The sequence below is a fragment of the Alternaria metachromatica genome (genome assembly GCF_023757995.1).
Source record: "Alternaria metachromatica strain BMP 0045 chromosome Unknown scaffold_8, whole genome shotgun sequence".
Taxonomy (NCBI): domain Eukaryota; kingdom Fungi; phylum Ascomycota; class Dothideomycetes; order Pleosporales; family Pleosporaceae; genus Alternaria; species Alternaria metachromatica.
Window position 1 is genome coordinate 881,437 of NW_026055499.1, and position 235,681 is coordinate 1,117,117.

The 235,681-nt window shown below is 52.5% G+C and overlaps 76 protein-coding genes and 1 non-coding gene across 77 annotated transcripts; 35 read left to right on the plus strand and 42 right to left on the minus strand.

Moving 5' to 3' along the window:
• Positions 1-7,846: 7,846 nt before the first annotated feature.
• J4E83_004735 (uncharacterized protein) lies at positions 7,847-9,556 on the minus strand (the record flags this gene model as incomplete). Its single annotated transcript, XM_049331661.1, has 1 exon — positions 7,847-9,556. One exon carries the CDS (start codon positions 9,554-9,556, stop codon positions 7,847-7,849), a length of 1,710 nt encoding a protein of 569 aa, XP_049189435.1.
• A 360-nt stretch (positions 9,557-9,916) lies between these two features.
• On the plus strand, positions 9,917-10,170 carry J4E83_004736 (uncharacterized protein; the record flags this gene model as incomplete). The annotated part of the gene is made up of 2 exons (XM_049331662.1): positions 9,917-9,951; positions 9,981-10,170. 2 exons carry the CDS (start codon positions 9,917-9,919, stop codon positions 10,168-10,170), a joined length of 225 nt encoding a protein of 74 aa, XP_049189436.1.
• A 3,366-nt stretch (positions 10,171-13,536) lies between these two features.
• J4E83_004737 (uncharacterized protein) lies at positions 13,537-17,814 on the minus strand (the record flags this gene model as incomplete). The annotated part of the gene is made up of 2 exons (XM_049331663.1): positions 13,537-17,317; positions 17,810-17,814. The coding sequence occupies 2 exons, from the start codon at positions 17,812-17,814 to the stop codon at positions 13,537-13,539; spliced, it is 3,786 nt and encodes a 1,261-aa protein (XP_049189437.1).
• A 20-nt stretch (positions 17,815-17,834) lies between these two features.
• J4E83_004738 (uncharacterized protein) lies at positions 17,835-19,070 on the minus strand (the record flags this gene model as incomplete). Its single annotated transcript, XM_049331664.1, has 2 exons — positions 17,835-18,177; positions 18,823-19,070. The coding sequence occupies 2 exons, from the start codon at positions 19,068-19,070 to the stop codon at positions 17,835-17,837; spliced, it is 591 nt and encodes a 196-aa protein (XP_049189438.1).
• Positions 19,071-19,564: 494 nt separating this feature from the next.
• J4E83_004739 (uncharacterized protein) lies at positions 19,565-20,902 on the minus strand (the record flags this gene model as incomplete). The annotated part of the gene is made up of 2 exons (XM_049331665.1): positions 19,565-19,672; positions 19,760-20,902. 2 exons carry the CDS (start codon positions 20,900-20,902, stop codon positions 19,565-19,567), a joined length of 1,251 nt encoding a protein of 416 aa, XP_049189439.1.
• Positions 20,903-21,469: 567 nt separating this feature from the next.
• J4E83_004740 (uncharacterized protein) lies at positions 21,470-23,160 on the minus strand (the record flags this gene model as incomplete). Its single annotated transcript, XM_049331666.1, has 4 exons — positions 21,470-22,087; positions 22,132-22,617; positions 22,663-22,933; positions 22,982-23,160. 4 exons carry the CDS (start codon positions 23,158-23,160, stop codon positions 21,470-21,472), a joined length of 1,554 nt encoding a protein of 517 aa, XP_049189440.1.
• A 219-nt stretch (positions 23,161-23,379) lies between these two features.
• On the plus strand, positions 23,380-24,432 carry CDC21 (thymidylate synthase; the record flags this gene model as incomplete). The annotated part of the gene is made up of 1 exon (XM_049331667.1): positions 23,380-24,432. One exon carries the CDS (start codon positions 23,380-23,382, stop codon positions 24,430-24,432), a length of 1,053 nt encoding a protein of 350 aa, XP_049189441.1.
• Positions 24,433-24,654: 222 nt separating this feature from the next.
• Positions 24,655-25,928, minus strand: J4E83_004742 (uncharacterized protein; the record flags this gene model as incomplete). The annotated part of the gene is made up of 2 exons (XM_049331668.1): positions 24,655-25,875; positions 25,926-25,928. 2 exons carry the CDS (start codon positions 25,926-25,928, stop codon positions 24,655-24,657), a joined length of 1,224 nt encoding a protein of 407 aa, XP_049189442.1.
• Positions 25,929-27,053: 1,125 nt separating this feature from the next.
• J4E83_004743 (uncharacterized protein) lies at positions 27,054-28,412 on the minus strand (the record flags this gene model as incomplete). Its single annotated transcript, XM_049331669.1, has 1 exon — positions 27,054-28,412. The coding sequence occupies one exon, from the start codon at positions 28,410-28,412 to the stop codon at positions 27,054-27,056; it is 1,359 nt and encodes a 452-aa protein (XP_049189443.1).
• Positions 28,413-29,396: 984 nt separating this feature from the next.
• Positions 29,397-30,820, minus strand: J4E83_004744 (uncharacterized protein; the record flags this gene model as incomplete). The annotated part of the gene is made up of 2 exons (XM_049331670.1): positions 29,397-30,352; positions 30,439-30,820. The coding sequence occupies 2 exons, from the start codon at positions 30,818-30,820 to the stop codon at positions 29,397-29,399; spliced, it is 1,338 nt and encodes a 445-aa protein (XP_049189444.1).
• Positions 30,821-32,114: 1,294 nt separating this feature from the next.
• On the minus strand, positions 32,115-34,258 carry NOG1 (Nucleolar GTP-binding protein 1; the record flags this gene model as incomplete). The annotated part of the gene is made up of 3 exons (XM_049331671.1): positions 32,115-32,156; positions 32,212-34,057; positions 34,176-34,258. 3 exons carry the CDS (start codon positions 34,256-34,258, stop codon positions 32,115-32,117), a joined length of 1,971 nt encoding a protein of 656 aa, XP_049189445.1.
• Positions 34,259-34,550: 292 nt separating this feature from the next.
• J4E83_004746 (uncharacterized protein) lies at positions 34,551-36,535 on the plus strand (the record flags this gene model as incomplete). The annotated part of the gene is made up of 2 exons (XM_049331672.1): positions 34,551-34,553; positions 34,913-36,535. 2 exons carry the CDS (start codon positions 34,551-34,553, stop codon positions 36,533-36,535), a joined length of 1,626 nt encoding a protein of 541 aa, XP_049189446.1.
• Positions 36,536-36,610: 75 nt separating this feature from the next.
• Positions 36,611-37,378, minus strand: J4E83_004747 (uncharacterized protein; the record flags this gene model as incomplete). The annotated part of the gene is made up of 1 exon (XM_049331673.1): positions 36,611-37,378. One exon carries the CDS (start codon positions 37,376-37,378, stop codon positions 36,611-36,613), a length of 768 nt encoding a protein of 255 aa, XP_049189447.1.
• Positions 37,379-38,001: 623 nt separating this feature from the next.
• J4E83_004748 (uncharacterized protein) lies at positions 38,002-39,631 on the plus strand (the record flags this gene model as incomplete). The annotated part of the gene is made up of 5 exons (XM_049331674.1): positions 38,002-38,073; positions 38,125-38,260; positions 38,311-38,494; positions 38,546-39,360; positions 39,414-39,631. The coding sequence occupies 5 exons, from the start codon at positions 38,002-38,004 to the stop codon at positions 39,629-39,631; spliced, it is 1,425 nt and encodes a 474-aa protein (XP_049189448.1).
• A 420-nt stretch (positions 39,632-40,051) lies between these two features.
• Positions 40,052-41,917, minus strand: J4E83_004749 (uncharacterized protein; the record flags this gene model as incomplete). Its single annotated transcript, XM_049331675.1, has 1 exon — positions 40,052-41,917. The coding sequence occupies one exon, from the start codon at positions 41,915-41,917 to the stop codon at positions 40,052-40,054; it is 1,866 nt and encodes a 621-aa protein (XP_049189449.1).
• A 2,947-nt stretch (positions 41,918-44,864) lies between these two features.
• On the minus strand, positions 44,865-44,968 carry J4E83_004750. The gene has a single exon. It is a non-coding gene; the product is annotated as a tRNA-Glu (tRNA).
• Positions 44,969-46,077: 1,109 nt separating this feature from the next.
• J4E83_004751 (uncharacterized protein) lies at positions 46,078-49,698 on the minus strand (the record flags this gene model as incomplete). Its single annotated transcript, XM_049331676.1, has 1 exon — positions 46,078-49,698. One exon carries the CDS (start codon positions 49,696-49,698, stop codon positions 46,078-46,080), a length of 3,621 nt encoding a protein of 1,206 aa, XP_049189450.1.
• A 696-nt stretch (positions 49,699-50,394) lies between these two features.
• Positions 50,395-53,623, minus strand: J4E83_004752 (uncharacterized protein; the record flags this gene model as incomplete). The annotated part of the gene is made up of 2 exons (XM_049331677.1): positions 50,395-53,270; positions 53,317-53,623. The coding sequence occupies 2 exons, from the start codon at positions 53,621-53,623 to the stop codon at positions 50,395-50,397; spliced, it is 3,183 nt and encodes a 1,060-aa protein (XP_049189451.1).
• A 2,061-nt stretch (positions 53,624-55,684) lies between these two features.
• On the minus strand, positions 55,685-57,243 carry J4E83_004753 (uncharacterized protein; the record flags this gene model as incomplete). Its single annotated transcript, XM_049331678.1, has 2 exons — positions 55,685-56,998; positions 57,052-57,243. The coding sequence occupies 2 exons, from the start codon at positions 57,241-57,243 to the stop codon at positions 55,685-55,687; spliced, it is 1,506 nt and encodes a 501-aa protein (XP_049189452.1).
• A 397-nt stretch (positions 57,244-57,640) lies between these two features.
• On the plus strand, positions 57,641-58,900 carry J4E83_004754 (uncharacterized protein; the record flags this gene model as incomplete). The annotated part of the gene is made up of 2 exons (XM_049331679.1): positions 57,641-57,890; positions 57,942-58,900. The coding sequence occupies 2 exons, from the start codon at positions 57,641-57,643 to the stop codon at positions 58,898-58,900; spliced, it is 1,209 nt and encodes a 402-aa protein (XP_049189453.1).
• A 2,197-nt stretch (positions 58,901-61,097) lies between these two features.
• On the minus strand, positions 61,098-63,079 carry J4E83_004755 (uncharacterized protein; the record flags this gene model as incomplete). The annotated part of the gene is made up of 6 exons (XM_049331680.1): positions 61,098-61,462; positions 61,528-61,858; positions 61,926-62,433; positions 62,492-62,554; positions 62,605-62,827; positions 62,875-63,079. The coding sequence occupies 6 exons, from the start codon at positions 63,077-63,079 to the stop codon at positions 61,098-61,100; spliced, it is 1,695 nt and encodes a 564-aa protein (XP_049189454.1).
• A 1,184-nt stretch (positions 63,080-64,263) lies between these two features.
• J4E83_004756 (uncharacterized protein) lies at positions 64,264-65,042 on the plus strand (the record flags this gene model as incomplete). Its single annotated transcript, XM_049331681.1, has 3 exons — positions 64,264-64,342; positions 64,529-64,879; positions 64,948-65,042. The coding sequence occupies 3 exons, from the start codon at positions 64,264-64,266 to the stop codon at positions 65,040-65,042; spliced, it is 525 nt and encodes a 174-aa protein (XP_049189455.1).
• Positions 65,043-66,234: 1,192 nt separating this feature from the next.
• On the minus strand, positions 66,235-67,115 carry J4E83_004757 (uncharacterized protein; the record flags this gene model as incomplete). The annotated part of the gene is made up of 2 exons (XM_049331682.1): positions 66,235-67,041; positions 67,089-67,115. The coding sequence occupies 2 exons, from the start codon at positions 67,113-67,115 to the stop codon at positions 66,235-66,237; spliced, it is 834 nt and encodes a 277-aa protein (XP_049189456.1).
• Positions 67,116-70,189: 3,074 nt separating this feature from the next.
• On the plus strand, positions 70,190-70,775 carry J4E83_004758 (uncharacterized protein; the record flags this gene model as incomplete). Its single annotated transcript, XM_049331683.1, has 3 exons — positions 70,190-70,200; positions 70,255-70,338; positions 70,640-70,775. The coding sequence occupies 3 exons, from the start codon at positions 70,190-70,192 to the stop codon at positions 70,773-70,775; spliced, it is 231 nt and encodes a 76-aa protein (XP_049189457.1).
• Positions 70,776-72,662: 1,887 nt separating this feature from the next.
• J4E83_004759 (uncharacterized protein) lies at positions 72,663-76,904 on the minus strand (the record flags this gene model as incomplete). Its single annotated transcript, XM_049331684.1, has 4 exons — positions 72,663-73,322; positions 73,373-74,121; positions 74,172-76,607; positions 76,664-76,904. The coding sequence occupies 4 exons, from the start codon at positions 76,902-76,904 to the stop codon at positions 72,663-72,665; spliced, it is 4,086 nt and encodes a 1,361-aa protein (XP_049189458.1).
• Positions 76,905-77,368: 464 nt separating this feature from the next.
• On the plus strand, positions 77,369-77,917 carry AIM41 (Altered inheritance of mitochondria protein 41 mitochondrial; the record flags this gene model as incomplete). Its single annotated transcript, XM_049331685.1, has 1 exon — positions 77,369-77,917. The coding sequence occupies one exon, from the start codon at positions 77,369-77,371 to the stop codon at positions 77,915-77,917; it is 549 nt and encodes a 182-aa protein (XP_049189459.1).
• A 1,003-nt stretch (positions 77,918-78,920) lies between these two features.
• Positions 78,921-80,571, plus strand: J4E83_004761 (uncharacterized protein; the record flags this gene model as incomplete). The annotated part of the gene is made up of 3 exons (XM_049331686.1): positions 78,921-79,853; positions 79,899-79,980; positions 80,027-80,571. The coding sequence occupies 3 exons, from the start codon at positions 78,921-78,923 to the stop codon at positions 80,569-80,571; spliced, it is 1,560 nt and encodes a 519-aa protein (XP_049189460.1).
• A 711-nt stretch (positions 80,572-81,282) lies between these two features.
• Positions 81,283-83,239, minus strand: J4E83_004762 (uncharacterized protein; the record flags this gene model as incomplete). The annotated part of the gene is made up of 7 exons (XM_049331687.1): positions 81,283-81,789; positions 81,847-82,182; positions 82,228-82,634; positions 82,684-82,856; positions 82,908-82,931; positions 82,979-83,049; positions 83,096-83,239. The coding sequence occupies 7 exons, from the start codon at positions 83,237-83,239 to the stop codon at positions 81,283-81,285; spliced, it is 1,662 nt and encodes a 553-aa protein (XP_049189461.1).
• Positions 83,240-85,462: 2,223 nt separating this feature from the next.
• Positions 85,463-86,834, minus strand: J4E83_004763 (uncharacterized protein; the record flags this gene model as incomplete). Its single annotated transcript, XM_049331688.1, has 6 exons — positions 85,463-85,491; positions 85,542-85,744; positions 85,795-85,940; positions 85,988-86,218; positions 86,274-86,378; positions 86,829-86,834. The coding sequence occupies 6 exons, from the start codon at positions 86,832-86,834 to the stop codon at positions 85,463-85,465; spliced, it is 720 nt and encodes a 239-aa protein (XP_049189462.1).
• A 1,928-nt stretch (positions 86,835-88,762) lies between these two features.
• Positions 88,763-89,728, minus strand: J4E83_004764 (uncharacterized protein; the record flags this gene model as incomplete). The annotated part of the gene is made up of 3 exons (XM_049331689.1): positions 88,763-89,158; positions 89,205-89,440; positions 89,488-89,728. 3 exons carry the CDS (start codon positions 89,726-89,728, stop codon positions 88,763-88,765), a joined length of 873 nt encoding a protein of 290 aa, XP_049189463.1.
• A 574-nt stretch (positions 89,729-90,302) lies between these two features.
• Positions 90,303-91,159, plus strand: J4E83_004765 (uncharacterized protein; the record flags this gene model as incomplete). Its single annotated transcript, XM_049331690.1, has 2 exons — positions 90,303-90,717; positions 90,825-91,159. 2 exons carry the CDS (start codon positions 90,303-90,305, stop codon positions 91,157-91,159), a joined length of 750 nt encoding a protein of 249 aa, XP_049189464.1.
• A 1,334-nt stretch (positions 91,160-92,493) lies between these two features.
• Positions 92,494-93,202, minus strand: J4E83_004766 (uncharacterized protein; the record flags this gene model as incomplete). Its single annotated transcript, XM_049331691.1, has 2 exons — positions 92,494-92,625; positions 92,684-93,202. 2 exons carry the CDS (start codon positions 93,200-93,202, stop codon positions 92,494-92,496), a joined length of 651 nt encoding a protein of 216 aa, XP_049189465.1.
• A 1,337-nt stretch (positions 93,203-94,539) lies between these two features.
• On the plus strand, positions 94,540-95,761 carry J4E83_004767 (uncharacterized protein; the record flags this gene model as incomplete). Its single annotated transcript, XM_049331692.1, has 2 exons — positions 94,540-95,062; positions 95,112-95,761. The coding sequence occupies 2 exons, from the start codon at positions 94,540-94,542 to the stop codon at positions 95,759-95,761; spliced, it is 1,173 nt and encodes a 390-aa protein (XP_049189466.1).
• A 3,509-nt stretch (positions 95,762-99,270) lies between these two features.
• On the minus strand, positions 99,271-100,383 carry J4E83_004768 (uncharacterized protein; the record flags this gene model as incomplete). Its single annotated transcript, XM_049331693.1, has 2 exons — positions 99,271-100,232; positions 100,380-100,383. The coding sequence occupies 2 exons, from the start codon at positions 100,381-100,383 to the stop codon at positions 99,271-99,273; spliced, it is 966 nt and encodes a 321-aa protein (XP_049189467.1).
• Positions 100,384-104,860: 4,477 nt separating this feature from the next.
• J4E83_004769 (uncharacterized protein) lies at positions 104,861-106,222 on the minus strand (the record flags this gene model as incomplete). Its single annotated transcript, XM_049331694.1, has 1 exon — positions 104,861-106,222. One exon carries the CDS (start codon positions 106,220-106,222, stop codon positions 104,861-104,863), a length of 1,362 nt encoding a protein of 453 aa, XP_049189468.1.
• Positions 106,223-107,242: 1,020 nt separating this feature from the next.
• J4E83_004770 (uncharacterized protein) lies at positions 107,243-109,615 on the plus strand (the record flags this gene model as incomplete). Its single annotated transcript, XM_049331695.1, has 1 exon — positions 107,243-109,615. One exon carries the CDS (start codon positions 107,243-107,245, stop codon positions 109,613-109,615), a length of 2,373 nt encoding a protein of 790 aa, XP_049189469.1.
• Positions 109,616-109,852: 237 nt separating this feature from the next.
• J4E83_004771 (uncharacterized protein) lies at positions 109,853-110,377 on the minus strand (the record flags this gene model as incomplete). Its single annotated transcript, XM_049331696.1, has 1 exon — positions 109,853-110,377. One exon carries the CDS (start codon positions 110,375-110,377, stop codon positions 109,853-109,855), a length of 525 nt encoding a protein of 174 aa, XP_049189470.1.
• A 640-nt stretch (positions 110,378-111,017) lies between these two features.
• On the plus strand, positions 111,018-111,574 carry J4E83_004772 (uncharacterized protein; the record flags this gene model as incomplete). The annotated part of the gene is made up of 2 exons (XM_049331697.1): positions 111,018-111,297; positions 111,393-111,574. 2 exons carry the CDS (start codon positions 111,018-111,020, stop codon positions 111,572-111,574), a joined length of 462 nt encoding a protein of 153 aa, XP_049189471.1.
• Positions 111,575-113,250: 1,676 nt separating this feature from the next.
• On the plus strand, positions 113,251-116,174 carry EXG1 (exo-1,3-beta-glucanase; the record flags this gene model as incomplete). Its single annotated transcript, XM_049331698.1, has 5 exons — positions 113,251-113,289; positions 113,695-113,707; positions 113,758-113,943; positions 113,994-115,117; positions 115,173-116,174. 5 exons carry the CDS (start codon positions 113,251-113,253, stop codon positions 116,172-116,174), a joined length of 2,364 nt encoding a protein of 787 aa, XP_049189472.1.
• Positions 116,175-116,630: 456 nt separating this feature from the next.
• On the minus strand, positions 116,631-117,583 carry J4E83_004774 (uncharacterized protein; the record flags this gene model as incomplete). Its single annotated transcript, XM_049331699.1, has 2 exons — positions 116,631-117,382; positions 117,466-117,583. 2 exons carry the CDS (start codon positions 117,581-117,583, stop codon positions 116,631-116,633), a joined length of 870 nt encoding a protein of 289 aa, XP_049189473.1.
• Positions 117,584-118,595: 1,012 nt separating this feature from the next.
• Positions 118,596-119,535, minus strand: J4E83_004775 (uncharacterized protein; the record flags this gene model as incomplete). The annotated part of the gene is made up of 2 exons (XM_049331700.1): positions 118,596-118,629; positions 118,712-119,535. The coding sequence occupies 2 exons, from the start codon at positions 119,533-119,535 to the stop codon at positions 118,596-118,598; spliced, it is 858 nt and encodes a 285-aa protein (XP_049189474.1).
• Positions 119,536-121,051: 1,516 nt separating this feature from the next.
• On the plus strand, positions 121,052-121,626 carry J4E83_004776 (uncharacterized protein; the record flags this gene model as incomplete). Its single annotated transcript, XM_049331701.1, has 3 exons — positions 121,052-121,084; positions 121,139-121,252; positions 121,312-121,626. The coding sequence occupies 3 exons, from the start codon at positions 121,052-121,054 to the stop codon at positions 121,624-121,626; spliced, it is 462 nt and encodes a 153-aa protein (XP_049189475.1).
• A 1,309-nt stretch (positions 121,627-122,935) lies between these two features.
• Positions 122,936-126,160, plus strand: J4E83_004777 (uncharacterized protein; the record flags this gene model as incomplete). Its single annotated transcript, XM_049331702.1, has 1 exon — positions 122,936-126,160. The coding sequence occupies one exon, from the start codon at positions 122,936-122,938 to the stop codon at positions 126,158-126,160; it is 3,225 nt and encodes a 1,074-aa protein (XP_049189476.1).
• Positions 126,161-126,874: 714 nt separating this feature from the next.
• Positions 126,875-127,877, plus strand: HPT1 (hypoxanthine-guanine phosphoribosyltransferase; the record flags this gene model as incomplete). Its single annotated transcript, XM_049331703.1, has 4 exons — positions 126,875-126,907; positions 127,158-127,264; positions 127,341-127,769; positions 127,826-127,877. 4 exons carry the CDS (start codon positions 126,875-126,877, stop codon positions 127,875-127,877), a joined length of 621 nt encoding a protein of 206 aa, XP_049189477.1.
• Positions 127,878-128,348: 471 nt separating this feature from the next.
• J4E83_004779 (uncharacterized protein) lies at positions 128,349-130,122 on the minus strand (the record flags this gene model as incomplete). Its single annotated transcript, XM_049331704.1, has 2 exons — positions 128,349-129,210; positions 129,323-130,122. 2 exons carry the CDS (start codon positions 130,120-130,122, stop codon positions 128,349-128,351), a joined length of 1,662 nt encoding a protein of 553 aa, XP_049189478.1.
• Positions 130,123-131,808: 1,686 nt separating this feature from the next.
• J4E83_004780 (uncharacterized protein) lies at positions 131,809-133,115 on the plus strand (the record flags this gene model as incomplete). The annotated part of the gene is made up of 7 exons (XM_049331705.1): positions 131,809-131,990; positions 132,041-132,139; positions 132,194-132,261; positions 132,320-132,666; positions 132,717-132,786; positions 132,839-132,942; positions 133,014-133,115. 7 exons carry the CDS (start codon positions 131,809-131,811, stop codon positions 133,113-133,115), a joined length of 972 nt encoding a protein of 323 aa, XP_049189479.1.
• A 1,395-nt stretch (positions 133,116-134,510) lies between these two features.
• J4E83_004781 (uncharacterized protein) lies at positions 134,511-135,400 on the plus strand (the record flags this gene model as incomplete). The annotated part of the gene is made up of 3 exons (XM_049331706.1): positions 134,511-134,634; positions 134,690-135,275; positions 135,328-135,400. 3 exons carry the CDS (start codon positions 134,511-134,513, stop codon positions 135,398-135,400), a joined length of 783 nt encoding a protein of 260 aa, XP_049189480.1.
• A 193-nt stretch (positions 135,401-135,593) lies between these two features.
• J4E83_004782 (uncharacterized protein) lies at positions 135,594-136,685 on the minus strand (the record flags this gene model as incomplete). Its single annotated transcript, XM_049331707.1, has 1 exon — positions 135,594-136,685. One exon carries the CDS (start codon positions 136,683-136,685, stop codon positions 135,594-135,596), a length of 1,092 nt encoding a protein of 363 aa, XP_049189481.1.
• A 766-nt stretch (positions 136,686-137,451) lies between these two features.
• Positions 137,452-139,032, plus strand: J4E83_004783 (uncharacterized protein; the record flags this gene model as incomplete). The annotated part of the gene is made up of 2 exons (XM_049331708.1): positions 137,452-137,511; positions 137,566-139,032. 2 exons carry the CDS (start codon positions 137,452-137,454, stop codon positions 139,030-139,032), a joined length of 1,527 nt encoding a protein of 508 aa, XP_049189482.1.
• Positions 139,033-139,210: 178 nt separating this feature from the next.
• Positions 139,211-140,278, minus strand: J4E83_004784 (uncharacterized protein; the record flags this gene model as incomplete). Its single annotated transcript, XM_049331709.1, has 1 exon — positions 139,211-140,278. One exon carries the CDS (start codon positions 140,276-140,278, stop codon positions 139,211-139,213), a length of 1,068 nt encoding a protein of 355 aa, XP_049189483.1.
• Positions 140,279-141,367: 1,089 nt separating this feature from the next.
• J4E83_004785 (uncharacterized protein) lies at positions 141,368-142,378 on the minus strand (the record flags this gene model as incomplete). The annotated part of the gene is made up of 1 exon (XM_049331710.1): positions 141,368-142,378. The coding sequence occupies one exon, from the start codon at positions 142,376-142,378 to the stop codon at positions 141,368-141,370; it is 1,011 nt and encodes a 336-aa protein (XP_049189484.1).
• Positions 142,379-143,350: 972 nt separating this feature from the next.
• RPL17 (60S ribosomal protein L17) lies at positions 143,351-144,146 on the minus strand (the record flags this gene model as incomplete). Its single annotated transcript, XM_049331711.1, has 4 exons — positions 143,351-143,506; positions 143,554-143,741; positions 143,865-144,078; positions 144,144-144,146. The coding sequence occupies 4 exons, from the start codon at positions 144,144-144,146 to the stop codon at positions 143,351-143,353; spliced, it is 561 nt and encodes a 186-aa protein (XP_049189485.1).
• Positions 144,147-144,562: 416 nt separating this feature from the next.
• NOP1 (Small subunit processome complex component) lies at positions 144,563-145,864 on the plus strand (the record flags this gene model as incomplete). Its single annotated transcript, XM_049331712.1, has 4 exons — positions 144,563-144,579; positions 144,821-145,048; positions 145,102-145,511; positions 145,560-145,864. 4 exons carry the CDS (start codon positions 144,563-144,565, stop codon positions 145,862-145,864), a joined length of 960 nt encoding a protein of 319 aa, XP_049189486.1.
• A 316-nt stretch (positions 145,865-146,180) lies between these two features.
• On the minus strand, positions 146,181-146,714 carry J4E83_004788 (uncharacterized protein; the record flags this gene model as incomplete). The annotated part of the gene is made up of 3 exons (XM_049331713.1): positions 146,181-146,234; positions 146,283-146,489; positions 146,538-146,714. The coding sequence occupies 3 exons, from the start codon at positions 146,712-146,714 to the stop codon at positions 146,181-146,183; spliced, it is 438 nt and encodes a 145-aa protein (XP_049189487.1).
• Positions 146,715-147,595: 881 nt separating this feature from the next.
• Positions 147,596-148,468, plus strand: J4E83_004789 (uncharacterized protein; the record flags this gene model as incomplete). The annotated part of the gene is made up of 1 exon (XM_049331714.1): positions 147,596-148,468. The coding sequence occupies one exon, from the start codon at positions 147,596-147,598 to the stop codon at positions 148,466-148,468; it is 873 nt and encodes a 290-aa protein (XP_049189488.1).
• Positions 148,469-149,208: 740 nt separating this feature from the next.
• J4E83_004790 (uncharacterized protein) lies at positions 149,209-152,238 on the plus strand (the record flags this gene model as incomplete). Its single annotated transcript, XM_049331715.1, has 1 exon — positions 149,209-152,238. The coding sequence occupies one exon, from the start codon at positions 149,209-149,211 to the stop codon at positions 152,236-152,238; it is 3,030 nt and encodes a 1,009-aa protein (XP_049189489.1).
• An 8,291-nt stretch (positions 152,239-160,529) lies between these two features.
• Positions 160,530-161,378, plus strand: J4E83_004791 (uncharacterized protein; the record flags this gene model as incomplete). Its single annotated transcript, XM_049331716.1, has 1 exon — positions 160,530-161,378. The coding sequence occupies one exon, from the start codon at positions 160,530-160,532 to the stop codon at positions 161,376-161,378; it is 849 nt and encodes a 282-aa protein (XP_049189490.1).
• Positions 161,379-164,490: 3,112 nt separating this feature from the next.
• J4E83_004792 (uncharacterized protein) lies at positions 164,491-165,588 on the plus strand (the record flags this gene model as incomplete). Its single annotated transcript, XM_049331717.1, has 1 exon — positions 164,491-165,588. One exon carries the CDS (start codon positions 164,491-164,493, stop codon positions 165,586-165,588), a length of 1,098 nt encoding a protein of 365 aa, XP_049189491.1.
• A 177-nt stretch (positions 165,589-165,765) lies between these two features.
• Positions 165,766-166,436, minus strand: J4E83_004793 (uncharacterized protein; the record flags this gene model as incomplete). Its single annotated transcript, XM_049331718.1, has 3 exons — positions 165,766-166,022; positions 166,082-166,223; positions 166,350-166,436. 3 exons carry the CDS (start codon positions 166,434-166,436, stop codon positions 165,766-165,768), a joined length of 486 nt encoding a protein of 161 aa, XP_049189492.1.
• A 2,223-nt stretch (positions 166,437-168,659) lies between these two features.
• Positions 168,660-172,340, minus strand: J4E83_004794 (uncharacterized protein; the record flags this gene model as incomplete). The annotated part of the gene is made up of 1 exon (XM_049331719.1): positions 168,660-172,340. One exon carries the CDS (start codon positions 172,338-172,340, stop codon positions 168,660-168,662), a length of 3,681 nt encoding a protein of 1,226 aa, XP_049189493.1.
• Positions 172,341-178,585: 6,245 nt separating this feature from the next.
• J4E83_004795 (uncharacterized protein) lies at positions 178,586-184,266 on the minus strand (the record flags this gene model as incomplete). Its single annotated transcript, XM_049331720.1, has 3 exons — positions 178,586-178,696; positions 178,748-183,696; positions 183,747-184,266. 3 exons carry the CDS (start codon positions 184,264-184,266, stop codon positions 178,586-178,588), a joined length of 5,580 nt encoding a protein of 1,859 aa, XP_049189494.1.
• Positions 184,267-185,514: 1,248 nt separating this feature from the next.
• On the plus strand, positions 185,515-191,824 carry J4E83_004796 (uncharacterized protein; the record flags this gene model as incomplete). The annotated part of the gene is made up of 2 exons (XM_049331721.1): positions 185,515-190,690; positions 190,740-191,824. The coding sequence occupies 2 exons, from the start codon at positions 185,515-185,517 to the stop codon at positions 191,822-191,824; spliced, it is 6,261 nt and encodes a 2,086-aa protein (XP_049189495.1).
• Positions 191,825-192,652: 828 nt separating this feature from the next.
• On the minus strand, positions 192,653-194,290 carry J4E83_004797 (uncharacterized protein; the record flags this gene model as incomplete). Its single annotated transcript, XM_049331722.1, has 2 exons — positions 192,653-194,098; positions 194,285-194,290. 2 exons carry the CDS (start codon positions 194,288-194,290, stop codon positions 192,653-192,655), a joined length of 1,452 nt encoding a protein of 483 aa, XP_049189496.1.
• A 329-nt stretch (positions 194,291-194,619) lies between these two features.
• Positions 194,620-196,186, minus strand: J4E83_004798 (uncharacterized protein; the record flags this gene model as incomplete). The annotated part of the gene is made up of 2 exons (XM_049331723.1): positions 194,620-195,038; positions 195,088-196,186. 2 exons carry the CDS (start codon positions 196,184-196,186, stop codon positions 194,620-194,622), a joined length of 1,518 nt encoding a protein of 505 aa, XP_049189497.1.
• A 2,916-nt stretch (positions 196,187-199,102) lies between these two features.
• On the minus strand, positions 199,103-200,751 carry J4E83_004799 (uncharacterized protein; the record flags this gene model as incomplete). Its single annotated transcript, XM_049331724.1, has 2 exons — positions 199,103-200,713; positions 200,743-200,751. 2 exons carry the CDS (start codon positions 200,749-200,751, stop codon positions 199,103-199,105), a joined length of 1,620 nt encoding a protein of 539 aa, XP_049189498.1.
• Positions 200,752-202,175: 1,424 nt separating this feature from the next.
• J4E83_004800 (uncharacterized protein) lies at positions 202,176-203,835 on the plus strand (the record flags this gene model as incomplete). The annotated part of the gene is made up of 3 exons (XM_049331725.1): positions 202,176-202,692; positions 202,739-203,677; positions 203,726-203,835. The coding sequence occupies 3 exons, from the start codon at positions 202,176-202,178 to the stop codon at positions 203,833-203,835; spliced, it is 1,566 nt and encodes a 521-aa protein (XP_049189499.1).
• An 87-nt stretch (positions 203,836-203,922) lies between these two features.
• J4E83_004801 (uncharacterized protein) lies at positions 203,923-206,956 on the minus strand (the record flags this gene model as incomplete). Its single annotated transcript, XM_049331726.1, is given in 2 exon segments — positions 203,923-206,714; positions 206,734-206,956. The coding sequence occupies 2 exon segments, from the start codon at positions 206,954-206,956 to the stop codon at positions 203,923-203,925; spliced, it is 3,015 nt and encodes a 1,004-aa protein (XP_049189500.1).
• An 852-nt stretch (positions 206,957-207,808) lies between these two features.
• J4E83_004802 (uncharacterized protein) lies at positions 207,809-209,628 on the plus strand (the record flags this gene model as incomplete). Its single annotated transcript, XM_049331727.1, has 3 exons — positions 207,809-207,914; positions 207,989-208,924; positions 208,979-209,628. 3 exons carry the CDS (start codon positions 207,809-207,811, stop codon positions 209,626-209,628), a joined length of 1,692 nt encoding a protein of 563 aa, XP_049189501.1.
• Positions 209,629-210,067: 439 nt separating this feature from the next.
• J4E83_004803 (uncharacterized protein) lies at positions 210,068-211,420 on the plus strand (the record flags this gene model as incomplete). Its single annotated transcript, XM_049331728.1, has 1 exon — positions 210,068-211,420. The coding sequence occupies one exon, from the start codon at positions 210,068-210,070 to the stop codon at positions 211,418-211,420; it is 1,353 nt and encodes a 450-aa protein (XP_049189502.1).
• Positions 211,421-211,977: 557 nt separating this feature from the next.
• J4E83_004804 (uncharacterized protein) lies at positions 211,978-213,078 on the plus strand (the record flags this gene model as incomplete). The annotated part of the gene is made up of 1 exon (XM_049331729.1): positions 211,978-213,078. The coding sequence occupies one exon, from the start codon at positions 211,978-211,980 to the stop codon at positions 213,076-213,078; it is 1,101 nt and encodes a 366-aa protein (XP_049189503.1).
• Positions 213,079-213,906: 828 nt separating this feature from the next.
• Positions 213,907-214,841, plus strand: J4E83_004805 (uncharacterized protein; the record flags this gene model as incomplete). Its single annotated transcript, XM_049331730.1, has 2 exons — positions 213,907-214,068; positions 214,125-214,841. The coding sequence occupies 2 exons, from the start codon at positions 213,907-213,909 to the stop codon at positions 214,839-214,841; spliced, it is 879 nt and encodes a 292-aa protein (XP_049189504.1).
• Positions 214,842-215,211: 370 nt separating this feature from the next.
• Positions 215,212-215,936, minus strand: J4E83_004806 (uncharacterized protein; the record flags this gene model as incomplete). Its single annotated transcript, XM_049331731.1, has 2 exons — positions 215,212-215,834; positions 215,888-215,936. 2 exons carry the CDS (start codon positions 215,934-215,936, stop codon positions 215,212-215,214), a joined length of 672 nt encoding a protein of 223 aa, XP_049189505.1.
• A 1,119-nt stretch (positions 215,937-217,055) lies between these two features.
• Positions 217,056-218,659, minus strand: J4E83_004807 (uncharacterized protein; the record flags this gene model as incomplete). The annotated part of the gene is made up of 2 exons (XM_049331732.1): positions 217,056-218,453; positions 218,651-218,659. 2 exons carry the CDS (start codon positions 218,657-218,659, stop codon positions 217,056-217,058), a joined length of 1,407 nt encoding a protein of 468 aa, XP_049189506.1.
• Positions 218,660-221,492: 2,833 nt separating this feature from the next.
• Positions 221,493-223,798, plus strand: J4E83_004808 (uncharacterized protein; the record flags this gene model as incomplete). Its single annotated transcript, XM_049331733.1, has 2 exons — positions 221,493-221,655; positions 221,712-223,798. 2 exons carry the CDS (start codon positions 221,493-221,495, stop codon positions 223,796-223,798), a joined length of 2,250 nt encoding a protein of 749 aa, XP_049189507.1.
• A 483-nt stretch (positions 223,799-224,281) lies between these two features.
• J4E83_004809 (uncharacterized protein) lies at positions 224,282-224,925 on the plus strand (the record flags this gene model as incomplete). Its single annotated transcript, XM_049331734.1, has 2 exons — positions 224,282-224,290; positions 224,326-224,925. 2 exons carry the CDS (start codon positions 224,282-224,284, stop codon positions 224,923-224,925), a joined length of 609 nt encoding a protein of 202 aa, XP_049189508.1.
• Positions 224,926-225,934: 1,009 nt separating this feature from the next.
• Positions 225,935-227,312, plus strand: J4E83_004810 (uncharacterized protein; the record flags this gene model as incomplete). Its single annotated transcript, XM_049331735.1, has 2 exons — positions 225,935-225,943; positions 226,194-227,312. The coding sequence occupies 2 exons, from the start codon at positions 225,935-225,937 to the stop codon at positions 227,310-227,312; spliced, it is 1,128 nt and encodes a 375-aa protein (XP_049189509.1).
• Positions 227,313-228,170: 858 nt separating this feature from the next.
• On the plus strand, positions 228,171-228,581 carry J4E83_004811 (uncharacterized protein; the record flags this gene model as incomplete). Its single annotated transcript, XM_049331736.1, has 1 exon — positions 228,171-228,581. The coding sequence occupies one exon, from the start codon at positions 228,171-228,173 to the stop codon at positions 228,579-228,581; it is 411 nt and encodes a 136-aa protein (XP_049189510.1).
• Between the last annotated feature and the right edge of the window lie 7,100 nt (positions 228,582-235,681).

Sequence of the window (235,681 nt, forward strand, 5' to 3'; positions counted from 1 at the left end):
CTGTGGGCTGGTGTGCATAGACTGAGGGGGCGGGAAATATGAAGCGGTAGGCGTATGACCATGTGGAGGGTGGTTTGGCGAAGAAAGCGGCTGTTGGTGAAGAGGTGATGGCAGAGGTTGTTGATGAGGCTGTTGATAAGACTGATCGTGTGTGTAGCCATGGGTCACTCCAGGGTAAGCTTGTGGGGGTTCCAAAGGCCCTGAAGTTTGGTTCGCGTCCATGTGAGAGAAGTCGAAGCTACCGTGCGGGCGTGGCTGTATTGGACCAAGCATGCCCTCTTGCATGCCGGTAGTTGGCTCGGGCCCTCGATATGATTGATTGCGTGTGCCAGGAAGCATAGAGGTGTGATATTGGATGGTGCTGACAACGCCTGGGTGATTCGGCCAGTCGCCAATCGGTGGTTTGAAGATGACTCGTTGATTGTAGCCCTCGCACTGGCGTTTGGACTTGATGCAGTTGTTGCAAGTAGGTCTCTCTTCACCACACTTTATGCGGCGTTTTCGGCAGGTGAGACATCCGGTTTTGGTCCTCTTTCTCATCTTGGAGTTGGTAGCAGACCCTGAGAGGCCTGTTGGTGACACATCGCCCGGGCCTCCCGAGATTGGGGCGGGCGCCATACTGTCCATGGATTCGAGTAAAGAGATAGAGGTAACAACAAGCGAGTCTGTAGCACTTAGTACGAAGCTACAAGGCCATATAAGGGACGTAAGACTGGGATGACATACCTGAGTAATCTTCGATCCTGAGGAATGGGGGCACAAGATCGGCGGGCTGATGTTGGTCCGCTTGGAAGCGGGTACGGAGCCAAGATCGATTAACCTCGCAGCAGTGCCGATCTGAATGGTTGAATCCTGCGGGGCGCCAGTGACGAGGCAGTCAAGCTTCACGGGCGACTGGGTTAAAGATGAAAGTGATGGTGTCGTCTTGTAGGAATCCAGGGCTCAAAGGCAAGAACAAATCTACTCAGGGAGAGTCGATCATTCAACCCACGGGAGCCATGTGGAGCCAGGGCTTCAATGTTAGTTATAACGAAGTGGGGAGCACGCACCAGGTGTCAGAGGCCGCTGGGAAGGCCAAAAGGGGAGCGAGCGGCAAGCCCGCCGCTGTTCGTGGGTACGGAAGGCTGTACGTAAAATGATAGCGCGTCCACAGTACCTACATCAGGCATGGAATGGCCATAGGAGCAAAGGTGTTCTAGACTAGAATGGGAACTATACTTTTCTGGGGAGCGACAAGGTACATGGGGGTTGGATCAGGGTGGGCAACTGGAGTCGGATGCAGAAACAGCGGGTGCGGACACGGACTTGGAGTGTTCAGAGCAGGGCAAGAAGTCAAGTTCGATTCGGCAGCTGTCGTGCGAGGTCTCGTCGGAGTGCGTGCCAATGGACCGGGGGTATTGAAGGGCTTGCGCTAGGAGAGTGGGAGAAGAAAATTGGCGGCTGATCAACGGATCTGATGCCGGGTAGGCTAATGAGGGGGGTATGATGTTTTGCGTTGGACGTGGGTTCCCAGCCAATCTGCCCGATATAGACACACGACTGGCGAAGCGATGGGGGTGCTTTGGTTGCGAGCGTTGAGAGATGGACGGCGGGACGTCGGCCTGAGGAGCTAGCCTGCAATCACTTGGTGCGCTGCCGAGTTCGGAAGCGGCCACGATGCTTTGCCGAGGATCCTCACCCTTCTCGCTCCCACCCACTGCACGTCGGCAAAGCAACCTCTTTGACACTTTGCTCCACCCTGAAGCGTGCTTTGCCTGCTAGCCGCTTGGGCAGCTGTCATCAGCCTCAGTCGCGTGGAGGTTGCGTTCGTGTGCGGAGCCTGAGTGGAACGTGGGACTCGGGCGACAGCTGGCCATGCTTCTGTTCCCACGACACAAACCTTATTCCGCGCAAAAGACATTCCGTGTGCGACGCGTCTTCACGTACATATCATCCCAATCCATCACAGTGACTGGCCCAGCTGGAGCGGACGTGTACTCGCCCAGTTCAACAGCTGTGGACATTGCCAATGGCCTAGCTAGCCGCTATTGCTGCCAGGCCTCCAGGAATCGCGCAGTTGCCACGGTGGTCTGCTCTGATTGCCTCTGATACATGGCTCTATCACTACCAGAAGCGGCATGGTGCTGATCGACTGATGGCGTCGTCTCACGCGCGCCGGCCAACGAGCTTAAGCATCCGCCAATTAACCTATACCATCAACCACCCTACCGGACCTTCTGTCTGGTTTCGCGCGTTTGATTCACCGAGCACCCCGGACATATTTCGACGTCACTGGCACAACTGCTGCTAGAGTGGCCGGCATGCAAAGCATCTTCGCGCTGGTGGCGGCCCAGGGCAAGCTGAGCGGAATACTAAGCTCCGCAATCAAGAGCCATTGCCGCGGGGGCCCGCGCTTCTATTATGATTTTCGTCCAGGAATCGCGAACCCGACAGCTGGGCATCGTCAGCCTCTGATTGTGATGGCTTCCCGCCCACGAGTCGACTGCCTCGTCGACTGCCTCATTCAGGGCTCAACGGGGTCAAGGGAGCGAGGTACCTGTGTGCTCGGCGCTATGCCTCCTCATGCCATGTGCTGATGAGCGTGCGGAATGACGATCATGTGGACTTTTGTGGGGCTCGGAATACCTCTATTTCCAGTAATGGCCGCTGAACTTCGCATTCGACATCGCGGGTACGGATGCGAAAGAGCAGCCTCACCCAGCACGCTAATGCAGCATCTTCACACCACGATTGCATTAGTGCTGCGCGCATGCACGACTCAGGGTTGGCAGAGACATAATTCTGCCTTGTTTTGTTTTTCAAAGTCAGTGTCAGACGTTCACCGGGAGAACTGTCTACTGGTCCGCTCGGCGCAGTCGCGGTCTCTTGTGCTTTTTAGTCCTGGTATATCAAACGGGTCACCGGTTCGACGGCTGCGGGTACTCTTCCCGGTTATTAAAGGATCAGATGAAAAGGAAGACGTGCAAGTACAGTGACCTTGGGCGTCATTGTCAAGACCCTACAAACAGGGGTTGAGCCCAGGTTACCAAGGCTCTGGACCCGAGATGCTGCACCTCACATTTTGGCTGCAAAAGCAACCACTTTCCGAGTCATCGGTATGTCCCGATCATGGCTGTTTACGGAAGTGACCGAACTATAAAGCCAATTTTAGACAAGGCTCTCCAAGATAACGGGATGCGGTTGAGTTGCGGTTGAGCTTGCGGCGTGGTTAACCGGATCCGGACAGCCATTCGTGGATTACTACACCGGTGACGATCCGACGGAAGCACAGTTTGCAATTGCAATCGAGATGCAGGGGTCGAAAGAGTTCTCTGCTGTGGCTGCCACGAGAAACGGAACAGCATTGGGCGTGTAGTGGTAGGTGAACGGCGACTACTGAAGGCGCCTTGCTTCAATGGGCTCACCTTAGCGACCTGGACCCTAGATCCAAAGCTTGATTTTCGACATGGGCTGATGCCATATCTACGCCCCTCACCCGCTTGCCATTTTCGACAAGGGGATTGACAGCACTCCCCACATTTGCTAGTCACTTCTGTAAGTTATTGCGAAGTGCACGTGATCGAATAGAGGCGCTGACGTCGTGTTAGGGGAAGTATACACGACTCGCATTGAGAACATGCACGAAGTGATGCGGACATGCTCATCCGCACACCCACGTCTAAAGCGGTTCCTTCGATGTTCGGTTAGACATCTGCCATGCCGGGTGTTACTCACGGCTATTGACTGCGGCTGATGAGTGCAGCAAGGCTTTGTTTGCGGCCTGCAATCTGAGCATCTCTTCGAAGCGACGCAGTCGCATCAGTTATCTCTTGGAGTGCTGCTGATGCTTCAGTACTCTGCCATCTCAGAGGTGTGCCCTTACATATGACGACAAGATCAACTCAACAAGCCAGTAGTCTGCAACCATGCACAATCTGACCCCGCAGCCTATGTCCACTAGAGAGACGGTAGTTCCTGGGTAGTTCCTGCGCGAAGGTAGTGCGCGAACTTAGTACGCGGTCGTCGGTTGTTTGTCCGCTACCTTCTCAAGAGGAAGAATCAGCAATGACATGGCAGTAAAGTAGCAACGGCTGATATATCAAGCTTGCTAAAGCACAGTATGCTCTCGCTCACCGCTGTCCTCAAGCGCAGCCACAGGATACCGTGAACCATCTCAGGGTTGTAGCTTGCGCAGGTACACCTCCGCCGTAACGGAAGCGTTTACACGACACTGCTAGTGCAGCGACACCTGCAGCCATACAGCATCCCATATTACACGAGCGGATTTCCCTCACGGCTAAAGCGAAGTTTCCCGACGCCACTGTCCACGCCACCAGCCGACAGCGTTGCCTCTTGCGAAACGTCCTTCACTGCTACTACTACTACTGCGTCTATTCTAGCCCGTTCTAACCTTAATATTTAAGTATGCAGGCTATCCTTTTTCTTCTACAAAGTAGAACTATAGTTTAGTTAATAGTACCTTAGGTGTGTGTTCTTGCGAACTATAGAGCTCTTTTAGCTACATTATAGTTACGTAGGTAGTAGCTAGCACAAAAGTAATGCGCTAGACTAATCTTCTCTCTATTACATTACTTTAATTATAACTTTTACTAATTACACTATCTTGCTAATTAACAACAACGTTGCTAATAGCGCTACAATAGACTAGCTATTAACTTTAGCAGAGCTAAGAAAGATTAAGTAGCTAACGCTTACCTGTAATTAACCTAAACTTAGCTTAACCTAGAGAGATAGAGTTATACTTATATACATCTATACTAACGTGTAGAGTAGCTCCTAGAAAGGTATACACTAACCTAGAAGCTACCTACTAAGCTAATAGTATAGCTCTCTATAACTTATATTACCTTGCTATTCTCTAAGCACGCTTAGAGAGACTTAGAAGAGTTAAAGACACTCCTAACAAGGTTCTAAGCAACTATAAGAAGTAATACGCTAACTCTAGCAGTATGTTAGCTATATACTAGGGACTTTGTAATTTAGCGAAGGAGAAGGACAGCAGCGAGGACATAACTGTAGGTGCTTTCGCATGACTGGGTTCCAGCCCTTAGCCGAAACGGGGTCCTTCACTGCACATGGCTCCCTTCCAAAACACCCGATTTGTCGTCATCGACCTAGCAACTAGCATGTTCCTACCCCAGGTTCTGGTGCTCGGGATCCTGCCGAAGGAACGGGGCGTATCCGAAGGAAGCTTCGGTGACATTGATCGGCTACCCATGTCAACGATCCTGGTAGGTTGCATGCATGCCATTGCAACGACACGCGGTCTCATACAAGGAACGTCTTTCGCAAGTACAGTACTGATACAATTACCACTGCAAGTTCTGGTTTTCCATTGCATTTTGGCGCGATGGCAACAGCCACTCAAGGTGCTTCTGTCAACCTTCTCGAATGCTGACTATATAATAGCGCTACAACACCAATTCCTTCACATACGACCATAGTTTCAGGATAATAGCGCTTCCCGTTCGCTCAGCGGTACTCAAGCCTGTAAACGGCGAACTAGTAGTCAGGTGGGTGACCACTGGCGAATCCTCGCTGTTGTATGTTTTTTGCATTTTTTTTTTGCATACCAGCAAAATTTACTAAGCTGCTTCTCTTTTTCCAACCTCGTCACCAGAAATTCACTCCGCGGACGGCTACTATCCGCGTGTCCAGCGTACCCGAATTTGGTCATCGCATCGAGACGTCCAGCAAAACAACCTGCATACCACTAGCTATTGCTTCTGCTGCGAACTCCTTACGAACTTCGCCACCGAGGCGCAGACTATTACTTGCTACTGTAACTAGAGTTGTTATGCATAGAAAATGTTTTTGCTTGTCTACATTCCTTTTGGTAAACAGGTCCGGCAGACAAACCCACACCAATCCAAACCAACGGAGCTGAAAATTCGAGCAGGGCGGAATGAAAGTGACGTCTGAGCTAGAAGGAATCTACGAAGACGGCGAATGGTTAGCACGCATAGCTGACGTTACGTGGTTTAGTCAAACAACCACTTCGTTACTGTTGTTTTCTATCGGCCCGTCGCATTACCTTTTCGTACCTGCATTTCCCCACTTCCTCAGCGACAGACTACGACATGCACCTCCTTCTAATCTTGACTAGTCGCATCGATGAGTACCGAAGTACGCTGCCGTCAACGTACGTATGCTACACTTGCTTTTACTCGGGTCGAGAGCCTGCCGGAGTCGCGTCGAGCGTACCCGACCATCTCCCAAGCTCTCTACACGGCCTGGCGTCGATCGTTAGGACCCTGGTTCGCCCGAAAGATCGTTAACATCTTATTGGGTGACTCGTATGCGCATAGAGACGTACTGTTTGACGATATAGTGTGGTGATGCTGGTGCTTTACGACTCTTTTTCGGCGCTTGGGGGACATGCTAAGTACAACACCAATCTGAACGAACTCATCTCTTTACTATTCTCGAACATACCGCGCGAGCAGCATGTTTATTCAGCACAAGAGATGACATCTGGATCGCGCATGACGATCTCGGCGATCCGCGCTTCGTAAGCCTACAGTAGCATCCCTCTAAATTACCCCTCAGCAGTTCAACCAAATTCTCGAAGTCGGGTGCAGTACCAGAGTCACCAGATGGAACGAACTGGGCTGATCGGTGGGAGCTAATCTTATCCTGTGAGGAGCGAGCAGATCTCGAGTGACGAACATCCGTACGCGAGATACTCGGATATTGTTTCGAACCGGAGGTCGTATTTCCCAGTTTCGTCGCATGAGTAGGAGATAAGAAACCGGATTGCTGAAATTCCTTCAAAAAGGAAGGGAGATGAATCGCTTTATGGTAGAATAGTATCTAGGTTACAGTAGATAAGCAAGAGAAGTAACACGTGATCTTGAGTCTTTGGGGGAAATTGAATTACATACCTCACTACGACAACAAGCTATAGCGAAGAGGATAGACTGCATAGAGCGCACTGCTGATAACCACATATCAAAGACACCACTTCACCTTTTCCCAACATTCAACGACTCACCATCACTCCCCGTTCGTCACTGCCACGCCTCTCTCTACATGTCCTCATCCTAGACTCATAGCAAACGCCCCTACCAACCTTCCTCTATATTCAAACACTTCCCACTCTCCACTTCCCACTATCTCCAACCTTCAAGCATCTAAGATTTTCCATATACAACATCATGGGCTGCATACCATCAACACCCAAACCCACCACTGCGCTCAAACCCATCCCTGCCCCCACGACTAACCCATTCTCCATACCCGACCCTAATGCCATTAACCCCAACACCACTAACCACCCACGACCATTCCGAAGAAGTCCAATCTACGATCCACCCGAGTACACGGATGCCAGTAAGCTGAGGTATAACCGCGAAAGTAGCGGGGTGTATAGAGGCGCATCGGGGAGTGTGTATAAGAGCAATAGAGTGTCTGATGCGACGGATATAGGGGGAGATGGAGGTGGTGACGGAGGTGGAGGTAGTAATGGGCATGACAATGAGCATAGTCATGATCATAACCAGAGCCATAGTCATGGACACGGTGGTGATAGTGGAGGGCATGATGGTGGATACAGTGGTGGAGGTAGTGGTGCAGGAAGCTAAGTGCTGTGAGCGATGAAATTTGATGAACGATGGAGATGGTAGGGAGCGAAGAAATGGTGTAATGGTTCTCGTTTTGTCATTGTAGCAAATATGATTTTGGGTATCTTTGCGCCGTTGCTGGTGAGCCAGCCTTGTACCTCTCCACTGTGCTTGCGACATGTTGTAGGCACTTATGAGCCTCGCTCGTCGTCATGTTGTCCTTCTCTTTAATGTGAGATGATCTTTCCTCTGCCTTCATACACGGCCGTGTCATGACGACCCCCTCACCGCATCATACGAAACGGATGCCCCTCAGTGCTAAACACCCAGCTATCCAAACTCGCGACCTCGACATCCGAAAACGTAAGCCAAAGATACTTCAACGTTTCCGCAGCCCAGAAGCTCTCTTGCATATCAACCCATTTGTCCTCGCCCTTTGACTTTGTATCATACACATCAGCCAGTTGTGCGTATCCAAATGGCGCTTTGCAATGCTTTTCCATAGCGGAGAAAGCTTCCCATGCCCACTCGCGATACCGTTTGTCGCCTGTTATGCGCCATGCGTAGAACAGGCTCTCCACATACTCAGGCCGGCCTTTGTATGCTGGTTCTAGCGCCCAGATACCGCTAGCCATCGCTTCTCGCTCTTGACGGGCGGTCTCGGGGACGAAGAGCGGGTCATCGTATCCGAATTTAGGTATCCATGCCCATGTCTCTGGACCGATCTTGGTGGGTGTGGAGGTATACGAGTGATGGCAGCCTTCTAGGAGCGCGAGCGCGAAGGTACGGAGGTAGGGTTCGTTGTAGAGTCTGGATGCGAGGAGAATGGTACCGGGCGCGAAGCAGGCGAGATGGCCTTGCTGATTTTCATATTCTTTGTTGTATCGTCCGATGTAGAGGTGTTGCATGTAGTGATCGGGTGCCGGCGCGGAGCGGGAACTGAGATGCTTGCGCAATGAGTATGCCGCATCTGTGAAGCGATGTTTGTATGTGCCGAGATGGGGATCTGTTGGCGGTGCTAAGAGCGTCATCTTGACGAGGTACTCGTAGTATGAATCGTGTCCACCATCCCAGTGCCTCTGACGGCCCACTGGCTCTCCTGTCATGATGTCGACAGGCGCGTCAACCATGCCTGGCCACGGTGTCTTCCACTTCGACCATACAAGTGGCGCCCACGCGTTCGTCGAGTTCTGCGTGTATGTCAAGTTGCCAGTCAGTCTGGTCAAGACGCGATTCTCGAGGATGGAAGAGCCAGTTCGCGCAGGGCCTATAGCGGGGTGTTGGTCGTAGCCGTGTTTGGTTGGGTCGTCGCTGAAGACGAAGGAAGGATCTGGCTCGCCCTGCTCTGTTTCAAAGTCGACACGAGGCCATGGCATGCCTGTGGGGGTGTCGTATGCTGGAGCAAGCTTCCCCGCTAGGGTGACAGCATGCTCGAGTACAAGATCGCGTGCCTCTTCGCTCAGTACGTCTTCCGGAATGAGCCCGGTGTCATACATATCCACAATAGACAAAAGCCCGCCCAGGTATCGTATGGTTGTCTCGAAAGGGTCGACGAGGTCCTTCGCTTCGGTGAAGTCGATCGCGAGTATATGCTCGAGAGAATGCGCCAGCTCGTCCCATAGCCCCATGAGCGCCAGCGTGCTCGCTGAGTCCACGATGAAAGCTCCCCACCCATTTCTGGATGACGAGTTGCCTCCCGATACAGGCAGGATATCATCGCAGCCCCAGGCGTTCTCCCTGTACTTCCAAAAGGTATATTTCATGGCATCCCGCACGCTCTTCGCTCGTGCCTCGTCCGCCTTGCCTGTTCCGTTCCAATCCGCATGTTGTATTTGTGCGCCAAACTTTGGTATATCCCTGTCTCGAACAGTCGGGTTCTGGAACTCTTTGATGAGGAGGTACAGGGTGATGACGATGATGGCCGCGAGGAGCTTGAACGACGACTCGGGGTTCCGCTCGAATTTGGACTTGCCCCAGCGGCGGAAGCCGGGCATAGTTAAAGAGTGGTGGATGCCTTATGATGCTGGCGGAGGCGCTCAAGAGGCGGGTGGTAATAGCGCGCACATCTGCCCAGGTGGTCTCAGGGTGCGTAGTGGGTGCGGAGGTGCGGCGATCGATGTTCAAGGTTCCAAGCTATGAGACCATACTTGGCTCGAACGGGATGACTATTGCGTGGTGAATGAAAGAACGGTGCTTAATGCTAATGAGTGAATGTACGAGACGAGTTTACACATGTGAGCGCTGACGTCGTGTCATGCTCGAGTCTGAGAGCTGCTCAGGCTTGGCGCTGAGCCCTCAGCGTCGTCATCGCGAACTTTGCGACACCAACGCGTGTGCACATCCTCAACCTCGACATGGCTGTCTGGCAGTACGTGCGCACCCTGAATACGTATGTTCCTACCACTAACATTGAGATAGATGGTTCAAGAACATACCGCCCAAGACGCGCATGATCATTGGGGTGGGCGTCATGGCGTACGCGGGCGCTGGTCTCTACATATCCGACAAGGCTGAGGAGAAATTCGGTCTCACCCCAACCGACCAAGATAGAGAGCAACTGCGAGATGTGATACCCAAGGTTTCAACTATTGAGAAGCGAACGCCATGATTCATCAAATCCTGCCCTCCACAAGATCTATTGATTCCCAGGAGGACACTGCAGACATGGTGAGTATAAAGCAAGAAGCCCTTGAATGCGAGGAACCAGCGAGACGTGGTTTTGATAATTCCTAGGGATATCCACAGCCTCATTCCCATCATGTCGCTTCGGTGTGTCACTCGGATAGAGAGGCTAAGACGAGCAGTCGGCGGCAACGGAACTTGTCACTCATGTAGTCGTCGCTTCCTGACTACTCATACTACGATCGCTTTTTGCGAGGCAGTGCTAAGAGAGAATGAATTCGCCTATCCGAACCCAACTAGGTGTCATCAGTTCGCCCTCCAATGCTTAACGACCACACTTTGTCACTAAACATTTCCACAGCAGCCACCGAGGCTATGTGTGGCTGCCGCGAGTTCCAACACGGTATAGCGTCAGGCAACAGGGTCCATCGCTATACCACATCTGCCTGCATACATGGCGCAGTACATGAATACGACACAACCTTGACGCTTACCTAATGACGATCATTTACCCGACGGTGCAAACCTGAATCTGTTTGTTGCATTATCCATGGCGTTGCATTCGTCGACGTTGATATACAACACCAACCACAGCTGAACCAATGGATCCTGCATCGTCGCCTGCGCACCACACGAGAGGGAGAAAACGCCACCGCGCCGATTCGCCGTGTGACTACTGCGGACTAGTATCGGTACCATGTGTTCCAGCCCTAAATGACGCTGAAGCTCGATGTAGCAATTGCATCCTTTTGGGAAGAGAGTGCGACCGGGATGGCACTTGGAAGAAGGTAGCCAAGACCAGAAAGCAAACCTCAGAGATTTGTAGCGGGTGCCGCGAGAGGGGGCGGACATGTGCCTTCGTGGGAACGTCAACGTCCTGTATCGCTTGTACAGTATCTCAACAAGGTTGCTATATTCCAAGCAATCCCACTAATGCTGCGTATGCCCGGTCTATGGAGGAAGCTCACCAGACAACCCAGAAAGCATTGGAAAGACAAATGATGCGAGGTCTTTACATGTCATCAAGTGATGATTCAGACGAGGAAGAGGAAATGGAAATACGAGCGATGCGAGGCCGTTCCACATCACCAAACCATTATTCAGATAACAAGAGAACACGGTCACAGTCGCCAGGGGACAATTTCTACCATAGCGGCTCACCGGTTCGTACTGGCTCACCTATTCGAGCAGGATCACCCGCTATTCACGGTACACCAACACCGACCTTCGTGGAGTTGGCCTTGAAACCTGTTCATGAACAGGTTTACGGCTTCACATACTTCAACACATTAGCACAATATCGATATACTCCTCTGCTGGATAACGAGATCCGGCTTCTTCGTATCTCACCTGGATCTTCGGAGAGTAGGCTGTTATGCTCTCTAAAGGTTTTCTCACTGGACAAGCTCGTGACTAAGCTCCACGAATTCCAAGCCCTCTCGTATGCGTGGGGTGACGACACTCCTACGCACGAGGTCTTCTTGAATGATCTTCCCAGATCAGGCAATGCCGATTCGTCTGATACCGCGCGGATGCACTACGGGAAATACCTCATCCGCGAAAATCTTAATCAAGCACTCCGACGCATCCGTCTTACGAATGACTATATATGGCTTTGGGTTGATTGTCTGTGTATCGAACAAGGAAACGAGGAAGAGAAAAGTCGGCAGATTCCAAAAATGCCTTCAATTTACTCAAGCGCCTGGAATGTTATTGCCTGGCTTGGAGACGACTATCGTGGCGCCAACATCGGGGACGCTGTCCGTCTGGTACCGGATGTACTTGACCTCAATAATCTTGACTGCCACGTCCAAGGGGGATTGATGTTTAGGGATAAGTTCTTCGCGCGCTGGGTAGCTTTCGGTCGCATTCTGCGGCGCCCTTGGTTCAGGCGTCGGTGGGTGATTCAGGAAGTTGCCTGTGCAAGAAGACTATCGGTGCGCATTGCGGATAAAATTCTGAGCTGGTTAGACTTTGCAGATGCCGTAGACCTATTCTCGGACCATTTGGATCAGATGCGGATACGCTTTCGCCATTCGGAATACTACGAAAAAGTAATGACCATCTACGGGAATACTGATAGTTCAGCGGCAGTGGCGCTTATGAGATTCTCGCGCAACGTATTTCAGAAGTCTCCAGATTCATCAATTGCTTCGAGACTAATGAGCCTAGAGTCTCTGGTGCTGACAGCTTCGCCTTTCGCAGTGTCGAATGCTCGAGATACTATCTACGCTCTACTATATCTTGCCAACGACATGCAACAAGTCATTGACACCTCGTCGGGATCTCAGTTGCGACGGATTTTTGCTCCAGATTACTTGAAGCATCCCATCGACATCTTCAAGGATTTTGTCCGTTATAGCATCGCAAAGTCCAAGTCTCTTGATGTGCTCTACCGACAATGGGCTAGTTGGTCGCAACTGACTACTCAACATGACTACCATGAAAGGGTCCTTCCCAGTTGGATCGGCGTCGCGAATGTTGACGAGGTACTCCCAGATCATCAGCGCGACGCGCCTTTGGACGGCTTCCTCGGACCTGTTGGCTCTCAGACGTATCATGCATCTCAAGGGATCGACTTCCAGAAACAGGCAATACCATCCATGATTGACGATATCATACAGCCCAATGGCATCCTGCTGGGTACAGTTGAAATGATTTCGTCCTCGGCTGTCCACAAAGGCTTCCTCGAGGATGACTGGCTGAAAATGCTTGGATGGCGTGGAAGTCTAGACAAAGGCATTGATGATCGGCTCTGGAGAACCCTTGTTGCGAATCGCAATCCAGATGCAAAAACAGCACCCACCTGGTACCGACGCGCATGTGCCTTAGCACTCACACGACTCGACGGCAACAATAACCTAGCTTCGGAAACTCTATCAGCCTCTACCCGGCGGCCGAGCACCTTAATCAACTACCTCAGACGCGTACAAGAAGCTACTGCCAATCGGAAAATCTTTCGTTGTGCAAATTCCGATCTTGGTGCATTGGAGGGCATTGTGGGATTAGGACCTGGGGACATGTCTCAAGAAGACGAAAATCTGCTTTGCATTTTGTACGGATCTTCGGTACCAGCCATACTTCGCGTGATCCCTGGGCCTAATTTGCAAGATGATCATACTCTTCACGTCAAGCTCGTCGGACCCTGTTATGCACATGGGCACATGGAAGGAGAGATATTCGCAGGTATGAGCGAGACGGAAATCAAGAAAAGAACGATAAAGTTCAGCATTCATTGAACTTTGATTGGCTGTATCGATACATGAGCTATTTTACAAATCTCCTCGTACGCAGTAACACGATGAATAGTCGATCCGCTCTACTCCTCATCTGGCTCTCTCACTCACATCTCCTACTTCCATTCCTCCGGCCACTTATCCTTGTCATTACTATAATCCGGCAACTCGACGCTCTTGTTCTCTCCTCCAGTCTCAATCACTCTTGTCTGTGGAAACAATTGCTCTTCGCAAAAGTTCTTCAGACCCTCCTTGTTCTTTATAGCGTACTTTTTGCGCTGGTCAAACGTTCCCAAACTCCTCCATAGCCTGATCTCTTTCACACTCGCGTCCGTCAAGGGGTTCTCGGCAGCCCAGGTCTGAAACGTTTTCCTGTATATACGCTCGAGGTAGCAGCGTGCGATATGCGCCTTCATCGATAGCAGTTTTTCTCCGATATCGTCAAGCAGTGGTTTTTTCACGTTAGATGGAAGTTCCTTAACCCAAAGGAGGAGATCAGACTCTTTCATAACGCGGAAATCCGGGGCTTCGCCTTTGCGCCTCTTCTTTGCCCGTGCATCTGCTTCTGCCTCGGCACGTTTCCGTTTGGTACTCGTGGTCGTATTCTCCGGTTCGTCCTCAACATCAGACTCAGACTCAAACTCTTCCTCCTCAGATTCAGAGAGTCCAACCAGATTTCCAGGGTCGGTATTCTCAGGCTGGGCAACCACGGGCTCAAAGCTCGAATTTACCGAGTTTCGCGCCACTGCTTCGTACACGTAGCTCTTAGGATAAAAACCGGCACTTCCCTTGAAAGAAATATCACCAAGCTCCTTGACGCTCTCGTTCAGCTTCGCAATCACCTCGTCGACCTCTACTTCTTCACGCCCCTGAAAAACTGGGTGTTTCAGCCAAACCTTCATGTCCACGGAAGACAAGTCTTGGAAGCTACTGAAAAGCTTTTGTAGAACAGATTTCCGGCTCCAAGCGTCCATTGGGCGTGTAATATCGGCGATTTTGGACGGAAGCAGATCGACGAACTCTTCAACTTGATTACTTGCCATATGCGTGAAGTTGGCAATTTCTTGGGCAAGCATGTTATTGATCACGAGAATGTTCGGGAGCTCCGGTTGAGGTGGAGCTGGCTGGCTTGAGGCCTTTGGACGGTTCGTAGTTTTCGAGGGGTTTGACGGTTTCGACGTCTTTGAAGGCTTCGAAGTCTTTGCAGGTTTTTGAGATCCTGAAGGCCCTTTAGGTTTTGGTGAACCTTTTCGTCTTGGAGCTGTTCCTTTGGCGGTCGATACAGGCTTGCTAGAGGTCTTCTCGTACTTCTTCTTCATTCGTTCCAATATCTGTTTTGGAGAGGGTCGGATGACCAGTCCGCCATCTTTCGCGTAGACGTCACGTTTGGGAATTTTATCCTCAGAACCTAGCGTAAAGACATTGAGATCACGGATCCAGATACCAGCACGGTCTTTCTCATTTTTGAACGTCCCACCGTGTTTCACGAAGAGGATGGCCCTGTACGTGTAGTCGTTTGATAGTTCGCCAATTCGTGGGTCTTCTCGAATCTCTTTTGTCGCGTGCTTCATGAGCGTGGCGTGGTCGATCGTGGCCCACTGGATTGTTTTCGGATCTGGTTGTGCAACATTAGATGCATCATTAGGGTCGGATGAAGGCTGGCCGGCGTTTGGATCATCACCTGCATCCACTTCCTCGCCGCTTCTCTTCCTCTTCTGTCCATGTGCCTCTCGATGCTCACGAGGCGACCAGTGAAGTGGACTCTCTGCCAGATACGGCAGCTTCTCCATCGCATCACCCTGGTAGTAGTACCAAGTTAACCACCATCTCGCGACCCCCAGGTCTTGCTTCCCAGCTTCTAACATATGAGGATCGCTTGCGCGCCACTCATCGACATCGCTGTCCGTCATATCTGCGAACTCGCCAATGAACATGCGATACAGAAGTCCACGGGCGACATCATAGCGAGTGACACCCACCGCATCTTGTACGACCTTCATCGCAGTAGGATGCAAGTTCTTGACCCAGATATCCACGTCTGCGTTGGACAAAGAAGCGAACAATGGCAGAGCCAGATTCAAGTAAGTCTGGTCTAGACGTTCTGCGATAGTTCCCGATGTCCAGATTTGAGAACGTTCTTGGAACGTGAAAGCATGAGAATGAAGGTAGTCTCTGAGAACCGCCGCGTTTTCGCTCTTGAAGCTACCTTTAAATACGCTGTGAAGCACCGCTCTGGATGTTTGAAGGGCAAGGCTTCTTGAATCGTCGACCTTGAGGAGGTCGTCTTTATATATTGTGTACCACGGTTCCGAACTCTCCATCTTCAGTTGGTCGAATGCGGGTAGGTTGTCCTTGCTGAAGCCTTGAGGGAACTTGTATTCTGGATTCTTGGTGAGAACACCATGCTTCCTTCGCTGGAAGTTGCGCGCAAGGTCGTCCTGGTTGTCTTTGAACGCCTTTACAACTTCATCCAGACGATGTCTGGAGTATGGCTCGCCTTCTTGTAAGTACATCTGGTACTGGGCACGCGAAACTCCTTCGTGCTCGTCTGGCCAGCCATCGTCGTCGCCGTCACTATTGTCATCGTCACTGCCTGGCCTCCTTCTTGAGCTTCTGTTGCCACCTGGTCCAGGCGGGGCCCTCCGATTCGGGTTCAAGGATGCGACCGCATCGCATAGTTGACCAGTACTAGGAAGGCCTAGGATCTTCACAACGCGCACACTCATTTTGTACGGCAATACGTTCTCACCCAAGTTCTTTTCAGCCTCTTTTCGAATAATCTCCTGCATGTCTCTGCGTGTTTGGAGCGAGTTGAACGCCATTTTTTGTGGGTGACGTCTCCTATACCTCGAACTGAACGCGCTATAAAGTCCGCCCGCGTCAGTGAGGAATCTCGGGTTATCCAAGATGTACTTAAGCATGGCGTAGACCCATGGCCCGCATGCTGAGCCTTCGTCACCTCGGTAGCTGTTGTTCTTGGTATCGTGAGGGACGTGTTTCAGTGTGGCTGCCGTGAATGCTCCTCGCTCTAGATCCATAACTTTGTCGTATCCGCAGAGAATCTTCCCGGCGACCCACGCAGGATGTGGTTTATGCATGTTGTGTATGTACCAATGCTTGTTGCGTTTCTGTTTTACGTTTAGGTGGCCGTCTAGCCATCTGGCATCATTTCTCTCCTTGTCGATTACCATGAAACCCCAATGAGTGCCACCGGAAGGAGTCATCTCAGGCTCACTTTCTTGTTGCACTTCCGTGTTGCCATTTGGGTGTCCTTCTTTGTCGGTAACCAGCACCTCAGCTTCTTTGGAAACCTCTTGCCCCCTAGCGACCTGCTCTTCCTCTCCTGTCTCCCCTTGCTCTTTAGCTTTCGCGGCTTTAGCTCTCCATCTCATGATCCTTTTCGCTGTGCCCTCATCGGCCATACCATCTGTCACAGGCACAACAATCCATCGATATTGCTCTTGCTGCATAGCTTCGTAAGTTGGTTTCGATAGAACATTTTGTTTGAATCGATCTTTGTCGTCAATACATAAGCCAACACGAGCAAGCATGGCGCCAGCATTTGTTGGTAGAAAGAGGATATCGGTTCGTTTCTTTTGTACAAGAGTTAACAGGGCCATAGCCAACTCTAACTGGTGACCCTGCAGCCAACTATGATGAGGGTCCGTTCTCGCGGTTGCCACGATGTTGATAAAGTCCTCTATGGTGACATCAAAAGGATTCCCCAGATGGCTGTACTCGAGATATTTCCTGTTTAGCCAGTTTCTGATGACAACTTCGTTGGTTTCTGGCACGGGTGCGACTGGTGCAGCAGGTGCCGCAGGAGCTGGAGTACCATCGCCGTTGTCGTTATTGGCCGGCGGGCCTTGTTCGCCGTCGTCAGACATGATTGTCGCACTATGGTTATTTGCTAGTAAATGGCGCCTTCGATTTCACAACGGCTTTGAACATTCGCGAGCATAAGTTGCGCTCGACGAAGATATGTAATGTTCCCCTCAAGTCATCGAACAAAGCCGAAGACACCTGGAAAGAAGATGCGATGCCGAGAACAAAGACGGCGAAATGAACGATAGCGCTCTTTATCGAGTATCAGGCGATACCATCATTGTTCAGTTCTCTTTCATGTCCGTTTTCTCACAGCCACGACGCTGCTTTTGTGCGCAGAGATGTATTCTGCTCGAGAAACAGATTACGCATTACTTGGCCTGGGTGTTAGCGAGATCATGCAACGCGAAAGAGCATAGCAGGGGTAAACACTGTGAATCGTCAATTAAATAGCTAGCTAGATGTTCAATCTGCCATGGAAGTGTCAGCTACAAGACCGAGTCCATGACGGGTATAGACAGATACTGGGAAAGTGGTAAATGCCGATCCATGCTGCCGGTACACCTCATAGTAGCTTTGTCACCCCCGCCTACCTCCATTGTCTTGCCGGCTCTGGCGGCACAACATTCGCCGGATCCGTGAATGGGTTTGCTCGGGCCTCTAGATCCTCCTCCTCCGTCCGTGACCTCGCAGCCTTGGGCTGCTGACTGCTGGGGTTGGGAGTACCATCGATGAAAGTGAGACCGAAGTTGTTCATCGGAACGGGCGTAGCCTGAGCACTGATGCCAGAAGAAGGGAAGTCGCGAAGGTTTTGTTGGGCGGGGGTAAGGGCAGAAGAGCCACTGAGATCGTCTAGTCGCATCGACTGTTGCGCGTCGGTCTTGCGGTTGATGTATGCGGCAGCGAGCGCGAAGCCGAAGTAGATAGCCATGCTGATACTAATTAGCTTATTTCCCCAACATCACCATCCATGTGTTATCATAAAACTTACCAAACCGCTCCCAACATGCCCAAAACCTCACAACCACGTTCAATTCCCTTTGCCCATCGACTCCACCTGTCCAACGTATACATCGTCTTATCGTATTGCCAACACGAATCCCTAGTGAGAGCCACAGTGTGCTCCAAACTATAATCGATCTTGCTACTGGGGAAAGTGTTCATCCAAACAGTGCCCAAAGCGACGAGCACGAAGTAGACGGCGAGGCAGGTGGACCAAAGCATGCCAGCGCGGTTGGAGATGCGTGCAGAGCGGTAGTGGCTTCGAAGGAGAAGGAGGAGATCGACGACTAGGAGAAGCGGGTTGAAGATCAGGATTGCTATGATCGTGCTGCGAGCAAGTTGGTTAGCACATCTTCGTAGATGGGATAGTACAATAGAAAGACAAAACTTACAAGACCCCTCCCCTCTCTTTCCCACTCAGATACTCGGGCCCTATCAGCCCCGGGTCCGTACTATTAATCCCAACATCCATCCCATGCCAGAACCTTTCGCGATCCACATTCGCATACAGCACCGGCAACGTCTTCACGACCTCAGTCAACACAATTCCATACGTATCCCCGTATATCCCATACTTGGTGAAGTCAAAGTTGCTACCGGCATCCACATTCAAGCATTCGACTTCGCTTTGGGGAGAGGTGAGTAGACGGTGGGCCATGGCGACGCACAAGCCGAGCTGCGCGACGGCGAAGAGGATGGAGAGGAAGAGGAGGATGTCGGTTGCGAGGCCGGTGCGGGAGGGCCAGCGGGTGGAGCGGGAGTGGGTGAAGAGGGTGAGGCAGGAGCGGGCTTCCTTGAGGGGGTTTGTGCGGGGGCGCGCCATGATGGCGTTGTTGGTGGTGAGAGGTTTGTATTCTGGTGTCGTTCTTTTGTTAGTGGTGGGTGACTGGAATAGTTATCTGGAAGTCGAAAGGACGAGAAGGAAAGGTGAGCAGGACAGGATTTATCCATCCCTCAATCTCTCAGGGTTTGTGGTGTCGTCTTCTGGTAGCGGTACAGTGAGTACCGTGGGTGCGACGCCGGAAGCGAGGGGGAGCCATGATACCATCTTCAAATGTCCTGGGGCAAAATGAGCTGATGGCGTCTTCAGGAAGGAACGACGACGATTGCGCTGCCGATAAACCACGTGAGGCGAACGAGGAAAGAGCGACCGGACGGAAAGGTATCAACTTAAATTGGCAGCTACATAGAAACATTGATCGGGCTCGGGGCTTCGCAGGGGGTGTACATGCTTGCGTAAAGCAAAAGGACAAAAAGGGCTCATGACAGGGTAACAAGGAGATTAAGATCGTAATCAAAAGAGGTATTGCAAGTTGTTTACATGCGGCTGCGATAGGGCCTAGGGACAGCCGGCTGGAAGAGCCTATCCGGCAGCCTGTTTCCATACTGATCGAAGCGGTAGTCCTCCTTTTGTTCAATCCACATCTGCCCAGCAAGTTAGCCTTGTGCTAACAGCTAGAGCTTGCTACCGTAGGGGCGGGGCGGGTAGCCAGCAGTGTTGTAACCACTCACCTCGCGGTCGGCGTAGTTCCTGTCCAACGGCACTGGTTGTGGATTTAGTATTTCTTCGTCGCCAAAGCCCGCGTCTCCTTGGAACCTACGCGAATAGTGCGCTGCACCAATGGGTTGCGGAGCGCCGTATTCGGCGTACGCAGGGGCTCGAGGGCCGTACTGACCTGGGCGTTGGGCGCGCGCGTTGCTCTGCATCCAGGAGTCGCGCTCGGGGAGACGGTCCTCGTACGATTCAGGGCGGCGGCCGAGGGGCTCGGGGAAGCGCGGGTTGTAGGTGCCTTGAGTCTCGATGGGGTACTGAGAGCGGTAGTGGTCTTCCTGCTGGTAGCGCTCGTCGTAGTGGGTCTCGTAGCGGCCGTCACGACCTTGTTGCTCGAAGTGGATGTCGTGACGGGGAGCAGGGCCGCGGTCGTCGAAGTGCTGGGGTCCGCGCTGGTGTTCGTCGATGTACACGTCGCGACGCTCTTCGTAGTGAGCTGGGGGCTGACGGTCGCGCTCAACCCAGACATCGCGGTGCTCCTCTACGTGTCGCGGCGGCGCGCCATCACGCTCGACCCAGACATCCCTCTCGATGTGCGTCGTGTGGGCGGCCTGGGGTTGGGGCTGGGGCTGGGGAGGCTCCTGATGGATGTCGATGTCGATGTGCGTCTCCTTGGTGGTCGCCTTGGGCTTCTTGGGCTCCTCGACTGGCTCCAGAGCAGTCAGGTAGCCGATGACCTCGCTGAGACTGGAATGCGCGATGGCGAGCTCCTTCTCCCGGTTCTCGAGCTTCTCCTTCTCGCTGAGCAGCCAGTAGACGCGGTGCCGCATGCCGATGCGGCGGCCGTCCTCGACATCGCCGGCGACGCGTTCCGTGTGCGGCGTGATGTTCTCAAGGGCGCCGCGCACGTCGCGCATGCATCCGTAGACCCACTTTGACTTTTCCGGGTTGGCCTCGAGGATGTCGTGGATCTCGCGGATGGACAGCAGGCGTCGCACTTCGTCGAGGTCGGATCGGACGCGGCCAATGATGCGCACGTAGACGGCGTTGGATGGGCCAACGTCGCGGACGCGCTTGGCCTTGGTGAGGAACTCGGCGAGCTTGTAGGCACCCCCAAGGGCACCGGCGGCAGCACCGAGCGTGAGGATCTCTCCTTTAACCATGACGGGCGGTGAGGTGGCAGCTGCTGGGAGCTACCGGCTTGGTGAGGGTGATGTTCAATTGAGTGAAAGGGTGCCTGCGTCTCTGCCTGTACCTGGCGCGAGCATCCCGCGCAGGTTCAACCGGCGTGGAAAGTGGGGATAGGCGCTTTGGTGAGGTGTGAAGAGAGCAGAGTTGTTGTCGCTCAGCTACTCAGGGCAGCATTGACAGGGGCCGTAGCTGTTTAGTGTTATTCGGGGGCTGGGTGCTAGCCACATGGAGGCGCTCTAGCCTGCAGCTCGTCACTCCTCGCGACCAACCCGAGGTCTGAACTCCCCCAGAGCTCCACCCCACGAACATGTGGCTTCCATCGCTTGCAACCGACGAGCTGATCGTGTTCATCGCGGAGATCCAGAGCGGTGAGGACACACGCTGGCCTCGCCCAAAAACTGCCATTTGTCTGCGGTAAACAACATCTCCACGTCTTGTTTACTCCGTCCTGATACGCGCCTGGATCATCCCAGCTCGCCATGTCAGCTCCACTCGACAACGCACCGACCTGCCTGAAACTTGACACCCAAAACCTTGCTTTATTTACCGTACTTCGCAATGAACGCGCGAACTTTGGGGTCGCTCAAACTCAATTCACTGCCCTCTGCATCCAGCAGCTCGCGGTCCTTGTTCTCCAGCTCCAGCTCCATCGCCTTCAACTGCTCGTCCAGTTCCGGGTCTGTCAAGCTAGCCTGGTGGAATGGTGCGTGCTTATATAGCGCACTCAAGATCGCCCTCAGGTCGGTATCTGCTTTGCTTGTTCGTTCGGCAATTACATCATGAGCCGACGTCGCGGTGGACTCGTAGTGGCTCTGCAGCTTCTTGCTTCGCTCAAGCTGGGCTTGTTGCAGAGTGTCTTGCAGGCTTTCAATGTTGTCGTGACTGAATGATATGCCCGCATACCGAAGGGCGTCTTGCAGTGTGACCGGGAGGTCGAGCGATGATGTAGGCTTGAGCTTCACCATGGGTGTAAATGCCGACGTGTCAGACCTCATACGCTTCAATACCGGCGTTCCAACCGGTGGGTGTGTCTCCGGTATACGCTTCGCTGCTGCTGCTTGAACATGCGCGAGTGCTTGTTGGAACTCATCAGTGTCCTTTGTGCCAGTGGTGACTATGCTGAGACGTTTGCCCATGTACTCAAGGGTTGACAGCACCTAAACTGTTAGTAATAATCCAGTGACACTTGAGACATACTTACGTAGTTGAGCCAAGCCATTCGTGCCTGTGTTCTGTCCCTATCCTTGCGCTCCTTCATCTCAGTCATCGGCTTGCGTATCTCGTGCTCGACAACCATTTCAGCGACAGATGCGATCTCGGAGTGAAGCTCTTCCAGCTCGGCCTGGAGGGCGACCTTCCTCTCTTTGAGGCTGTCCTCTGCTTCCTGCGCAAGGCCGTTCTGGGAGTCACCAGATGCATTGGTAAGGAACACAGTGTCGACGCGAGCTTTGATCTCGGCCGCGCGGAAAGAGATAATGGCCTTGCACCACTGCTCCATCGACTTCTCGTCCTCACTGACTTCAGGCTCGGTGACAATCTGCGATACCAGCTTGGGTAGTCGGCTCAGAATCTGATCGTCTGATGCCAAGCGCTCTGACAGGTAACCTTTGAGTGTTGACCTTTCAGAATCAATCTCTCGTTGGACGTCGGTCATCTGCTCCGTGACTGATGCAACGACATCGTCGACCTACTCAAGTTAGCTAAGAACCATCTGTGGCGATTTGAAACTTACAGAGACGTCTAGTCGAGTCTTTTCCTGGCCCTCCTTCCTTCTTCGCTCGTTCCTTGCATGTTCAACATCCAAGTTAGGCTTATCGAGAGCTTTGAGCTTCATCAACGCATCTTTCTGAGTCTCCAAAACCCTGCATTGCTCTTCGATCGCAGTAGTAGAGCTCTTCAGCGATTCAATCGCTGCAGCAATTTCGTGGTCCAAGATAGGTCGGATGGGTTCACCGTCGCTTTCGTACTGGTGTAAGAGACCCTTCTTTTTCAAAGCCTGGTACCTGGAACTCCAATTAGCAAATACCGAATTAAAGAGATTCTGCACTTACAGCTCTAGCTCTTCCTTGCTCAGTAAGGTGTCTTCGTGGAGGTACTCGTCGACCCACGCCGCAGCTTCGTGCTTTGTATCCGCATCCTCGAAACCCAGAAGAATGTTGTCAAGATCTACCTTGAGGCCTCGCTCTTCCACCACGTTGAGCAGATGGTGAGCTGCTTGTTCTTCCTCCATACTACCGACGTCTCATCCGTGTTCTTGCGGTGTGGGTGTTTTGTGGCAGATGCAAAAGCAGTTAGGTCAGCGACATTCGATACGGCGCGCCACACGAGCCACTCGCGCAGTCGCGGTTCACGGCACCCTTCGTGCCTTCCCAACGCGCTCGCGACTTGAACTTTGACTCCAGACTACCCTCCTCTAAACCATACTCCAACTCCCCACCAGACCACAAAAATGCCTCCCACCGCCCTCGAACCCGTGATCACCCCCGAACCTTCCAAAGATACCGCCAAAGAAGCCTCCATCCAACCCACCCCACTACCCACCACCGCCATGCCATCCAGCAACCCCACCCACGAAGAACACCAATACCTCTCCCTGATCCGCGACATAGTCCAAAATGGCGAGCACCGCCCCGACCGAACCGGCACTGGCACCCTCGCCGTCCCCTTCCCACCCCAAATGAAATTCGCCCTCTCGCGCCCATCCAGCGACCCAACGCAACCACCAACCCCCATCCTCCCCCTCCTCACCACAAAACGCGTCTTCCTCCGCGCCGTAATAGGCGAGCTCCTCTGGTTCGTCGCGGGCAGCACACACAGCAAATCCCTCTCAGAAGCGGGCATCAAGATCTGGGACGGCAACGGCAGCCGTACCTACCTCGACAGCGTCGGCCTCTCCCACTACGAAGAAGGCGAACTAGGCCCCGTCTACGGTTTCCAATGGCGGCATTTCGGCGCTGAGTACAAGGGACATGCGGATGACTACACGGGCCAGGGCGTCGACCAACTCGCTGAGATCATCGATAAGCTCAAGAATAAACCGTATGATAGACGGATTATACTGAGTGCGTGGAATCCGGCGGATATTAAGAAGATGGCGCTGCCGCCTTGTCATATGTTTGCGCAGTTTTATGTTAGTTTTCCGGGACACAAACAGGGGGAGGAGAGACCGAGAGGCGTGTTGCATAGTCTGCTGTATCAGCGGTCTTGCGATATGGGTCTTGGGGTGCCGTTTAATATCGCGAGTTATGCGTTGCTGACGCACATGTTGGCGCATGTGTGTGATCTCACGCCGGGTACTTTTACGCATACAATGGGAGATGCGCATGTATATCTGGATCATGTGGAGGCGCTGAAGGTGCAATTGGAGAGGGAGCCGCGCGACTTTCCGGAACTGAAGATAAACAGGGAGATTGGGGGCAGTATAGATGGGTGGAAGGCGGAGGAGTTTGAGGTGCTAGGGTACAAGCCGCATGCGAGTATTGCGATGAAGATGAGTGTTTAGGATATACGATGTATGATGAATGTAAGAGTACGTCTCCACCACTTGCTTTTGCATCCATACTATAGTTTGCGCGGCTGTTCCACACATGACAGCATGTAGACACGCTATGAACGTTGCAAACCCAGCGTAAATAAGTTATACGCACGAAAAAAGGAGCATGATAAACAACCTAACCCTCTCACCTCCAAACCCCCCATCTACTCCCACCACCAACATCTCCCCTCACGAAGGCATCTCCTGCGGCTCACTCCTTGGCCCATGATTATGCGCATACTTTGTACTAGCCGGCAACTCATTCCTTACAGTATCCGAATCCGGAGCATCCACATACTGCGCATCCACATACTGTGGCGGCACAGCACCATACATGCTCTCTCTATTATACGGGCTCTTCTCTCCGTTAGCAAGCTTCGTCGTCTTTCTTTTGCGCCACCAGAAGGCCGCAAAGCCGATTAGTGCGAGAGCCACAAGGCCACCGATTACCGGTCCTGCTATCCATGCTTTGCTGGAGGAGGAAGAGTCGTTACTGTCTTTACTGACTCCAGATGAGGAGGGCGACGAAGAAGGAATTTCCGCGTCGAGGAGGATGGCGTACGTAGCGCCTGGCTGCTCGCTAATCACACTCGTGGTGTTTTGGAGGTAGCAGTTGTTGAATCCGCCCTTCAATGTCGAGTCGAAGAGAATGGCTTTACACCCCACGTTCTCCTCCGCACAGGCATCCATACAAGCCGTGATATTCTGCGTATGCAAACTCGTAATGTTAGTCCCCGGATTCAACCTCCCACAGTGCACTTCAAAGCCCTTGGCATCGGCCGTGCCCGCCGCCGCAGTATACGACTCCCGCTCTGGACATTTCGTATCAATCTGGTCGATCTGCGTCATGACTGCCGAGTGAAAGAGGATGATTCCCGCGCCTACATCCAGGCTATCTGTGTATCCAGAGTCGTCGCCTGTCTTGAGAATGCAGTTGGCGAAACCGATTACCATAGTCGGGTTCCAGGTTACGGCTGTGCAGAGCGGTTGCTGATCCACACATATCTGCATGCATTCGTCGAGGGATTCGGCGTGGTAGAACCATTGATAGTTGCCCTCGAGATGTGGATACCCGTCAAAGTCAGCTACGTTTGCCTTGATCATCTGCCCGCAGTGCGTGGTGTATTGCATGCCGTGGACGCCGGGAAGGGTGTTGGTGGAAAGATCCTCGTGCGGACATGTTTCGTCGAAGCCGTTCATTTCGCTCCTCTCGATGAGGGCGGTGTACCGGTGGGGGTTTGGTTCGAGGAGATCGACGGTCGCGCTGCTGTTCTTCATGTAGCAGATGTTGTCGGGGTCTACCCAGAGGACGCCGAAACATCCTCCGCCCGGGCCCCAGAATCGTGAGCAGTGTTCTATGCATTCTGCGAAGCTGTCTAGTTGAATGGCTTCGGTTGGCGCGTCTGATGTCTATTAATGATGATCCTTTCTTGGAGGATATCGCGTGATCTGCTACTGACCATTATTGCGTATGTTTTGATCACAGTATGTTGTGTAGTTGGCGCCGTTCAGTGTCGTAAATGGGCTACCGCATCTCGCAGCACTATATTGCCGTGCTTCGAGGGAGCGATTAGATACATGTTCTGTTAGACCTGCTCTTGTATCAGTAAGCGTCGTCTTTACTACCACATCATCTCCACACTTGCAAACATACTTGTAGGTGAAGCAAACGTCGTAGTCGCTAGCATCAGAGCTAATGAACTCCACATCCTCACGTCCAGCATATTAGTATATCCCATAGTCGAAGACCCGTGCCTGTACAACCGTAGGAAACGCGACAACGTGAGATCCGGGGATCGTGAGTATGCGATACAAGGTTAATACAAGGTTAAACCACGCTGTACCGATCAGGCACGTTGCCAATAGTAAGCCATGGGGCGAGGTACAGCGGTTATAGAAATTGCAACTAAGGCCTCCAATACATGGCATCATGATGGGGGCCAGAAAGTCTTCCTGTAAGACAATGCACCTCATGTTAGAGGTGGGATTCCGTTGAATCCTACGACATGGCTTGAGGGCGCAGCGTCCGCGGGCATCTTGAATCATCGGGTGGTTGGGATTCGCCAGGATCATGAGTGGTGTCGACGAGAATGACGGCGTTGTGCTTGGTCAACGCATTGTTAGGCGGGTGACGATGACCCTTGAGATGCAGGGCGTTTGCAGGGATTGGGGAGTATGATCCACTTTGGCATATGAACGCACCAATGGCGGATGGCCTCGTTGCCGAGCTAGAGAAGGCGCACTGCGCCTTGCAGAGAACAGCAACTGCGCACAAATGTTGATGTACGAAGTCGTCATGTCTCACACGCAGTGCTTATCTGGGGGGGTTCTAGGCATTGTTGTATGTTTTCTCCCAATGTGTTGAACCCTTTAGGAACCTTGGAATACGCTCTTTGTGTACTAGCAGAGGAATGTTGCTTTTATAGGACAAGCCTTTTGGTGTCACATGTGCACAGCTTCAAATCCTCGGTTTTTGTACAACAAATGCTTGTAGTAAAAGATCCTTTGTAAAAGTATTAGAGCTTCTACTCGCCAATAAAGCGATCCATCGAGAATACGGCAAAAGACTTTGCGGAACGACTGTTGAATCAACTTCCACTGTAGTAGGACACCACAGTTCTAAACGTATTCGTAATCGTCTCTTCAGTGTAAGTATGACAGCCTTGCGGCACCTTCACACCGTCAAAGCGATCCTTAATCCAAGCAAGATAGTCAGGAACTGTAACCATCGAGGCGCCCAAGTGATCGACCTCTGGGTATAAAAGTAGCGAAACACGGGACTCTGGGAAAGCGCTGCAAGTCCGATTGAAGTCACTCCTGGTGTTGGCCGCGTACACCAAAGAGTCGGCGATGCCCTGAACAACAAGCATAGGTCCAGCGAGAGCGTGAGGGCCAGCGCCATTGTAACGCTTTTGCCAGTCGACAACATCTGGATGCTCGTACCAAGTAACCTTCTTGAACATCTGTGCGCTGGTGAAGTTGCCGTATAATGCGTTTGCAACAAGAATACAGCCTTGATCTAAGAGTGGAAGGAGATCGAGAGCGGCATCTGTAAGGTAATATTCGAGATGGAAGGTGTGAGGAAAGAGCAGTGCGAGCGATTGCAGAAGTAAGATGGCGTTGGCACCACCGAACGGCCCACCATTGGCTCGTCGGATAGACTCAGGGAAGAGGTCAAGAGGACGGAGCGCGGGAGCAGCGGCGACAGAGCCCAAGAACTTTCCTGCCTTCAGCAGCTCTTCTTGGTCGGGCATCGCAAGCCGCTCGTTGGTTCTCCAAGCTGTCATGCCACCTTCACTGTGGCCGACAACTACATATTCCTTAGAGAGTAAGTCGCCGAGGACCTCGCGGGCAGCAACTAACCCATATACGGCATCAGCTGCGTGCAAGAAGCCCGCCTCGTACATGAATCCTTGAGCGATATCCGAGCCTTGCCCCGAATAGTCGGGCGCAATGACAGCATACCCAGCAAGAGCAAGAGCATACGGGCCTCTCCATTCATAGTGTAAGTCTTTGTTGTTGGAGGGTGCACAGTTGCGAATTCTACCAGCTGTGCCGTGTGTCCAGACTATTGTATTCAGTGGCTCGTCCTGGTTCGGCTTGCTGTACGGCAACAGCACGAATCCAGTAGCCGGAATAGGGTTTCGTTCAATATCTTCGGTCATGTACATGAAGCGCGCAAGAGACATGCCGGTTGGTGCTGTGAATTTCGTGTTGCTGTCGTTGCGTGAGACTGGTTGCCATCGCAGTAGGGCACCTGGCTTCGCTCCAGTGGTGTTAGCCGGGGTGGTGTAACATTCGTCTAGCGTTACGTTCTTCGACACCCATCCTGAGGACTCGCGGAGGAGGGCTTCTTTAAATCCTGTCTGGCAAGCCGAGTCGCATGACTCTTGTGCGCGGCTGGCTCCAAGGAGGAAAGCTATGAGATGAGTATAAGATAGTCTCATGTTGAAGAATGGAAAAGTGGAAGGAATGACTTTGCTGATGCCCAGGTGGCATTAGAGGCTACATCAGGGCCCTATATAATATTTCGATTGATACAGCATCGATATCGACGCGCGATATGCCGACCATACTGAGGTCAGGTGCAAGTATGCACTAGACACGAAGTGCCGGCGGTACTTCTTGTTTGATCTAGCGGGATGCATGACATTGCGCAAGCAAAGAACAGCCGAGAGACGCTCCCGGATAACGTCGTTCTTAGCCCTCTTCCGATGCAGCAAACTCGATCTAAAAGGTCGATGTACGAAGTTAGTGTATGTCTCGCGCGCAGTTCGTACATACATAGGAGGTTTGACCCTTGCCAGATACCCCATATTTCGGACCAGATGTTTCACTATGCTCTATTACTGGTAGTCTCGCCACCAATGCGGCTGGAATTTTACGTATAATGTATACGCAGTATACGCAAGTTGAATGCTCAGCCAGGTTCGGACTGTGAAGGCACCGGCTGAAGAACTAATGTGTTTGTGCCTACCTGGGTACGAAACAATGGAGTGTGCCTTTGTCTCAGACTGTGGTCTGATCCTGATGCGTGCATACGACGCAATGGCACTTCTATCCCAGTAACGCACCGCCCCTGCGCGACTTTGAAAGAAGAGACTTGACAAGAAACCATCGGCCTTGACCACAAGCGAGCGTATACGACGGCCATGAGGTCACGTAGAGACGTGCAAGCTCTGGAAGAACTCGTCTACTACAGAAAACTTCTCTCAGATAGCGACGTTAAGAGATCATCAGCACCATGTAACGTAGCGGACCTTCGAGGTCGTAACGACTTTGCTACGACGCGTGTACACAACAGCACAGTGCATAGGTGTGCACCACTGGCTCGGGCGTGCTTCGTGCCGTGACAACGCATCGTTGCCTACCTGGGTAGCGCCATTAGACGTCGCTCGGAAAGAAGCAAAACTTCCAGCAGTATTGATTGTTCACGAATACTCCTCTTCATCAAAATCACCAAAGATCCAATGCTCTTCGAGCCTCGCTCGTTCTTCGTTCGACTCAGCTAACTCAAGCGCAGCCGCCTTGAGCTTTCGTTCACGTTGTCTAGTCTCTTCGTACTGCTCTAAGGGTACCCATCCCTCCGGGCCGATGCCAACAGCATCCCTACAAGCCTGGAGCTGCTCGTCGGCTTCAACCTGCGCAGCATGCAGACGCTTACACTCGGCTACCTCGTGTTCTGTGAAAGAAATCGGGCAAGGAACCTTCGAATCGCCTCTTGCGCTCGATTCTGGGGCGGTAATACTCGACCAGTTCTCCGTTAGATAGATGAGATCAGCTTTCAGTGTCACATTATCGCCTTCCCAGGGTTCGCTCGCGTGATCAAAGAGTTTTCGTCTTATTATACTGAAGTCGTGGGCTAGGGCGTTGTAATGAATCGGGTTTAGTTGTGCAGTCTTTGCAATATAGTAGTAGTGGAGTTGACGCCGGCGTAGGAGCACGGCCTGCTCGAATTGTTCCCTCTCGCTTAAGTCGTCAAAATTGGGTGGTAATTCTGGCACTTCAAGCGATTCTGAAATGGCGTCACCGTAATTCTGGAGGCTATTTGGGATACCGCACTGCAGGAAGAGCGGGAGTATTGCGCAGTGTTGCCAGTCAATTAGACTAGTGATTTCAAGTTTATCCGAGACAATTACATTGTTTGGTTGGAGATCGGGATGTCGTAGTGTCGGCCGGGCAAGAGCTTCGTTGTCATGCGGAATGAGATAAGACGCAATTTGCAAGTATCTCTCCAGGCTGACAAGATGATCCAAGGGCGATTGCTTTTGATAGTTGTAGATTTCTCGCCGTAGATGTTGGAAGGGGTGAAGCGGTCGACCGAACTTCGTCAGATATGCGATTTCTTTCTTGGCCCCAGCAATAAGTGCCGATGTTGGATCTCTATCTTTGGAATAATTAGTTGAGATGGCTTGTAGCAGATGGTCAACAAAACGTGGATCTGGCTGTGTAAGTGGAAGAGCTAGCACGTACGTGGTCCGCGATAAATCTGGAGATCGCCCCGTTTCCCATACCACATGCGGAGCCTTGTGTCAGGACCAATGCAAAAGTCGCCATCGCGGGCAGATTTGGCGATAGGACCCTCGAATTTATCGAATCCAGCTGGCAAGTCCTTGGTGTGATACAGACTACCGCTTGCCTGAAACTCAAGATCAAACAATTGAGACTCCAGCTCCACGAGTTTAGTGACGACGGCAATCCGAGCCTTTTCAGACAGGTCAAACCAAACGTCACCCAAGTTCGTGCCCCGGATATACTCCATGAAGATGTATTCGGTACCAGCTGCGTTCTCCGAGGTAGCTGAGTGGCTGTAGACCTTGGGGACAGGTATACCGTGTAAACGGAGAAAATCCATCGTCGCGACTTCGCTGGCTACGACCAGGTGCTTCGGCTCTGTAACCAGGTAAGGAATGCGTCCAACAAACTGGAAGCCGTCACGCATCGTGATCAGAAAGGTTCGATTGAAACCCCCTTCAGCTAGTTTTTCGAAGGAAGTCACGTCTTCTACGTTCTGATTGACAGCTGCAGCCGCGAAGCGCTTGAACTCCGATACATCAAAGACGCGTCTTCGTTCAGAGTGCTTCGAGGCGTCATTCCAACTTCATTCCATAGTCAATATGAGCCATGGCTGTGGTGGAAGGGTTTGACAAACATCCATCGCCCTGATGTATATTCGAATAGCTCAGCGGGTTCGTTCGTTGAATAGTAAGCCAAAGAACGAGTCGATCTTGAGCCGAAACTTCCGGCTCTCGAGGTTTGTACCGTCCGTGGAAAAAGACGACAGAAGCCATCGGTGAATAAGCGACCACTGGAGTTCCGATAACACGCCATAACACAATCGCGCAGTGGAATAGTGTAGCGCAAGGGCAAGGATTCGGTCGCTGCAGCGGATGCGGATCAACTCAACCGGAACGCTTGGACTACTTGGCATGCACTAACACCGATAGCGCAGAAATCCCAACGAACGGGATCTAGGAGATGAAAAGAGGAGGTTGGAAAGTGAGGAATCTACGCGCCCTCACGCGAGACGGGACTGAAGGATTTCGTTGTGCTTACGCTCATCTCTACCTGCGTGTTGCCCTTGCGCGAAGTTGCATCGAGCAGCTAGTAGATATCTGCACCGTACAGTGAAACCTCTGCGGCATTCCCTGGAGTCATTTTGCGGTCGTAAAACATCGTGGAAATGTGATCGTGGGTCGGTGGTTGTCGCAACTTCAGAGCGCCTTCCAAACCACGCTTTGAAGGATCGGTAAGCAAAAAGCCTCGGCAGGGCGTAACAAGGCTGAGCGCAGGGTCATGTTATTTTCGCCCTGCAGGATCTCACCACCACGAGGGTGCGGCAGGCTTGTGCCGTGATCTTGCTGTGTAGTCTATGTCCAGTGCCTTGGGTGTGCAGATCGTTGGTGTTAGGCCGGGCAATAGCTTCACGTGTGTCAAGCCTTGAACCTGGAAGCCTGCCGGGCATCACCAGCTTCAACGAAATATTGCGCGATCACTTCGCTCGAGATAGGGTAGTGATGGAAAGAAGTATTGCATTACCACGCTGTCTTCATCAACAGCGAGTTGGTATCTAATGCATCCCAAACGCCAGCCATGATTTTTCCCACCTGCAAACACGCAATGCAAGAACGCATAAGACCCCAGCCCGCTTAACGGTGACTGGTCTTTCCGATACCACGCTTTCCTGCAGTCTAGATAACTGTTAGCAATTGTGCTGAAAGGTAGATGGTTCGGAAGCAAACTTACCAAATGCTTGATCAAAGAACCAGTCTGGTGCCTATCGGCCTCACCCTGCCTGGCCATCCTGTTCATCTTCTGCTGCGACAACTTCTGCAGCCTCTCAGCCTTGGAAGCGGCAACCTCATTCGTAACACCATCGTTCCTCCTGTTGGTGCTCTGGCTGCGGCCTCGGCTCTTGGCACGTGCAAGCATAGCAGCACCAGGCGTATCGACCTCCATAGCATCGCCACCAGGAGCCTCTGATCTTCCACGAGCCAAGCTGCGGCCTCGCGCCTCTGCCTTTGCAGTCGTACGCTCGACAGCCGCTGAGGGATCGTAGCCGAGACTCTCCAGATGTGTCTCCATCTTTGACATTTGCATAGCCTTCTTGGTCCTGGGAATGACGGCCCTGTTCTTGAGACTCTTGCGCATCTTGGCCTCGTTCCGGATGAGTTGCCTCTTCTCACGAATGAGCTCTGCCTTGTACCTGATGTCCGCTTCCTCTGCGTCTTCAAGGTCGTCGTCGGAATCGTAAAAGCCCTCACCCTCCAGCTTCTCCTCCTCAGCTTCGAGCGCAGCAAGCTTGGCCTCGATGTCAGGGTCGATGAAGTCGTAGACGTTCTGGCCCTTGAAGACCTCAGGAATGCGGTCGTGTTTCCACTCGTCGTTCTCGAGCATGTAGTTCTTGCGAAGATCGATGTTGTACACACCAGCGCCACCGTCTGCCTCTTCCAAATCACGCTCCAGGAGCGGCCTGTCAGGGTCTTCCTTGTCGTACTTCTTCTTGTTGAGTACAGCCTCTGGGATGGAGGTCTCGCGAGTAACGCCGCCCAACGGCTGGGCAACGTGAATACGGCGAAGCAGCTCACCGAGACGACCAGAAGGCTCACCGGCGCTGTTGGTACCGGCCTTGAGCTTCTCAGCGTTACGGGCAGCGATCAAGCGATCGCAGACTGAGTTTCGCACAGCCATGACACCCTCAGTCGTGTTGCAAGAGAGCTCGAGCATCTCAACTTCGCCGGACTTGAGCATACCCTGTAGCTGTTCCTGGGTCTCGGGGTCGAGCTGGTTCGGGCGCATAAGATCGATCTTGTTGATGACGATGGAGATCAGCTTGTTGGCGAACAAAGGCTTGATGTTGTTGAAAAGAGCGATTTGCGAGGCAACGGAGTAACCGCACTGCTCGCTGAGATCCATGAAGTAAAGAATGTGGGCGCGGAGATGGGCAATAGCGCAGATCGACTGATGTTCGATAGTGTTCATGTCCTCGAGTGCGTGGTCCAGGATACCGGGAGTATCGACGGCCTGGAACCGGAGCATCTTGTAGTCGAAATGTCCGACATACAGACTCTTGGTGGTGAAGGCGTAGGGCTGGACCTCGACATCGGCCCTTGAGATGGACTTCAAGAATGAAGACTTGCCGACGTTGGGAAAGCCGGAAATGACGAGTGTGCGGGTGTTGGGGTCAATGGACGGAAGACGACCCAAATGCTGCCTGACCTGCTCGAGGTAGACGAGAGGGTCCTTTAACCTCTTGCAGATGGTGGCCATGCGACCCAGCGCCGCCCTCTTCAGCTGCTTGCACTGGAAGAGAGATTGTCCGTACTTGAGAAGACGGACATAGTCGCGCGCAACCGTCTCGATCAGCGACTTTGCGGTCGAAAGCTGACCAAGCGCAATTCTGAAGTGATCCGCATCGTATAGGGTGTTGAGCAGATCGCGGTGGAACGGGTGGATGTCGGCAAGGCGCGGGAAAGCCTCGATGGTGGTGGAGAGGCGCTCGGTAAAGGTTTCGGAGGTGTACTTGACTTTTCGCGTGTAGAAGGCTCGAATTCTGCTGATCTTGAATCCAGCACGAATCTGTGTCGGCAATCTGGGTTGCAGTCAGCTTTGTCATCCTCTATGCGATATGCATTGCGCCTGCGAAGTCGCAAAGCGCCGGGTGGTAGAGGGAAGGCGCTTTGCGCAATTGTGTCGAGGAAGGCACCTACCTCCTCTGGGTCCTGGAAAGCACGATGTCCAGAAACTCCTGGCTCGTAGGCACAGCGGGGATATCCTTCCACTGGGTCTTCATTCTGGCGATTGCGGTATGTTGATGTCGAGTAGAGCCGTCTACGCGTTGGAGAGACTTCAGGGCAAAAAAGTTCACGACGCTATCGATACCGGTGGGGAAAATAGTTCGCCTCGCCGCCGCGCTAGTCCCGCATCCAATGCTAGCGTCGTTTGTCCGGGCAGTTGCACCCATTCATCACGCGCCTGACAACACCGTAGCCCACATTTCCACTACTATGTTCTCGAAATCACACAGTACGTCCGAGCCGCAGGACTCGGCACTTTTGCCTAGTCAACATAACAGCACTGCCCTTATGGTAACTTACAACTATGAACATATGTATACTTCGGCGCAACTAGTATTGACCGCCGGCCTGTTCCCAGGGCAGTAACATCTGGAGCGGCTGATGGCGCGAGCGATGCCTTCCGCGTCGAAGTGTCCAGCTTCTCTTTCTGTTTCTACCATCTCGATCATGTTCAGATGAATTCATGATGAACACCACGGTGAAAGAAGCTGTCGCCCGCTGCCAGTTACCAAGCTGCGCGTGGCTCTCTTCAACTAATCTGACAAACCTCACCAATGTGCCACCTCTCTTGCCAGATTCGGATCTTTCGGGCATCGGAGTGAGTATCAAGACTTAATCTATTATCACTTCGCCTAACTCCGGTACGATAGGTCATCTTGGGTTTCTCGATCTCAGCATACCTCACATTACTCCTACTCATCATCCACTACATCACTGTCCACAACGTCCACCAAACAAAGAGCACAGCAAACATCCGCGTCAATGCAGTCGACCATCGATTCCTCACTTTTATACGCTCACGTATCTTCTCATGGACCCCCAGCCGACGCTTCCAGTACGCCGTTGAAAAGTCCGTCCTCATCCTTAGCGACCTGAACCTAGTCACTGGCACCGCGATCCTCGTCGCCGGCTACTCGCAGTTGAGATGTGGTATCTCAGCATATCATTGGCAAATGATGGTCTTCATTTCGTGGTTTGCCAGTTTCGCTTTCGTGTCTGCTACGGCCTTTCTCGAAGGCTGCTCTCAGACCAACAAAAATATGCGGCTTGTCAGACTGGTCTTTATGGTTCTCCTTGCTTCTTTGTTGATTGCTGCTTTGCTTCCGACGGGGTCTAGGATGTGGCTCAATGGGTATCCTGATGATGGTGAGGGGTTCTATCCTAGTTTGAGCGCTGTTTGCTTCTACAAAGAGCTTGGTATGCGGTCGTTCTTGCGACGAGGTCCCAAGATCTGGTCTATGATCTTCTCGGTGGTTATCGTTGGTGTGTCTTTTGTTCGGTGTGGTATACAACTACTTGACCGAGATGGAGATGTGTCCCGCACATGCCTTCGGACCTTACCTGGAACGAAGTTCAAGCAGTTCCTCAGCTTCCTGGAGAGGAAGACACTACCTCCTACGATTGAGGCCTACGTCTGGCACCTACCATACCTACTCTCATATGCTGGCTTCGTAACCGTCCGGGTCTCCTACGATGTCTTCGAGTCAATGCTATTGGAGATCCTCTGGTTGGCATTTGCAATGGCATGGGGAACCATCAAAGTCTGGGATACACGCGCCGCAGCCTCATGGAACTATGACGGCTACAACTTTACTCTCAACCAGAAAATTTCTGAGGAGAATTCCTGGGGGTTTGGCCAGACTTTACCGTTAATCCTGCTTCTACTACCACTTCTCTCAATGGCCCAGGCGTACCTTGATGACGACGCAAAGGCTCAAGAGACCCTGCGAACGGATGAGGACACATCCTCCCCGCCTGGAACGGCGGCGACCCAAGAGATGGAGGATCCGAGCGCTGTAGACCCAGACCCGTTCGTGCCTCAGAACTGTAATCGGCTTGTCAACCTTCCAACATACCCCTACGAGAGCTTCGCCTCACACGACTGGTATCACGATCACCTGGTCCTCCTGGTCTCACAGATCATCATGATCAGCACCGTCGCGCTTTTCTTTCTCACGCGCTTAGCAGACATCTTCGGCATCTCCTCCATCCTACGTAGTAGGCTCTTCGTTATCTGGATCCTAGCTATCTTACCGCTGGCGTCGTTCATTCACCTGGCAGCATGGTATCTTGCAGCTTTAGTGGTCGGTAAGTGGCCTGGTGTAGGGAGACGGTTGTCCAGAGAGAACGGAGAGGAGAGAGAACAGACCAGGAGAGGGCAAGTGGTGCACTGGATATGGCGAGCGGGACTCATAGCAGGGTGCTTACTGTTCACGTTCTTTGTCAGTTTGGAGTCGGCCGGCCCGAACTCGCTGTTCTCGTATCTGAGATGAACTCAGGTAATGCTATATCAGGTTCATTCAATTAAATCGGTATCTCTATCGTACTACCCACTCAATCTTGAAGCTTCAGTCTAGAACCTGGTAATGAGCATCTACCGGATTCTTCCCATTAATCGTAAGAACATCCTGTGGACACGCACTCATCACCACAACTACATCCCTAAGTGCCTCGAGCACCACATAGTCTCCTGCCTTCGTCTTCGGCTCTTCGAAGCTAATGCCTCTCTGCGCTCCCTCACCTTCCTGCGTGATAGGAATGTTCATAAACAAATTGAACGGATCCGGGACTCTGCACCCCATCTTCGCTTGCAGGTCTTCAATCCCTTCCTTCTCCTCAGCCGAGAGAGACGAAGATGAGCTCAGCGCGTGTAAAGCATCCCAGAAGTTGTCTGTGCAAGACTCATGGTATCCATTCACGCCCAGCTCACTATACCGCCACCGATCACACGCCGCGACCAAAGTGTCGTGTACACCTGGACTTGTATCTTCCACCAGCTTGACCATCGGTGCCCTCTTCTGACTGACCATTACATCACCCACTGCAGGCGTCACTTTCAAGAGCGTTGCCCGGCAGTGGCACATGGACATGTATTCGGGGGCGCTGGCAGCGGCATTCGCAGTAGCAGAGTACTTGGACGGCGAGTCTGCGGTCGCGTTTGGGTAGAGTGCTGCTTCGACTTTGGAGGACGCGGTAGAAAGGCCGGAGGAAGGAAGTGCGAGCGCCCAGGTATCGACAACTTGGTTTCCGTACGTGTTTGTTATCTTTATCTTCTGCCCGGCTTTGACGAGGGTGGCTGCTCCGCGGCGGGCGGGGACGGTTTGGAGGGAGGTCATGGTGGGGAGTTGTGGGATGCTGTAGTCTGTAGTCTATGAAAGTCGATATGTGAGTATGCAATAGACCCAAGCTGCTACTTGGGGGCAGGTGAGGTATGCCATCATTTGTATATGCATACCCCACTTGTGCTGTCGCGTCAGGTCGTGGGACGGGAAGATAGGGAGATAGGAAGACCGCGTCCGAAGCCTATGTCATCCTTCGAGCATAGACTAGCGCAAGAATGGTGAAGTCTTTGTAGTCGCCAACGACAGCTCTGGGTCGTGTCTACAGTGTAGCGATCGAGTTCAGGCGCGCGAAGTGTGCGCGTAGCACCGAGTCGCAACCATGGTTCTGGCCTCGGGGGCGTCTCTTAACCACGAATGTGGTTTAGACGAAAACCTATATAAGCAAGACAGAATTGAGCGCAAAATATTAATCGAGAGTCGTTTGGTGAAAGCGAAAGTAGAAATTGAAGTTGCGACATCGAGGTACCACCTGCACCTGCAATCGCGCGTATCACGTGTCAAGAACGCGGCTTCCTGGAAACGACACCCTAGCATTCCCGAGCGCCGCAACCCAAATTATCCCCACCACAGCTCGACTCCTTTACCGCCAACCCGCACCATTCCTACCCACTCCCACCATGGCTGCCCTCGCCACCAAGACCGAGTCGCAGAACATCTTTACCAAATTGAAGTCGAAGCCCGCGAACAAGGTACGTCTTGCAAGTAGACACATACTCGGTCAATGCCTAACACATCCCTAGATATGCTTCGACTGCGGCGCAAAGAACCCAACATGGAGTTCCGTACCCTTTGGCATCTACCTGTGTCTCGACTGCTCGTCCAACCATCGTAACATGGGTGTCCACATCTCCTTCGTACGGTCCACCAACCTCGACAGTACGTTTACTCCGTCATGGCTCTACAATACGCATACTGATTGAGGGTAGTCTGGCAATGGGATCAATTACGAATCATGAAAGTGGGCGGCAACGAAAGCGCCACCAAGTACTTCCAGTCGCACGGAGGCTCTGCTGCGCTCGCGAGTAAAGACCACAAGGCCAAATACACCAGCAATGCCGCCACCAAGTACAAGGAGGAACTGACCAGGCGCTGCGCCGCGGACGCCAAGATGTAAGAACCAATTCTCTTACATGGTAAGCTGGGCTAATCCGATCCTACCAGGTACCCCAACGAGGTTGTTATCACAGATGTACCCGAAGTTGGCACCGACGGCACCAACACGCCAGCCAACGACGAAGACGACTTCTTCTCCTCATGGGACAAGCCCGCCATCAAGCGCCCGTCGAACCCACCCTCGCGTACCGGTACACCCAAGATTGGAGGATCACCCTTCCTGAAGCCTGGCGCCAACGGCAATGGAACAGACCGCCCCAAGTCGCCACTAGTTGGTGGTGAATCGAGCACACCCGCTGCAAAGCCCGCTGCCGTACGAAAGACGACCGCAGGCGCTGCGCCGAAGAAGAACATTCTGGGAGCCAAGAAGAAGGGCCTTGGAGCAAAGAAGGTGGTTGCCGCAGATGGAGGCCTAGACTTTGAGGAAGCAGAGCGAAAGGCCCGTGAAGAGGCTGAGCGCATCGAGAAGTTGGGCTACGATCCCGAAGCCGAAGCCGCTGAGGCCGCAGCGGCCACCAAGTCGAAAGCCCCCGAAGCATCCGCCATTGTCTCCCCGACCCCCGTATCACCGCCACGAGGCGGTTTCGGTTCCACTTCCAAGACCGAGCGTTCTAGCCAGGATATGGAGAGGTTAGGCATGGGTGTACAACGTCTAGGCTTTGGACAGGTGGGTGCAGCGAAGAAGGCTGCACCGCAGAAGAAGATGGGTGGCTTCGGCAGTGTAGGCAAGCCTGCGCAGGATGACGGCGAGAAGTACGCGCGAGACAAGTTTGGCACACAAAAGGGCATCTCAAGTGACGAGTTCTTTGGACGCAACGCATTCGATCCTACTGCCACCGCGCAGGCCAAGGAGAGATTATCAGGTATGCAGCATACGTGAAAGCATTTGCGTCCAACTATCTAACTTGCTATGTAGGCTTCGAAGGCGCGAGCGCTATTTCCTCCAACGCATACTTTGGCCGACCTGAAGACGAAGTCGGCGACGAAGACTACGGCGACCTCGAAACCGCCGCCAAGGACTTTGTCCGCAAGTTCGGTCTTACCGCTGGCGACGATCTCGAGAACCTAACGAACATGCTCGGCGAGGGTGCGACGAAACTGCAAGGCGCTGTCCGGAACTACCTCAACTCGTAGGATGACTTTGTGGATGATGTTAGGGCCGAATACGATGGGCGTGCGGCCGTGTACTGAACATAACGATCCGGTATACGGAGAGCAGGGCGCATCACCATGTGCAAAGCTTGTCGCAGATGTCGAACAACAGGTGTGGGCGCTTGGTGCATTGCATGGAGCGGGCAGATGAAAGACCATGAAGCGTGGAGTTGGCCGTACATTTCTATTGCGCTGGAGACGTGGGCTTGGGAATGGGTGTTTGGGAGTATAGACAAACGCAACTAAGAGTCCCTTCAATTCAACCTCGTAATCTCATTCCTAGCATTATCTAATGTGTAACTGAACGCCAGACATGAGCATCTAAACAATGAAGTGAGCAAACATGTCCAAATCCAACACAAACACCAATATCCCCATCCACCCCTCCGCATATCCAACCAATCAATCCTCCCTATCCCCCCAAACATCAGCCTCCTCCCTCGCCACAGCATCCAAATCAATCATCCCCTTCCCCCCGCCACTTCCTCCTTCGTCGTCACCTTCTTCCTCACTACTACTCTCCTGCCCCCTTGCCTCTTCCCTGCTCATAGACCCCCACCCCGCATCTTCATCCTCGTCGTCTTGCGGAAAAGCAGGGGACACAGGGACGAAGTCGTCCATGAGGTTACTCGGGAGACCGGCGGGTGCGGGGCGCGGATGCGAGGATGAGGGTGGGGAGGGGGAGAGGGGCATCATTGCCATTTCTGGGTGGTTGGATAGTGGTGGTGTGGAAGGGCGGTTTGGGGGCGTGGTTGCAGCGTGACGGGAAGAGGACGGTTCGGCTTGGGGAGGTGGATGTGGAGAATGAGAGATGTGGGGTTTGTTGCCTTCTTTTGAAGAAGGTCGGGGGTCTTCTGTTTTCCTCATCTCCTGCCTCGGTGTCGTCTTGACAGCAGGAGAAGTATCGACTTGTTGTGTAGGCGGCAACTTGGCATGATGCTCCTGCTGCTGTTGCTGCGAGAATGGGAAGATGGAAAAGAGGCTTTGACTCAGACTGTGTCTATTCGGTCCGCTGGGTCTTTGTTCTTGTCGCAGTGCTTCTTCCCTGGTTCGGGGTACGTTGGGTGGCGGATGCGATGCGGAGTGTGAGTGCGAAGGAGCCTTTCTGTTGGACACTGGACTGGGCGGTTTCGCAATTGTGGCTTCTGGCAAGGAGGCTTCGCACATTTCGCAGGCTGTCAAGGCGGGATCGTTGAGGAAGGTGCAGCGTGGGCATTGCTTTTTGAGGTCGGGTGTCGAAGGACGGTGGGATGGGGCGAGTTCCTGGGGTGGTTGTGCCTGTGGTCGGGGAGGTTGGCGTGGAGGTGCTGGCTCGTTCTGGGTTGGCATTTGGTAGCCTGGACTGTATCTCTGCGCCGTTCTTGAATTTGCTGGCGCTGTGTCCCGTTGTCGGCTGGTAGACGATGTGCCTGCGCTCGCTCCAGCGTTTGGATTCGGGTCCACTGATATCACTACCTGTACGTCTCGCTTCGTACCACACTTCATACACTGACACTGCCGTACAACGCTCTTCGTATACGTATCTGTGACCTCGGTCGGTGCATCGAACCGGATCTCGAACTTTCCTGGCTCACCGAAGCCTGGCGTATTTCTGTCGTTTCCTCTCCCTTTCGCATTTGCATAACCTGCTCCTTTCGCCACGATTGGTATAATAGGGTCAACCGCTCCAAAGATGAGATGGTCCACAAAGGGAATCAACATTAACCTCCCACTGTTCTTGATGTGGTGATCAATTTCCGGACGGAGTTGGAACGAGTCGATAGACTGTAGAACGCGGAAGTACTTGTTGAACATGTCGCCGTACCATTGGCGTGCCTGAACACCCTGCTGCAACAGATCTTTCGCGATATTCCGCGGTGCAGGACTTGGCCAAAGTGCGTCGATCAAATGCTTCTCTTTCAGCGCCTTCCTCACCATCAAGTCTAATCTCGCGCATTCATATAGTCTCTTCTCCAGTCTTTCGTGCAACTCGTACTTTGCGAATCGAATAACCAAGCCTCTTACGAATCCGGCATCGAGGTTCCATTTTCTTGTAAAGTAGTCTAGAGATTCCAGATCTTTCTGCGCCTGCGCGTTTGCGGGCCGGACGACAAGCGGTGAGAGTTCATGGCCCATGGAAATCCATCGTTCGGTTTGTCTTGGGAAGGCAGTTGCTGTAGACCAAAATGAGCGAATGGGGTAGTACTCGGCTTTGAAGTAGTTGTAGACGAAGTCTAGGAAGTCGGCTTCTGTGAGCGGCATTGCTGCGTGGCCGCGTGGGATGTCCATGGTGGATGATGATTGTGGGTGGCGAGACGCGTAGAGGTCACAATCTTGGAAGGTAATCAAAGGATCATACGTGACGGGAGATGAAGACTTTGGCCGTAGATGTGAAGGTAGTTGAAGCGCTGTCGTGCTCTAGTGGCCTGAGCTATGCGGAATGTTGCTGCCTGGATGGAGTGAAAGATTACGCATACAGGGACAAGGTAGGAATTAACAAAAGTGACGATGCCTATTTGAAGCTGCGCCACAGCATGTGATGTGTTAGAAGCGCTTGGAAGTCCGATCCATGGATTGCTCTGCTTGTTCTTGTGACTGGGTTGCTGGACACGCACGTCATTGTGTGGCGGTGGCTGTGCTCGCACCTTCCGCGTCGGACCTGAGCGCCCTCTTTCTCGGCATTCCAGAACTCCACAACTCCACAACAACACGCTCGTCCCATTTTCGCAACACGCCATCGACACCCATAAAGATGGGGTATCAATGCGCACTCACCTGGCGTCGGTATTTCCGTCTCTGGGGAAGAACGGGATACTGCGCAGATGCTTAGCTGGCGGGAACAACGAGATCGGGCTTTCGACGCAACCCGGAAAGGATTACGGAGCATCATAGCCAGAACATCTACAATTCGACTGCCTTTTCTCATGGAAATACCTCAACCTTATCCGGGTCATGCCGTCTGGACATAGCCCAGCCTTGTCAGGGTCATATTGAGGTATCCCTTATATCTGCGTGGAGTATTACCTCGGCGTGGTAGACAATCCGAAGGAACTGACCTCTTGAGAGACCAAGAAAAAGCCTCAGGAACGGCACATCTAGAATAAAACTCTCCTTACCTTGACGACACTAACCATGTTTGAAGGTGGTAGCATAATCGTTCTAGCCCAAGTCTTGCGCAAGGGTCCGTGGAGGTAAGGGTTGATCAAGGGATTTCCTGTCCAAATACGATCTGGCTGATCGGTGTGCCGCATCTTACTTTCGAAGTTCTCCGATACGTGGAACCCCTCATCATTTATGTTGGAATCGGTGTTTTGGCCCTGATAAGAGGCTGTCGACATTGACGCACATGGCTCGCACGGGGTATACAGCGATCTACCTGGAGATCTCGGCAGCCTGCTGCAAGTGCACCCGCATGCGTGTATCTAGCACACGCCCGATTACTAGACGCCGTTGACTAGTTAGGAGGCGGGCGAATACACTTATACTTGGCTTGGTCCCTCATTGTCGCACAATCACATTAACCGTCCCAATCCCAAACTGATCTTCGGCGGTCCATATGTACAATGTCTACAATGTCTACCACTACAACGGAGAAGGACGAAAAGCCAGAGCGGCTCGATATGTCTGATGGTTTGCAGATCGCTCAACCTGAGACATATCCCGAGGCCGTCAACCGCTACTCTGCCAACGGCGATACGAAGCTGCCACAAATCAATGATGATGAGGATGGTGGACGCGGTCGTCTGCCGCGGACGAGGTCATCACGCCTGCGGGGTTCTCACGACATTCTTTCATATCGCACTGCATTGGACAGCGATCAGGATCAGGCTCCTCACATCCAGGTCCCTCCTGATATGTGGAAGAAGTTCTTTGCTCACCGGCGACGCAAATATTGGTTTACAATTGCCATGTCATTTACCATTGTCGCTGCACTAGTCGGCACCAGTATTGGAGGAGGACTTGTGGTGCAAGAGAAAGCCGACAAGTAAGACATAGTTCAAGTTCTCCATCATTGTCTAATGCTTGAGTAGGAAGGCCGAAGCACTCGCAGCGGAGCAGGCCGCGGCGAGTTCGAGCATGGAGCTGTTTCCAACACCCACATCGGCGAGTCCATCGGATATTTCGGCGGATGCCCCATCAGACACCCCAACGGATAGCCCGGCGGCTGCGACTGAAGACACGGGGACGTACTACAGCGCGAGGCCATTTGGTGCCATCCAGTCAATCAACACAACATGTCCATCCACACTTCTCATATCAAGTCGACTGGAAGGCAAGAAGTCCGATATTAGTGGTCGGTATACCTACAACTGTCTCGACAGCACCAACATCCTCGACACCATCCTCATGAGCTTCACCGCATACACCCTGGAGCAATGCGTCGACGCGTGCAGTCAATACAGCGCCATGAACGCAAGCAGTGCCTGCAAAGCCGCTGTGATTAGCTCCGACTTTAGTGCAAGGTACGAGACTGAGAATGGCGCGAATTGCTGGCTGAAGAGTGGCAGTGGGGATGCGAGTACAGGGCAGAGTGGTTATACAGCGGCGGTATTAAGGGAGGATTGAGCGTAAAGAAGGAGATGCCTTGTCTATCGTTCACCATTGTAAAGATCATTACTGGCGTCTGTCTTTGTCCACATGATGGACGGCTTGGGATTTCTTGTTTGCAGAATTAGCGATCGTTTGAAGTGACCCTGTCACTACCTGTTCTATACCAATACCAGTCGTTATAGTTTTGTGTTTTAATAGCATCTCTTTCAAGGAAGCACCATGCAGCCGAAATGGTGAGGTCGCCTAATTTGCATGTTTTCATCTTGATGTAGGCTGCAGACTAGTTTAGGTTTTCCTTGGACAATGTGTGAGCGTAGGTAAGCTGTTTGTTCGCTGTAGTTAGGGTGAAAACGATCTACATTACTGGCAAGTGTCATTCGAATGCTCATCTACATCAGGACCCATAGAGCGACATAGGCTGGCGATGGCTAAGAGCATGTTGTCTGATAGTGGTAGAGCAGTGATCGCGGCAGGGTAGAGTCTCTTCGGTCGTACCTGCATACCACGTATAGTCAACCCAGGCAGTGACTGCACATGTCGCTAAGAGCAAAAGACAACGGTTGTACTATGCTCTAGAGGCTATCCAAGTACATACCCAGCCTCTGAAGCGTCTCGTGGGTGCGGGCAAAAAGATATACCAACCCATACTCGAACCTGAAAGATGCAAAAAGAACAAAAGATTTGTTTCCGACACCGGGAATCGAACCCGGGCCTTGCCGGCACTGCGCTGCAACAGCGAGCTGACTCTGCTATGAGAGCGGCAAATCCTAGCCACTAGACCATATCGGACTTTGATGGAAGGTAGAAGAGATACGGGCAATATATAGAAAAAACAGAATTTGGCCTGGCGACGATGAGGTTTGACCATACTTCGTTGGGAGGGTCGGGGGGTATAGGAAACTACACTGGCAAGCTCATGGAAGATTCTGACATGTGAATAGCGATGGCGGGGAACTTTTCTGCGGACCCCTGAATACCCCCACTTCGCGAAATCTCTACCACCAACATCCCGGAGGTACTGCAGGTAAACCACAATGCAGTTCGAAGCCGCTGGATTCGCCGTACGAGTGCTTGGAACGATATAATTGATGCAACACATACGGTAAGCCAGTGCGGTAGGGCTTTACTAAGCTACACGGCTCTATGTACATCTCGATCAAGATCTTCATTCGACGTGAGATGTCTGCCAACACCTCGCAATATCACACAGCAGTCTTTTGCAAGGAAGCATCCCGGCTGTTGCCTGTGTGAAGACGGCGCACTAATTTGAACGACGTTAACTTCGTCGATGCGACTACTACTATATATCATGACAATGGCGAAATCGATTTGGCATCTCGATCTATCAAATACGTCTACAACGTGATAAGCCTAGGATGCTTTCCGGGCGCATAAATTTAGCGTTCTCGTAAAATTTTGGCCAGCGATGGCAAAGCATCTATACTTTGCCGAAATCAAGATTGTCGAGAGCCTCGCGATAGAGACTTGCTAAACGCACAGCGGTTGCTGAATTCTGATTCTTGGTTCGAGAGTACTGCTGCAAATTGGCCTCCTCAACATGTCACACTACAGCAGTGGTATCGTGCGGCTCTTCCTACAACGACATCGCGGCCACCGCGTTGAGCAACGAGACTAAACACCCTAAAGCCTACGTTGACTCTAGATTATCTACATTGTATATAACTATATTGATGTAGGCCCCTGAGTAGCCAGCGTCTTTCTTGAATGAGGTGCTCGAGTACTTCTGCAATTGAGCCTTGTCAATATACCAACACCACGGTACAGATATTGGACAGTCCCTCCCATCTCAATCTCACCATGTCAAAACCACTCCGCTTCCTGATCTGCTCACACAAACCATCCTACTTATCCCAATAACACCCCATCCATCCATCCCCCTACTTCCCATTCCTATGCACCCCAATAAACGTCCTCTCCCCCCTATACATATGAATACTCCTACTAAAATGATCCTCCTCCTCCTCTTCCTCTTTAATCCAAACCCCATCCACAAGTTTCGCCCTAACCATCTCCTCCCCCTTCCCATCCACCATCCCCCCATCCCCTTCTCCAGGCAACTTCCCCCCATCCCTCGTCCTCCCCTCCGCCATCCTCACCCCCACAGCCTCAACCACCGTATCGAAACCCGCTTCCACATCCTCCTCACCCCACGGCAGACTCTCAACATCGATCTTACTCTCCCGGCCGAGCAAACACATGATAATAACCATAGCACCCGCTTTCGACATGACCTGATTATGCTGTTTACACGCGTCATCATTGCAACACTCATTACACCCCTCTAGACAATGACAACTCGTAAGCCTTTGACACGCCTGCTCAAGCAGCGTATCGATAAACTCGAATGCCTTGGTACTAATCCCCGAGCCGCTAGCGCCGCCTTTTGCGTCGTAAAAGGTAAGTCGCGCCGGTCTTTTGCGGGAGGATTCCTTCGCCAGGAATTCTTTTTCGGGGACTTTGCATTCCGTGCGGACGTCGCCGGGCATACTGATAACGAAGTTGGGCATGAGAGATAGGACGGCGTGTTCGGCGGCGTGGATACCCGCTGCGATGTTCAATCTCCTTGACCTCAAGATATCAAGCGCGGATTTGGGCACGTCAAGCCACATGCCCTTGCTAAACAGTATAATAGGCGGATTATCAACCTGCACAGCATCCAAAATCCGCCTTTTCTTATCGATTTTAAAGAATCCATACACGACTTGTTGGATCTTGATAGGTCCGTAGAAAGCTTTCGACCTGGAACCGGGGATACGCCGGATCGCTTCTGTTTCCACGGGGTCAATGTCCGTGTAATCGCGTTGTTGGGTTGTCCAGTCTACTTTTACGTATTCGACTTTTGCTAACATGCGTTCTTGGCTGAATTCTTTGACGAGGTAGGTGTTTCCTTGGTGCAGGAAGATGCCGCCGTCGTAGAGGGTGAAGAAGGCGCGCGAGGCTTCGAGTTCTTCGAGCACGGTGTTCTTGCCGTGGGTTACGTCGATTATGGCGAAGTGGTCTTCTTCTGTGTCGCGGATGGCTACGGTGCGCGAGGGTTGCGGGAGGAAGCGCGTGTTGACGTGGTAGAAACCTTCTTTGTCGCAGCGCATGCGCTCGCGGGCGATTTTGGGGAGGAGAGGGCCGAAGTAGGAGGTATCTACTTCGACGTTGATTGGCATCTCGTGGGCGGCGCATTGTACGTGGCCTTCCAAGACGAGCATGTTTTCTAGATCGACTTGGAGTGCGCAATTGGGTTTTGTGAAGATCTCGTCCGGGTTCGACATGTAGTACTGATCGGTAGGAAAGCAGTCGCCAACTAGAACGGATAGCGAGTCTTTGTTTCTCCGTCCAGCACGACCACTTTGCTGACGCAGATTGGCGATAGTATAAGGAAAGCCGACTGTAACGACAGCATCTAGGGAGCCGATATCGACACCGAGTTCCAGCGCACTAGTAGCCACGATACCACAGAGCTTACCGTCGAACATCTCTCGCTCGATCTCCCGTCTGTCTTGCGGTGTATATCCGCCTCGATATGACATAACTCTAGCTATCACTTCCGGCCTCTCCAGATTGGTAAGTTCGGTCTTGATAGCAGCAAGCAGCGCTTCACACTGCTTTCGCACGCGACAAAAGGCGATAGCTCTCACGCCCCTCAACATGAGTTGACAGAACAGCTTCGCCGTCTCCGCCATACAATCACCGCGTCCAGATGTAGGATCACCAGGATCCTTGAACGGCGTGTTCCAACACAAGAACTCTTTGCGTCCAGAAGGCGACCCGTCAAAGTCAGTCAACTTGACTTCGTCAACACCAAAGATAGTCTTCATGTGCTCTTCAGGATTTGCCACTGTAGCCGAGCAGGATATGAACTTGACATGCCGGTTTCCCAACGCCGCACATATCCTGCGTAGACGGCGCATGATGAAAGCCATGTGTGCTCCAAACAGTCCGTTGTAAACGTGCAGTTCATCCACGACCACGAATCGTAAGTTCTGAAGATACGTTCGCCAAGCATCTTCTTGTGGCAGGATAGTAATGTGCAGCATATCCGGGTTGGTGAAGATGATGCGTGCCTCATCCCTGATGTAATTACGATCACTCATCGGCGTATCGCCATCGAATGTCTCAACCAACACTTCCTCGAACCCCGGCATAAATCTTAACAGCTCTTTCATGCTCTTTCTCTGATCCTGGGCTAGCGCTTTCGTCGGAAAGATATACATAGCCCTCGTATTAGGCTCCTGTTCCAATTGATGCAAAACGGGTATCTGGTAGATCAACGATTTACCCGAGCTCGTCGAAGTAGACACAATCACATTGTGTCCGTCGTAAAGATTGTTGATAGCCTCAGCTTGGTGAGCGTAAAGCTGAGTAATGTTCCTCGTGTTATACAGCGCATTGACGAGATTCTGCGACATGGCGAAGTTCAAGTCGCCGAAGACAGCTTCTTGTGGGTCGAAAACACGGTGGCCGTCTGGCACGATCTGCCCGGTATACCACTCCATCGTCTTGATCTCGTTCAATATATCAGGGATAGGCTTCCGCTCCGCGGGTATGGAAGCTGGTATGAGCGCTCTGTCCGGGCCAGGGGTAGAATGCCGACTCGCAGTCTCCACAGGAACGAAGGCCTTCGAAACCTCCAAAATCTTCTCCACCGAATCCACCCCCTCCTCAGCACACTGATTCAAAAACGCATTCACCGCCGACGTAAACTTGACATTCCTCTTCTCAATCAGATTCATCATCTGCTTCTGACTGTACACCGGCATCTTGAGATCCTCATTCCGTAACTTCGTCGTAGCCTTTGTCGGCTCACCCGTCTTCTTATGTTGCACCTGGCGCTTCAAATCGCCATCGATAAATTCAAACAGTAGCACCTCTTTATGCTCGCCTTTATCCGGTTCGGGTTCTAAGATCGCAAAGTCGGTTGCCCGTCTGCCGTGCAGATTATCTTCTGAACCCATCAAGTTGATTTGTAGCATTGCCTCGTCGACGTAGGCGAAGTTGATGGCTTTGGGTATCAGCGCCGTGATCTGCGCTACGTCTTCGATGACTAGCTCTCGTTGGATGTTGGCTTCGACTGTGCTGCGCAGATTTTCGAGGGTCGTCGCGAGGTGCTTGCGCGTGCAGAGGAAGGTGTAGACGAGGTTTACGGCGCGGTGGACTTGGGCGAGCTTCGTGAAGTGCTCTGGCCATGGTATCGACGTCTCGACTAGGGTGGACGAGTTGTTGCGCGCGAGAGCTGGCTTGCCAGTACCATTTTTCTTTGGCGCTCGCCGCGGCTTCTTTCCTCCATCGTGTGTCTTCGTGGGAATGCTCGTAGTGGTCGTGGCAGGGTCGGGCGCGTTGGGGTCGATCGTTGAACCATCCGGCCCAACAATCCTATGAACCTCCTTCACCCCTTCGCCTTCTGCAGCTGATGCCGCTGCAGTCGTTTCCTCATCGTCATCGCGCGCTTTCCGTTTTCGCTTTCGTACAGTCTGGTCCGAGACGGTGGCGGCCTTGAGTCGAGGCATCGTGGGGACGTTGTTCTGGACGCAGCGCCGGTGGTAGGGAGCATTGTTTCACAGTCAATGACGCAATGGCGCAACGGCCAGAGTGATCGTGCATCAGGGGAAATTTCGCTCTAGCATTTGAGGTGTAAATTAGTAAGTCTAAAATCACGTTCTTAGATATGTGTTTGACCATGCAGACAATTGTTGCGCCGGCTTTCACAAAGACGCGATCTTCGCGTCACGCGTCACCACGGTCTCACGTGCGCGATAATCCTGCGCGCCTCAGCTTCTCTCCAGACCAAGTTAACCCGGACAGCGCACAGCAAACACTTCCCACCACATCACAGAATTACTCCTCAAATTTGAACAGCACATGTAAAAGAGTCCAAGATGCATTTCCACACCTATCCCCAGGGTATATGGCCAAAGAAGATCAGCATCCCGCCCACATATCCAATCCACCAAACCCACTTCATCCAAGTAGCCACTTGTTTGTGTGAATATACAGAAGAGGTATCGAACAAGAACAGAAAGATCGAAACAACAAGCACACTCCTCGCTAGAATGCAGTGATATCAGAAAAGACAGACCAGGGAAAACCCATCAACAAACAACAAGTAATAAGCCATTACATCGTAAATGAGAATAACAACAACACCGCCTCGTTGGGCAAAATTTTTCATCGGGACAAGGAGGTGGGTGGTTGGGCTGCTCTGCTTACAACGCTCCACCCGCACCAGGGAGAAGCATCTCAATGCACTTCGTCAGCAGATTGCTCGCCTCGTGCAACAACTCCCATCTCGTCTTCTTGAACATATCGCGCATGATGATGAGCAGACCGAGACAAGCGTTGCGATTAGAAGTCTTGCTCAGATCTTCCGGTGAACGCACACCGCCAACACGGTTGAGGTAGAGAACCATATCCCTGACCTTGTCGTCATAGGTGGGGAGTTGGTACGGTTCCTTGACCGGACCATCGAGCGCGAAACCATACGACCACACGATTAGTGTGGCGAAATATAGTACCCACGGTCGGTTGAGGAGGTAGTCGTCACGCGCGGAATAGGAGAAGCCCGCGGTGGACGGCGTGTTGGGGTTCAGACTGTGGTCTCCGGCAACCATTACGTTGGAGAGGAAGCGGAGGGCGTAGAATGTGGCGTCCCGGGCTCGGGCAGTGGGGGCCCACATCTCCTTCATCCGACGTTGCGCGCCGTTGTAATCCTGCGGGGTTATTGACCGCCCGAGAAGGCGGGGTGCGCCGGCGTAGATTTGGCAATCGACAATGTCGACGTGCATGGCCATGTGTGCCAGGTGGTGGAGCACAGTTCGGGACTCGAACACGTTGTCATCGTCAACACCTTGCGAGTATCCGTATGAGCTCGAACTAGGGCGGTCTTCAGATCGGTTTAGTGAGCTGTCGAAATCTTGCTTCCAGAAATCAAAGGCCCGGGTTAGAGAGCCTCGCCACTTGTCGCGGCCGCCCAGTGCTGTTGTCACACCCAGGGAGCTTACTTGCAAGTCTCGCTGGTTCATGTGCCATGATACGCTCAGTAAACCAGCCATGAGGATTGTGCGCCCAAACGAATTGGTCCGTACCGTCTGCCCATTAAGCGTCTTCTTAAGACCGTCAAGGAAAGACATTGGTTTGATGCCATTCGATGTTAGGGATTGCTCAACTCGTCCCACTTCAGAGCTACTCGTTGCAGACCAGAGCGCTTCGTCACATGGCAGTGGGAGACGCATCTCGTGAGCGACCATGACAGCACTGTGACCGAACATGGTAGCGTGGATGCTATCCATGACGAAGGCTGCGAATGCTGCCCTCCTAGTAGCCTCATTCGTGATCCAGTGGTTCCACCATTCGTCAGGCGTGTTTGCTCCACCTATTCCGTTGCTCTTTCCGTCTTTGACACTAGGAGGCGAGTCCATTGCTGATCGTCCGATCAGCGAGCTTCCACGCCTCATAAGCGTCAGTGTCGTGGCATGATGAATGTGCGCTCGTTCATGTAGCGGGCGCGTAGAGTACATCTTCTCAAATGACTCGAGGAGAAGCAGGCCTTGGAAGATCCATAGCTTAGCGGGTGGACGGAAATCAGCGTCCATAAACAGCTCCCAGCGCAGGTGCCACGCCAAGAAGTTAGCCAGCGAAGCACAAGCCTGTGTAGTCTCTTGACCGTAGTTCTTCTCCAAACAAGACGCTCCGAGACACATGATGGCGAGCAACAGCAGCTCAGGACACGTGCTTGCATTGAACGTCGGCTTGTGGAGGATTGGTAATTGCGGGTGGAAATGTACCCAGTACGAGCTGATGTACGTTTGCATCATGTGCAGACTGAGTACGTGCCGGCTGTCGTCTTTGTCACCCTCCATGAGTTCCTCCTTCTGTTTCTTGACTGGCGCATGATCTGTTTCGTTGAAGCGCAAATGAATGAGATCTAGAAGGTCTTTCCGCTTCTCTTCTGAGAGGGCAGACTCTGGCAGCGTAGTGTCTAGTATGCTATGAACAGCCATTGGGTGTGCAGGCGGTGCAGGGTTGTTCAGATAGCCGGCGACTGAGGGGTCATAGTTAAAATACGGAGCTTGAAGACCAATTTGGGATGACGCACCAGCTACGGGGTTTACTCCGCCCGGGTAATCCATGGGCGATGCGCCTCCTGGGTTGAATTGGTTGTCGTTGAAGAGCCAGGCAGCGAAGTCGTCGGCCATGGCAAAGGGCGACCGACTGTATCCATTGCCACCAAACATTGGTATGGCATATGCGGGATTCTGTTCCATGATTGCGTCAGAGACACCCTGCATTCTGTTGTCTATTTGACCTGTAGACTCAACACCGTTCATGGGCGTCTGTCCAGAAGTGCCATTGTAGAACTGGTTCTCTTGTTCTCGAGGAGCAGGGGTGCCAGTTGGCTGGGGGTACTCTGGTGGAGGTAAGGAGGAGAAGGGAGGAAAGTTGTTTTGTGATTGATACGCACTTGCGCTATTTTGGTAGCCGGTCGAGGGCGCAGAGGGGGTATACTGGGATGGCGTAACGGCAGAGTTGAAGGGTGAGCTCGAGCCATACGAGCTGAGATTGGACGTCTGCGCGCGTAGATCGGGCCGGGTGAAGTTCCCATTACCCACATGTGGGGAGTTGTGGAGAGAGTTGCGACCTCCACTGTAGTTGCCCAAAGCGGCCGGACGCGGTGGGGGTGCAAAGTTTCCAGCGCTCTGGGACTGCATGTCGTAGGGCTTAGCTTCTGAGCCACTGCGGTACGTATCGTCGCTCACTGTCCTCTGCAGCGAGTCCTGCCTGCTGAGCGTGGCAGTCGAGCCTGGCGACTGGAAGTTTGGCGGCGACATTCTGCTGCCTGGGCCTGCGTTGGAGGCTCCAGACGGCGGAGACTGCATGCCGAGTGCCTTCTGTGGCGGTGCATTCTTTCCGCCCAGTGCAGCCGTCACAATGGGGTTCAGATTGTGCATGTTGAACGTGTCCTTGCGCAGCAGCTGCGAGCCTCGCGCCGTGTGTCTCTCCTTGTGGCGCGCACAGAGGTCCTGCCGGACGAACGATCGGTGGCAATCGGGAAAGTCACAGTGGTAAATTTGCTTGGGGTTGTCTGTCCATGTTAGCTGGGTGAGGCCTGCGGGCGCTGCTGCACTCACGGTTCAGCTGATGGCGGTAGAGGTGCTCTGCGCGGGAGTAGCTCTTCCCACAGCCCTCGTGCGGGCACTCAAACTTCTTGTCGAGGCCCTTTCTGCTGCGCCGTCTCTTTCTCGAGGAGCCATGGCCGTCACCCTCGCCTTCGCCGCCGGATCCGTCTTCGTCGCGGTCGCGTCGGCGGCCACGGGTGTCGGCGCTGTCGGGGGAGGCGGGGGTGGGAGGCTCGTTTGCAGGGCCAACCGTGGAGTCCATCTTGTCTCGGAACTGCGTCTGGATCTTGCCCAAATCCGACGCGTGCGCAGCATGCATAGACAAGATTTGCGCCGTCATTGCCAGCGGGTCGTCAGGTGCAATGTCGTGTGTCGCGACGCTGGCGGACAGTGCGCGTGTGTAGGGCTTGGGTGGATGTTGTGTAGCCCGGTGGCGGAGCGACTCGTGTGCGCGGTTGCCAGATGGTGTTGATGTTAGTCAAGAGGCGCTCGGCCATGGGCGTGCATGCTGCTTTGGGAATCACACGGCAGGCGAGATGCTGGGGCGGGCCAAAAGCGACGGCGTGGGCTGCGCGAGTAGAAATCGCCGCGATCCTGGGCGATGACCTGCAGATAGATGTTAGAGCCTCTGGGTGCGGTGTCGTCGTGGCGAGAACCCTGGACGGGGAACGTGGGGAAGGGCAGCTCGTCGTGGGAGGCAGCAGGACGGGCGCGGGTAGACTTGTGGGAATGGAATGGAGAGGGCCGATGCCGACTTGGGACGGCGACTAGGACTGGGACTGGCTCTGGCTCTGGCACGACTGGGGACCTGTGACCACGCAGACCGTCCGCAGTAGCCGCGATAAGAATTCAAGATCCCGTGGCTGTGGGTAATGTCTAAGCACCAGCTGGCTGAAGTAGTGAGGGGTAGCTCGCAGCCTTCCGACGACTCCAGCCTCCGCCGTCAGCAATTAACTTTCTGTATGCACTCCAAGACGCCCGTCTGGATGCTGCAATACTGCACCTACACCTGCAGCCTGCTGGACCACCAGAATGTGGAGAAGCGAGCCGGCGTGGGACTGGCAAGTCGGGCGTGGGGGCCGCTCGAACGCAGCATCTACTCGACCTTCTCCGACGGCACCGTCACCACTTCTCGTAAACGCCATTCCAGTTACTGGTCGATAGCAGCGCGTGCCTGTTCATGCACCGCAGACTGTGCACCGCCGTATGCACAAGGCTGCATCAAGCATGCGATGCTGCACGTGGAAGCATTAGACTCCTCCTCCTTCCAGGCCCGCTGCCATCCTGCCCACTTCTGAGACTGTTGATATCTCTGCATCGCTTCACCCATCTCTAGACCCTGATTTACGCCCCTCTATACCTCTCTACACCTCGATCTGAGCCCAACCCGCCCAACACGCAACTAATTTCCACACCTCATCACACGTGCGCCACTCGCACCGCTCTGCTCATTCGCCAGCATTTACCCAGATGCTAGTGCCCACTCGGCCCGTCGGCCACCAATTGATACTTGCAGCCTGGACGCCCTACCCCAGGATCGTCTTGCCGCGCAGCGCGACAAAACACGCAGACGCATCTACGGTCCACTCCCGCCAATGATGCGCGGCCCGGACGTCACCCTCTTCTTGCGGCACTCGGAGCCCGGCGAGCGTCGTCGCATCGGTATCCGCATTTGATTAATTCTGCATATAGGCATTGATTTATTCGGAGGAATGTCAAGACGGAATTTGTCTAGTTGAGCCTCATCAGCCCTATCTGTCATTAACACCGTGTGACGAGACAGTCCACGCAGTGCAACATGGAAACGTGGAACGACCAAGCCGGGCCTATGCCAAATTCGCCCCCAACCGCTGGACCAAGCGCAACGAGACAATTTCTCCCATCCTTGTCACTACGGTGTGCTTTACCGAGCGCCTCTCTTCCGCCACGGAGAATATGCAGTTTTGCTTTGCTTTGCCCTTCCTTCATGTTTCAAGGCCAGTGTGTTGCCAAACTGGGCAGGACCTTCCCTGGTCCCAGTCTATACTTGTCTCGTGAGCTGAGATGGATCCTCCGCGGAGGCTATACACATGCGCTAGCTGAGCCACTGCGTACTGATTGGTTCTTGAGGCTGGAGGTAAAGCCCGAGGGCATTAATGCACGTCTCTTCGATGAAGCCCCGCTATCACTCATCTGAGATCTCGACTATCATCAGCTACTAGTATCTAGTAATGCGGCTCCCTTAAGCCATATCATGCCGTGCGTGATATCTATGTGTGCTGATGCAAACGATAGCATCCCGATCTGCCCTGCCAAGTCATTATTCCGTCCTATTCCTACGCTTAATGTACACCACGGAAGCTTTCTGAAATACTACCCGTTGAGCCTTGCCCGTGATAACCTAATCTTGAGCTTTCGCTCCACCCTCTTCATCGGCCGACTCTGCAGCAGAATCAACCTTCTTCGCCTCCTCTGACCCTGCAGCATCTAGCTTGCTATCATCTTTGGCTTCAGTGTCGTCTTTGGACGGTTCCTTTTCGTCGTCTTGGGCGTCCGAAGCACTGGCCTCAGCGTTCTCGGTAGCTGCTGGCTCTGTGGCGGCATCTGTATCTTTCTTTTCTTCTTCATCGGTCGAGGTACCCGCTGCCTGTTCCTCGCCCGCGCCTTCCTTGGCTGCTTCAGTCGTGGGGTCCTTGGCATCTGCTTGTGTTATCTCCTCAGCAGCTTCAGCCTCGTCCTCGTCATCGTCATCGTCTTCGTCATCGTCATCTTCGTTGTTATCTTCAATAGCCGTGACGTCGCCGTCGCTATCGGCTTCCTCCTCTTCCTCATCCTCCTGTGCCGATTCGAAGATTTGAGTGACTGGTCGCGCTTGAAGAACTGGACGCTCCTCCTCTTCCTCATTCTCCTCTACAACTGTTTGAACGGCCGTGGCTCCAACTGATGGCGAATGCCTATGTCGCTTGGTTGTTCCAGCTGTTGATAGCGAATGATCAGACAATCCGTCTGCCAGTGTGTTACTTGAAATCTCCGATGTCGAATCAGAGGGCTCTCGCTTCATAATCAGAGGTGGCGCTGACGGCTTGACCTCTGTTGATGGCTCAATGCCCTCGGCCTCAGGAGGAATGGTGTAGTTGTCCTCCGGTACCAGACCGTATACATCGCAGACTGTCTTATAGAATATGTATAGCCCTGTGCGTCCCTCAACCTTCCAAAAGACCTCTCGGTGCGAGTACCATGCGTGCGCAAAGATTCTGTATACGCGCCTGAAGATATTGGTCAATTGGCGCATTTGCGAATGCTGTGTTGACGAGTCGGTGCCAAGCGCGAGCCGTGAAGGAAAGTGCTTGGGTGATGTGAGGGTGTTGGCCGCCCAGTCGAGCGTGTGGCAGCAGTAGTCGATAGCACAACATGATTTTGGCGGGTCGTGTACTGCGCAGAGGTACTGCCACTCGGAAGCGCGCATCTCGGGACACGTCAGGGACGAACACGGCGGGTCGTCTGCGAAGAGGGCGGTGATGATGGAGTTGACCTTTTGTATGAGGAAGCGGCAGAGTTCGTATAGCCACAACGTCCTGTCCACATTGGCGGGTGATTGTGCTATCTTCAATGCCATGTTTCTGTCTACTGGCATAGTGCCATTCGAGCCGGCGGGATGCGTGAGCGAGTGGTGGAGGGCTTTGAGGTGTTCGGTGAGCTGGAATGCTGAATCAATCTGCGCATCTTGTCAGCCAGGCGCTATCTTTGTTGAAGTATGCCTCGGCGTACCTCTGATAACTCTACCAGCGGCGGCCCCTCTGCCATGTCCTCTGCCTTGGTCCCCGGTCGTATTCTCCGTTCAGCGGCATGGTCGAGATTGCTGAAGAGCTTCTGCTGCTCTGGCGATGCGGATACTGGCGAGAGCTGGTCTTCTGGGATAGGAGGCGGGCTAGGAAGGCGCGGCGAAGCGGGCGACGTCATATTTGCGGAATGATGGGTGGTAGTGAGTGAATTGCGATCACAGTAGACGTCTGACGACAGGTAGGCGGGGCGGCGTGTGTTGTTGATACCTGGAGCTTGCGGATGCAGGGCATGGGCAGGGGTCTTGTCAACTAGGAAATACGCGACGGCGCTAGCTTCATCGCGCGTCGCGGTGGACCATTTTTCTACATGACTCTGCCACCCCACGACGTCATTGCCGTCTCTCTTGGCCTCCAAAATCCCGAAGTAGCTGCGATTAGGTAAGTCGCTGTAGGGTTGCATGTTCTTACGCACCTACCTCCAGATCATCTGTTCTAACTTATTCTAGAACTGTATCTTGACGCTCTGGCACCCCTCCTCGACATTCGAATCACTATCTAGTAACAGCTTGCCGGCCATGGACGGAAACGTATCAGACGATGAAGTACCCACTCTAGTCCAGTCAGAGACTAACACCAAAGTTCTCGACGACCAAGATGAGGAAATACCCAATCTTGTGGCGACCTCGGAGGAGGCACCCCAGGGCAAAGTGCCCATCACCATAGTGACAGGTTATCTTGGTGCGGGAAAGACGACTTTGCTCAACTACATTTTGACTGAACAACATGGAAAGAAGATTGCCGTCATTCTGAATGAGTTCGGTGATTGTATGCTCACTTTCCACTAAGAATAAGACATCACTCTGACAGATGGCTTAGCAATTGACATCGAAAAACAACTCACAGTCTCCGATGCAGACTCCACATCCGCCCAACCCGCACCTTTTGTCCCACTCGCAAACGGCTGCATATGCTGTTCGGTAAAAGACATCGGCGTGGCCGCCATTGAGAACCTAATGGAGCAATCCGGCTTATTCGACTACATCCTGCTCGAAACAACCGGTCTAGCCGACCCCGGAAACATCGCCCCCATGTTCTGGCTCGACGACGGCCTAGGCAGTAGCATCTTCCTCGATGGCATCGTCACACTCGTCGACGCAAAGAACGTGCTAAAGAGCCTAGACGAAGGCCTCGGCGACGAAGAAAACATCGAAGAAAGAAAGAAAGAATCCCACGACGAACACGGTCCCGTCCTCACAACAGCGCACTTGCAAATCAGCCACGCAGACGTCATCATCATCAACAAAACTGACCTGGTCTCGGCGCAAGAACTCGAACAGGTCACCGAGCGAATCCGCTCTATCAACGGCCTCGCGCGCATCAAGACGACGACGAAAAGCCAGGTTCCGCAACTTGAAGGACTGGTATTGGATCTACATGCCTATGACGAAGTCACAGACACAGATCTGCAATTCGCAAGCAAGGGACATAGCCACCTCGACCCCACAATCACCACTTCAACCATCTCCTTCCCCGCTTTGACACGCGATCAAGTTGACGAGTTCGACCTCTTCCTCCGCACTATTTTGTGGGAGGAGACGCTACCGAATGAAACCGCACACAAGCCTTTTGAGATCCATCGCTTGAAGGGACGCGTTCCAGTCAATGATGGTAAGATACTTCTCACACAGGGTGTGAGGGCGATTTACGATACGAATGAGTTTGACGCCAAGCCTGATGATGGGGTCCAGGAGTCCAAGTTGGTGTTGATTGGGAGGGCTGTGGATCAGGAGGCGTTTGGGCAAAGTTTGATGGCTACGTTGGGTGGTGGGCAGTAAATGTTCTTGGGCTTCAGGAAAGATAAAAGGTGGCGCGTTTCATTGTGTTACAGATGCGCTGCGGATGTTGTAGATTAAAAGTGGGAAGAATGAATCGAATTACGATCTCTGGTGAAAGCGGCTTCCTCTCAGTACGCCGACGCAGCAAAGAATGCGCCACGCTGTAAGCAGAGATTGACACGTCTTACTTGGTAGATAAGACATGGCATAACCCAGCCTGACACCTACACAGCCCTTCATGTCCGCGCTAAATATCGCAAGGCAGCTGGAGTGGCAGCCTGGTGAAAAGCCACTACCCCGCGTTGCCCCATCTCTTCAGACTTCGACTCCCTCAACTTCTATACCACCGTAAGAATGCCTAAATACATTTACCAACCTCTCCAAAAGCCAAATTCAGAGTTCCGGCTACTCCGAATCAGCAAAGACCCTGTCACGCATCAGCCGCAATGCAGCCTACGGACGTATGATCTCACCAGCTGGCATGATTACACTGCTCTTTCGTACACCTGGGGCGAACCGACGCCAACTCATAGTATAGCCGTCGAAGGAGCGAATATCGAAGTGCGTCAAAATCTGTTCGACTTCCTAAATACCTATACCACGGGGCCATGGGATTGGGGCATGCACGCCAGTGGAAAGCCGGTATTATATTGGATCGATCAGATATGCATCAATCAAGAAGACCCAATTGAGCGCAGCAACCAAGTCCGTATCATGGAAAAGATATACAGGCAGGCAAAGATGGTGCGCATATGGTTAGGATGCGACCCCAAGATGATCGGGGCTGTATTTCGGCTGCGAGAGGAAGAAGGTGACGACACATTGGCTAGTGACACTCAAGCGGCTATTAACACGCTGTACTTCCACCCATATTTCAGACGGATATGGATCATTCAGGAGATTACGCTCAGCACAAATCCGCCTCTTTTTGTGTGCGGAGGGGTTGAGCTCAGTTGGGATCGTGCACGCTCTGTGATAAGACATGTATCTCAAGATTTCCTGTTCGCCGCCTGGGCAACCGTCCGCGGACGTGACCATGTTCAAAAAAGGCGTACCCTGCAAGATTGTATCTTCCTACATTGTTCAAACAAGTGCCATGATCTTCGCGACAAAGTTTACGGTTTGTTAGGGCTTACACCTGAAAGCTGGCGAGTGCGTATTGATTACACAAAAGAGGTGCTTGAGGTGTACTTCGATGCGGTAGCAGCTCTGTACGAAGAGTTATTCGACCTTACAGACCCAGAGTGCCTTTATCCAAAAGACCTGACAGATATGGCCAATTCAGGGGCCTATCGGAGGACGCTGGTCAACCTAGCACTATCAATGGGAGTCCGCCAACGACATTGTCGTGCTCTTCAATCATTCCTCGAATATTCTCAAGCCGCATACTTGGACACTGAGATACGAGATGTTCAGTACACATATACGGGCCGTATATATACTAGAGTACGGGCGCAACCATCTTCTGAACGAATCCATGCGCCAGAAGAAGAAGAAGAAGAAGAAGAAGAAGAAATCGAGGTCAGCTGGGGATCTATCACAGCGACGAGGCGAAGACCATTGTTGCGCGATATCATCCCAGAGATGGGGTTGCAGTTATCAAGTACGACTGCGGAAAGCACAGGTGAGCAAAGTGGCGACTCTGTGCCAGCCCAAGATCGATGGTGGTGCAAGCACGATGGTGAGATACACTACTTCGATTGTTCCGATGAATCCTCCGACGAATCTTCTTCCGGTTCTTCTGACGATTCTCTTGACTATGGTTCTGCTGATGGTTCTGCTGATGGTTCTGCTGATGGTTCTGCTGATGGTTCTGCTGATGGTTCTGCTGATGGTTCTTCTGACGGTCCTTCTGATGGTCTTGGTGATGGTCTTGATGAGGCGTAGATTTGCTCCAAATGATAGAGAAAAGAGCCATTCAGAACATGATTTACTTTATAGCATCTCCGTTCATGCCCTGTCACTTCGTTATGTACCAATTGTCCCTATGTGTACACTCGATCAAGCTTCAGTCCACTAGCAGCAACATCTATCCAACCATAGAGAAGCTAACGAATGCAAACACCACATGTACCCCCATTCCATAGCATCATCAAAAGAAGTCAAATGATTACAACCATCAATTTTCCACTAAGCTAATCCCACCCCCTAATCTCACCTCCTACTCAAAACCCTTCCTTCATAGGCGTCGCTGCGCTCACACAATACCCTTCTCATTCCCAACAACATTCGTCTCATTCCCACTGCTTGCATCACCATGCAAGTACGCCGCAAGACCAATCTCATGATTGATCTCTGCCATGCGCTCCTGATCCTTAAGCGCCGCACCCTCACTACCAAAGATGGTATCCATCTCCTCAAGTGTCAAGCGCTTCGTTTCAGGAACGAAGAACCAGATGAATCCTGCTCCAAGGGTAGTTACGAGTCCGAAGAGGACGTATGTGCCCCAAGTAATGTTTTCGAGCAGCTCGGGCGTGATCTGTCCGATGATGAAGTTGTTCATCCAGTTGGAGGAGCCGCCGAGGGCTGTGCCGTAGGGGCGGGTGGATAGGGGCCAGATTTCTACGTCATATGCGTTAGTATCAAACCTATAATAAACGTTTCGAGCGAATAGTGATAGAGCTTACCGGCGATCAAAATCCAAGCGCAAGGACCCCACGAGTAACCAAAGTGGATGACAAACAACCAGACCATAACCACGGCTGCCCATCCCGCCGCACGGTGGTTCTCGAAGTTATCGAAGTTCTTCGCGAGAATGACGGCGATGACGAAGTGGGAGAAGGCCATGCCAAGGGCTCCGACTGCTAGCACAGGTTTGCGGCCAAGCTTGTCGATGTAGAGTACTGCGGGGATGGTGGCGAGGAACATGACGATGCCGACGACGCCTGTCGCGAGGAGGGACTGCGTGGTTCCTTGGAGACCGATTTGTTCGAAGATTTGAGGCGCGTAGTAGAGGACCTGGGAAGTGGAAAGTCAGCATGAGTTCCGAACGTAGATCATCAACGAGACCCGGGATTGTACGTACGGCGTTGATACCAGTCCACTGCTGGAAGAACATAGTGACAGTCGCGACGATAACCCTCTTGAACATAGCCTTTGTCTTGAAAAGCGAAGCAATGGCAACAAACTGAAGCTTGAAGATGTTCATAGTAGTCTGCTCGCGAAGATGCGGGAAAGCTTCAGCAACACTGCGCTTTTCGAACATGGACTGGGCCTTGATTTCCAAGAATTCCAACTCGATAAGCTCGTGGTCGGCGGGAAGGTTGCGGAGAGAGGCCAGGTTGCTTCTCGCTTCTTCTTCGCGTCCATGGTGTACCAGCCAACGTGGTGAGAATGGCATCCATACCATTCCGATGATCAGGATGAATGCTGGGACGAGCTGGAGGCAGATGGGTACGAGCCATGCAGCGTTGGATTGGGTCTCGAGGGTGGTGCCTCCGATGTAGTTGGTCCCGTAGTTGATCCAGAAACTGATCATGATGCCGAAGGTGATGGCAAGTTGTTGTAGTGCAACCAAAGCACCACGAACCTCACTGAGACGCATTAGCATGTTGATCAAGTATTAGGATACCTGTCTTTGGATATACTTACGGAGGTGCACATTCACTGTTGTACATGGGGACGATGACAGAAAGACCACCGACTCCGATACCACTAAGATTGATTAGCAAATGTTGAAAGATCTGGGTTAATGGTTCACTAACGTGATGAAGCGACCAGCCAGAATCTCCTCATGACCACCAGAAATTGCAGTAATCTGGACCACTACACCGATGATGAAGATTGCAGTAGCGATCAAGATACCGTACTTGCGCGACATTGCCTCAGCAACGAAACCGGACATGACGGCTCCGAACCAAGCTCCAAGTTCGAGAATAGCAGTAAGCCATCCCTTCTGTGTTGGGTTATCAACGTAGCCGTCGGTTTCTACTCGATATAAGCGCAAGCTAATAGTAAAAGTCGCGAATACGTACGTGCTCCGAAAGACGGCATAGCCAGAATACCACTGAACATGCCTTGGTTGTATCCGTACAACACACCTCCAAGACAAGCGAACAAGGCGATCAGGAAGACCTTTCCATTCTTCACAAGAGCCCTGGGACCACTAGCGCCCATCAGGGCCTGACGCCTTTGAAGCGCGGCATCGAAGCCAGATGCACCACCGCCGCCTCCAGCCATGATGCTGCTCGATTACCGATAATCGAAACGCTTGAAGAGTTTGGCGAAAGTCTGGAACGAAAGCCGTCTGAGTAGTACCCCAGATTGCCAAAAAGCTTACGGTCCTTTACTCGGAGACCCCAGGCTTATGTATGGGGGGCCACACCACCATGTGCATAATCATCCAGCACCCCGGTGGCCGTACCGCAGCACTGTGGGGAAACAGGCCTCCATACTCTTTCCAGATCATCGGTAATAAGAGCTGTTTAACCCCTTAAGCATACCAAGAGGAAACGGCTGCTGGGCAGCATGTTAAAGACGGCTTGAAGAGCGCCAAGCCAAGGCTTCGAGCACACTAATTGGACACGGAAACCGATGTAAGCATCCACCATTCTTGGCAGTCATGTGCCGTTCGTGGTTCATCCGCCGCTGATGTCGTTCGGTTGCTGTAGGCCGGATGCCAAGGGCTATCCGACAAAAGCTTTAGGCTAAATTGCCCGTCATCAGTGAATTCGTAGCAGCGGAGCGCCGACATGACGAGGCTCCGAGGAATCCTTTAACGGTTGCGACGGCAGTTCCAATAATGCGATCGAGTCGTGAGAGGTGCGGAGCATTAGGTCTACAGGTGTAGCATCATCGACTTCCAGATGTGGTGGCAACTGGATCTTAGAAATCAGATGGGAAGGCTAAAGGCGGACCGCTGATGCACGTAGAGGCATACCGCACTTGGCATGGCGCTCAACTGATCGCGAACAGCCAACCCGATGTCCGAGTTGTATAGCCATTCGGACGATAGACTTGTCGAAGCAGGAAAGTGCTTTCCGATGAACAGTAGTCATGTTTCAGACGTCGATCTCCTAGAGCTGCAGCTTACGCGGAAGCAGTTTGCATGTAGTGCCGGTAGCCTTTAGTCTGGCACGGTTGGCATGAGCACCATCGACCCGCATTGGAACTTCGCGGAAAAATCACGAAAAGCCCATCAAAAATTTCCGGTTGTCGAATTTGTCCATTCGATTCGAGTTGGACGTCGTGGGTGGAGTGATGAGAGACGGAAGCCAAGAGTGCGGCCCCATAGGTATGGGGAAAGGGCCGTGGATGCCCCACGCGCGAAAACGCGTACGACGCGCTTGCCAACAAACGTGACTTTACGCCAACGACCAACTTCAACCCACGCTGCTAAACATCGAGCATCGGATCATACAAACATGGCGGTCTCAATATTCCAGCGGAAGCGCGACTTTATCTACCTCGTCTTCTTCCTCGTGCACCTGCCGGTGATGCTAGGTAAGTACCGAGAAGGAATATCAAGGCTGGAGGCTCTGTCATGCTGCAATTAGCAAAGCAAGATTACAAATACGACGACCTGATCTTTTGAATCATCTTCTGTATCAGTTGTTCCGATGCTTCCGGACTGAATACATCACACCACCGCATTCATGGATGGACCGACCAATACTAACTGAACAACAGCCTTCGACTTGACGGCCTACTACCCAATCCAAATTAAGCCCCTCTGGATGTCGTCGCTCCGCGACTGGTACATATCCACATACGGCGACCGCTTCTTCTACAACGCCCCAGCCTGGTTCCCCGTTCTGACCTTCCTTGAACTTGTCTACCATCTCCCCCTAACTCTCTGGGCCATCCCTGCCTTGCTTCGTAACGACCCACGCGTTCCTCTCGCTCTGCTAGTCTTCGGTCTAGAGACGAGCTTGACAACGCTGGTCTGCTTGGCGGAGATGCTGAGTTGGGAGGAGTTGACGTCGGTGCAGAGGGGTGCGCAGGGGCTGGGTGGTATGTATGGAGGGTATCTGGCTGCTGGTAAGTGCTGTGCCTGATGAGAAATGTCATAGAAGTTGTTCGAGGGGAATATAAGCTAACGCGATTAGGTATCTTCATGTCGCTGGATTGCTATGCAAGGCTTGATCAGATGATTGCGAAGCAACATCGAGGATTGGAGCCGATCACGAAGAAGAGACTGTAGGACTGTGATACCCTCGCGGGTAACACCCAAGGCTGTGGCGATAACTGTCGCCAGCTGTCATTTGGTATACCCGGGAGTTTGGGTCGTGTATCATTGCCTGAAATCAACGTCTACACGGGCGGGTGCACTGCAATCTTTAGTGTAGAAGAGGAACAGTAGTTGCACGAAGTACGTAGAGCGCTATAGTCAATTATCGGTGGGTGAACACCAAGGCTTTCTCACCGGACGTAGACTAGGCGAAGAGACGAAACATAATAGAGAGGAAAGGTTTTGCTCGACACAACCTGATCCACTAGACACGAAACTACACAATACGTCACGTCGTTTTCGAATCGGACACACGGCAGGGATTTAGTCATAGTTAGCATTCGAGAAGCATACTAGTTATACACCCCTCTGCCCAATCCTGATCTACTAATACAGTAGCGTCGTTATACCCAAACGCCACGTGCTCCGTCAACATTCGACGCACCGTTTTCCGTAATACCGATCCTAAAGTGTGTCTCTACCGTAACGCCACACCCGTAACAGCCCTGTAGCATATACCAACCACCGGTCATAATCGTTATCCTTGTAATCATCATACGTATCCCAGCCTCAACGCCAGAACCAACGAAATCTAACAAAGGGGAAATAGGCATAACCGTGCCAGCAAGCAAACGTGATTTTGAGACCGAAATGATAGCAACCATACATGATTAAAGGAGAAATGAGGGGGTAAGCCTCGTACGACACGCCCGTTGTCGTGGTTACCGCTGATTGGAGGATACAGCCACTGCACTCTACCGTGAACAGCATCTGACGACGTTTGTCGGGCTTCTTGAGCGACTCGACAATATCGGTAGCAAGGCAGTGAGGGTGTACAGACTGCACAACAGACTGGTTGAGGAAACCATTGTAACACATGGCATATGCGACTGGTTTTGGACCGCATATATCGGTCGGCTGCACATGTGTTTTCGTGTTATGCGTCTGATGTGGTACAAGGCCTTGATGGGTTCGTCTCGGTAGGACTTGGTCGTGTCAACGTCGAGGATTGGCCGGGCTACGTTGAGATGCGCGGAGGTGATACCGTTGAAGGGTGGAGAGAAGTAACTTTTGCGAGACAGAAAAGAATCGTTTTGGAAGACGCAAAGATAGACACCGAAAGCAAAAATAACCCAAGAAACGCTGCTCTTTTTTTTTTTGTATGTTAGTAGAATATCTTAACGATCTTTTCATCGGCCTGCTCTTCAGCCAGCATCCATAGCACGTTGACCTTTTTGGCCGTACCGCATCTCTCTTCGAAGTCGTCACCTAGCTTCATGATGCAGCTAAAAGCCAGACTCCATCCGTTGACACCAGCAGCGTAAAAAGTCTCTGCAACTGCAGCCTCGCGGCTACCACACTTGACAAGCTTGTAGATCTGGCGGCCGTTGAAGTGGGCGCCGTGAATGAAAGGATCGGCTGCTTGGCAGGTGCTGAACACTAGACAGTAGACGAGAGGTGTGCTTTCAAGTGCTTCTGACTTGGCCTCAGTACATTGGTGGCATGTCCCGGTGTCGTAGCCATCATCCACAGGATGATCAGCAACACACTCAAATATGTCGTCGTCGGTCGGTGTCGTCATGGCAGCTGAAGCCCACACTTTGGGAGTTTCAAGGCTTACTGGCCTAGCGTTATGCAGAGGGAGTAGTTCACCCGGTGCCCGTCTGTTCGCCTCGAGTGTCTTGACACTCCTAAGAAGTGCTTTGGTAGGCTTTTCGTACCAAATCTCAGAGCTTCCGTACTTGATAAGCCACTCGTACTCCTTGTAGTCTGCTGCACTAGCCGGATGAAGTGTCATGAAGACATTGCGTCTGAAGGGCCCGATGCGGAGTACGCGGCTGGCGAAGTCGGAGATGGACTCGTTGGAGTATTGCACTTGGATGAATTGATTCGGGGTATGCACTTCTTCTCCTGCACTGTATGGGTTCATGGTCAATGCGGGCGGAGGAGGACCGGGTGGCGGGGGCGGGGGCTAGTATTGATCAGCAATGCATTGATCTGACCGCGTTCTGAACTTACTGGGGGAGGGAGTGCTGAGGTCATCATCGGAGCGTTCATGAAGTCAGGTAATCCTGGTGGCGGTGGAGGCTGCTATTGTCAGCTTACGAGCGTTCCGCAATGGGTATGTGGTATAACGCGTACAGGAGGTGGAGGCGGAGGCGGCTAAAGTACGCAGTCAGATCATGCTTTCATTCACTGCTGTTATTCTAAACTTACTGGATGAGGTATCTGAGAGTCACATCTTCCGGGGCCAAAGTGACAATCCATGGGCGGCGGCGGTGGTGGTGGTGGTGGAGGGGGAGGAGGAAATGAAGCAGCTTGTCCTGCATCTAATTCTCCCAGACTCCTTCCCTCATGCTCCGTCATATCTTCACTCTGTGATTCCGAACCGAGAGACCAATCTGAGTCTTGACGTTGTCGTGATGACCCAAACTCAGTCGCCGGCTCTTTCATATCCTTCTCTATTGGTATTGATGGAAGACTGCGTTCGGAAGAGCCTTGTTCGATTGGAGAGGAAGTCATTCCTACGACAGAACGAGCGCCTTGTTGATAAGGATTGAGGTTTGCTTGTTTGTCATCCGGTCTAGGGTACGGAAGCGGTCGGGATGACGAAAGAATTGGCATTGAGGGTGGGTGCTCAACAAAGACAATCTCGTCTGATTCCATCTCGTGAAACTATAACTCTTGAGTAGAGACGGATTGCTGAATGAGAAAATCGTCCTGGTATAAAGAAGATGGTTATATGGTGTCAGTGGAAGACATGTGCGAATGATAAAGCCGGTTGGATCACTGAACTAGGGACCCGAAGTTTGGGAAGCTATACGTAAGTGATGTGCGTGATCCAGAGTAGGCAGAATATGGTGGTCAAATTGTTTTGTGTGCCTTACTTTCTTTTTCAAGGCACAGGCAGATGATATGCCCAGTGCCTGGTGGCTCAAAATAGGGTTACTGCAGGTCAAGCCGGGCTGTTTGTACAACCCTTGTGATAACATCGGCGATTGAAAGACTTCCGAGCATCGTTCGATTTCAGGCATGTGGCGTCGATCCATTCGCTAAACCCGTCCGACGAAGATGTAACACTGCTGTTGACAGCCTGTTGTACACGTCTGTAGCGCAGAGCGCACGACCATACCCTCGAGGTTAGTTCTGTCTAGTCTCATTGATTTGACGCCCCAGCAAGAAGGCTACGGAATTTCTGTGCGATGTTACGCGCAGCTATGAGGCTTTGCATAAAGGAGCTGTACTCGACCCTGTCATTCATCGCTTCACTTCGAGTGAGCCCAAAATACTCGTCTCGGCTGGGCGATGACCGGCCGCATTTCGCCAAGATGGTGAACCAGAGCTGACTAGGGTATCTGCGGATAAGGCCAATAGAGCATAATGATCGTATGCAGAATAAGGTTCGCAGTGTCTGGATGTTACCCGAGCCAGTAATGACGAGACTCGAGTGAAGCAGTCGCTCATTATCGTACAACTTCTTTGCGGGTCCGCACGCATACTCGAAAGAACCGCGATAAAGATTCGAATCCTCTTTGCGAAGCATCTGGAAACGACGAGGCATGCCCTCGCCAAACAAGCGGTGAAGGGATAGGCCATCTTTACATTCTTGTAAAAACGAGTGTCCAATCCAGTAGGCTGGTTGGAAGCAACCCTGATGGTATTGGACGCTCAAAAGTATAGCAATGTACCCTGGTGCTTTGCATGAAGCCATGGTGTATCTTATCCATCCTGTAGCATGCGATGCCGATGCCTGGGGTCGGTTACAAACGAGGGGCCGAACACTGCCGATGCGTTCTCCGGATCTCGTCATTTTGAGGTACAGGAAATCGCGAACCAGCGATTGCATGGGTGGAAGGGAAGCTGCCCCAGATGTGAGGATGCGCAATTGCCCTTCGCCTTCGCAACATTGCTGCCAGCCGCCCTTGGAAACCTTCCTAGACGGTCATGCAGACGCCGACAGCCACATGCATTCCATGTCACACCGCGTTGTCGCTTCTGTACGCTAAGTTTGTGACCACCACGTCGAATGACTCGATACAAGGGAAGACGTATTTGTAGCCCTAAATGCATACAGCTCCGATATGCGGAACTGGGGGGGTGTCCAGTGTCTCGACGTGCGTTTTTGTGGACAAGGCTGTCGCATGCAGGTACCGTGGCTAAGTAGCCGAGGTAAGGCTGAGTATCCTGGATGTTGACCGGAATCGAACATCGATTTCAACCATCCGAGTCTTTGTGTGGCTCATGAATACTCGACATGGAGGCCCAAGTAAGCTCTCCCAACAACTGTCCTAGCCGTCCTTCATGCCTTCGTTGGACAGTGACCGAAGCCGCAGGTCCTCTGTCCAGGATGACATTGCCCAGGGCCGGGAAAAGGCTCGACGAAGTGTAGCCTGGAGTGACCCAGAAGGTCCAGATTCCCGTTTAGGCCGCCAGTCATATTTCTGGCCAAGCTTGCAAAGCAAACCGATAAGAAAGTAAAGCAAGGAAGAAAGAGAGAGAAGTGATCGTAGGTAGGAGTTCAGGAGATCTTATAGACATGGAAACCCTGAGACAACAGACAAGATAAGGAGATCACGGACGCGTTCTAGACTGTTTAATAGAAGAGTGAAGCTGAAAGAAGCTGCGAGAAGTAGGAGATAAACGAAAGTGAGGCGCATCGATATTGTGAAGCATAGCGATCTTCATTCTGGGCATGCTCGATTGGGCAAGAACGCGCGACGGCGGCAAGAGAGACTTGGAAACGTACATAGACATATGTGGGTAATAATTGATTGTCACAGTGCGAAAGAGTGACGAGGAGATCAGCTAGAAAGACATGATGTTCAGATAAAGATTGCAGGACCTCGGAGCCTACTCCAGGCAACGGCGGCCATGTGGGTTGACACGTGACACCATCACGACGCGCCTGGCGCCAAGCCCTTGAACCTCAATCCGCAGCGTCATCGCAAGCTCGCAGCTCGCGACACCACGGCGAAGCCATCTCCACATCACGACATCCGCCTCCTCTACACGCCCTCTACTATTCTCGAAGCTCGAACGTCACCTGATCGTCGCATCGCCCCCGTCAAATCCCCGAACATCACCTCACCAGCGCGTCAACACCCACCGCAACATTCACAATGGCGAACGGGTCAGTTCTGCGCAACTCAGCTCTCCAGCATGCCAGCCACTAACATAACCCCAGCTGGGCACCAATCATCGGCCTCATCGTCACCGTCATCTTCTGCGGCGCCGCCTGGTTCCTAGCTCCCAAAGGCGAGAACCAAACGTACGTTCCCACCATCTCTTCGTCCAAATCACCACCCAAATCACCACCCGCACCCCCAAAGCCCTGTCTGCGCGACGAGAATGAGAATGCGCGCGAGAAGCTCTTAGCCGTGTGCAAGAAGCGCGGCGCAGGCGATGGGAGACGAGTCCGTTTCAGCAATGAGCATGGGACGAGCGAGGATGTGGATATCAACATCAACGACAGCGAGCTACCTTCCCCAGTCCCAGTCTACAACTAAGACAAACGCTTTGAGTTGAGACGCAAGGAGAGAGAGACACCTTGGGCTAACTCAATCGGACAGGGTCTGGCGATCTACACTCGTTCTCTCTGCCGCGGCCATGTATATCATGTGGGCGATTACTTTCCTCGCACAACTCCATCCTCTTATCTCGCCTGTACGAAACGATTTGCGACCGGAATACAATGGAGGGCGTTAGCGGAGCTCGACTGGGGATGCTAGACGCGCGGGGAATATGCATATGCACGTTTTGAGAAGGATAGCCTTGGGTGGCCTGGATCAGGCGACAGACAGGACGCAGCAGGGCATATGCGGAAGAGATGCATCGTGCTAGAGCAACTGTGTTCTGTTTAGCAAGCCGCGTCTGGAGCCATCGATGAAGGACAACGAGAGCAGTGCATTGCCGAATACTTGAGCGCATGTGTATAGTTGGTCTTTGGCGTAATACGGAGTCTTTGTCGACTTGTACAAATATCAAATGGGGTATCATTGCTTGCAACCAGAAAACCGCTCATGCTCAACTCCCCCAAATCCAGACATGCCTTTACGAAGCACTTACCAACCCACCTACCCACTCCCAAACACCCCCCAAAACAGTCCACTCCCTCCAATACCCCTCCCACCCGGTCCCCAACCCCGCCGCCCTCAAAATCCCCCATCCAACCGCCGTCCTCAACCCCGCCCCTATCCCCACCAACACACCCGCCCTCACATACCCACAATCCATGAGTATCTCCAGCGCCGCAATATTATTCACAATAACCGCCCAACTCACCGCCGTCGCCGAGCTGGGTAAATCGTAGTCCCAGATAATAAGCAGTATAGGAAACAGTTTCGTGCAACTGCTAACCAGCAGCGCAGTTGACAGTGGTGTGGGGGAGTCGAAACTGGGTATGCATCTCCGCCACAAGCGACGGAGTGTGGAGCCAGGGAGGCGGGTGGCGTCGAAGGCGCAGAGGAGGCGGATGGGGAGGTGGAAGGCTAGTGTGCAGAGGGTGACGAGGCAGAGGAAGAATAGGTATTGCAGGCCTAGTGGGTGGGCTTGGAGGACTACGGCGTTTGTGATGCCGTCGTGGGGTGCGACGAGGGGGCTTGTTGATGTTGTGTTTAAGGCGGGTGAGGAGGGGGAGTAGGGTGTTGGGTGGTACGGCGATGTGGGTGGGAGGGGCAGTTTTTCGATGCGCGCCCAGGTTAGGTAGACGTCGAAGAGGAGGAGGAGGATGCCGAGGCGGAGTATGGATCGCTGTGCTCATGTTAGTCAAACCACGTCTTCCTTTGACACATCCATTCCCTCCATGCCATACACAAGGATGAATAGGAATACGTACATCAAACCCCAACCGTCCCTCATGTTTCCCCAACCGATTAAACAGCAAGTGCCGGTACACCTCCGCTTTTATCAACACGAGATCGATGAACAGCACAACGAAATCGTGTTCGACGTATTTGTCCGCGAATTTCTTGCATACGGGGCATTGGGTTAGGCGGACGCCTTTGCCGAGGGCGCGATCATCGGCTTTGGAGTAGGTTGTGTAGAGGGTGCGCACGGGGGTGCGGCATGAGATGCAAATTGGCATTGTGTGGGGGTTGGGACGGAGGATCGTGAGGTATGGAAGAGGGATTACATGGCGTGGCGATTCGGTCGGAAGTATTTGTTTGTCGCGGTGGGAGCTGTAGGATGTGGGATTGGAGTAGTAGAGAAGATAGGCAGAGTGACGATGGTTGGGAACGCGTATCGACACGGCGTTAACGTGGGTGGGCTAAACTCCGACACATCGCCAGTTCCCAGCTTGTCACCTTCAAAACCCCCCACGAATCCTTTCAGACTATCTTTCCATTATAATACTTCATTCAAGAATACGCTAGCCTTGATTATGCTCCGTCTTCGTCTTATGTCCTACAAGATGGGTTCAAATGCTTTTTACGCCAGTCACCCTTCCCAATACTCATGCAACCTATTCAACGCCTCGCGCTGCAAGAATGCTAACGAAGAGAAACAACCCAAAATACACAATCATCGCTTTCTGTATATCTTCACAACGCTTCATCTGTGGCTCCTTCTACTTCCGCCTTAGGCCATGACTTCTCAACGCGCGGCTTCCTCAAGAACAGCACTGAGATCCCGAGCACGTTGGATCCAGGCCTGGTCGTCCATGTCGCGCCCCAGCACGTCGCTGCTTAGAATGATGCGCATCACCTCTGCGAGACCGATGGCATTCTCAGGACCGCCGAATAGTGCGCCAGTTCGTCTGCTTACTGCACCCCATTGCTCTACAAGGTAGATGATCCACTTGACAAGTAGCTTGCGGTTTCGGCCAGCGAAAGGTTGTTCTTGCGCGTACCAAAGTGCTTCCAGCGTGGCAACCAGGCTTTCGAATGGCGCATTAAGCTTAAGGAAGACATCAATCGGCCATGTAAGATTGCTGTTGAGTGCAAGGTTCTGCGCATTCGGCGCATTGGCATCGTGTACGTAGAACTCGAGGTCGTACTGGAGGAGGAGTTGTAGGACGATGTTGACGGGGAAGACGTTGTCGTTGAGGTTGGTTCGGTGACCAAGGTCCTCGACCTTCAACGCGACAATTTCCCAAGGCGCGCCCTGTCGGTCGGCGAGAGCGTTCCGGTGAGTTTGGTCGATGAGGTTAGTCCATGTCGACCGAATGTCTGGCACACTGCGGTAGTCGGCGGCGTGGTATATCAATAGACATATATCATAGTATGCTGCTTGGTCGGCGTAGTCATGGTAGAGCTAGAATATCGTTAATCAAGTCATCCCCAAAGGATTTTGCAATGACTTACTTCGTCAAGCGGGTGAATCTGGCCGTTAAGGTGGGCGATGACATCCTCTCTCCGCTTACCGGAAAGACGCTCGTCACCCTTGATCCTTTGTAGCACATCGTCTTGAATGTTGGCAATGTCTAGGTGGTCGGCGATGTTTCGCAGAAGCTCCTGTCTTGACTGTCTGTTACGGACTCCATTCTCTGCGAAACCGTTCATCCGCGTCGAAGCATTCGCCTTTGCGCGCGACAAATACTCAATCCTCTTTTCCAGTGTCAAGGGAAGGGTGCTCTTAGCAAGTTGGTATTGTGTCTCAGCAGCGCTGAGGTAGTCGTTATAGTGGGCGTAGTAGCGCCACAACAGGTCCGCATGCGCGAGGTTGGTCTCCGAGCTTTGGCGCAGGTAGTCGACAACGAAAGGCGAATTGATCTCAAGCAACCGCTCAGCCCAGCCGTTTTGCATATACCAGTCGTATAGGTAGTTTTGGAACACCTCGTCGTCTGAGTTGTTGATTTGCTCATACGCTTCATGCTTGCGACGCGTGACCGGGGAGATGACACCGTCAGGCACAGGGCCCTGGGTGTTGTAGGCGTGGTCTACAGCTTCGATGACCTGGCAGATCAATGTGTAGCAAGAGGCACGCTTGTCAAAGTATTCTCGACGCGCGTCATTCGGATCGACGTTCTGTTCGCTCTTGTCTCGTACCCAAGACAGAGCTTTGTTACCGCGGTCCCACTCTTGCGCAACCTTCAAAGCAAGTCTAATAGCACCTAAATATCATATCAGTGGTGTCGAAGAGTGGAGTGTTAGGTAAACTTACCCGCATAGAACTCGAGCTGAATGTACTGATTGACTGTAGCAGCCAGGTTTTCGTAACTCAGACTCTTCGCCACTTGCTCGAACAATCTCAGACTGTCATTGAGCAGGATGCGCCCACGTTCGGCATTCGCGCCAGAATCGGCGGCCTTCTTCAGACTCTCCTGTGCCTTGAAGATGACGACGTCGTCTGAGCTACAGAAGCTGCCACATTTTCTCCGCAGAGCTTCAGCAACAGATTCAACGTTAGAGCCCTTGGCGATGTTACGGTTCACTATAGCCTTGACCAACTCCCTTGCAAGCTCTTTGCCCTCTTTGACAGAGAAAAGGCCTTGGAAGGTGAGTTGACGCACTCTCCCCTGTAACTGAGTATCCGGCAGAAGAACCAAGATGTCTTCTACGCGCTCCTCAAAGAGTACCAGAACGAAAGATATGCCTTCAACAATGTTGTTGATCATCTGCAGCAAGCTAGTGAGCGCCCTGTTCTCGCCCTGGAGCTCGACTTCTTCCTGTCGTGACGATGCGCGTCCCAACGCCTCTGGACCGGCCAGACCTTCAATGAAGGATCTGTTTGATTCAAGGAACTCCTGAAGTTGAGCCAATGAGCGTTGCACTTCCTGCAACTTGGTGATGGGATGTGTCGATGTGAGAACTGGCCCGGTGGGAGTGACAGCCTCCGTGATGATTGGCGTGTTCCAGATCGAACGGATAATGCGTGACACATACATGGCGATACCATCGTGTCTTGGTGAGGCGCGGACATTCTCTACGCTCAGGCCTTCAACGGTTGCACTCTCTGTCAAATGTGCTTTGCCGCCAAATTCGATGAACACCCTGCGAGCGAAGTCAATGACCTCGGGATCGGTGACCTTTGCAATTCGCGAATCGGGTCCCACGTCTGAGCCTTGACCGCACGCAACCGCCAGAGCGGTAGCAGAAGTCTCAGCCAGGCCGTACTGCTTCGCCAGCTTGCGGATGTCGCCTTCAGCACCCTCGTGACCCCCATTCTTCACAATGGAAGCGAAGATATCGACAAGCCTCCTCCGTCGAACCGTTTCGATACCGGCTGATGTGATGATGGCGTATTCACTTAGGGGCTTGTCGAATTGGGTCGAGAGCTCATTGCCAAATCCGAGCGGTTCATTCCTCGCTGAGAAGGGCTCTGACACCAAGCCGATATCCTGCACTCTGCCCATGAGTTCTGTGAACACACCGGTTTCAATGTATCGCGGGGGTTCTGAGCTTTCGCGCTGGCCCAGCAATCCGGAGTGTGGTGCCGAGACGAACATGTGGTGGTTCTGATCGTTTGGCGCTAGGAGGACGAAAGAGAAGAACGCGCCGGGCGCGTAACGGGTTGCGACAGTTGTCTCTCTGAGGTATCTCGACTCGAATCCAACCGCAGTACCACCCTGGTATGGCTGTACCTGAGTCGAATTGCTCTGCTGCGAGGGTTGACCGTCGTTAGGCGGGAAGCGGATGTGTCGTAGCTGCATGCTGTTAGGAGCGCTTGTGCTGTTCGAGTTCCACTGCCCTCCAGACGTTGTGCTCAAATACAGCCTACAGCCAGAGGATGTGATGGCCATCAGAGACAAGTTGTCCGCTTCGGTGCTAGATATGGGGGTTAGGCCAATAATCTGCATCTTGTCCAGTACACCAGTGGGCCGCACAATGTGTCCGCACATTGTCTCGATTTGTGTTCGTGTCCGGGTGAGGGAGCTCTCCAAGACGTTGGGCGCGCGCATGTAGTAGACCTTGATGGTGCCGTTGGTAGAAAGCGTGTATAGGACGTTCCGGGTATCGTCAATCACCATCTGCTGAATGCCAGCCTGTCGCGTGGGTCCGTAGAATGGTAGCGTGGGTAAGCCAATGGAGGTCGTTACGTGGTTCGTCTTGCTGCACTTGCTGGAAAACCACTTGTCCTCCTGCTGGTAGTTCAGCTCGTATACGTCCTCGGTCTGGCCGTCACCAAAGAAGATGCGCCCCGTTGTTGACGAGCCGGCGATCGCGGTCACGTTGATCTTCCTGACCGAGGTTGATAGTCCCGTCCGATACATTGTGATGCCATGAACGCCTTCGGGTCCTCGCTGGCATTCGACCGCTATCAGGAAGATGTCGGATACGGTTGCGACTACAAGGAGGTATTCGATGGTGCCAACAAAGACACCGGGGCGCGGCTTGACGAGCTTGACGCATGTGATGTTGCTGGGTTGCTCTTCGAAACCGACGAGTTCGGGGTTCGGATGTGTGTAGTCCCAGAGGTAGACCTGGTTGTCGACGACGACCCAGGCGTGGTTGATTTCGGCGAACAGGCCCATGCTCGTCGACATCTGCGTGTGGTCCACCTGCTCAAAGACGGCTTCTGGGAGTTTGTAGGACCGCAGTTTCTGGAAGGGCGCCCAGGCTGGGCTGTTGGGGATCTCATACTCGCCAGAGATACCCTCTACACGACCTTGTTAGCATCTCACCCAGCTTCTGCCACTATACCTGACTACTCACGTCCAATGTACGCCTCTAGCGCGGGAAACCTGTTATCCCGATCCAGCATGCTGTTTATGGTCCGCGATGCGCGATCGATGGGGCTCTCGGCGGGCGGTGCAGGCAGCGCTTGCTGTTGCTGCGGCTGTGGTTGCGACATGGAGCCTGTTCGTGTGAAGCCCGGCCGGTTGGGCGCGGGCGTGTTGACGAAGGCGCCGGGGGTGGGGCGTTGCGGCGTCGCGGGCGCCATCTGGAAGGCCATGATGGATTGCGTGTAGGGTCGAAGGGATGCGCTGGTCGTGGCCCGGGTGAGAGCGAGCTTCAGATGGAGGCTGGGGGAACGCGCCGGTGAGATGGCGTGCACATGAGCTGCGCGCGGATGCGTCGATGAAATAAAATTAAGAAAGGCGCGCCGAGAGAAAGATCAAAAGGGTGCTCTGGCGCAATTGCGACGCTGAGGCTCAGGTACAAGCTGCAAAAGTGACGGCGGTCCACAACAAAAGAGATGCTTGGCGCGCAGGGATGCTAGCTGTTCGCGTCTGAGCGCGTTGGTAGTCCAAACTTTTGTGCTTTCAACTCTCCATGTTTGGCTGACCACGATTCGTTGCTCAACATATTCGCAAGCCAGCTCATTACATACACCGTCTGTGGTCGCTCCTTCTAGTTGCAATCGCACCTGCCTCATACGACTTCTACACTACAACGCAACACCACTCATCGCCCACCATGTCATTATTCCGCACAGCAATGCTGCAGAGGCAGCTTTTCACTCCCGCCCGCTCTCTATGCGTTCGCTACTCGTCTACATCTACATCCGAGAATGTCGTACTTCCTCGCCTGCAATCCGACCTCAAAACGGCCATGCGCGCAAAGAACAAGCCTGCACTAAACACAATCCGTGCACTGCAAGCCGAGATCATCAACGCATCAAAGACTGCCAAGCCAATCGAAACCGATGGAGCCCTCTACTCCCTCGTTCAAAAGCAGATCAAAGCCTCTTCGGCCTCAATTGAAGAGTTCCGAAACGCCAAGAGGGAGGACCTGGTCGAGAAAGAGCAGGCGCACTTGGATGTGCTGAAGGGCTATGCGCAGGAGATCCCGCTAGTGGAGAACAGCGAAGTGGACGCGTTAGTCAAGAGCGTGATCGAAGGACTAGAGGAGGGCAAGAGGAGCTTTGGCAGCGTTATGGGTAAAGTCATGGGTGGTCTTAAGGGAAGGCCGTTTGATCTGGAGTATGTAACCAAAAAGATTCAAGAAGCTGTTGGAGCCAAATAAGCGACACGATGCGCTGAGTGGGATTGGACGAATTGTAGCATAACTGTACATCTCTCATGTAGACTACGGACTCCTCTCCAAACGAGGTAACGAAAGAGACGGCCAGATTACGACACCGAAGAGCATCCGTCATCGTCGATTATTGCTTTTCCGTGGGGTTAGCAGATCCATCATTATGGTACACACGTTCTTTGCGGGGTATCGCTACCATCGGTCTGTAAGCCTCCGGAACGTGGCAGCGGTAACAACCCAACATCGAAAAGTTTCGCCGAAAGCGTTGGGAACGTCTGTTCCCTTTGAAGCCCAAGCCGCAGCGTTACAACGCTGTGAGCAACCGTGGCTGAGGCTGCGCTAGGCGGTGAACTGCGCCGCGGTCCGCTTCCAAGCTCGTGCCCTGACGTCACCGCTTGTCAAGACTTCGTTCTGCGGACATGCATCCCATCCAATACGGCCGACGACCAGGAACTCATGGTAAGGATAGCCTGGCGTTCTCAAAGGCCCTCTGGGCAACAAGACCAAGTATTTCTTCTCCCGATCATGGCGAAGAAGATGTCGAGATCTCACATGACAGCGGAAAATGCCCAACATCAGCCCGAGTCCACATTGATTCACATGAAACTGAACCATGGGGAACTCCGCGACAAATGAGAAACCATGTAACACCAGGGGTGCGTCCCTCCAGTCATGGCGCCGGTTAGCGCCCAGTCCAGATGCAGCCCTGGCATGATGCGCGAGCGCCGATGACGAAGCCCGTCGCGAATCCTGCATCTAAAGTTGGTCGCACCCACCCACCACCAATTCTCCGGCAGGCTTTGGATCCAAGACACTTATATTCTCCTGTGTCCGCTTGTTGCGCCGCCGTCAGTCTGTCGCATTCCCGTTGCCGTGCTTCCTAGCGCACACCTTATTCTCTTGTGACATCTTCCGACACATAACCGGCAGCCCCGCATCACACCTACTCCTACATCACCACCCATCGACGAGCCGCACCTGACTACCCAACATGTCGGCGTACCGCTCTTCAACGGGCAATCTGGATCGCTTTGACGAGCCGCCTCGTGGCGGTCCCCAGCGATGGGATCGCGACAGGTTTGAGAGCATGCGAAGGGGGCCTCCTCCTCCGCCACCACCGGGCGGAAGTGTGGCTGGCGGTAGCAGCCGTGGTGGTCGCGACGATTACGATCACTACCGCTTCCAAGAGCACGATCGTTTCCCCGGAGGCCATCGTGACATTGATTTCCATGAAGACCGCGCACGCCGAGGCCCCGCTGTCATGGAGAGAGAACGCTACCACGAAGAAGATCGTTTCGACCGCCCTCATCGCCGCGCGCCCTCTGAGATGTTCCACGAGCCGACTCCCTCCGAGATTGCCAACCAAGCACTTGCCCCCTACCGCCGCAGGTCCGTCATCGACAAGGACATTAACATCGATATCGACATCAATGAGCGCCGGCCAGCCCCTCGCCCGCCCAGGCCGTCACGGCCGCAGTTCATGCGCCGTCAATCATCTCTCGACACTTTTGACCGCAAACCCCTGCCGCGCTATGGCGACGTAGAGAGGTACGAGAGATACGAAGACCACGAGTGGCGTCCACCAGCCAACGTTCCCATTCCACTTCCCATTCGCGAGCGTCGACGATCACCACCTCGTCGTTTCCACGAGGAAGATGACTTTGAAGAGATCCGATACGACGACCGTGGCGGAAGGGGCCGGGAACGAGAAGACTACCGCGAGGTTGAAGTTCACCGCGAGAAGAGCCGAGTCCGAAGAAGCAAGAGCGTAGCAGCCAAGTCAACACGCAGCTCTTCTATCTCCAGCTTTGAAGAAATCCAGCCTTCCCGAGCCACCTGGGGCAAGAAGGGCAAGACGAGACTTCCCAAGCGCCTGGTCAAGAAGCAAGCCGTCATCGACCTGGGCTATCCATATGAGGAAGAGGTATGCCATCCGCACGCATTATTGGAATGTCACTAATTCTAGCAGGACGACTTTATCGTTGTTACCCGAGCACTCGAGAAAGAGCACATCGACGAGGTCATTAAGATCAGCGAGAACTACAAAGAGGGTACGTATCCGCCAATATTCTTACAACCCTTCCTAACCGTGAGCAGAGAAAATCACATACGTCTACGAGGAGAAGGTGGAGGACGCCCCACCGCCACCACCCTCCATTGCACCACCAGCATCTGTCATCGCACCTCCCCCACCACCCCCTCAAGAATTCCAACCTCCGCCGCCCTCCGTAGTCCACGCACCTCCTCCACCCCCACAATCAGTTTACCAACAACCCCCACCCCAAGTGATATACGCCCCATCCCACCACGCGCCAACCGTCTACGCCCCCTCCGAGCGCGCCCCCTCCCCCTCCATCCACGAACACGAGCGCTACGTCGAAATCGACCGCTCAGCCGCCATCCACGGCCCGGCCACAGCCTTCCTCCCCGAAGGCCGACAACTCGTGCGCCGCGACGACCGGCGCTCCGAGCGCGAAATCCGCGACGAAATCCGTTTCCTCGAGGAGGAGCGCCGCATGCTCAAGTACGAGCGCGAGGGCGACCGCGAGTATGAGTTTGTCGAGCGTACGCCCCGCAAGGAGGTTATGCGCGTTGACAGAGACCGGAAGGGTAGGTTAGCCCTTGTTCGCTCGGCCCATTAGCACACTCTTTGAACGGCTCGTTGATTCTTCTGGTAGTTCTGGTTCGAAAGGATAAACCGAATCCTAAGATTGTGGCGTTGGCTATGGGGGCGCTTTCTTAAGCTTGGGGTTTCAACAAGATTTTGGAATGGAAAAAGTGGCAGGGCATCTGGATGCTTCTGCCTGGAACTTGGAAGTTGGAAGTGGGTGGAGATGGGGCTGTCGGTGCAGCACTTTTTTCTATGATGTTTTTTTGATGAGTTACGGCCGGTTATTTGGATGCTTCTTCTTCTTCTTTTCTCACGCTCTATTGCACATGAGTACTATTTTGGCTTTCAAAGGCGCGCATATACAGGCAAATTTCATCATGCTATGAGTTATGTATGATAACGAATGATTATGATTACAGCTTTTCGTTCCAATCGGTGTATAGTGAGTGAGGTTTTGAGAGGCTTGTCTCAGCTAATGTAGAGAGATATTGGCAGCTCTTCAAGGCCTAACAGATATGGAAGGCAAATTTCATTGTATTGTTCGCAAGTCATGTCGGGCTGATCGTATGTCCAGTCTATATATACCGCGCTTTTGTTGAGCCTCAACTGTAAGCCTCTATGTCCCGGAACTTTTCACCTAGCATACACTACACAGCAGTAAGTCTCGAAAGCCTTCCTCTGATACGTTGTCTCACTACACACTGATCCTACATTTGCCAGATAGCTCCACTCCGAATCCTCCTCACAACACATGAGGATCTACCTCCACAATCGGCCCAGTATACGACTTCTTCGCAAACAACAAGTAGTATGCCACACTGAACGCGGCTACCGCCCCCGTCACCACGCCCGCCCAATTCATATTTACTAGATCCGGATGGGGCTGGCTAGGCCAGAAGCTAAAGAAGATGATGAGAGTAAGGTAGCAAATAGCAACCACATTGTTTGCAACGCCCCACGCGCCCTTGAGACGCCAAGGGCCCCAGGTCAGACTGCGGTCGTACGCCTCGTCCACTTGTGCTTCGTTGAAGATGGTGAGTGAGGAGTCGGGGTTGTCTAGGTCGCCGCGGACGCGGCGCCAGAGGAGAAGGCCGATGGCGAGAAGGTAGGAGAGGTAGAAGCCTTCTAGCACGAGGGAGATCGTTCCGTTGAAGGCAGCGCTGTTGCCGATGTTGATGAGGGCGAGGAGGGCGGCGAAGACGGTTACGACGAGGATGGAGACGACGGGGATGGTGCTGCGTTTGTCGATCTGTGGGATGTTAGTGGAAGGCTCTTAGAACGTGTTTTCATGGGCACGTGTGCTTACCATACTGAGAGCGCGAGAGAAAGGAAGGCCGCGGTCTCGGGCGAACGACCATGTCATGCGCGATGCAGCTGCAAGGCACCCCATTGCACTGCAGAATTCGAGTAAGACGATGATTGCAACCATGACTGTAGCACCGGCCTCGGAACCGACAGCCTGTGTGAATATGCGAAGGAAAGGCGCGGTTGTCGCTTTTTGGTCGTTGAGTAACCATGTGATATCGTGGGCGCTGAAGAGAACGGCGAAGAGCATTCCCAATGCCAATGTGCCGTTGATGACAAGACTGAGAAGCATTGAACGCGGAACGTCGGTGCTGGCATTTTTTACCTCTTCAGACATCTACTTTGTTAGCAAGGAAAGACGGACTGGGAATGTTGAGCTTACATGGACGACTGAGTCTGTTCCGACGAATGCCAAAGCATTGCCCTGTAGTCCCACAAAGAAGGCCAGAGTCTGCGTGCTCCACCCTCCATCATTATGAAACATCGTGAAGATCCTCTTGGCCGAATTGTGGCTCGATGGCAGGTATATCAATGGCACTAGAATGCCGAAGAAGCCAAGGATATGGACGATGAGGACGACGACTTCGATGGTGGGAAGCGCTCCGCTTATGAAGACGTTGATGAAGACACACAAGAGTAGAATACCCCAGAGGAGTAGTGTGCCGTGCCAGCCTTCGCGGACATATGTGCCCTCGAGGTCGTTCAGACTGACTAACTGCAGGATCAAGTCGGCTACAAAGTAGCATACGGAAGTAAGAGCTGCGATCCAGCCGATGACAGTGAGCCAGCCTAAGATGATTAATATGATTAGAATCGCTTTGGAAGTTGACGAACTTACCAGTCACGTAACTGAGGAACTTCCTGTTTGAGCGCGGCGCCAGTAAAGAGACCCAGTGATACTGGCCACCAGAAGTCGGGACGGCGCTTGCAAGTTCACCGATGCAGACAAAGACGGAGAAGTTGCCCAGCCATATCAGTATGAAGCCGTAGATGAGACCAGCAGGTCCGCCGCTGTAGTCATCGTCAGTTGCTGCTGCAACGCTGTATAGGTTGAGCACTTACTTTTGGAAGCCTATTGAAAAGATACTGCCATGACGTCAGCCAGGTAGTTGGTGTCAGTTATGTGGACTTACACAAGCAAAGTCTCCCAGGTGCACATCAACCCGCAAGAGAGACCGGTCATAGACACCAGTCCAAAGCGACGCTACCATGATCAGACCGAGCAAACATATTGTCAAAAGTGAGCATACCTTCAGCACCTGCTTCTTTCCCACTTTCGCCAATTCATATCTGTCGTTATCGAATCGCTGGCCTTTGCCTTCCGAGATGGAGCCCCGGCCCCTTGGCCGCAAAGGCTCATGGTTGAACCTTTGTAGTTCGATATGCTTCTCCATGATAGCCTTGGTTCCAGCTTTTCGATCCGCGGCGTGTTGAGCAACAAGACGGATACGACCGCAGTACGTAGTAACAAATGTCGAGTAAGCAGGCAGACCAGAAAGGAAAGAAGATACCCAGAAGGTGTGTCGTGATACAGGACGCATGCAATGCAAGTAAATCTCGATATATATCTCTTCCAGAGGTAACGTGCGCCATGTGCAGATGTCCACGGGTGGATGCGGTAGTACGGTGATCGCCGGCAAAGACGGTAGTGAGGTCGGTCTAGGAGGCGGTCGCTCGGCAATGCAACTAAGCGTCCGAGTGAAAGACACCAAGCCAACGTTTCGCACCGCAAAGGCAGTTGTAGGCTCTCTGCAGTGACGGCGGCAGCTCGCAAGTCGACGTATCGCACTGCAGTCGTAGTTTCAGAGGGCACCCCACAGTGAAACGGGCGTTGATTGGTGCCTCGGTCGCACACCATTGGGTGCCTAACCTGCGGAAAGCGGTGACATGCATTCCTGCAGACCCCTTGTTCGCATGCATTAAGTGTGGTAGAGGCGAAATTAACATTCCCCGGTCTTCGCGTGTTTGTCAAACGGCATGGTCGATGCTGGAACGGACAGATGCGTGTTTGCACCGGCGCGTCGCGCTTTGCATATGCCCAAGAAAGAGGCGTTGGTACTTCCCGAACTCAGCAGTAGATCATGATGGTTTTCAATCGCGAAAAGGGGTTCAGAGCGTCATTCGTCGCTGCATGTCACTGGGCGTGCAACATTGGGCCGCCGTCGTCTCCCCTCGGCATGCTGATCGAGGGTAGAGCATGCGGCATGTGGTCACAATAACGGCTGTCACACCGTTGTAGTCGAAGGCATAGACCTCCCGGCAGATTGTCCGTGGCACGAATTGGACGATGAGCGGTGCGGTGGTTGGGGAATGAGGGAAGACGGAAGGGGTGGCTCCGGGGTTCGTTCCATCTTGTGTGACGCTAGTTAGTAATCGACCGCCCATGTGGGAAGTCGCCTCCTCCATCCGTGCACGCATTCTCAACGGCTATCATGACGCATCGCGATATCTGTTCCAGCATTCCAAGCGAGTCGTGTGGTGCTTTTGTGTCCTAAAGGTTCCATGCGAGCAGAGAATGCGTTACCAGAACACAACCAGGCCGATCTCAATGTGGCGTCTAGCTGTTCTGTCCCTTGCACAGAGTCCACTACCATCACCTGCACGCCTCAGCGTGACTCTCGGACATCGTACTATTGTCGGGAACCTGCGCAGATGCAGTTCACGCGTGTTGCATCTCGATCTACTCTTAGAGGCTGACATATGCAGCCACAGGCATGCCGCGTTACATCTCCTAGTAGAAGTCCAAGTGCGGCATGCTACAGGGGGCGAAAGCCCAAAAAGGCGCACGACTTGCTGTTGACCGGAGCAAGCGTGGGGCTAACTTGAATGCCGGACTTGGTATCGGGCTTGACCCACCTCGCGTGCAAGTTATGCTCATTCAAGTTTCTCTAGCCTATAAGCAATTTGGACTCGGTACTCGCAGCTGAGTGGCATGTCAGTTCTAAACCTTCAGACGGATAGTTGCAATTGGAACCAGCTCACTAATCTTCAAGGTTGCAACCCGTGCGTGAGCCACGCGACAATTGGCACTGCAAAACGTTCGCACAGCTTCACAGGCCCACGGGGATACCACATCGCCGGAGCATTGACTGTAATTTCACGCGTATGATGTCACGATACTCAGGCATTTCGACGTTGACACTGGTCAACAAACGTGTCGTAGTTCTTTTGATACAATGAGGGAATCATGAAGATCGTGCACCATTGGGTTCGTTGGACTTTAGCACCAGATCAATGGGTATAGAACTCTTGATGCTACCGCAAAAGCACCTTTAACGAGCGAACATCAACGCAAAATCGCAATCTCATCACTGGACGCATCGCCACGCTTTGCTCCTACGTCTTCCCACTCCGCACTAACAACAGTAGTCTTCAGGATCTTCGAAAAGCTGCCCGTACTTGCAGTCTCCCATCTCTTGTCATCCCACCGTTTCTCGTCGCCATGTTTGTGATGTACAGCTGTTATCTCAACATCCATTTCGCCGTCAGGTCGCGGAGGACCTCCAGGGATGCCCGATGCAGAATTTGCATTTGTCGTTCTGTTGTGCGAGCGCATTGGTAAAAAGCGTTTGAGCCCGCCACCTTCCACCTGACTCTTCCGATTATGTTTTGTTCTGCTACCCACTTTCGAAGCGATGCTGGAGAGCTGATACGAATTGCTTTTAGTGCGCGAGTAGCCGTGCTCTGGGGTCGTACCTCGGTGTCGTATCGTGTCGGTACCGTAGAGACCTGATGGAACGTGCTCCAGGAGCGGTCGTAGGTAGGGTACGCATGATGTTAGGATGGTGATGCACTCAATGATCTGGGTGAGGAGTGTCCATGTCCAGAGGTCTTTCGTCGGGTTGGGTGAAGCGAAGCCGTGGAGGAACGCCATTTGGGCGGCAGTCGCTGCGATGTCTCTGTGGCGCGTTAGTAGAAGACTACTATGATAGTTATATGCAAAACTTACAGTGATCGTGCGCCGAAGAACGTCAGGATCGTAACTTTCTTGCTCGTGCTCATTTGTAGGGTCATGATTACGTGAACCGGGAACAGTATGAGTGCCAGATCCGTCAGTATGTTCACGACGCCCACGGACTGCCAAAAGGCGGCCTCCTCGAAGTGTCAGCAATGTCAATGAAGACGGCCGAAGTCTTACATACCAAGTCGAAGCAACTCCCTCCTCTCTCAAGGAAGCGCCATGGCTCTTCAGCGCCGCACTGAAACGCAGACACAAGTCCAGACAGGATGCTCCAAGAAGCAATGAAGACGGTGAGTAGCAAACCTAAGATCCGATGTAGTTTTGATGCGGTCAGAATCTTTAGCAGCGAGATGATGGACAACTTTGCGAAACACAGAGTTGCGATGTAGAGCAGCTTGTTCGCATACTCGGCCTACAAAAGAACTTAGCAGAATATCAATGTAGACAACGGTCACTAAGCCGCTTACTTTCTGATACGCCAAGATCTGATCCTCAGTCAACAGCAGGATGTCTCGCCCAAGGCCATGACCTGTCTGGACACTGACAGAGATACCAGAGCCTATAGTCGCAATCTATTCCCCATCAGTCAGCAAAAGCGGGATTTGAAACAATAATCCAGCTCAATCAAACGTGACGTACCAAAGCCAGCAAGACAAAACCATCGTCAATATCTAAGCTCCGCTTCAACGCACGCTTGGTAACAAGCCTAGTCAGGACCGCCAACGCGGAGGTAATCAAAAGAACCCACGTAATCACATTGATGTACGGACCGACATCCGCGCTGCTTCCCGGTTGGCGCGGGAGGGGATGATGGGAAGAAGCAAAAAGAGATTGCGGCATCATTGCATCGTATCCGAGGTTAGAATGGCTAGATACCGACGAAGTGAGTGCGCCAGTAATAGGTAGCGAGGTATTATGCGTGGCCTATCACGCGCAGGAATAGACAAGGGAAGGCGTGCAAACAGGCCGTTTGCTCGTTTGTATGAAGGTGGAGCTTACAAACGCGCTCAACCGTCTAATACCGACATGACGTGCAGGTAATGTGAGATTGCGAGCTGCCACCGTGTAGGTAACCTGCATTGAGGGCTCGCTCACAATCACCATAGCACACGCTGTCATTATCCGTTCTTAATCTTGGAGCAAGACACTTGCAAACAAGCGAAGTCAGTTGGATTGTTAGTAGACCGGGGAAAAGGGGTCTGCTAGACCAGGAAGCGGCGGTACGACGTTGCGCAGGTGCAGCCACACAGAGGGACGAACATGCAAGGTCGGCCAGACGCTTGTGTATCCTCGGTTGAACTTTTTCTGTTTCAAAGAGCTGTTTGTGCTACTGCGCCGGAAGTTCGGGTCAGGTTAGGATTTGCTGGTATGTTAGTGAAAGGTACACGTCGGAAGCTACGGGAGTAAGCGGCGGAGGAAAGCCAGTATGTTAGCTCTCTAGCTACAACGACACTCGTCATCTTCCGATCGCTGATTAGCTCACTCTGGGATCTTCTACCGTGATGTGACCTTTGTGACACATCAGGCTCGGCAATGTGTCACGACTGTACGTTGCCGGGCGATTGATGGTCAATTGACCAATGCCGTCGTGGAACATTTGCCAGCACATATCTTGTGCAGTGTTCCATTGATACGCGAGCTTGCAGTGGGGCGGTCGCTGCAGTGGTGGCGCTGCGCGTCAGATGATGGCTGCTCACAGGTTGTTGCATGAAAAAGGCCGTGGAATTAGCCAAGACAGATCGGAATGTTCAGGGCTGAGCAAGTAAAGTAGAGCAGTAAAAATCTCGAAATTAGTCGTATTTGATCATATTGCTATGGCGGCCCTGGCGGCTAGAGCGACGACGCATGCGGGAAAAGGACTCCACCTCTTTCGTATGCGCAAGTAGATGGCAGACTTGTCTGTAGGAGAATTCTGGGAGCTACACTTGTTAGCTACATCTCAGAAAAGCGAAGTTTCGAGCGCGTACCTTAAATGACGTCACTTTCTCCATGTACGACTTCTGATAAGGTCCTACGCAGAGTGACTGCCACCAAGTAGATGCTTAATGAGGTCTTTGAGCTTCTTGATGTCCTCTGGACTGAGGTGGCTGATATCCCCGAGTGTCGGTTTGCCATGGTCGTCCCAACCGACATGATGATCGATGGGAGCCGGGTTTCGGGCGACTTCGTTGATGTCTGGTACGGCCCGGGCAACGGGATGCAGGGGTGCTGGAGCTGCAGCGATGCCCATCGCGAAGGCAAGCAGCGGAAGTAGAGCGATAGTAGCGTGCATGGCAGGTAGTTGGTAATTGATATGCTTGGTGAGATCTTTTGGTTCTGCTCGGCGTCAGTGGATAAACCCGCCCGAAGACATTCTTGCTTACGTCAAAGATAGTGTGTGAGGACGGGATGAAGACGGTGTTGAATTTGCTGTCCTTCGCCTCGAAATATATGTGTCGACTGCTACGTACCTCAGCGTAGTAGTTTCGGAACTATTACTTCTCGTAGGTAATCATGCCATTCCGAAGTTTCAGACGCGCATGTCTTCGGCGCCGCTCATCCACTCTCTATGAATGCCTTACTCCTGCCAGTGTCGCACTGCGCTTTTTGCCTTCTCGCCGCACGGCCATCGTAACAATGCAGTTGGCCCGGGCCGATATAAGGAAGCGTTGACGGCATGGGACATCGGTTGACCTTGGAGTTGGCCGCGGAATTTGCCTGACGCTTTTCGTGGTCAGGGCAGATCTGAGGTACATACCCTTCCGATCCATGGCGTTCGACCATTAGTGGCTGATGCTGATCATGTAGTGTAGCCTCCATCGATATTAAGTTGCATGTTCATCCGAACTTCTGACGATAAAGTGGTCCCTGCTACCGCGATTAAGTTTCAAAACAGGTACATTCGTATTTTAATTGGTGCAAACGACCAGGAACGTTCCCGCACCAGGTATGCCTAAGGTGTATCCCAGCCACGACTTCAGAAAACCACGATTTCTTCTTCATCACCATACAGCTCATACGCGTCTTTGTGTCCATGATGCTGGAAATAAGCCTCTTGAAACTCCCGGTAAGGCGAACCCGGAGGACAGAATGCAAAGTTTTCCAGTGTGTTCGTTGCTTCACGATAATCGTCAAACTCGTAGCAAGCATGTTGGTCAGGACGCGTGGCCCAGGCAATCAGCTTGTCCCAGTCACGACACTGTCGAAGCTGACCTTCGCCCGACTGGTGTGTAACAGGGGCTGGTACCGGTGTGTCGTCCGCATTACACATGATGTCCTGCCGAAGTCCGTCAAGGCAGTGGTAGATGTGAAGGAGATTGAAGGGCTGTGGGTCGTCGTTATGCTTTGACACAATGGCTTTCCGGATGAGTTTCTGATGCAATCAGCGGATGGACACAAACATCATCATGTATACGTACAAGACAATGCAGATCATGGATTCCTTTGACGTAGTAGATGCTTCTCTCAGTATCCCATGGAAACCGAGTAGAGTTGGGTAGACCGACACGTTTTGCGAATCTGTCGTCGAGCGTGACTGCCATGGCATTGGTGTCAATAGCGTCCCATGCCCCTTCCATATCACTATCACTGGCGTTCGGATGCCAGTACTTTGTCGTCGCGTGATATGGCACAGTAGTATCGTAGGCTAATCCACCTTTGATCTTCGTGAGCTAGCATCAGACCGATCAGGCTGTCACTTACTGTAGTTGCTCTTAGCTGGACTGTGCGCGATTCGAAGCCTTGCATTGTCCATCACCAGGAGAATGTTCGCTGAAAGAGAGAGCAGCAGGATGGACATGTACGCCACGAAGCTGCGCGTGTTGGTCGGGATGATTTCAGTACTCTTAGAGTTCCAGGAAACGCCATCCTTCTCTTCTAGCTCTGCTAGGATTTCTTCCTGTTCATCGCTGCAGACTGGCGCATATGCTGGAGGTCGCTCCATTCTTCGATCCGCTTTGTGGAGTGAATGTAGAAAGCAAGCCTCCGCGGCTCCATAAGACGGAGCGCGCTCATTGGGTGTCACAGAATTCGCCTCGAGTTTCACAAACATACGTCGCAAGCACGTCCCGACAACACCATACCCCAATCGCACCGCTCCGAGCGCGGACCATGAATGAATAGCGACGCGACCAGCCTCGGTCCATCGTTACATCGCCGAGAAATCTGTCTTGCGGCGCCGGTACGATCGAGGAAGGTCGCAAGCATCTGGAGATGATGATAGCGATACAAGTGCTACCGAGTGGCTGGATGTGTGTAAAAGTGAGGGGCTATCGGGGAAGGTGTGCTGGGGCAAAAGGGTGTTACTTGCCAGCCTCGCCAAGACGCTAAATGTGTCGACGGTACCTTCCTTGTTGGGCAACTTCACCCTAACACGGCAATCTACGATGTCCAATACTTGGGTCAAGCTATATCTCCGATTGCGCTGTCAATGCGCAGCGGCGGCGAGGTAGCGCACTTGCAGACTACTTTACCTGGCCGATGTCGCCATGGCTTGACGCAACCGCCAATCCACTGCGATGGGACAACGATACGTGATCCGGGAGGCAAAGACAAAGCAAGAGCTGGATGAGATACTGGATGTTATCTGGGCTGCGAACTACACACCTTATGAGCCGTTCATGCAACTGTTCTTCCCGGTCCTTGGCTACACGAGCGCCCATCGCGACCTCGCCGTCGCCGAATCAAAACAACGCTTCTGGAAACAACACCAAGAGGACAATTCCAGCCACTGGTTCTACGCCTTCGACACAGTCACTAACAAGACAGTCGGTTGCTCGCAATGGGTAATTTCGACTGTCAACCCATTCGCTGCAGGCACACCAAAGTTGACCGCGCCATGGTGGCCCGAGGGCGAATATCGGAGCTTCTGCGAGTCAATACTCAATCAGGTGTACAGGCCGCGAGCGAATTGGATGACGCGGCCACACTGTGGTAAGTGGAGCATTTTCTTTCCCCTCAAACGCGCTATTTCCGGATGAAGAAACGTGATTGTGCGAAAAGTCGAAAAGATCTTCTTCTTGTCGCTGACTTAGTATTAGCACTCAACTGGATGGCGGTAGACCCTGCCCATCGGAATCGTGGTGTTGGCTCTCTCCTCATGCACGTTGGTATTACACGCGCGGACGGGCTTGATCTCGAATGTTGGATGGAAGCTTCTGCCATGGGAAAACCGCTTTACGACAAGTTTGGATTTCAGTCTCTGCTGAAGATTGCTTTCGACAACGAGAAGTCGGAAGCGAGCGACGAGTGGAGGAAGTGCGCGCATGAGCTCACGCCTCCGCCTATCTTTGCCATGTGGAGACCGAAGAAGTCGTCCGGGGCAGGCCCCCAAGGAGATTTCCAACTGCCGTGGTCGCTGGGCACCAAACCATGAGGACCTGAATCTAAGTGGTCGGAAGAGATGGTAGTACCGCCGATGAGGAGCGTAATGGTGTATGGAAGGTATGCAATCAAATCGAGCCATTGGAGGAATCAAGCAGAGTCAGGCGTTAGCTTTATTGCCGAATGGGTACCCAGTAGTTGTGTTAGAGGACCGAATGGAGTACAGCACTTTACCTGTGTGAAGCATGAGCGGAGTGAATTTTGTAGATCATGGCATTGAAGAGGGATGCATACCAATGGATACTTTTTTTGATTGCGCTTGCCACCATCACGTTCATCCATGGCTACAAGCACAATTCCGTACACACTCTCGACCGCTGGGTATGTTACCAGCTGAAGAACGCCGCTACATTAGCCTTTGTTAGATCAAGAGCGTAGACTGGCGCACCTTAACTCATCCTTGTGTCATCTCCTCAACCCCCGCAATGGTTTGCTATCCGGCAAGCTGGCAACAGTCAACAGAGTATTTGTGACTGCAGCCGACACAGAGATTGCCGAGCTCCTTCGTCTCCCATCTTCTTCTGCATCCACAGCATACCCACACACAATCGGGCACTGGTTCTGCACCGGGATAAGGCGTGTGCTGTGGTATCGGGAACGCTGAGTTTCTTCGGTTCATATCAGAAATTGCTTTGGCGGTGGCTCTGACGCTGGCGGAGAAATGTGATCGGAATGCTTCGAGTGTTGTTGATGCGCTTGAGTTGGGCACAGTGTCGCGTCGCTTTCGAGTGTATTGTGGATTAGAAAGTGTATATAGAGACGCCGATGCAGTGATCGATAGCAAACGCGCAAATGTGCTCGGAGACCGGACACGCGTCTGCTCGTTGTCACTCGTGGGTTCTGCTAAGAGGTTTTGTCGGCATTGTGACTAGCGATGTGAGTGATTTTGTGTGATAAAGTAACGCGCAGTGAAGCAGTGGTTCCAAAACAGTGAATAGTGAAGGATCGCCTCGTGTGAACCCAGTGCCTGGCTTGTGGTTGCCAAAGTGGAATGTTAGTCAAAAGAAAGAACGGACCATCACGCCACGCTCAACACCTTCCTATTAGATGATGCACCTTGACTACGCCTTCTACAGCCCGTCTTTCGTTACCCTTGGCTCTTTCTCGAAATAGGAGTATGCTTTATTAATATTCCGTGCTATTTGTCGTTCGTGGTGGCCGCCATCCCCACATGCCTTCGTGACACAGTATCGTACACGAGAAACTTGCTCGGCTTCATGTAGGCGAACTTGAGAAGAACCTAAATGACTGTATTAACTGACAGCGACAGGAGCTTTACCTCCTGGAACTAGTTCTGCGGCGCGGTACCGTAGCCGCGCGGCCCGCTCAGTTCCATCCAGCCTGCAGCTTCTGAACTGCTTCATTCTCAGAAACCACATCCGCCATCTTTGCATTGATGTCGGAAAGGTTTGCTTTGTGGACCGCAGGTGATAAGTCACCGCATGCTTCTCCCACGACCTGGAATGATGATTAGTGACATTTACAGGGACTCATGCGTTGCCGAGTCGATCCGCACCATTGGTCGAAATCCAAAGCACATGCAATCGAGGGCAGTCGCGCGGACGCAACCACTTGTACTGACACCACAGATTATGACAGTATCGACGTTGCAACTTTGGAGTTGCGCAGCCAGATCGGTCCCGAAGAATGCGGACGGGTAGCGCTTGGGGACGACGACTTCACCAGCGGCGGGCTCTAAACCAGGATACCAACTTTCAAGGCCGTTCCCGCAGCCGACTTGGAACAGCTTGAGTAGCGGTACTTTGCTGTAGAACAGGCCCGCATCCGACATGTCCGGCTTCGTGTATTCGACTCGCGTCCAGATCAACGGCGTTTTGCCTTGGCGGGCGGCAGAGACGAGTTTTGCGATGGACGCGGGCGCCGCCGCAGACGCAGGGTTCGACTTGGTGTCCAATGGGCTGGCATCGCTCCAGTAGGCGTTACAAACATCGACAAGTAGCAGCGCCGGACGTTTACCCCATCCTATCCTCCCGGCGAAGCCATCCTGATAGTCGCGATGCGCTTTCTGGGTCATTTCGTCGTGGTTGTGGCACTAGAGGTGAGTCATGATTGAAATTGGGCGGAGAAGAGCGAGGAAACTATGACGGTAGCGTCGCGCCGCTTGCTTTGGCCAGCACTGGAGGCCATCACCATTGCCGTCCATTCAATGCGAGGCGCAACGTTGACATGACGGACTTATCAGCACTGGTGCCGGATGGAGCTTCGGAGCAGTTCCGCCAGGGCAATTAGGCGGCTTTCACGCCCCCAGACCGTCGGGAGTAAGCAACCGGTTCCAAGCGGACCATCAATATACCGACATATACTACCCGAGGTATCTTGATCATTTCGCACCGCCACATAGACGGGCCCTCGGCGGAACCCATTTCAAAGGCTCTTGTGTCGAAGTTGTTCCGATGCAATGGCTTGCGGCATTGTCTCCCGCCCTGTCAGCATAGCGTTGATCTCTGGTGCACCCGTTACGCGCGTTTGAGGGACTCAATTCACAACTGCAGTTTGACCCCGGACTTGGCACCACATGATCGGACTTCCCCACATGAGCAGCCTGGGTACCCAGCCGGAGGCCGATGGCTCTCCTTCCCCCAAGACTGCCAGTTCTGTCCCCGCCATGGACGCAAAAGAAGGGAGGATAGGGAACGCCTTTGCGTGCGAGCGCTGTCGAAAACACAAGGTTCGCTGCGTTCCATCTGACACGCCGGCTCTCTGCCAGAGGTTTGTTTACCCCAGCCATATTTTTGCTCCACATTGAATGACACGTGCCCCAGATGCCAAAAGGCAAGAGTCGAGTGTGTGGAACATGTTGCGCGCAGGCGGCCAGCAAAAGCGCGCAGCGATGGCCAAACACCCACCAAGTTGCGCGACTTCGACAAGAAGCTGGACAAGTTGTCTGCTATTGTTGCGACGATGGCACCGGCTCCGACACAATGTAGTCTGCCCTCGGTAGCCACGATCCCATCACAATTGTTGGATTCCACACAGCAAATGCCGACGCCGACACCAATCACCGCCCCGCCTGTATCAATGCCAACTGCTCCGAGGACCTTGAGTCTTCCGGCTCACGCAAATCAATCGGAGAGTTCGGCGTCATTCTGGGAATCAATGAACGACACACTGTCTTGCCTTGGCCGATTGGATCCTGTTATCAGATCGATCAGCCTGGTGCACATGCAGATGCTGCTCGACACGTATCGCAGCATGGTCGACTTCTTCCCCTTTGTATCACTACCGAGAGACGCCCGCTGTCAGGACCTCTTCCAGAGTCGGACGATGTTGATGTTTGCTGTGCTAACAGTCTCTTCCTACGATTCGGTCCCGCTTCAAAGAGCACTGAGCCTAGAGTTTCGTAAAGTGGTCATGGTCCGGATAATGAAAGGCGAAAAGAGCTTGGACCTCCTACAGGGACTCTTGGTCTTCATAGCCTGGCATCATCACTACATGGACGTCCAAGCCGTTTCGATCACGATGCTTCTCCAGTTGTGCTTGGGTATCGCACACGATCTGGGTCTGGACAGTATAGGGAGGACTGTGAGGAGTCCTCTACAAAAGGAAAGCCCGCGAGACAGGGAAGCTAAGCGGGCTTATTTGGGATGTTACTACCTATCTTCCAACTTGGGTCTGATGGAGCCAGTCAAGGCAAGGACAATGACGCACACCAGCACGCTCCGAAACTACGCGTCAGAATTGGCCTCATCGTGGGAAAACACATCAGATGCCGTCCTTCCAATACTAACGGATGTCTGTCAATACATGGAGGATGTGGAGGAGACTTTCCGTAATCAGTCAGAGCAAGCAGTGGTTGTTCGTACACAAGTCAAACGACTGAGCGATAAGTGGGAGAACATTCGTCTTGCATCCAAGCTGCAAGCGAAGGATTTCAGTAAGCAGTAACGTCACTGTAACGTTCGCAATTGCTAATTTCTGACTAGCGATACTGCAATGGCTACAGCTTGCAGCACGCATACACCTGTATCGAACGGCAGCTTCCATCGATCTCGTAGATCGCGATAGTACACCGTGGGCTTCGGGCTTCCAGCTATCACTACGCGTCACCTTGGTCCGGTCCGTCGAACAGTTCCTTGACAACAGCACAAAGCTCCCGACCAAGCATTTCGATTTCGTGTCGCTGATCGACTGGCTCAACCTGATCAACACCATCACCAGCTTGAGCAAGTTGGCCATACACGCCTCGCCCATGCCGGGTTGGGACGCTAGCGAGCTCCAAATAGCGAAGTCATTCGACTACTATCGCGAACAACTATCCTCGCAAATGCCTCGCCCTCGCGATGCTCAAGACAGTCAAGAAGACGCGTTTGGGCGCTTCCGACGCATCACTTCAGTCATGAGACTAGCGCTGCACGATGCAATGGGTAGGGGAAGCCCGAACGGCAACACATTTGAGCTAGCGACAGGCTCGGGACGGACTGTGTCTCTCCTCCACAATCTGTCACTGCCTAAAATTAACGGGAGTGGTACGACCAATGGAGTGGAGAAATTACCGAGTTTACGGGACGTGACTCCGTCGCTCGATATTACCAGCACCGATTTCCACTGGAAGTTCCTCATGGGCGCGGTCTGAGGGAAGACATGCCAGAAGCCTTGTGCGCCCACCACATGGGTGTGTGACAGTGGTTCGATATATTGTCGCGATTATCTTCGCGATCAGCCTCGAAACCGGTCACAGCGCGATTACACCTCACCTCCACATTCCGGTCGCCGTGACCACAGGTTTCCACATCTGCATCAAATGCCGGTGCATATTCTGCGGTCTTTCTCCGGCGGCATTATTTTCCCAGGAGAGACGATCGCGCATTACCGACTGACCGGTGGCTCCGTGTCGGTCCTCCCATCCAATGTCCGTCCGTGCCGAGGCCCAGTCCGCCGCCGCACGCCTTCAAGGCACTTCCAAGGCAGTCCATCGGGCTGAATCCACATTAAAAAAAGTCACTTGCGCGCCTCCGAACTTCTACTTCTGTTCCTGCTCCGCAATTCTTCCGTAATTTCTTGCGACGGCGCGGACTATTTCCGCCTCTGGTTGTTAGCGTTGCGTTAAACTTTCTATCGCCGTGCATCTCTTGTTACTGTCGCTTATATACCCAGCATCAATTATCGCATCGAATATAGATTCTCGAGATGTTTCTGAAGTGTGCCTTTGGCTTGTGAAAGTCTGGACCTGAGTTGAAGCCAAGTTTTCTTACATGGAGCTGTGAGCGAAAGCATCAGTTTATGCGAAGAGGCGCACGCCACAGGCGTTATCACACGACCTCTCTCGTACTTGTCGCAACCACACAACTTTCAGCTGGATAGTGAAGTTCGACAAGATATATGATGGGTAGCTCTCAGCGACTATGACTTGATGATTATGTAGCGACTTTTCAGTCAGATCACCTCGTCAACAGTAAGCTCACTGCTCAAACCTGCGGACCACTGCTCACTATCGCCGTGCATAGCTGTTGTCTCCGCTTATACTGCACAATCAATCGTCTTCATTAGCAGCATCGACAGAAGAAACCCACTGCAACCTCAGCCATGGGCTGCATGTCGAGTAAACTCGCTGGAGCGAAGCACGATCAAGACGGATATGGTCCCAACTCAGGGAAGCCGCCTGGCCCTCCCTACATACTTTCCGACGGGACAAACGCCAGAAATACATCTGGCAGAATGTACTACGGTGGTGGCTATGGCGGTGATGGCGGAGGGTACGGCGGAGGAGGAGATGGTGGAGGTGGAGGTGGTGGTTGATAACGACGAGAACAACGAAGGGTACGATGCTTCCATGTTTGTTTGACCCACCTATTGTCTTGTAATTATTTTGATCTCTTTTGTAGGTAGCAGACTGTATGTGCTTCCAATTTCTGATTGCGATAGCTTTGATGGTGTTCGTTGGAATGCTGTGGTGTGTCACCGCAGTACCATGGTTGTGTGTGGATCTCAAAGACCAAGCCCAACCTAGAACCAGACCGCAGTCTGAGTCAAAGGCGCATTCTATTCTTTCTGCTTCCAATGTATCAGCCGCAACTAAGACAACGACTTCCGCCTAGCATAGCCGCCTTCTCAACCGTGCCTCATATCCGCTACGGCACAGCCAAGAAGTATGAACATCTCTCGAAACCGACACTTTAACCAGTCCTTCACCTTTCCCGAATTTACGAACCCCGTCCGTTCTCTTGGTCTGTTTCTTCTCACAAACGTTGCTGTCGTCGTCACAGCGCCATCCTTCACCCATCTTTATATTACCGCAAGCACTCGAGATAGCGCACGCACATTCGCACTATTGTTTCAAGCTAGAGACTACCAAGCCATGGGCTCTTTTCTATCAAAACTAAATCGCGAAGTCGAACGCGTGAAAGACGAAGTAAATCATATATCCGCAGTATATGCTGCCCGGAGAAACGGCGAAAGAGCCCGCGGATATTTCGAGGGTGCTGCTGCGTCCACAGGCCAAGACAGATCGTATGGACGCTACAACGGAAGACATGATAGGACCACCCCGTTTTATGACGGAGGTGATATGCACGGCAGACAATACAGTGAATTGGATAGAGCAGACAGCGGGTTTAGTAACGGTGACGGTGGTGTTGTAGGGATGTCTAGTGAGGGCAGAGCGTCTGGTGAAGGAGGTGGAAGTGGAGAAAGAGACTAGAGATAGTTGGGTGCACACGAGCTAGAGATTTTAAAAGACAGAACGTGGAATGCGTGCAGTCAGGGCTCTGAGTACTGGCAGAGTTATCTTTGTGCTGTTATTCAAAAGCTCAAGGTCACCGCGGAACAGGCTCACATTGTGTGCTTCACTGCGATCTCTTCCATTGTGCACGTATAAGACGCACACAAAAGCTACGTGCCTCCCATACTCAAAAGCTCCGCTCATCATACATAATCATACAGGCTTCCCATTCTCCGCAGCCAAAAAGTACCTCCAAGAGAAACAGTCCACCCTTTCTCTACCCACTCAAAGCTCCACATCTTTACCCCAAAATCTCACCATGGGCTGTTCATCCTCCAAACCAATCCCCAAACCCGTCTCCAACCCTCCTACCGCAAATCCACCGGCCCCCTCCCCCACGCCCACCAAGCTAGAAGCAGAGTCTCAGCCTGAACAATCAGCACTGCGCAACACTCCCACACCTCCATTCATCACAGCGCCCTCTACTCCCGTTCCGATGAGAGGACCTTTGGCAAGCAAATATGGGTATTACGACACGGGGTTCACGTGGATCAGCACGCGGGATAAGATGATGGAGTGATGGGTGTGCTGGAGTAAAGGATACTGACATGTGAAGCTGAATACAATGAGTGGCATATGAATGAGAGAATGGGCTGAATGTCTTTTGTGATGTGATGAGCCCTGGAATGTGAATCACTAATTTCCATACCATTTTCTCAAAGCATCGTCTTGCTGGTTGAAGATGTGAAGTCACGAAGCGAATCTCTTCACTAACAACAGTGAATTCACGCATTTCGCTTTCTCTTATAGTTCACGAAAGCCTACTTCGCATACACCATCGAAGTTCCTACTACCAACCACCACCATCACCAGCCACCGACTCCCAACCTCCTAAACTAACCATGGGTTGCTCATCTTCCAAATCTTCCAAATCCGCAGAACCGCTCCCTGTCCCTCGGCCAATCGATACAAACACCACTCCTCACGTCACTACACCTACCACCGAAGGCTCTAGTACCATCTCCGACATCCCACACCCACAGTCACAGCTGCCTCGAGCGACCATACGACAAGTGCCTCCAGACGAACCTGTCCTAACTAACGCCACGATACACGATACGCAGGCTGGATCGAATATCATACCGTACTACGAGAACAAGTTGTGGCGGAGGGGATAGATAGGTAGAGGAAGAAGTTTGAGGTTCAAGTTGAGCGTCATTCATATTCGAGAAGAGCCATGGAGAATACTAAAACAGAAAGGAGAAGCTAGAGTAGAGAAACATACCAGCGTAACAGACCGAGTCTCAAAAAAAGGTTCCTAAGCCATATCTCATACAAGCCCAATCATACAGCGAAAAAGCCCCCAGTCCAATCCATAAACGCCGCGCAATGCAACACACACCAATCCTGACCCGCTACCCATCCTAATTATACCTCCTACTCTTACTCGCCCACTCCTCCTCCCTCCTCGCCTTCTCCGCCTCCAACTTCTTCAACTCCCTCGCCACACCCCCACTAGCCCTCCACCAAACATCCGTACCCGTCCTTATCAACCGCTCAGCCGCACTAACCGGCCCATCAACCGCCGGCCTCACATCCAAGAAGAAAACCGGTTGTTCGTCTGCCTCTCCCTCCCCCTCCGCTTCTGACGCCTCCGGCGCACCCTCATAGTAATCAATAACATAACGAATCTCTTTACACCCCTTCTCATTACAGCGCTCGACAAACCAATCGTGGCGATCAAACGGCGGCGCCGTCCCGAATTTCTCTGGCATCACGTAGCCCAGCCACTGCATAATCGTGGCTTTGGGCGTCGGTTCCGTGGGGCGACCCGTAAACCTGAGTAGTTTCGGGGGCTGCACATCCCTATGATCCCACGTCGTCGTATCAAACGGATCCTCATGGGTCCCCAGTTTGAAATTCGCGACGTCCTCGCCTTGCTTGCATATCTCGTACCCTTCTTTCAACCCACGACTGAAGCGCCGCTCCCAGCCCATGATCTCCGCCCACGCGCCCTCGTTGAGGAAATTGTGCACGCCGACCATGCTTTCCACGGCTGTGATGTCGGTGTCTGTGTAGCCTTTGCGCAGCATGGCGTTGTACATTTGCTGGGGGGAGGGGTACTCCCAGAGTGTGCCGTCGCCTTTGGGGATCGTGGAAGTCTCGCGGTCAAGGGGGAGGTTGACGGATTGGGTGGAGGCGCGCTCGTTGGAGAGTTCGGAGAACATGTTGTTGAGGGGGTTGAGGCGCGAAAGGAGGCCTTGCTTTGGGGGTGGCTCGGAGGCGCTGGTGGAGGCATTCTCAGGTGGGACGTAGGGGCAGGCGCCGGCGGGTGTCTTCTTTTCGGCGACGACGGGCGGGACGGGTTTCTTGTGCATCGGGCATTCTGGCTGGTGGGTTGTTAGTGGGGAGTGTATATGGGGAGTGGGAGTGCGTACTGGTGGTTCCATGCTGCTCATGCTGCCTCGAGGCATGGCGTGCGGCGCAACACGTGCAGCAGGTGCGGCGGGTGCGGTGTCTGCCCAAAACCAACCCATGGTGAGTATTCGTAAGGAAAGAGTAGTACGGCGAAAAGAAGAGGCAAGCCAGGGTATATAGGGCTGAAGAAGATGTGACGGGTGGCGGAGATTATCGGGAAGAACAATTTCGTGCAGGGTCCTCGTCGTCATCGCTCTAAGCGCGTTAGGCGTACTCCGATTGGCTCAACATGGCAATGTAATGAAAGTCGATTTGGAAGCTATATTTGGATTTCTTTTTGGTTATGTTCTGGATATCGTACGCATATGCGCAAATGTTCTACACATCTTGGTCAAGACGCCTTGAAATGTGCTCAACCATATTCTTATGATCCTGCCGCCTTCGCCAACTGACCAGTGCCCCGCGAGCTGAAGATAGCCATGATACCAAAACTGCCATAGAACAGAACCATGGGGTACGCTACCAGTCCCCGCATGGAAGTCATGCGCCCTACGAGATGTGTTAGTTCCCATCAAAAACCCCATCGGAAGGCTCGACTTACCAACAACGGTGAACATGGAACTGGAGCTGTAGGAACACCATGTGATGGCCAGGCTGGTCAGAAGGTATCCAAATAGCCCGTCAAGCGGCACAATGATTCCAAACATCGATACCAGAACGAGAGGGAGCAGACAGTATCCGAGCACCGATGCCGATCGTGGGAACGTTAACGAGGAGCCGAGATGTGAGCCATGTGGGTGACCGTGGTCTCCTGGTGCCGCTTCGACGACAGGCGGGGACATGAGGGAGAGGATCTGGTGGAGGAGGATCGTGCCAACGAACGCCAGGCCTGCCTTGTTAGTTCCTGTTTTGCTTCAAGCAATTATTTGGCTTACCGTAGATGTAACCGAAATGAAGCTTTCCAGACAACTACTCCACGTTAGCTCTCATCTCTTTCTTGATATCTTGTCTCATACCAGTAACGACGTCCCAAAGATCAAGAAGAAGAGTATCGGCCCTGCCACATCGCTGTCGTCCATGATGTGCTGATCGATCCGACCGAACGGATTCAGGACAGCCAACGTCTTCATCTGTATATGCCGAAAGTTCACTCCCAACTCTTCCAGTAGCGGCGGCTCTCCGTCGTATCCTTCTGTGCCAAAAGCCGCCAGCCACCCCGTCCGCAGCCCCGACACGCCCATACCCATCTGCCCACTCACGCCCGGTGCAGCGAACCCCGCGCCATACTGTGCAGGATACGCTTGACTCGCAGGTGCGCCATAGTTTGCCTGGAACGGTGTGGAATGGCCAGATACTGGCTGGTTCGAAAATGACGACGGGTAGAATTGGAGGTTTTGCGCATTCCCAGCGCCGTATTGCGGGTTTTGTCCGTAGCCGTATTGCGCCATTGTCTGGTGTGCGAGTGTATGAGGTATAGCGACGAAAAGTAGGTTTGGGAATGTAGCGATCTGGCGTTGGGTAGGTCGTGCAGCTGGTGCCTGGCGGAGGTGGAGCGGACGTGTCCTGGGGAGATGTGGTACGTGGAGCGAGAGACGACGTCACCGGGGATATTTGCGCAGAAAGGACAGATTGCGTGAAACGGGGGTGTTGGCTTTTGGAAAGCGAGGGCTCGCGCGCTGAAGTGGGAAGAAGACAATTGTTTGTTTGCAATGTTGAGGCTCAACCTGGCAGCCACATGTCATCGTGTGCATCGGCCCTGGCCAGCCGTCCACAGGCCGATGGGGGCTTGGCAGCGACGCGAGGATCCCAAGCAAAGTTAACGCCGTGAATATTTAACGACCATGTCTAAGCTATAGTTCTACGAAGCTTATGAGTGTTTGCTCGTTGCGTTTCTCATCCTCAACACGGGATTAACATAACAGAGGGGGGTCCGCTAACTGGGCCGATATTCTGGCGAATATAACGCAACGGCTTGAATCCCTCCTGCATCACCCAGTCCAAACCAATAACCGTACCCTCTTCATTGCGTATGAATACCAGGAGAAATTGCTCGTAGCTCGAGTAATCCACCAGGCATCTTGTCTCCATCTCGTCACTCGATCCAGGTAAAAAGCTAAACGTGTGGGACTGGTAGTGTTCCAGGAGATGGCACTGCGAATCCATGCGAATCCGTTTCATCTCCAATTGATCTTCGCTTACCTTGTACACATGAATAATCCCCTGTATGTCTTCGTTCCGGTACGTCCCCTCAAGGCTTTCGAGATGGGGACATGGCGTATTTAACATGCGGTTCTTCTGTAAATCGTCTTTCATCTTGGTATATCGGTTCAGACTACGGGTAGATAGCTTCTCCGCTCTCATACCGAAATCCACTTCCGGGGTCATATCGAAGAGTGATTGGACGAACATCTGAGCAACGAGATCAGAACAGTCTCCAGCACTCTGCGCGTTGGTCAGGACGACCACAGCGGATTTGGTCTCCGGGAAGAGATAGATGGAGTTGAGATATCCGGTCACCTGGCCTCCGTGGTATAGTGTCAGCCGCGGCCGCGATCCTCGCCCGATGACATCGTCTCTATTTGGGCCGTTGGTAGACAACCACCCAAGTTGTGTCGAGGGAATCATGTGTCTTGCCCATCCAAATGCGTACGAGTTCTCGTTGACGGTATCGTCCGTAACGGATATCTTGCGGGACGTGATTTGGCTGATTCGCCTTAGCGGGTTTGCCGATGTGGTTTGCGCGTCCGTATGGTCGTCGTGGTGTACTGCTTCGTATTGATCTGTGTTGAGACTCAATCCTTGGATGGCCTCAATGGTGCTCTTCTCCGTCTCCTCTTCTTCCAACCGTTCCATTACTGCTTGCGACCAGATGAGCATTTCCGGAACGTTCGACCAAATCGCCATTGCAGCTCCACAAATAGTCTTGTCTGAAACTTGAGGCATTCGTAAACGTACTGGTCGCCTGTCGTGCAAGACCGTATGCCCCTCAGCCAGATTTCCACCCTCGACTTTCCATCGAGAACACGTCGATCTACTCATTCCGAGAGGCTCAAAGATTCTCTTCTTGACGAACCCTCCCCAGCCATCCACGGCATCCTCGCCGCCTACCGCTTTAATCACTTTACCCACCAGAGCGTAAGGCCAGTTGGAGTAATGGAATTCGGTGCGAAATGTGTCGTGAACTGGCATGTTGGCAGTGATATGTAATAAATCTTCTGGAAGAAGCAGTTCTGCGCCTGCTGCGCCATACCACGCGATGTCGAGCTGTGGAAATCCGCTGGAATGAGAGAGGGCTTCTGATAGACTCATGTGTTTGCCTATGGCAGGATCTTTGTTCTGGGTAAAGGGTATGTATGTGGATAGCGGTTCGGTCCAGCTCAGTTTGCCTTCGTCTACGAGCATACCACAGGACGCAGCGATGAAGGCCTTGGTGAGTGATCCGATCATGTAGAGAGTTGAATTGTTGACCGGGACATAATTTTCGTTCCGATCTGCGAATCCTTGGCTGTGCTGGAGGATGATCTTGCCTTCGTGGAGGATGCCGATGGAGACAGAAGGACATCCGGTGATGTCCATCAACTCCTGGACTTGGGGCAGACAAGCCCGTACTCTATCGCAGCATCAGTACAAGTCCTGTCATATTATCGGTATCGTTAGAGCGACTATACCTCTTCTTTGCTGCGGTAGGATCCATGACTTATCCGCGGCTTGATAGTGATAGCGATAGAGCGACTCCCGTTATGCGAAACACTGGAGACAGGTAGCTTTTCTGGATAAAGTATCGACCAAACAATAAACGCAGGTGAAGGTGAGGAAGTCGAGGACGACAACTGCGGACGTGTTGACGTGCCGCGGATAGGCGACAACACAAACAGGCAGGAGCGTGTCTGCCGAAACGGGCTAGACCGACCACGCCCATATCCTGCATGATGCATAGGTGAAAGAAGGAAGGAACGATCACACAGCGAAGCCGCACCGCAGATTCGATGCTAGACAATTGCGCATGCAAAATGTCATTTGCATATTTCGGAGAAGTAGGATCGGGAACCGTGTCCATAGATTTGAGGGGGGTATCTAGTCCTAATGCTAAGAGGGGAGGGACGTCATAAATCATAAGTCATAAACCCAGCAATCAGTTTGCTGTTGGCCGAGGAGATATCCAAGCTCTACTCAAGCGACGAAAGCCAAGTTCAATACATTTCCCTGGTCCTTCGTGAAGTATAGTTGCACCAGTCGCACTATAGATGAGTTAGTGGATGTTTACACCCTCATCGCACCATACTAACCAGAGTGTCAGAAGACGCGTCGTTATCCTCACGGCAGTACTCGTTGTTGCATTTCCTGCAAGTGCGGATGAAAAGCTCCTTACAGCTTATGCATGTATGGCCACAGCCAAAACAATCACGTCTCACGCCGATAACCTGTGTTTCTTCACGTCAGCCTGTTTCTCGATCAAAGAGTGAGCACATACCTTGGCGCGCAAGTGCCAGTCTCCAGGTGCAATTATCCAATATAGCCAGGCTCCGGGTTCCGGAATCCAACTACATCGTAACGGCCTCAAGGTAGCATCGCTGCTCGCGCGCCAAGGTAGGTCCTTCATCCCCACATCCCGTCGCTACCGGCTCCGGCCATCATTTCCTCACGGAGGCAGTGTTCCACGCAGAGGCCCATATGTACCTTGATGGTTTGCTTGGGGAGCAGTTGACTGGTCCCGTCGGGTTTGAAGCTCTCGGTGAGCTCCGTCTGCTGTAGTTCCGTTCGCTGGGCGGTGACTGATCCAGTGTAGCAGTTCTCGTCCCACCACTTGTGGCATCTCTCGCACCAGCGTCCTTTCAGGCAGTCCTCGCATCGCACTATGAGAGGTGGAGGGGCGGATCCGTCGAGAGTGTGTGGTATCTGCGCGGCGCGTACGGAGGACCCATGAAGTGGTACCGGACTGAGTAGCGGATGATGCGACGGACTGGAGTCGCCAAACACTGCCGGGCCTTCTGGAGAGGAGTGGCATGTCTCGCAGCCAGACGGACCTAGCGCTACAGTGGCTACTGTAGGCCGCAGGAACGAGGATGGATGGGGTGCGCCATCTGCAGTCGCGTCTCTGACGTACGCCTTGCTTGGGTCATGGCGTGGTCCTCTGCACAGAACGGCGTCGAAAGCGATGATGCCTTCGCACGCCTGGAGAATCTCTGCCCATTCCGGCGACGGCCGCTTAGGTATGATCTTACCAGAAGACTGGTACCACTTGTCCTCGGTCCGCGCCAGTACAGCTTCCAAGGCCTGCTGCGACTTCTCGTTCCATTGCGCCCCTATCTGCGCCCCTTGTGAAGTCGTCACGCCCTTGGGAATATGTGGTGAAGGCTTCTTCGTGACGGGCGACGCAGGGCGCGGTGTTCGATCGCGGGTGCCAAAGATGTAGATGCCTTTGACTCGAGGGGTGCCCGCAGGCCTGGACGGTCGGACCGCATATCGCAGGTATTGCTGAAGCTTCCTCTCGTTCAAATGTTTGGCTTCGCGAATCGAGAGTATGCGGACGTTGAAGCGTTCCTCAGTAAGCAGTTCCTTGACCAGTTCGGCTGTTACGCTGAGCCCGTCTAGTACGAGTGTGTGGACATTGCGCAAGACGTGCAGCTTCTCAAGTCTGTTGAAGATATGACGTAGAGGGCCGCTGTAGAAGTCGTCTTCGGTGAGGGCTTCGTCCATGCGCTCAGCACGGAAACTGGTACCGCCGATATCAAGAGGTCCATCGAAGGGTACAATAGCAGACTTCACCGGAGAGAGATCCAAGTAGCGAAAGGCCTCTGGCGACTGGAAGACAACATGGTGTAGGGATTTGCAAGTTCGCGACAGGTTACGGAGAGCAGATATTGGCAGGTACGGGGCAGTTTGGCGCAGGATCAAGGTGTTGGAAAGCAGGTCCGCCAGGGATGTAGGAAGGTCGTCACTGAAGGTAGAAGGGCCCATGGTGAGGGCTCGGGGAATGCAACCAGAGAAGTTTGGCCAGAGGTTAGATGGGTACTCACCGAATCTTTATTACACAGCGCGAGGGCAGGGCGGAGTAGCACGTGCCACTGATCTGACACTGCAGGTGTGTGTTGGATGAGCAAAAGGAAAGACTAATCGAGGTTGAGACGCTGCAGGAGATGGGGTTGTGGGTGCGTGGGATACCGCCGATGCTTCGTTCCCTGCGGCGATCGCAAGCGCAAGACCCTGCCAAGAGGCGTATTAGCAGGACACGAAAGCTTCCTGCATAGGACCTGCACGATCAGGCCGCGATGAAGCATAGATTGGAACACGTCTTGCAGCCAAGCCCGCGCTGCAAGTCTTGGTGGTCGAGTGGAAACAGGCTAAAACAGTCGCTGCGAGATGTCAGGTAGGCGACGCGACGCGCAAAGCCGCCGGGGGATGTTCGCCCCACGTTGGCCGCTTAGAACATGAATCGACATATCGAAACTCACCGGAGCATTGGCATGGACGACACAGATATGGTTTAGGTGCCCGGAGAGATTCTCGCATCTTTGTTGAGACGCGTACTTCTGTTGATCAATTATGATGAATTATTCAAACACGTCTACGCATATATGGACTGTATGTTGCGAGATACTCAGGTATGCTCGTGGCTCTTTCGGTGTGTCCAAGAAGCTTAGTCACCGTGTCGCAGCTGTGTCGGGAAACCATCGCTTGCACTGTGAAAGATGGTAGACCAAATATAGAATATACATGACGACTACGAGTGGTGAAACTAGACTTCTGCTGTATACTTTCAACGGTGGCGGTATCTTTACGCGTTACCACGCGAGGGTTATCGATAAGCCAAGCGGGCCGAGGCGAGGGCAGCGCAATGACGCCAGTCATTCACCGAAGCTTCGAGTCGCGAGGCGCATATGTCAGCCATCTCACGCCTCTAAACTACGACGTACCATCATTCATGTGTTCCCACCACAGTCATTACCTTCACCTTTCTGTACCTGACGCAATACAACCATGGACCCGGAAACAGAGCCCGCAGAGCTGAAGTGGTCCGCTCAATACGAACTCGCTCATGCGACGCGAAGCACGCTACCCGGCGACAAACTACTCCTTCCCCCATCAGCGTTAGAGCAGCTCCTTGCCGCAGCACCTGTCGTTCACGTCGACGCGAATCGACCGCACATCACCGCTTTCGATCCTTTCAACCCATACACCTTCAACGCCGAGCGCCACGCACGAGCACAAACGCAGGACCGCTTCCAGCAGCTGCCCCATCCGCTTACATTTCGCTTGGTCAACCCAGATAATGGCAGAGTTGTATACGCGGGGATACGCGAGTTCTCCGCAGAAGAGGGCGAAGTTGTACTGAGCAGTTTTCTGAAAGAGGCATTGGGAATCAAGGAACAATCTGCGGAGCCTTCTAGGAATGCCAGCCCAAATGGTCAGGATGAAGATGACGTGGCTATGTCGAATGGAGCAATTCCCCTCGGAACAGAAGGCGCTGCGTCTACGAAGATCACAGTACATGCTAAGCAATTACCCAAGGGCACTTTCGTAAAGCTACGGCCTCTCGAAGCTGGTTATGACCCGGAGGATTGGAAGTCGCTACTGGAGGAACATCTACGGTCCAATTTTACAACCTTGACGAACGGAGAGGTCCTGGCTATAAATGGTGGTCGAGGAGTTGATGGCAAGCGCGAGGAGTTTCGCTTCCTTGTAGACGGCTTCAAGCCCGAAGGAGATGGCATTTGCGTAGTAGATACGGATCTGGAGGTGGATATCGAAGCGTTGAATGAAGAGCAGGCACGCGAGACGATGAAGAGGATAGCTGCCAAGATGCACCGCGCGCCTGGAACATCACAAGGCAGTTCCACCGGCGGCGCAGTCGACATATTCAACGCGCAACCTGGACAAGTGCTTGACGGCGAGTACGTCGACTACGAATTGACATCCTGGGACAGATCTCAGGGGCTGGAAATCCTTCTAGACGAAGTAGAAGACGGGGATGAGATCGACCTGTATGTCAGTCCGTACTCTTCACGACAAAGAGTTCGCCCACGAGAAGAGGAGCATGTTTTTGCGAATATAAGAAGTCAATATCCGAAACGCATACGACTTCAGCCTACAAACATCGAGCTTGACGATGCGGAAGCTGTATGGATCTCAGTTCATGCATACCCATCTGAGTCACCCTCAAGCACGCCCAAACCCTTCCGTCTGAAGGTGTCGATTTTCGACCCCAAGACAGAAGGGATGGATGGGCTGGACGAGGCCCTTGAGAATGCCAAAGCGGTGGGACCGGACGAAGTGATCTGCAAAAACTGCCAACAAGTAGTTCCTAAAGGCTCACTATTCTTGCACGAGAACTTCTGTCTAAGAAACAACATCCTTTGCCCCCAAGGCTGTGGTCAAGTCTTCCAGAAGCGCTCGCCGGCTTTCCAGAACCATTGGCATTGTCCACACGATACTTTCAGCGGAAACACCACATTGAGCCACCAGAAGCACGACGCTCTCTACCACACACCCCAGATGTGCTCCACATGCGACATGGAATTCCCGTCAATGCCCATGCTCTCCCATCACAAAACGACCGTATGTCCCGGCAAGCTAATCCTCTGCCGCTTCTGCCACCTCCAAGTCCCGCAAGAAGGCGACCCCAACGACCAATCCCCCGAACTCCTCCTTTCAGGTCTCACACCCCACGAACTAGCAGACGGCGGCCGAACAACCGAATGCCACCTCTGCAACAAAATCGTCCGCTTCCGCGACATGGACACGCACCTCCGGCATCACGATCTCGAGCGCCTATCCCGCCCCCCACCCCGCTTATGCCGCAACGTAAACTGCGGTCGCACCCAAGACGGCGCAAACAAAGCCGGTGACACCCGAGCCGGGACGCGCAAAGGTCAAGGCCCCGGTAACGAAATCGGGCTCTGCAGCGTCTGTTTCGGGCCTCTCTACGTCTCGCTCCACGACCCAGAAGGCAAAGCACTGCGTCGCCGTATCGAGCGTCGTTACCTCTCCCAGCTACTCACCGGCTGCGGGAAAGCGTGGTGCAAGAACGAGTACTGCCGCACTGGTCGGAAAAATCTAGGCCAGGAAGATAAATCCGTTCCGACTAAAGATGCTATTCCGCTTGTTAAGCCTTTCCTGCAGGGAATGGATGGGAGGGGGTATGAGACCCCGTTGCACTTTTGCGTGGATGAGCGGACGCAGAAGTGCAGGACGTTGGCTGAGATGGTGGCTGCTGAGAAGGGGATTGAGGGGAAGGGTGGTTATGGGTTGGAGTGGTGTGTTGCTGCTATGGAGGCTGAAGGTGGGGATTTGGATAAGGCGAGGAGTTGGCTTAAGGGGTGGGCGCCGCAGAGGACGGAGGCTGGAGTGTGAGATGGGAGGGTTTGGAGTGTTTTGATGAGGTGTTTGTAGATGGGCGTATAGAAGTATGATGGATGGTGGTTGGAGTGTATAGACTAGATTAGAGAGATACCCAGTAACGATGTCAACGAACTTGCATCTTGCATAGGCCTAGAGCACGGCAAGGCAGATGCGTGCACTGCATCCGATACTAGGCATATACAACCATGCTATGCCCCCATCTCATCTCCCGTCTCTACAAGCCAAACCCTACAATTTACTCTTCCCCCCCTTATCCCGTCCCTCCCTCTCCGTCTGCCTCCCCATATCCTTAGTATCACTCGTCTCCGCCTTTAAACTCGCCGGATCACCAAGTTGCGTCTTGTTCACCTTGTTTCCATCGTCGTTCGCAAGCGTCCCTCGTACTTTCTTGCTGTGCGGCAGATCCTCCTTTCCTTCCTCTTTCTTGCTACCTGCACTCCCGCCGTTGCCAATGGCCTTCTTGTCGGCGCCGCCGGCTGATGTGCCGGATTTGACGTAGGGGGCTGAGGGTGTGGGTGCGCCGATGGAGGAGGTTTCTGAGGATGGCGGGGATGAGGAGGTGGAGGTGGAGGTGGAGGAGGAGGAAGAGGAGGGAGCGTCGTTTGAAGGGAAAGTCTTGCTATCGTCGTTTTCAGGCTTCAGACTAACGTGGTCGCCGAGACGGGGAGTGGGTTTATCGGAGTTCATGGCTTCTTTGGTATTTGGGTTGGATAGTGTGCCGCGGACGGAGGAGGAGTGGGATGTGTCGACCATTGTTGCTGACCAGGGTAGTTTTTTGTTGTCCAGGATGTATGATGTATGGTATGAAATCACGATGATGTTTGGCCGCGGAGAATGAAATCTGGGGGAAAAGGGCTGGTTATGACAGCTAGATCTTACCTGTACCTCGGCAGCTACGCAGCTACATCATTGAGATATAGTGCGTGCTTTGGTGGTGGGAATGCTTGATGGAGTGTCTAGCGCGTGGGCATGACGTCTTGCATTGTGAGGCGCGTTGTCACATGAAGATCTTCGTGATGCTTTTGCGCGTTTTGGATTCTTTCATATTATCGTTCGATTTGAAGTCTTTTTGGGACCCATTGATCGCAGACCTTGGAGTTGAGTTTTTGAAGTGTTGACGACTGTTATGGTCATGAACGAATGAGGTTGTGCTGATGGCTTACAGAGCGGAGGAGCTCCAAGCTCCCCACAACCCGTCCTGCCGTTACACCTCGGCATCTTTGCTACCCCAGAGTCTCGCGAGCTCCGCAGTTATGTCCTCAATGAACGCGAAGGCAGCACACGAAATTCGCACTGCAAACACTATCAATGCACCATCATGGACGCGAAATATTCCCACCTGTTGTCTGTTCCCTGGGCCGCTGCCTTGATTAACGACCCCAACTGGACGCCGATGGAGACCAGCTCGCGTTCAGTAAAGCCATCAGGAGAAGACTCCTTCTTCGCAGGAACGCTTGGCACTGATCGCACAATAACAACGCTTCTTACGTTTCGTCCGAAGAATGAGGAAGCAGGCGACATCGCATACGGAGAGATTAAAACCATTGTTGAGCTAGGCGATGGGCTACAAGGCTACCCACGGATCGCACACGGCGGCTTCCAGGCAACGTTGCTTGACGAGATGTCCGGCGTCTTGATCGGGACGGTCATGGAGAAAAAGGCGCAAAGGGCAAGTAAGGACGGTCGCCGCGCGCCTGTCGCAAGCTACGTTACTGCCTGTTCGTCCATACCATGCACCGACACCAAATCACCAGCTGAGCACAAGCAGATCTGAACACTACCTATAAGAAGCCGGCACCAACCCTGCAGACGCTTCTCTGCACAGCCAAGATCGAACGAATAGAAGACGGCGGTCGCAAACTATACGCTCGCGCGACTCTCGAAGACGGCAACGGTACGATATACACCATCGCCGACGGCATGTTCGTCAGACTTTCGACCAAGCTATGATGCCTCCAGACGATCATGCGCTCTGCACGGGAATAGGCAGTGACCCCACAGTACTACTATATGTCACGGAATATGCTAGAGGCACCCGTCGAAATGTCTGGGCATTCGGATACCAAACTCGATAGTACATGGGCCACCACAGCGCGTACTACGCTTGTACATGAATACAATATCTCATCTGCAAAGTCGCACCGCTCGCGTGGCCATCTGTCATATTCGCTGCTTGTCGGGAGTTTGGTTGCACGGAATCGCGCAACACGACTGCCGCGACCCTGCGCAAGGTCTGAGAGACGGCGAGCTGTCGCGCACCTCAACGCGCATCTCAACCCCTTTTGCAATACTGAATGCTGGTACACTACGATTCCAGCCTACGACTTTCAAGGTTTCGTTCAAGATACCGTGTTAGGCAGGCGTGTAAAGAATCGCTTGAGCTATTCACCTGCTCCACCACGAATGGACTGTCCGACTTTGACCGAAGTTACAAGCGTACATTCGCTTGACCTCCTGTATTGCACATTCTATTACTTTTTCATCGACTTGATGCTCAGATTTTGCCATGTGCGAAGCTACTGGGTCGGCGCCTGCTCTTAGTGGCAGATAGCCCGAAAGTGTGAGTCGAGTCTAGCCACATGACTGGTCATAGCCAGATTCTTTTAATCTATCTACCCTGACCCACATGATCTACCCTGTGCATGACCGTCGCCTAGGCCCGGCTCCTGTGCATCTGGGGTATTCGACGAGGCGCTTGCGATGTTGCAATCTCAAAGTATACACCTAGGAAATTGTCTCCAAACATGGCGTTCGGCCGACCTCTAACCAGCAACAGCTCCACGATGCCCAGACCTAGGCATGCCCGAGTCTGCAAACGACACTACACTCCGTGGCCAACGTTCACGCGCCTGACTTCGCCGCCGTCATTTGCGATCTTTGACTGGCGCCGTTTCAAAACAAGTCTGTTCCAATCAGGCAGGTCAAAAAGAAAGGTGTCGGGCTTGCCTTCACGTTGCTTGTCTCGCGGAAGCCTCACAAGACTCTCTGCATTCACCGCATCACAACTATGGGTGTGAAGTGAGTGCTCTGACGTCTAAGAGACTAACACATGAGCACGCGCGCTTGAGGCTTATGCTGCAGGGCAAGATCATAGGGCAGACTCATGCAGTGCGACGCATGGCATTTCTACCTAAGACTACCCCACATTTAGGCTTCGTGGCGAACTACTGTTGACGGCGCAAATCTGGGGTCATGAATCTTAAGATTCATGACCGCGGAGCCAATTGCCGGCTTCAACGCTCTGGTCTTGGCACTAGTGTCCGTCACATGCTTCCAAGGTTTGGTCGGTGTTTGCACAGTCACTGGACAGCGCTTGACGGAAATAATATGCGTAGGGCCGTCCCGGTGACCAACGCTGCATCGAGGTTAGTTGCATATCCCCTGAGTCTTCTCACAACTTCTGCTTGTAGCTCACCCACAGCATGTGTTGGGCAGCACGTTGGATCAACATCGTCATCCTCTATTCATGTTTAGATAGCCACTGCAGCTTCTAGATATAGAGTAGATCACACTGCTCACGAGAATAGAATGAGTCTTATTCGACTTACCAAACAACACAAAACACCCCTCGGAGATGTGGCTTGAAAAGGAAGGGCGCGTACCTACACCCTCCCTTTCCCCAGACTATGTTACTCAAGCTAAGACATCTCGAAGCCGGGACCGAAGTAAGCTATGTAACCCTTCAAACGGCAACGGGGGTAGCCGCCTAGTGAGTTAGTCTTCGACAAGGCCTTATGACCTCCTAAGTGGTAGACGGTGAGTATCTCATCACCGGATGTTGCTAGCTAGCCAGTCGGCACGCTTCATGGGGAGCAGATCTCCAAATGATCGCGTGGGTGTATGGTTCTTTCTCCTATCACGCACTGCCACGACGTGTAGCAGTGAACAAACGGGGAGATTAAATAGGCATCATGGTCTCCCTCTGAGACTTCTTCTCGCTACTACAGTCTACACTCCTTTGTACTCCTCCTCTTTGTGTTCTCACTGAACATACCATTATCTATTGGCATATACTCACGGCTATGCATTTGTCCTTCTTGCTCACCTGCCTCAGTGCAGTCGGCATTCAGGGTGCTGCTATCGGTAAGCAATGACTTTTTTCCCTGAATAGTTGCGTTACTGATACACCACAGCACGCTTCCCCAGACAGATAGTAGTGAATGATACCGAGCCTACCTCCAACATCAGCAGCATCCAGGGAGTTGCTGCTATCACGGATGGCTACTGGCTGAACGACCTCTCCGGCAACGGAAGAGCTGCCTTCAACGCCAACGGTGCTTACAAGGTCTTCCGTAACGTCAAGGAGTACGGAGCAAAGGGTAAGCTACTTTGCTTTTTGTGTTCCAGTACAAATCTAACACTCCCATAGGCGACGGTGTCACCGACGATTCTGATGCAATCAACCGTGCCATTGCCGACGGCAACCGTTGCGGTCCCGGCGTGTGCGACTCGGCTACGGATTCCCCGGCCGTCGTTTATATTCCTTCTGGAACGTACCTCATTGGCAAGCCTATCATCTTCTACTACATGACTCAGCTTATCGGCAACCCCCGAGGTCTTCCTGTCTTGAAAGCTGCTCCTACCCTTCAGGCTATTGCTCTCATTGATGCTAGTCCTTACCAGAACAACGGTGCACCCGGCTGGACATCAACGAACATCTTTCTGAGGCAGATCCGCAACTTGATCATCGATGGCACAGCTGTTGCACCAACCAGCGGCTTCCAGGGTATCCACTGGCCCGCTTCGCAAGCCACGACCATCCAGAATGTCAAGATCCGCATGACACAGGCATCGAACTCAGTCCACGCCGGTATCTTCGTCGAGAACGGATCTGGTGGCCACATGGCTGACCTCGACATCGAGGGTGGCTTGTACGGCATGAACATTGGAAACCAGCAGTTCACCATGCGCAACGTCAAGATCTCCAAGGCCGTCACTGGTATCTCGCAGATCTGGGACTGGGGCTGGTTGTACGCTGGTCTTACTATTAGTGACTGCGGCACTGCTTTCTCTATGAGCAACGGTGGCTCGGCTAATAAGCTTGAGGTCGGCTCGGTTGTTATCATCGACTCTGAGATCACCAACTGCCAGAAGTTTGTTGATATGGCATGGACTCGTAACAGCGTTCCTACTGGTGCCGGACAGCTTATGCTCGAGAACATCAAGCTCAACAATGTACCCAATGCCGTCGTAGGAAACGGCGCTACTGTTCTTCAGGGTGGCACATTCACTATCCAGGCTTGGGGTCAGGGTAACAAGTACGCACCCAATGCCAACGGTCCGGAGAAGTTCCAGGGAACCTTCACTCCTGTTGCTCGTCCAGGAGGCCTTTTGGACGGCAACAAGTACTACGCCAAGTCGAAGCCACAATACGAGAACCTCAACTCTGGCGACTTCATCAGTGCTCGCGGCAGTGGAGCCACAGGTGACGGTCGCACCGACGATACCCAGGCTGTTCAGAATGCCATCAACAGGGCAGTTTCTTCAAACAAGGTACGTTCCCTTAATCTTGTCACCTCCTATCGCCAGACTAATCACATCCCAACAGGTCCTCTTCTTCGAGCACGGTGTCTACAGAGTAACCAACACAATCTACGTCCCCCCCGGCTCCCGCATGGTCGGCGAAACCTTCCCCTCAGTCATGGGCTCCGGCTCCGTCTTCTCCAACAAAGACTCCCCCGTCCCCATCATGCAGATCGGCAAGCCCGGCGAAAGCGGCCGCATCGAATGGTCCGACATGATCGTTCAAACCCAAGGCGCCACCCCCGGCGCCATCGTAATCCAATACAACCTCAACACCGAGCGCGGCTCCGGCCTCTGGGACGTGCACACCCGCATCGGCGGCGCAAAAGGCACAAACCTGCAAGTCGCGCAGTGCCCGTCCACCGTCGGCAGCGTAAAACCCGAATGCATGGCCGCCCACACAAACGTGCACGTAACCAAAGGCGCCAACGGCGCGTACTTCGAGAATAACTGGTTCTGGACAGCCGACCACGACATGGACGACGCGCGCAGCACGCAAATCACCATTCTAACGGGTCGCGGCCTGCACGTCGAAGCCTCAAACGTGTGGCTCTGGGCCAACGGCGTCGAACACCACGCAAACTACCAGTACCAATTCAACGGCGCATCCAACATCTTCGCCGGCTTCATCCAAACAGAAACACCATACTACATGCCCACGCCCGACGCCTCCAACCAACCCTACGGCACATCCGCTGCCTACTCCGATCCCGTATACCCATCCGGCGCCTCCGCCTACGGCCTGCGGGTGCTGAACTCAAAGAACGTGCTTGTGTACGGTGGGGGTTTGTATTCTTTCTTCCGCAATTACAGCACTAGTTGTTCGAGCGCGGATGCGAGTGGTGGGGCGCGGATATGCCAGAATAGGATTTTTAGTATTGAGGGGGATAGCAGTGTGCAGGCTTTTGCGCTTAGTGAGGTGGGCAGTGAGTGGATGGTTACAGTGGATGGGGTGGATAAGGCGAGTTGGAGGGATAATTTGAGTGTTTATTCGAATACTATTGGGTGGCTTGGGTATAGGGTTTAGGGTTGATAAAAGAGACTGGTAGGGGAGTTTAGGAGATAGGCGGAAGAGGAGAGGGTGGACTGGGTTGGGTTGGACTGTATATATGGGATGGGGGCGGTGTCTGGTGTTCTTGGGGGTGTTGTTTGGATGGCTGGTTGACCACGGTCGCTATCTTCCTGTCCTGATGGACGGGATGGAGTCTTGGGATTGATACTGCTGTTTTAGTATATTCTTTTTTACTGAATGCAAAGGATCAAAATGTACCTGCTCTTCCTATCGCTTTGCCGCTAACTATGAGTATTGCTTTCTATACCGAACGGTCTTCATTTTGCGAATGACAATGTTACCTCGAACTAGACATCCATAGTAACACCGTCTGTTCATGTCCCTCCCACACTCTTCAATGATCGAGCCATACACCTTCCAAAAGCCAACATAAAAAACACAGAAGTCTACCTGCCCTCAAAACCCTATCCTTCACATCCCAACCTCAAAAGCCCCCTCCACCAACCCCCAAAACTCCTCCACAATTTCCCTCTGCCCCTCACCCCCTCTGACCGCCATATACCTCTGCCCCTCAACCTTCGGTTCCCAATTCCCCGGATTCGCATCCACCATAATGCCACCCGCCTCTTTCAGGATAACCCAGCCGGCACAAACGTCCCACGCCCAACACCCAGCCTCCCAGTAAACATCCAACCCGCCGCTCGCCACGCCACACAGATTGAGGGCTGCGGAGCCAAATGACCGTAATCCATGCACCATACCCCCGCCGTTCTCTTTCGTAGCAGCGAGCTTTTTGAAGGTCTCGGATTTGACTTTGAAGTCGTTGCCGCTTCTGTCACTGCCCCACTCCACGGCGACGAGACAGCTGCTCAAGCCATCCAACTTCGTCGGTTCGCTCAGCGGCAGTCTTGTTGTCTCGTTCAAGAATGCACCCTGTCCTTTTATCGCCGAGTACAGCGTTTGTGTGAACGGGTTGTACACGATTCCCACCACCGGCTCCCGGTCTATGGCTAGTCCCAACGAGATGCTGACGTAGGGGTAACGGTGGACAAAGTTTGTAGTCCCGTCGATGGGGTCGCATATGAAAGTGGGGTCGGCGGAGAGGGTGTCGCCGGGTTTGTAGGTTTCTTCGCCCATGAAAGCGTAGTCTGGGTATTTTGTGGATAGGGAGGTGGAGATGAGGGCTTCGACTGCGCGGTCGGTTTCGGTTACTAGGTCGACGGCTGTGGGGTGAGGAGGGTTAGTATGGGAGACTTGTTTGTGGATTGGGACTGGGTTGGGTTCCAGCATGCAGAGTCCTACGTACAGTTCTTCTTCGAGCCTGAGGCTTGTGTTGTGGGTGTTGCGGAGGTTATGCGCGAGCCGGCTTGTTTGGCGATGGTGATCATGAAGTCGTGGACTTCTTTGAGGTTTACGTCGGCCATGTTGGTTGTGTTTGTCGGCTTCCTCGACGGCTTCTGTGGCGAGGAGAGGGAATTGAGGTTTGGTGTATTAGTGGAGAATGCTGAAGCTGTGTTATGTTGTGTTGTATAGCTTTCAGCCGCCAGAGCTACCTAACTACCCCTCGGTGGGGCACCAGCGGGATGCAGGGACCGCCACGTGGGGAAACGGCGGCCTCGAGCGGATGGCATTGCGATGTTTACCCTAGTTTCGTTCCAAAGATAGAGAACCTCATACTGTCAAGAAACTAAACCAGTTTGTAGTCTACATCAGCATGAAGTCAACGTAGCATCTGTGTAGTTGTGAAGGGCGAAGGGGAAGAGGAGATATCACAACGCATCATCAGCATAAACACAGCATATAGCGGCGGCAAAGTTGATTTCTCATTACCACCACCGCTCCAAATCCTCCACAGTAAGTCTTCCATTCCAAGCGGTCCGGACCAATCAGTCACCGCATCGGACACGTCTCCACCAGAGAGCGGTGTCCTCCAGCACGATGTCTTCCTAATCCACGCAGCACCAATGCGTCATGAAAATAAATGTCCCCTTCTTATTCCCTTTGATATGTTCGTACAACAAGCCTTGATTCCCAAAAGCACAAAACAAAGGAAACGCAGTTTCGTCGTCGTCGAGTACTCCTTCTTTGCAAGCAGAGAAGGGGGAAATAGGTTCGTTGATGTTGTTTGTTCGTTGGAATTAAGGGCCAAGGGGGGACGCGATGGGGGTGAGCAAACTTCACTAGTTAAAGAGAGCGAGCAAGATGAGATAAAGATGAGTTGGGATGATACAACGGTACGCCGAGGGAAAGCAGGGAGAATGGGTATTACTCCGTGTTTTTGTGATTGTTTTCACGTTTTGTCGCGGGTCGGCAATTTGGGGTGTGCGAGCGGAGTATGGTTTGGCAACTTGGTGTGTACTCCGGTGTTGTATGCGAGTGTGTGTTTGTTTGCGGGTGTTACGGTGACGGGTAAGTGGGTGTGCGAATCAGAGGTCTTTAGATGGTCCTGGGAGTGCCGCGGGCGCTGGCGCTGCGAGTTTGTCAGTATGAAATTAACATCACGGGGAAACACAGTTTGCAGGAATTGAACAGAAAAGATGCGCAAGGCGTACCTCGCGTCCACAAGATCATCGACATGATTGCACATAGCCACGAACAGGTCAAAGAACAGTTTTCCCCCCATCTCCATCTCCATCTGCATGGTGCCACTACGCTTGAAAGTTTTCCGACTGCGGATAATCAGAGCGAGGTAATGAGCGCGCAGCCGCGAGTCGCTGTCCGGCGTGTTCTCGTACGCGTAGCGTGCGCTGCGCAAGATGGTTCCGACCTCGATCCCGCTCTGCAGGCCCTGCTTGCGCAGAGAGAGCTTCTTGAGCTCTTCGAGGCCGTAGCTATCGGCTGCGCAGTACACGGCTGTGTCGCGCAGAATGACGTCGCCTACGCCGGAGTGGAAAAAGGTTGGCTCGACGGCGGCTGCGCGGTCGCCGGTTTTGTTTGGGTCGGGTGAGGCAACTGCACCTTCGAGCATCCAGGTTTGGCGTCGCTTGTCGTGGACAAGGCGCGGGTAGTAGTCACCTTTGTACAGGTACTCGAGGATGCAGCTGAAAATCTCAGGTTCCTCCGTGGGCAGATCGATGCGGCGATTAGCGGATTCGAAGAACTGGCCCCGCAGCAGTTCAGCAAAGTACGGGGAATGACAGAGGACGTCTTCGTGCGCAGCGAACAGTCGCTGGTCGGAACCAACGATCACTGTCACAATGGCAGAGGTGAGCGATGGTGACCCACCCTCCATCATTGGACTGTCCTTGCGCGCATCCAGCTTCTCGACCATCACCTTCTGCTTGGACGCATCGCGGAACGATCTCTTCGGCTGTTTGGTAATCTTGCCTGAGCGGTCCTTCTCCTTCGAGCTAGCGAAAGAGCGTTTGCCGAACATGTTGACCGAAGAGCGGAATCGAAGTAGCGAGCGACGAAGTTTCTCGTAAAGAGTGGACAGGTTAGTGACGCAGCAGCAAGTAAGAGAAATGGAGCTCCGGAAACTCTCAGATTTCGCAAACCTTTCGGGAGAGAAAAGTCGTTGAAAATCCGAAGAGCTTAAGCGAGTCTACCAACACTGGTGGTGAAGATAAAGCACGCTTTGGTTGTCGAACTCAAGCTTGTCGTGAGGCGTAAAGGCTGAAGATTGTGGGGTTGCGGCCTGTTAAATACTGGCGATGCCAAGTCGCCGCCCCTGTCGCCTGGGACAACTAGCGCTGGCACGCTGGGCTGTGTCACGCAGATTGTTATCGCTATTCGCCAATTGCTGCATGCGAGCTGCAGTAGATATCAGGCTGCGAGGCGCCATCATTGATTGTTGCGAGTGCTCATTCGAGGCTTTCCCAAACATGGAAGACGATGGATTTCTGGCTCGAGGAGTGACGATAAGCGAGCATCAACGGCAAGCGGTATGACGTTGGACCTAGCGACGTCAATATGGAGCGCAGAAATAAGTTAGCATGGGCAGGGAAGTTGTGTTTGAATTCATAGCCGTTTTGATCGGGCCGTCAGGTGTGCGCGTCGCGTCTCTGTCGCGATGTAACGTGATCTGGGTGTTGGGCAGTTGGTGACTCACAACAAAAGTGAGTGTGCCTATGAGATGAGCCCAATTTCCAGTCTTGCAGCCCTGCATAGCGCATAAGTTTAGGAAGACGTCCTCCGACGGAGACAGAACCTAGAAGTAAGTTCGGAGCTCCGAAGTATAATGCAGCGCTTATGCGCTATGATGGAGCGTGAAAGCGTGAAAGCCTGCCTGCGTGCCTGTCGCAAGCTGTCGTTGCTGTCAGGCCCAAGCTGAAACACGATAGCTTGTCAAGCGGTCAAAACCACGTGTTCTAGACGGATCGCGAGGATGTGCAGTCTCGGAGATATACGTGCGGTATGGACCGGGGCGGCTTGATAAGATATCAGGACGGGGGTGCACCTTGATGTTCGGCACTCGCGAATGAGGCACCAGAACCGAGACGAGTGTTCCTTGGTGATGGTATGACGTCGTCACGTTGCTCGAACGTCAAGTGGAGTCACAACGTGTCGCAGACATCTTTTGAAGAGAGACAGAGATGGAATGGCAGCGTGTGAATGCTAGCGTGATCCTGCTACCAGAACGTGTGCAGGCGATCGTCTACCGGGCCGCGTGCGGAGCTTTGACTAAGGAATCGAGGTCCCTCGTCATCCATAGGCAACTTTCCCCACATCTACAACCCTCTTTTCACGTCAATCACCTGCCACTGCACTGCATCCGCCTACCCACGAGCGCAGTTACGGTGTTGCAGGCTATTCTTACTATCCGCGCTTCCTTTACCTGTGCACCAGCTCCTACCTGGCTACTTAACCACACCGCTCACCCCGGTGCAGTCCCAGAGTCTCTTGCACGAGACAGCCTAACCTACAAACAACTCACTCAACCAACCGTAAACATGAGCACCGGAGCGAAGAAGCGTATTATGAAGGCAAGCCACTACATGGAGGCCGGCGCAGAAGTAATCATACTAACAGGGCCACAGGAGTACGGCGAGTGCATGGCTGACACACCGCCGGGTATGAAGATCAACTTCGACGAGCAGAACATGACCAAGTGGGAGGTGTTGATGGACGGGCCAGCCCAGTCGGCGTACGCTGTAGGTTTGATCCATGCGCCCTCCGTGCGGCGTGGGTAGCGCTTGCTAACAGCCTGCAGGGCGGCCACTTCAAGCTCGAGATTACCTTCCCGACCGAATACCCCTTCAAGCCACCCGTCGTCAGCTTCCGAACCAAGATCTACCACCCCAACGTCAGCAACGACGACAAGGGGTCCATGTGCCTGGGTCTGCTGCGCGCTGACGAGTGGAAGCCGCCAAACAAGGTGGTGTCCGTCCTGCGCCTCATCCAGACGCTGCTCATCGAGCCCAACCCGGACGACGCCATCGAGCCGTCCATCGCCAACGAGTACCGGGAGAACCGCAAGGAGTTTGAGAAGAACGTAAAGGACTGGGTCAAGCGCTATGCCAAGTGAGGGGTCACGGGTCCTCTACCGGCCAGGCGGATATGGGCATCGATTAGAGTAGGCAGTCGCACAGGGCTCGTCGGATACATATTGCATCTTTGGCGTTCGGCGAAATTTGCACGCGGACGGAACACGTCTTGACCGGTGTGGGCGAAGAAGCATCCAATGTTTTGCAGATCGCGATGCATCCGCAGCTTAGGTAGGCATCGGGCGATTATGCAGGGTAGACTTACTCGGGCTCGCCAAATAAGATGAGTGCAACCGCTACATGTCGTCATGTCCCAATCTCCCAGCGTCGTCTGTGCCAGTGCTGTAGAAGCGAGCCGCAGGGCAGGACAAGGGGGAGCCTGGGAAATTCCTTCTCGAAGCCCGCAAGAGGCTTCGACGCCTAGTGCACTTCCCAACTGAGATTGCTGCGTGCTTAGCTGTCAGCTGTCCAAGTTTATTCTCTATGCGAGTGGTGCTCGAGCGCAGTGCTGGCAGACTGGCAGCGAGTGCAGGGCCAAGCTAGCGAGTCAAGCGCAACAAAGCGTGTGGCACGCGCCTCGCAAGTGTTCCAGCAAAGCAAATAGTGCATTCATGTAATCCGAGAGAGCCGGCCAACATGTGTGATGGCTGCGAGGACTTGTCGCCAGGGCACAAGACCAACTAGACAAGGCCGTCGACGGTGTATTGCTTCGTGATGATTGCACCCGGGCTGAATATCCCCGGCGACTCTGATAGGCCCGGAGCGCGTCAATTTCGCGAATTCCTGCTCGAGGCGGCGGGCGGTCGGTACCTGTTGCAGCGCTTATGCAACTCTCCTAATTTGTGCCGTTGCATGTCAGAGTAACGAACTCCTCTGACACGCCCGCTGAGGTCCACCAAGCTCCTACCGGCCCGCGACCTCCCAGCCTACAGGAATCGGGGATGAGGGAAGCGCCGCGTCTTGGCAGCGACTCAGTGAACGGACGGATCCAGGCGCGGGAGCTGAAGGAGACTTTCCTGCTACACGTTGCAGGCACCCATCCCTCACCACCGTCTGATTGCACCGCGCCAGTGCCGCACGTCACGTTCCTTATCCTTCGCATGCCCTCATTCTTTACCTGACCCCATTCACACCCAGAGCTCTGAAGCTCCCCACGTCGACCCGCCGCCGCGCCCCCAGAGCAGGCCTCCACCACCCAACCAACGCCCATTCACGATAATCCTCACATCCACACCTGCGCTGCACCCGAGAATGTTACCGCGAATTTCAACCTCCGAGCTGTCCTGTTCCCCGGTCGAATGAGCGCCCGTCCCGCCGACGCCCACTACACCCGCACCCCTTCACCACGCCATGGGCGACGCTCTCCTACGTGTCGCTACGGGCGTCTCTCCAGCAGCCGAGCCGGAGCCATACGTCCCCTACCGCTCTCCCACGGCGGAATACACGCCGCCGACATCGCCGCAGCCACAGCTCCCGTATGCGGCGAGAAGAGGCTTTGGAGCGCACCGGGCCAAGCACCCAGCTGAGCTCCAGATGGACACAGCAGACGCGCCACCCTACGAGCGGCCCGCCTACAGTCCCTCGCCTGCAGACAGCCCGACCCTTCCGCTTGCAGCACTGCCTTCCCCCGGCTTTTCCCAGCGCCATCGCGCTCCTTCCCTACTTCGCCATGCCGCCGTACCTCCCCCTCCCAACGGCGTGCAAGCAGGAATGGCATCTGCCCCAATGTCCCCCATAATGGCTCCTGCCATGGCCCGCCAGGACAGCGGCCCTCGCTCGCCTGACCTCCGCGCTATTTTCAACCCGCTCGCCAGCAATCCCGTCAATTCGACCGGGCCGTCATGGGACTCTTCCAACGAAGACCTGTCTGGCTCACCCAGCTCCCCTCTAAGGCCCCGTGGAATGACCAACTCTTCGCAAAATTTCCATCCAACACCGCCTCTGAGATCCGTGACCTCGATCCCCGACTACGCCCAATACCGAGGCAACGAACGCTCCAATCTATCCGGCACCTACAAGCCGAACAGAGGTGTTCCGAACTGGTCCCACACTGACTACTACCCTCCCCCACCTCGACCGTTTCGTGGTGAGGAGCCACGGGCCAGTTTCAGATCCGGTTGGACCAATGCGTCTTCCAGTGTACTCGAGACTAGTGGCACGGAAAGAAGCAGTATTGTCACTGCACGGAGCTCCATCGCCAGTGATCGACACAACAGCGTCTATTCCCGGGATCCATCGAGAGATCGCCTGGAACGCCTTCGGGAACGCGACGGTTCCCCGGAAACTATACTGACTTCAGAAATCGCCGAGGAAGATGAGAATCTAGACGCCGTTGGTGATGTGTTAGATTCATATTACTACGATGAAGAAGATGAGGAGCGTAGTCCTATCATGGAGCAGGATGAACGAGACATGCAAAGCCCGTCGCCTGCAGGTCTTGACGCGGAACTCCCCGAGTTGTCGCAAACGCCCTCTCGCGATTTCGACTCCCTGGACTCCTTCCAATCGAATGAAAGCCTCAAGCAATGGGATGATCGGACACGCCTTTCAACGCACAGTAAACTTGGACGAAACGCGGATTCCAAGGAGCTATTGACAATTCGTCCTCCTTCCGGCTCGGATGTGGACGAGGTATACAACCTCGATCCGACAGAGCGAAAGGCGCTGCGAATCGAACTACTGCCCTCGGTACAGGTCAGCCCATTCCAGGCTGCATATACCCCACGAACAATCGAGGCCGCAACGCAACAGTCCAGAAAGAAGCGATCGAGCACAGTGAAACGAACGAGTGAAGAAGCACCGAGGCGTGTGTCTGTCACACTGCAAGCTCTTGCTCTCAGAACCACGGAAGCCAAGGGCCACCGCTCGAGTAGATCGATGGGTAGCCGCTCACAGCTGGACCATATCCGTCGTGATATTTCCAATCTTCCACAATTACCCCCAAGTCGATCGCGAATGTCGCGCCAGGATTGGGCCAACATCGAAGCTTACTCCAAGCGACACAGCAAGAGACCAAGTGTCCCTCGCACCTTTTCTAGTGAATCTCTTGCCAGTTCTCATGTTCCTCAATCTCCGCCTATGCAAAGATCTGAGCCGCTCCCCGAGCTGGACGAAGACGAGGCTATTCCTCGTCGCGCTTCCACGAGTGTCTTCGACCGAAAGAGCGCACTGTTCGATCTTGGCATGATGTCCCAGCTCACGACAGCCAAGAGCAAGCCCGAGTCCCCGAGAGGCCCTACATTGGCACCTCCCAGCCAAATTCCCACCGTAATACCTGGCCTGCGAAAGACGGCTGCCCCTACCGAGAGAGATCGCTATGGATTCAAGAAGGCTTCCGACAAGATCAACGTGCAGGAGTACAACGCATGGGCTTCTAAATACGAAGACCACATCTCCCGCCGGAGAGGCAAATGGATTTCATTGATGGCCAAGCAAGGTCTGTCAACGAATGAGCCTACCAGGTTCCCTGAGATGTGTGAGAAGGTCAAGCGCTATGCTCGCAAGGGCTACCCTCCCGAGTGGAGAGGTGCCATGTGGTGGTACTATTCTGGCGGTCAGCACGTGCTTGCGCGAAAGGAAAATGTCGGCCTGTACAAGTCTCTGGTAGCTCGCGTCAACCGTGATGAGCTCAACAAAGACGACAAAGATGCCATTGAGCGCGACCTCGACAGGACATTCCCCGACAACATCCATTTCCGTCCGGAAGCAGCGACTGATCTACTGGACGGCGAGTCTGACGACGAACCCGTGTTGATCCAGGACCTGCGCGAAGTCCTATCCTGCTTCGCCCTGAACAACCCCAATATTGGTTACTGCCAGTCGCTCAACTTCATTGCCGGCCTTCTTCTATTGTTCCTGAAGCAGGACAAGGAGAAGGTCTTCATCCTTCTCACAATCATCACTCAAAACCATCTGCCTGGTGCTCACGCTCGCAGCTTGGCAAACACCGAGGTCAATGTCCTGATGATGCTGATCAAGGACTACCTGCCAAAGGTATGGGCATCAATTAACGACACCGATCTCATCAACAGCGGCGCCGGCTCCAACGCTCACCCCAACTCCAAGTTCCAACGCCAGCCCACAGTCGCCCTTTCTTGCACTTCCTGGTTCATGAGCATCTTCGTTGGTGTTCTGCCAATTGAAACGGTACTCCGCGTTTGGGACGCCTTCCTCTATGAAGGACCCCGTGCCCTTTACCGCTACGCTCTTGCCATCTTCAAGCTGGGTGAACCAGAAATCAAAAAGTACCGTCCTGGCGATGGCGAGATCTTCATGGCAGTCCAGACACTGCCCAGGCGTTGCCTCGACCCCAACATCCTGCACGACCTGGCGTTCGTGAAGAAGGGGTTCGGCAACCTGTCACAGAACGTCATTGACCAAAAGCGCATGTTTTGGCGTGAACAGAACATCCTGGCGCACCAGACTTCGGTCAAAACCACAAACGGTCGACGAATGCTCACCGTACCACAAGAAGAAGATGAAGACGACGATCGGGACAGCCTCAGGAAGGCCATGGGCATGAACCGCCTGCGCCGTCGCGCATCCCGCAAGTTCCGCCAAATGGGCATCAAGTGAAGAAGCCAGACTTCTCTCCGCCCACACCATCAACAAAGAATCAGTCAACCAACTGAACGTTCAGCACGAGTCCAACGTTCCTCGGCCGTGCTTTTCTCATACTTACATATACGTTTGCAGCGTTTTATCTCCCTCATCGTCCGGCGTTTTACCAAAAAAGAGAAGGTGGTCTATCTGGGTTACTTTGCTTTACCTTCTTGTATAATAATCACGATATACCCTTTTTGCGGGCGGAAGCTTTTCAACTTGAACGAAGGATTGTAGAGAGCTAGAGGGGATGGAGACGGGAGTGCTTGTCGCAAGCATAGCATCGCATCAGATGGACGTGCTTTTTGTTGGGTAATGGTTACGATGTTATGACCCTCATCAGTCAATCAATATACCCTGTTCGTCCTGCTTAGAAATACTTCGACTTTGCTGCATGTGCTTGCTGTGAATGAAGACCTGCTGCTGAAGGGTCCACGAACCAAGGCGCGCATGTGAATCACAACCACGTTTCACTTGATTGGTCCAGTCCCAGATTGCGGGGCACTAATCCCCCACCATAGATTTTCGGCGTACGCCGCTCTAGCCTTGCCTACCTAAGTAGGTAACCATTTCTTGACTCTCCCGCGGGCGGACAGACTTTTTTTTGCAAAAACAATTCCACTCCTCCGTTCAACTTTGATTTCGCTCTTTACACTTGGAGATATTATCCAGAATACTACCGCGAAAATGGTCGAGAAGGTTTACGTTACATACAACCAGGTACGTTCTTTCGAGGTCCGATGTTACACATGCGATCAGACACCCCGCGCACGCACGCGCGTGAGGTGTCTTTGTGTCACCACGATGTATACGACGCGAGGCTGGTATCGCGCCATGCAGATATCGTAGAGAGCGACTTTGGAGAGTCGATTCGTATGCTATTCATGCGACCACGACAATCGAACCCTTGCGCAACATCGCGCAGCAAACAAAGCACAAAGTCCACAGCTAACAACCCCCCTCCCCACAGGTGCACAAGCTGTGCCAAGAAGCCGCAGATCAAATCCTCAATGACTTCAAGCCCAACCTCATGATCGCCATCGGCGGCGGAGGCTACGTCCCCGCGCGCATCCTCCGGTATTATATCCCCAAACCACCACGACACAGTACATACCAAACCAGACAAGATGAACTAACAAAACCCGTCACCCAGATCCTTCCTCAAGCGCGAAAACAGCCCCAACATCCCCATCCAAGCCATCGGCCTCTCCCTCTACGAAACCCTCCCCACAACCACAGACAAAGACGTCGAGACCCCGGGAACAAAAGTAACCCGCACACAATGGCTCGACCTGTCTTCTCTCGAGATGGCGAATCTGATCGGCAAGAACGTGTTGATCGTTGACGAGGTCGACGACACGCGCACGACGCTGGAATACGCGGTCAGGGAGTTGGAGAAGGATGTTGAGGCCGCGGTCAAGAAACTGGGAAGGGAGGGCGAGAAAACGAATTTCAGTATTTTTGTGCTGCATAACAAGGATAAGGCGAAGAAGGGGGCGTTGCCGCAGGAGATTCTCAAGGGGAGGTATAGTGCGGCGAGGACGGTGGGGGATGTTTGGATTTGTTATCCTTGGGAGGCTACGTATGTTGCTTCCCGTTTTACTCGTTCTCTCATGTTCTGTGCTAATACTTTTCTAGTGACATTGACGAGCATGACCGTCTTTCCAGGGAGCAGGAGGGCAAGCAATAGGACTCCGTGCCTGTTTCGGATCCAAGGGAGGATAGGAAGGAGATCACGACAAGCATGAAAGAGAAAAGTATGCGTGACATTTATGGCATTCGATCGATAGCATTTAACGGACGGATGGGATATACTGGAGTTTGAATGGGATTGGATAGCAAGATAGATGTATTGAATGAGCATATGACTTGACATGAATGATCGTGCCAATATGACGGGATTATCATTTCACAGTTCAGATTCGTTATCAGCCATGTTCAACTGATTAGTGATGGGTTGATGGGAGTAGGGAGTGTAAGTGCTGGGTAGAGATTGCGAACGCAGGCCGTGCGAGGTATGAGATATGGAGCAGGGTAATTTGGGCGCAGTGGAGTATTCGGAGTTGACTAGTGTCCAGTTGTATGAAGCATTACTAGGGGTTGCTAGAATCCCTATCGCAATTCCAACGTTTGCTACACCTACACTACTATATCTCAATGACTAGGCACTTTCTGAAGATAATGAAAGCTGCTGCCTCCGGCGTTCCAGCTCCGGCGCCCAGATCTCCTTTACACGGGCATATGGCCGGGACTGTAGCCACCCCTTGTAATGTGGTTGATCGAACCACGTATCCATACCCTTCAACACCTCAAGCTCTCCCTGATCAAAAAACGACCCACTCTCCTGTGGTTTCTTCCCCTCATCATCATCGTCGAAACAGAGTATGTAGAACCTATTCCCCGCGTTTCTGATAACATAGTCTTCGTTCATGACAACGGGGGCGTTGATATCGAGATCGAGTGACTCGTCCTCTATTGTTTCAGACGCGATGGGCTTGTAAGGTTTGCCGTTACTGGCGCCCTCAACCGCATTCATGTTATGTTTGTCGGCTTTCCGGTCCATAAGCGCAATCGTGTCACGCATTTCGCCTTCGACGTCCCCGTCCCAGAATGCGGCATAGCATGTGTCCTTCCACCACGCCATGGCACCGTTGGTATCTAAGTATTCGGGGTGTTCGTAAAGACGGGAACCCTCCCATACACTCATGTCCATTTCTTCTTCGTTGAATCGCACTAGGAAGGATGACTTGCCGTTGGTGTCTCGCATGACTATCGACAGTATGTTCTGCTTGTCGTCGACTGGGACAAAGGTGTTTGGATCACGGGAAAAATACGAGAGAGAAGTTACCCCGTGGAGGTTTGCGTGGTGTGTGCTGAGACACTCCCCGCTGTATGTGTAGCGACCGAACGCGAAGAACTGTTGGTGGAAAGGAACGTCATTGTTACGTGCGGCATTGGCAAACAAGATGATTGTCTGGGTCGCGGGCTGTATGATAGGAGCAATGCCAAGTGATTCGTTCTCGCTAGACTCTGATTAGCTTTACGTGCAAAGAATGCATAGAGTATCCCAGTGTTGGTGGATTCCTTGGCTTCAAAGGATACGAACACCGCTTAGCAACCCCAGAGATTACTTACACGACATCTGTCCCCCAGAACATGTTACCGGGTTCGAATTTAATATCGAAGGATCTTCCACGCTGGGAGTCGTATTCCCAGATATACACCGATGCAAAACCGGAGTCGATATGATAACATGCGACAGTGCGCTCTCGACAGGCAACGCTGGCGAAATAGTTGTTGTTTGGTACTCTGAACTTCTTGCAACCTCGTTTGCCATGCAATTCGTGAACATAGCAGATGTTCGCCCAAGTTGTTAGCGCCACAATCTCACTAGATACGAAGACGTCGATAATTCGTTCACGGCCTTCGCCACCCAGGAAGCGAAGATCCCATGTAGCTAGATCGAGGACGCAAACATTTCGCGATTGGTTTTCCGGAGTGAGGGTTAGGCTTTGCCAGATGAGACTGTTTCCTGCTAAATAGATATCATCTATACCGTCCTTGGGTGTTATCTTGTAGACTTTGCGCGGCTTGCCGGTACGAAAGGCATTGATCTTGCGGGCTTTCTTCTGACACAGAGCGTGATCGGCATCTTGGAAGTTGACAGTACCTTGGTACCAACTGTTGAGGCTTGCTTTGATAACGTGTAAGCTCTGAAGAGTGTGGTTCCATCGTCTTGAGATACTTTGCAAGCGGTAAGGAGCAGCAACGTCTAAATGCGAGAACACCTGGGCCACTAGCTCAACGGGTAGATTGCCGATGACGTCGAATTGGAAGGTGCGACTGCTTGTCGTGGCGTGGAGTGTCCTCCACTCATACGGCGATAATTCTGCTGTTAGAGCCGTGAGTGCCTTTTCTCTCTCATGTACATGCATGCGTCGAAACGCATCGATGAAGTCGGTAGTCATGCTGCATTTTCTGCCGATCAAAGGCAGGGCTATCGATAGGATGGCGACTCGCCACCCGAGCGGTCGGTGATAGACTGGTGCGGTGACGGCAGGTGGTAGCGTCGGGGTAAAGCTAACGTTCTGCGTTGACGGCACCTGGGTTGGGCTGGGGAAAGTCGGTCGAGGCTGACTCGAAGGAAGGTTGGTGGTTGACGTTTATCCAAGGAGGTCCGTGCGTGTAGGCTGCCTGCAGACCCTGGACCCTCCCCTGGCTTACACCACGCGTGAAAGCCGAGGATGGCGTCGATGCTCGCAAGTCGTACTAGCAGTGTTTGACCATGAGCAAGGGAGTCAGTCGGCTTCAGCTGCCCGGCAGCATTTGAGGCAACTCTGGCGAAGGTTCGGTATTCTAGTCTGTGCCACTCACCTTCCGCATCCGCAGCCGCATCACGGGCACTCGGGAGGAGCATAGGCATATGAGGCGCATTATATGCTGACCCCGCAGCAGAAACAGTTCGCGTTATAGTGATATTAGCGGTGGGTTATTATGGTCGAGCAATGTTTCAGTGTCTCGACCTGCAGCTGGCCGAGGGCAGGGGTCGCGGGCACATGCAACGTCGACAAGGAGCGACGTCTTTGCCGTGAGCTGCATGCCATTGCCCTACCATGGCAGCAAACCCGGACGGCGGGCCATGGGCTGTCAGCGGGCGTTGGGGTACCTAGAGCTACACAGTGCTGAGGGCGGTGATAGATAGGTACATAAATGAAGACGGCCATGTGTCCCCTCAGCGTTGGATGACACTTGGCTCGGCTGGTGGTGCGCAAAGGCCTTCAGATGCTCCCGCAGCACGCTCCCACATCGCGATCCCCCATAGTATTCTCAGCGGTAGCGCTACCGTTCCGCCCTCGACGCCCCGTGCCTGGACCTCCTTTCCGTCCGTAGCCAGTGTTGCGACACGCCGGCATATCTCGCCGCGCCTCGCAGCTTGCAAGTTTCCACGAACCTGTCTCCTCCTCCCCCGCCAAGCCTCGCACGCTCAAACACAGTATCCCGGAGCATCTGGAATTGTCGTCGTCTTCAGCGCTCGGACCTGCCCCTCGGACTGCGCGAGCTCCTATTCCTCAGCGACGGCCGCTCCCGATCCGACAAAGGACCACTGGCACCGTCTGCCACGCCGACTTTTTCTGGAACCATATTTCTACGGCTCGCGCAGGCGCTAGAAGAAATCCCCAAGCCTAGGAAGCTTCCAAGACGCTCGCCCGCCGATTCGAAGCTTCTGCGGCGACGTCGGCCACACATATCGCATGCTCCTCCGCATCTTCTCCGCCCGCCCACGTTCGCTGCCACCGCAAGTCGGGACCCTGCATCCACCCGACCTCAAGCATTTTTCGAGACACTTCTGAATCTTTGCGCCCATCGCTCGCTGCTCAATTCCCTTCCCCTGCACGACCCCCGTGCGCCCGTCTCCACGCACGCAGCAGGTCTGACATCTCAACACCACGCCTGCTCTCCACATCGCCCACATGGCTTCTGTCGCAGAGGCCCGCCGCAGTCCCTTTTCGGGTGACCCTCACCATCCCAACCTGCACAAGTCGATTCCGATCCTGCCCTCGTCCAGCCCGAGGCTTGCGGCGTCCCGGGACCCCATGGACATCACGCCCTCGTCGTCGACCATGGGCCCGCCCAACGAGCGCACCCAATCGGTCTCGTTCCAGCTGCCGTCGCAAAGAGAAGGAAACGGCGATTCGGAAAACACTTCGCCTCCCAATGGCAACACGGCGCCTGCAGTGGGCGCTGCCGCAGCTGCACAACAGCCCAAGGTCGTCCAGACGGCCTTCATACACAAGCTATACAAGTACGTGTGCCGCAACAGTACGCACGCGATGCGACACTAACACGACACAGCATGCTCGAAGACCAGAGCATTCAGCACCTCATCTCCTGGGCGAGCACTAACGAGAGTTTCGTCATGTCCCCCTCTAGCGAGTTCTCCAAAGTCCTTTCGTACGTACACCTGAAGCCACGGCCGCTGCAGGCTTTCTGACTAACAAATCCCAGGTCCTACTTCAAGCACACCAACATTTCCTCATTTGTGCGCCAGCTGAACATGTACGGCTTCCACAAGGGTACGTGTCCAATTTCTTTCCGCCATGCCATAATCACATGCTGACTGTACTGCCGCAGTGAGCGACGTTTTCCACACTGGATCGCCAGACACCCCGCTATGGGAGTTCAAGCACGGCAACGGAAACTTCAAGCGAGGCGATCTGGTCGGTCTGCGCGAGATCAAGCGACGTGCTTCTAGACATGCCCTCGTCCATCGCGAGTCCTTCCCCGCGCCCAAAATGCCCCTTGGCCCACCAGCTGGGCAGGCGGTCGACCCAATGCCGGACCCTGTCGAGTCACGTCTCCAGAGTCTCGAATATAACCTCCATGACATGCATGCGCGCATGCAGCGATCGGAAGACACATGCGCATACCTCACTCAAAGGAGTTCGGTGCTAGCCGAGGGCATGATGAAATGCCACCAAGTAAGTCGATTGTCTAGACTTCAATATACAACAGCTAATAGATTATACAGTGGAATCAGGACCTTGCAAACCTCATCATGCAAATGGTGCCGGACCCGGAAAACCCTATCCATAGGGATGGTACGCGTCAATGCTCAAACCTTGTCGGCGCGACACACACTGACTTTTCCAGTCGCTATGATGCAGCGTGAAATTGCTCGACAAACAGACATGCTCCGAGCATTGGAGCCACCAGAAGATGCACCTCTCTCCGCACGCCAATCCTACTTCATGCAAGTAGACAGCAGCAACGGCCCACCCCTTTCACCCCGGCAAATGCCACAAGACAATCTAACAGAGTCGCGGAGAGGATCCTTGGCGAACGTTTCACGGCAAGCTCCATACAAGGCTCCGATCCCGGCCCATCTTGCAATTTCTCCGCGACGTTACGGTTCAATAGGCACGGGTAATTACTCTCCATCTTCAGCCAGAACCCCAGTTTCCCATCAGCCACCCCCACCTCCTCCACCACAAGTCCAGCAGCCGGGAGGTGCAAACCTGGGGAGCAACTTGCCAAGCACTTTGTCCCCTCCGTATAATCTATATAGGCGGCACACCTCGGCAGATATCCGCTTACACGGTTGGCAACCGCAGCCACCCAACCCTGCTGTCAATTCGCCCTACGCTTCTGGTTACAACTCCACACAATGGCCCTCGTCACCGCGCCATCCACCTATCGGAGGTGGTGACCAGCAGCTCCGTGATGCATTGGAATCATATCAATTACCCCGCGGTCCACGTCAAGCACAGTCAAGACACGGCTCTCCTCCACCGCCAAATGAGAATATGCCGTCGACATTAAATCCGGATGCTGGCTGGACACTACCGGGAGCTAGATACCCTTTCAAAGGCCTCGACACTGGACCACCTACTCGACGATCTAGTATGGCGTCCAATGTCCACTCACTCCTCAACCCCGCGGAAACTGCGGAGCGCAGTGAGGAGGATGAAGCAGATGACGTGCGTAAGCGAAAACGCATGCAGTGATGATCATACTCCCCTGTCAACGCAAACTCTTGTTGTGTCACGCGACTTCATTTATTCTGTTGTGTCTTTGCGTTTTGGTATGGCGTTCAGCGAGTCCCGCTCTGGACATGAGATCCACATTTCGATTCCCACATCCTCATCACGGCGTCTGGATACCACTATTCAATTTCCTATTTCTTATCCATTCCTTAATTCATATCGAAGAAAAGCTGTTGCATAAGGGCATGTGCATGCATTGGGTGGTGATGACTTTCGGCATTGCTCATTGATCTGGAGTACTTACGTGGTCAGTGTCGATGGATTGAATCTACTTACACTTTGCATGTTGACAGTCGTATGGTCAGGTTTGAGTTATGTTGTGCTAGCCTCGAATGAGGGTTAGTTCGGATGCAATGTAAACTTCGGTTACTTGTGATTACCTGGTGTTCTAACATACCAACGTTTACAAGCACTGCATATACGAGCAATCCCCTGGCCCCCGTTGTACAATACATGCAGTGGTCGCCGATGTCGCACATGTGGGAGGTCCCCAACGCGCAGATGATCGCGATTTTGATCAGCCAAACTACCCTCACTCAGCTCGCACCACGCCGAAGGCATCCCACTATGCGATCGTGAGAAGCGAGCTGAAGTTTGAGGCGACGTATACCACAAGGCGAGCGTGCTTTCCAGACGCGACCTTGGAACGCGTCCTTATCTTAGCGCAATCTCAACACCACACTACGTCATCGGGATCCTTCATCCAGAGCCTTGTATTTCACCTCTTGAACTCCTATTGACAATCTCACAGCATTCGTTCTTTTATTCCTACCGCCAAGATGCCTACCATACTCGTTGTAGGCGCAACGCGCGGCCTTGGTGCGAGCATCGTACAGAAATACGCAGCAGACGCGAACAACCATGTTCTAGCGACCGCGAGGGCGTCAGAGCCTCCAGAGAACAGTAGGCAAATTCCCGTTAGCCCTGCAATGCTATAGTAGACTAAGTCTCTACACAGCAAGCAACATAACATACATCCCCAACGTCGATCTCGAATCACCACACGTCGGCAGCGATCTCGTCCACTTTCTTGAATCAAACCACATACCACATCTGGACATCGTCATCATAACAGCAGGATACTTTAAGACAGAATCGCTTGAGGAGCCCTCGTTCTCCGCGCAACAGCGCATGTACACCACCTGCGCCATCGGCCCCACCATCCTCGTCACCGCCCTCGCCAACTACAACAGCACGCTCCTCTCCTCCGCCTCCAAGATCGTCTTCGTCTCATCCGAAAGCGGCAGTATAACACTGCGACACGAATCTGAAGGCGGCGGCAACTACGGTCACCATGCTAGCAAGGCAGCACTCAACATGTGCATGAAGTTGTTGAGTATAGATCTGAGGGATAGGGGGATTGCGATTGTCTCTGTTCATCCGGGCTTCATGCGGACGGAAATGACTCGTAATGTGGGCTTTGATAAGTTCTGGGATGAAGGAGGGGCGGTTGAACCTGAGGTTGCTGCGGAGAGCCTGGTGGAGTGGATTGAGACGTTTGATATTAGTCATACTGGACAGTACTGGGCGCCGAGGGGACCTGGGTAAGTTGTTGTTGATCTGAGATATAAGGAAGTGAGCTAACAGGGGGTCTAGTGATATTGGTACTGCTGAACCCGTGTTGGGGCCGAAGAGCAAGCTGTCCACTCCTCTCCAGCTGCCTTGGTGAGCGGTCTGACCGGCTGGTGTTGTTAGATCGCGAAAAACGATGACTGATGAATTATCGATATCGGCAGAGAAGTCAGGAACGAAGTTTCGAATGATACTCTAGATTATAAACTAATGTTCTACATAAATGACTTTTCCAACGCCTCGCTCCCAAAACAGCACTCTAATCGAAAAACAAAACGCTATACACTATGCTAAAACACCCGGAAATCAGCGCTAGAGTCAGTCGACTCAGTCCTCGCCATGCTCGCACCATCTTCTTTGGTCTCTTCCTTGGTCTCTGCCGGAATCCACTTCTCCGCATCCCCCAAGCGATCCGCCGTAAGACCCGCAGAGCCCGGATTGCGCATACCCGCCTCCAACTGCCTCTGATAACTGATCTGCCTCAACCTCTGCGCTTCCTTTGGCGTAAGCTGCAAGTAGACCTCCACACCGAAAGCGTGCAGCGCAAACGACACCCACAACGCCATACCGAACGCCGCATTCAGCGCAGCCCCCGTGTTCTCCGGGCCCCCAACCGCAAACGTCGCTGCGACGCTGGAGACAGCCTCAGGATCCGTGCCGTTGACAAAAGCCGCGCAAGCGGGGTACGAAGACGCTAGATCCACGTTGCCGGCAACTGTTGCAGCGAGCTTTGCGCAGGACCAGACGACGTGGTAGTTTTGCTTAGCGATGACCTGCGCGGCGATGATCATGATGAGTCGAGTTGTGATGATGCTGCCGGCGTAGAACCAGCCCCGAAGCATCCATGCTCTGTGCTGCTCAATCTGGAGTCTCTTGACGTTGATGTAGCTGACGATGAAGCAGCCCAGACTTGCCAACCCAGCAAGTCCAACCCAAGCCTGTACATCGAGCCCGCCGCCGAATGCATGCCGTGCGATCATCAGTGCGCCAACGAGACCGACAATGTACAGCAGGAGTGCAGCGTACCCGCCGATGCGATGAACGATAATCCACCTCTTTCGAATAAACGGCGTGAACTGCAGTACAGCGAGTAGACTAGCGGGTAGCACGCCAGCGAGATGCAACAAGATTCCGATTTTGTACTGGCTGAAGTTGAGGTAGTAGTAGCATTCTCCTGGTGCGGCGCCGTTGCCGGTGGAGCTGGGGCCGGAGGAAGGGCAGAAGTTTCGTGAGAAGTCGAGGTAGGAGACGCGGGCTAGGGCGAAGCCGACGAGTGCGCCGCCGAAGATGAAGTAGAGGAAGAAGTTGTAGGTTTTTGTGAAGCCGAGGGGGTGGATTATGCGTTTGGTGAAGAAGTTGGGGGTGGGGGCTGAGGCCACCATTGTGATGGTTGATGCCGAAACCTTGGAGAGGGATGTGGTTTAGTAGGTAGTTGTAGTGTAGCTGATGGAGACGATTGGTTTATAGTGCTTGAGGTAGAAGCTGATTGAAAGTAGTCGAGGCGATGTTGGTTGCTGGTTGTATGCCATCTTCGAGAGAGAGTTGGCTTCATGTTATACCAGTTGACCACACACTTTGAAGACGATCACCATGCCGTATTGAGAACATTTCGCGCTGGTATGCAGGAGAAGACGTTTTGTCAGCGGAAGGTACCCAGCGCGCATTAACCCCGCAAAGGGTGCCCCATGCGACAGGAGAGTCCCCTTGACCGATTGTTAAGGCTTCGATGCGATCGCAATGGTAATCAAGATATCGCATGGCTACTTCGATCTACACCGAACTATCTGCGGTGAAAGCTGGGGCCCCTCTGCAGCAGCGCGAGTTGTCGCAGAATCAGCCGAAAGGGGTAAGGCGCGAGGAACCATCATTGGTTGATTGAGATGACATAGTGGAACGCCTGATGCTTAACAACGTGGAAGTCATACAAGCCACCTCCCAAGCATGTCGACCGTCGTCATAGACAAATGCGCACCAATCAATAGCTAGCCATACAGCTACTACACGCGCTTCACAGCCCTACGAGACTGCGCTTCTTTACCGTTACGCTAGCAGGCAGACGATGTATGTCCATATAGGGAACATTCTGCGCTGAACAGGAGTGACAGCGGACGAAATCCATCGTGCATGCGCCAACTCTAACTTTACGAGATGGTGGGAGTTCCAGGACGCTCCAAAGGCTGCGTGACGTGCCGAAAAAGAAAGAAGGGCGTAAGTGCGAGCGCCTACGAGCAACACCCAAGACGTGAAGCTGATGTGTTTTAGTGCGATCTAGTCCAGCCTGAGTGCGGTCAATGCAAAGAACGCGGGATAGCATGCGGAGGCTACGACTCGGACCGCATCTTCATCTACCAAAAAGGAAGCGGGCCTACCCGTCCTGCACCAAAATTAGGACGCCATGCGACGCCTGAGAAGTCTCCCGGACAGCCACCTCGGCAAGGCATGCAGATAATGCAATTCAACCCTGTATCGACTCCAGGAACACAGAAAGCATGTTCCATGTCGATACCAATCATGCTGCCTGATGCGCTCGCGAGATCCGCTTACAGCGAGAAGACTATGGCGACTTTCTTGAATATGTACAACCCGCAGGGCGTTATCCACACCACCAACACAGACGCAAAGGAGTTTGTTAGCTTGCTACCCTTGCTTAGCACGCGCGATGAAGCATTACAGATGGCTGCTCTGGCAGTTGGCATAACACAGCTTGGGGTAACTTCGGATAATGAAGCTCTCACGCGGCAAGGAAGGACACTGTATGGGAAAGCGCTCAAGGAAACAGCCGTGGCTTTACAAAACCCCGCTCGAGCGAGTAGCGAGTCGCTGCTTGTTGTACCGCGAGTCATGGCTCTCTTCGATATGCTGTTCGGCGCGGAACCGAATACGACCAACCAGGCGAAAAGCTGGCTCAGTCACTGTGAAGGCGAGCTAGCTATGATAGTCAGCCGTGGTCCGGAGATCTTCGCGGAAAACGACGCAGCGCATAGGCTCTTCACTAATGCAAGATACCGACTGCTTGGTCCTGCCATCCGCGGCAGGAAGCCAACCATACTCAACGAGGAAGAGTGGAAGACGATACCTTGGAAAGGGCGGACCAAGTCATCCGACGACGTTCTCATCGACATCCTCTGCGGTATACCCGAGCTTCTGGGCGCTATAGACAAGTTACAATTCGGAAATCTGAGCGAGCAAGAAAGAGAAGGTTTGCAAGTATACACCATAGCAAAATGCTGGACACTGCATTTCGAGCTCGAAGCTTGGGTCAATGCAGAAGCGAACGCCATCTACACACCCGAGATTGTTAGCAACGCAACCCCAATCACCTTTCCCAGCATAGACATTGCTTGTGTCACTGTACGCTACTGGTTGACAGCCCTCTTCCTATACTCCACTCTCGATGTCGCAAGTGGCATCGATCTTTACACCGATACCTCACTTTCGCACCCCGATCGCCCACACCCACGACCGTTTGCCCGCATGATTATGAAGTCTGTCGACTACTTCCTCCAGGAACAGTTCGGTGTGACGGGTATTATGGCTATTTGGATGCCGCTAGGCAATTCGCTGTTCTATTTGAATAGAAATCGGATCCCTGACGAGGAATACATAATGAGCATCATGCGGACCTGGCATAAACCCAAGCTGCCGAGCACGATGAGAGAGTTTTTGAAGAGTTTTAGGGAAACGGTTGATTTTAGGACTTTGCTGGCGAAGCCTATGAGCGAGTTGTAAAAGGAAGTCTGGGCGATTTGGGTCATCGCAAGTTCAGATGAGATTCACACATGAGCGTTAAGGGTCAAGACGGGCATGGGTAGAGATATAAGACATTATAATTATCTACACACCAGCAACACTATCCTCAGCGTAAAAGCCAACACCGTCGCTATGCACACTAAACACCTCACCACCCTCAATCCAACTCAATGATCCCCGGCCCAAACACCGTCTTCTCAGCAACCTCCCCCGCCCCCGCAAAAGCATCCGCTCCCATCGTCACCGCCGCAATCGTCAACCCCTCCATAACAAGTTCCTCAAACGGAAACTCCGCCTCAAACATAACCCTATCATCTTTCATCTCCACATTCTGCAGCGCCTTGACAACGGGTACATTCTGCCCATTAATCCAAACCAACTTGAGCATATCAATCTCAAACATACCCGCGTCCTTCATCGAGAACGAGAACTTGATGTTTTGCGTCTGCGCTTTGATGTCTTTCGTCTCGACCGCCAGAGGCTTGAAGCGCTTCAGTGGAATGGTGCCGATGTTCGGACAACTACCCTCCACGACGAATTCTTGGATAGCAGTGAAGGCGAAATCGCGGGATGAGGATGTGAGGAACGGCTGGGCGCTTGGCCGCTTTTTTTGCTCCGCGCGGAAGAAACCTTCTTGTGAGCCTTCGTTTCCTATTACTGATGCTACCGCATGTACGAGACCGAAGTCTTGGGAGCGAGCGAAGAGTTCGGAGACTTCTTGTAAAGTGCCGAGGACGAGGTCTGTGAATGTTGCTGCGAGGGCAATGGCGCCTTCGTAGTCGACGACGGGAAAGTTGTATTTGCAGCCTTCGATAGGAGCGTTGTTGAAGTGTTTCAAAGCGTCATTGGCGTTGAGGACGTGCATTTCCTCTTGATTCACGATGGCTTTGAGGGATTCGATTATGTAGCCTTGGCGGTCGCCGAGGTCGTAGCCGGGGAGTTTGTTGGTCACATTGGACATTAGTTCGGTGAAGAACGCTACTTCGAAGAGTTCGTTGAGCGCGATTAGTTTGAGGTTTGTGGTGCCATCGGGGCTGAGTGTTGGTGGTGGAGGCCCGTTGGGCAGGGTGCCGTGGCCGTCTTTTTGGATTTGGAGGACGGCTTCTTGGGAGGGGTTTGGGAAGCCGTTTACTAGTGGGAACGGAGAGAGATCGCGCTTTGTGAGTGGTGCTGCGGATGCCAAGGTGATTAAGAGGCCTGCGGTCGGTATTATTGAGAAGCGCATGTTGTGTGGTGGTTGGGTGAATGAATGAGAGTTGGGTGATCGATGCAGGGGAGGAAGACGTATATCAGACAGAATGCTGGAAACGAAACAAGGGATTTGATATGATACTCTGGAGCCTAAGGCATCTGTTTGTTGTTATACATTAACCTATCACTCGTCTCGTCTTCGACGTTCAGGTCAACGGATGCAGCTCTTCCTTGACCTAGCCTCCCACCCTGTCCCACTCTTCCCATCTGACATTCGCGCTGCACCTTCATCTTCTTTGATGTGGATAGCCAACTAAAGCAGTTCACGTCGCGCCACACATGTTCGGCAATATTCGTGTCCGATATGGCTCTCCTGCGCATCAGGACGGATAGCCGCCAAGGCTCAAACAGGGTGAGGCTATGCAGGCGACAAAGGAAACAACATGTGCCGGCACAGAAATAGACCACTGAACGTCTTAGTCGCGGTTGAATCATGTAAGCGCCGTAGTCAGGAAAAGCTTATCTCGCGTTTGAGAAAGCTTGGTCAATACTTTGTTTGAGGTGGTGAGCAGATGGTTCTCCAGGCTATTGTGTCTCGGGTGTTGCAGCAAGAGGAGCGAATCGGATCATAGCTCCCGGACCAAAGACCCTTAATTTTGTGGGTTCGCATCGAAGTACTTGGTGTTTGAGTGGTTGACATGAAGTGTTTGGCTCGTTTCGACAGATCTACAATGGCTTGGCGTGAAACGTGGGAAGAGGCACGTCGCGACGCGACATACGTTTCTTTCGGCAATCTGTCTACAGCAGTTCAGTATTCCTTCGCGAAGTTCTCGTACTACCCTGAAATGTTCCTCGGAATTCGCAGTTGTGTCCTCATCATTGCAGTATGTGCGCTGGGTGATGGAGTTATCGTCAGGGTATGCAGCTGGATGGAGGGGATGGTTTCGTGAACTTTGCCGGATCCGACCGGCTATCTGTCAACCGCGCTAGAATACAAGCAGTGCGAGCCACACCTGGGCATGGCACCAAGATATTGAGTCATTCGTCATTACTACTTTCATCGCTGCTATATACGATTCGCTAAGGTATCTACAGTAAAAAGGAAATGTATCGTATACATCGTTCAAAGCATCGTAAACGCGGCCGCGCACAACGACAATGCAGCCATCAGTCCAGCACTGACCCTCAGCCCACTCGCCGCGTCCTCTTCAGCCCCCTCACCCTTCTGTCCCTCCTCGAATCCATTACCCAGGTACAGCGCACCGAGCTGAGTCAAGCCGCCATCGTCATCAAACAGCGCGACGCCATCGCCCGTCCATTCATTCGCATCATCTGTCCTGAAAGCACCGAACCACGAGTATCGTTCAACGTAGTCCAGCTGATCGAGATACGGCAGTGTCCGGTTCATCATGCCCACCGTATTCTCCTCGTCCTGCTGTGGAAGCGCCATCTCGGTAATCCAAAGTTTCAACGGCTGATCCCTCGTCGAATTCGTGTTGTAGAACTCATCCAAGGTGCCTAACCAGCCTGCCAGACCATCGAAAGCGCCGTACCAATGTACAGCAACGAAATCTGCCGGGCAGCCGTTCTCTGAGTCAATTTCGTAGCAAGACTCGTTGAATTTCCGTAACCAGTCAAGACCGTTTGGACTACCCGTTGTACTGGGATGACTGATCAACCAGTTCCTGCCACCTTTGTCGCCATTCCGAAAGGGCACAACGAAGTCGATATACGCTTTCGCAGCATCTTCAGGCTTGATACTGCTACCGCCGCTCCCCTCGGTGCCGTCTGGTTCGTTGAAGGAGAGAAGGTGCTTGCTACTTTGGGGCAAGCCTGCAATCACGCGTTCGGTATTATCGTCTTCCGTGGCATCTATGCCGTGAATCATAGGCACGAATTCCAGGCTGTCCGCGGGAATGAGGTCGCTGTTTGGGTACGGTGACCAGTTGTAGTACCATGCCAGTGGTGAGTTGTCGGAAGTAAGTAGCCGATTGTCCGGTACGTGTGAGTCGCCAATGAATGCGAAACCGCGTTTTGAGTCTTGCGCATATGCGGCGGTAGCGAAGAGTGCGTAGAGAGAGGCGAGGTATGGGGTTTGCCGCCTGTGGCGAGTGGATTGGTGTAGCCGAGCCATGATGGTAGGTGTGAGATGATATGCAGCGATGCACGTAAGAACGACTGCCGTTACCAGTAAAGAAAGAGATCAGTGTAAAGAGACGTTTGACAGCGGATAGACCCCAGTCTATACATGACTACTTATCTTTCGACACATTTTGTGGCGAGGTACATGCCCATGCCTGGGCTTGCTGGGCCTGCGTCATCGATCGTGGGAAAGTTGGCTCGGAGCAATTGCAGCAAGGCAACAGATCGTATCTGACCGCAACTGACTCGAAGGAAATGATGTGGGATTTGCAGCCAGCCTCATCTCAGATATTAGCGGCATGCATGCTTAGCTGGCCGTTGGGCCTTGCTTAGTTGGTATTCTGAGTTTAAGCTGCCAAAGTTCCCTGTTACGCTAATGCTCATTGGGACTAGCGCAGCCTGCGGTCAGCCCCAGGCACACGACGGGAATTCTTGGAATCTCAGGGTCTATCGATGCATGTGGAGGTCAATTCGGACATGCGTTCATAGTTGGTCAAAGCCGCCCATGATCCTCTACATCGTACCGCAAATTCACTCTAGCAGCATTCCTAAAATTCTTGGTGGTACTTACGGGATCGTAAACAAGCAGCGCATTCCTACATAGCTCGTTTTGAGCACGCGTAAAGGACGGACTCCGTTGTAAGAAACAACATGTCGATGACTGCGGCCGAACCTTGGGAAAGATATACCGCCTAAATCGTTCAGCGTCCTGTCATCGTAGAGAAATCGAATACACTGGCGAACATCGTGAACTTGCGACTTGAAAGTCTCGGCTTTGAACATTTGGGAACAGGCCTTGGCCCTATTTATTTTTACGGACCAGACACCGCAGAAATCGAAGTGCCATATCATGAATACATGACGAGTGTGGAAAGACCCTGAATATTCATCGCTCATTGACTCCCAAACCGTGCCCATGCCTTGACCGTTTTCTTCGCCGGAACATCAACTTCCCCTGCTTCCTCTACTCCTCAGAAGCAGTGATGGCCTTGCGGACGGCACGGCCACGCTGCCTGGAGTTCATACGGCGCTCAAGGGTCTGGTTGGACTTCTGGACAACTTCGGCGGCCTCGGTGAGGATGAGCTCGATGTGGGAGGGGTTGCTCATGTACGGGTTGATCTAGGTATATTAGAGGGGAGTGCAATTGTGGACCGGTGTGTACATACACGTCCGTGAGCACGGTAAGTGCGCCTTCGCTGCTTGGGGGCCTGGTTGACCTGGATGTGCTTGATGATCAGGTTGCTGGTGTCAAGACCCTTGGTGTCGGCGTTGGCCTCGGCGTTCTTGAGGAGACCGATGAGGATCTCAGCGGACTTGACGGGCCAGCGGGCCTTGGAGACACCGAAAGCCTTGCCTGCGGAAGTCAGCCCGTGTTCCTGCAATTGCCAACATGAATCCATCTCCAACACCCGGTAGCTCCTCCTCGCGTGCCAAGTTCCATCTGCGCATTGTGCGAATCGTGGGAAGGGCTACTCACCCTGAGCAGTGCGTCCAGTGCTGCCGGCGTACCGCCTCATGGGGATAGCCTCCTTGTGCTCCAGGACATTTCCGAGGTAGGTAAGGGCGCGGTCGAGCTTCCAGCCGTTGACAGCCTGGGCGGTCTCGCGGGTGTTCTTGAAGGATACGCGGAGGTAGCTGCCGCGGGCGCGAGCAGACTTTGCGCCGTCAATGGAGGAGGCACCGTAGCGAACCTGCAAGAATTAATTCCATGTTCGTGCATGCAAGGTCCGACAGTATATCGCGACGGGCAACGTACCATTTTGTCGAGTTGTGCTGTTGTTAGTAGTGGACTGCCGACGTGGTAGGTAATTTCGACGACTTCTCGAGCGAAAGTGGCCTTGATGACTAAGTCGCAGACCCAACCGAAAAAAGCCAAAGTCGCGCCCACGGCATTATAGCGGGCCGCTTGCGCCTCCCGCACGTGATTGGCTGCGCAGATTTGGCGCTACTTTTGAAAAAATGTAGCTCTGCGAACTTCAAAGCTGCACCCATCGCATCTACCGCGACATACCGTACCCACAGCCACTTCAACGCGCACAGTCAACGCGCATATAGTGGAACAGAGCACCCAGAGGTACTTGGGCTGATATTTGTACTCTGCCATCTCAAGACTAACCTCGCGCAGTAGCTTTCGCATTCCATAACCTACTCGAACTATCCCGACAACTTTCAGCAATGGCTTTCACTCCCAGGTACGACTTCCGCAAGCCTCGAAATCCCATCGCAATATGAACAATGCGCGAACCGCGGCACGTTGAGCAAGATGTGATTGCAGATACTACATATCTCGACGTCTGCTCGCTCAGCATGCGCGCTCCACGCTACGGAGAAGCTTGTTCTTTCTGAGCTGTTTTTAGAACAATCCAGGAACTACGAGCTTCTCCGTACTCATATACGAACATTTATCTGCAGCGCAGTTCTAACTTCTCACAGAGGCGGTCGTGGCGGCGGCGGACGTGGTGGATTTGGTGGTGACCGTGGCGGTCGCGGTGGCTTCACCCCCAGGGGTGGACGTGGTGGCTTCGGCGGAGGTCGCGGCGGTGGTGACCGTGGCGGCCGTGGTGGTGCTCCTCGTGGTCGCGGAGCCCCAAGAGGCCGTGGTGCGCCCCGAGGAGGTGCCCGTGGAGGAGCGCGCGGAGGAGCCAAGGTCATTGTTGAGCCGTAAGTTAAGACGACTCGAAAGCGCCCAAGACAGCTACTAACCACCTCTCTAGCCATCGTCATGCCGGTGTTTTCGTCGCTCGCGGAAAGGAGGATCTCCTCGTTACCAAGAACTTGACCCCCGGCGAGTCTGTCTACGGCGAAAAGCGCATCAGCGTTGGTGCCAGCACCGCGCCCAAGGATGGCGAGACCGAAGCCCCCTCCAGCACAGAGTACCGTGTCTGGAACCCCTTCCGCTCCAAGTTGGCCGCTGGTATCTTGGGTGGTGTCGACAACATCTACATGGGCCCTGGCTCCAAGGTCCTGTACCTCGGTGCCGCTTCCGGAACATCAGTCTCCCACGTTGCTGATATCGTTGGACCTGAGGGAACCGTCTTCGCTGTTGAGTTCTCCCACCGCTCCGGCCGTGATCTGATCAACATGGCTACCCACCGCACCAACGTCATCCCCATCGTTGAGGATGGTATGTACTTTGCGTTCCATCTTTCTGACATTCGCTAACAATCCGCAGCCCGTCACCCTCTCAAGTACCGCATGCTCGTCGGCATGGTCGACTGCATTTTCGCCGACGTTGCCCAGCCCGATCAAGCCCGTATCGTCGGTCTCAACGCCGGACTCTTCCTCAAGGTTGGAGGTGGTATCGTCATCTCCATCAAGGCCAACTGTATCGACTCCACCGCTGCCCCCGAGGCCGTCTTCGCACAGGAAGTCAACAAGCTACGAGAGATGGGCATCAAGCCCAAGGAGCAGCTCACCCTTGAGCCCTTTGAGCGTGACCACGCCATGGTTGTCGGTGTTTACCAGCGTTCGCAATAGACGGAATGTTGAGCTACAATGGGCTGACGGCGCTTTTCTGATTTCAAACGATTGCATGCATGTGGTCATATACCTGTACTTTGACGGAACTCGGTGTTCACTGGCGTCAGGAGGGATTTGGTTGTCGTGTTTTGATAAAAGATCTATGGATGCGATTTTTACGTTCACTCAGGTGTAATATGGTGACATGATTGATTCTATCCATTGTCTCTGGTCTCTTGCTTTCCGTTCCCCGTCTCCCCGTCTTTCAAAGGTTTGCGCATTTCGTTTGAAGTCGCCCCTTCCTCAACCGAATCCACAGGCAGGGATATTCCACCTACCATCCTCTGACACCAGCGTCGATGGCGAGGGCAAAGAGCATGCCACAGACCTACGAAGAGTTAGAATCGTCGATACAGGCTCTACCACGAGGACTTACCGGTAGCAGAAAGAAGGAAGACCAGACCAGTAGGTGGCCTTTCGGGATTGCAAATTGTATCGCCGCACATATTGACAGAAATACCGGTACGTAGATGCAACCGAGTATGTATTGGAGCCCGGTGACGGCGTCATTGCTGAGTTTGTATTTCCTGGAGATCGCGTCTACGTGTACAACGACGATGTTTGTAAGGAGAAACAGAGTGATCTGAAATGTGTTAGAGCGGATACGGATTTTATCTTCAGCCGTACGTACCGGAATGAGCACTAGCCACGCCAACACCGCTGGGAACTTGTTCTCGCTGGTCATGTTGAAGAAGGCATCCATCGCGAACCAGACGTAAACCATGAGGCCACACATAAACTTGAGAACGTCTTCAGCGACCATGGCGTGGACGCACTGGGGGTCGGCGGCTGTAGAGGTGCGAACCATGTTGCAGACGTATTCGTGGTGGTGTTATGTGTAGAGTTGACGGGGTGTGTAGGAGCAAGGAAATTAATTATAGTGAGTGCCTTGTTGAGTCTTGGTTTGAATAAGATGGTAGCGACCTCCTGCCACGTGGGCTCGTTACCAGGCGGTGTCGTTGGACTGAGGCAGTCGCTACCTTCTCATCACTCACTTCCACCTCTCCGACTGTGTTGACAGATTGGGAAGCGGCAGCTGCACCAAAAACGTTACTTTGAAGATGGCTCTGCTTCATTCATCATGCCACGTCTCCTACACGAAAAACACTGAACACCCTCTCAGTCTACATTGACGCCGGATCTTTCTATCTATCTTCTATCTAATATGGTCTATCATGGTGTAGTCTGCACATCTGTTCAGGTTCTTACTTATATGAGGTGTCCGTACGCTCAAAATACTGAGCTTCTCTTCACTCGATGTATGATTAGCCAAGGTGGCTCCAGATTTCACGAGAATGTGACAGTATCAGGCACTGGTAACATCTTATCACTTGTCCTACGAACAGCTTTTGATCATCGTACTTAGAAGGTCTGGTTTATGGTTAAGTTGTACTCTAGTTGTACTACATTTGGAAGGTAAACTGTCTTCCCTTAACAAACTGTACAACACAACACAATATAAGTTTTGGGCCTAGAACTCTGAGTAAGGGTAAGACCCGCAAAAATGAGATCCTCGTAAAGATTTCCGATTTCAAGATCTCGTGCAGCACACGTCGTGGCGGTAAACGATGTGTTGAGGCGTGACGTCAGAGCAACGTACTTAAACAAACAACACCTACGCGAAGTTCACACCCCGCGAACACGTATCCATACCAAATCATACCAACTCCACATTTCAAGACCCTCAAGATGGCAGGTCAAGCACCAGCACCCGCGCTATACAAGAACATCATCATTTCAGGTGGTGCACGAGGCATCGGTCGAGCATTGACTCGGATGATGCTCGAAGCTGGCCACCACGCCTACATCTTCGACATCGATGAGGAAGAGCTCGAGCACACTACCAAGGTCCACCTCAAGCAATACTACGCCGATGGTAGGCTTGGTTCGGCGATCTGCGACCTTCGCGACGTCGAAGACATCCGTGCCAAAGTCAAAGAGGCGGCCAACTTCTTCAACGACCGCATTGATGTGTTGATCAATAACGGCGGAATCGCGTCTCCGCAGTGGAAGGATGGCAAGACCATGGAGGACCTCTCGACCATCGATGAATGGAAAGCGTACATCGACACCAACCTCACTGGTCCCTTCGCCATGTCCCAAGCTTGTATCCCCTACATGAAAGCCCGAGCATCTGATGTTGAACACGGCGCACACATCCAGAACGCCAACAACTCCAGTCCTGCAGGCCCATGCATCATTCATATCGGCTCCTTCCGTGCGCATCAATCTGATCCGAACCAAGAGGGCTATGCTTCAAGCAAGTCAGGTCAGCTTGGTTTGATGCACTCCATGGCAATCAGCCTGGGTAGCCTGGGCATTCGAGTCAACCTCATCGCCCCCGGACGCATCAAGGTCGCACACGAGAGCAAAGAGGGCGACGAGAACGGGGCAGACTGGGCAGGGCAGATTAGTGAGAAGGACGTGTCTGATCACCCGACCAACAGGGCTGGAAGGCCGAAGGACATCGCTGATGCTGCGCTGTATCTCATCGAGGCGGGCTTCGTCACTGGTCAGGACATTACTGTTGATGGTGGAGCGCTCCGGAAGAAGAATGCCTAGAATGTGTCAAGCGATGAGTGTTTGAGGCGTACGAAGATTCAACGTGAGGAAAAAAAGTAGTATAGTTCAGACGAATAATGATACCCGATGAAAACAGCTTCCTGGTCAAGATGGAGTGATGGACAGAGAGTTAGGGTGTCGCGGAACAAGTCCGCTCGGGTTTAGTTCGCACGGGCCTCTACTTCGCCTAAATCTAGCCTTGATCGTTGACGCATCGCGAAAAGTGACGCGCATCATTTCGACTCGTTGCACGCGCTCTCTCACCCTGATGCTTCCAGGGTTGTACATAGTTGCTTCTCGTGTCATTCCTTCCCTTCGTCAAGTTGGCTTCCACAATTAGCGCCACGGAGCGAGCTACGACCATTACGACTAATGTCCGATTCTTCGCATTGCGCCCACGATACGGTCGGCCCATAGCGCATACGAACTTCGCTGCCTTTACTCTCCGCTCCAGAGCTACTCCTCGGTTTCGCCCATCCATTCGAACATTTTCGAAGATCTACCGCTTACCCCTCGATCCTGAACCAGTTGCATCTAAACACACGAAAAGCGGCAAGGCGAATCACCTAGCAGAAGCGAAGGTACTCACACGTCTGATATATCAACCCCCCAAAGCTCCAATCGGATCAGCCTCATGCTCCCTTACGCAACCGCCGAACCTTGAACTCTCCGAGCCCAAGAACAAACATACAAAGCCTCCTGCGGAGTTCAATAGAACCGAGTTCTTGAGAAGAAGAGACATGTCGTGCAGCGTTGAGGTCGTCACAACGCCTACGGCCGATACGCCGGGAACAACGCTCGTGCTGCGGACGGCAAGCAAGCACTATGTTTTCGGCAACCTGGCAGAGGGCACCCAGCGGGCGATGGTGCAGCAGGGTACACGTCTGCTGAAGGCGCAAGATTTCTTCATGACAGGCAGGACAGAGTGGAGGAACATGGGTGGATTGATTGGCATGATGCTCACATTGGCCGACTCGACCACCAGCTCATACACCACCGCCATGGATACCTTTCGTCTGGCTCAAGAGCGGGGAAAGAAAGGCGAAGCACCCGCGAAGCCGCACTTCGACATATATGGGCCACCCAATCTGAAACATACACTGGCAACGTGTCGGAGGTTCATATTCAGGAAGGGCATACCCATCAATGCGACCGAGTACGTGAAGCAGTCACCCGAGAAGGACGCAAATGGTGCTATAGCCCCGACGTGGGAGGACGACAATATCAAAGTTTGGGCTCTCTCAGTAGCGCCTGTCAACTCTGAAGTCGATGCGCAAGCGGAGGCTGGTTTGGAGACGCGGCGACGGTATTTCGATGAACACGAGAATACATTTGACGGACTCCAGGCTCCCGAAAATGAGAGTCCGGAAGACCGCGAGTTAAGGTACGACCGGATACGAACAGCGACCATCAAGTACATGTTCGATTCGAATTGGAAGATGGATACACTGGCAGAACGCCACATTTCTGAGGTACAAGTGCCTGCTCAAATATTCATTCGTAACCCCGATACACACGGCTTCTCGGCCTACCAAGGGCCGATGCCAGGGGGCAAAGAGCCTCTTCCTGACATTAAAGTCTGGACCAGGACGCCGTGGCCTGGCGCTATGATTCTGGCGCTACCACCGACTAGGCCAGCACCAGAGTGTGTTTCGTACATTGTGCGGTCGCATTCAGCTCGTGGTCAATTCGACGTCGCACGCGCGAAAGCGCTAGGTGTCAAACCAGGACCGGATTTCGGAAAGCTCACCAATGGCATATCGGTACCGAACGCGGACGGCGAGATGATTACCCCAGATCAGGTCATGGGCGCTGATAGGCCCGGTCAGGGTATCGCCATCTTGGACATCCCCTCGGTTGAATACATTGAAAGCACTCTTCAGCGAGAAGAGCTTAGCTCTCCAGAGGTTATGACTGGCATTCGAGCTATCGTTTGGATGCTTGGTCCAGGCGTCGCAGGTCACCCAGATCTACTCAATTTCAGGAACAAGATGCACAACGTAGAACACGTAATATCGTCTCTAGATACTGCGCCAAATCGCATCGCACACGACTCGGTAGCGGGACAAGCCACGCGACTTGGGCAGATTGATCCTTCAAGATATCGCACACCCGTTTTCGACAACACTACTGTACCGCAAACAAGTATATACAGGACTGGCATGTCGACAGCACCGCCGTTGCCCTCCGGAGCCATCCGCGCTGACCGAGGCTTTGGCTTTAATCTCATGCCGCAGTTTGCCACAAAGAAAAACACTATATCTAGTCTCTTCGTACCCGATGAAGTGGCACTTACAACGCCGCCTGAGGTTCTCGAATTGGCTCAAAAGGCTCAAGCGGAGGTCAAAAGCAAAAGCAGAGAGATGCAGATATGGAGTAAGCTACTAGCGCGTCGTGACACCGAGGTAACGACACTTGGAACAGGTTCTGCCCTTCCGTCCAAGTACCGTAACGTATCTTCCACGTTGGTGCGCGTTCCTGGCATCGGCAACTACCTCTTGGATTGCGGAGAGAACACATTGGGACAGCTTTCAAGAGTCTTTCCCCACGAGGAGCTCGTCGATATCTTCAAGAATCTACGTATGATCTGGATCAGTCACTTGCATGCCGATCACCACCTAGGCACAGCATCAGTAATTCGTGCTTGGTACCAAGTAGCACACAATGCTGTTCCAAACCCCCAGCCCCTGGACCCTTCCGCGAGCAACATAGACCCTAGCGCATACGGTCTTGCTGTCGTATCCCACAGTGGTATGCTCCAATGGCTTAACGAATACTCAGCCATTGAGGACTTTGGCTACAGTCGAATTCTTCCTCTTCAAATCACCCCCAACGAATATCAGAATGGCTCGAGGTTGTCTATACTGAACTCGTTCGGAAAGACACTATCTGAGAACGCGGCCATACCGAAAAAACAGTATGAGAAACTGTTTGGTTTCAACGAAATACAAGCTTCCAGAGTAGCGCATTGCCACGGTGCCATGGCTGTTTCAATTACATTCCCACGCGATCCAGCAGACCTTGAACAAATCAAGCCACTCAAGGTCAGCTACTCAGGCGACTGCAGACCAAGCGGTCACTTCGCCAAGATTGGAGCAGACACCACAGTCCTCATCCACGAAGCAACTTTCGACGATGAACTGCAAGGCGACGCAAAGGCCAAGAAACACTCCACCACCTCCGAAGCACTCGGTATCGGCGCGGCGATGAACGCAAAATCTGTAGTCCTCACGCATTTCAGCCAGCGCTACCAGAAGATCCCCGTCCTCCAAACCGTCACAGACGGCGAGGAAGCAGACCCACTACTCAACCCCCAAGAAGTCGCCGAAGACGTGTCCATGGAAGATAACGACGCGGAAGTCGACCCCACAACCGAAAACGCAGACAACATGGACATGCACCCCTCCATCCCCTCTTCCACCGCCGCCCCCGCTCCCGGCCCCGCAAAACCCATGCCCTCTCTCCCCAAGGAAGCCTCGTCCTCGCTCCAGGAAAACGCCCGCGTCATCAAGGTGCGCAACAAGGACATGAAGGTCGCTATTGCATTCGACTATATGCGCGTCAAGATTGGCGATATCTGCGAGATGGAGAATTTTAATGATGCGTTGAATGAGTTGCTGGTTAAGGATGAGGATACGGATGCGGCGTTGGAGCCGGCTGCGAATGGGAAGGGGAACGGGAAGAGGGCGAGTGAGGATGATGGGGAGGGGAAGGGGGGGAAAGGGAAGAAGGCGAAGAAGGGGAAGGAGAAGAGTAGGAGGAATAACTGAGGAGGATGAGAGATGATGATGGGGGTGACGATACGGGAGGAAGAGCATTGCTGACGTAGGGCTGGTGGTGCGTGATGTATGTATGATTGTACAATATGAGTTCATTGAATCATCAGTACTATTTCCGTGTGATAGTGCCCAATCCATATGATGTGCAACACGACATACTGTCTTGCAGTCATCGTCAAAACCCTGCCGACCCTACACGCCATCACGTCTGTTATGATTACTGCGCGATGCCGTAGGAAGATATACCTTCATCCCACCACCATCCCATGACCATCAACTTTCTTGCCTGGCACCACCCTGGAAAGCATTGTCAGCTTGGAGACAAGAGCAGGATCTTAACGTAGGCTTACCGCCACGACGGCTTTCACCGATATCGCGTGCTGTCTCGTCTTCGTTGGCTACGATGCCCCGATTTGAGAAGACGGGCTCAAATAGCGTCAAGCTGAGCGGCATTGCCAAGTACATGTTCGATGCTGGTCATGACCTTCATGAAGCTCGATCGAGAGATGCTCTAAAAGCTCTTTGGTCTTCTTTCTCATAGAACTCCTCCAATGTAAAGAAGCGTTTCTGTTCTGCCGACTTCTTCATGTTGTTCAGGAGAAACCTCCTAAAACCTTGTGGGGTGCCAATTTCTGTCCACGATCTGTCTGCATGGTGCACTGACCTGTAAGCAGCAACTATTGCAGCGAGTCCAGCAGCAATGGCAGTGGCTGGCGATGCGCCGCTCATGCCAACAATACTGTAAGGTCCTCGACAATGCACCGGAACCCCTTCGCCAAGAGTCCCAAAGATAGCCCTGCCATCATCAGGCAGGCTAGCATTGTAATCTCGGTGGATTCCTTCTGCGTTTGTCCCTCGAATGGAGAACACGTTGGCGAGATTCGCAGGAAACATGTCGTCGCTCGCGCTTCCACTGTTAGAAGCAGCGGCGAAAAACAGAACTCTTTGGTTGCTCCTAGTGAGCATGTGAGTTATGGCATTACTCACGACATGCACCTTTTGGAAAAGAGGTTCTTTTTGCCAACCAAGAGCCATGACCACGATCTCTGCGTGCTGGGTCTCTACTGACCAACGGATTGCCTGCTATTGTCAGCACTCTCTCGTTGGCCCGCCAGAACTCACGCGAAGGAATTGAGAACTTACTTCCGCGAGGTTCAATCCGGTCTTCGGAGGATCTAGCCCAAGATCTTTGCTATTGGCCGCTATTCTTGCGACGCAGATATCCGCAAATGGTGCGACATCCAAGAGCAGACTCAACATTGATGTACCATGCCCATCTTCGTCTATTGGTTCTTGGCTTTTTCCCCAAAAGTCCTTCCAATTATATGGTTGTTGAGGATACCGTAGCCGCTTTCGATGCTTTGGTGTAAGAAATATCGACCCCACGTCAAACCCAGTATCGATCAACGCGATTTTGGGTCTGTTCGGTGCTTCTCCAGATGTAGCTTTCCACAGGTGATCTTGTAGCCATGAGTTTCTCAGCCTCTTCATCCAATCTCGCGAAGATGAATTGACGTCTCCTGTAGTGTTCGATGCGCCTATATGACTACGGGGTTTCGGTTGTGTTTCATAGGGTTGGACATTCTCATAGATATTGGAGTTTGCATCCGTCATATCTCGGAGAAGACAGTACAAAGGGAGTACAACCTTTTCTCGTAAGACCGAGCGCCTCCCTGCTGCATCAAGCGTCGTATCCGAGAAGATAGGAGTCATGGCGAAGGGTGGACCGAAGCATTGCTGTACAATACGCTTGTATACGTCCTTGTACTTCGGGACGATGTCCAGGAATGGCCACATTGTTGATCGGTTCGTGATTTCCTTGTAACAGAGCAGGGATATTTCTCCTCGTTTGGTAAGAGTGCGCAATTCTGCTATCATCCCTTCTGGATTGCTCGAGCACAACAGTACTAAGAGGGTACCAAGCCTTAATATGTGCGGAAAAGGGTGAATGTTGTCGATACTATTCCTAACCTTAGGCAAGAACTCTGGCTGTCCAGTTTCGTTCGAGTTGAGTTTGCTTAAGTACAGTGCCACGTTAGGGTTGTTGTCGTCGATGTCGTCGGGGTTCATCTGGGACAAACATATAGTATCGACATCCCACTCGGCGTTCATCCATTCGGTTTCATAAAACTGCCAGCATGATTTTGCCAACGCGAACGCCAGAGAGATCTGAGACTTTGCTGATAGATCGCCCTTCGTCAAGGCCGCCACAAGTCGAACTGGCTCCCGATCGTCGTCGAACAGTCGAGTATCGACAGGACGACTGAAGTCCGTGTGTACCTCATGACTCGGAGGTACGCCCTCAATTCTTACAGGGACGCCCGCATAACGAACCCCCTCTCTAAAGACTTGACAGAAATCTTCTAATCGAGTAGAGCTTCTTTCTTCGAATCTTATGGGTTCAACGAAGGCGACCTTGTGACCCCTACCGATCATGTAAGTTTGAACCACGCATACAAAGCATAGCCCACGCACCTAGGAAGTTGCAATTGCACCGCAGTCCATCGATCAGCTTGCTCTTTTGGTTGGATCATCGAATCAAAAAACAAATGGCTATCATCTCCTGGGACGTTTAGTTGCGCACGCAGGTGTAGGGCACATCGGTATTGCTCCAAAAGAAGTACGGGCTTTTTGCGATTCGAACAGCTACAAGAGAGGTACTTGTCGGTGTAGAATGCTTCGTATAGAGCTTTAGTCACCCTAGGATGGTAGTCTTCAAGCTGCATGTCCTCATCCGGAGCTTGACGCTCTTCACCAACGATGGCGTTGGTAGAAGTCAGGACAGCACGGAGAGCCGGGAACTCCGACGCAGTGCGTCCCTGGCCATCATCGGATCCCGTAATATGCCCAATGCTCTGCACTGCATCAAGGAGCTGCCGACGTTCATCCTAATGGCCCAAAGTCAGCGTGGGAGAGGTCAAGATCGTTGAGGGATTGAGCGAGGTGATTTCCTACATCTTTAGCGTGGACTATCCGCGAAACCTCCGCACTAGCCTTCAACTGAGCATCTTCGGGCGCAATACTGATCGCAGTACCAATTGTGTACAGTCGGACCTTTTCTTTAGCCCTTCTGGCTAGGCTGCGTAGCCGATGATCGCCTGCGCTGCCCTGGATATCACGCGCAGCGTCGTCTAAAGCGACAGCTACGCTAAGAAGGTCATCCGCGTGGACGTGAGGTGGTTTCATCATCCGAGTGTGAACAGAATGTCATTAGAAGGATGCAGCTGTCGTCCCCATCAACAGACGTGATGAGCGCAGATGTGTGCTACCTCTGGCTTACCTACAGGCTACCCCGCCGATACGGATGGCTGGGTGTGTCAGCTGCATATACGCCACTTCGCAACGCAGCGTGCTTCTTTCCATAGATTTCCAGCCGTCGTCATTTATTCTTGAGCTCATTCCTACTGTGGATAGAGTAATTTCTCGGAAACAATACACGCATGGTTGTGCGTGCCATGGCTGCACCTGGCAGTAGCGACAGGGGACATACGCACATCCGCGAACTCACGCGACATTGTCGCAATATGCTGCGTGCGTCCATCCGGTTCAAAGAGCTGATGAAAGATCACTGGGCGCAAAACCGGTTGAGTGACTTCAATCTTTGGGATGCTAGTATTGGGGCTAGTGCTCGATCGCCAAACTCACTCGACTACCGCTTGAAAGATGATTACATGGCTCGCAAGGTTTTGTCGGATACACTTGAGGCTCTGTCTGAATGGAGCGCGAAGTGCCTACACCTGTGCGTGGTGGCGAAGCCAGATTCGGAGGAACTCCGCCCGCGAACCGATGGTATCTTGACAACAGATACAAGCAGCACAGAGGCTTTCGATCAAGATGAACCGCCCATTAATCTAGCGGAAGGAAGAAACTGTGTAGAGGAATTGCTGGAATCCTTGGTTGAGATGGGTACCGCTATAAGACAGGCTGGTACTGCCTCACGGCTGAGGCGAGCTGATCGATCATTACACAAAGATGCCTCCAAGTACCGAGATTTCAAGCGCGAACTCGAATCCAAATTGTTACTGCCAAAATTGCGCACTCTATTGCGGCAAGACAATCGGGGACTACCAGAATATTCAGTCTCACTGCTACAGTCAATGCACTTAGACACAAAGGCTCTGACAAATGAACAGTGCAGTTTACTGCAAGGGAACTTAAAGCGTCGCCATCGCTTCGATTTCACCAAGGCAAGGGCGCAGCATCTAGGAGAGAATTATTCACGTCCGGATCACGAAGCCGATAGCCATACTTCATCCACAAAATCAACCCCACAGGACACCATGCTCGCCGGATATCTTCATTTATCTTCGGAAGAGGCGACCAGACATGATTTTGCGGCGAATACTGCGTACTCTACCAGTACCAGTAAAGTGTCGGCATTTGAGCTCCCGAAAGAACAGAAACTTGGAGCGAAGAAGACTTTCAGTCAAGCTCCACCAACCACTATCGCTGCAAACACTGAGTATCCTGAGCCTCCAAGTCTTGGAGAGAACAAATTGGTTCCTTGCCCATATTGTTGGCTATTGTTGACGAAGGACTCTATATCGCGACCTCAGTGGAAGTAAGTCACGCGCGGCGAGAAAACGTGTCCTAGCATTGACCCAGACAGGAAACATATATCTCAGGATCTTAGACCATACACGTGCTATTTACCGAGCTGCAATAGAGAGACCGCCCTTTTTGACGACTTCGCCGCGTGGCAGGAGCATATCGCTTCAGACCACCAATCCAGGAGAGAATGGCAATGCTTGTTTTGCACCTCAAAAGCCGATTTCACAGACAGGACAGGGTTCTTGGAGCATGTCGCATCTTCTCATCACGGTGTTGTGCCAGAAGAACTATTACAGGACCTTCCGGATATGTGTTTGAGATATGAAACTCCAGCTCTTGACATATGTCACGTCTGCTCACTCTCTGAAAGCGAGTGGGTTAATCGAAAGGAAGAGGGGTTGAATATCAGGCCCAAGGAGGTCTCCTTCATGGCCCATATCGGCTACTGTATGCAGGAGTTTGCGTTATTGGCTTTACCAGAGCCAGAAGACAAGTCCGGACGCAGTAGCAACCTACCCTCAGATATCTCTACGGAAAAAGCCGAATCCAGGGCTTCATCGTCAACACCGGTATTCCTAGTGTATTCCCCAAATGTAACGTTTGAGCCGACGTTGAAGACGTCGAACCTTCGATCAATCGCCGCATTGCAACCACCCGAGGAACTTGATCTCAACTCTGCAATCATCTCTTGGGCTGAACAGATACCTCCAGGAGGCGATCGAAATTTCATCAATGGCCCTGCAAGTACCTATTCAGATCATCCTGTCCAGGACACCTTTCCTGTGTATAGGCTGGACCAACAGGATCTCGAAAGGTTTCTCATGGAATTGTTCGGAAGCCGCGATTTTCATATCGAGGTATGTATATCTACAGTCGTCTTGATCGATTCGCAATAACAATCGTAGGTGATCAATGACACGTATCGCTTCTCAGTCCCACACAGATTAATACCTGTAAGACCTGTCCTTTTGAATTCCCCCGAAACGTGATTTACAACCAATTTGAGACTAATAACTGCTCTAGTCCCAAAGGCGAGAATTGCGAGGGCGACGTTGGGAAGATGACTGATACTTGTAGGTCTATGCAATTCAATTATTTAGTAGTCCCATTCTCAGCTATCAGCTAATTACCTTAAGACTCTTCGGTCAGTAATTTTTATTTATTCTAATTGACTCGAAGCATCTTACTTTAGTTCTCATATCGTGGGAAATCACATAGAGGCTTGCCTTACTTAGTAACCACAATTGATTGAGTAGTTGACGATTTCTTCATTGTGTTACTTTGTGATGAGTAAAGCATCAAATTATCAATTGCTTCTATGAGACTGTAGAGACGCGGCGTTGGACTGTCAAGATGGTGAGTTCAAATCCAGCTTTAGAGATGTCTCGTGTACTGACCGCGTCCCGAATCACACGCAGAAGACGTCTTCGAACTTCAGGCGCCGATGGACGAACAGAATCGCTACTAAGCATGTCTTCGATAATGAGAGCCAAGTCGCTCAAAACCGGAAGATCATCGCTACGGGAGGTTCGTACTTCTTCGTGCATTAACTTTACGGCAGAGAGAACACGCTCACCATCATGAAAACATCCACTATATGCTGTTCTTCTGAGTTCTGCAATCTTTTCGGTTGACGCTCTTCGCATCAGTCGGTAAGCCTCAACGCCCTTCGCACCAAGAGTAGACCAGACAAGTGCTTCGCTAAAGACGCAGCCTAAAGAGAACACGTCCTTATTCGGACTTGCTGACCGGCTAGTACGCTTATCGAATCCATCATACTCGTTCCGAAAGCACTCTGGTGCACCTGACACATTTAGTGTACGATCCAGCAGGGGCTGTGACACTTACTGTATGTTTGTACTCCATGCGCATCCCGAAGCCATGAGGATTCCTGCGGTGAGTCTGCCGCGCTGAAGTGTGTCAACTCGAAGTCAATGAGCTTGAACAGATACTCTGAACTGAGAATTCGTGTTGCCAAGATGTTGTTGGGCTGAATGTCTTGATGTACTCTAGTTGCTCATCAGATCTGTGTTCGCCGGAGACTCGATTTAACTCACCCAAGAAGAATTCCATCGTCGTTATCAGGATTAGTATGGCAGTGTATTCGGCAGACTGGCCCAAGGATGTTCGTCATACTGAACCAGAAGCTGAGTATCTCCTCTATAGTTGTTGGATGAGCCGCAGTGAACAGCGATGCCAATGTATCTCCTGGAATGAACTCGAGTAGCAGGTTGTATGTATCGCCATGTTTCCATGATCCGTAGAAGTGCACAATATTGGGTGCAACATCTTTGTGGCTAAGCATCTTGTAGGCCCGTACTTCGTTGTAGTGCAATCGACTTAGCTCCCCTCGATATACTTTCAGAACGTAGGCGTTGGGGTTGATAGTACTGTCAAGTTTCTTGTAACTCTAGAAAGAATGAGAATTTGTTTGCGACTCCAGGTAACGAGGTTGAGCTTACTTTAGGGGCATAATCGGGATGAATTTCCACTCGATAGGTATCGGAATCAGCACTGTTCTTGAGGATGGCTTTCGAGGTTATCGGTATGATGCGCTTCCAGGGAATCACTCGGTCTTCCAGACGATCTGCCCTCAGTTCTTGCGCACAAAACCTCCATTGAGCGTCGTTGAACTTGTCGTAGAACTTGAGACACATAGACGGCCAGTTGCTGCCACTATGGAAGGGCAGCTGATCGTCGGCGAGCGCGTCATGCGCCCGGAAGTGAGAGATGTATTTCCCCTTTCTTATCACAAGAAGAATCACGAAAACAGTCAGGTAGTGTCTGTGTATTGTGTGCCAGTCAATGACGGAAAGACCACAGAATTTGAGGAGCGTTTTGACTCTCTCGCGCGACAAGTAATCCCGTAGAGAAGGGTTAGGAACGAAGGTACGGCCGGGAAGTGGGGAGTACGCGTCGATTGCAGCAACCTGTAGGCTGTCAATATGCCTCAGGATGTCGTCTGTTTCGGTGACAAGCTGGGTGTGGCTGTCCATGGATGTGGTGCGAATGATGTCGTCACGGAGAGGTTTATTCTCCTGCTTCTTCGCAGTCACATCGCCTTCAGTGGGCATGCATCGAAGCCAGGTTATGAAAAGCGAAATCGAATGTTCGACCCCGCACATGTGGCTGCAGCCTATGGCATCACCGATGGCTTATCGTAGGATTAGCTGATCACCCACCCACAACAAGTTCACCCTGTCCACAACGGTGTTGCCTCACTTATCGTATTGCGCGTGTCTGACTTCACGCTTCGCACCCAGCGTGGGGCAGGATACGGCAGTCAGAATTTGGGTCTGAGATGTGCAAGTTCAATATACAGCCATTTCACTACCTAGGTACATAGGTAGTCAATCATCTTATGAAAATGTGGTCATCGCTTCTCATGCTTCAGGGCCTCGTAGACCGATCGTGCAGCGGCCACAGCTCAGCTTCCACATGATCTGTGGGAAACAGCCGGGGGTAGCTCAGCCCACTCGCTACTCGATGGACTTGATTACGCGTCTGACGAGCTTGCAGCATACTTACCTAGGTCTACATGCATGCACTCAGCCTTTCGAGTACGATGACACGAGTCGCTCAGCCGCAATCTGGCAAATTTCCAAGGTCCTCGATTGCGCATTGTCATCGGTGTAAAACTCCAGTCCCCCTCAAGAGACCAGCGAGAAATTTCAATCTATCCCACCACACAACAATAATAGCCATCACATACTTTGATTGGATGAGCCCCAATGTCTACTCTGCCAGAAGATAAGAATTGGTATTTACGGGCCCCAAGCCTCGATTACCCTGACGGCGGGCCGATCAGAATCGGTAATATCATCACCAACGTCGCGGAGCCACAGAACGACATTGCGAATCTCGATGGTCAGCTGAAAATTATCCCTGGGATCAGCTATGGCAAAGGCCAGAAAGACCGCGAAATCCACTCCTCAGCAGCCATCAAGCTCGCTACTAAACTGTATACCGCCTTCGGCGGGCAAGCAGATGCACAACGAAGCAAAGACTGGAAGACGACATACAAATTCGACCGGATTGACTCTGTTATGCTGGCGAGGAACCCAAGAGTGGAACAGGTGCAAGAACTGCGTTCAACGAACAAGGCAGTCCGAGACGCGCTCACGAAAGGTCCTATATACATCATAAGTTCTCTGAAGTTGGCCAACGGGCTGAAGTATGCAAATGAACACATGAGAGACAAAGAAGCTGGAATGGGAGGACAGGCACACGTTACGCAGGAAGCAACTTTTGAGGGCGACGTCAAAGGAAGCAAGAGTGGGAAAACCAGCGAGACATATAACATGATGGGTAACGTGATCTTAGCCTACAAGCTACAAATCGTCAAGACCAAGGGATGGAAGTGGAAAGGTGAAGTGGACTTGTCGACCGGGACATATGATCCGGGGCGTGCGGGCTTCATGAGCAAAGAGGGGGAACTACTTGAGGAACCTTTGGAATGCGATTTGCTATCGCCACGAGACATTGGCTTCATTGCGCGAGAAGAGGAGTATGAAAGTGTCCAGGACCATGAAATGGAAAACGAGGAAGACGACTGGTGGATGACCTGTATTGAAGCCTAGCCGAGACAGACGGAGTATCTGAACATTTCAGTCTCGCTTCTCTTTTCCTGAGTTAGTTCTCATGCTAATTTCTAATTGTTCTTGCTTGAATGCGACTCTAATCATTCATCCACAATTCGCAGAAACGTGCGCGTATCCAAGATCCTTATGGAGTGTATTACCTAGGTACGGTAGAGCATGGTTTGAAAAGCGGAGTGAACTCGCTATGACGGATTTGGCGAAATAGCCCCACTAACAGTCATAGCCCCACCAATTCATTTTGCAGAGCAAGTAATAATTTCTCAGTCCGCGATCGCAACATGTGCATGTCCTCCTCTGCTCCAACTATGCGTTCGGTGAAACTATGGAGACTGGCTCTGCACTCGTTCTTCACATCTTGCGGGAAATCAGCATGCTTCACTGCTTGATTGTAGTGCAGCCTCAAGTGCTCAAGAACCTCGGTGTTCAGCTTCAGAACAAGCACGGCTTCTTGTGCCTTCTCTTCGATATGCTGTATGGTTTGTAGATTGTTGTAAGTAAGTCTCTCCGATTTCTTGTCTAATATACCATTGAGAAAGGTAGATGGAAGCTTTGGCGACGTCATTGCTTCAGGAGATGCTGTCAATGTCTTCTCGTATCCGGGACTTAGACGGCTATCGATAGCATTAGATTGCGAAGGCTTCGCTAGTGGTCCACGAGAATGTTTTGCAGACGATCTCCACCGTCTTGTCTCGGCAAGAGCGCTCTTCTTCGGCGAAGAAGCCCAAGAGCTGCAAGGCTGATCGGTGTTACCTGTCGGTGCTGATGCACACGTCTCTGGACTTTCTTGCGACCCGTATGACTGGGTCCGGGTGTTTGCTTGCGACAGGTTGAACAGTTCTGCGCTAGAATTTACACTCGTGAACTCTGGCAGCGCAGGTGATGAGAGCGGTGATGGATCTCTCTCAACCTCAGATGCCGATAGCCCTGGTGCCAATTTGGTCGCGTGATCTTCGAAATCGTTGATGTAACTTCGCCAATTTTCTCCGGACCAATAGCACAGCAAAAGATGCGTTTCTAGCGATGTTGCAAACGAATCACTGCGAGACTTGAGAGGATCGCCGCGATCTGTTAATCCCTTAGATACTTTGGTAACGCGTGTCTGTATTTCTTTGTTTCCCTTGACGATTATCCAAAGCATTTTGCCATTTTCCACGTCGAATGTATGGTAGACAGCACACTGGCGGATAGACCAAGGTTCTTTTGACCGACGTGACGTCGGTTCCACGGATCTCAGAGTGTAACTGAAGCAAAGGTTCCTTCCCGAGCGATCCAATTTTGGCAACACGTACGTTTTGTCGTTGGACGCCAGTCGGTATTCTCCCTTCAGTCCACTGGAATCGAAGTCTTTTGCTTCCTCCTTCAGCCCGAAAGGTAATACGCAATCCAAAAACGAAGGAGGAACTTGGTAGGCGGTACATAGAAGGCTGAACATGTTGTGGGTGATCCGTAACGGCGCCCGGCTTTGGCCCGCTGTGAGGAATCTATCATCATTAGCTGAAACCCAAAAAAGCAAATTTCCACTGACATGAAACGGCATGTCGGATCGACATCCTCTGGCGTCAATGAACGTTTACAACTGAGCATAAGCTCCATTTCTCGTTGGTTTTTGACGCATGCCGATCTGAAGCCTTGTTTGTGGTCAGTAGGTCGACCTTTGGCCTGTAATAGGGCGCTCACGATTGTCCAGTTCCCGATAATCAAGAATGTCCACTTCCACTCTCTCATCTTGGAAGAGATGTTGAGAATGAGATTCCAGCCGAGCGATGTACCCTGCCAAACTATAGCTGAGAGCGCATCGCTGTGTGAGATTCTGAGGGTAGCTTCGAAATTCTCTGCACGACGAAGCGTATTGATCCATTGCAATTCCATTAAAGCTCAGCGACATGAATCGGAAAAGCCCTCATTGGGAAAGCTGGGCAGATTGATTTATATGGAAGCACTGACGGTAACCGCAGCGCCGAGTTCCTAGGCCAGTGTTGCTCGAGGACATTGCCACGAAAACTTGTTCAGCCCGCGGCAGGCCAGCGTGCACCCAGCCCCCACGAGATGAGTTTGTACCAATCTTGATCATAACAGGGGTCCATACCGCCTCCAGCATTCTCCGAATTCGGAACTTGTACGTATCACTGACGACTTGCGTACTATACTCAGGACACATCAATACGGCGTGCAAGATCTCCTTCTTTGATGTGGAAGCACGCGAACCGTGAAACTCACCCAGGTATTTCTCCAAGTCTACTAAGCATGATTGCTTTACAGTCAGTCGTACATGCACCTGCAAGGCGGTAGTACGAGGTGACATGTGGTGAATTCTCAGTGGTCAGACCTGCAATTCCGGTGAACTGCAATGACTGCGCTTCGCAGCCTTCAATGCCTAGTGCCCGAGCCTCATTGGCGCGGCTCAATGCAAGCAGCATGAGGAAGGGAACGAAAACCATTGTGGCCTCAGCAGCCCTCGGGACAAACTCTTACATACATGTGAATACATGAATCAGCGGTACATATCCTCCTGCAGTCGTGTCTGCGTGTTGGGGTTCACTGCCTCGACTCCGCCTTCGAAGCCGTAGGGGTCTGGACTGGACTAGCATAATTGTAACGTTAGACCCAGCATGTAGACCGTGATAGTGTAACTCCTAGGAGACATCAGGCATCATTCACGTTGAAATGAGTGGTCTTCGTGCACGCATTCATCGTAGGGGCATTAGTTGTTCTTTTGTTGAGAACGTAGATAGATGACTTGAGACGAACAGCCTTGGAAACTACCATTGTGAAGTATCTGGCTCTCGAAGTACACAACTTGAGTTCATCGCAAGAAGGTTCTTCAGACCCAAATGCAAAATTCAGAAGAAGGAGTAAAGTCATGTAAAGATAGAGACGGACGCAGCCATCTGCGGAAGACGTCCGCTATAGCACGGCACGGGCATGACGAATGACGAAGCCATGTGCCTGGGTACCCCGCTAAGAGTCACTGCCCCACCAAAATTTTGATACTGCCCAAACTTTGGCGCGTGAACTGCGCACATATCGTCAGCTACCTTTAAAGCCCTCAAGGACAGAATACTCCTTGAACTGATCCCACAAGCAACGCGCGATGTCGAAACCAAAAGACCTGCGCAGTCTCATCGACCTCACCAAAACCACACAAGCGCTCCTCACGCACTACCAATCCTCTCTCGCGCCCACCAAAGATGCCGCTCCTACTACGTCCGAAACGGAGATAGCAGATCCTCTCAATGTTATCAGAGCCTCGACTAAGCTCCTCAAATCGCACACGACCACATTGTCCCTCCTCCTCATCAACCCGCCCCTCACACCATCGGCGATAATAGCGAAAATTGGCGATGTGACCTCAGGCCCACTAAACAGCATGGTGACCGCGGCTTCGTATATACCACGAGAGGGTCAGAAGGGCGATATCGGGGACATAATGCGCACCGAAGTCAAGGCGCAGGTACGGAGATTGCTGGGAACATGGGGAGAAGTTCTCGCCATGATCCTAAAGATGGCAGAGAAAAGACAAAGCGCAAAAGGCAAAGACATAGGCCCAACTGAGAGCGAGAAGCAAGAAGTCTTGTCTTCGACAGGTGTACTCTGGGACGTGTGCGACACGCTGCTAAAGCTATGCGAAGACGGTGTTGTAGGACTCGTAGTCAAGAAAGCGCAAGAGTACCGCGCAGTCCTACTCGATGCGATCGAGGAGCTGAAAGAATGGGGCGAAGACGTGGACGACGACGATGACGAAGCAGAAGGCAGCGACGACGAAGACGAGATCTTCGGCGCATCGAACAAGATTGGCAAGGACAACAAGGAGCTGAAGGAACTGCTGGATACCAGTGTCAAGAAGCTGAAGATGATTGGCATGCTGTATCAAGCACTCATCAAGAGGAGGTTGAAGACGTATCCTGCATCGTCCACGCTCGAACCGGCCGCCACAACGAACGGTGCGACCTCGCCACCCTGCAAGAAGCTAGATGCGCTTGTAAATACTCTCAAGACGATACCTGAGACGGTCGACGACATCGCGGGCGCGTTCTACGATCTCGACGAAGACGAAGCGAAAGAAACTTTGGATAAATGCTGTGGTCAGGCAAACAGCACGATCAAGCTGGTCAGGCAGAGCTGGGCTGGAGAAGACGACGAGTTCACAGCATGGTCTGGCAAATGGGCGACCGCACTCGAAGCTGCGTGAACAAAGGAACATAGCCCGAGCCCAATTCAATATCACCAACCACTCGCGCACAGCGTCAGACACTCAGCGATTCAAACGAACGATACGGTATCAATTGCGATATACAAGCGATTGTCGCATTACAAATTCCTAATCAACCAACGCGCCCTTCGTATCACCCATCCAGGTATCCGACATTTACAATCCGAAGACAGCAGCCATACCCATGGCAACGACACCGTAGCTAGCAAGCTTGCCAGCGGCGGCGTTCTCGGTCTGCTCAGCGACACCAGAGCTGGTGGGCGACATGGAGCCGCTCATAGTGGGGGATCCGCTCATCATGCTGGACATCATTGAGCCGGTCATGGAAGCGCCAGATGAGGGAACAGCAGTGGGGATGTCGGAGAGGGTTACACCGGCGGCGGCGCAGAGGGAGGAGACAGCGGGGGCAAGGCCTAGTAGTCGCGTTAGATATGGACGAAGATGATAAGTATGTAGGGTATGCAAAACGTACTGGAGATTTCACTCTGCTCGCATCGCTCGGGTGCGCAAGTAAGGAGCGAGTTCTCAATGGCAGAGCGGCCGCTGGTGCACTGGCAGTTTGTGTCTGTGACACCGCAGTTGGAGCTGGGGAGGGCAGCGACGAAGCAAGGGATCTATTGAGTTGTGTGTTAGTCGGCGATGCTAGATGCGATGTGCCCATATCGCGATCGCGATCGTCTTGTGGAGATGTGGGCTCCGAAGTCCGATGCGATCTCGATAGGGGAGGAAGGGCAACATACAGCGCACTGGGGGATACCGCTCAAATCCTGAGCACCAACGAAAGCGAGCGAAGCCGCGACGGCAAGGACTGTAGCCTGGAAACGCATCTTGATTATATGGTATAATATGTATTGGTGATAGTATTCGATATGTGAAAGATGGACTGGAGTGAGGGAATGTCGAAGTGAGATGGAACAGGGTTGAGCGAGAAAAACGATGGGACGGAGAGGGGGTCTATGTACTGATTTCGATTCTAGCAACCAATACCTTGGTCCAAGCCTGCTCCCTAACGCAGCAATAGACTCGTGGAGATTAACATTGGAGTTACCCGGTGATCGTCCCCAGGGATTGCCGCGGTTTGTCGCAGAGCCTTGGTATGCAGTTGACTATCTTCCCCAGTACCCCTCCCTGGGCGCTGTTGGTTTCCTTGATCTACTGCGCCTGCGATCGCACCTACGTACTCTAGAGGGGTGTATCTCGTCGAGTTACGGGCGACGGATGCGCAGCGAGAGCTTCGCATAGGTGTGCAATGTGCCTCGGAAGGAGGGTTAGGTTGCAGTTAGAGTTTGGGATGGCGCCGAACTTGCGGTCCTTTAGCGTTAGCTAAGCGGCGTGCTGGCACAGCTGTGGAGATGGATGGTGGGAGGCGGCCTTGCTTTTCTTTGCTCTGCGCAATGCGACGGTGCGATTTCTTGTCGCCGGCCCAATCAGGCGGCCTGCGGAGCTGTGTCAGGGCTGTTTTGGCAGGCCCTGCGCCTTGCAATCCAGACCTTTTTCTCTTGCTTGTGTAGGGATGTTGTACCCGATAGAACACCACAACGGCTTTTGCTGACTTCTCCTCATTCTGCCCTCACACATCACGCTTGCTGACAGCCTTGTTAAATTGCTTTTCTGTTTGCACAGCGAACCCTTTGAGGGACATGCGTTCTTCGTGCGGCACCGGATGCCGACCCTGCGTTAGAGGAAAGTATGTCCCCTTGGCGTGCGGATGGGGAAGATGCCGTCGACGGTTCCAATGGCACGGTGGCGTAGTGCACCGCTACGGTAGACTGGACTTTGGACGTGGAGCTTCCATCATCGAACGCTTAGTCTTTTGGAGTAACATCTTGCGCTCCGCTACTTAAGATTGTGTGCACATCATCGAATGTCGAGAAGATTGCCCAAGATTTGATGCCACTATACCGCTACCAAGAGCGCCGGGTTGTGTTGCTGACGTCCTGGTTCCGACAAAGGAAGGCGACGCGTGAAAATGGGTCGCAAGATGCAGGTACGCGATAAGCGGCATGCAGGCCTTAGATCACTGTCCCCACCAACATCCCTTTTCTCCTTCCACAGCAATTCCATCTCTCCGTCATAGAACCTTCGCCCACAATCCCATTGTTATCTTTCACCCTCTTCTAAGTATCGACGATCGATCAAACCTCGTCTCGAGCCGAGAGTTCGTAGTTTATCTTCCATCGCGACGATCCCAGGTTCTCGAATCAGCGCACGGCCCTTCTCGCGGCATCTGAAACACAGGGCTCGTGAGTCGCTCGCCTATGCACATGGGCAATGTCGTCTCATATTCCTTTTGCATGGTGACGAAATCATGCTTTTCTGCATGTTGCATGTGAAGGTGTCAACGCCGTTGACGCTGCATGCATTCGGCAGCGATGAAACCGGAAACGCGGCACGGTACATAATCAGTCCAAACAACGCGCGCGGGGGTTTCAGACATATTGCGACCGTTGTCCCACGTCCAACAGTCGCCGCTGGCTGCTGAGGTCTAACAGTGATGATGCGATTGGTTTCGAATCAGTGCTGGCGGAGTGAACTCTGTGCATAGGATCTGTTGTATGAGGCAATTGATTGTATTCAACACCACGAATTGGTTGACGCGAGTCTGGCAGCGCGAGCTGAACCGTGAGCCTATGAAAAGGCTGTAGTGACTAGCAGTACATGAAGACTCCGATAAACATGCAATCCTCCCGAACCTGACTCTTACTGAATGTACTCAAACTTGTGTGATGCTATTGCCAACCTCCAGAAACACCGTGTCCAGCCCGGTGAAGGTGGTAATCTAGCCAGAACCCTATCGTTGATCGTAAAATGAGATCTTTGCAAAGAGAAGTCGCAGTCGCAGAACGGGGAGGTATATTGCTAAGCCGGAAGCCGAAAGAGATTAAGGAAAGAAAAGGCCGTGATCGCAGACACGGCGATCCGTGGACCGAAAGTAGACATACAGAAAAGAAAAGAGATTTCCAAATGTGCCAAAGATTGATAAAGGATCGCTTTTGATCACGAATGTTGAGTTGCTGACAGAGCAACAGCTCGTATAGCGGAGGTGCCGTTTAGAACATGCCACCCTCCATGGGCTGTTGACCGTTGGTAGGACGTGGAGGTGACCCATTGCGTCCGGTGAAGCCGTTTTGAGGCATTGCTGGCGAGGGTCCCATTTGGCTTTGTGCGTCACCGCGCAGGCTCCTGCCTTCACTGGACGCCTTTCGCAGTCTGCTCTTTGGTTGCTGCGATTGGTTCATCACTGCGTCGGACGAGTTGGTGCGGAGTGGCTCAGCGTAAGGGGCTCGAGGTCCATCCATTCCATGCTGGACAGCAGGGTCATAAGGTGATGGACCCGTTGGGCTTTGGCTTTGGCTTTCACCGCGGCCAAATCCGAAACGTCGCCTCATAGGGTTGATTGGCGGAACAGGGGGAGCGTTATTTTCCATGCCATTCTTCAGAGAAGCACCAGCTGGAAGATTGATGGTGTCAATCGAAGAAGTTGTGGAAAGGAACACCGGCTCCGAGATCTCCGACTTCGCGATGGACTTCTTCCGTAGCACTCCAGTTTTGGTCAACGGCTGCACGGTACTTGGGTTGAACGCGGCAGCGTTGGGTGTAGTGGGGTTTGAGACAGGAGGGGTGTGATTGGCAGAGAATGGAGGCACTGGAGATGTTGGGTGCGAGAAGCCATTGCCGTTGGCACTGCTGAAGCCACCTGGTGAAGGCCGGGGCGAAATAGGGATTCCCGGGGAGAATTTCCCCCCAGGAGGCAGACGAGTGTTCTGACCCGATCCAGCGTTAGTCTGAATAGGGTGCAGATGCTTCGACTCGAAGTAGTTCGCCGCGGCAGTCTTGCTGTTGCTGCGCGATCGCATGCGACCTTGGGAATCCAGCGATGGTCTCTCAGAAGGAAGTGGAGGCGTGGGGTGAGCAGAGTATCCAGGCATTGACGGCATTGTGTTTGCAGGATACGCGCCGCGGGTGCCATCTGCCATAGCCTGGTCCAGGTCATCGCGGTATTGATCATGGCGACTCCGGGAACGGCCTGACGATGTTCCAGAGCTCGAGCGCTCTCGCGTGGAGCTTCTGGTCGATGCCTGTGGAGATCTACCCGATGGACGACCAGTGCGGCTGCTCTCGGTTGCCGATCGTTGGCGATTCTCGTGCTCCCGCTGTGCGTCTTGTTCACTTTGCTGCAATACTCGGGACTGCTTTGGTCGCAGGGCTGGCATATCACCCTGAAGGCCTACGAGCGAGGTGCTGCTGACATTCGCTGAACTTCCTCCAAGAGCAAGCTTCCTTACTGATTTGTTAGAAACATCAACTGTAGCAAAAGATTCACGGCTCGACTTTGCACGGAGCATGTTCAAAGCTGTCTTCAGTCCGTTGGATGGGCCCGCGGGTGCTGGTGCTGGACTTGTTGAACGGCCTTCAGCCTTGGCACGGAGATTCTCCTGGATCAAGCGTTGCCTGTGAGCGAGGTCTCGTTGGAAGGCCTCGTGGTCGGCCTCTGTCTCGTTGCTCGCAACACGCTCATGGGCTCTTCGCGGAGTAAGATCCCAGGGAGCTGCAGGGTTTGGTTCGGTTGCGCTCATGATCAGTGGTGTGGCGTTTTGTACGTTGGCCTGCTCGTCAGAGTTCATCTTGACGAGTTCATCGCGGTAGGGGTTGTCAATGTCGTCCAAATCCCATGGGTTAGAGTGGCTGTATGTTGAGGGAGCTGGGGTAGCCGATTCCGACCCCGGTTGGCGGCGCTGGAAGCCAGACCCTTGTGTATGAATGGCGAGCCCCATAGGTGGGCTCATCATTGGAGGACCTGGCTCACCATAGTTGGAAGAAACATTGCTGACGTTGCGAAGATGCTGCCTAATCATTCCACTCAGTCCGCTGCTCTCAGGACCCAGTGTTGGTGAGTCAACCTCGGTACCGTCCACTTTCACTGTCTCGTCGGGGCGTGGAGACGCCTCTTGGGTAAGAGCAGGGCTGTACGAAGAAGGGCCATTCTGAGAAACCTCTTCCTCCGATGTTGTCCGCGAGCGGAATGCGGGATGCTCGAACATTGAGGGTGCGGGTCCGGTTGCTACGGGGAGATTGTCAAATCGACGAGTGGGCTCTGTCGCGCGCGTGGTTGGCGGCCTGGGAGCTTCATCTTCTGCTTCGCTGGAATCTGGGGAACTGAAGAAGGTGGCTTTGTTGCAATTGTCTGGAGACGCTGCTGGTTGGCGTGGAATGGCTGGGAGGCGCTGGGTCGGTGGCGAAGTCGGGGTACCTGGGCCTGCGGTTCTCATCTGACTGGCAGCAGCTTGAAACCTGGAGAAGGCAGAGGGTGCTTGAGCTGGTTCAGCAGTTGATTCAGAGCTTGACCGTTCGTTTGCGTCACTTTCAGCTCGCTTACGCCTTTGCTGCTCTGCACGCTCTCTCAAAGTGGGCTTACGAGGCGGGGACCTCTCGGCCTTTTGAGGTGGTGTTGAGCGCCCTTCTCGGTCCTGCTGCATATGGCGCAAGCGCTCTGCATACTGCTCCTCGCTGAACGCCGCCTTGGGTTTGTTGAAAGCACCCATGGCGGTCGCTTTGCCCCGATCGTTGGGCTGAAGTGCAGCATTGAGGGTATGAGCTTCTTCACTGTCACTGATGACGGGACTTGTCAGTGCAGGCGACTGCGGGCGTGCGAGGACGGGGCTCGACGCGCCGGAGGAGTTGTTCCTGCTTATGCCGGGGTATCCAAGCGCGTTTGGGCTGTCTGAGCGGAAGGCGGGTGGTCCCCGAGCGAACCGGTCATTCAGGTTGGTGGCAGAACGTGTCTGAGATATGGGAATAGGTGGCGTTGATCGTCCGGTTGGCGCACGTGCGCGTTGTATGGAGTTGAGACGGTTCATAGCTGAGGACTGTTGCTCTTGGATTTGCTGGTCCAGCCCTTGGTCGTAAAGTCTCCGTTTCGTTGTGGACCGGCCTAGATCTGGGGATGTCATCGGGGCACCTGCTGGGGGAAACGCCGGCGAGGAGGCTGATACAGAGTTGGTGCCCTGTGACGCTATCGAAGTCGCGGCTGTAGATGTGCGGGTGTTCAATGTGCCTGAGTTGGTGGATGACGAAGTCTCCCTCTTACGGCTGAGCTCAGTAGGGCTGGACGGCTCAGAGTTCTGGCCGTCTTCATAATCCGACTGCTGCCTCAGCCTGTCCTTCTCCTCTTGTCTGAGCCGTTGGTATGCTGACATATTAACGTCGTCGTCGTAGAGTGTCCGTCCGGTGCCCTTCGCGTTTGTATTAGAGATCATGTAGATCTTTTGTCGTCCACCGAACAAGACGTTGCCCTCGCCGGGTCTAGCTCTGCTCATAACGCTACCAGAGCCGTCGTCATCTCTACTGCTGTCGAAGGAATTGGTCCGTTCGCTTGCGAAGGGCGGTCGGATGGAGCCATTGAGCGAGGAGACTTCAGCTATATCGGAAAGACCTCCTGGAACGAAGCCGAACTCGTGGAGCCGCGATTGGCGTTTCGGTTGTAGTACACTGTCGTCGCTGGCCTTACCAATCTTGGAGTCTGGGTCGTCCTGCTCTCTCAACATGCTGAAGCGGGTGGACAGGCCAGGCATGATCAGACTTGTCCGGAAGTCATCTGCTTTAGGCAACGCGAAGTTGAGATCGAACTCTGGTTTGGGCTCTTCCTGACCCTTCTTGCCCTTCTTCGTCTTCTTTGGGGCGGCGGCCGCGTCCTCGGCGCCATCCTTCTTCCTGTTCAACCAGCGGTTCATGATGGTCTGGCAGTTATTAGCAAACGTATAAGTACGCCGCATTGCATCCGGAGTGGGCGAGAGGCAATGGGAGGGCGCTTTGGCAATGGGGATGGGGAGCAGTGTAGTCTTACTGGCGAAAGTGATTAGACTGGATTATAGCGACGACTGTGCGCTGACCAATCTCGACTGGTGTGTCGCTGGGGTGAGCGGGCAGGCGCACTCGAGCGAGGAGTGGGGAAGGTGAGAGCAAGGCGACTCGGGGTGGGAGGAAAGAGCAAACGCGAACATGTAGCGGGGCCAAAAACAACAACGGGGCGGTCACGGGCGGTGTTTTTCGAAAGTGTGTCCTAGGCACAGTGGAAAGTAATGTCGGCAAGAGGCGAAGGAGGGAGCGAGCTGGAGGTGAAAAGGAAGGCGTGCAGCGATTGCAGGCGGGATCGGGCGCGCTCGACTCTGGATGGCTCGGTTGGCGGCAAAAAGTACAAAACAATAGATTATGGCAAAGGTTAAGGAGCGTGTGTAGCTGGCAGCAAACAGGTGAAGGAGTGAATGCACGCGCGCTGCGGAGTGCTGGCGTGGTGGTAGAAAAGAATGCAGAGAGCAGATCTCCCGACCGAAAAGAGGCTTCGAGGAGCGGGTCGACGTGGGTATGCACTCTTTGGGCCTCTGGGGGAGTGACAAGCACTCGCACATGGGACAAGGATCAATTTCCACTAGCCTCATTTCCGCGTTGCGCATGGGCGTCGCGGTGCAGGGAGCAGAGAAGCCATAGAGCGCGGGCCAATATCCGCTCGATAGGCTGACTGAGGTCGGACGGCCAGTTGCAGTATTGCGCCGCTGAGCCCAAACCCGCGCCGTCCCAGGGGATGCGGGCGACTGGCAGCGCGACAGAGTCGACGACGATGCGTCGACGCGATCCAACGGCATTTGCTAGCGCCCTCTGCTGCCTCGCAGCTCGTCAGACACGCTCCTTCCGCGTCACACGTCGCTCCTGCCTCGTCACTCGCGTCGCAGAGTCATGCCTTCCTTTTGCAATAACAAACTTTGCCTCCCCCCACAGTCTGAAAACCACGACGCACGACCTTATGATAGCCCTTGGCCCGCCCTTTGCAGCTGCCGCAACGACAAAAAGTATCATGAACACTGCGAGGGACATCGCGCTCCGCTAGCACCCCGCCCAATCAGCGCCCTGCCCTGAGCGGTACCTTGCAGGCGTCGGGAGGGGCTGGTCCATCCCTGCATCCTCGATATCACCGCGCCCGCGACTTGCTTTTCTCGTCGCGCCACGACGCATCGTCAGCTTTGCCTCTCCGCCCGTCAGCGCTGCAGCGTCGATTCCGTCTTCTGCCCAATCACTTACCTCACACATGGGTAGCCAAAGTATGCGGGGAGACGATCCAGAAGTACCAAACGCCCATCGCGTACCTGAAGCCGCTAACCTCGGGACGTACAGTGAAGCGAGCGAATCACCCAGCTCCCTAGTCATGGTCCCGGTGGCCTTTCGCTGTGTTCCCCTGGCCTAACCGCCTGGCGCTGTCATACCTCCCCTTTCCATGTACTACGGTAAGCGCAAAACTGTGCTCCAACACTCCAAAGTTCCAACATGTCCTCTTGATCGACTCTCGAGGAGCAGGTTCCAATTGGTCTTGTGTTTTCGCGATACGGGGCCCGGCCAGACTCGCATCCGGAGACCTGGTCCAACTGTCGTGTCATCTCCCGCGTGGCCGTCTGTCTACCGTCAGGCCGCCCCTGGCAGCTGATCCGAACGGCCATCCTTCCCCTTCTGTTCGGAACGTTGGACTCGCATCGGCAGACTAAATGCCGGCAGAGTGAATTCCTCGCCGTCGGCGAATAAGGCCAGCCGGCTGAGCTGCAATTCAGTCCTTGCTGAGCTTACTGCAGATACCTGCATCTTCTTCCTGCATACGCAACCGCCACAGTCAGTCCGAGAGCTTCTGCATACTAAGTTCTCAGCAAGTTTCAACCTGGATTCCGAAATGAATAGCCCGGGCTGGACCTAATCGATTGCATCGGTGCCACGAGGTAAGCAAATTGCCCCTCACCCGCCGCCTGCCGTTGTACGCTGTGGATGATCATCTCCAGCCCGTCCGCGAAATTGCTGTAGGATCGGCGCCACTCCAGCCCTGTGAGACAGCAGTATCTCATTCGCTAACACCGTCCCGTCACACGCGACAGGGACGCGCCCACGGTATTTACATGTATCCTCTCCAGCGCCATGTTGATAGACGCCCACGCGCTGGTACTTTTGCCCACCACCTGATCAGGTTTCAGATCTGGCCCAGGCACCGCCCTGCTAACCGACCCCACGATTGTTTCATGCTTCCGTACACATGTCCGACGAACGCCTCACTGCGGTCCGAGCAGCCACACATACTCTTGCAAGCTCCACTACCCAAGCATCATCGCTGCAAACCAGCACTGCCGTTATTGTGACAGCGGGTCAGGTTTATCAGGCTGTGGCCTGTCGAATGTAACGACAAACTCCAAAATCTCACCCTTCCGCGTTTCTTTGAAAACTTGAACCCTTGACGAGTTTCCATATATACATAGAGTTCGTCTGAGGGGTAAGCAGTATGATCAGTCATCCGGACCTCCAGACTTGCAAGGGAAGCTGCAACTCTCGTTGGCGTCGTCGACGTCACGATCATCTTACGTATTCTCCAGTCACGAAAAACTGTTTGCTGCCAAGAACACGCGCGAAATTGACAATGCAAATTCTGCTCCGGTTCCAAGGCTCCGGCAGCATCTCGCGATCGATCCGTAGATGAATCGAAACTTCGAAAGTATATCCTTGCCGCGGAGACCGAGATGACAAAGCTGTTTAATTTCCGCCGATCATCCGGACAACACCCTTCGCTGAGCAGGGTCTTGCTGTGCCAGTGCGGAGACCTTGTTTGATCACAATCTAAGTAACGCGCTCTTGTGTGTGATGATCACATGGCGTGACCGATGACAAACTGATGCCCAGAGTCCGCCGAGAGGGGTTTGGGTTATCCGGATTACAGCAGTCTACTCTATCATTCCAGTGCGGTTGAGAACTTCAAGAAAGAACGATCTCCAAGCCACGTGTATACGCTCCCGACTTCCGCTCTTCGAGCTTGCACACCAGCTTCTGCTTCAATTCGCAAATTTCATATAACCACGATACTGACCTTTTGTACGGGTTTACCAAGTTGCTTCACTCGCGGTGACCTGGGATGCGGACTGTCCGCGATGTATGAGGATCCCATATCCAGTAATATCTGTAGCTATCGCTGCCTATCGCGTTAACGGGAAAACGCTGCCTTACTTTGGTCTTGAATACCTCGAAGTCAATTTCAAAAATCGCGGCTAGCTTCAGCCGACAGCTTTCTTCATGTGTCTATCGCGAACATGACGAGCAGGGAATGTTCTGACGTCCAGATTTTTGAAGCTTTGTATGGTTCACACACGAGTATAACGAGCACCAATATAATGAAGAAGCCGAATACTCTGCAGTCTATATTGGTAATAATGTCAAATTTGGCAAGTTCTTAACGCAATGCAAGCTTCTGGATTACTTGTCGCTATCCTTCGCTGGAAGTGAGTATTCAATGGCTTTGCTGGGATGGGGCGTGAGAGACAACAGGTATCAGCAATCGTCCCTTTCTCATCGGCTGATGTGGAGCTACGTCACTACGCACTCTCACTCTCACCTTCACTCCCACATGACCATTTCTCGCTTGCTGGGACTTATTCACTGGCGGAGTCTTAGAGCGCCCGCCTTGCTAGAGAAATTACCCTTGCGTTACTCACCAATGTTCCTTACACTGCCTACCTCCACTTTTACACATCACTCTGTCTGCATTTCCTCAGATGTTGTTCGGCCACCTCTTACCGCTCGCAGCCATTGCTACTGCAGTTACAATTAAGCATAAACCAGATTCCGACTATGTCTTCAGCTGTGGTCCTCCCCTCCCCTACCTCGCCAATGGGTCGCAGGCCACGAGCTGGGCGCAGTATCTTGACGAGATTGGCGACGATCTCGACGGCGACGGCCAAGGTGCTGTGGATCATTTCGGTGGCCCCGTCGGTAAGGCTCCGTTAAAATGGCCTCGCAACTCAGAAAACATTGCTGTTATCCCTTACTGTTACTTCGACGAAAAAGAACGCGAGTCGATGCACGAAGTTATCGAGGCCGCCATACAATCGTGGATGACGTACGTGTGTATCCAGTACGGCCTTTGATCGTGGACTGATGAGCCCTTAGTTATCTTGGCAATCCGGGAAAGGAATCCGGTCACGCTATCAGTTTCGAAGAGTGGGTCGACAGTGAAGGAAAGCCAGTGATCTGTTACAAGAAAAGCGAAACCGACTTTTTCCATTGGAACCCAGATCTGCCTCACGAGACCTTGACGATCCAGGTAGGAAAGGGGGAAACCGGTTGGACGGCCAACGCAGGTCTAGCGGTTGACCAGAAGAGTCCTTGGAGGAACCAACTGAACGGCCCAGAAAGCGGTCGTCTTGTGAATGTGGAGTGGGCGGCTATGCACGAACTGGGTCATGTGATGGGTTAGTATTCATCTACGTGTAAGCTACCGACAAAGGCTAACAAAAGGCAGGTATGGCGCACGAACATCAGCGTAGTGATCGAGACGACTACATCGTGGTCAAACCCGAGAAAATCGGCGATTTCGAAGAGGTGAGTATGACATTCGTCAAGCCGCTGAAATAAATAAAACCGTTACTAACGCTAAGCAGTGCTACAAGCGCGCCCACGAGAAGAGCTCTCGAGTAACCCGAGAAAACGTATGCACCTCACTCAGAGTAGCGCTACGCAACAATTGTGCGTGCAGAGATTGGGTCAAAGGAATGGCCGAGCTCTATCTCCCTCTGTTTACCTTCGACAAATACGACCCCGAAAGCATCATGCATTATCCTAGCGCCATTGGGGGTAAACCAGAGAAGTGTGAGCTCTACAGCGGCGAGGAGGATACGGCTGAATGCCCGATCCAACAGTACAAGAATTTTGAGGATCATAGCCAAGGGACTACGAAGATGACGCCGAACTTGCATCCGTCTGCGCAGGATATAGCGTGGGTTAAGAAGGTATATGCTTGGGATGACAAGGGTGAAGCGTGAGGTGCGACGAAGTCATCCACTGCCGTCGCAATGTCTTCGAACGCTGCATATAGCTTCGAGCGGCTATGTGGGGACAGCTTTACAGAAAACATCTGGTCATACTGAGGGATAGTGGAAGAAGTACGTATCCACAAGGTAGCAAACGATGTGACTCAAAACGGACTGTGCCTTTCACATTTGCTAGCTCATCTGTGTCTGACTCTATCTCTTGATAGGAAAACCGACTACCAAAGCAAATTATCGCATGGGAAACACTCGAATAATGCAATTGCCACTACACGTATCTTCTCGCATCATACGCAAGATGTACAAAGTGAAAGGAAGTAACAGACAACAGACATATATCGAATAAGTGGCAACAAGCGCGTACAAACAGCATCTTACATCAAGACTAAACCCACGATACGTCATACAAGCCCCGTCAACACCACATCCGCTAAGAGGGCAAGCGTACCACCCAGCCCTCTCTCATACACATACACGCTTCCTTCTAGTGCACGCGCACCCCCATCCGCGACGTCACCTTGCCACCAGACTGAACAGCTCCACGTTCCTAGCTTCCCACGTTCCCAAAGGCAATGACGGTCTTCCCAAACCCTTACTCAACAACCTGCACGCTACGTAAGCCCATGCAGCTACCCGCTGCAGGTCAGCCTCAACTGCATGAGGCGGCAACCGCGTAAAACGGCTAACAGCGGGGCTGCTACCAAGAAACCTGTCTTCGAGTTGGAACCCGAGCTCAACAATATGCATGATGTACCCTTTTTGTGGAAGAGGGTTTATCTGTTGAGGTTATCTCGGGATGCTCGGGAGATAAAGAGATAAGGAGATGGAGGGTAGGAGGGGTAGGCAGGTGGAGGCGACAGACACGCGAACAACTCATCGTCATCATACATCGTAGTGAAGAAGGGAGTTGTTTGAACATGTTTTTGTTGCATTACAATACATAAATCTCTTTGCGAAGCATGGACATATCTAATCTTGATGCGCCGGGGGACCCAAACACGCCGCGTAGGGGGGAATAATGTTCCTTCTAGGAAGGATATATGAACCGATTTTGCCCCTTGCTCCAACTATACTACCATGCATCTAATCGTTCGTGAATATTGAGGAACATCGCCCGCCGGTGTTGACACGTATATTTAACATTGCGCGATCGCGACGGAAACAGCCTGGTCGTCCGAGTGGCTGATGCTGATGTTGATGTTCTTGACACCTACGCGCTTGGCTTCTTCGTCGGCTTTGCCGTAGAGCTGTGAATACGTTAGTATATGGTTTCAGAGTTGGTAATGATAAGAACATACCTGAACGGTTGGCGCGCCAGACTCATCGTTGATGATCTCGATATCCTTCAGCGGAGCGCCGGCGCCTTCACCCTTAACACCGAGAGACTTGAATACAGCCTCCTTCGCTGACCACTTGCCTGTGAAGCTGGCTTGTGGGTTTGGTGCCTTTTGGCAGTATACAATCTCCTTCTCGGTGAAGTTGCGCTCGATGAAGGTCTCGTTCTCAATGTTGAGTGCACTGATGCTCTCAACATCGACACCAACCTTGCTGTTGGCGGAAGCTGTGGCTTGAGTGAGCTGCTCAACCATCTTCATCGTCTCCTGTGCCTTCTTGTCCTTCTTGGGTGCAGGGCTCTTCGCATAGCTGTATGTCGAGGTCTTCTTGTTCATGGTGACACGCGCTTGCGGGTTGAGGAAGACCTCTTGCATCTTCTCGTCCTCGTACGGCGCCTTGTCCTTGGCACGGAACATGGTGTTGTTGATGAGACCATCATGGAAGTATCGGTATGCCCTCTTTTGGCGAGCTTCAACCTTTTGCTTGTAGGCAGCGAATTGGTGGTGCTCAAGAGCGGCGAACAGGTACTTGGGGTGAATACCGATAGCTTGGGTTCCCTTCTGTCCGAAACCGAATGAAGTAACGGAGAAGGCCTTGATACCATCGGTCTGGATGGCCTGCGACGGGTAGACGATGTAGTCGTATTGCTCCATGATCTTGTCGACGTTATCGGCGTTGCGGTTGCCAGGTACGAGACCAGTGTTGAGCACCTGCAAGCAACCGTTGAACATCCAGGCACCGGCAGCACCCTTGGGATGACCAGTGAGGTACTTCTGCCAGATACCAAGCAGCGCATTGCCCTTCTTACGGCCGAGGTGGCGCATCTGGTGGTTGATAACATCGGACTCGTTCTTGTCGTTCGCAACAGTGGAGGTACCGTGGAAAGAAGCAACATCGAGATCGTCAATGGTAAGGCCCCAGGTAGCAAGTGCACCACGAAGAGGAGCGATGCGTGAGTCTTGCTTCCAGAAGCTGTTACCGAGACTGTTGAGCGCGTCCTTCTCTTGTCGCTTGGCTTCCATCTCGATGTTAGCAGCACGCTCCTCGAGATAGGCAGCCTCGTCGAAGTCCTCGCCAGTAGCGTCCTTCATCGCCGCGACTTCCTCCTGGAGGTAGAGGACTTCCGACTCCTGCCACTGCTTGATCTGCTTGCGGCGGAGGTCCATCTGTCTCCTCCTGTACTTGATGTCAAGAAGAGGAGATGGGAACTTGGACGGGTTCTCTCGTGCGGTGGTCAATACACCCTTTCCTGGAGCAGGGACGGAACGACCAATCTTGTCGGTTGCTGTGGCCGTGAAGCCGAGGATACCGTAAATGGGGACTCCCATGTCGAGGGCGAGCTTGGCGTCCATGATGACTTGCATACCGCAACCTTGCGATTCCATGAAGCCATTTCGGGTTGTGGTGGTGGGGCGCGACATCTCCTTGGGTGTACGTCCGTGAGCGAATTCGTCTTCGGCGTTGCTAGTGGCCTTCATGTTGGCGAATTCGTAGGAGCCTTCCTCTTGGAAGTCATCGAAACCACCAACGAAGCAGACACGGGCCTTTCCTTCGACGATGGTGTCGTAACCGATATCGAGAGACTCAACAGCGGTGGCACAAGCACCGACGGGTGTCTTGATAGGTCCAGTGGATGAGATGAGCAACATGTTAACCCAAGCGCTCATAGTGTTGATGAAAGACTCTTGCAGAATATCCTTCTGGACTGGCTTGTCCATGAATCGGTCTTTGTACATTCCTCGAAGGGCGGTAGTACCACCAATACCGGAACCGACGCAGTTACCGACTTGAGACAAGTGGACATATTGGTAGAACTCGTATGGGTCGGTGATACCACTGGCAAGCAGACACTCGGCCGTGGAGACAAGCACGAAGAGTGTGACAGGGTCGACTTGGGAGATGATGTCGTCGGGCACACCGTACTTCTTTGCATCCCAGCCAGTCGGGATTTGACCAGCTACGAGACGGTCGAAGCGAAGAGCCTTGGGAAGGAGGAGTGTAGCTCCCTTCTTCATGCGGACAGTGTACTCGCTAGACTCCTCGATCGCAAAGATCTCAACCTTGTCGCCATGCTCCTTCTTGAACTCCTCCGCAAGCTCCTTGGAAGCCTCAAATGGATCGAGATCCTCCTCAATCTGGATCTCTTGCATAAGCTGCTTCTTCTTGGGGTCGTAGCCATTGAAGAGCTCGGGCTCGATGAGGCGGATACCGGCGTGCTCGAGAATGTACTTCTCGTACTTGGGCTTGACATCCTTGTCATCGATTGGCTCGTTGGTCTTGGCGTCAACCCATCCGGAGTAGCTCTTGCCCTTGAGAGGACCGTTGTGGTTCTTGATGAGACCCATGATCCAAGCCATCTCGACGCATCCCTCAATGGAGAATTCGCCGTACGCTTCCATCTCCCAGCGTGTCCTGGAGTTACCCCAAGGACCGACTTCAGAGAAACCAGTGACGACGACGACCTTCTCAAGGTCGACCATACCCTTAAGGTTATCGTTGAGAGGCTTGACCTCTGTGTCCCAATCAGGTAGGGTGGGGAAGTCGAACTTCATGTTTGCACGTGGTTCGATCGTGGCCTTCTTGTATAGGGCCTCGCTGGCCTCGCCGTTGACAACCTTGTTCTCGATGGCATTCTCCTTGATGACGGCACGGCGGATATCACTAGTCTCTGTGAGTTCCTTGCGCAAGTCGGTCATCAAGTCCTTCAGGTTAGGAATGTACTGGAAGCCGCCGTTGAGGTCAGCCCATACAGGCTCGACCTGGCAGAGGTTGACGATCGGTGGCGCCATCAGACCAAGCAAGTTGAAGGCCATCTCCTGCTGAGAGAAGGTGCGTACACCGTACTTCTCGATACCCTCAGCGACAATGTTGTTGGCGCCCATCAAACCAGTGCCGCGAGTCCAGCCGATGACGGCACCACAGATAGTGAGGTAGTTACCCCAGCTTTCTGAGTGCCACCTCGAGAAGAGTGTCTCGAGCGACATCTTGGATTCTGAGTAAAGACCATCGTTACCGAAGGTTCCGTGGTTGGGTGACAATGGCAGGATGACTTGTGCTGGGCGGGTCTCGTAGCCGTAAGTTTGCTTTTGCTTCTTGACAGCTCCGAGCATGCGCAACAGGTTGGTCAACATGATGCGGTGAGCGAGCTCAGACTTGGAGTCGATGCTGTCAATTTCGCGGCCATTCTCTGGAATAGCAGCGAAAGGAACGATGAGGTCGAGATCCCATCCAAGGCCCTTCTTGGTGTCGAAGATGTAGTCGACCAAAGCCTCAACATCTTGGTTGCTGCCCTGGTTGAAAGGCACAACAATGAGTTGAGAACCGCGGGCGCCGTATCGCGAGTACATGGACTGGTAGTACTCGGTGACCTCACGGGAGAACCTGGAAGTTGTGACGACGACCTTGGCACCACCGCTAATGAGACCCTGAAGGACTTGCGCACCGATAGAGCCGGCGCCAGCGCCCGTCATAAGAGCGTACTTGCCCTGGAAAGTGACACCAGACTTGGCGGCATCCTCAAGGCAGTCCAGGTAAACGCCAGTCAGCTTCTTGCTGTACTCCCAGCCATGGTCATCCTTGCGCTTGAGATGTAGGAAGGGGATAGTCTCAACCTTGCCCTGCTTAGCAGAAGGATTGACGCGACCGTTGCGACCCCTCTTGCCGCTAGCAGCCTTGCCGTTCTCGCTGGGCATGATCTGTCCCTCGTTCATTGACAACGAACGGATGACATTGCTGTAGAGGCTCTTGATCTGAAGTTGCGAGGACTTGGAGAGCTTGTGTTGTTGCTTGATGAGCTTGTAGATCCTTTGGAGGTCGTTCTGGACCTTGGTGCGGTTGCCGTACTCGGACAGCTTTCCGCCCTCAGCCATCTCGCGCACGTAGTGCTCAAGCTTGCGAACGCTCGCTCTTGGCGCTTCCTTGTAGTTCATATTGCCCTTGGCATCAATCTCTAGGTGCGGCGCTGTGGGTACTGCGACATCCTTGTAGACCGGAGCCTCGTTCAAGACCTCCTTGCAGTTGTCGATGAGCTGCTGACCGAGCTCCTTTGCAAGCTCATATGTCTCACCGCGCTCGGTAGGGCAGTGGTCCATGTGGTACTGCATAAAGTCGAGAAGGAGAGGGTTCGAGCGGTTCATGATGGCGATGCAGCGACTGACAATCTCACGGTCGACAGCCTTCAGCTTGCCAAAGATAATATCGTAGTACATAGTGAGAGCATCCTGGCGCGCCCAGTTCCACGATGAGTCGTAGACGCGCGCCTTGAGCGGTGTGAATTGGGGCTCAATGCCAGAGGCGTAGAATTCGCCGTGCTCGGTGTTCCAGAGGTCAAGCTGGGCCTGGAGCGCGGATTGCGCCTTCTGTGAGTCGACAAACGACTTGTCACCCGCACGAAGATCGATTTTGAGGTATCGCGCGAAAAGCTCAAGCTGTTGCTTGAACAATTGGCGTTGGTCCTTTGTGAGCGCGTCGATCGCCGCGGGGTCCATCATCATGCCACCACCCGAACCACCAGCGTCTCCGCCGGCTGTAGGAGCAGACAGGCTGATTCCGGCGATGCCCGCGTATTTGTTCGCTTGCTCATCGAGGAAAGCCTTGCCGTCGGCTTCTGAGGCAAGACGGGCTGCTGGCTCGTTGGTGATGGCGAGCAGCAAAACTCCGTCCTGTCGCCCTTGGGCCAGTCCCCATCTTGTCTCGAGGTGCTTTCGCACGGCTGTGATGTTGAAGCCACCAGGCATCTTGGCGGACACCATGCGGGCAATGAGCGAGGAGGACTGCTTGCCAAGCTGACCATTGAAGGTAGCCTGCATCGAAGCACCGAGCTCGTCGAGAGGGGTATCCTCGGGCTTTTCGGGAGTTGAGCCAAACTCCTTGCCCAGGTCTCCGAGGATTTCGTTCTGAAGCGTGGACTTGCCTGCGAAGCGTGTTAGTCACAGTTTTACGCTAGACGTGCAATTGACGGACCTCCGACTAAATCCTTGATGGCCTTGCTCAGCGGAATGTCCATGAGCGGCTTCTTCAGCTTCTGAGCCACCAGTGTCCGCAGAATGTCGGTGGCTGTGACGGGGGCATCTGGCACCTGGGCTGCGGGCCCGGCACTCGGTGGTGGAGGGGCTGCGGCGGCGGCGGCAGGTGCTGAGGAGGCGGGTGCAGACGAGGGCGCTGATGAGGCCGCCGCGGGAGCCTCTGGTTCCTCCTCTATTGGGTCTACATCGTAGTAGATGTCCTTGGCGTCCTTGTTGTAGCACAGGATCTGACGCTGCAGCGACCGCGCCGCATCGTGTCCTTCGTATTTGCTGGCGAGGGTGCGCTTCGCCATGACACCGAGCGTGTCTGCGGGGCCGATCTCGACGATGCGCTCCGTCGTCTTCTCGCCGAGGACGACATCCTGCGTCTCGATCCACCTGACGGGCGAGGCGAACTGGTATGCGAGCAGCTCAATGAGCAGCGTGTGCGAGAGCTCCTGCTCGACCTCGGGACGCATGGCGAGGGAATGAGGGAGCAATTGGCGGAAAGGAGGGTGGTTGAAGCTCAACGGAGCTCAAAGGGTATCTCTATTACAAAATAGAAGACGGGTATCGTGGGTCTAGGGAGGGAGGAGCGGCCAGGAAGAAGACGCGCTATTAGGTGGGTGGGTAGTGTATAGTGCGGTGAGAGCACGAGAGACGATTCAAGGGTCCGGGAGGGGTGCGTTGGCTCCCCGCGAACGCAAACTTTCTTCTTCTTCGCGAAATAAGTGAGGGAAGGGTCAGCGGGCGTTGCAGGAACAAGACACTCAACGCATTGGCTGTTTATCTCTTGTTGGACAGCAGCACGCGGCGTTGATATGGCCGGGCGTTGAGGATTTCTCCCGCTTCGGGCTGGCGGTACTAAAATTCCAGACCCCTGCGACTGCAGCTCGTTACTGCTTTGGCCGGTGCTCAACGAACTAATCTCGCCTGGAAGAAGATGGGCTTGCGAGCGAACAACAGGCGGCCACCGCACGAAGGGGATTGCGGTTCGACTTGCGAGTGGGTGCCAGCCTCGCACCGAAACTTGGAAACTCGGCCCACCGTGTCCTCAACAGCTGCGTGGGCGCGGATAAGCGCATGGCGGCGACTTGTTGAGTGCCTCTGCCCCAGCATTCGTGTAGGAACATACCGCAGACCCCTGCCGCCGCTAGTGACCCATGATATGCGGGCCAAATCTGAGCTCCTCTCGAAAAAGTCGACCAAGACGGCGCGACCATAACCACGCCAGCGCACCGCTTCCGACCCATTCCTCACCTCCTCCCCGCCCAATTGCATAAGCACTCCCTTCTGATTACTTTTCTTAAACCCTGGGGCCGTTCGTAATCCTGCTGCCTGCGGTATTCTCTCCACGCCCCTCGCACACCGCACCGCACATAGCAAGGGAGCTGCTACACATTACTAGCAGTACGGGCCTTATCCCAGCACACCGGCCAGATTAGCTTCTGTCTGAGTGAAGAGGTACGCATTGAGTCTTTCTTGCGAGCAGTTCAAGACAGCTGTCTTCCGGACGTCTTTTGGCCCGGGCCATTGCGTCGATTGCATCGCTCCTTCCCCGCCATACCAGACGAGAGCTCACACTGCTCAGACGCTCCTTCCTGCCCACGTCGTTCTTTCCACACCTATAATCTGTCCAAGGTACGCGCCTTCCGTTGCTCGTCACTCACCTCGAAATACCTCCGACACTCAGCTAACCACCTCACCAGTAATCGCACATTCCCACCATGTACGGTTCCGGCCAGCAGACGGGCATCTCCACGCCCCGCTCTGCGGCAAACCTGCGCCCGCTCATCCTCTCTCACGGCTCGCTCGAATACACCCTCCTCATCCCGACCGCCCTCCACTTCAATGCACAACAATTGAGGGACACGTTCAAGTCGACGCTCCCAGAGCCCACCGACGAGCTCGCCCTAGACGATGAGCCATCATCGGTGGCGGAGCTGGTGGCGCGATACCTTGGCTTTGTCGCGAAGGAGGTAGAAGAGGGGGAGGACCCTGACTCTTTCGAGGAGGTGCTCAAGCTCGTTCTTACCGAATTCGAGCGTGCCTTCCTCCGCGGCAACGAGGTGCACGCGCTGGCTGCATCTCTGCCCGGCATCACCGAGAAGAAGCTGGTCACAGTACGGTCATACTACGCTGCTCGCGCGGCCGTAGAGAGGCCAATCAAGCACCACGAGTCCGCTCTCTTCCGCGAGGCTTCCGACGAGAACGCCTTCATCTACGCTGTTCTGGGCGGCCAGGGCAACATCGAGGAGTACTTCGATGAACTCCGCGAAATCTACAACACCTACCCCTCATTCGTCGAGGACTTTGTTGCGGCCGAGGCGCAACATCTCCTCGTCCTGTCGCGTGACCCACGCGCTGAGAAGCTCTACTCCAAGGGCCTCGATGTCATGCGATGGCTCAACAACCGAGACTCACAACCCGATACCGACTACCTGGTTTCGGCACCTGTCAGTTTGCCCTTGATTGGGTTGACTCAGCTTGCACACTACGTCGTAACGTGCAGAGTCCTCGGCAGCCATCCCGGCCACGTACGCAGCCGCTTGTCTGGTGTAACCGGTCACTCGCAGGGTGTCGTTACAGCCGCCGCTATCGCCGAAGCTAAGAACTGGGAATCTTTTGAGCGATCTGCCAAGAAAGCCATTGAGATCCTCTTCTGGATCGGTGCGCGGAGTCAGCAAGCCTTCCCCAGGACCTCGCTGGCACCGACAGTCTTGCAAGACTCGGATGAGAACGGCGAGGGTGTCCCCACGCCTATGCTTTCCATCCGTGATCTCTCAAGAAAAGCAGTCCAGGACCACATTGACGCGACAAATGCCCATTTGCCCCAAGATCGGCACATTGCCATCTCTCTAGTCAATAGCGCTCGCAACTTCGTAGTCACAGGTCCACCAATCTCTCTGTACGGTCTCAACCTTCGTTTGCGCAAGGACAAGGCCCCGACTGGCCTGGACCAAACGAGAATCCCCTACACTGAGCGCAAAGTGCGTTTTGTCAATCGCTTCCTACCCATCACTGCTCCTTTCCACAGCCCATACCTGGTAGATGCGACCAAGCAGCTCCAAGATGATCTCAAGTCAATCAAGATCTCCACTGCGGATCTTGGCATCCCCATGTATGACACACATACAGGCCAAGACCTTCGCGAGACCGAGAGTGACAACATCGTGCCTCGTCTTGTCAGCATGATCACTGCCGACTCGGTCGAGTGGGAGAAGGCAACTGTCTTCCCCAAGGCTACCCACATTCTCGACTTCGGCCCCGGTGGTATCTCAGGTCTCGGAGTGCTCACCAACCGTAACAAAGACGGTACTGGTGTCCGTGTTATTCTTGCGGGTGCCATCGACGGACAGAACGCCGAAGTTGGCTACAAGCCCGAAATCTTTGACCGCGACTTCGACCATGCTGTTAAGTACGCTGTCGACTGGGTCAAGGAGCACGGACCGCGCCTTGTCAAGACTTCCACTGGCCAAACCTACGTCGACACCAAGATGAGTCGTATGCTCGGTTTGCCTCCAGTAATGGTGGCAGGTATGACGCCTTGCACTGTTCCATGGGATTTTGTTGCAGCGACCATGAACGCCGGCTATGAGATCGAACTTGCCGGTGGCGGCTACTACAATGAGAAGACTATGACTGAAGCTATCACCAAGGTCGAGAAGGCGATTCCTGCTGGTCGTGGTATCAGCGTCAACCTCATCTACGTTAACCCTCGCGCTATGGCCTGGCAGATCCCCCTCTTAGCCAAGCTCAGAGCCGAAGGTGTTCCCATCGAAGGTCTCACCATCGGTGCTGGTGTTCCATCCATTGAAGTAGCCAACGAATACATCGAGACCCTTGGCATCAAGCACATTGCCTTCAAGCCTGGTTCTGTCGAGGCTATTCAACAGACCATTAACATTGCGAAGGCGAACCCTACCTTCCCGGTCTTGATGCAATGGACTGGTGGTCGTGGTGGAGGTCATCATTCCTTCGAGGACTTCCATCAGCCCATTCTGCAGATGTACAGCCGTCTGCGCAAGTGTGAGAACCTGATTCTCGTCGCAGGTTCCGGTTTCGGTGGCGCCGAAGACACATACCCATACCTCACCGGTCAATGGTCTACCAAATTTGGATACCCACCCATGCCATATGACGGTTGCTTGTTCGGCAGCCGCGTAATGACGGCGAAGGAATGCTACACATCAAAGATGGCCAAACAAGCTATCGTTGACGCCCCTGGTCTTGACGACGAGGACTGGGAGAAGACCTACAAGGGCCCAGCTGGAGGCGTCATCACTGTTCGCTCTGAGATGGGTGAGCCAATCCACAAGCTTGCCACTCGTGGTGTCATCTTCTGGCATGAGATGGACCAGAAGATCTTCAGTCTCGACAAGGCCAAGCGTGTCCCCGAACTGAAGAAGATGCGCGAGTACATCATCGAGAAGCTGAACAAGGACTTCCAGAAGGTCTGGTTCGGCAAGAACAAGAAGGGAGAGTCAGTTGACTTGGAAGACATGACCTACACTGAGGTTGTCCAACGTATGGTAGACCTCATGTACGTCAAGCACCAATCCCGCTGGATCGACCAGAGTTTGAAGCGCTTGACTGGCGACTTCATCCGCCGACTGGAAGAGCGTTTCAGCAAAGCTAGCAGCGAGTCACTCATCCAAAACTACGATGAGCTCAACGACCCCTTCCCAATGCTCGAGAAGGTCTTCAAGGCTTACCCCGATGCCGACAACCAGCTCATCAGCGCCCAAGATGTGCAACACTTCCTGTTGCTCTGCCAACGTCGTGGACAGAAGCCTGTACCGTTCGTTCCCGTCCTTGACGAGACCTTTGAGTTTTTCTTCAAGAAGGATTCACTCTGGCAATCCGAGGATCTCGATGCTGTCGTTGACCAAGACGTTGGCAGGACATGTATCCTTCAAGGGCCCATGGCTGTCAAGTACTCCACCAAGGTTGACGAGCCCATCAAGGAGATCCTGGATGGTGTCCACGAGGGTCACATCAAGCTCCTTATGCACGACATCTACGGCGATGACGAGTCCAAGGTTCCCGTCATTGAGTACTTCGGTAGCAACCTGCTAGCGCCACCCCAGGGTCTAGAGGTCGATGGTCTTACCGTCTCAGAGCTTGAGAACAAGGTCATCTACCGCCTCTCCGCTGCTCCCAACGCCACAATGCCAGAAGTACACTCATGGCTGCAACTCCTGGCAGGCTCCAGCTATTCATGGAGACATGCTTTCTTCACTGCGGACATCTTTGTGCAGGGTCAGCGTTTCCAGACCAACCCTACTTCCAGGGTCTTTGCTCCCACACCCGGCATGGTTGTCGAAATTCAGAACCCCAACGAGCCTGCCAAGACTGCCATCATCGTCAAGGAGCTGCACCACGGCGGCAAGCTGATCAAGACCGTCGAAGTCAGTCTCACCAAAGACAGTGAGATCCTGCTCAACATCTACGAGGAGCGTACCGCCATTGGACACGCAGTCGCATTGCCTTTCCGCTTCACCTACCGTCCTGACGTAGGCTACGCGCCTATCCATGAGGTCATGGATGCCCGAAACGACCGCATCAAGGACTTCTACTACAAGATCTGGTTTGGAGATGAGGCATGCCCATTTGATGCGTCCGTCACTTCACGCTTCGATGGTGGCCGCGCCACTGTAACAAGTGAGGCCATCAACGACTTCGTCCACGCAGTCGGAAACAAGGGTGAGGCCTTTGTTGACCGACCTGGCAAGGAAGTCTACGCCCCCATGGACTTCGCCATCGTTGTCGGCTGGAAGGCCATCACCAAGCCTATCTTCCCTCGCGCAATCGATGGTGACCTTCTCAAGTTGGTCCATCTTTCCAACGGGTTCCGCATGATCTCTGGCGCTGAGCCCTTGAAGAAGGGCGATGTTCTTGACACCACTGCACAGATCAATGCTGTCATCAACCAGGACTCTGGTAAGATGGTAGAGGTCTGTGGCACTATCACCCGCGATGGTAAGCCAGTGATGGAAGTCACTAGTCAATTCCTCTACCGCGGCGCATATGATGATTTCCAGAACACGTTCCAGAGGAAGGTCGAGAAGCCCATTCAGCTCAACTTGGCTACCAGCAAGGACGTGGCCATCCTGCGATCAAAGGAGTGGTTCAACTTCGAGGAGCCTGAAATCGACCTGCTGAACAAGACCTTGCTCTTCAAGCTCGAGACTGTCGTGCGATACAAGAACAAGACAGTCTTCTCTGACATCGAGACTCAAGGAGAGGTCTTGCTCGAACTCCCAACTAAGGAGGTGATCCAAATCGCTTCCGTGCAATACAGCTCGGGCACCGCATACGGCAACCCCGTCCTAGACTATTTGGAGCGCAATGGAGCTGCGGTTGATCAGCCAGTGCTGTTCGACAACGCTATCCCACTTCACGGCAAGGCGCCGCTTCAGCTCAAGGCACCTGCTTCCAACGAGAACTACGCTCGCGTCTCTGGCGACTACAACCCCATTCACGTCTCACGTGTCTTTGCTAGCTACGCCAACCTACCTGGCACGATCACCCACGGCATGTATTCCAGCGCAGCTGTCCGAAGCTTGGTAGAGACCTGGGCCGCCGAGAACAATGTCGGTCGTGTTAGGAGCTACCACGTCAACCTCGTGGGCATGGTGCTCCCCGACGACATGCTCGATGTCAAGCTTCAGCACGTCGGTATGGTGTCCGGTCGGAAGATCATCAAGATTGAAGTCAGCAACCAGGAGACCGAAGACAAGGTCCTCCTCGGTGAGGCTGAGGTTGAGCAACCCACTACCTCCTACGTCTTCACTGGACAAGGATCGCAAGAACAGGGTATGGGTATGGAGCTTTACAACAGCAGCCCCGTTGCCAAGGAAGTCTGGGACCGCGCCGACAAGCACTTCATGGACAACTACGGTAAGTCTGCACCAATCATCTACATCATACTGTGGCTAATTCACAACAGGCTTCGCCATCACCAACATCGTGAAGAACAACCCCAAGGAGCTCACTATTCACTTTGGTGGCCCAGTCGGCAAGGCTATCCGCCAGAACTACATGTCTATGACATTCGAGACTGTTGCTGCGGACGGCTCCATCAAGTCTGAGAAGATCTTCAAGGAGATTGACGAGAACACCACATCGTACACCTACCGGTCGCCGACTGGTCTGTTGTCAGCGACTCAATTCACACAGCCTGCTCTGACACTCATGGAGAAGGCATCGTTCGAGGACATGCGCGCCAAGGGTCTGATCCAGGTCGAGAGCACATTCGCTGGGCACTCTCTCGGTGAATACTCCGCTCTTGCGGCCATGGCTGAGGTCATGCCTATCGAGAGTTTAGTCTCAGTCGTGTTCTACCGTGGTCTTACCATGCAAGTCGCGGTCGAGCGTGACGAGACCGGTCGCTCCAACTACTCCATGTGCGCTGTCAACCCCAGCAGGATCTCCAAGACCTTCAACGAGCAAGCTCTCCAATACGTTGTCGAGAACATTGCCGAGACAACCGGATGGCTTTTGGAGATTGTCAACTACAATATCGCCAACATGCAGTACGTTGCTGCCGGTGACCTCCGCGCTCTCGACTGCCTTACTGGCGTGACAAACTATCTCAAGCAACAAAAGATCGACATTCAAGCGCTCATGCAGACTCTGTCGCTAGAGGAAGTTAAGAACCACCTGGTCGAAATCATCAAGGGTTGCGCCGAGCAGACAGAGGCCAAGCCCAAGCCGCTCGACCTCCAGCGTGGCTTCGCTACCATCCCGCTCAAGGGTATTGACGTGCCCTTCCACTCGACCTTCTTGCGATCCGGTGTCAAGCCCTTCAGGTCTTTCCTTCTTAAGAAGATCCACAAGACATCCATCGACCCCAGCAAGCTAGTCGGAAAGTACATCCCCAACGTAACTGCGAAGCCATTCGCGTTGACCAAGGAGTACTTCGAGGACGTGTACAAGCTCACCAACTCACCCAAGATTGGCAACATCTTGGCCAACTGGGAGAAGTACGAGGAGAGCGGCAAGGAGGAGACCAAGACCGAGGCTGCTGCGTAAAGCAAGTCGGCATGTATGCATAGACAGATAGATACGAGATTCCTTGATTGGGGCGTTTGGCGGTTCAACAAGTAGATGATTGGCCATTTGATATCCAGGTTGGAGGCTTCGATGCTCTTCTTTATGATAAAACTTAGTAATTCATTCGTTCAAAAAATGACATTTACAAACTATATGTGACAGGAGTAGAAAAAGTGTGAATTTTCGTGAGATGACCTTTTTTCCACCAGTTCGCCCAACTTATGCTACCTTTTGCGAGCCCCCAAGCCTTACCCTACGACAACCCTAAGAACGTGAATACAAATCGAAAGAATGCGCTTATATCCAAATCAATAACCAAAGAAAAAGATGCACAATGAAAGTATCATCATAGAAAAGAGTGCTTATCGAAACAACCCCCGTTTCCTCGGCGTCCTCCCCCCATCCGCCGTCACCACCCCTTCGTGCGCCGAATTTATGTTTGAAGTCGAACTCCCCAACGCAGGCATAGTATGCGCATGCACCAGCGGCGGCGCCTCAATATGTCTCTGACCCTGATACGGCGTATTGTGACTCTGATACGGCGTTCCTTGTAACTGCTGCTGTTGCTGCTGTTGGTACGGCGGTAATTGCTGCCAATTCTGCTGGTAGCTTTGCTGGTTATAACTGTCGTTGTATCCGTTGCTGATGACTCTGTGGGGCGTTTGTGGGATGAATTCGTTGGGTTGTTGGTGGGGTTGTGTGTGGTGCGTTTGTTGTTGTTGCTGGGAGCGGAGGAGGCCGAAAGCCCAGTTTGAGAGGTTGAAGCCGCCGAAGATGATTATGGCTGTGAAGATCTGAAAGGGGGTGTTAGTTTGCGTTGGGATGTGTATTTGGGGGTTGGTGGTGGTGGGTGTGTTGGAGGCTGTGGGGTTGGGTTTGGCTGCGCTGAAAGCAAGTGCAGAACTGGGTGTACTGGTTGTGCGAATGCGTATGCGCACAATCAATGTGCTCGCGCCGTTCGTGGACAGCTCCATACACAGCGACCGCCGGTATACCGAGAAGAAAGCAACATACCATAGACTTATAACTAAACTCCTCAACAAAAGAGTTAAATATCATAGCAAACGTCTTCGCCGTGACAGTCGCTCTTGCAACTTTCTTCGGATCACGGTTCATGCACGTCTCCCAGACACCACATGCCCGCTCCATCGCCGGCACGACTTCCTCCGGCCGACACCGGTTCCGGTTGTATTCAATGGCGCATCCGGCGATTTCAACCATGACCTCCGACGCGTGTTTGGAGGACTCGATGTCGACGTCGGTCATGACGCCCGCCCAGGCGGAGTAGACGATGTAGATGAAGAGGCTGCCGAGGAACATGTTGACGGTGAGTTGGAGGTAGTAGGATAGGACGGAGGGGAGGTTGGGGTGCGCTTCCACCCACGAGAGGAAGCCGCCTACGCTCATAGCGAGAGTCTGCTGGACAGGCCCCGCCTCTTTGGGAGGGACTTGGGGTCGTCTCTGGTCGTTGTTGTCGGAATCTTCGCCGTCGTCGTCATGTACCGTGGCGCGCTTCTTGGACCGTGAGCGCTCTGACCGGCGCTTGACTATGCGGTTCTCGGCTTTCTTGGAGTAGTACTTTTGCGACACGTCCTTGTCCCGCTCTCTGTCCCGCTCTTTGGTGGGGCTCGGCGTGGACATGAAGGTCCGCTTGAACCAGCTGTCTCGCCGCCCGCCCTTTGCATCGCCGTTGCCCAACCGCCCCATCTTGCTCGCCAATTGCGTGTCTGGTGTGCCAGGGTCGCTGTCTACCTGTGGTGTACCCGGTGTTTCCCCGCCGGAGCTGAAGTCGAGGTCGTGTGAGGGCGTTCGCATAGACCAGGGGCTCGGTTGGATGTGTGCGGGCACCGAAGATGCGGGTGTGGACGGTAGCGGCTTGGAAGGATCGCGGCTGAAGTATGTCATGCGGTTGTCGGGGTCGCGCAGCCGATTCGGTGTCGCGAAACCGTTCTTAGAGGGGGAATCTAGGACGGAGTGAGGGCCTGGCTGGCCGAAAGAAGGCCCTGAAGTCAGCGGTTGTGTTTCCCCAAATGTGTTGCGTCCGAAAGCGAAAGAGGGGCCTGGGGACTCACGCTTCTTTTGCTGGCTGGCAGCGAGGAAAGGCGATTGAGCGTCGATGGGGCCTGTTTGGTTCGTCCACTCAAAGTCCATGGGCGTCGTCGAGGGGCGGTGACTTCGCGACATGATGTTTGCCAACGAAATTGCGGGACAGGTGGAAGGTTCGATTCGGTGCGTGCGTCGTGGCGTGTTGCGCTGTTGTTGATCAACACTTGTGTGTCTAGGGTCTCAGTTGCGGACTTCCGGCACTAGTCTCGATTCGGGTCACTACAGTTGCAACAATGTTGTAGGTTTGATTGCCACTGGCGAAGAGAGTACTGTTATTTTGTATCTAATCACCAAAGTGAGACGTTCGAAACATTGTGAATTAACCGAATGCACGAGCATGTCTTAGTGCTTCGGATGGACGCCTAGTAACAAGCCATCCTCTCTGCCAGATTCCTCAGAGTTCATAGAATTTCATAGTAGTAGGTATAGTACAGTGAAGATCAAAATGCAATGCCTCTGAAAGGTCCCCATATGAACAGAACTCCCTAGAATAAAGATAGCCGCCTTCTCCTGTTAGGCATCTCTCCTGGCCAAGTAGGTGGCATGACGAGTGAGACTCCCAGTGATTCCGCAAGCAAACACAACTCATCGTGCTGAATTTTTCCACCGCCCTCCCCAGTCTGACACCTCTCGAAACAGCTGTGTACCAATCGCTGACTACGCTCCTTCTAGGCAGGCGTAAGGCCAACCTGTGTACCGTTCATTGAGGCCAGAGTCAGTGTGAGACCCTCTCGCCATGGGCCCGGGTCTCGGCTCTCCATGGTCTTGAACTCCTGCACCAGACGCACAGTCACGTAGCTCGCCTCAGTAAGCGCGTACTGCTGTCCGAGGCAGATGCGTGGGCCGCCGTTGAAGGGCAGGTATTCCCAGCCTGGGCGGAGTGTCTCCCACCTCTCAGGCTTGTACTCGTCTGCGTCTGGGCCGTAGAGGTCGTGGCGGCGGTGCATGGTGTATGGTGAGTAGCCGACGGTCGTTCCCTTGGGTACGAACAAAGGTGCTTGGCCGTCTGGACCACCTCCTAGGGGCAGGACAGAGTCGCGGATAGCAAGGCGAGAGTTACCGGGGACGACTGGGTGGAGACGGAGTGCTGGACAGAATTAGTATAGCGATGGGATCAGCTCGATGGACAAACTTACATTCGTTGAGGCACCACTTGACGTATTTAAGGTTCCTCAACTCCTCATACGTCGGTGTGCGACCTCCCAGTGCCGCAACCTCTTCCCTCAACTTGGCATAAATATCAGGCCTCTTCGCAATCTGGAAGAACATGTTGCTGAGCAGACTAGCAGTCGTGTCACGTCCGGCAAGCAGGATGTTGATAAGTTCCTCACGAATCCGCTTCTTGTCGGTAGTCTGCTTCGCTACTTCTTGAATAAAGTAGTACTTGTCGTCCTTGCCTCCAGCGCTCTTCTCAGCATCCAATTCTTCCCTGAAACGGAGAGCATCGTCGACGAACTTGTCAACGTAGGCGTGGCAGATGCTGATAGCCTTCTTGCCCTCGGGGTTCTTGCGGAAACGGTCGAAGATGCCCCAGCGGGTGCGGGTCGTGATGTCGTCTTGTGCGGTGGTGAATGCCTTGCTGAAAATAACGTCCTCGTTGTTTGCGTCTTCCTGGCCGACCATGCGGAGCGAGTTGGTGGAGTGGTTGAAGAGGAATTCTGTTGCGGTGTCGATGGTCAAACGGAAAAAGAGCTCTTGCAGATCGACAGTAGCGCCATCCTTGGGGATGTGCTTGAGCATAAGCTTGAAGTGCCTCTCGAACGCCTCGATATCTGCAACTTGGTCGCGAGCGAAGTTGGGTCGCAGCAAGTGACGGCTATTAGCCCACCGCTCACCATCCGCGTTGAAGATACCGTGACCCAAAAGAGGAGTAAAAGCACCCTGCCTATGACCAAAACCGTAATCCTTGAACTTCAAACTCAAGATCGTCTTGACGTTCTCCGGCTCGCAGGTCGCAATGAAAGGCATGGTAACCAGCCTGTTATGGAAAGTGTTACCGAGCCGTCCAAAGCGCTTTCTGTTCTCTTCCAACAGGATGTGGTGCTTGCTGTTGTATGCCATGACCTTCACATTATCAATTCCGAAAATAGGGTCTTTGTGGAACTGCGCCGTGCAGGGTTGGCAGCCATTCTCTTTCTTGAAGCGCTGGCGCGCAAGGTAGAGGGTAATACGGGTGTATAGGATGTAGGAGATGGCGGCTCCCGCAACGATGAAAAGTAGTGGCGACTGCGCCATGGTGTCTGTAGGAATTGTGTTGTTGGAGAAAGGTAGTAGTTTTCGGAAAAGGTTTTAGTGATGACGTCGAGGAATGTCGATAGTGGGTAGCCGCGTCTTCGTGGGAGCTATTTGTATGCCTTCGTCGAGGCAGTCGCGTTTATTCCACGAGGTGTTTAACCGGTGCCTCGCAACGAACCCAGTTGTTGATGTGGAAAGAGTGATTGCAGGGTAATAGACACAGCCGCTGTCAGGTCCGCCTTGAATCCACAGTATGAAGCGTCTGTTGTTGAGCCAAGCCTAGGTAACAGACACCCAAGTCCTCTTCCCCTTGTCTTACGTCCGTATGCAATCAATGTCTCTTTTCTTACTCGCAGAAAGATTTGTCGTGCGACTGCTCGGCCGAGGTCCGATAAACTGTTCGGTCTCCGTCGTTGTTCCGCTCTCCGCAGTGCTGTCCAAGAATCCCGGTATTACCACCAAGAGGCGGATGGTCGTTCAGTATAGCCACGGGCTTGGCTGAGTAATCCCAAGGTTTGTCGTAAAATGTCAACACAGCAAAAAATATATCACTAGTCACGGGGCCAGCCACTCTCTTATACCACCAACACTCGTCCGAAATTCTAGGGGTTCCACAAGGCCATCGTCTAACACGCCCACGGCACACTTACAATTTGAGCATTCAGCTCCGGACACGGTGCAAAGCGGCGCCCGACTGCTGAGGTAAACGCCCATTCGGAATGGAATGCGCTCGCGGAGGCTAGAGCATAGCGTGCGTAGGTTTTCGGTGATGCCGCTGCTGCACCATCCCTGCTCTGCCCCGTTACCGAGGCTGATTCGCGGGGGTCGTGATTCGCCAAATCTGATACAGCAGATCTGCGGATTCGCATGTTGGACCTAAACGGGTTACTGCCCGATGGTGTTGTATGCATGCTCGGAGGACTCGGAAGTTACTGTAATGAGGTGGGATGTGTAGTCATGTGTCGCAGGCGAGAAGGGCATGTTGCTTGTTGCGGGAATCATCAGAGTCAGCTAGCTAGAAGGAAATCATAGGTCAATAGGGAAATTGTCACAGTGTAACACAGGCTACGATAGTGTGCACAGTCAGCTCATAACTTTAATTCGACGCTTTGCACTTGGAATACGATGTATACATTACTGCTACATGCCAATGTCTTGGGGTTGCTGATGATGAAGTCGATACACGTCACCCGCGTGCGCAAGCGCAAAGCCCACGTTTGGGTCTGTCCAAACGGCCCGCTGCACGAGGCAGACTCCACTTCACATGCTGCCTCCGAGGGTGCAGCGTGGATCACTAATCCGATGAGATCCACTTCATGTGATTGATCGTTTCCTTCTCTAGGTACTCATATACCTGTGTGTAGTCTTTGCACACGTGCTTCGCATCCCAACCGTCACTCCCACCTCGATCTTCTCCATGCTCGTCACCAGGGAAGCTTGTCGCAGCCCCTTCTAGCGCCACATCTCCAGCGCACATTATCGCCTGTCTAATGTATTCGAAGCAGTGGTTGATATGCCATGGCATCTTGACGGGATTTGCAGACACAGGTGACGCGACCATGAGCTTCATGGAGTTGTACGCGCCCAGTATAGTGTAGAGGCAGTGCAGCTGATGCGTCACGGACGTGGTGAAGACGGTGTGGTTGGGATAGTCGTGTATCGGGTGTGGGAGGTTCGAATATTCGGAGGGGTTCTTCACGTTGACGTAGCCCAAGCCCTCTATGGAGATCGTCAGCACTGTTAAACCTCAAGAAACCAGAACGATGTACATACCTGGTACGATGCTTAACCATGCATGCTGTGTCTCGTTGCTCCAGAACTCCGCCGCATCTTCTGGGGCGAACACAGAACTGGGCTTGAAGCTCACAATCTGTTGCGAGAACGTTGGCGCAAATCCTGTAATGTCTCCCGCGAGCTCGTATTGATGACTTTTTGTGTGTTTTTGCCATCTCTTTTCCACCAGCAATCCAACAATGACGAGGAGAAGTGCCGTGTCTATTATCCAGCGATAGCCCTTCAGCCTCTTCCACGCCGTCTTGCGTCTTCGTCTAGGTCGTACTGCATCTTCTGTATCCCAATCGTCAACCTCTGTACTCGAATCCGAGTGATCGTCGGTGTTGCGTAAGGCGTCGTATCGTTGGTCGGGCTTTAATGGGTCGTTGGTCGCGAAGGCCATGATGGAAACGTCGTGAGTCGACTTGTGTGGTGCGAATGCTGGCATTACTGTAGCTGTGGTTTGGTAAGGATAAATGGGTAAGCGCGTGTATACAATGGCGTTGACGCGGCATCGTCTTCATCTGCTTTGGTGCTCAAACGTATACTGCGACGCCAATCGTTAGATGATACGTGATCCGGCTTGGAGGACGACGATCGGCAAGCCGAGCCCTGGATCATTAGCATAGATCAAATACATTATTAGAAGTATCAGCTTTCGGAACGCATTGTAACAGCATGCGCGTATATGTACGGCGTGCTGCATTGCATGTCATCGCGCAAGAGGCAGGCACGAGTGGCAGACGCGCCGCGATAGACATCAGCGCAGACATTACGATGACGCGAACTCAGATCGAAGTTCAGATCGAAGGAAGAAGGCAACGCAACAATTTCGTTCATATTCATGGTAGAGTTAGAGGGTTGGCGTCGGCGACGATGCTTTGGACGCGATGACGCTAATTGGAGTCTATCGATAATCACGCCAAGGACTCCCTAGCCCACACCACCTGCCACTGCATTCGGCATCATCACCGATCACCCTCGGACCATGAGATTGAGATCAACGCGCTCCGATCCGACTCATACTCTACAGGTTATCGATGCTCTTTGAGCGAAATTAGAAGACACCATCGCCGCATTACCTCCGGCCCATCCGTCTCCTCGGCCAGTATCAGCCAGCATCATCCACTCGCCTTCGCTTCCTCACTCCATAATCCTTATGTGGCGTTTATCAGGAGTCTGCTGTGGTGGATGAAGGATGGAAGGTTCGCTGCTGTTCCTGAGCGCCTGTGCAGCATGCTCCTTGACAGTAGGCAACGTCACTGTCGAGATATCCTCATCAGTAAAAAGACCCAGTGCCTCAACAGACAACTCCTTCCTGCGCGATGGCGACCGTGTCGCTGACGCAGCATGGTTACGCGCGTGCATGCGCTTCTTTCCCAGCGACACAGAATCCCTATGAGCAAAGAGTTCTGGCGACACACCGCCCGAATGTACAATACGAGAGTGCGCGATCGTGACAGAGTCGCGATGGTCGCGGAACTTGGTGTCTGCTTCTTCGAGGTTCGAGAGCTTTCGGATCATTGGTGATGGCTTGGTGATCCTTCCTCTGGTATGCGGGATCTCGACGCTGGGGACAACAAGAGAGTGCTCGGAGGATGGCGATGATCCTGCTACTGGGGCGTGCGTCGGCGTTACTTGTAGAGCATCTCGAAGTGACAACTCTTCACAAGACGCGCTCCTGGTCAGCGGCGCGCTTACGGGGCGTGATGAGACGCTAGAATGTGCACCGCTTGTGATTCGGCTGTTTGGAGGTACTGTTGCTGCCAGGTCTTCGTCGTCGTCTACTGCACAGTCGTAGCGAGTGGCTCGACCATCATCATCAGGGAACACCACAATGGTGGGCTTGAAGCTGTCTGATGGGCTATTCCAGGTTCCCGACCATCCTGCGAGCTTCGAGTTGACTCGGTCAAGGCCACCACGTTTGGCGCTTGGGCTGGCAGTTTCTAAGGCATGACTTGCTGACGAGCTTCGTCGTCCCTGCGTCCTGATGGTATGCTCTTCTGGCACATCGTCCCAGATTACCTCATAGCTGCCACTCTTTGTCTCGATGATTTGCATGGTGGGTGTTGCTGGGTCGGCGCTGTCGCCGTGGGTGAGACCCTGCGCGTCCCACGAGGGAGCTATGGCGATAACATGTACGTCTGTCCGTGTAGTAGCTGGCTCCGCTGCAGCGCTCTTCGCTATGTTCATCGTGTTCGGGCATGATGGGCATGACTTGACGAGTTCTGTATGATTGCTAGCCGACCTGGAGCTCTCTCCGGTATCACTTGCTAGAGTCTGAGTCGAGACCTCTTCCGTGATGGGTGCCGGGGGTGATGAGATCGATTGCTTCGAACCACTTTCTTCGAAATCGACAGTCTTCACGCGACGCAAGGTCTTGAGCTCGGCGTTGATGCTTTCCTGTTGCAATCCGGTCGGTGGTGTGGTTGTGGTACTCTTCGCCTTCTTCTTTATACATGGCTTCAGCTTCGCATTCCCATGACGTGTCTTTGGGTTTGCAAACGCTCTTGCTGGGTCTGGCTCTGACTTTGAACGCACAGCAGTGGACCTGATGGGACTTGGCCTTGCAACCTTTTTGATCTGGTTCTTATTCGGCTCGGGTGTTCGAGATCGCTTGGCCATGGGCTTTGTCTGTTCAACGAGTTGCTTCTGGAGGCTAGCAGATGAAATATTTGGATCGTGGTACTGAGATTTTAGTTCGTATCTGGAGTTGCTGATGGAGCGCTGAGAGCCAGGGCGTGGAGGCCGTAGCTGGCTACGTGTCGGAGTTGGGGTCGGACGGGTTGCATGGCGCCCATCCTCCTTCGAACGCACCGCCTCCAACGCGGCAATCGCAGTCAAGCGCTCATTCCGTTCTTGGCTCGGTATAACCAGCTCACTCGCGGATCGTTTCAGCGAGCGTCTAGAACTCGGCTTCAAGGGTTGGCTCGTTGACATTTCAGTCCGATCGTTGCTCGTTATCTCGGCATCATGCGACGTTGTCGTTGCGAAGGCAGAGTGAGGTTCGCACTCTTGATCAGGTGTATAAGGAGGAGTGTCCGGGGCTGCCTCTTTATCGGTTGTGAGGTACGAGGTGAGCTTGGTGATTAAGCCATCGCCGGAAGTCCCAAGCATGGTAGCTGCAGATTACGATGAGTACGTCAACCGGACAGTAAACATTCGTCAGCGTGTGGATCGGAGTGTGAAAGGCGATGGCAAGTATCGTGATATATAGATCGTGACGTAGGAAGTTCGAAAGTCAGTGATAAGAGGATTTAGGTGACGTTCCAGTCGCGAGAAACGTGTGTGCAGTAACAGCCAGGGCAACTGTGCAATGGAAAGATCTGGACATGCGGAAGGAAAGTTGCAACTTGGGACGGGAGCTCTTATCCTCCACAGAGCCATCATGTTTTGGCCTCGGGAAGTTGCACTCGCATGAGCGTAGCTCAATCGCACTGCCTTGAACAGGCAGGGCATGCTGAAGTCGAGATAAAAGAATGCGAATCAAACTCCGGTTTCTAGAAAGATATGTGGAATCAAGCCACCGTTGACGCGATACGGCTCATGCTCTTCTGCAGCTTGCAATGATTAGGTATCCATGAAGGCAAAGGCGACTTCTCGCGTGTCAACCCCTCAATGACGGTCGACTGAACACCACTCCCGGTACCGACCGAACTGGGCATCTCACTCCATTACTGATTCCGACGTCAAAAGACGGCTTGAGTGTACTCTCTAAAAGCTGAACTATGTTGAACTAAGTACCCGCCCGCCAATGTCGCATGCCCGATCGGGGATAACGCCTGCCTCGGCACCATTTCCGGTCAGCGACTCACATCATGTTCTCGAGAAACGTGCGCATCCATCTCCACGAACCTCGCGTCATCATTGGGGAATCTGCAAGGTGCTTGCTGTCCACTGCGCACGCTGGTATGACTTAGTGACATCCATGGCAGAGCATCTTTTCCTACATGCCGCTTCTTCGACGCCATTTGCCTGGACACATGGCTTCTGCGAACGCCATGCCGCTATTGCATATGTACCCTCGTCGGTCGCAGCCAAACAGACAGCGCACGTGTGGCTCTTGGACTGCACATGCATCAAGATAGCCTCGTGTGCCTGGCTGTCGGGTCGCGTCATCGCGGGATCATCCCGGGCCTGACGGGCATGTATATAGGCTGTTGACGTTCTTCAGAAACCATCTGCTCAGGCACGCGACAGTCAACCACCCTTCGCAATGCTGTTTGTCGCTTCACTCAGCGTCCTGGCGCTCTCCGTCAACCAAGCCTTTGCTGGTCCGGTCATCACTCGAGATGATAATGCTGCTGCTGCTGCCAATGTCACCACCTGCAATGGGCAACTTTACACCTACGAAGAGCTAGCAGGTTACGGAAAACTTGTCAGCGACGCTCGTGACAAGTTCGGCGACACCATTGGCGGTATTGGAAGTGCCATTGCATTCGAGAAGAAGTCATGGAAGTACAAGAAAGGTTCCTACGAGGGTGTCGTTTGGGGTCTGCCTGATCGTGGCTGGAATACTCAGGGTACCCAGAACACTCAGACCCGCATCCACAAGTTCAGCGTCGTCTTCACACCAGTTGAAGCAACTCTTGAGAAACCCGCCAGCCCGAACTTCCAGTTCTCTTACGTCGACACTCTGCTTCTCACTGGACCTGATGGTACGCCCTTGACTGGTCTGGATCCTACAGAGACCGTCACATACCCTGGCTTTCCAACTCTTCCTTTAGCTGGATGTAAGTTTAATATTCATACATCAATTGCCAGTACTGATAGTTGCAGACACTGGCAACGGCTTCGGCCAAAATGGAACCGGTGGTGCTCGCGTTCCGTTAGACACTGAAGGCCTGGTCCTGGGAGACGACAAGACTTTCTGGATCAGTGACGAATACGCCGCGTACGTCTACCAGTTCGATAAGAAGGGCAAAATGATCAAGGCTGTTCGCACCCCTGAAGCTCTTGTTCCCCGCCGCAACGGAACTGAAAGCTTCAACGCGGCTTCTCCACCCATTTACGACCCTGATCTTGAGATCACGCCCGAGGATCCCGATAGTGGCAGAGGCAACAACCAAGGCCTGGAAGCTCTGACCGCCAGCCCAGATGGAAAGTACCTTTACACTATGCTGCAGAGTGCTACTATCCAGGACGGCGGCAGCTCCGCGAAGAAGCGTCGCAACACTCGCCTCCTCAAGTACCGTGTCAAAGACGACAAGACCACGCTAGAGGCGGAATATGCTGTTCAACTTCCTGTGCTGCCAACAGGGCGCGTCGCCAGCCAGTCCGAGATGCACTACATCTCAGAGACACAATTCCTCGTCCTAGCGCGCGACTCCAACGCTGGTCACGGAGCAGAAAGCACACTGTCCATCTACCGCAACGCGGATGTAATCGACATTTCCAAAGCCACTAACGTCGCAGGCACAGCGGCCGATGACATCAAGGGACAAATCGCAAGCAAAGATGGTGTCTTGAAGAGCAGCATCGTGCCTGCTACCTATTGCCCGTGGCTGTCTTTCAACAACAACGACCAGCTCGGCAGATTTGGTCTTCACAACGGCGGCGAACAAGACGCGAATCTGCTGAATGAGAAGTGGGAGAGCTTTGCTATGTTGCCCGTTGACAAGGACGACAAGATTGGTAGGAGCGAGAGGCAAGATGAAGACGAGGGAAAACAGTACTATCTAGTGTCTTTCTCCGACAACGACTTCATCACTCAGAACGGTAAGATACCTGCCTTCGAGTTTTAGTGCTCAGACTAATGTGGCGTAGGATACATCAACTTTGGTCAGAACAAGTACGTGGATGCGTCTGGTTACAACCTTGACAACCAGGTTTTGGTGTTCAAGGTCAAGCTTCCAAAGGGAGCGAACCCCTTGTAGAGTTCCATAGATGGTATGCGCTGTCACTAAATCGAGCATGCATAATGTACAATTCATTCACTACAACTACATGATTCGACTGCAGCCTCATTCCGAGTCTGAGGCAGAGCTATCTTCATCAGAAGAAGATGACACTACGACACTATCACAAGAATCCTTTTCACTTCCCATATCCCTATCTCCAAGACCACCCACAACCTCATCCAAACTCTCTTCCATGACGTCATCTATGGTACGCTTCTTTGGGACGAAGGACATGGTGCAGCCTCCTCGAGAGTTGCGACTCGTGGCGGCAGAGTCCCTCCTCGAGACACTAGCAGAAGTGCTGTCGCCCTCAACCGCATCTGAGTCTCCAATTTCCTCTTTCGCTTCCTGTCGTTTCATCTTAGCTTCTTGCTTCTTGTCCAGCTCACTGTCCACTCTCTCAATCGCAAGCGCCAAAGCCTCTTCTGCTTCGTGTTCTTGAGCGAGAAGTTCGAAGTACACCTTGGCACACATCTGGTTGTGACTGACCGCTTCTCTCTTCGTAGTAGCGGGTTTGCCTATTTTGTATGGCTTCCTAGGTTTCCATATAGAGAGGCCTGGTGCTTCCTGGCGAACGACGACACCTGACGGGAGATAGAAGTCCATATCTTCACTTTTGCCCAGACTAGTCCGGCCGGCTCCACATCCTGGACAGGTCTTCTTATCGCCCGCTAGGTAGTATCGTCCGAGACCATGGTTGACATCGCATCGCCAGGCAAGTTTCTCACCTGCTTTCTGCTTCTTCCAGTAATAGCCATCGGGAATCTCCTGACCGTGTTCCATAGTAGTCGAGCCACTAGGATGGGGACCAAGATCGGGTTCTGGCTCCGATTCTGGCGTCGGCTCGGGTGTTGGCCCTTTCGACCGTACCTTTGGCCGAAGGTAATGAACCACTGCATCGACAGCAATCTGCCGAGCCACTTCTTCAGTCGCACCAGTACCCACGGCCTGCCAATATGCGTCCTTCGCCACAGCATTGTGACAGGGTCGGTCTGACTTGCGAAGTCGAGCAGTCTGCTTGCTAGGCTTCCAACGCATGTCTGGTGCGGGTTGATGGTAAAAAGACCTCAGTGGCATGTAAAAGTCCATCTCAACAGCATGGTTGTCACCGAGCGAGGTGTTACAGCCTCGACAGTTCTTGCGATTCCCGGAGTTGTAGTAGTGGCCCATTGCATGTTTGCAACGACATCGCCACGCGTACTTCTCATCCACTGAGATCGGCTCAAAGTAAGCGTTTGGAGGAAGGTGTTGATGCAGTTCCAAAGTCGTAGATCCACTCGGATGGAGCGATAGTGGCTTGTTTGCCAACGGACTCTTCATGATTGACTGATTGGTCGATTGCTTGCCTGGCTTGGGTGCAGTCGATTGCTGCTGGGTAGAGTGACTTCGCATGACTTGCTTGTTTGCGGTTTCGTTCTTCCTCCTCCTCTTCTTTGGGGGCTCTGAGGATGTCTTGTCAGATTCAGAACTGCTCAACGACCCACCAATATTTCGTCGAAGGATCTGTAAAGGAGAGCAGGAAGAGGACTCGGGAGTATTCATGTCTGAGTCTATTGGGAGACATTGCGATGCACGCGAATCAGGGGTGGTAGTTTCAGTGGACAGGCTTTCACTGTTCTGCTGTGATCGAGCGGAACTTCTGGCTTGCTCTCGAAGTCGCTCTCTAGCTGCGATGGCTTCGAGCTTCTTCTGGTAGTCGTCGTTGGCGGTGGGACGAATACCCATAGACATGGCTGCTGCAACAACTTGCTTGAAGTTCTGGAATGCATGGTCGAGAGCCTGTGGTGGGTTTCCCCACTTAAGTGTCAGCCGGCGCTTGTGATCATTGATCAACCTGGTTCGCCAGTGGTGTACCTTCTCTACGTGCTCGGTGCCGTTGCTTTGCTTGCATGCACCGGCACGGTCACTGATGGGTACTCCAGCATCATGGGAACCGAATAGAACTTCGTAACGAGGAAAGGGTTGATGGGATCCCTCTTCCTGTGCATCATCTAAAGACAGGGCATTTACAGGGTCGTGATACAGTTGCGTGAGATCTGACAGTATCTGAGGCTCTTGGTGAACATCAGCCGCCTTTGCTTCGTGACCTATATCAAGCGGAGTGCTTGTAACGGATTGAGGGCCGTGGAAGTCCGACATTATGGCCAGCTGCGGGAATGGAATCCAGTTCCGACGAGATGACGCCAGTCTGTCATCTCTGGTTGCTGCTCCACACATGTTCTGACCTTTACGCTTCTTGGATGTTGAGAGCTTGACAGCACGACCGATGGGCAAAGTCATACTGAAGTTCTCTTTTCGAAACAGTGTCTGGGATACAGCGTCAATTTCCTCCAATGGACCGGCCTGATAGCCAAGTTCGTACTCCTTGGTTGAGTATCGTACCATCGTAGGATGTGAGCTGGTACGGTGCCAAGACACGTTGATCCTGTCTGCTACAGGAAAGAGATTGCCAGGACCGTACTTTGAGAAGGGTTTGGTGTCGAGAGCATGTGGATCGAGGAACGGTGCGCCGTCCATGCCGTCTCCAGCGAGAAGGTGCACAGTGCGGCAATGGCCATTCCAGATCATTTTCTTCGTGATACTGTTGACCTCATGTGATACAGACTTCATGTAATCGGCGATGCTTTGGCGGCTGCTGTTTGCATCTTCAGAACACTGGGCGAGGCGGTCGGGATGCAAGGCATGCGCTATGAAGTTGTTCAGAAAGGTGGCTTCGTAAGTCTTCTGGCTAGCTTGGTAAAGCACGTAGTTGATGTAGTCGGCCTTGGAAGGTATACGACGGTTCAGATGAACACCGGCACGAGCTCTTTGAACACGCGTAGGGTTCTGAAGGTTGTCATTGCTGTTTGAAGGAGCTGGGAAATGTAAGCGAACAGCCTCTATGCAGAGCAAGCTTCTTACCAGCTTGAAGTGTAAGACCACTGGGTATCCGGTGTTGGTAATATGTTTCCGATACAAAAAGCGAATCTTCTTCCTCGTAAGCGTCCGCGGTTGGGTTGTGATGAGTTGATTGGGGTGTAGCATCGATGAGTATTCGAGGTGGAGCGCCGAAAGAGCCGTCGCTCCAGTCGATTTCGTCCTCGTCAGCGTATACCATGATGTTAGAGTAGGTAAATGAAGTTATGAGCAAATGATGGATATCGATGTTCACAGATAGAATGATGGGATTCGAGAAGGAAGAGAATGATACTCTGATGACCTCGCCGCATAAATCCTGACGCGAGTTGGGCGCATGTGCAAACAAAAGACATCATTCTAGCGTGCGAATTCAGTCATACTAGAGCTGAATGTGGATGTCCAAGATTCAAAGACGGAGCAAATCGAATGTATGTACAGCGTTTGTTAGAGACCGGAACATAGACGGCCACCCAAAAGCCGCGCCGTTGGCCCGATGGATGGCCGATTTTGAGGAATAGATCCACCATGTTGGCGATTGAATGATGCTAGTGGGGGCATATTTGGTAACGCGGCCTGGATAGGAGGCTACTGTTCGTTTGATGCCGAGGAATGCTGGTATGTCCGGGCTGAGCGCCAAACGCACTTTTGGGCGCTGAGGACATTGGGTGACGCATAATTCGAAAAGACGGTAAAGTAAACGCGAGGCAGTCATGCCATGGACAAGGTTAGTGTTCGCATTCCATTCGACTCACACAGGCTATGCGGAATGAAGTCATAGCCGACTGGACGCGATGCCGACACACATACATGTGCGAGTGCCAGTCGTCATTGCGGACAGATGTGTACACCAAGACGATAGCGAGTAAACACGGAGTCGCGAGTTACGGCCTTGTAGATTGGGCGTACGCTGGAGTTGTGGAGTGTTGGGTGGAGGTGAGGGCTGGGGCAGCTCGGATGGCGGCGCACGGGCCAGTGGACCCTGAAACTATGTCGATGTGGCATTTCGAGCATCTTGAGGCCTCGAGCTCCAATTGCTCTCTCCACATTCAAAATGGGAAGGAAGCACGTGTCTTCGCTAGCCTTCATTCTCCCCATCTTAGCCAGTACCGCAGATGCGGCGTCAGACCCCGCCCGGCCGCGGGGTGTCGCTCCGGAATGTATGTTGCACATGTCACAGCTCAAGGAGAGCTTCCGCGTAGACGCCTGAGCATAGCTGACAGCACATGTGCAGTTGCAAAGTACTACAAGGATGCCGAGACATTCACTTGTATCTCGAATCCCGCCATCAAACTCCCAATCGCACGCCTGAACGACGACTACTGCGACTGCCCCGATGGCTCTGATGAGCCAGGCACCTCAGCGTGCGCCTACCTCTCGCCCCTCTCCCCACCCCAGCCTCTAGGCTTCAAGAGCAAAGACGTCAACGCTACGCCTGCCCTTCCTGGCTTCTACTGCAAGAACAAGGGCCACCAGCCGAGCTATATCCCCTTCACCAACGTAAACGATGGCGCATGCGACTACGAACTATGCTGTGACGGCAGCGACGAATACGAGCGTGTGGGGGGCATCAAGTGTGAAGACAAGTGCGCGTCGATTGGGAAAGAATGGCGGAAGGCGGACGAGGCGAGACAAAAGAGCCTAACCGCTGCAAAGCAAAGGAGAAAGGAGCTCATCGCCGAGGCTGGTCGCATGCGGAAGGAGGTCGAGGACCGCATTCAGACGCTCAAGACGCAGATAGAAGGTGCAACTCTCAAAGTCGACGGGCTGACCAAGAGCCTCGCCGAGATCGAGAGGGCTGAGCGAGGCAAGGTCGTCAAGGGCGCAGGCAAGGGCGGCAAGATCACAGTGCTGGCCAGCCTCGCCAAGGATAGAATCCAAGAGCTGACCGACAACGTCAACCGCGTACGAGACGAGAGGAACGCGGCACAATCACGGGTTGAGGAGCTCGAGGGCATGTTGAAGCGCTTCAAGGAGGAGTACAATCCTAACTTCAACGACGAAGGCGTGAAGCGTGCCGTCCAGGCCTGGGAGAACTATGCTGCACAAGAGCGCCCGGGACCCAACAACGCTCTAGACCGCGACCTCGACGAGATTCTCAAGCCAGACTCTGAAAGCGCCATCAAATGGGACGAGTTCGAGACAGTCGAAGAGTCTGACGTGGAGCTCCGTAAGCAGTATTTCCATGACGCATCCAAAGCTATCTACTGACTATCGTATGCAGTATACAAGTTTGAGGAGTACCTTCCCGACTCCATCCGTAGCTGGGTTGACAGCAAGCTACGCGACTTGCGTGTCGCGCTCATCGAGAACGGTATCCTCGCAGACCCCACGAGCGGCGACGCTCCCGAATCAAAAGCCATCACCGATGCCAAGTCACAGCTTGACTCTGCGAAGAAGGAACTCGAAGGCGACAAGTCCGAACTCACAAGGCATGAGGAAGATCTCACCAAAGACTACGGACCAGACTCCATCTTCCGCGCCCTCAAGGACCGCTGCACCTCCACTGACTCTGGCGAATACACATACGAGCACTGCTTCCTCTCAAAGACCACTCAGAAGCCTAAGAAAGGCGGTGGCCACACTGGCATGGGTAATTTTGCACGCATTGAATCGATCACCGTCGATGAAGAGCTTCCTGCCGATGGTAAGGGCTTGGGCAGTGGAGAAAGGATTGCAATCAAGTACGAGAATGGCCAACACTGCTGGAACGGCCCCAATCGAAGCACCATGGTCATTCTTGCGTGCGCCGAAAATGACGAGATTTGGAAGATTGTCGAGGAAGAAAAGTGCGTCTACCGAATGGAAGTAGGTACGCCTGCAGTCTGTGGCATCGATGTACAAAAGGCCGTGCCGGCGCACAATGAGCTTTGAAGAAACGAAATTACGTAGAGACAATTGGGCCGGTAGACTTGACGATGTTCTGGAACATGTGTCGCTGTCTTTGCTCCCCCACATCATCCGGAGCGCGCGTTTGGAGTAGATAGCAACCCGATTATCACCAGTTAGCGTGGAGTTAATCTATCCCCAATTTCCCCGCCTCCGCACCTTCCCGCCTCCGTCTACTACGTCATCCGCATCAGGGTCTCCTTCTGGAGAATGATATACTTCAAGCCGGCCTGAACTTAAACTCATGGGTGCCTAGGCATGCGGCTTAACATCAGCTTACTTTGTACACCAGCCCCGCGGTTCGGGTCCGGCAGTTATTGACAACTCTCTTCGGCCCGTATGGAATCTTCAATAATATAAGACGCGACGTTGCGACGCAGCCACGGAAAGGACGGCGCCTTGAACAACGACCAATCATCAAAGAATGTCCGCAAACGGGTCAACTACAGCAACCTTCCAGAACCACAATGGTCTTCCGATCGCAATCGTTGGCGGCGGACTTGGTGGTGCCGCGCTCGCCATTGGTCTTCTCAAACATGGTGTCAAAGTGCACATCTACGAAGCCTCTCAGGCCTTCGCGGAAATAGGTGCCGGCGTTGGATTCGGTGCTAACGCCACGACTGCATTGCACCTTATCGATCCTCGACTGCTGGAAGGCTACATGAAACACGCCACGATAAACACAGACCCTGAACGCGAAAACACTTTCAACACGATCAGATGGGGTATGGACGAGCGACGACCCAATGGAGCCAAAGCTGGAGATCTCGGTTTCCATCAGGCTGACGCCAAGAAGACACCAGATGCACCGACTGGATTTTGTATGCGAGGTCGGATACACCGGGCGCGTCTGCTCGATGAGATGGTTGCGTTACTTCCCAAGGACATAACAAGCTTCGGCAAAAGCTTCCGAGGTGTCGAAGAAGTGGGTGCCGGGATGCTCAAGATAAGCTTCGCCGACGGAACGACTACTCTAGCCAGTGCACTTATTGGCTGCGATGGCATCAAGAGCAAGGTGCGAAGCTTTGTATGTGGTTCAGATGTGAAGCCAGCGTACGCTCACGAGGCCGCGATAAGGGCTATGGCCCCAGCTGAAGTGGTTAAGAAAGCGCTAGGAGAAGAAAGGGCGCTGAACGGTACACTGTACTGTGGTTATGGAGGAAGTTGCATCACCTATCCTGTCGACCATGGCGAACTCATCAACATGGTTGCCATGCCACACGATCGATCCCTCACCAGCACTTGGGACCAAGATGACTGGATAGTACCCACGAGTGCGGACGAGGTCCGTGAAAAGTTTAAAGACTTTTATCCGCCACTCATCGATCTTATCGCGAGACATACTTTACCATCTAAATGGGCACTACACACTCTTCAACACGATAAGCCATATTTCAAGGGTCGTATGTGTCTACTGGGTGACAGCGCACACGCCACAACGCCTCATATGGGAGCAGGAGCTGGCATGGCTATGGAAGATGCATTTCTCCTCAGTCGCTTGATAGCTGATGTCGGGAGTTCTGATAATATTGAGGCTGCCTTCAAGGCCTACGATGCTGTCAGACGACCGAGAACACAGGGATGTATTCAGAGGAGTATCGAGAATGGTCTAGCATACAACTTCATGGTGGAAGGGGTAGAAGATGATATGAACAAACTCGAGCAGAAGCTTAATGAGAACTTTCGGTGGCTTTGGTATGAGGACTTGGAAGAGCAACTGCGCAGGGCGCAAAAGGTTCTAAAGGAAACAAGCGGACATGATGTTAGTCAGCTTTAGCGTGCTCGGGATCTAATCTCGCGCAACTGTTCTAATTTCCTACAATCAATCGCTCTACTTGCATCTAAATCCAGATGGCGTCTATCAATACATACAATGAAGTGTCGGCCTTCGCTCCTTCAGTTTGACGATCCAGACCAATGCATCTTACGTCATAGGCCCGAAGGTTTCGGCGATACCGCCGCTCCCGCCAACAAGTTCCGTCTCCTGCTAAGTCCAGGTACCATCTCGCTTCCAGCGGCTACATATCTCTATGCGGGCACACTTTACCACCTAAAGACTAGATAATCTTTAGGAAGATGCCCGTCAGGGTCTACACCGGCGTGGAACGCCTTGGAAAATTCTACGAGCCAAATACCGCGCGGATGCCGAGATCGACCGAGCTCTGATTTCAAACCATCGGACGGGATGTGCTTAGTAGGGGCGTATATAGCCTTTTTGATCCGTCTGGAGTCTTGTTATTCAACCCTCACAGCTGCTGTTTTTTGTTTCCTTCAATATCTTCCTACATGTCCGAACTCTCAAACTTACCAAAATCAAACACCCACAACACCAAGATGTCCGCAGACCGCCTCTTCCAGCCGCTCAAGGTGGGCGCCATGGAGCTCAAGAACCGTATTGCCATGGCACCTCTGACACGATTCCGTGTCAACGACGACCATGAGATCCTGCCCATGGCTGCACAGTACTACGGCCAGCGTGCTTGCGTACCGGGAACCCTCCTCATCACCGAAGCCACCCTGGTCTCGAAACAATCTGGTGGTTACCCTAACGTACCTGGTATCTATACTCAGGCTCAGATCGACGCATGGAAACCAGTAACCAAGGCTGTCCACGAGAAGGGCTCGTACATTTATCTCCAGCTCTGGGCCCTTGGACGTGTAGCGAACAAGGACTTTGCTGCCGCGAACGATATCACCATCAAGTCTTCCAGCGCAACATCCCTAGGCGAGGGATACGCTACTCCCAAGGAGATGACCGTTGAGGACATCAAGCAGAGTATCTCCGACTACGCACAAGCAGCCAAGAACGCCGTCGAGGCTGGCTTCGACGGTGTAGAGATCCACGCTGCCAACGGCTACCTCATCGACCAATTCTTGCAGGATACCTGCAACAAGCGCACAGACTCCTACGGCGGCTCTGTTGAGAACCGCTCCAGGTTCTGTGTCGAGGTCACCCAGGCTGTAGTAGAGGCCGTGGGCGCCGACAAGACCGGCATCCGATTGAGTCCGTTCTCCGAGTTCCAGGGCATGAAGATGAAGGACCCCCTTCCCCAGTTCACAGACATCATGAAGAGACTGGATGCGTTTAACCTGGCCTACCTCCACCTTGTCGAGGCCCGCGTATCTGGTAACGCAGACGTTGAGGGCTACGACTCCCTCGACCCCCTGCTGCCTCACTACACTGGCAAGCTGCTTATCGCTGGTGGACTCAAGGCCGAGGATGCGAAGAAGATTGTCGAGGAGCACAAGGACCGCGATGTCGTGGCCGTGTTCGGACGCTACTTCATCAGCACACCTGATCTCGTTTTCCGGATAGAGAAGGGCATCGAGCTTACTCCTTACGACCGCGACACCTTTTACGTTCCCAAGAGCGAGAAGGGATACATTGACTACCCTTTCAGCAAGGAGTGGAAGGAGGCGCACCCCAACTTGTAGAGACTGCGCAAGAAGATACCCAGTAGCGTTTGCGAGTTTGATAGAATAATTGGACAACGATTTTGAGACGCACTTTTTTTGTGACTGCTCTGCTCTACTTCGGTCTCACGCAATTTCGGATGTAGCCGCTGGCACATCCTCGTACTAACGCATGTCAGCCCCCATCTTTAGTGCCGTTATTGCGCAACCTGCGGGTCCTCAAAACATACAACATCCATATATGCTGGCTCCAGGAACGGAAGTCGGGATGCGCAACGGCATATGGATAAAATAATGCTCAATGGCACACCGAAAGGATGCAGTCAGTTGTTGGTGCCCGGTAAGCACTCGCGGTAACGGTCACAACTGAGCATAACGAGTGACGTAGATGCGAAAGTAGGCAATGCCACATGTTACGTGCGCCGGAGCAAAGCTCGGTAGTAGGTTAATATACATGGCGGGAGCTCATCCGGGGTAATGATCCAAGATCCCTGATCCCGCACAGTTTCTCCACATCATTCCCCTGGTGGCTAACCTCTGTTGGAACAAAAACCTCCATCGCTCGACCAAAGCAGCAGGTACGCCGTTTCAGTCGTTTGTCATTGGAGAAGGAAAAGTGTTTTGAAACAACGCACGCACTCGAAGCTCTCACATGCGCATAGCCGTGCCTCCTCGCTTCGGAACTTTTAGATTGACACCTTAGCATCCGTTTATGTCGGCTAGTATTCACGGGGAAACAAGCTGGATATGTTTAGCTCTGGCGATGATCGCGCGATGAGTGCGGTGTGGGTATAAGAAGGGGAGGAAGGTGCAGGAAACTGTTCGTTGCGGACTCTCACGACACTCACGATGCACTTCTCCACTTCAGTACTCGGCAGCATTGCTGCGCTCTGCGCAACTGCCAATGGCGCCCTTACTCGTGTCAACGACTTCGGAGCGAACCCATCCAACCTTCAGATGAACATCTATGTTCCTGCCAAGGTTGCGGAAAAGCCTGCGATCATCCTCGCTGTACGTCTTCCTACACCATCCACTTTGTGCCGAACGTCCTTCTGACATATCCACAGCTGCACTACTGCGGCGGCACCGGCGAAGCCTACGCCCAGTCAACAAAGTACAACAGCCTAGCCGAGCAAAAAGGCTTCATCAACATCTTCCCCTCCACCAAGAAAGACAACAACTGCTGGGAAGTCAACACCGCCAAGGGCCTCTCCCGCGATGCCGGCGGCGACAACCAAGGCCTAAACAACATGATTCAGTACACGATCAAAAAGTACAATGCCGACCCCACCAAGGTCTTCGTCACCGGCAGCAGTTCCGGATGCATGATGACCAACGTCATGATGGCCACCTACCCGGACGTCATCGCCGCAGGATCATGCTACTCCGGTGTCGCAGCAGGCTGTGTTGCAGGCAGCCCCGGCGCCAGTCCCAGCACCGCAGACCCGCGATGCGCAAACGGCCAGGTTATCAAGTCGCAGGCTGAATGGGTTGCCCAGGTCAAGGCTATGTACCCTGGCTACAGCGGCACTTACCCTCGCATGGCGACTTGGCATGGAACTGCTGACTCGCTCGTCAAGATCCCTAACTTGGGCGAGCAGTTGAAGGAGTGGAGTGGTTTGCTGGGTGTTTCGTTCTCGAAGAACGAGACGAACACTCCGCAGAGTGGTTACACGAAGATGGTCTATGGTGATGGGACGAAGCTTGTGGGTTACAGTGCTCTCAACGTCGGTCATACTGTGCCGGTGCATGAGGCGGAGGACCTCAAGTGGTTTGGACTTTGAGTGGAATGATGAGACTACGACACAATTTGTTAGCCTAGTTTGAATGTAAATATCTTTGAACGTCAGTGTGAATATGAGTTTTCCACCTCTTAATGTTCAAGCGTCAGAAACGACATTCCCGTGCTGTTACTCGCTCGCATGCTGATGCGGATTTGCGAACGCTGGAATGGAGAAGCTCTTGACCAACGCATCCTTCCGTAAACGCGGGACGAGCTGCATAACCAAAATGTTGCCATCCTGTTGCTGTGAAGGTATATCCTTTGAAGTCGCGATAAGATTAAGGGCCCAATATTCCACCTTGCGATCGATATGGCCTTGAATTAGTAGTTCGAAAATAGGGGTATATTCGTGACTTCGTGCCGACCTTCAACTACCTCATGACGGGCGGTCTTGCCTCTTTATTAAATGCCATCCTACTGCACAGCCATTCCACCGCCTCCTGCACACCAGTTCCTGTAAGCGCACTGCAAGGAAGCACTCTGCTGTCTCTCACATTCCCACCCTTCTCTCCCTCAAACACTCTTCTCACAAAGCCCTCTTTGATCCTCACCACTTCAACGCAGTCTTCGCGATCTTGCTTGTTCGCGAGTATCAATATAGGCACGCCGCTGGCATCTTCATTCGCGAGTACGCTCTCCAAGACCAACTTGCACTCATCCAGCCGCCCAATATCTTCAATGCTTGCTGCATTGTTCGCGCTCATGTCGGCTAGCGTGGCGTTGCCTACATCGCTGCTGTCTATAACGAAAACGATGGCGTGACAACTGCTGTAATACGATTGCCAGAGCCCGCGCAAGCTATGTTGGCCGCCGACGTCCCATATCTTGAGGTAGATGGGTGGGTTTGGAGGTGGGAGGGCGATGGTAGCAACGTTTTGGCCGACGGTGGGAACGGTCTTGAGGTTGGGGTGCGAGGCCGAGTAGGTGCCTTTTATCTGCTCGAGGAGCGTCGTCTTGCCGGCATTGTCGAGGCCTAAGAGGAGGACGGAGTACTCTGTGATACGTTAGGTTTAGTGCGGTTGGTGCATCGAGACTTGGGATGCGTACCTTCCTTACTTGTCGCATGGAGATATATCGACTTGAAGAGGTGATACATGGTTTGCGCGACGCGTTATGTCGACGCGCGCTTCACATGTCGGCGAGTGAGGGTCTAAGGCGCGCGGTTGATGGGGAACGTGTCATACCGTCGTTATCGATAAGCCCCAGGCAGGGTGTTCGTCATCTCACCTACAACCTTTCCCCACCACCTACTACAATATTTGCAAGGGCGAGCAAGGCAGTGTAAGTGTTTGAAACGATCAATAGATATATGCATGCTAACAGCCGCAGGAACCCACGGGCGAGCCAAGCAGTGAACCCAAGCTTAAACGAAAACTCCTCTTTTCGACCTCCAAAAGCCACCATGTCTACGCCATCCGCAGCCTGGCCCATCGCCGACACCATCCTGGCCGAAAAGCTTCTGGACCTAATCCAGCAAGCAACTCACTACCACCAAATTTCCAAAGGCGCCAATGAAGCAACCAAAACGTTGAACCGAGGCACCTCCGAGCTCATCATCATGGCTAGCGACGCCGAGCCCCTCGCCATTACACTTCATCTTCCACTATTGTGTGAAGACAAGAACGTGCCGTTCGTCTATGTGCCCAGTAAAATGGCGCTGGGACGCGCGTGTGGCGTCGGTCGCTCGGTTGTGGCAGTCAGCCTCACCAGCAATGAGGCGAGCGATTTGATGGGACAGATTAGGGCTATGAAGGATGCGGTGGAGAGGATTGCGATTTGACGATGATGAGCGGGTCTGGAAATGGCTCAGCTCTGAGTTATTGAATGCTGGTACTGGCCTGGGATGGAGATGGGGGTGAACGACTAGGTTTGCGCGAGGCGAGACGCATGGTAGATTCGGAATACACTCTTTAGACATATGAATGCCAACACTTTCTCCGGATGTCGGTCAGTCTCCGAATGGCTTTGATCTTGTCTTGCAAGATCATTCCGTCCTGTCTTTCTCCGCTCCGCCATGTATCAATGTTGGCACTCCATCAGATACATCGTCGGGAGAAAGGACGTGGCAGGATAGTAGCACGCTATGAGATCTATAACACGTCAAGCAGGACGGAAAAATCAACATGAGCTTTACCGGCTACATTCGTATCAAACCCAAAATCCGACAAGGTGTTGAGGCAATGTAGGCTTCCGAGTACATTTCCAGTTTTTCTCATCAATCCTCCACCACTTTGTAGCCCTCAGGGTTCCTGGCGACCAGCCACGCCCATGTCTCATGATCAAAGGTGTCACGTCCTGCTTTCCATAGACCGTCTGGCATCTCCAATGGGTTACGACCGAGTGAACCTTTGATGTGGTTCTCCCAGCGCAGCAAAAGTTCCGAAATCTTTTCGAGATAGAAACGGTTGGTGTTCTGCATTTTCTTGAAGACCTTGTCGTCCTTTCTGGAGCTCTTTTTGATCGGTCTCTTCGCCATGGCGTCATGGAGAGCGATTCGAGGGGTCTTACCACTTCCATCCAAGAGTGTTGGGTCCGCGTTACATCTAAGCAGAATGTCAATTAGGGCGTAATGACTGAAGTCCAATCCATTGTGGACCCTCGGTGCACTACACAGGGTGCGCAAGAAGTCGGACAAGACATCTCGGTGGGCATATACCGCCAGTAGCATGAAACTCGCGAGATTCCCTTCGTGACGAAACGAAAGTTCACGTGCACTCATCAGGTCCGGCTCTGCTACGATGGTCCCGCGTATCAGAAGAGTCTCGAGGTATCTCAGTCTTCTCTTTCGCTTCTCAACGACCTCATCCATGCCCTCCGAGATCGTAAACCTTAGGAGTGAGTGTCCTCTCTTATCTTTGACATTCAACATACGCTGCAGCATGTTCTTGTCTTTTTCCGTCGCTATCAACTTCTCCAGGTCCTCTGTTGACGCATTCGTCGCTGTAAGCACCACCTCAGACCAGTCGTGCGCGCCCCGAGGGCTCAATGCAGTTCTGATAGCATCTTTATGTCCTTCAACTTCGTCATCTAGGTTACGGGTCGCTGGTACTTCGAAGGCAAGGATTGATTCTAGCTCCTGTGGCTCAATCGTGTAGTCATCTCGCAGGATATCTTCCCATATGTTGTTGGCTGCTTGCTGTGAATGGGTCATGGGGAGCACCGCATGACATATCGATTGTCGAAGAATTGCGGGGATATCAATTCCTAGGTCTAGCAGAATGTCCAAAGCTTCGGCGTTACTGGTTGTAGGGGAACCCATAACTTCATCGATTATGTCAGTACGTATAGAGTCGATAGGCTCTTGAAGGTGATCCAGCATAATCTCTAGGTAGCCACCGGCCAATTGAGACTTCCAGATCATGTCGAAGATCTTGCGGGCATTAGGTTGTCTTCTTGATGTAACGGTAGGATCGACAAGCCCATAGGCAGATTTCTGTTTACCCTCGTCTATGGCAAAGCGCAGTGGAGTCGATTTGGAGGTCTTTCCCGTCGTTATCTTCAGCGCTCTCCATTCCGGCCACAGATGCTGTAAGATCTTCAAGAGTCCCTCCCTCTCATTTGCGATAGCCAGTTTGAATGCTCGAGTAACGGCTGCTTCGGTTTCTTCGTGCCCCTGTGGGAGTTCACCCATTATCCACTTCACGGCCTCGTGTGCATTTGCGCTACACGCGATCTCTAAAGGGGTTTCGCCAGCTAGATTTTGGAGTAAAAGAGAGTCTCGGCTGTATATATCGTCATCAAAGGTGAAGCGCGTTCTCATCAAGATATCGATGTCGTTATTGCGGGCAGCTAGATGGATGGGATAGTCACCCTCCTCATTGCATCTATTTGATGGGGCTCCATGAATCAGACAATCGAGGACGAGGCCAGGCTCGGTCGAAGTAAAGCTTTTCATCAGTTTTTCCCAAAGCTCTGTTGATACTTCTTCAGTCAGGTAGAGAGGCGGATCCAGGATTCGTTGCAGTTCACCTTCGTCTACTAAGAGATGGTCCAAGTAGTCTAATCCCAGATGGAAAGGCCACCATTTCGCGTTCCAAGGCCAGTGCTTCCATGCCTTCCAGCCGTCTGGGGGATAGGCCTCACTGATTGATTGCCCACTGAGCCCAGGAGGCTGTGCATCATTATTCCTGCTCTCAGCAACGAACAGCCTATAGATTGCGTATATGACATGACCGACGGCAAATATGGCGATGATGGCGTTGGCACTTTGGCCCCACTCGGTCATCAAGGCAAGCCATGACTGTTCGATAGTGTTCGTTCCGCGCAAAATGTTGTAGATAGATAGTCCATGGAGTAGTACGAACGACCCGTAGATCAGATAACTCGTCGCTAAAGTGGCGGGTAGAGACCTCCATAGTGCTGTGGCTTTGACTCGTGAGCTTTGTGTATTATTGTTCTTATGTTCAATCTTGTTCAAGTCCGACGTGAGACGATGGGCTACCGGGATTGGGAGTATCGATGCCACCACCCGGAGGGACCAGTAAACCCAGTAGAATGTCGAGTAGGATTGCGGCAATGCCTGATTCGTTGTAGAGGAGTTACAGCGGAAAGTGTCACGCCGCGAGTATTCATCGAAAGCCGCAGCCTGTACGCCGTAGGCAACGAGCTGTGTCAAGAATCCAAAAAAGACCAGCTTCCGCGCAGCGAGCACATCCTTATCCGAGAAAGCCATGGACATCGAAGCACTGACCGCATCAACACTGGATATGGCAATACCAAGCTCTTGAGCGTTTAATCTTCTCATCCCCTTGGCAAGATTGATTGTGAGATAAAACAAGTCTATGCTGTGTTAAACCCGAAATACGCTTCAGTGTTCTTCGCAACTTACTCGCAAACTGAGCCATGCAAAGCTCTTTCGCACCTGAGGTATGTGCTGTGAAATGACCTAAGATTAGTACCAGGAGGAGTACAAGACAAGGTAGAAAAAGGCCAAGCAGGACACCAATGCCCCCAACATCCGGGTTAATTTCGTTGTTTTCTGGCAAACAGGCTTCAGATAGACTGTTCCTTGGTAACAGTATAAGAACAAAGGCAATTATAGCCAGTATCGAGCAGACGACCGGTCCCACTCGGAGATGCCAGGCACGCTTCCTTGATTTAGCTTCTTCGACAATTTCGCCCCGTAGGCGTGCACTGTCCAAGTAGACAAAATGAACGGTGTAGGCAAATGCAACAACGCTCGTGGTTAAGAGGAAGATATTCAGGAGGTCCATATCTCGGTACGATTGAGACGACAGGAAGTAAAGAGAGACGTCAGGGGTTGACTTCCGAGGTCGGCTGCCAGAAACCAATCCAAACATATGGGAGGCCGGCCTTTTCAAGCATTATCCAAATTCTGGTCGAGTGCGGCTGAGTGTGCCCCAGCAGTGGCTGCATTTATGGCTGAACGAGTGCATTGCGCTACTGGCACCAGGCGCGGCCAGATCTTGGTTGATGTTGCTGAATACGCACTATTAACTGTTGACAACTGGATACATCCCGAGGCAACGTATTCCTCTACCTAGATAGACATAGAAAGTCCGATCACACATCGATGTCTTGTGAACTGCAACACGACTGGTATACATGCCTGGTGCCGGATGAGGGGTTCGCGGCTCCACCTGGGCAGGGCTGCAGCATCATAGACGATGAGGCGGACTAGTGCCGTAGCTCAGAATGAACAGCGTGCGCCTTTGACTTAGACTACCGTCTGTTACTGGTTCGGGCTGGTCATTGAGAATGTGCATTGGTAAACGGTACCTATGACTGCGATGGCTTTGATGTTGTTCGCTGGAGTCTGGTGCGTCACCGCAGTACCGTGGGTGTCGGCAGTGCCGTAGCTTTCACAGCGGTACAGTATGAGAAGCTCCTACATCTCGATTAATGATCAGGCGAACCGATTCCGTACTGTAGGACCAGATGCCGATGGAATATTTGCCAGCTCAAGGGTGGTACACGTGCCCGACGACACGCATGTGACATTCGAGCTTGGCTGAACGCTAACCTCTGATGACACTAGTGCGTGGAGCCGCATGCAGGCGTGGATATCGAAATGCTCATTGTTCTAGACTGCAAGGGACCTAGCGATCTGGGCGTTCGCGCCTTGTTCTAGCAGCAGCAGATGTCTTTTCTTATGTCGTGTGTCTTGGGTGGGTGTGGGATTGGGACGTTGGGGTGCAGGAGACTACCTTAGTACTACTTCTCCAGCCACAGCTCAAATGACATCATGCTTGCACCGCCACGCTCTGCATCGTAGAATAGTACTAACAGCGACCGTCATTCTAGGCGAATCTTGACGTTGACATTCAGTTGCCGCGGAAGCCGATAATTACGTGCAGCTTGCCTGGGCAGTGGTTATCTTATCTGGAGCAGGGTGAGACATTGGGCGCTAAAGTCATGGATCGCCGGGGAATGGACGTCTAACAGGGTCATCTGCAGCTTTGCTCCCACCCACACGCACACTCAGAGGGGCACGACGAGCGCGGTAATGCATCTTTGCTCTTGCCTAACAGCTGTCATCGTACGGCGGCAGAATCGTGACTTGTGCGGAGAGCCACGTAGTTTGAGCATTTGAGCTGTGACCACAGCAGCTCCCAAAACAAGGTTGAACTACAGATAGTCTGACAGCCTGCCCTTGCCCAACCTCACAGTTCCCTCGCACAGCGACACCACCATGGAAGATCGCACGCCCGCCGCGGGTAAAGCGAAGCCGTCGCCCGACACGTCGCGCCGCAGCAGCACCTATGGCACCGGCAGCGACACGCCCACCCAGAGCGCGACGCCCAGCGACTCGGCGCGCCGACGGCCGCAAGCTGCCATGCAGCCCTCTGGCTACGGTACGCGCATCATCTGGCGGCCCGGAGAGGATATCATGATGCTAACACCGCTGCAGGCTCCATCACGTCCGGCATCGAGCGCCGCCAGCAGGCCGCAGCGACGGCGCACGAAAGCTTGACCAAGCCCAAGAAGCCGCCCATGAGCCGGCGCGCTACGTCGTCGAAATGGCCGCAGAAGGGGCAGGAGTTCAGTGTCGACGACGCCGAAGAGGAGGTGGAGCTGGACCAGGCCCAGCAGGACCAGCAGAAGAAGCAGCGACAGACACTGCGCCGCAAGCCCTCGACCGTCCGCCGCCGCACCGCCGCGCCCCCGCCCAACCTAGCCACCATCGACTCGACCGAAGACGACGAGGTCGAGCAGGAGAACGCCGGCCCTCCGACCGGCGCCGATGCAGACGCGACGCCCTCGTCCAGCGAGGAGACGGTACAAGCAGAGGAGGAGGAGAGCGGAGGCGGCGATGAAGACGACGACCTGAGCGACGCCGAGAGCTTCACGCTGCGCGACCGCCAGGATGCCATCAACGTCACACATCCCTTCGGTATCAGGATCTGGAAGCCCGCGCTTTACAAGAAGGGTCGTTCGGTCCAGCGCAACGCTGAAGAAGACATCCACTCGTCGCCAGGCCTCTTTGTCAGCCGATGGCTGCTTCTCTTCAATCTCGTATGGACCCTCGTATTCGGATGGTGGCTAGCTGCTGTTGCTACGGTGGGTGGTCTGCTGTGCGCGCTCCTGGGCTTCAACGAAAGCTGCAAGGAGTACTCCCATTTGCTTTTCGCCCTGGCCGGCTACCTCTTCTACCCCTTCGGCAAGTACGTCAAGCTCATGCAGGATGAGGCCTACATAGAAGAGGACGAGGGCGAGGGTCGCAGCATCAGCGAGTACGAGCAGTGGCAGAGCGGCGATATCGAAGAAGGACGCCTTTTCTTTGGCCCAACCACCGGAACAAGCTCCTTGATCGGCCGCCGACGCAACAGCGTAGATTCAGCAGGTGGAGAGACGACAAGCCTCCTCGGCAGAGATGGACGAGCCAATGTCAACCACACCGACACCGCCAACACTAAGAGGAGGCTTTTTGGCCGTGGCAAGTGGAATCTTGGCCGCGTCGTCTTCTTCTTGTTCTTCTACGGCTTCCTCACACCCTCGCTGTTCCTCGTCTCAGCTCTGTGCTGGTTCCTCGTCTTCACCATTCCCATGGGCAAGACTACCCTGCTGCTGTTCGACCATCTGCGACGCCATCCCCTGGCGCTCTCGTTCCACTCCGACAACGGCAACGTGCGCCGCCCCGGAGAATCGTCCTCGATCCTGCTCTGTACCTACCGCGCAGTCGGCATCAAGTACTGGAAGTACACTATTGACGGAACCAACATCTTCCTCATCAACCTTCTGGGCCTGGTCGCCTTCACCATCTTCGACTACTTCGTCTTGGCCGAAGCTTTGGAGATGAAGTTCTGGCTGACTGACCAGTTCTTGTTGTTCTCCCTAGCACTGCTGTCAATTATTCCGTTGGCATACTTCATTGGTCAGGCTGTAGCTTCCATCTCAGCTCAGTCCTCCATGGGTGTTGGCGCTACTATCAACGCTTTCTTCTCTACTGTCGTCGAAGTCTTCCTGTACTGCGTAGCCCTCAAACAAGGCAAAGCTCAACTCGTCGAGGGTAGTATCATCGGCAGTATCTTTGCAGGTATTCTGTTCCTACCAGGCCTGTCCATGTGCTTTGGTGCTCTCAAGCGTAAGACTCAGCGTTTCAATGTGCGATCCGCTGGTGTCACTTCCACCATGCTGCTATTCGCCGTCATTGGCGCTTTCGGTCCGACATTGTTCTACCAGATCTACGGAAGCGTGAGTATAGCCCCATTGCACGTCGATCCTGTGCTAACTCTAACCAGCATGAACTCAACTGCCACTCATGCGTGCACTCCAATCACCACGTTCCCCTTGAGCGAGACTGCCGTAGATGTTACTACTCACAAACACCAGCACTCAATGATCGCTTCTACAACGAAGCTGTCAAGCCTTACACCTGGTTCGCGGCTGCTCTCCTGTTCTTCTCCTACATCATTGGTCTTCTCTTCACCCTTCGTACCCATGCTGCGACAATTTGGACGGAGCCAGATGCTCAAGAGAAGAAGCTACTCGAGATGAGCGCCAGCAGTCTCAGTCAAAGCGGCCACATGGACTTCCCACATGCTTCTTTCGTCAGGCAAGCGACAGGAAACTCCATATCTCGTGCGCACATACGCGACAGCCAGCTGTACAAACGTATGGTTAGCCAGACTTTGCAAGAAGTTGGTCTTGGACCTGAACACACTGCATCAGACACCGGTCGGCCTGGATCCAAATCGGATAGCAACACACCGCACATGGTACCGCCAAAAGAGAGCGACGCTGTCTCGCACCACTCTTTCCACGTTGAGGGACTTACAGATGATGCTGCAGAGTCGCTTGCGCGACAAATCACCGAGATCGCGGCAACGACGACCGCTTTGGCGACCCGTGACGTTACCAGGGCTCCACGCAAGGCAGCGCAACTCGCCCATACATCTACCAAAGCGCATGCAGAACGCCCCGCTCACACGCGAACAAACACAGAAGCTGCACCCGAGGAGCTTGATACAGCGACTGGGCATGCCTCTGGTGGGCACGATGCACCAAACTGGAGCCGTCAAAAGAGTGCTGCTATCCTGCTGACTGCGACTGTCGCATATGCCATCATTGCGGAGATTCTCGTCAATACCGTTGATGGTGTTCTCGAGGGCTCTGACATCGACGAAAAGTTCTTGGGTATCACACTCTTCGCATTGGTTCCCAACACGACCGAATTCCTCAACGCCATCTCGTTTGCCATGAACGGCAACATTGCACTTTCCATGGAGATTGGTTCCGCATACGCTCTCCAAGTGTGTCTCCTCCAGATTCCGGCTTTGGTGTTTTACAGTGCCATCCACACTGGGTACATTCCCGCTCAGGACGTTGCCAGCCAGACGTTCACTCTCATCTTCCCGCAGTGGGACATGGTTACCGTCATCCTCTGCGTCTTTCTCTTGTCGTACATGTACGGCGAGGGTAAGAGCAACTACTTCAAGGGCTCTATTCTTATCTTGTCGTATCTTGTCGTCATTGCCGGCTTCTACCTTTCCGGATTCAACGACTTCCAGAAGATGGGCGTCGATCCGATGGACACGCTGGCGCTTGGGGGTTTGGTCGAGCAGCAGGTGCAGTCTATGACATTCAAGACACCTGGAAGAGGTCGCAGTGGCGTGGCGTACTGAAAAGCTTTATTGTGATATTGAGGTATGGAGGGGGATGTTAGAAGAATGTTAATGAGTGTTTGCAATGGGCAGGTTTCTGCACAAAAGGTACATAGCGCAGGCGTTTGAGGAAAACTTTATATTGGGAATAATTAGTTATGAAACGCACAAATAGTGGCAAGACTGCCACGTAATCGGACATGGAGATGCTCTGTTGATCTGTGAAGTATAATTCATGTTGGGCTGCACTCAGGTCGAGCGGTGATTGATGATCAGCTCATGCAGCGTGCAATGTTCCTCCGGTGCGGCACCAGAGAAAGCATATGCAAGAGCTCCTAACTCGGACTGCTGACAGAAACATGATCAGGATGTGCTCGAACATCGTGTTTCGCATAATCGTCTACGTGAAGCCTATAGAATCAAAGAGACATGAAGTCGGTCCGTGAACGCTGCTCAGCCATGCAGGTGACGACAGCTTCACAACATCCTGCGATGGGCGTGCGAAGTCGAGATGGGCGGAGTGAGGCGGGTATATCTTACAGGTCACGATGCGACGAAGTCCGCAAGTCGCAGCGCATGGAGTGGGTCCCCCGGGCGATCCAACGTGGGAGGATTGGAGAGGAGGGTGCGCGCACATGGTGCGGCAGTCTCGGAGTGGCAGATTACAGTGGGTCGCCGGCGTCAGCGGGCGTGTGAAGATCAATCGATACGCCATGGCCGTCCGCGCCTCTCCGTCGAGGCTTCAATCGACCCTCTCTGCCCCGTCTATTTCTATGTCGCGGTTTGGTGTTCGCGCGCGATATGGTAGTGCGCAGTCGCGGGATTTGCTTTGTCGTATACTCGCTTTGAACCGCCTGGGCTTTGCCAAAGACGCGCGACAGCGGAAGCCACACCCCGCGCTCGAGATCTTCTCTCCATGAGGCGTCGGGCCTGGTGTGCTGGTCATCGATAAGGCCGACGGTCAGCCGTTCGCTGCTGAGCGAGCGATATTGCTACCCAGTGTTGCATCATCCACAGCATAGACCCTGAGATGCTGCTCGTGCGACCGCGCCGCCTGCCGTCGCGATTGGCGTGGCTCTTGTTCGCGACCGTCGCCTCGGCCACGATATCCTCGTCTAACACATCTACCGCGCGTACAAATCTTTACGACGGCACTCTGCCGCTCACTAACGCTCAGGGCGACGACGGGACCAGGATAGCCGACCTGATCCCATTGACTAAGGATGCCACCAACTCAGTTCGTCAAACACTATTCGTCGCATCGCCTTCATGCACTGACAAAGCACTAGGTCAAGGGCAATCTGTACAATACCAACTACACCAGCGTCGTCGGCATATCCAATGACGAAATCGCATACATCAGCTGCGACACCACCGACTACAACGGCTACGACACTGCGCAGGGCGTCTTCGAACAAACCTACTTGCAAGGCAATATCTCGGCAGTCATACTGTATAGCAGGACGTCAGACTACTGCAACTACACCCAGGACAAGACACAGGTCATGATGGACGAGTTTGCCATATACTCGATGACGAATAGAGCAGACTCGGCAAAGGTGCGCAACGACATCATCGACATGCCGGCAGCCATGAAGTACTTCGTTCAAGTCAAGGCGCGGGATGAGGGGAACAACGACTCCGGCAACGGCCAGTACCAGCAGAACCCGTTAGGACCATCGCCGTCGACCGCCGTCGCCATGATCATTCTATACAGTATCACCGGCATCATCACAGCCTTGTTCCTCGTCATCATCATCACCGGCGCCGTTCGCGCGCATCGCCACCCCGAGCGATACGGCCCTCGAAACGTACTCGGACGACCAAGGCAAAGCAGGGCAAGGGGATTGGGAAGAGCTATCCTGGATACCATACCCATTGTCAAGTTTGGCGAGAAGGAGCCGGCGAAACCCGCTGATGTCGAATTGGGCTCGACGGCAGAAACACGGGATGTGAATGGCGTAAACACGGACACAGAAGCCCAAGCGAGCGGAGGAACAGCTGCGACCCAGCATGATACCGCTCCAGCTTCTGTGCCTGGTGCGACTGAGACAGCACAGGTCGTAACATCGGACCCCGCGGAAGAGCAGCAATCGGGCATCGCGCCGGCACAACCTGTTGCCGCTGGTGCGACAACGGGTACTGACAATGCTTCACCAGATGAAAGTCTGGGATGCTCGATCTGTACCGAAGACTTCGAAAAGGGCCAGGATCTCCGTGTTCTTCCATGCGACCACAAGTTCCATCCAGAATGCGTGGACCCATGGCTACTGAACGTATCGGGCACATGTCCGTTATGGTATGTTACTCCTCAACCTCACACACACAAACATTGTACTAATGTCTACCAGCCGGGTCGACCTCCGCCCAGTCAACTCGCGCGATTCATCGGGATCGCAAGAAGATGAGCTCGCTCCGCCTCTCAACCCCGAGGGCGACACATCCCACCGTCGCCGCACCGCGCTCTTCGATATCCTGTCCCTCCGTCAACGGCCGAACGCGTCACCCGAAGAGCGTATCTCTGCTCTACGACGACTACGAGAACAACGGAGGAATCAAAGCGGTGATGTCGCAAGTGGCAGTGCAAATGCGAGCGCCGAGGATATCGACGGCGCGCGTGACAGGAGGAACAGGCGTATCAGTGCCAGACTGAGTGATGTCTTCAGCGGTCGCAGCAGGAGAGAAAGAGCTGATGAGAGTTCGACACAACAAGGAGCGCCGAACAGGAATGAAGCGGATGCTGCTCCTGGCGCGAGTGGGCCAGCTGCTTGAACGGGGGATCTGGATTGTATATGAACATGATAATATATGTACAGAGTATCTGTATTGGCGTTTGGGCTCTCGCGCATCCCGGTCAAGGGCTTATGGGCTGCGCATCGTTTGGCGTTGCGGGATACCAGGTTGTCTTGGGTAGCAAGCATTCACTATGCTCCAGAATGCAAAATGCGATTTGTACCACCCATTCCACTTTCTTATGGTGTCGTGCTTCTGTCGTTGTGATGCAACTTCTCGGTGGGTTTGTTCCTATCGTGTCTTAAGCGATACTGTCGACGTATGCACGCCAATGCATGACGTGCCGGAAGGAATCCTTCGTTGGATTGCCAAGTGCCAACATGATCGCGATCAGCCTACATGATGCGATCCCAATGTCAATGTGGCTGTTCACCGGTTCTGGCATGCTTATCTGCAGCACACCTGAAAATTGAACGGCAACACTTTTCTCACCTACACCCATCAAAACCTCGCCAGCTCTAATCCGTCAAATAATGACTTCAAATAGTCCATCAGAGCAATCTCCGTCAGAAGCCTCCTCATCAAACCCACCTCACACGTTCGACCGCAACACACCCGATCAGCAGGAAATCAGCGCAATCCTTGCCAAATTCAACAAAGACCCACTTGAATTGAGCATCATATCCCTGGGCAAAGACGGCGTTCTGCGAAATCTATCTGCGGATCGTGCCGTTCTCGATGCTGTTGGACTGAGCCCACGGCTGGTGAAAGCGTTTTTGGACCGCGTTCCTCCAGACTACCGCGCGCTCACGCCAGAACTCGAGGATGCTGATGGATCGAAGGCGACGTATGAGGAGATGTGGCACCCGGATCCTGGGCTGCTGCCACGACCTATGGGCGAGGAACAGAAGAAGAAGGCGTTAGCGAGTCTTGAGGAGAATTAGCATCAAAGCGTTCATATGCACGACAGAGACCAGATGAAAATATTTATAGTTGGGAAGAACTCAATAGTCGTGGATTGAGCCCCGAGGTCCACGCAGTAGACCTGTGATCATTAACATTTCCCGTGACCCGTCAAGGTAAAGGGTGTTTGAATGTATGCAAATTACATACTAGAGCGTTAATACGCTTCCAAGGTCTCTATATGGAAGGAGATCACCTGGGTAAGGATCGTGATTGCCCTGGCCGAGTTCCCACGCATGCGAGGCCCCGTTCTGGGGCTGCTAAGCGATGGGGCCATCCAAGGCTGGAAACGTTATCGAACGTATCTACGATCCCTCTGCCTAGTTACTTCCTCCTAGGCCCGCACACCAAAGCTTAGGCCTTAACTTCACTACTGATCGTAGACCTTTGATACCTATCGCAAGGCTTGCGCAGAGTGCGTTGCACGTTGTACACGCACCCGTGGACAAATTCCTTCGCCTGGTGAGGCTCCCGAGGTCTGTGATAAAAAATGGGTGGCGACCTCGGGAAGGCTGAGAGCTGCATAGACAGCAACGACGCGCAGCATGCATGGCTTGCATGGGCGAGGACCCAATGATACCGTATTCAACGTAAGCTAAACGATATTGTGCGTCCAATAACCCAGGCCTCGGGTCTAGTAGGTTCAGAGAGGCTTTCATACGAACTTGCACAAAGCCCGGAAGCCTGGCCAGGGCAGTCGCGTTCGGACAAACGTTCACTGCACAACGGCACATCAGGATCATTCAGAGGATATTGTTCCACCACTATGGCGGTATCGGGCTACATAGGTTCCGCTTGCATACGACTACTTACCACTACCGTCGCTGACGCGAGTCCGATATCGACGCTGCTCTCGCCAGAGGGACTAGCTTACCCAAAATCCTGGACTAATCTCAGAAACGAAGCTCAAAATGGCTGTAGGCTTTGTAGGATTCTGAAGGATTACTTGGATCAGGCAGATGAGAGATCTCGAGTCCGACGTGATCGACTCCAGGCCGCCCCTACCATTGTCTTGTATGCGCCTGAAGAGGAACGAGTCATCCACTTCGTACTAGGTCTGTCCGGAAACCATATGACGATTAGCGCTCCGAACGTCGTCTTTGCAGGCACTGTTCAGTACAGAGCGACAAAAGCTTCGGTAAGGTCGCAGCAGAGGCGCCAGATCAGAGCTAATAAGGTACTCGTAGGCGATCCTGCATCACAGTTCTTGCCACAGGCGACCATCAAGTTGGATCGAGGGGATCGAGCGACTTTCAATGCCATCCGCTCATGGGTCAAAGAGTGTAGCCATCAGCACGATAGTTGCGTGAGCCGCGAATCAGATCTTCCTGCAAGGTTGATAGATCTCTCCTATCTATCGGCCGAGGCCCGATACCTACGACTATACATCCCCAAAGAGAATGAAGGAGGACGCTACGTGGCACTGAGTTACTGTTGGGGCTATTCGCAACCGGTCACCACGAGTGAGAAGAACTTGCAACAGCATTTGCACAAGATCCGATACGACAATCTTCCACAAACACTCCAAGATGCAGTCAAAACGACCAAGGCTTTAGGGATCAAGTATCTCTGGGTCGATGCGTTGTGCATCGTTCAGGATTCGCAGCGCGACAAGCAAACGCAGATGGCAGAGATGGCCAAGATCTACCAAAATGCATTTTTCACAATAGTAGCCGCCTGCTCCACGAGTTCAGCCGAGGGCTTCTTCCAAGTCAGGGATGGTATGCCGCCAGCTCTGGAACTACCAGTAGGTTGTTTAGAGGGAGAGATTGGCAACATTGCTTTGCTGTCATCGTATGAGGGCCTCAGGCACGAACCGCTACATGACAGAGCCTGGACACTGCAAGAGATCATTCTCTCACGACGACTGTTAATTTTTGGAAAAGACTCCGTTGGATGGAAGTGCGAGCGAATGGACCGCGGAATGCATAGTTGGACAGATTGGAATGGGTACTGTGCATCTACGGGCTTGACAACGATTCGCCTTGCACCGGGCGGCAACATCATACGTCCATCACTGAGCATTTACTCGGCCAACGTCAGCTCTTTCAACAACCCTTCATCGTTGGCTGAGACACAGCCGTATATCTTTCGACTTTGGAGAGATGTTGTTAAAGACTATTCGACTCGCTCGATGACAAACGAGGGCGACAAGCTCAACGCCATAGCTGGGATAGTGGCATACTTCCAAGACGTCATGGGGGGTACGTATCTCGCAGGGCTGTGGAAGAAACATCTGTTGCACGAACTATGTTGGCAGGTTCGCGACGCGAGGCGACCAGCAAAGACCAGAGCTCCCTCTTGGTCATGGATGGCCTTGGACGGGCCTGTAGCGTTTCATACAGAGCATTGCGAGTGGTATAGCCCTATGGTCGACGTCCTCTCCTGCCATGTCACCCCTGTCTCTCCAGCCGCGCCATACTCCAGCGTCACCGGTGGAGTCTTGGTATTGGACGGCCATGTCAGCTCAACTCGTCCAAGCGTGTTCGTGAAGCAGCTGTTATCTCCAGAAGACTTCTCCGGTTTCGGCATGGACTGCGATCAATAGATAGATAGAAATGACATCTATATGGGCGTTGCTCGGTGCCTCGCGACCACCGCAGAACGCAGAATTGTGTCGACGGGACGGGAGTTTGTCTGGGGCTTGATTCTTAGGCCGTGGAATGATGAGCATGGCAGGACAGATGTGTTCAAGCGTGTCGGGTGGTTCAACACCGCTATCTGGAATCCAAAGCAGCAGCGCGTAATCACGATTGTTTAGACGTAGAAAATATACCTATATTAAGATTACTATATAGAGTTACTAACTACGTTTTATTACTCTACTCTATATTAACACTTTACTATAATAAAAAATAACTTAATAAAATCTATAAAGAAAATACATCTATAGTTTAGAAATTTAATAATAAGTTATTAGTTTACTTAGAAGTAAAAATATAATAGCTTAGAGAGAAGAAAATAGTACTTTTTATTACTAATCTTATAATAGTAATATTATCTAATATAAATTAAAAGATCTAATCTTTAATAAACCTACAAGTAGTAATAATATTAACTACCTAGTATAGTATCTTAGAAGAAAGATTTAAGCTATAGTAAATTTTATAGAATATTAAATAGAATTAATTAAAATTTAATTAACTTATATAATAGCTAAAGTTAGTAGATTTCTTTATACTATTATTAGTTACCTTCTACTTTAACTAAGTTAAAAAATTATTTAGTTAAACTTACTAATATAATCTTATTACTATAAGCTAAGTATTAAGTATAAGTTAAAATCTATTACTTACTACTTATTATAATCTCTAATTACTTAATTTATTATACTAAGTAAAATTCTATATAGCTTTAAATAAAGCTAAGCTATCTACTATAGCTTTATTACTATAGTATTAAGTATATAGAAGTAGTAGTATTTACTTATTACTTAGCACTTAGCACTTAGTATTTTATATTTAGATTTTTGTATTTAATTAGATAATTATAATATAAGTATAAATTTGTAAATACTAATAATAATAATAATAATAATAGATCTTTTTCTCTTTTCTACTAATACGCTTTACTAATATACTTTTCTATATTAATACTTACTATACTTTTTAATCTCTTTAATTCTTTATTTTTATTCTTTACTATATATTATTAAAGTTACTTATTATAAGTACGCGCGTATATATCTATATTACTAAGCTAATTTAATCTAAAGCGTTATTCTAGAAGATAAAAGAAGAGTTTATATACTTATAAAGAGAAAAGCTTATACTTATAAAATAATAGTCTTTACCTAAGTATAGAAACTTAAAAAGTTTATAAAAAGAGCACTATTTAAGCTAGCTATAATAAATCTAATAAACTACTACTACTACTAAAGCTTTAAACTAAAGCTATAAGTAAAATACTACTTTATACTATATAAGTTTTTTAGCTTTTATAAAAAGAATTTTTTTTAGCTATATTTTATACTAAGTATTATAAAAGCTTAATATACTAAATACCTATAATAATAAATACTATTAAATTATATACTAGATTAAGATAACTTAAGTTTAGCTAAAAAGTATTTTAAAAGCTTAAGTAATAGTAGATCTCTTTTAGTTAAAGTATAAACTAAATAATAAAACTTACTAAAATACTAGTATAAATTATATACTTTCTAGTTTTTTATATTAAATACTTATATTTATTAGAGTAGCTATTTTAAGATATAGTAGTATTAGTGTTTTACTATATTCTAGAAAAAGTCTATAAAGAATATTACTTTTTATATATAAATAAGCTCTATAACTATACTTAAATATAGAATTTAAAATAAAATAGTAGTATAGTCTAATAATAAAAGCTAAAGACTATATAAAAAATAAAAACAAAATTTATATTACTTTACTTTAAAGGTTTACTAGTAGATAGTATTTTAATTTCTTTTAAAGTACGTGCTATACTATCTACTACTATAGTAGATTAGTATAATATATTATATTATATTATATTACTACTATAGATAGAGCTATCTAAGATTTAAGGAGTTTATAGTTTCTACCTATAGTAGTAGATTAATATAAGCATTTTATTAATCTACTAGATATATATATTAGTTAATACCTCTTATATTCTTAGTAAATAGTCTACTAGATATAGCTTATTATATATATTCTTAGATTAACTATCTATAATCTTTTCTTTTACACTATTAAGATTAGTCTTAGAAGATCTTTAAATATCTTAATACTATATAAATTTCTTTTTTCTTAAGATAGATAAATAATTTAAAAGTATAATTATAAGAAATAGAAAGTAGCTTATATAAAGAATAGAGTAGTTAGACTAAGAAAGAAGTATACTAGCTAGATATTTTAATAATTCTATTTTAAGAGTTATTTATTATAAAATACTACTTATATAATTTAGACTAAATATCTAGTTTACTAAGTTTATAGTTTATATTCTTTTAGCTAGTACTATTTCTTAGAGTAAAGATATACTCTTTCTATCTAATAATAAAACTTTAATAAACTCTACTCTTTTAAAAAAAAAAATTAGAAAAAAAAAGAAACCTAGTAGATAAACTCTATTAGTAATTAGTGTAAAGAATAGATAGGTAACAAGAACTATTCTCTAATAATAGAATATAGCTTTGTTAGAATAAAGTAGTTAAATACTATAATAAATAGTATTAACTAATAAAGATTGTAATATAATTACAGAGTAGATAATAGGTAAAAGGTAATAATATTATTACTAGGTAAAGAATAACTATAGAGAATTGCTATTTCTTTTATAGAAAATAGCTACTAGAATAATTACGTAAATATCTACCTATTTCTACCTAAAGATAAAGATTTATAATTAAATCTACTTAATTCTTAGATTTATAATTTAAGTCTGCTAAATTCTTTTTATCTTCTAGATTTATAATCTAGACTAGTACTAATTATATTAGTTTATGCGTTGTATTGCATAGACTAATAATTAGTTTATTACTAGATCTTTTAGCAATTGCAGAAAGAAAGATAAGAAGATAAGAGTTATTAAATTACGTAATAACTCTAATATTAACTAGGCTAAGATAAATAGAGGTGTTTTAGAATCTCTTAGTGTAGTAGATTAAAACTAGCTACTAAAATCTTAATTACGTAAGTAATTAGATTTACTAGGAATTTTTCTAATTTGTTAAGAAATTATAATAAGTGCAATCTTAATAAAGCTTAATAATAAAAAGATAATAATAACTAAGTTATTATAATTTTTACATACCCTCTTAAGCTGCAGTTTATAACAACTAAATAATAAGAAAATATAAGTAGTTTTTATAACTAACTTATTAATAATAATTTATATAAGAAGTTTTAATAACTATCTTAAAACTAAAAACCTATTTCTATTTCTATTTCTATTTCTATTTACTAATATAAATAGTTATATAATAATAACTAAATATAAAGCCTAGACTAGAATCTCTAAGGTATAAGAACTTAAGGGTTAAAAACCTAAGCCCTGTAATAGTATTAATATACTATTTTTATTATTATAAATAATAATAATAATAACTAGTTATAAATAATTAATCTAGTTTAACTAGACTAATTCTATTTATAAAATCCTTAAATTTAGGATAACTAGTAGGTTTAGTTAGATTATCTGCTAGAATAGTACTAGTATTTTCGTAAACTAGATTTATTTTATTATCTAGCAGATTTTCTCTAATAAAGTAATAAGTTATATCTACGTGCTTAGTTCTAGCGTGAAAAATAGGGTTTTTAGCTAGTTCTATAGCACTTAAAGAATCTATTTTAATAATATTAGTTCTATTAAAAATAGAACTAAATTCTTTAATAGAACTATTATTAAAAAGATCTTTAATAAAATTATTAAGATATAAACTTTCTTTAGTAGCTTTTTTTAAAGCTATATATTCTGCTTCTGTACTAGAAATAGCAATAGTTTTTTGCAGTTTAGAAATCTAACTAATAGTAATATTATTATTATAATTACTTTTAGAATTATTTAAAATAAATATATTGCCTGTAGTAGATTTTCGAGAATCTAAATTACCCCTCTAATCTAAATCACTAATACCTAATAAATTAATACTATTATTAATATTATTAATAGTATTATTATTAGAATTATTAGATTCTAAAGATTGTAGAGTTAAATCTAAGCTATAATTACTAGTCTTTAATAAATAACTAAATATAAAATTTAAATATTTATAATGTTCTAGACTAGAATTAGACATAAATCTAGCTAGGTAATTTACACTATAAACTAGGTTAGGCCTAGTAAATATAGTTAAATAAATTAAACTACCTATTTCTTTTTAATAGTCTTTAATGTAAAGAATAGATAGGTAACAAGAACTATTCTCTAATAATAGAATATAGCTTTGTTAGAACAAAGTAGTTTAATACTATAATAAATAGTATAACTAATAAAGATTGCAATAATTAATTGCAGAGTAGATAATAGGTAAAAGGTAATAATATTGTTGCTAGGTAAAGAATAACTATAGAGAATTGCTATTTCTTTTATAGAAAATAGCTACTAGAATAATTGCGTAAATATCCGCCTATTT